The 277,157-nt window shown below is 39.7% G+C and overlaps 4 protein-coding genes and 1 non-coding gene across 9 annotated transcripts; 3 read left to right on the forward strand and 2 right to left on the reverse strand.

Moving 5' to 3' along the window:
• Positions 1-2,833: 2,833 nt before the first annotated feature.
• On the reverse strand, positions 2,834-71,690 carry MAGT1 (magnesium transporter 1). Of its 2 annotated transcripts, XM_004064425.5 has the most exons (10): positions 71,431-71,690; positions 51,924-52,093; positions 47,300-47,417; positions 33,919-34,059; positions 33,296-33,436; positions 32,057-32,146; positions 30,456-30,519; positions 17,800-17,874; positions 7,248-7,338; positions 2,834-5,705 (listed from the first exon to the last, which is right to left on the reverse strand). In XM_004064425.5, exons 1-10 carry the CDS (start codon positions 71,626-71,628, stop codon positions 5,690-5,692), a joined length of 1,104 nt encoding a protein of 367 aa, XP_004064473.1. In that variant the 5' UTR covers positions 71,629-71,690; the 3' UTR covers positions 2,834-5,689. The 2 variants fall into 2 exon arrangements, with proteins under 2 accessions (XP_004064473.1, XP_055232038.1); XM_055376063.2 differs by lacking the exons at positions 2,834-5,705; positions 17,800-17,874; positions 30,456-30,519 and having other exon boundaries at positions 71,431-71,587.
• LOC115932459 (U6 spliceosomal RNA) lies at positions 13,680-13,786 on the forward strand. The gene has a single exon (XR_004068738.1). It is a non-coding gene; the product is annotated as a U6 spliceosomal RNA (small nuclear RNA).
• Positions 71,691-75,552: 3,862 nt separating the features above from the next.
• COX7B (cytochrome c oxidase subunit 7B) lies at positions 75,553-81,501 on the forward strand. Its single transcript, XM_004064426.4, has 3 exons — positions 75,553-75,716; positions 78,771-78,895; positions 81,300-81,501. Exons 1-3 carry the CDS (start codon positions 75,677-75,679, stop codon positions 81,375-81,377), a joined length of 243 nt encoding a protein of 80 aa, XP_004064474.1. The 5' UTR covers positions 75,553-75,676; the 3' UTR covers positions 81,378-81,501.
• Positions 81,502-86,515: 5,014 nt separating this feature from the next.
• On the forward strand, positions 86,516-224,964 carry ATP7A (ATPase copper transporting alpha). 4 transcript variants are annotated; one of them, XM_019019294.4, is made up of 24 exons: positions 86,522-86,744; positions 136,392-136,583; positions 145,400-145,540; positions 162,784-163,273; positions 163,775-164,500; positions 173,037-173,243; positions 177,635-177,798; positions 183,650-183,811; positions 185,730-185,806; positions 186,003-186,228; positions 187,425-187,658; positions 189,208-189,299; positions 190,284-190,411; positions 194,740-194,894; positions 195,442-195,576; positions 203,730-203,924; positions 206,017-206,199; positions 208,218-208,434; positions 213,452-213,598; positions 215,199-215,341; positions 217,184-217,387; positions 217,913-218,030; positions 220,052-220,154; positions 220,876-224,964. In XM_019019294.4, the coding sequence occupies exons 3-24, from the start codon at positions 145,421-145,423 to the stop codon at positions 221,150-221,152; spliced, it is 4,503 nt and encodes a 1,500-aa protein (XP_018874839.1). In that variant the 5' UTR covers positions 86,522-86,744; positions 136,392-136,583; positions 145,400-145,420; the 3' UTR covers positions 221,153-224,964. The 4 variants fall into 4 exon arrangements, with proteins under 4 accessions (XP_055232040.1, XP_055232039.1, XP_018874839.1 ...); XM_063703234.1 differs by having other exon boundaries at positions 86,532-86,744; positions 173,121-173,243; XM_055376065.2 differs by lacking the exon at positions 136,392-136,583 and having other exon boundaries at positions 86,516-86,744; positions 173,121-173,243.
• On the reverse strand, positions 141,728-143,420 carry PGAM4 (phosphoglycerate mutase family member 4). The gene has a single exon (XM_004064427.5). It carries the CDS (start codon positions 143,412-143,414, stop codon positions 142,650-142,652), a length of 765 nt encoding a protein of 254 aa, XP_004064475.4. The 5' UTR covers positions 143,415-143,420; the 3' UTR covers positions 141,728-142,649.
• Positions 224,965-277,157: the final 52,193 nt, after the last annotated feature.

A 277,157-nucleotide genomic window follows, 5' to 3' on the forward strand; every position in this document is an offset into this window, starting at 1 on the left:
TTCTGGCCTTCATCTTTCTCCCGTGCTGGATGCTTCCTGCCCTGGAACATTGGACTCCAAGTTCTTCAGCTTTTAGACTCTTGGACTTACACCAGTGGTTTGCCAGGAGCTGTTTGGGCCTTCGGCCACACTGAAGGCTGCACTGTTGGCTTCCCCACTTTTGAGGTTTTGGGACATGGGCTGACTTCCTTGCTCCTCCTCAGCTTGCAGATGGTCTATTGTGGGACTTCGCCTTTTGATTGTGTGAGTCAATATTCCTTAATAAACTCCCCCACTCTTTTTTTTTTTTTTTTGAGACAGTCTTGCTCTGCTGCCCAGGCTGGAGTGCAATGGCTCAATCTTGGCTCACTGCAATCTCCGCCCCCTGGGTTCAAGCGATTTCTCCTGCCTCAGCCTCTCCTGTAATCCTGGGATTACAGGTGCATGCCACCATGCCCGGCTAATTTTTGTATTTTTAGTAGAGATAGGGTTTCATGTTGGCCAGGCTGGTGTTGAACTCCTGGCCTCAAAGTGATCCACCCACTTGGGCCTCCCAAAGTGCTGGGATTATAGGTGTGAGCCACTGTGCCCAGCCTAAACTCCCCTTCATATATACATCTATCCTATTAGTTCTGTTCCTCTACAGAACCCTAATATACAGTCTCCCCACCTAAATTCTACATTCACAGATTAAAGGTAGATTAAACTCCTTCCTCTTTAGGAAGTCTGCTCAGCTCCTCTAGGGAAATCTCTCTCTCATTAGGACTCTTCTCCAAGCAATCTAGATGTCAGGAAGCAAACCTAGCGAGCACGAACTACAGCAGGGGTGTCCAATCTTCTGGCTTCCCTGGGCCACATTGGAAGAATTGTCTTGGGGTACCCATAAAGTACCCTAACACTAATGATAGCTGATGGGCTAAAAAATAATCAGAAAAAAACTCATAATGTTTTAATTAAGTTTATGAATTTGTGTTGGGATGCATTCAAAGCCATCCTGGGTTGCATGCGGCCCATGGGCTGAGGGTTGGATAAGCTTGAACTACAGTATGGTTTCCAAGCGTCAAGGGAGTAATTTGCACCTACACTTGAAATGTAATCCATAGGGAATTTGCAGCTAAAGAGGAAACCTGTAGGTACTTCCCTGGAATAAACTTCAGTAAATTGCTTCACTTTTCTATGGCAGGTTTCTTCAGCAGTCAAAATGAAGGGGCTGATTTAAATGGTATCTAAGATCCTTTTGGCTTTGACTTTCTGTTGTAACAGCATACTATTACAGTTGCTGATCTCATTCTTGCTCAGAATTGGGCAGAACCCATGTAAATCAAGACCTCGAGGTTGGGCGCGGTGGCTCACTCCTGTAATCCCAGCATTTTGGGAGGGCGAGACAGGTGGATCACCTGCGGTCAGGAGTTTGAGACCAGGCTTGTCAACATGGTGAAACTGTCTCTACTAAAAATACAAGAATTAGCCAGGCGTGGGGTGGTGTTTGCCTGTAGTCTGAGCTACTCGGGAGGCTGAGACATGAGAATCGCTTGAACTCGGGAGGTGGAGGCTGCAGGGAGCCGAGATTGCCCCACTGCACTTCAGCCTGGGTGACAATGCAAGACTCCGTCTCAAAAAAAAAAAAAAATCTTATTAACATGTGGGTTCCGATATGGTTTGGATCTTTGTCCCCACCCAAATCTCACATTCAATTGTAATTCCCAATGTTGGAGGTGGGGCCTGGTGGGAAATGACTGGATGGGGGCAGGTTTCTCATGAATGGTTTAGTACCATCCCTTTGGTACTGTCCTTGTGATAGTGAGTTATTGCGAGACCTGGTCATTGAAAAGTGTCTGCCAACTCCCCTCACCTTTTTGCTCCTGCTCTGGCCATGTGATGTGCTTGCTCCCCCTTTGCCTTCCACCATGATTGTAAGTTTCCTGAGGCTTCCCCAAAAGCTGAGCAGATGCCAGCATCATGTTTCCTGTACACCCTGCAGAACTGTGAGCCAATTAAACCTCTTTTCTTTATAAAGTACCCAATCTCAGGTATTTCTTTAGAGCAATGCAATAACGGTCTAATAGAGTTCCAAGTGCATCCTTTCTAAAAAATATTTCAATGCATATTAAGCAATTTGCAGTTATAATGGCCTCCACCATCATTTCCTAGCTTCTTCAGAAATCTGACTGCAGAATATCCTCCATTTCATTTGATTTTAATTCAGCACCAAATCTGGATATAAAATATTATCTATTCAAATTTAAGTGCATCTTTAATATTTTGCATAATAGAACAATAGAGCAGGAAGGACTACTAAGGTAATTTAGTCTAATACACTTTACTTAGTATAAAGAAATATGTTCAGAGAGGTTCAGGTGACACCTATGGTCATACAGTTAGACAGAAACAGAGCAAGGGCTAAAAGCCAGATCTCTTTACTTCCTGTGCAGTGTTTCTACTCCATGTTTGCAAAAGAGCTGCTATCTAGTTTCATATAACTTGATAATCTGCCAGGGTTAACTTTCAAATCAAGTTTTTATTATCAAAAGGAAATTACCTAGTCAAGGAATGTTCACTGTCTGGGACGAAAGGTAGATCAATTGTTGCAAACAGTCATTTATCTACTCATCTTGGTTGTTTTGACTCACCTAATGGGTAACAACATTAAGAATGAGGGACCATGTATAGATTCCTAGAATAACATATCTCAATCCAGAAATACTTAAAGAAACTGTCCCATCAAACTGTCCTTAGGACAATATGAAATTTAAATTAATTTAATTATAACTTCAAAATGTAAAATCCTAATTTTACAATTCTAGTTTAGTATTTAAAACTCACTCCTCTTTAGATGGTAATCAAAAACTCAGAATTTAGATTGTAAAAGTTTATTGATATGGTCAAAAAGCAAACAGCCAGACATTTGGTTATCTTTGCCACTACAATGTGTCATTCTGAATTGTATCTTAAAAATGCATAACAAATGATATTTAAACCATTACTAGAAAAGTAAATGAAGAGTCTACTTAAGGCACTTCATATGAAAGCTAATTCGAAATTTTCACAAAAGTAACACTATTTTATAAGTGTAGTAAATTAGCTTTCCACACATTTTAGCCAGAATGCTGCCTTTCTCCTTACAGAAGAATGTGCTCTTAAAGGGAGAAAAAGCAAATACAAAAAATTGTCATTCCGTCAATGTTCATGACAAATTATCTGGAACTATACAGATTACATGGCAGTAGTATTCCCGTGGTCAATCTGTACAAATCAGGGCATCTTCATACAAGTCTCATAAGAACCACAGCATAGATTTGGCCTGAGACAAGTACAAGAATAGCAGGTAAGGAATTCAGAATCTCACAATTTACAAGTGAGTAATTAACAAAAACTGGCTGCTCCATTAAAAAGTAAAAGGTCAACCATATCCCCTCATCCATGAAATCTAGTAATGAAAAACAAAAAACCCACATAAAATATTTCTTCTGAGGCTACTATATCCATCTCTTTCTGCAAACCACATGGCAGGGTTATTAGAAGGTAAATGGCAGGTGGCAGTCATAGTATCTTTTTAATGTAATACTTGTAAGATTTCCTTAAAATTATTTTTTCACAATTACAATTATCCTATTTCCACAATAGTGGCATTTCAGGTTACTCTTCATAACTATGGGGGAGGTTATAGTTAGATATAATGATAACCATGAAAACATTCTTCACAGAAATTTGGTTAGCACATATGGTTATTTCTACTGACAGAAAACAAAAGACAAAATAAAAAAAATCCCTTCAAATTGGTACTTTGTTTCTCCACCTAAAGGAAGAGAATAAAGACTAAAATAACAGCAAAACATAGAACAGCTTTCGAGAAACGCTTAATTTCTATATATAGGCATCAGTTCAATATTTTATGATTTTCCTTTCCCATTCTAAGGGAGTCCTTTTCTTTCTTTCTTTCTTTTTTTTTTTTTGAGTCGATCTGTTGCCAGGCTGGAGTGCAGTGGTGTGATCTTGGATCACTGAAACCTCCATCTCCTGAGTTCAAGTGATTCTCGTGCCTCAGCCTCCTGTGTAGCTGGGATTACAGGCTCCTGCCACCACACCCAGCTAATTTTTATATTTTTAGTAGAGACGGGGTTTCACCATGTTAGCCAGGATGGTCTCGAACTCCTGACCTCGTGATCTGCCTGCCTCGGCCTCCCAAAGTGCTGAGATTACAGGCGTAAGTCACTGCGCCTGGCCAGGGAGTCCTTTTCTAACTGAGCCTATTTTTCTCTTAGGTACAAATGGAATAAGTGGCAAACTCTCATTTGAAGAAACATTTTAGACCATGTATAAGTTACACTGATTTTAGCACTAAGCTATATTTTTATCACAGATGGGTCACCTTAAAAGAAAACTAAGGAGATGGAATGAATCTGAAATCTTTCTAAATACAAGGTAGTTAACACCATACTCAAGCAGAAATCATAATCCTGTATTTAGAGATACTTTTTTTTTTTTTGAGACAGAGTCTCACTCTATCACTCAGGCTGGAGTGCAGTAGCGTGATCTCGGCTCACTGCAATCTCCGCCTCCCAGGTATTAAGCAAGTCTCGTGCCTCAGCCTCCCAAGTAGCAGGATTATAGGCATGAGCCACCAAGCCCAGCTAATTTTCATATTTTTAGTAGAGACGGGGTTTTGCCTTGTTGGCCAGGCTGGTCTCTAACTCCTGGCCTCAAGCAATCCACCTGCCCCGGCCTCCCAATAGATGTCTTTTCATGTTCACAGCTATCGAGAAGCATAGACATTGCTGGTGTGGTAGCTCACACATGTCATCCTCGCACTTTGGGAGACCGAGGCGGGCGGATCACTTGAGCCCAGGAGTTCAAGACCAGCCTGGACAACTTGGCGAAACCCTGTCTCTACTAAAAATACAAAAATTAGCCTGGCATGGCGGTGCACACCTGTAAATCCCAGCTACTTGGGAAGCTGTGACAGGAGAATCGCTTAAACCTGGGAGGCAGAGTTTGCAGTCAGCCGAGCTCACGCCACTGCACTCCAGCCTGTGTGACACAGCGAGACCCTGTCTCAAAAAAACAACGAAACAAAAACAATCATAGACAGCACTGTATTTCAGTAGGAAATATGCAAGGAGGAGGAGAAACGACTGTCTTTCTGAGGGCTAGACGTGTGCTATGAAGAATGGTGTTCCATTTTCAGAAGACCACATGACACACATAATTTCTCTACTCAAAAGGAAAGATGCATAAAGTATACACATCCACACAAAGATGGAAAAGCTAAGAATGAATTCCTGATGTAGTTATCTGTAACAGGCATATGTGGGAACACCTGGTCAGGACTTACTTTCCCCATCTTTGGATAAGGCAATATAAAATCAGATGACCAAGTTAACTAAAGTAGTTTTGAGCTTTGTTCTAACTAAAACAAAGTAGTAGTTTTACAATTTTTATAATATACTTAATTCTACTAAATTAAATGTTCCATAAAGTTCACTGGGAAGAGAAGGTTAAGAGGATAATCATTTTCAAATACCTCAGATTTTGACAGAGGATTGCTTGTTAAGGCACTACACATCTTCTTTGGTTAAATGATTAACTATTTAAATCACTTGAAAAAAAGAGGTAATACAAAATATACAAGTTGCATTCTTCTTTTCAAACACACACGATTTTCGTTTTTCAATTTCCAGTACTCCAGTGTCTATATATCTCTGGGACCTTTTTAACTCATCAGAAAGCTGAAACAAAAATATATTCCAATCTATTAGTCTCTGAAAGAAAAGTAGGCTTTACTTTTAATCAATAAGCAGTATGTTGGTTTTAACAGATAAAAGAGCATTTTGGTACATACATGATAATCTTTGGGTATCAATAACAAAAAGTGAGAAACACTGAGAGACCCGTTAGTCTTATGACAAAAGGAAATAGAATAACCTCAAGTTAAAATATCTCCTGAATAGAGACACTAATTAATAATTTTATTTTTTCATTTTTTTAGAGATGGGGTCTCACTGTGTTGCCCAGTCTGGTCTGGGACTCCCACGCTCAAGTGATCATTCTGTCTTAGCCTTCTGAGTAGCTGGGACTACAGGCACACGACACTGCTATTGAATCAACTCTGCTGATCAAATAATTAACAGAAGTACCAGCAAAATTACCCTCACGTCTCAATTAGTATTCTGTAGAGGATAAATTATTATAATTATTATTTTTGAGATGGGGTCTCACTCTATTACTCAGACTGGAGTGTAGTGGCACTCTATTTCTTAAAAAAAAGTAGAGGCGAGAAGAAGTTTTTAACATTAAAAAAAATCATTTCTTCTTCAAAAGGAAGTATAATATGCAGACAAGGAGCTATGTGAATAGATAATGGCATAAAATGTTCTAATCATTATGTATTATAGAGATTTCTAGAATAAATTAGGTATGGCAAAATAAATCTAAAAGATGTTCCTGAGAAATCACATACTAATATTGTCCATTATGCTATAATTAATTTTTATATGGAACATATCTGAATTACAGCTGTCTGGGTATGGTGGCTGGCTAATGCCTATAATCCCAGCCCTCTGGGAGGCTGAGCAGGAGACTCGCTTGATGCCAGAAGTTCAAGACCAGCCTGGATAACATAGCAAGACCCTGTCTTTACAAAAAATAAAAATATTAGCTGGGTGTGGTCATGTGCAGCTGTAGTCCTAGCCTCTTGGGAAGCTGAGGTGAAATGATGGCTTGAGCTCAGGAGTTCAAGGTTACAATGAGCTATGAACATGCCATTACACTTCAGCCTGAGTGACACAGTGAGACCCTGTCTCTGAAAACAAATGAATAGGCCGGGCTCAGTGGCTCATGCCTATAATCCCAGCACTTTGGGAGGATGAGGCGGGTGGATCACTTGAGGTCAGGAGTCCAAGACCTGATCAACATGGTGAAACCCCGTTTCTACTAAAAATACAAAATTAGCCGGGCATGCTGGCACACGCCTGTAATCGCAACTACTTGGGAGGCTGAGGCAGGAGAATCGCTTGAACCCGGGAGGCAGAGGTTGCAGTGAGCCGAGATTGCGCCATCGCACTCCAGTCTGGGCAACAAGAGCAAAACTCCATCTCAAAAATAAATAAATAAATAAATAGATGAATAAATAAAAATAAAGCCTATGTCTTTCCTTTATAAGCTAAAATAGTTTGGAAGCAAAGCAAAAAGAAGGATATTATAAAGCAATATCAACTCTAATCATTCCAGGTATTGGTAATCACTGTATAAACAAAAAATAAGAATCATACCTGTATGGGTAGCCATGATATTTAGATCTAAAAATAGAGAGCATCCAACTGAAGAATAATACAACAAGTCCAATACCAGCCACACACATTACTGCAGAAAAATAAAAGGAGAGTAAAATGAGCAGGTTGAGTATAATAAATAACCATGGCAGTCTATACTTTCTTTTTTTATTTTATTTTATTTTATTTTTTTTTTGAGATGGAGTCTCGCTCTTTCGCCCAGGCCGGAGTGCAGTGGTGCGATCTCGGCTCACTGCAAGCTCCGCCTCCTGGGTTCATGCCATTCTCCTGCCTCAGCCTCCAGGGTAGCTGGGACTACAGGCGCCCGCCACTGCACCCAGCTAATTTTTTGTATTTTTAGTAGAGACGGGGTTTCACCTTGTTGGCCAGGATGGTCCCGATCTCCTGACCTCGTGATCCGCCTGCCTCGGCCTCCCAAAGTGCTGGGATTACAGGCGTGAGCCACCGTGCCCGGCCTGGCAGTCTATACTTTGAGAGAGTGAAAAGGAAGGGGTATACATTATTGATAAATCTCAACTTTTCAACAATTTTCATCCCTATTTCTTAATCTTCAGGAATCTGCCTTCCCCTTTAATTTGCTCCATTACAATGTAATAGAGTAACTCCTTTACATAATTATGCAATTCAAATGTATGAAATAATGAATTCCTTTAAAGCCATCACACTGAAGGGTTTACTGTTAGAAACACTGTTACCATCGACAAGAAAATCACCCATTTGGTTTTTTGGTTTTCTTTTTTTTTTTTTTTTTTTGAGTCAGGGTCTTGCTCTGTTGCCCAGGCTGAAGTGCAGTGGCACAATCACAGCTCACTGCAGTCTCAACCTCCTGGGCTCAAGCAATCCTCCCACTACAGCCTCTTGAGTAGCTGGGACTGCAGATGTGTGCCACCATGCCTGGCTAATTTTTTAATTTTTTTGAGAAGACGGTGTCTCACTACATTGCCCAGGCTGGTGTTGATCTCCTGGGCTCAAGTGATCTTCCCGCTTCAGCCTCCCAAAGAGCTGGGATTACAGGCATGAGCCACTGTGCCCGGCTTACTTATTTATTGAACTTTAAAACCCCTAAAAGTGGCCTTGTAGTATTATTGATAAACATTAACTTAGACATCTGATGACTTCATTGTGATAGCCTCACTTGAAAGTACTTTATTCATGCACAGATAACTACACAGCCTTATATATGTAACTCAATAAACATGGATTTATTTGAATAATGAGAAAAAAAATCTGATCCCTAGCCCTAGATTCATAGCTCTCTCCACTAATCCCACATGTCATGTCCTACATTAGCACAGCAGTTATTAAAGTGAACTATAAATACTAATCCCCAAATGCCCAAGTATGGATTGTCATGATGTGAAGCTCTTTCAATTCCCGGACTAAAAATGGCTAAGAACTATAGAGATAGGGATGTATGGAAGCATGTGCCCAACAGCAAAGGAAGCTCTAGGGCAGGGGTGTCCAATCTTTTGGCTTCCCAGGGCCGCACTAGAAGAAGAGCTGTCCTGGGCCACAAATAAAATACACTAACACTAATGATAGCTGATAAGCTGAAAAGAAAAATTGCAGAAAAAAACCCTCATAATGTTTTAAGGAAGTTGACGAATTTGTGTTGGGCTGCATGTGGCCCACAGACTGGACAAGTTTGTTCTAGGGTAACATACTTAGTGACTGATAAGAAAATCAATTTTCGGCCGGGCGCTGTGGCTTATGCCTGTAACCCCAGCACTCTGGGAGGCCAAGGCGGGTGGATCACGAGGTCAGGAGTTCAAGACCAGCCTGGCCAAGATGATGAAGCCCCATCTCTACTAAAAACTACAAAAAAAAATTAGCCAGACGTGGCGGCAGGCGCCTGTAATCCCAGCTACTCGGGAGGCTGAGGCAGGATAATCGCTTGAACCCGGGTGGCAAAGCTTGCAGTGAACCAAGATCGCACCACTGCACTCCAGCCTGGGCAAAAAAGCGAGCCTCTGTCTCAAAAAAAAAAAAAAAAACAAAAGAAAAGCAACTTTCAGTTTTGTTTTACTTATGGAACAATTCTTTTGCCTTTTCTAATTGTTACACAATATGACTAGGGCTTAATGTGTAAATGTTAAACAATATTTCTCTTTAATTCTTTTCTAATTTACAAAAAAGTGCAGCTTGCTGCCAATGCTCATTTAATTTTATATAATCACGCTCTTTGAGGCTGAAGTAAATCTGACTGATTTTCAATGTAAAAATAAAAACTATTGTTGGAGTTATTACTAAACAGAACTAACATCAGAATCGTCTGAATCATCAGAATAGTCTATTTCAGAAAAATTGAATTCATCAAATGAATCTTTGGCCAACAACTGTTCGAGAATGGTGTAAACATTACACGTGGAATGCTACATTTTCTAGGATTTGACATTTTCAGTGATCAAGAATTACTATATTTTGTAAATGGAAACACCACTATAATGGAAATACAAATGGACCGATGTCTAGTATATTATTCTATTTACAGCACTCTGTTTTCAGTAGTGGTAATGGATCACTTGAACCCAGTGATATCTAACATATCAATTTTGTTTCCAAAGTTGATATACTAGAGTGGATGTGAAAACAATAATTAAAGCACGATATTTTGTGGCAGAGTTATCTCAGGGTAAACACTGCAGTCACAAGCACTGCCAGTGAGTATTCTCGGGGCAAATGAGAAAAGGGTTAACTTAACCAAAGAAGTGAAAGAACTCTATGATGAAAACTATAAAACACTGCTGAAAGAAATTGAAGAGGACATCGAAAAATGGAAAGGTGTTCCACGTTCATGGATTGGAAGAATGGATGTTGTTAAAATGTCCATACTATCTAAAGCAATCTATAGATTCAATGCAATCCTTATTAAAATACCAATGACAACTTCACAGAAATAGAAAAAACAAAATTTATATGAAATCACAAAAGACCAATGATAGTCAAAGCTATCCTAAGCAAAAAGAACAAAACTGGAGGAATCATATTACTTGACTTCAAATTATACTATAGAGTTATAGTAACCAAAACAGCATAGTACTGGCATAAAAACAGACATACAGACCAGTGGGACAGAAGAGAGAACTCAGAAACAAACCCATACACCTACAGTGAACTCATTTTCAACAAAGGTGCCAAGAACATCCACTGGAGAAAACACAGTCTCTTCAATAAAAGGTGCCAGGAGAACTGGATATCCATAGGCAGAACAAAACTAGACCCCTATCTCTTGCCATATAGGAAAATCAAGTCAAAGTGGATTAAAGACTTAAATCTAAGACTGTACACCATATATATATATATATGCATATATGTATATATATATGTGTATATATATACACATGTGTATATATATATGTGTATATATATACACATGTGTATATATATATACACACACATATATGTGTATATATATACGTGTGTGTATATATATACACACGTATATATATATACAAACACATAAATAAAAGACAAGAGTCTTGCTCTGTTGCTCAGGCTGGAGTGCAGTGGCATGATCTTGGCTCACTGCAACCTCCACTTCCTGGGCCAAGCAATCCTCCTGCCTCAGCCTCCCAAGTAGCTGGGACTACAGGCACACACCACCACACCTGGCTAATTTTTGTATTTTTAGTAGAGACAGGGTTTCACCATGTTGGCCAGGCTGGTCTCGAACTCCTGGCCTCAAGTGATCTGCCCGTCTTGGCCTCCCAAAGCATTGGGATTACAGGTGTGAGCCACTGTGCCCGGCCTAAGACTGCAAACTATTAATATGAAACAACTATAAGAAAACACTGGGGAAACTCTCCAGGATATTAGTCTGGGCAAAAATTTCTTGAGTAATACCCCAGAAGCACAGGCAACCAAAGCAAAAATAGACAAATGAGATCACATCAAGTTTAAAAGCTTCTGCAGAGCAAAGGATACAATCAACAAAGTGAGGAGTCAATCCACAGAATGGGAGAAAATATTTGCACAGTACCCATGTGACAAGGGGTTAATAACCAGAATATAAAAGGAGCTCAAACAACTCTACAGGAAAAAAACTAATGATTTGATCGAAAAAACAGAAAATCTTTTTTTTTTTTTTTTTTTTTGAGACGGAGTCTTGCTCTGTCACCCAGGCTGGAGTGCAGTGGTGTGATCTCAGCTCACTGCAAGCTCTGCCTCCCGGGTTCACGCCATTCTCCTGCCTCAGCCTCCCAAGTAGCTGGGACTACAGGTGCCTGCCACCATGCCCGGCTAATTTTTTTGTACTTTTTTTTAGTAGAGACGGGATTTCACTGTGTTAGCCAGGATGGTCTCGATCTCCTGACCTCATGATCCACCCGCCTCAGCCTCCCAAAGTGCTGGGATTACAGGCGTGAGCCACCGCAAAAAAAGAAAATATTTCAATAGACGTTTCTCAAAAGAAGACATACAAATGGCAAGTAGGCATAAAAAAGCTACTCAACATCAATGATCATCAGAGAAATGCAAATAAAAATTGCAATGAGATATCTATCATCTCACCCCAGCTAAAATGGCTTATATCCAAAAGACAAGCAATAATAAATGCTGGTGAGGATGTGGAAAAAAGGGAACCCTTGTACACTGCTGTACACTGTTGGGGGGAATGTAAGTTAGTATAACCACTAAGGAGAACAGTTTGGAGGTTCTTCAAAAAACTAAAAATTGAACCACCATATGATCCAGCAATCCCACTGCTTGGGTATACACCCACAGAAAAATAGATCAGTATACCGAAGAGATATCTGTACTCCCATGTTTGTTGTAGCACTGTTCCCAATAGCCAACATTTGGAAGCAACCTAAATGTCCATCAACAGATGAATGGATAAAGAAAACATGGTACATATATACAATGGAGTACTATTCAGTCATTAAAAAAATAAGATCCTGTCACTTGCAACAACATGGAACTGGAAATCATTATTATTATTATTGTTGAGATGGAGTCTCGCTCTGTCACCCAGGCTGGAGTGCAGTGGCGCCAGCTTGGCTCACTTCAACCTCTGCCTTCCAGGTTCAAACAATTCTCCTGCCTCAGCCTCCTGAGTAGCTGGGATTACAGGTGTGCACCACTACGCCCAGCTAATTTTTGTATTTTAGTAGATACGGGGTTTTACCACGTTGGCCAGGGTAGTCTAGAACTTCTGACCTCAAATAATCTGCCCACCTTGGTCTCCCAAAGTGCTGGGATTACAGGAGTGAGCCACCATGCCCAGCCTTGGAAGTCATTAAGTGAAATAATTCAGGTACAGAAAAAAAAAATCACATGTTCTCACTTATTTGTGGGATCGAAAAATGAAAACAATTGAACTCATGGACACAGAGAGTAGAAGGATGGTTACCAGAGGCTGGGAACGGTAGTTGGGGAATGCCGGGGGAAGTACGGATGGCTAATGGGTACAAAAAAAATAGAATAAATAAGACCTACTATTTGATAGCACAACAGGATAACTATAGTCAATAATAATTTAATTGTACATTTTAAAATAACTAAAAAAGTATAATTGGATTGTTTATGACACAAAGGGTAAATACTTGAAGGATGGATACTGCAGTCTCCATGATGTGACTATTACACATTGCATGCATATATATCAAAACATCTCATGTATCCCATAAATATATACACCTACTATGTACCCACAAAAATTAAAAATAAAATACTTTTTCTGAGTATTAACGCATGCTCAGTGTAGACAAGTTAGCCTTTTATTCTCTAAGAAAATGTACTCATAGACTGGGTGTGATGGCTCACGCCTGTAAACCACAGCATTTGGGGAGGCCAAGGCAGAAGGATTGCTTGAGCCCAGGAGTTCAAGACCAGCCTGGACAATGTAGCAAGGCCCCATCTCTACAAAAAATTACCCAGGTGTGGCGGTGCATGCCTGCAGTCCCACCTACTAGGAAGGCTGAGGTGGGAGGATCACCTGAGCCAGGGAGGTCAAGGTTGCAGTGAGTTATGATCTCTCCACAGCACTCCAGCCTGGGAGACAGAGTGAGACCCTGTCTCAGATTTAAAAAAAAGAAAAAGAAAATGTGCACATACATATATACAGCATCACTCTGTATATATTTGTATCCTCCTCTTTTCATACATCTAAAAGTGCTTAGAGCAGTTCCCAGAACATGCTAAAGAAACGTCTATTAATTTGTGATCATTTTGTTAGGTAAGAAACTTAGGAGATCAAATTGTGACTATTTCAGTATATGTTGCCAAAATGTTTAACAATTTAAGTTCATGTCAGTCATGTACTTTGATGGCCTTTTCCCAAGAATAAACACTGAAATAGGCAATTTTTAAACAGTCAGGCAAAGTCTACAGCCATAGCACCCTGAACGCGCCTGATCTCGTAAAAAGTCAGGCAGTGAAAGGACACACACTGACTGGATTAAAAACTGTAAAATGCTTACTTTGGCAGCATATATACTAAAACTGGAATCATACAGAGAAGATTAGCACGGCCCCTGTGCAAGGATGACATGCAAATTCATGAAATGTTCCACATTTTTTAAAAAAAATTTTAAAAACTGATACATTAATTATTTTTCTAACATGTAAAAATTCATTTTTTTAGAGATTGAGTCTTGCTCTGCTGCCCAGACTGAAGTGCAGTGGTGTGATCATAGCTCACTGCAGCCTCTAACTCCTGGCCTCAAGTCATCCTCCTGTCCCAGTCTCACAAGTAGCTGGGACTACAAGTGCGTTGTACCACATCCAGCTAAAAAAAATTTATTTTAATTGAGCAAAACAAGTATTTCTCAAATTTTAAGTTCAGTATCTTCATCTTTTTTCTAGAAGTTAAAGTAAATATTAGACTTTATTTAGGTAGGGTAATTTTTATGACATTTAACTTTTTTATTTATTTATTTTGAGATGAAGTCTCACTCCGTCGCCCAGGCTGGAGTGCAGCAGCGCGATCTCGGCTCACTGCAACTTCCGCCTCCTGGGTTCAAGTGATTCTCATGCCTCAAACTCCCGAGTAGCTGGGATTACAGGCACGTGACACCATGCCTGGCTAATTTTTGCTTTTTTAGAGACGGGGTTTCGCCATGTTGGCCAGGCTGGTCTCGAACTCCTGACCTCAGGTGATCCGCCTGCCATGGCTTCCCAAGTGCTGGGATTTACAGGTGTGAGTCACCACGCTTGGTTGACATTTAACTTTTTAATCATAAAAGGAAAATCTTGACTTATTTCATGAAAGTAAAACCAAATTACATTGTTAGATTCTCTCTGCAACAGATAACAATGTGTGAATATTCTAATATATAAAAAGTTCATGCAGGCTGGGCATGGTGGCTCATGCCTGTAATCTTAGCACTTTGGGAGGCCACAGTGGGAAAGGTTGCTTGAGCACAGGAGATACAGACCAGCCTGGGCAATAAAGTGAGACCCCATCTCTACAAAAAATAAAATAAAATTAACTGGGAGTGGTGGCATGAGCCTGTGGTCATAGCTACCTGGGAAGCTGAGGCAGTAGGATTGCTGGAGCCCAGGAGTTCGAGGCTACAGTGAGTCATTATTGTGGCACTGCACTCCAGCCTGGGCAACAGAGTAAGGCCTGGCCTTAAAAAAAAAAAAAAATGTCCGGCTGGGCACGGTGGCTCACGCCTGTAATCCCAGAACTTTAGGAGGCTGAGGCAGGCACATCATGAGGTCAGGAGTTCGAGACCAGCCTGGCCAACATGGTGAAATCCCGTCTCTACTAAAAATGCAAAAATTAGCTGGGCGTGGTGACGTGCACCTATAATCCCAGCTACATGGGAGGCTGAGGCAGAAGAATTGCTTAAACCCAGGAGGTGGAGGTTGCAGTAAGCCAAGATCGCACCACTGCACTCCAGCCTGGGAGACAGAGCAAGACTCCACATCGAAAAAAAAAAAAAATTCCTTGCAAACCAAATAAAAGGGCTAAGACTCTAACAGATAAATGGCAAAAGACAAAAGGACAATTTATAGAAGGAAAAACATAAACACAAATGACTAATAAACATTTAGGAAAATATTTGACCTTATAAAAATAAAAGGAGTACAAAATAATACATTTCCACCTTATCTGATTGGCAAATATATATGTATCTATAAAACAGATACATATTAATGAGATTAATGCTGATAAAATTACAATGAAATGGCTGGGCACAGTGGTTCATGCCTGTAACCCCAGCACTTTGGGAGGCCGAGGCGGGTGGATCACGAGGTCAGGAGATCGAGACCATCCTGGCTAACACAGTGAAACCTCATCTCTACTAAAAATACAAAAAAATTAGCTGGGCATGGTGGCGGGTGCCTGTAGTCCTAGCTACTCGGGAGGCTGAGGCAGGAGAATGGGGTGAACCTGGGAGGCAGAGCTTGCAGTGAGCCGAGATCGCGCCACTGCACTCCAGCCTGGGTGACAGAGCAAGAAGAAAAAAAAAAAATACAAAAAATAAATTAGCCGGGCATGGTGGCAGGCGCCTGTAGTCCTAGCTATTTGGGAGGCTGAGGCAGGAGAATGGCGTGAACCTGGGAGGCAGAGCTTGCAGTGAGCTGAGATCGCGCCACCGCACTCCAGCCTGGGCAACAGAGCAAGACTCTGTCTTAACAACAACAACAACAAAAAAACCAATGAAACAAACATTCTTTTTTTTTTTTTCTTTAAGATGAAGTTTCACTCTTGTTGCCCAGGCTGGAATGCAATGGCACGATCTCGGCTCACTGCAACCTCTGCCTCCCAGGTTCAAGCGATTCTCCTGCCTCAGCCTCTCAACTAGCTGGGATAACAGGCATGCGCCACAACGCCTGGCTAATATTTTTTTTTTTTTTTTGAGATGGAGTCTCGCTTTGTCACCCAGGCTGGAGTGCAATGGCGTGATCTCGGCTCACTGCAACCTCTACCTCCCGGGTTCAAGCAATTCTCCTGCCTCAGCCGCCTAAGTAGCAGAGATTACACACGCACGCCACCATGCCCAGCTAATTTTTGTATTTTTAGTAGAGATGGGGATTTCACCATGTTGGCCAGGCTGGTCTCAAACTCCTGACCTTGTGATCCACCTGCCTTGGCCTCCCAAAGTGCTGGGATTACAGGCGTGAGCCACCGTGTCTGGCCAAATTTTTGTACTTTTAGTAGAGACAGGGTTTCACCATGTTCATCAGGCTTGATGGCCTCGAACTCCTGACCTCAAGTGATCCACCCGCCTCGGTCTCCCAAAGTGCCAGGATTATAGGCATAAGCCACTGTGCCCGGCCGAAACAAACATTCTTAAATACCAGTAGTAGAAATCTAAATTATTTTAACTTGCCAAAATAATCTGTAATGATTAAAACATCAAGAGAATTGAAAATACTCAGACAGAGGACCACACAGTTATTCTTCTTCTAGGAATCTACCTTAAGGAAACAATATTAAATAAGAATGATGGCTGGGCGTGGTGGCTCATGCCTGTAATCCCAGCACTTCGGGAGGCCGAGGCGAGTGGATCACCTGAGGTCAGGAGTTCAAGACCAGCCTGGCCAACATGGTGAAACCCCGTCTCTACTAAAAATACAAAAAAAAAAAAAAAAAACCCAAAAAACAAAAAAACTAGCTGGGCGTGGTGGTGGGCGCCTGTAATCCCAGCTACTCAGGAGGCTGAGGCAGGAGAATCACTTGAACCTGGGAGGCAGAGGATGCAGTGAGCCGAGATTGCACCACTGCACTCCAGCCTGGGTAGTAAGAGCAAAACTCTGTCTCAAAAAAAAAAAAATGATGCTTAATGTATCATGATAGTTACTGAAGAATAATTATAGTTGAAATTAGGAAAAAACTAAACATTAAAAAAAATCAGAATAGTTAAATTATAATATAGAGTATAAGTCAGCCAGGCACGGCAGCTCACGCCTGTAATCCCAACACTTTGGGAGGCTGAGGTGGGAAGATCACTTGAGTCCAGGGGTTTGAGGCCAGCCTGGGCAAAGTGACAAAACCTCATCTCTACAAAAAGTACAAAATATAAGCTGGGCATGGTGGCACATGCCTGTAGTCCCAGCTACTAGGGAAGTTGAGGTGTGAGGACAGCTTGAGCCTAGGGGCGGAGGTTGCAGTGAGCTATGATTATGCTACTGCACTCCAGCCTGAGTGACAGAGTGAGACCCTATCTTAAAGAAAACAAACAATAACAGAGTATAAGTTTAAAATTATGTATATAGAAAAAGTTATTAGTTATTTAACTCCAGTTTAAAAAGGGGGTGTGAAGTGTCAAAATTTTATATATACAGTTTTTAAGATGTTTTTATAAGTGGAAAGAAATATATTACAATTTAAAAATAATTAGTTTTTCAGTGGTGGAGTAAATGTTTCATGCTCCTGTTTTTTTACATTTTCTATAATGAGCATATATTAATTTTATAATAGTAAAGGAGTTTAATAACAGATATGACATTTAAAGAAAAAAATAGTAAAGGCATAAAATAACCTACTTATCCTATAAGTAAGAGGAAAAGTGATTAAGAGATCACTCTTTTTCCATAGTACAGGCAGCACTGTTACATTTTGAGTAAGGTGACTTACTCTTTCGCTTTCCAATATCCATGTCAGAGGTAGCAGCTTCACATAAAAGCACCATTCCTAAGGTAACTCCACCATCTAAGAAAAATTGTTTAAGGAGAAATTCGCACAGACACAAAAGACATACCATTTTACTATTTCCAGTTTCTCATGAAGAAAATTAAAATGAATACATAAACCTTCAACTCTTCATTATAAAAAACCAAAATAAGGAATCTTGTATCTATACGGCATGACAATTATTTACTATGAAGATATAAAAAATTAAAATTGGAAGATTACTTCATTTGTGCAAAGAAAAATTGATATTTTAAACAAATGTCCCACCATAACTTACAGATGAAATATGAGTTTTCCCGAAATTGTACTTTGAAATAACCTGTCTGGACATTCAGTTATTGCCCTGACCTCAAACACATTTAAAAATATTAAATGGCTTTTTTTTTTTTTTTGAGACAGGATCTGGCTCTGTCACCCAGGCTGGAGTGCAGTGACGCAATCTCAGCTCACTACAACCTCCACCTCCCGGGCTCAAGCCACCCTCCCACCTCAGCCTCCTGAGTAGCTGCAACTACAGGTGCTCACCACCATGCCCAGTTAAATTCTGTAATTTTTTTTTTTTTTTTTTTTTTTTTTTGTAGAGATGGGGTTTTGCCACGTTGCACAGGCTGGTCTTGAACTCTTGACCTCAAGCAATCCACCTGCCTCGGCCTCCCAAAGTGCTGGGATTACAGGTGTGAATGACCATGCCCAGCCCTAAATAGCCATTTTGAATATTTCACCCCACCTCCCTAAAGAACACATTTGAAATATATATCATTTAGGGAGAACAGTAACTACTTTTTATTTGAAAATTAATTTCTGAAAAATTTCTCCTGGCCTAGTTTAGCGGTTCACACCTGTAATCCTAACAGTTTGGGAGGCCGAGGCGGGCCGATTGCTTAAGTCTGGGAGTTCAAAACCAGCCTGGGCAACATGGTGAGACCCTGTTTCTACCAAAAAATACAAAAAATTGGCCAGGCTGGTGGCACATACCTGTAGTCCTAGCTACTTGGGAGGCTGAGGTAGGAGGATTGCTTGAGCCTGGGAGGTTGAGGCTGCAGTTAGCTGTGATCATACCACTGCACTCTAGCCTGCATGATAGAACTAGACTGTGTCAAAAAAAAAAATTCTCCATATTTTCAATAATACTTTATTTTTTAAATGTTTCCCATGCCAAGATGCCAAAAGTACATCAATAATTAGCCTTTAAAGCACAAATTACTACTAACCTATCTAATTTTATCCTATTCTAATAAAAAAGAAAAATCCTGGCCGTGCATGGTGGCTCACGCCTGTACTCCCAGCACTTTGGGAGGCAGAGGTAGGCAGATCACCTTAAGTCAGGAGTTCAAGACCAGCCTGGCCAACATGGCAAAAACCCATTTCTACTAAAAATACAAAGATTAGCCAGGCGTGGTGGCAGGCGCCTGTAATCGCAGCTACTTGGGAGGCTGAGGCAGGAGAATCACTTGAACCCGGGAGGCAGAGGTTGCAGTGAGCCGAGATGGCACTACTACACTCCAGCCTGGGTGACAGAACAAGACTCCATCTCAAAAAAAAAAAAAAAAAAGAAAAAGAAAAAGAAAAATCCCACATGTGCCATGACCACACTTTTATTCAGCTTAATAGGAGCTGCATAAATACAAAATACAACAACCCATACAAATAGGTAACAGATGGCATGGTTGAATATTAAAATAAGCAAATTCAAATTTTAAAGCAAATAGAATGTGTTCTAGTAGAAAAGAGAGACAGATTCACCCTGCAGTTTAGTGAATACTAACAGCAGTAAAACACTCCCAAATCAATTATACATATGTACATACATGTTGTATGCTACCGCATGTGGGTATCATTAAGTGGAAAGGGAAAAATATGTGTTTAGATGAGGCCTGAATTTATAATTGGCTCTAAAATTTGACTTGTCATCCCTTCATTACCATCTTGCATTCTTTTTTAATTTTTTTAATTTAATTTATTTATTTGAGACAGGGTCTCACTCTGTCACCCAGGGTGGAGTGCAATGGCACAATCACAACTCACTGCAACCTCCACCTCCCAGGCTCAAGAGATCCTCCTGCCTCAGCCTCCTGAGTATCTAGGACTACAGGTGCATACCACCACGCCACATTCATTTTGTTGATTTTTTTGTAGAAATGGGGTCTCACTATGTTGCCCAGGCTGGTCTCAAACTCCTGGACTCAAGCATTCTCCAGCCTGGACCTCCCAAAGTGCTGGAATTACAGGCGTGAACCAATGTGCCTGTGCCCCATCTTGCATTCTTTCTTCAATAGCCTCTTGTTAGGGATGATGCCCATTCATCATGTTTTCAGTTGTTCAGCCAAGTCTCTTCTCCAGCAATTTTTTCTGAGTTCTTTATCTGCAGGTTTGTGCAAAGATTGATCATTTCTTTTTTTAAAATTTTTATTTATTATACTTTAAGTTTTAGGGTACATGTGCACACCATGCAGGTTTGTTACACATGTATACATGTCCCATGTTGCTGTGCTGCACCCATTAACTCGTCATTTAACATTAGGTATATCTCCTAATGCTATCCCTCCCCCAGTATTTTTTTGCCAGTATTTTATTGAGGATTTTTGCATCGATGTTCATCAGGAATATTCAGTCTAAAATTCTCTTTTTTTGTTGTGTGTCTGCCAGGCTTTGGTATCAGGATGATGCTGGCCTCATAAAATGAGTCAAGGAGGATTCCCTCTTTTTCTATTGATTGGAATAGTTTCAGAAGGAATGGTACCAGCTCCTCCTTGTACCTCTGGTAGAATTTGGCTGTGAATCCATCTGGTCCTGGACTTTCTTTTGGTTGGTAAGCTATTAATTATTGCCTCAATTTCAGAGCCTGTTATTAGTCTATTCAGAGATTCAACTTCTTCCTGGTTTAGACATGAGAGGGTGTATGTGTCCAGGAATTTATTCATTTCTTCTAGATTTTCTAGTTTATTTGTGTAGAAGTGTTTATAGTATTCTCTGATGGTAGTTTGTATTTCTGTGGGATCGGTGATGATATCCCCTTTATCATTTTTTATTGCATCTATTTGATTCTTCTCTCTTTTCTTCTTTATTAGTCTTGCTAGCGGTCTATCAATTTTGTTGATCTTTTCAAAAACCAGCTCCAGGATTCACTGATTTTTTGAAGGGTTTTTTGTGTCTCTATTTCCTTCAGTTCTGATCTGATCTTAGTTATTTCTTGCCTTCTGCTAGCTTTTGAATGTGTTTGCTCTTGCTTCTCTAGTTCTTTTAATTGTGATGTTAGGGTGCCAATTTTAGATCTTTCCTGCTTTCTCTTGTGGGCATTTAGTGCTATAAATTTCCCTCTACACACTGCTTTAAATGTGTCCCAGAGATTGTGGTATGTTGTGTCTTTGTTCTCGGTTTCAAAGAACATCTTTATTTCTGCCTTCATTTTGTTATGTACCCAGTAGTCATTCAGGAGCAGGCTGTTCAGTTTCCATGTAGTTGAGTGGTTCTGAGTGAGTTTCTTAATCCTGAGTTCTAGTTTGATTGCACTGTGGTCTGAGAGACAGTTTTTTATAATTTCTGTTCTTTTACTTTTGCTGAGGAGTGCTTTACTTCCAACTATGTGGTCAATTTTGGAACAGGTGTGGTGTGGTGCTGAGAAGAAGGTATATTCTGTTGATTTGGGATGGAGAGTTCTGTAGATGTCTATTAGGTCCACTTGGTGCAGAGCTGAGTTCAACTCCTGGATATCCTTGTTAACCTTCTGTCTTGTGGATCTGTCTAATGTTGACAGTGGGGTGTTAAAGTCTCCCATTATTATTGTGTGGGAGTCTAAGTCTCTTTGTAGGTCTCTAAGGACTTGCTTTATGAATCTGGGTGCTCCTGTATTGGGTGCATATATATTTAGGATAGTTAGCTCTTCTTGTTGAATTGATCCCTTTACCATTATGTAATGGCCTTCTTTGTCTCTTTTGATCTTTTTTGGTTTAAAGTCTGTTTTATCAGAGACTAGGATTGCAACCCCTGCCTTTGTTTTCCATTTGCTTGGTAGATCTTCCTCCATCCCTGTATTTTGAGCCTATGTGTGTCTCTGCACGTGAGATGGGTCTCCTGAATACAGCACACTGATGGGTCTTGATTCTTTATCCAATTTGCCAGTCTGTGTCTTTTAATTGGAGCATTTAGCCCACTTACATTTAAGGTTAATATTGTTATGTGTGAATTTGATCCTGTCATTATGATGTTAGCTGCTTATTTTGCTCGTTAGTTGATGCAGTTTCCTCCTAGCATCAATGGTCTTTACAATTTGGCATGTTTTTGTAGTGGCTGGTACCGGTTGTTCCTTTCCATGTTTAGTGCTTCTTTCAGGAGCTCTTGTAGGGCAGGCCTGGTGGTGACAAAATCTCTCAGCATTTGCTTGTCTGTAAAGGATTTGATTTCTCCTTAACTTATGAAGCTTAGTTTGGCTGGATATGAAATTCTGGGTTGAAAATTCTTTTCTTTAAGAATGTTGAATTTGGCCCCCACTCTCTTCTGGCTTGTAGAGTTTCTGCTGAGAGATCAGCTGTTAGTCTGATGGGCTTCCCTTTGTGGGTAACCCGGCCTTTCTCTCTGGCTGCCCTTAACATTTTTTCCCTCATTTCAACTTTGGTGAATCTGACAATTATGTCTTGGAGTTGCTCTTCTCGAGGAATATCTTTGCGGCGTTCTCTGTATCTCCTGAATTTGAATGTTGGCCTGCCTTGCTAGATTGGGGAAGTTCTCCTGGATAATATCCTGCAGTGTTTTCCAACTTGGTTCCATTCTCCCCGTCACTTTCAGGTACACCAATCAGACGTAGATTTGGTCTTTTCACATAGTCCCATATTTCTTGGAGGCTTTGTTCATTTCTTTTTATTCTTTTTTCTCTAAACTTCTCTTCTCGCTTCATTTCATTCATTTGATCTTCCATCACTGATACCTTTTCTTCCAGTTGATCGAATCGGCTACTGGGGCTTCTGCATTCATCACGTAGCTCTCGTGCTGTGGTTTTCAGCTCCATCAGGTCCTTTAAGGACTTCTTTGCATTGGTTATTCTAGTTAGCCATTCGTCTAATCTTTTTTCCAGGTTTTTAACTTCTTTGCCATGGGTTCGAACTTCCTCCTTTAGCTCAGAGAAGTTTGATCATCTGAAGCCTTCTTCTCTCAATTCATCAAAGTTAATTCTCTGTCCAGGTTTGTTTCTTTGCTGGTGAGGAGCTGCATTCCTTTGGAGGAGGAGAGGCACTCTGATTTTTAGAATTTTCAGTTTTTCTGTTCTGTTTTTTCCCCATCTTTGTGGTTTTATCTACCTTTGGTTTTTGATGATGGTGACATACAGATGGGGTTTTGGTATCGATGTCCTTTCTGTTTGTTAGTTTTCCTTCTAACAGTCAGGACCCTCAGCTGCAGGTCTGTTGGAGTTTGCTGGAGGTTCCCTCCAGACCCTGTTGGCCTGGGTATCAACAGCGGAGGCTGCAGAACAGCAGATATTGGTGAACAGCAAATGTTGCTGCCTGATTGTTCCTCTAGAAGTTTTGTCTCAGAGGAGTACCCGGCTGTGTGAGGTGTCAGTCTGTCCCTACTGGAGGATGCCTCCCAGTTAGGCTACTCGGGGGTCAGTGACCCACTTAAGGAGGCAGTCTGTCTGTTCTCAGATCTCAAGCTGCATGCTGGGAGAACGACTACTCTCTTCAAAGCTGTCAGACAGGGACATTTAAGTCTGCAGAGGTTTCTGCTGCCTTTTGTTTGGCTATGCCTTGCCCCCAGACCTGGAGTCTACAGAGGCAAGCAGGCCTCCTTGAGCTGCGGTGGGCTCCACCCAGTTCGAGCTTCCCGGCCGCTTTGCTTACCTACTCAAGCCTTGGAATGGCGGGCGCCCCTCCCCCAGCCTCGCTGCCGCCCTGCAGTTTGATCTCAGACTGCTGTGCTAGCAATGAGCGAGGCTCCGTGGGCGTAGGACCCTTCAAGCCATGCGCGGGATATAATCTCCTGGTGTGCCGTTTGCTAAGACCATCAGAAAAGCACAGTATTAGGGTGGGAGTGACCCGATTTTCCAGGTGCCATCTGTCACCCCTTTCCTTGGCTAGGAAAGGGAATTCCCTGACCCCTTGCGCTTCCCGGGTGGGGCGATGCCTCGCCCTGCTTCGGTTCATGCTCAGTGCGCCGCATCCACTGTCCCGCACCCACTGTCTGACAATCCCCAGTGAGATGAACCCAGTACCTCAGTTGGAAATGCAGAAATCACCCGTCTTCTGTGTTGCTCACGCTGGGAGCTGCAGACTGGAGCTGTTCCTATTAGGCCATCTTGGCTGCACAAAGGTCTTTTGTTAATGTGATCATTTCTTTCTTTCTTTTTTTTTTTTTTTGAGATGGAGTTTTGCTCTGCCACTCAGGCTGGAGTGCAGTGGAGCCATCTTGACTCACTGCAACCTCTGCCTCCCGGGTTCAAGAAATTCTCCTGCCTCCGCCTCCTGAGTAGCTAGGATTACAGGCACATGCCACCACGCCTGGCTAATTTTTGTATTTTGAGTAGAGACGGGGTTTACCCATGTTGGCTAGGCTGGTCTTGAACTCCTGACCTCAGGTGATTCACTCACTTCAGCCTCTCAAAGTGCTGGGGTTACAGGCATGAGCCACCATGCCCGGGCAAAGATTGATCATTTCTACAGGCTTTGATTTCTGGGTACTCTCTGATTAATGATTGCGACTTGCTCTGGGGAAAGCTTGTCTTTTTATCATGGTTTATGTGCTTTTGCTTTGAATGAGCTTTCCTTCTTGCTAAATACCTCACGGTCTTTTGTGTACTCTTCTTAGCTGTCAAGAGCTATGATGCACTTCCATGTATACTGTTTTATTTCATTTACTGATCTTTAAATTTTTACTAACACTGCCTACTATATGGCAGGCACTATCAACTGTTGGAAATAAAAAGTTGAACTAAATAAAGATCCTACCATGAAGAAGATTACACTCTAGTGAGGAATACAAACAATGAAATACATAAATTACACAGTCCTGATTAAATGTTACTCCAGGAGAACTGAGCAGGAATACAGGAGACATTATTCCATAACATACAACAACTAGGCTATTAAAAGCTAGTAGAAGGCCAGGCGTGGTGGCTCACGCTTGTGGCCAAGACGGGTGGATCACCTAAGGTCAGGAGTTCGAGACCAGCCTGGGCAACATGGATATGATATATCCATTATATAAACATTAAGAATATTGACTACTTTTTTCTTCGTATTTTCAGATTTCTTTGTAATTTTTATGTATTTTTATAAATATAAAGGCCATACAACATAGAAAATGCTTATAATATATTAAGATAGCAAACTCCATACACAACATGTCTACAAGTATAAAAAATGAACACCCTTACCATGAAACATTCATATAGAAATGAATGCAAGATAATATGCAAAAGTAAACGTAGTTTATACTATTAGGGTTTCAGGTTATAGGTGAACATTTTCCAGACTGCTACTTTATTTTAAAAATTCAGGAGGCCAAGGTACGAGGACTGTTTGAGCCCAGGAGATTGAGACCAGCCTGGACGACAGGGCGAGACTCCATCTCTAGAAAAAAATACAAAAATTAGCTGGGTGTGGTAGTGCTCACCTATAGTCCCAGCTACTCAGGAGGCTGACGTGGGAGGACTGCTTGATTCTGGGAGGTCGAGGTTATAGCGAGCTATGGTGACCCCACTGTACTCAAGCCTGGGCAACACAAGATTTCATCTCTAAAAAAATAAAAATAAAAAAAATCCAAATATATTTATTGTGGGATTCCATTTATTGTGTTTTCTTTTTTTTTTTTTTTTATTTTGAGACAAAGTCTGGCTCTATCAGCCAGGCTGGAGCACAGTGGTGTGATCTCAGCTCACTGCAACCTCTACCTCCTGGGCTCAAGCCACCCTCCTGCCTCAGCCTCCCAAGTAGCTGGGACCACAGGCACGCAGCACCACACCCAGTTAATTTATGTACTTTTTTTAGTAGAGAAAGGGTTTTGTCAATTTGGCCAGGCTGGTCTCAAACTCCTGGCCTCAGGTGATCTGCCCGCCTCAGCCTCCCAAAGTGCTGGTATTACAGGCATGAGCCACTGCACCCAGCCCTGTAGGATTCCATTTATGTAAGTTAAAAAAAAAATAGGTAAAATAAACCCATAGTGTTAGCAGTCAGGATAGCAGTTATTTCTGGGTGGGAAGGTGGCAATCAGGAGGAATGATGATGGAAAATGCTCTGAGATGTGGGTAAAATTTTATTTATTGATGTGAATTCTGGTTACATAAGTGTGTTAATTCTGTGAAAATTCATCAAACTGGGCTGGGCACCGTGGATCACGCCTGTAATCCTTACACTTTGGGAGGCCGAGGCAGGCGGATCAGTTGAGCTCAGGAGTTCGAAACCAGCCTCGCCAACATGATGAAACCCCATCTCTACTAAAAATATAAAAAAAACTTAGCCAGGCATGGTGGCAGGTGCCTGTAATTCCAGCTACTCCAGAGGCTGAAGCAAGAGAATTGCCTGAACCTGGGAGGTGGAGGTTGCAATGAGCTGGGATCACACCATTGAACTCTAGCCTGGGCAACAGAGCAAGACTCCATCTCAAAAACAAAAAACAAAAAACAAAAAAAAAAACAAAGGAAATTCATCAAACTGTAAACTTTTGTAAACTTTTCTGCATAACTGCAACACTTAAAATGTAATTTTAAAGGTTGCTTAGATCAGGCAACTGATTATATAGTCTGCTTTATTAATCATGCAATAAACTGTACAACATTAAACTAATAATAAATATGTGAATATTTTCCAAAATCATAACTACTACTTAGAGGTGGCCTCAGTCTATTAATTATTATCAACCTGGAAGCTGTAAACAATGTTACCGGTCTTGAGGTTTCATATTTACTTTAAAAGAAAGTGAGGGCCGGGTGAGGTGGCTCACGCCTGAAATCTTAGCACTTTGGGAGGCTGAGACGGGTGGATCACCTGAGGTCAGGAGTTCAAGACCAGCCTGGCCAACCTGGTGAAACCCTGTCTCTACTAAAAATAAAGAAATTAGCCAGGTGAGGTGGTGCACACTTGTAATTCCAGCTACTCAGGAGGCTGAGGCAGGAGGATCGCTTGAACTCAGGAGGTGGAGGTTGCAGTGAACCAAGATGGTGCCACTGCACTCCAGTCTGGGTGACAGAGCAAGACTCCACTCAAAAAAAAAAGGGGGGGGGTGGGGAGTGGTTAGGCCTTTTCTAATATTCCTTACCTCTGACAAAATTATTCATTTTCTCACTATTTCTGGTACACAGCACTTAAGTCACTGTCTTATAATCTGTATACATGTCTGACTCTGAAAAAAGTTCACTTTTTGCATCCTAATAACCAAACACAAGACATTCTACATCCCAACAGGATTGTAATCCGTTCCAAATGTATACGAAACCTTTGGCTGATGCTCAGTCTTAAAGCAGAGGTAAAATGACAATTTTCTAATTTCTTAAACTTCTTATATATTTAAAAGTTTAAGACAAAGCTAAAAGACCAACAAACCCCAAATCAACTAATTAATACTTTACAATTTTAATTGCTCTTTTGCTCCATTATTCAATTTCAAAGTACTAGTGAGAAGAACTGATTCAAGATACTGAAAATTTTCTAAGGTATAATAATTTGTTAATCCATCAAACCATACTTTTCTTTTCTGTTCTTTTTTTTTTCTTTGAGACAGAGTCTCGCTCTGTTGCCCAGGCTGGAGTGCAGTGGCAGTCTCGGCTTACTGCAACCTCCACCTCCTGGGTTCAAGCAATTCTCATGCCTCAGCCTCCTGAGTAGTTGGAATTATAGGTGCACACTACCGTTCCTGGCTAATGTTTGTATTTCTTGTTGAGATGAGGTTTCGCTATGTTGGCCAGGCTGAATCCATCAAACCATAAATGAACATTGTCTTTCTTTTTTTTTCTTTTGAGACAAGAGTCTCACCCTGTCATCCAGGCTGGAGTGCAGTGGCACCATCTTGGCTCACTGCAACCTCTACCTCCTGGGTTCAAGCGACTCTCCTGCCTCAGCCTCCTGAGTAGCTGGGATTACAGGCACCCGTCACCATGCCTGGCTGTTTTTTTTTTTTTTGAGACAGAGTCTCACTCTGTTGCCCAGGATGGAGTCCAGTGGTACCATCTCGGCTCACTGCAACCTCCGCCTCCCAGGTTCAAGCAATTCTCCGGCCTCAGCCTCCCCAGTAGCTGGGATTACAGGCGTGCACCACCATGCCTGGCTAATTTTTGTATTTTTAGTAGAGACAGGGTTTCACCATATTGGCCAGGCTGGTCTCGAACTCCTGATCTCAGGTGATCCGCTTGCCTCGGCCTCCCAAAGTGCTGGGATTACAGGTGTGAGGCAGCACACCTGGCCGTCTGGCTAAGTTTTGTATTTTTGGTAGAGACAGACTTTCCCCATGTTGGCCAGGCTGGCCGCGAACTCCTGACCTCAAATGATCCACCTGCCTCTGCCTCCCAGAGTGCTGGGATTACAGGTGTGAGCCACCATGCCCAGCCCATAAACGAACATTTTCAACTAAAATTTTAGGATTAAAAAAAATAAAGTTTGAGTAATATTTTTCTTTCAGTCTTTCCCCCCCCACCCCCTGAGATGGAGTTTTGCTCTAATTGCCCACGCTGGAGAGTAATCACGTGATCTCTGCTCACTGCAACCCCCGCCTCCTGGGTTCAAGAGATTCTCCTGCCTCAGCCTCCTGAGTAGCAGGGATTACAGGCACCCGCCACCACGCTCAGCTAATTTTTTTTGTATTTTTAGTAGAGATGGGGTTTCACCATGTTGGCCAGGCTGGTCTCGAACTCCTGATCTCAGGTGATCTACCCGCCTTGGCCTCCCAAAGTGCTGGGATTACAGGCATGAGCCACCACGCCTGGCCTCAGTCTTCTTTCTTCTCATATGGACTAGGTGTATATTGTTAATCTTTCAGCCCACCATCTCATGGTTGAGTAGATTAATTCTCCCAGGTTTGGGCTGGATGTTAAGCAGTAAGTGTATTTTCCATAGTGCATAAGAACATTTTCCCAAATATCCTTCAATTAAAATCAGTTAAAATCAAAAGCTTAATATTTTTTTAGAATGCTTTCCTTAAAATCTCTCTAATCATCAACATAGTATAATAAAACTGGGAAAGACATACACAAACATTTACTAAAGATAGAATTTTCAGTGGTTTTGAATTTTTTTATACTTATTTGTATTCTAAATTTTCTTTAATTTATATTCCTTTTGCAATCAGAAAAAAATATATTTAAGTTTCGTTTTTTTTCCCTTTTTTATTAGAGACAGGGTCTCACTGTGTCGTCCAGGCTGGAGTGCAGTGGTGTGATATCGGCTCACTGTTGCCTTGACCTCCTGGGCTCAACTGATCCTCCCACCTCAGCCTCCCTGGTAGCTGGGACCACAGGCATGCATCACCATACTTGGCTAATTTTTTTTGTGTATTTTTTTGTAGAGATGGGGTTTTGCCATGTTGCCCAGGCTGGTCTCAAACTCCTGGGCTCAAGCAATCTACCCATCACAGCCTCCAAAAGTGCTAGGATTACAGGTGTGAGCCACCATGCCCAGCTGATTCTTGTATATCAATGTCAGGACACCCTGGCTGAGAAGCACAATTCCAGGAACATTACATTTGTTCACCTTGTTGATTTGTTCCAGAGTCAGTGCTTATGTACTCAGGTGGGTAAACTATGTTTAGTAATATTATGAAATTTAGATTCTTACTTATCTGACATCGCTTTTACCTGTCTTTGCAGCTTACAGAGGCATCCACTTTTAGATATAAGAAAATAAAAATTAGCTCGGGCCAAGAAAGTAAAAATATTCCTTGTCATTCAAGAGGATGGAACAACACAAACATAAAGCAGCTGCAAAGTCCACAGGAAGTATTTTTCCCTAGCACACACTTCAGCTGTAAAATGTCAAAATATCCCCATCTTTGAGTAACTACTGTTTTCTTACTGAGGAATATTGGTCTTTAAATAGACTTCTTGCAATTATATGAGTAAAAATGAAATATTCTTGCTTGGCAGATCTAAGTCACTCAATTTACACGTATAATTTCTAAGTAGCCTCAATTTACAATCAAGGTATAGAGCTTCAAAGAAGAAGTTTTTGAAGACAAAAATCTCACATTTATGTTAACTTTGTAGTTTCCAAGCAAACAGAACCCTGGGTCTGATTCACAGTTCAGACCTGATGTTGACCCCTTTACACAGCCTTACACTGCTTTTAGCCCATCAAAACAATGCTTTGTTTAAATTTCACATAAACTCCACTATTCTCCCAAATCCTATTACAACTCTATCTTTTCTTTGTTAAGATGTTCCATGGTTCTTCTAATGTACACTCTTCCTTGTATTAACGAGCCAATAAACCTGGCCCTATCAGACTACAGATTTGTCCTTAGTAGTCTTTAGTTTATTGGGCTGGAGAGGATGACACAGTAATGATTTTCAAAGGATATTGTGACTTGCATTAAGAGAACAGCCCCAGCCAAATGCTGTAGAGAGAATACTAGACTGTGAGAAAACAGACAAAATACAGCAAGAAAGACTTATTGTAAAAGGATACTAAACAGAAGAACAATGTGTGTTTCAGCTACAAACTGGGCTTGACTGCTTCCATGGATATAATTCTAGGAGGGAAAAAAAGACAAAATGGAATCTTTAAGTATACATTAAATGTTGGTATGCTAACCCTAAAACGGGGTATTTTAAACTATGAAGTTATTAATTCACCTGATAAACCATGTGACATACTCCGGGTCTGTGGCATTCATCAGTAAGTCTGGTTACTATAAAGCTATTTTTGTATTATCTATTCTCGATTTGTCTTTTCATTGTACTAATACTATGTTTATTTTTGAGACAGGGTCTTGCTCTGTTGCCCAGGCTGGAGTGCAGTGGCATGATCATAGCTCATTGCAACCCCAAAGTCCTAGCTCCGGTGATCTTCCTGCCTCAGCATCCCAAGTAGATGGGACTACAAGTATGCACCACCATGCCTGCTCAGCTAATTTTTAAATTTTCATTAGAAATGACATATTGCTATGTTGGCCAGGCTGGTCTCAAACTCCTGGGCTCAAGCAATCCTCCCACCTCAGCCTCCCAAATGCTTGGATATTGTACTTATATTTTCAACAACAGAATATGTCAGAAAACTAGTTGTTGTTGTTTTTTCTTTTCTTTTTTGTTTTTCATAGAGATGACGTCTCACTATGCTGCCCAAGTTGGTCTTGAACTCCTGGCCTCAAGTGGTCCTCCTGCCTCAGCCTCCCAAAGTGCCAGGATTACAGGTATTAGTCACCACACCTGGCCCCGTTTTTTTTTTTTAAAGGAGATGGATCTTGCTATGTTGTCCAGGCTGGGCTAGAACTCCTGGATTCAAGTCATCCTCCTGCCTCAGCCTCCCAAGTAGCTGGGACTACAAATGCAAAACACTGCACCTGGGTGAGAAAACTAGTATTTAAGTGTACAAGACCATGAGGTACAATAATGTAGGCTCCATGAAGACAGGGATCATGTTTTTCTTATCACTATATTTAATAATACTTAGCACAGTGCTTAGAAACAGTGGATGCTCAGGTACTTGATCAATTTTTCTATTTAGTTGAAGGCTGTCTTTCATTCTTAGCTAGCTTGGTTAGAAGGATTCACCAAATGGGAAAAGGAACCTCCCACTTTTAAGAGCACTGCGGCCGGGTGCAGTGGCTCATGCCTGCAGGCCTGTATTCCCAGCACTTTGGGAGGCTGAGGCAGGCGCATCACCTGAGGTAGGGAGTTTGAGACCAGCCTGACCAACATGGAGAAACCCTGTCTCTACTAAAAATACAAAATTAGCTGGGTGTGGTGGCGCATGCCTGTAATCCCAGCTACTCAGGAGGCTGAGGCAGGAGAATCACTTGAACCAGGGAGGTGGAGGTTGCAGTGAGCTGAGATCACGCCATTGCACTCCAGCCTGGGCAACAAGAGCAAATCTCCGTTTCGAAAAAAAGAAGAAAAAAAAAAAAGAGCACTGCATGGTCTTATCAGTGATGGAAGCTTGTTAACACAGAGAGATTGAAAAGTGAAGACTAAATCCAGCTCCTTCATATGCTGGCACTGTTCTCACAGGGTAATAATCATTGAGTTAACTTTGGTCTACAAAAGAAAGAAATCCCAGACTTCCCTTACCACATGTCCTGTGTGGGGATTCTTATGGGCATATGGTGGTCCTCTTATATGGTTCCACATTTGACCAGATGTCATAGCAAGCACAAAACACTAGGAAACAAAAAAATAATAAAATATTCATGGTCGAACTGTTCTTGTCTTGATTAGATAATAGGAATATGAAAATGTGCATCTGTTTAGTTAAGACATAGAATTTTTTGCAGATAAATGATTTATTAAGGCTTATATTTCATCCCAAGGATCACAATTCGATAATACTTCAAAAGGAAAACACTATTTTTTTTTTTTTGACATGGAGTCTCGCTCTTTTGCCCAGACTAGAGTGTAGTGGCGCAATCTCGGCTCACTGCAACCTCCGCCTTCCAGGTTTAAGCCATTCTCCTGCCTCAGCTTCCTGAGTAGCTGGGACTACAGAAGCATGGAACCACGCCCAGCTAGTTTTTGTATTTTTAGTAGAGACAGGGTTTCACCATATTGGCCAGGTTGATCTTGGTCTCTTGACCTCGTCATCTGCCCACCTCGGCCTCCCAAAGATATGGGATTACAGGTGTGAGCCACTGCGCCCGGCCAGGAAAACACTTTTTAAAAATTATAACTATGCAGACACAAGTTTCAAAATTGAATACTGAAAAGGCTTTTTAGAATAATATTTTCAGGCTGGGCATGGTGGCTCATGCCTGTAATCCCAGCACTTTGGGAGGCCGAGGTGGGCAGGTCACCTGAGGTCAGGAGTTCAAGACCAGCCTGGCCAACAGGGTGAAACCCCGTCTCTCCTAAAAATACAAAAAAATTAGCTGGGCGTGGTGGCACACGCCTGTAATCCCAGCTACTCGAGAGGCTGAGGCAGGAGAATCACTTGAGCCCAGGAAGCAGAGGTTGCAGTGAGCCAAGATGGTGCCACTGCACTCCAGTCTGGGTGACAGACCAAGACTCCGCCTCAAAAAAAAAAAAAAAAAAAAAGAATAATATTTTCAGAACAACTAGAGATTTTCATAGAGATGACAGTCTGTCATTTAGGTTGAATAAAAGGCAGGTACAATCAGTTCCTTGAAGTTCTGGCCATCCTTATGAGATAACGAATGAAACAAACTGATTTTAAGACAGAAAATTAAAATATATAAAACTATTTTCCTCAGGTAAGAAATAAAATGCTACTTCTCACATAAATAAAAGCTTACCTAAAAATACATTATTAGGAATTTTATTCAAATAATTTTTTGTCTTCTAAAATTCACTCACCAAAGCTGCAAAAGCCCATCCAGTTTTATTAAAGAGAAATTCCATATTACTTCTTCGAAGATACACAAGTCCACCAATAACAGCCAAAAGCAATCCCAACATAAGGGGACCAGCATAATTTGGGGGTCTAATCACTCTAATCTAATGGAAAGGAGAGAAAAACATGTTAAAGTATAAAATTTTTTACCAATTATATGGGTCAAAATAAAATCTGAAATGAAAGCAATCAAAATTATTGTGGTTACTTTCAGAAAAATGATCCTTTTTATGTTATCCCAATCAAACTAGTCTATAATATAACCTAAAATAGGATAGAATAGGTACAATATTCTATTTAACCACAACATAACATCTTTTAGATTAAGAAGGATTTGCCAAGTACAACTAGATAATCCATGGACTTAAGGTCGAAAGAGTGGTTTCCATGCTGAATTCAATAGGGTAATAGAGAGTGTTCTGTAATTTCACTCATTCATCAAGATGATTCTGTTTAATGCTACTTATGAAGTGACTGCCAAACTAGTACCACCTCAGTGATATGGGGACAAGACTAATTAGGGCCTCCCAGTAAGATTCAAAGGGGATAATGGCCAAGAAACAGTCTACATAGTTGGGAAACTTACATTGACATCAGTTCTGTCGGCGATCCACCGGGCAATCTGCTCAGCTGAAAAACCCCGCACCTGTAACTCATATGTATCACCCCGTTTGGGTTTCCCTTTTGCAGGAAAGTTGATGAAAGTTGGAGCTGAATTCATGTTTAGCTGAATAAAAACAAGCCCAGGAAAATATACATTATCAGGAAAATAATCTTAATTGCAGTTAACATCTTGAAATTTAGGCATTTTACAAAGATGAGGAGGCCTGGGTTTAGGTAGGTTAAGTGATTTGGTTTGCCCAAGGAAAGTGGTAAGTGGTGGAGCAGGCTTTAAAAGCAAAGCTGCCTGTGACCTTAAGTATTACACACTACTCACCAAATACACATTCCTCGCTAAGAAACCTGTATTTTACTCCACTAGAATGGAAACTTTGCCATACCACAGATATTTTAATCTGTTCAGAGATTATGCAAAATGAATATATTTATGAGCACTAAAATAATCTTATGTAGCTGAGTAAGCTCCAAATAGAGTGCATTCTCAATTTGGAGGAACCAAGATAATAAAATAATGCTCTAAAACGGCAGTGAAAAGCAATACAAAATGGTGGCTATATGCAGAAATAGTCTATTCTAAGAAGGTCCATAAATGTTTACTGATGAGCACCACATTTCTCTATTCTCCATCATCACATCATGATATATTTGAGAAGACAACACCGGAAATACTAAGGTAAAGAAACCATAATCGTCTCATCTGCATTATACCCTTTTTTATTTTTTTGAGATGGAGTCTCGCTCTGTCACCCAGACTGGTGACAATCTTATAGAGATTGGCTTGCACAAATCAATTTTTATTTATTTATTTGTTTATTTTTGAGATGGAGTCTCACTCTGTTGCCCAGGCTGAAGCACAGTGGCAGGATCTCGGTTCACTGCAACCTCCGCCTCCCAGGTTCAAGTGATTCTCCTGCCTCAGCCTCCCAAGGAGCTGGGATTACAGGTATGTGCCACCACACCCAGCTAATTTTTGTATTTTTAGTAGAGACAGGGGTTCACCATGTTGGCCAGGCTGGTCTTGAACTCCTGACTGCAAATGATTCCCCCGCCTCAGCCTCCCAAAGTGCTGGGTTTACAGGCGTGAGCCACCATGCCCAGCCTTACAATTATAATTTTAAAACCTCAGCCAATAAAATAATCCAACTCCCATGCTTTGATTCTTTAGTTAAAATCCTTCTAACAGTAAGTTTTCAAGCTTTCCCATAAGGTGAGAGCATGTACTGACTGTTGCTTATCATTATTTTGGTCTCTTTGGCTGTATAATGTGGTAAATTAATGAATTAATAGATTACTCCTTTGGTTACCAATGTCCATAGATTTATATGCCTTGGTCAGTAGGCACAAAATCCCTAGAGGTAGATAAATTCTGGCTATCCTGTTAAAATTCAATTTCTGTGATTGCAAATCTTATGCAATGTTCAGTCTACCAAATGCTGCCCAAATTTTAGGCCAAACTCTTTATTCAATATTTGTTTAGTTACACCACCTTTACATTTTTGAAAATGTGTATAAAAAATAAAAACTGGCCGGGTGTGGTGGCTCACACTTGTAATCCCAGCACTTTGGGAGGCCGAGGTGGGCAGATAATGAGGTCAGGAGTTCGAGACCAGCCTGGCCAACACAGTGAAACCCTGTCTCTACTAAAAATACAAAAATTAGCTGGGTGTGACGGTGGGCACCTGTAATCCCAGCTACTCAGGAGGCTGAGGCAGGAGAATCGCTTGAACCCGGGAGGCGGAGGTTGCAGTGAGCCGAGATTGTGCCACTGTACTCCAGCCTGGGCGACAGAGCTAGACTCCGTCTCTAAATAAATAAATAAAAAATAAAAAATAAGTAACATATAAATACACTTCTCTTGTAAAAAATATTTTTAAAAACATTACATGGTTATAAGGACCAATTCTAGTACATTCTGGCAGCCACAGTTACCATTTACAGATATTTTTGAATTTATTCATATATGTGTTTATACCACCAGAAAACATACAATATTGCTGTTTTAACATAAATGGTATCATATTAATGGTACTTTCCTGCTTGTCTTCCTTTTTAGTAACTAAAAATAATGTTGCAGTGAACATCCTTGCACATATCTCCCTGTACCCATGTGAAAGTGATTCTCTAGAAATGGGACTGTTAGGTCATGGGATAGAAATATTTTTTAATTAAAATGGATATAGTGCCCAGGCACGGTGGCTCACGCCTGTAATCCCAGCACTTTGGAAAGCCGAGGCAGGTGGATCACTTGAGGTCAGGAGTTCGAGACCAGCTTGGCCAACATGGTAAAACCCCATCTCTACTAAAAATACAAAAATTAGCTGGGTGTGGTGGTGGGTGCCTGTAATCCCAGTTACTCAGGAGGCTGAAGCACAAGAATCACTTGAACCTGGGAGGCGGAGGTTGCAGTGAGCCGAGATTGCACCACTGCATTTCAGCCTGGGTGACACAGTGAGACTCTGTCTTTAAAAAAAAAAAATGGATATAGCCAAATTGTCTTCCAAAGTGGCTGTGCCCAAAATATACTTCTACCTAACAATGCAGTAATGTATCCATTTCCCTACATCCTTGCCAAAAGTTGATCTGATGGATGAAGACTGTACTTTATCTTATCATACTATTAATTTGTGTTTCCCTGATTACTAATAAAACATCTTTATAACAAATTAGTTATCTGAAAACATCTTTTTTTGTTTTTTTTTCTTGAGAAGGAGTCTCACTCTGTTGTCCAGGCTGGAGTGCGTTGGCGCAATCTTGGCCCACCACAATCTCCGCTTCCTGGGTTCAAGCGATTCTCCTGCCTTACCCTCTCAAGTAGCTGGGATAACAGGGATGCGCCATGACACCCAGCTACTTTTTTTTTGTATTTTTAGTAGAGACAAGGTTTCGCCATGTTGGCCAAGGTGGTCTCGAACTCATGACCTCAAGTGATCCGCCTGCCTCAGCCTCCCAAAGTGCTGTGATTACAGGCGTGAGTCACCATGCCCGGCCTGAAAACATCTTGTAGCCCAACGATACAATCAACAGAGTAGAAAGAAAACCTGTGAAATGGGAGGAATTATCTGTAAATCATTTATCTAATAAGGAGTTAATATTCAGAATAGTCTGGGCATGGTGGCTTATGCCTGTAATCCCAGCACTTTGGGAGGCCAAGACAGGTGTATCACTTGAGGCCAGGAGTTTGAGACCACTCTGGCCAACATGGCGAAACCCTGTCTCTACTAAAAATACAAAAATTAGCCAGGTGTGGTGGCGCATGCCTATAATCCCAGCTATTTGGGTGGCTGAGACACGAGAATTGCTTGAACCTGGGAGGCAGAGGTTGCAGTGATCCAGGACTGCGCCACTGTGCTCCAGCCTGGGTGACAGAGTGAGACTCTGTCTCAAGAAACAAACAAACAAAAACAAAATAAAAACAACAACAAAAATTTGGAATATATAAAGACCTCCTACAACTCAACAACAACAAAAAACTTGATTTAAAAAATGGGCAACACGGGTGGGTGCAGTGGCTCATGCCTCTAATCCTAGCACTTTGGGAGGCCGAGGCAGGTGGATCACCTGAGGTTGGGAGTCCCCAACCAGCCTGACCAACATGGAGAAACCCCGCCCCTACTAAAAATATGAAAAAAATTAGCTGGGCCTGGTGACGCATGCCTGTAATCCCAGCTACTCGGGAGGCCGAGGCAGGAGAATCGCTTGAACCCGGGAAACGGAGGTTGTGGTGAGCCGAGATCGTGCCATTGTACTCCAGCCTGGGCAACAAGAGCGAAACTCTATCTCAAAAAAAAAAAAGGCAACACACACACACAATGGGCAAAGAACTTGACATTTCTCCAAAGAAGATATACAAATGGCCAACAAAACACATGAAAAAATGTTCAATATTACTATCATTATGGAAATAAAAAACAAAACCACAATGAGATACCACCTCACACTCATAAAGATGGCTATTATCCAAAACAAACAAACAAAAAACCCCAGAAAACAAGAAGTGGTTGCGAGCATGTGGAGAAACTGGAACTCTTGTGCACCACTGGTGGGAAAGTAAAATGGTGAATCTGCTATGGAAAACAGCATGGAGGTTCCCCAAAAGATTAAAAATAGAATTACCATATGATCTAGCAATTCTACTTCTAAGTATATAACCAAAAGAACTGAAAGCAGGGTCTTGAAGAGATTATTTGAACACTCGTGTTCATAGCAGTATTATTCACAATAGCCAAAAGCTGGAAGCAACCTAAGTATCCACTGACAGATGTATGGGTAAACAAAATAAGGTGTATACATACAATGCAATATTATTCAGCTTTGAAAAGGAAGGAAGTTCTGACACATGCTATAACATGGATGAACATTGAGGACACGATGCTAAGTGAAATAAGCTAGTCACAAGAAGACAAATACTATATAATTCCACTTATATTAGGTACCTAGAGTAGTCAAATTCATAGAGACAGAAAGTAGAATGGTGGTTGTCAGGAACTGGGGGAGTGGGGAACTGAAGTTGTTTAATGGCTATAAAGTTTCAGTTTTGGAAGATGAAAGAATTCTGGAGATTGGTTGTACAACAATGTGAATGTATCTAGCACTACTGACCTGTACATTTAAAAAATGGTAAACATAATAAATTTTATATTATATATATTTACAAAACAACCCCACCAAAACCCCTTGTAGACTCTGAAATTCCTTGGAGGTTAATGAACCAAAATAAGATACACTATTTTTTGGTAGGTATCAGTTTTCACACATGCTTAGCTTTTGCATACTGTGACATATGACACTGTTACTTAGAGAAAGATTTGAATCTCTTCCACAGATGGACACACTACCATCCTTATACCTTTGGCTCTAAAATCTAGCTCTAAAATAGAGTAATGGAAATTAATATTAAAAACTATTCAAGGTACGAAAGTGTATGTAACAAAAACAAAAATAGACAAATGGGACTATATTAAGCTAAAAAGCTTCTGCAAAGCAAAGGAAACAACAAAGTGAAGAGACAATCTGTTGAATGGGAGAAAATATTTACAAACTATTCATTCAACAAGGAACTAATGTCCAGAATATACAAAAAATTCAAACAACTCTAAAAAGAAAATAAAACAAAAACAAAAACAAAAAAAATTCAAATCACTCAACAGTAAAAAAGCAAATAATCCCATTAAAAAGTGGACAAAGGACATGAATAGACATTTCTCAAAAGAAGACACACATGGCCAACAGGTGTATGAAAAAATACTCAACATCACTCATCATCAGGGAAATGCAAATCAAATCTACAGTGAGATATCATCTTCTCCCAGTTAGAATGGCCATTATTATTATTATTAGAAAAGCTCCTTTTCTGCTCATCTGTCTGTTGCCTCCTTGCAATGCATTTTCCTACTTTCTCTAATAAATCTTCCTTTCTTTACCTTAAACGAACAAACAAACAAAAACAGATGCAAGGATATGGAGAAAAGGGAACTCACGGCCAGGCATGGTGGCTCATTCCTGTAATCCCAACACTTTGGGATTCAGAGATCAGCCTGGCCAACATGGTGAAACCCTGTCTCTACTAAAAATACAAAAATTAGCTGGGTGTGGTGATGTGCGCCTGTAATCCCAGCTGCTCGGGATACTGAGGCAGGAGAATCGCTTGAACCCAGGAGGCAGAGGTTGCAGTGAGCCGAGATCTGCACTCCAGCCTGGGCAACAGAGTGAGACTCCATCTCAAAAAAAAAAGGGAACTCATAACACTGTTGGTGGGAAATTAAATTAGTATAGCCACTATGAAAAACAGTATAAGGCCAGGTGCGGTGGCTCACGCCTGTAATCCCAGCACTTTGGGAGGCCGAGGTGGGTGGATCATGAGGTCAGGAGATCGAGACCATCGTGGCTAACATGGTGAAGCCCCGTCTCTACTAAAAAATACAACAAAAATTAGCCGGGCGTGGTGGTGTGCACCTGTAGTCCCAGCTACTCGGGAGGCTGAGGCAGGAGAATTGATTGAACCCAGGAGGCGGAGCTTGTAGTGAGCCGAGATCACACCACTGCACTCCAGCCTGGGCGACAGAGCGAGTCTCCGTCTCAAAAAAAAAAAAAAAGAAAAACAGTATAAAGATTTCCCAAGAAACTAAAAATAGAACTAGCATTTGATCCAGCAATGCCACTACTGGGTATGTATCCATAGGAAAGGAAATCAGTATATCAAAGGGATACCTGCACCCCCATGTTTACTGCAGCACAATAGCAAAGTTATGGAATCAACCTAAGCATCCATCAACGGACGAACAGATCAAGAAAATGTGGTATTAGGCCAGGCGCAGTGGCTTGTGCCTGTAATCCTACCACTTTGGGAGGCTGCGGCAGGTGGATCAGTTGAGCTCAGGAGTTGGAGGGAGACCAGCCTGGCCAACATGGTGAAACCCCATCTCTACTAAAAATACAAAAAAATTAGCCAGGCGTGGTGGCGCACACCTGTAATCCCAGCTACTCGAGACGCTGAGGCAGGAGAATGGCTTGAACCTGGGAGGTTGCAGTAAGCCAAGATTGTGCCACTGCACTCTAGCCTGGGTGACAGAGAAAGACTCCATCTCAAAGAAAAAAAAATGTGGTGTATATACACAATGGAATACTACTCCACCATAAAAAAGAATGAAATCATATTACTTGCAGCAATATGGATGGAACTGGAAGTTATTATGTGAAATAAGCCAGGCACAGAAAGACAAATATGGCATGTTCTCATATGTGGGAGCTAAAAAAATTGAACTCAGGGAGGTACAGAGTAGAATGGCAGATACCGGAGGCTGGGAAGAGTGTATGTGCGTGTGTTGTGGTGGGCGGGGTGGGGGGGAGGGGTGCGGGAGTGGGCAATGAAGAGAGGTCAGTTAATGGGTACACTCATACAGTTAGAAGGAGTAAGATCTAATGTTCCATAGCAGAGTAGCGTGACTATAATTAACAACAATGTATTACATATTTCAAAACAGCTAGAAGAGAGGACTTGAAATGTTCCCAACATATAGAAATGATAAATACTCAAGGTGATGGATACTCCAACTATCCTGACTTGATCATTCTATGAATCTAACAAAATATCACATGTACCCCATAAATATGTACAAATATTATGTTATCAGTAAAAAAACTATTTAAGGTAGAAAAAAATTGGGTTTTCTATTTTTACAAATCACTAACGAAGTTATGTGTTACCTTGTTAAAATAAATGGAATTAAAAATCGTAATTTCCAAAAATAACTGCAGCCTAAATAGTAGAGAATTAAAAAGCAATTTTTTTTTGAGACAAAGTCTAGCTCTGTCACCCAGGCTGGAATGCAGTGGCACGATCCTGGCTCACTACAACCTCCACCTCCTGGGTTCAAGCGATTCTCCTGTCTCAGCCTCCCAAGTAGCTGGGATTACAGGTGCCCGACACCACATCTGGCTAATTTTTGTATTTTTAGTAGAGATGAGATTTCACCATGTTGGCCAGGCTGGTGTCGAACTCCTGACCTCAAGTGATCCCCATGCCTTGGCCTCCCAAAGTGCTGGGATTACAGGTGTGAGCCACCATGCCTGGCCTCAATTTCTTAAACTCTAGAAATTGTTTCCTTTGGTCTAATAAATCCTAAATGCACTAACCTTTTAGGTTACAACATTTTTATAAATGCACTGATTTTGATTTATGGAGATGGCTAAGTGAGACTGGAATATGAATAGCACAATGAATGATATATTGTAAAATGGAAACATTAAGCCATTTTTTTCAACATTTACTGAATACCCGTTATGTGCTTAGCACTGATAGCTACAGGATATGGCTCTGCCATTAACTAAGTAGTAACTATATTCTTTTATTTATTTATTTATTTATTTATTTTTGAGATGGAGTCTCGCTCTGTCACCCAGGCCGGAGTGCAGTGGCGCAATCTCGGATCACTACAAGCTCCGCCTCCCGGGTTCAAGCCATTCTCCTGCCTCAGCCTCCCGAGTAGCTGGGACTACAGGCGCACACCACCACGCCTGGCTAATTTTTGTTGTTTTTTTTTTGTAGAGACAGGGTTTCACCATGTTAGCCAGGATGGTCTCGATATCCTGACCTTGTGATCTGCCTGCCTCGGCCTCCCAAAGTGCTGGGATTACAGGCGTGAGCCACCGCACCTGGCTGTAACTATATTCTAAGGGAGACTGTCAAACAACTACAGAGCTAACTCTACTGTAAGACAAAATGTGGATAAATGTATAACAGAAATTTAAGGCAAGTAATATAACAATACAAGAAAAGGAGTGACTCACTTTTTATCTGGAAAAGTTGAGAAAGCTTACAGGGAGTATCTGAAACAAGGCTTAATATGTAAGCAGAATTTTGAGAGTGGAGAGAAAGCAGACAGGGAAGAAAATTGTTGTAAACCAACAATCAACAGTGCTGACATACGAGAGTGCATCAGGCCAGGCGTGGTGTCTCACGCCTGTAATCCCAGCACTTTGGGAGGCCGAGGCGGGCAGATCACCCGAGGTCAGGGGTTCGAGACCAGCCTGGCCAACATGGCGAAACCCCTTTCTCAACTAAAAATTAAAAAAATTAGCCAGGTGTGGTGGCGCGTGCCTGTAATCCCAGATACTCTGGAGGCTGAGGCACGAGAATCGCTTGAGCAGAGGTTGGCAGTGAGCCGAGATCACACCACCGCACTCCAGCCTGGGTGACAGCAAGACTCTGCCTCAATTAAAAAAAAAAAAAAAAGAGTGCATCAAAGAATATGATTATGGGAAAGGTGTGACTGGAGTAAAGAGCACATGAAATTAGGGCTAAGGAATTCTGGCTTCAGTCTATACACTACTCCTTTCAAAAGTGTGTTCTATGGAATCTAGCCAAATGCTCCATTAAGTGGTCCGATAATATGAGAAATTCTGTATATTAGAGCCCCCATTGGAAAGTATAACACATATCAGCATCAGCATGTTAACATCTCTGATCTCTCAAAAGCTGTGTTGGGAGACAATTCTTCATGAGTTTCTCATGTTTCTGCACATCTTGTGGACAAGGGCCCTAACTGCCTTTGTTCTGGACAATCTTCTCAAGGATATTTGTATATCTTTGGAAGACAGTTGAAATGGCTTTCGCAAAATTATGACTGAGACAGTGAAAGAGATCTAACTTAACTGACTCCGACTTGGTTCTAACCTCCAAGCTGTCCTTGTTCATTCCTGGCCATAGGCTGAACTAACTTTAGGAGAAACTTAGTTTATAGTTTAAACAAAGACTGTAACAGCCCTTTCCCAAAGCAGACCTCCTTCTTGCCTGAGAACTAGATTGCCTTTGTAGGACTAACATTAGCCACAAGATGAAAAATTATGGTTTAGGAGTCATGCAGCTAGAGGCTACAAGATTCTGACCCTCCCTAAACTGCTTCTAAGATCAGCGCTTGAGATATTTTGCAGACTCTGCACTTGATGGATCAGCTGACACCACCCAGATCAATAAACTGACTCATCTGATCTTGTGGCCCCCTCCCAGGAACTGACTCAGCACATGAAGACATCTTTAACTCCCTATGATTTAATCTCTGAGCAATCAGCACTCCTGGCTCACTGGCTTCCCCCCACCCATGAAGCTATCCTTAAAAACTCTGCTCCCCGAATGCTCAGGGAGACTGATTTGAGTAATAATAAAACTCCAGTCTCCCACAAAGCTGGCTGTGCATGACATACTTTCTCTATTGCAATTCCTCTGTCTTGACGAATTGGCTCTGTTTAGGCAGCAGCAAAGTGAACCCCTTGGGCGGTTACACAGTCTCCCTCCACAGCAAAGGGGAGGCACACTTACTATCCATTACAGAAAATGTGGGTTCCCAGAGCTTGGTGTTCCTCTCCCATAATGCAGCCCATTGGCCCCTCTGTTAATGTTGTTTTCTTAAGAGCTGGGGTCTGGCTCTGCTGCTCAGGCTAGAGTGCAGAGGCACGATCACAGCTCACTGCAGCCTCAAACTGATCTCAAGCAATCCTCCTGATCCAGCCTTCCGAGTAGCTGACCACTGGCCCTCTTTGGATTGCCCTATGGGAAATGGGGTTTGGGGAACCTATGACATTTTGGCTACTTGTTGTGAGTAGTAAAGTCCTTTAACTTGAGCCAGGCATGGTGGCACAAGCCTGTAATCCCAGCTACTCAGGAGGTTAAGGTGCAAGGATTACTTGAGCCCAGGAGTTCAAGACTAGCCTGGGCAACATAGCAGACCCAATCTCAAAAACAAACAGCAAAAAGTCCTTTGCTGGACTCTGACTCAGGAGTGTCATATTTTCTGCCAGCATCCATGAAACTGTGGTAGGCTAACTTGTTAGCTTGCAAGTAGGGTAAGAACTTAGATCCTTCCCAGTTTTTGAACCCTGAAGTAAAAAGAAAACTTAATTTTGTTTAAACCAGGGTTTCCCAAGTTTATTTTTTTCCAAGAATACTTATTAATACCATGTAGAAAAAATTCTGGGAAATGTTATAGCAGGCAATATGGACAGAGCGCTAAATGGAAGGTAAGTGGACCAGTTAAAAGGTTACTGCATTAGCTTGAATGAGAGATGAATGTGAGCCTTGGAATGTAAATGGGGTATGGCTATGACACACGTTGTACAAGAAAATGAAGATGACAAAGAAGTGTCATTAATGATACAGAACATAAGATGAGGCTTGGGTGAAAGTGGAAGAGAAAAGAGTTTAATTTGGGATATAATAAATTTTTTAGATTGGGAAGTCATTCATATGAAGATGTATAGCAAGGCATTATATCCAGCTTTTTCCTTTTATGTTTTATACAACTGAGTAAAATATGTTCAAATATATGAATTAGACACATTTATAAACAAAGACAAAATTGAATCTATGTCCTTAAGTATTTATATGCAAGGGGAAAGAACTAGTAGAGATGCTGAAGCTAAAAATGGGCCAGGTGTGGTGGCTCACGCCTGTAATCCCAGCACTTTGGGAGGCTGAGGTGGGTGGATCATCTGAGGTCAGGAGTTTGAGACCAGCCTGGCCAATATGGCGAAACCCCATCTGTACTCAAAATACAAAAGTAGCCAGGCGTGGTGGTGGGCACCTGTAATTCCAGCTATTCAGGAGGCTGAGGCAGAAGAATCACTTGAATCCAGGAGGCAGAGGTTGCAGTGAGCCGAGATCAAGCCACTGCACTCTAGTCTGGGCAACAGAGCGAGACTCCATCTCAAAAAACCTGAAACTAAAAAGAAAAATAAAAAAATTAGCCAGGCGTGGTGGCAAGTGCCTGTAATCCCAGCTACTTGGGAGGCTGAGGCAGGAAAACTGCTTGAACCCAAAAGGCAGAGGCTGCCAGTGAGCCAAGATTGTGCCATTGCACTCCAGCCTGGGCAACAGAGCGGGACTCTGTCTCAAAAACAAAAAATAGTTGTGAGAGGTCATGATTGACAGAGCAGGTGGGTATGTGATCCAGGGCCCAGGAAAAAGGTTCAGTTTCAAAAAACAAAAGATCTACTTTTCTACTAAGACTAGAGGTAAGGAGACAAAAGAAATCAACTCAAGATGGACCAGAAACTTAAATCTAAGACCTGAAACCATAAAAAATCTAGAAGATAACATTGTAAAAACTCTTTTTTTGAGACTGAGTCTCACTCTATCACCCAGGCTGGCAATCTCGGCTCACTGCAACCTCCGCCTCCTGGGTTCAAGTGATTCTCATGCCTCAGCATCCCGAGTAGTTGGGATTATAGGCGCCCGCCACCACACCCGGATAATTTTTGTATTTTAGTAGAGACGGAGTTTCACCATGTTGGCCACGCTGGTATTAAACTCTTGACCTCGAGTGATCTGACCACCTTGGCCTCCCAAAGTGCTGGGATTACAGGCATGATCCACCATGCCCAGCTGAAAAACTCTTCCAGACATTGGCTTAGGCAAAGAATTCATGGCTAAGACCCCAAAAGCAAATGCAACAAGAACAAAAATAAATAAATGGGACCTAATTTAACTAAAAAGCTTCTGCACAGCAAAAGGAATAATCTGCAGAGTAAACCAACAACCCACAGAGTGGGAGAAAATATTTGCAAACTGTGCATCTGACAAAGGACTAATATCCAGAATCTACAAAGTACTCAAACAAATCAGCAAGAGGAAAACAAACAATCCCATCAAAAAATGGGTAAAGGACAAGAATAGACATTTCTCAAAAGAAGATATACAAATGGCCAACATCACTAATTATCAGGGAAATCAAAACCACAATGAAATACTACTTTACACCCGCAAGAATGGTCATAATTAAAGCAAAAAAAAAAAAAAGATGTTGGTGTGGATGTAGTGAAAAGGGAACACTTTTAACACTGTTGGTGGGAATGTAAACTAGTACAACCACTATGGAAAACAGTATGGAAATTCCTTAAAGAACTCAAAGTAGAACTACTATTTGACCCAGCAATCCCACTACTGGGTATCTACCCAAAGGAAAAGAAGTCATTATATGAAAAAGACACATACACACACATATTTATAGCAGCACAATTCACAATTGCAAAGATATGGAACCAACCTAAGTGTCCATCAACCAATGAGTGGATAAAGAAAATGTGGTACATATAAATCATGGAATACTACTCAGTCATAAGAAGGAATGAAATAATGTATTTTGCAGCAATTTGGATGGAGTGGGAGGTCATTATTCTAAGTGAAGTAACTTAGGAATGGAAAACCAAATATCGTTATGTTTTCACTTATGAGTAGGAGCTAAACTATGAGGATGCAAACGCATAAGACTGATATAACAGACGTTGGGAACTTTGGGGGAAAAAGGGTCAGAGGGGGATGAAGGATTAAAGACTACGTATTTGGGTACAGTGTATGCTGCTCGGGGGATGGGTGTACCAAAATCCAGAAATCACCACTAAAGAACTTATCCATGTAACCAAAAACCACCTGTTGCCTCAAAACTATTGAAATAAAAATAAAAATTTTAAAAAAGAGGTAAGGGGATAAAGATATCTATAGTATAGATAGCTATACTAAAGACTTCAATATTACATAATGGTGGGACTCGTGCTGTGATTTAAAAAATTCCTTAATAAATTATATACTTAAAATGGTTAAAATGATAAAGTTTGTTTTATATATTTTACTACAATAAAAATGTATGTTATTTAAATACTACTCAATTTCCATATTCTAGTAGGTTAGCATTCATAACTACATTTTATGGTTAGCTCAAGTTTAACTTTTAGTTTGCTACTCTAGATCTTACATAAGAGCAATCTCATTTAATGTCTTATAGCCAATGAAAAAAATATATTCCACTTTCACTATATTTTACCTATTTTTACATAGCAGAATAAACCAAAGATCTTACCATCTGAAATACATCAGAGCCTTCATCAAAATCCACCATGGCAAAAAATATCCTGTTGGTGAATGCACTGGAGTATCGCCAGGAGTTTGCCAGGATCTGGAATTCTTCATCAGCTTGCCTGGATGCAATGAGATTCGTAAAGATAATATATAAAACAATTTTTGAAAGCAATCTCGTTTATCATCAGTAAAACAGGTCCAAGCAAGCAATAGCAGTTTTTCCAATGGGAGAAATAATACAAAAACACTGACAAGTAGGTCAGACTCTGCTGACAGGGTTAAGACAAATCTTGTTTTGGCATAAGAGAAGCCTTATCCCAAGTTAGGGATTTCATGAGAAGTAGTAATTACCTGACTCCGCTTCATACTTTGTGCCTGTTTCTTATCCCAAAACTCTTTCAACAATCATTGGAAATATATAGCTAATTGCCTCTACAATAACTTTCCATACCCTAAATTACTTCTAAGAGTTCAAAGACAAGACAGAAGTGTATTCCCTAAAGAAAGCAGAAATACAATATTAATTCATTTTTAAAAATCTAAAGTGCAAAAGCTACTTGGTAAATAACACAATCAGATAAATTATTAGGATGAAAGATAAGAAGTCTAGGAATTGAAATTAATTGAGGCCAGCTCATACCTGTAATCCCAGCACTTTGGGAGGCTGAGGTGGGTGGATCACCTGAGGTCAGGAGCTCAAGACAAGCCTGGCCAACATGGCAAAACCCTGTCTCTATTAAAAATACAAAAATTAGGCCAGGTGCAGTGGCTCATGCCTGTAATCCCAGCATGTTGGGAGGCCGAGGCAGGCGGATCACAAGGCCAGGAGTTCGAGACCAGCCTGGCCAATATGGTGAAACCCTATCTCTACCAAAAATACAAAAATTAACCGGGCATGGTGGCGGGCACCTGTAGTCTCAGCTACTCGGGAGGCTGAGGCAGGAGAATGGCTTGAACCCGGGAGGCGGAGATTGCAGTGAGCCGAGATCACACCACTGCACTCCAGCCTGGGCGACACAGCAAGACTCCATCTCAAAAAAAAAAATTATTGAAACCTCAAGTCATCTTTGAATTTTTCCATATCTCCCATATACTTTCAGTTCTCATGATCTGTCAATTCTCATTTGAGATAAAAGTTTCACTCCATATCCTCCTATTTTTATTGCTATCATCTAAGGTCAGATTTTTGTTATCTAATAGTAGGATATTTAAAAATACTGACTCTGGTTTCTCCTCCTTCAATCCTTCTTTTTTTTTGAGACAGTCTCGCTCTGTGGCCCAGGCTGGAGTGCAGTGGTGCCATCTTGGCTCACTGCAACTTCTGCCTCCCAGTCTCAAACAATTCTCCTGCCTCAGCCTCCTAAGTAGCTGGGATTATAGGCACCCACCATCATGCCCAGCTAATTTTTGTATTTTTAGTAGAGACAGGGTTTCACCATGTTGGCCAGGCTGGTCTTGAAATCCTGTCCTCAGGTGATCCGCCTGCCTCAGCCTCCCAAAGTGCTGGGATTACAGGTGTGAGCCACCGCGCCCGGCCCTCCTCCAATCCTTACACTGCAATATACATCCATCTTCCTAAATTACTACTTTCCTGAAACACTTCTCAGAAATCACTGTTGCTTTCTTATTACCTTCAGAATACATTCTCTAATCTCTTTCACTAGTTATTGAAGGTTCTTTATCACATAGCTTCAAATAATACATCTAGTTTTTATCTAGTCTTACTACTAATCAATCTCAAACAGTAACCTTTAGTCCCAATATTTTATTTACTCCTATCCCTGTACCCTTGTGTACATCATGCTTCTAACCAGAATATCCTGCCTGTATCAACATCTTATCCATTTGTCTAGCCCTAGCACAAGTCTTATTTCCTCCATCAGGCCAATCCAAATCACTCCTATTAACCTTCTTTCCTGAAATTTTACAGTATTTATTATATGTACAGTTGATCTGGTACTTAATCACAAATTGCCTTATATTGCCATCTAAATTTTCATATGTGTAACTCATTTTCTTAACCAGATGATAAGGGTAGGTTATCTATTTTACAATTCTCATCCCAACAGCACCACAACTACAGTATAATTCATGTTGCTGTTGCTTAATTTTTATTTGTTGAATGAGTGTAGAAAAATTTGAGTTAATATTAAATTTGGTCTTACAGAAAATAAGATGCCAGTAAAAACTTAGGTTAGTAAGAATTCCATTAATTTGCATTTAATAGAGAATTATGAAGGAGTTTGTGTTTGTTCCCTGCTATTTTTGTATACTCTTGATTGCTACTGAGTGAACTGACGGAATTAGAAGTAATTCTAGATTTCAAGTTTATTCATAGTTATTACTTACGATTCCTTTTTCTTCTTTTATTTATTTTTAATTTATATTCAGCATATACTCCACAAAATAAGCACTATGGAACCAAATATCTTGACTATACCCTAGCTCCAGGGAGAAAATCGTTAAAGAACAGTTATCAAGGCTTGGGGTGGCAGAACACACCATTCTGAAACAAGCTGTCTATTCCTTTGCATGGCTATCAGGCTGTCAGAATCTGGAGAACCTCCAAGTTTTTACTAAACTAATTCTTCATAAAGTAGCTTTGTCATTTTATTTAAAGTTAATTACCAGATCAGATACACTGATCTAAAAATATAAATAAAAAACACTAAAAAGCAAAAGCTATTTTATTTTTTAGTATCCACCATTTTGAATTGTTCATGGTGTTTTTATTTAACAGAATAGCAATCTTTGCTCCTAAGATCATTAAGAAACAATAAAATAAAATCAAGAAACCATTGTTTGATGAAAACTTAAGCAAGATTAGTCTCCATCTCCAAGGTTTACAATCACTATAAAACAATTGGGAAATTAGAAACATCCCTAAATCATGGATCTTTGGGATTAAAAAAATAATAATTAATATACCCATCACCTTACCTATTTATTATTTTTTGGTGGTGAGAATATTTAAAATGTTTTTAGCAATTTCAAAATCTACAATACATTAACTATGGTCACCATGCTGTGCAATAGATCACCAGAACTTATTCCCCTCATCTAACTAAAACTTTGTACACTTTCACCCCATCCTCTCCTAAGCCTCTGAAAACCACCATTCTACTCTGCTTCTAGGAGTTCAACTTTTTTAGATTTCACATGAGATCCCATCGCATCTTTTTTTGTTTGTTTGTTTTTGAGACAGGGTCTTGGTCTGTCGCTCAGGCTGGAGTGCAGTGGGATGATTATAGCTTTCTGCAGTTTCGACCTCCCAGGGTCAAGTGATCCTCCCACCTCAGCCTTTGGAGTAGCTGGGACTACAGACACATCACCACACCCAGCTAATTTTGTTTATTTTTATAGATACAAAGTTTCACTATGTTGCCCAGGCTAGTCTCCAATGCCTGGGCCCAAGTGATCCTCCCATCTCAGCCTCCCAAAGTGCTGAGATCACAGACATGAGCTACCACACCCAGCTGCATCTTTTTTTTAAAAAAAAAAACATTACCAGCTGGGTGTGGTGGCTCACGCCTGTAATCCCAGCACTTTGGGAGGCTTAAGTGGGTTGATCACGATGTCAAAAGATCGAGTCCATCCTGGCCAACATGGTGAAACTCCGTCTCTACTAAAAATACAAAAATTAGCTGGGCGTGGTGGTGTGCACTTGTAGTATCAGCTACTCGGGAGGCTGAGGCAGAAGAATCACTTGAACCCAGGAGGTGGAGGCTGCAGTGAGTCAAGATCACGCCACTGCACTCCAGCCTGGGTGACAGAGCGAGACTTTGTTTTAAAAAAAAAAAAAAGAAAGAAAATTACCAGTTTTCTTGAATTCCAAACTTGGATGAAGCCACCATTATTGCATTAGTAAACATCTTAAGCATTGGGTAGACCAGTTAAAATTGTGGAGCCTGTTTCTTCCAAAAATAGTAGGATATTTGCTTTACCTACCTTTTGGGATTTTGACAATACAAGAGTATGAAGTTGAAAGCACTTACAAATAATAAAAAAATACTACATCAGTGCTACTGGCATACAGTTACATAAGTTGATACTGACTTTTTTTTTTTTTTGAGACAGAGTCTCGCTCTGTCGCCCAGGCTGGAGTGCAGTGGCGCAACCTTGGCTCACTGCAACCTCTGCCTCCCGGGTTCAAACGATTATCCTGCCTCAGCCTCCCAAATATCTGGGACTGCAGGCATGCACCACAATGCCTAGCTAATTTTTGTATTTTTTTTTTTTTAGTAGAGATGGGGTTTCACCATGTTGGCTGGGCTGGTCTTGAACTCCTGACCTCAGATGATCCACCTGCCTCGACCTCCCAAAGTGCTGGGATTACAGGCATGAGCCCCCATGCCCAGCCAAGTTGATACTAATTTATAAGATGACTGTCTGATCTTTAAGTTACTTTTATGATGGCTACCACAATTATTTATCCATGCTTCCCCCACTAATATGGATAATCAAGAATTGACTATAAAAGAACAGTAGTATTGCTACCATAGACATCCTGAGTAAGGTATACACATTATTTAAGTACCTACTGCACTAACTTGGCTCTTCTGGGATTGAGAAATGGTTAATGTTATATGAGTTATTTAATTTTAAAGTGTAGTTGGAGTTCATACTTGCAAACGACACACTGTCTATGCAGTTGGAGAGCAGTGAACATGACGATAACGGAGTAATTTCTCGGTGGGGCTTTCACAAGGCGACGGAACTTGTCTCCATTCATTCTTATTACAGGTCTTTTGTTAGTCCATTCCATCAGCTGACTAACCTTTTCAGATAACACCATCTAAAAAAGACAAAGCGAGCATGCTATTAATATACTCAACTTGGCATTTAAAGTTCTTTTAATGAGGCAGCTTACTTAAAACCAATACTAACAAGCAGAGGTATACAGAAAATGTGAGACCTAAAGCCAAACTTTGGTAGTTGGGCTGGATGATAATTATTCTTAAAATACATTATTTCATAATATTTTGTCAGACATTACACTTTTGATGTAATTAATTATGAATGAATGAATGAATGAATAAACGAATGAATGACACTGTCTCGCTCTGTCATCCAGACTGCAGTGCAGTGGCACAATCAGGGCTCACTGTAGCCTTGACCTCCTGGCCTCAAGGGATCCTCCCACCTCAGCCTCCCAAGTGCTTGGAATACACACGTGTTCCACCATGCTCAGCTGATATTTGTATTTTTTGTAGAGATGGGGCTTCTCCATGTTGCCCAGGCAGGTCTTGAACTCCTGGGCTTAAGAAATCTGCCCGCCTCGGCCCCCGACAGTGCTGGGATTACAGGCATGAGCCACCACACCTGGCCTTTACATATATATATATATTATTTTTTTTGTAGAGACGGGGGTTTTACTATGTTGCCCAGGCTAGTCTTGAACTCCTGGGCTCACATGATCCTCCCAACTCAGCCTCCCAAGTGTTGGCATTACAGTCATGAGCCATTGCACCCAGACAGAATTATTTATTATTTACTAATAACATAAGATAAAAATAACAAAACCTTTCATTTGCCAAAAATTCCAAAGAATGTTGAGTTAAACCAATGGCCAGTTTTATATACAATTTTACTTCTCTCAAAAAACATACAGTGAAAATCTCGAAAATAAAGAGTAAAGTGGGAGGAATCACTCTATTCAATTTTAAGGTTTACTATGTAGCCACAATAATTAAGACAGTGTGGTACAGATGAAGGGATAGTATCACAGAACAACAGAACAAAAAAACAACCCAGAAGTAGACCCATACAAGTGTAGTCAAATGATTTTGCACAAAGGTGCAAAAACAACTCAGTGGAGGAAGAATAGCCTTTTCAACAAATGGTGCAGAAGCAATTGGTCATCCATAGCCAAAAATATGAACTTCACACCTTATATAAAAACTAATTCAGCCGGGCATGGTGACTCACGCCTGTAATCCCAGCACTTTGGGAGGCTGAGGCGGGTGGATAACCTGAGGTTGGGAGTTCGAATCCAGCCTAACCAAGATGGAGAAACCCCATCTGTACTAAAAATACAAAATTAGCCAGGGGTGGTGGCACATGCCTGTAATCCCAGCTACTTGGGAGGCTGAGGCAGGAGAATCGCTTGAACCTGGGAGGCAGAAATTGCAGTGAGCTGAGATCGTGCCATTGCACTCCAGCCTGGACAACAAGAGTGAAACTCCATCTCAAAAAAAAAAAAAAAAAAGAAACTAATACAAAATAGATCATATACTTAACTGTAAAACTATAAAACTTTTATGAAAATAAGTAGGAGAAAATATTCAGAAGCTAAGGGTAGGCAAAGGTTTCTTAGGCCTGACAACAAAAGCAGGATCCATAAAAAGAGAAAAATTGATATACTGGACCTCATCAAAATTCAGCCGGATGTGGTGGCTCATGCCTCTAATCCCGGCACTTTGGGAGGCCAAGGTGGGCAGATCACTTGAGGCTAGGAGTTCGAGAACAGCCTGGCCAAAATGGCGAAACCCAGTCTCTACTAAAAATACAAAAATTAGCTGAGTGTGGTGGCACATGCCTAAAATCCCAGCTGCTCAGAAGGCTGAGGCATGAGAATTGCTTGAGACTGGGAGGCAGACGTTGCAGTAAGCCAAGATCATACCGCTGCACTCCAGCTTGGGTGACACAGTGAGACACTGTCTCAAAAAAACAAAAAAATAAAAAATAAAAAATTTTACTCTCTGGGCCGGGTGCGGTGGCTCACACCTGTAATCCCAGCACTTTGGGAGGCCAAGGTGGGTGGATCACTTGAGGTCAGGAGTTCGAGAACAGCCTGGCCAACATGGTGAAACCCTGTCTCTAATAAAAATACAAAAATTAGCCAGGCATGGTGGTGGGCGCCTGTAATCCCAGCTACTCGGGAGGCTGAGGCAGGAGAATCGCTTGAACCTGGGAGGCGGAGGTTGCGGTGAGCCGAGATCGCGCCACTGCGCTCCCACGTGGGCGACAGAGTGAGACTCTGTCTCAAAATAAAATAAAATATACTGACAATATCAAATGCTGGTGAGGATGTGGAGAAACTAGATCTCTCATACATCACTGGTGGGAATGTACTATGGTGCAGCCACTTTGAAAAACAGTTTGGCAGTCTTTAAAAGATCAAGCAACTGGGTGGGTGCAGTGGCTCACACCTGTAATCCCAGCAATTTGGGAGGCCGAGGTGGGTGGATCGCTTGAGGTCAGGAGTTCAAGACCAGCCTGGCTAGCATGTTGAAACCACATCTCTACTAAAAAAAAAAAATACAAAAATTAGCTAGGCATGGTGGCACATGCCTGTAATCCCAGGTACTCAGGAGGCTGAGGCATGACAATCGCTTGAACCCGGGAGACGGAGGTTGCAGTGAGCCGAGATCACATCACTGCACTCCAGTCTGGGCGACAAGAGCAAAACTCTGACGCAAAAAAAAAAAAAAAAAGAAAAAAAAATTTAGCCGGGCATGGTGGTGCATGCCTGTAATCCCAGGTACTTGGGAGGCTGAGGCTGGAGAAATGCTTGAACTCAGGAGGTAGAGGTTGCAGTGAGCTGAGATCACACCACTGCATTCCAGCCTGGGTGACAGAGTGAGACTCTGTCTCAAAAAAAAAAAAAAAAAAAAAAAAAAAGCCAGGCGCAGTGGCTCATGCTGTAATCCCAGCACTTTAGGAGGCCGAGACGGGTAGATCACCTGAGGTCAGGAATTTGAGATCAGCCTGGCCAACATGATAAAATCCCGTCTCTACTAAAAATACAAAAAATTAGCTGGGTGTGGTGGCGGGCGCCTGTAATCCCAGCTACTCAGGAGGCTGAGGCAGGAGAATCTCTTGAACCTGGGAAGGCGGAGGCTGCAGTGAGCCGAGATTGTGCCACTGCACTCCAGCCTGGGCAACAAGAGTGAAACTCTATCTCCAAAAAAAAAAAAAAAGAAAAAAAAAATCAGGCAACTAAAGATACACTTACCATACAACCCATCAACCACATTATTTGGCATTTGTCCTATAGAAATGAAAATTTATGTCTACACACAAAAAAGAGCTAGAGTTTGTTCCTTTTTGGCTAATCATCATGAGGCAGTGGAAGAGAAGCATGGTTAGTCGACAGGATTTAAGTATGAAATTAAATGCCATCATATTTATCATTCCCCTCATCTTCACCCTCAATGTTTTCTTTTTCTTTTTTCTCTCGAGATGGAGTCTTGCTCTGTCACCCAGACTAGAGTGCAGTGGTGCGATCTCACCTCACTGCAACCTCCCCCTGCTGGGTTCACGCAATTCTCCTGCCTCAGCCTCCCAAGTAGCTGGGATTACAGGCACACGCCACCACGCCTGGCTAATTTTTGAATTCTTAGTAGAGACGGGGTTTCACCATGTTGGCCAGGCTGGTCTGGAACTCTTGACCTCATGATCTGCTCGCCTTGGCCTCCCAAAGTGCTGGGATTACAGGCGTGAATCACTGCGTCCAGCCCCACCCTCAATGTTTAATCCTTGCCATGAGTAGTAAGAAGGCAGGAAGGGATAACAAAGAAAACAAAAATCTCAATGTAGAGTTAATGCTAATTTATGATTTTGCTCATCTTTATAGAGATATGTATAGAAAAAGCTGGGAAATCATGCAGTGGTTCATCATTCAGAACCATTTGACCAGTTATATTTCCCATTACCTATATTCTAGCACTTACCATTTTAAGACACTTTGACGTTTGATTCCTTTTCTAGACTATTAGCTACAAAAGAACAGAGACCCACAATTCTTTACCATACAGTAGGCACTCAGTAAATGTGTACTAAATTTATAATTAGTGAAATTTAACTGGGAATTGACTGACTTGCTTACATTAACATGTAAGAAAGAAATGATAATTGCACACGTAAACACTTACATAGAAACACAACTTTTTTTTTCACTTTAGAAAGTAACATGGATTCTAAAAATGCATGATTTGCCTTTTTTTTAGACAAAGTCTCGCTCTGTCATGCCCAGGCTGAAGTGCGGTGGCATGATCTGGGCTCACTGCAACCTCTGACTCCCAGGTTCAAGTGATTCTCATGCCTCAGCCTCCAAAGTAGCTGGGATTACAGGAACGCACTACCACCCCCGGCTAATTTTTGTGTTTTTAGTAGGGACAGGGTTTGACCATGTTGGCCAGGCTGGTCTTGAACTCCTGGCCTCAAATGATCCACCCGCCTCAGCCTCCCAAAGTGCTGGGATTACAGGCATGAGCCACCATGCCCAGCCCGGTCAGCCTTTAAGCATATCTGAATTCATCTAATACTGACCACAATTTTATGTCACAAGTACATCTCTATGAATGATGGAAAAAAGCTGCATAAAAATTAGTTTTGTAGGCCAGGCGCGGTGGCTCACGCCTGTAATCTCAGCACTTTGGGAGGCCAAGGCGGGCAGATCACGAGGTCAGGAGTTCAAGACCAGCCTGGCCAACAGGGTGAAACCCTGTCTCTACTAAAAATACAAAAAATAAGCTGGGCGTGATGGCGGGTGCCTGTAATCCCAGCTACTCGGGAGGCTGAGGCAGGAGAATTGCTTGAACCCGGGAGGTGGAGTTGCAGTGAGCCGAGATCGCACCACTGCACTCCAGCCTGGGTGACAGAGCAACACTCAGTCTCAAAACAAAACAAAAAAAACATTAGTTTTGTAGCAAATGCGAAAAAATTCTGGTAAGGGCCACAAAAAGAATATGCCACACACGAAAAACCGAACACACTCTAAACCCACAGAAAAAGATATACACTCTTGAAAGATTGGTTGTTAACAGGCCAGGTGCAGTGGCTCACGCCTGTAATCCCAACACTTTGGGAGGCTGAAGTGGGTGGATCACCTGAGGTCAGGACTTCGAGACCAGCCTGGCTAACATGGCAAAACCTCATCTCTACTAAAAATATAAAAGTTAGCTGGGCGTGGTGGCACATGTCTGTAGTCCCAGCTACCGGGGAGGCTGAGGCACTAGAATCGCTTGAACCCAGGAGGCCGAGGTTGCAGTGAGCTAAGATGGCACCACTGTACTCCAGCCTAGGCAACAAAGTGAGACTCTGTCTCAAAAAAAAAAAAAAAAAAGAAGGAAAGATTGGTTATAACAAATAATTAACAAGACTGTGGAACAATGAAACAAGTAGTTGGTAAAGGCTGTGGGAGAGAGTGAACCAGGAGGAAGATAGAGAATATTTGATTTAAATTAAGACTGCACAGATCAAATTTATTGTTTTTCCAACAAAATGAATTGCTATTATTTGATACCATTTTAATGATTCTCAGAGCACAGACAATATGGGTTCACATTTTAAAATATGCAATCTATATTTTGAAGCAATCATTAATTTTGCCATATTTTGTTTTTTTTATATATAGATATTTATTATACTTTAAGTTCTAGGGTACTTGTGCACAATGTGCAGGTTTGTTACATATGTATACATGTGCCATGTGGTGTGCTGCACCCATTAACTAGTCTTTTACATTAGGTATATCACCTAATGCTATCCCTCCCCCTCCCCCCACCCCACAACAGGCCCCAGTGTGTGATGTTCCCCTTCCTGGGTCCAGGTGTTCTCACTGTTCAATTCCCACCTATGAGTGAGAACATGCGGTGTTAGGTTTTTTGTCCTTGCAATAGTTTGCTGAGAATGATGGTTTCCGGCTTCATCCATGTCCCTACAAAGGACATGAACTCATCATTTTTTATGGCTGCATAGTATTCCATGGGGTATATGTGCCACATTTTCTTAATCCAGGCTATCATTGTTAGACATTTGGGTTGGTTCCAAGTCTTTGCTATTGTGAGTAGTGCCGCAATAAACATACGTGTGCATGTGTCTTTATAGCAGCATGATTTATATTCCTTTGGGTATATACCCAGTAATGGGATGGCTGGGTCAAATGGTATTTCTAGTTCTAGATCCTTGAGGAATCGCCACACTGTCTTCCACAATCTTAGACCAATATCTCTGATGAACATCAATGCAAAAATCCTCAATAAAATACTGGCAAACCAAATCCAGCAGCACATCAAAAAGCTTATTCACCATGATCAAGTGGGCTTCTTCCCTGGGATGCAAGGCTGCTTCAACACACGCAAATCAATAAATGTAATCCAGCATATAAACAGAACCAAAGACAAAAACCACATGATTATCTCAATAGATGCAGAAAAGGCCTTTGACAAAATTCGACAGCACTTCATGCTAAAAGCTCTCAATAAATTAGGTATTGATGGGACGTATCTCAAAATAATAAGAGCTATTTATGACAAACCCACAGCCAATATCATACTGAATGGGCAAAAACTGGAAGCATTCCCTTTGAAAACTGGCACAAGACAGGGATGCCCTCACTCACCACTCCTATTCAACATAGTGTTGGAAGTTCTGGCCAGGGCAATCAGGCAGGAGAAAGAAATAAAGGGTATTCAATTAGGAAAAGAGGAAGTCAAATTTTCCCTGTTTGCAGATGACATGATTGTATATCTAATTTTGCCATATTTTCAAATTAAATTTGACAGTTACCAGCAAATACAAATATGATTTGACTATTTTATTCAGGGTGACTACATATTCTGTATGGGGCTGAGAAAAACAAGTGTGAAGCAGTAACAGGTATTTACACAGTTTTACATCCTCCTATCTCTATTCAACCATATAGATATATAATCATGCCAACAAAAGAAATATAAGTGCTTTGAATTAGTTATCAATATGTGGAGTTTTCCTACACAAAAATTCTTGAATAAACGTTTTCAAGCAGGTCTACATAAAAAATTTATGGCCAGGCATGGTGGTTCAAGCCTGTAATCCCTGCACTTTGGGAGGCTGAGGAGTGAGGACTGATTGAGCCCTGGAGTTCGAGACCAGCCTGGTCAACACAGCGAGACCCAGTTACTACAAAATATTATAAAACTGGTCGGATGTGGTGGCATGTGCCTGTAGTCCCAGATACTCAGGAGGCTGAGGCAGGAGGATCACTTGAGCCCAGGAGTTCGAGGCTGCAGTGAGCTACGATCACAGGTCACTGAACTCTAGCGGGGACAACAGAGCAATACCCTGTCTCTAATAAATATATATTTATATATATATAAATTATATATATAATTTATATATAAATATTTATATATAAATATATATTTATGTTATTTACATATAATTTATATTATATTAATATAATAATATAATATAATACGTATTATATTATTATAATAATATAATACGTATTATATTAATATAATAATATAATATGTATTATATTATTATAATAATATAATACGTATTATATTAATATAATAATATAATACGTATTATATTAATATAATAATATAATATGTATTATATTAATATAATAATATAATTATATTATAATATATATTATTATTAATCCAGGCTATCATTGTTAGACATTTGGGTTGGTTCCAAGTCTTTGCTATTGTGAGTAGTGCTGCAGTAAACATACGTGTGCATGTGTCTTTATAGCAGCATGATTTATATTCCTTTGGGTGTATATCCAGTAATGGGATGGCTAGGTCATCCCATCTGCCGGCAGATCACGAGGTCAGGAGATCGAGACCATGTATAATAATTATTATAATATATGTTATTCCTCTTCCTGTTTATTAACAGACTAGAAAGACCAGACTTCTGGCTATTCTTTCTTGAGATAATTTATCAAGTAGAAGAAACTAGTTCAAAGGAATTATCTTTTTTCAGGCTCTTATAAAACAAAATCACTTCAAAAGGCTGCTTAATGCAGAGGCAATTAGATTACTTCCTGAATTCATTTTCTTTTCTTTTTCTTTTTTTTTTTTTTGGTGACAGGGTCTCACTCTGTTGCCTAGGCTGGAGTGCAGTGGTGTGAACTTGGCTAACTGCAGCCTCAACCTCCCAGGCTCTAGTGTCTCTCCCACCTCGGCTTCCTGAATAGCTGGGACTACAGGTGTGCACCACCGTGCCCCACTAATTTTTGTAGAGATGGGGTTTTGCCATGTTGCCCAGGCTGGTCTCAAACTCTTGAGCTCAAATGATCCTTGCCCTCCCAAAGTGCTGGGATTACAGGCATGAACCACCTTGCCCCGACTGGGTTCATTTTCTTTAAAATGAACTGAAAACAGATCACAACAAATGAACTAGTTTTAAACTTTTACAGGCCGGGAGTGGTGGCTCATACCTGTCATCTCAGCGCTTTGGGAGGTCAAGTCGGATGGATCACTTGATGTCAGGAGTTTGAGAACAGCCTGGCCAACATCGTGAAACCCCGTCTCTACCAAAAATACAAAAATTAGTTGGGTGTGGTGGCACACGCCTGTAGTCCCAGCTACTCAGGAGGCTGAGGCACGAGAATCACTTGAACCTGGGAGGTGGAGGTTGCAGTGAGCTGAGACTGCACCACTGCACTCCAGCCTGGGTGACTGAGTGAGACTCTGTCTAAAAAAACAAACAAACAAACAAAAACTTTTACAATAAAATTACATGAACATAGCCTGGAACATTATAATTAGATGCTATAATCCTTATTCACAATGACGTAATATTTAAAGATATTCTAAAGCAAGCCTCTCTTGGATTTATGGAGAAAATAATAGCTACTATTTGGAATGTTTAGCAGGTGTCAGGCAGTTACTTCTTGCTTTATAGAATATATAATTAAGTTCAATCCTCAAAACGACACTATAAGGTAAGTACTCTTTTTACATTTGCTTATCTGTTGAGAAAACAGGATTGGAGAGGTTAAACAACTTGCCCAAAATGCCACAGTTAGTAAGATACTGAGGTAGAAATTCAAACAGGCCATGATCATTCTAAACCAGGGTTTCTCAAAAGCAACACTACTGACGTCTCAGGCCAGATCATTGTTGTGAGGAGTGATCCTGTCAGTGCACTGTAGGATGTTGAATAGCAACCCTGGCTTCTACTCACTACATGCCAGTAGCACCCTCCTCTCCCAGCTGCAACAACCAAAAATATCTCCACACACTGCCAAATATCTCCTGGGGAGCAAAATCACCCCCAATCCCACAATATTGTTCTTAAAAAAAAAAAAAGGCCGGGCGCAGTGGCTCAGGCCTGTAATCCCAGCACTCTGGGAGGCCGAGGCGGGCGGATCACGAGGTGAGGAGATCGAGACCATGGTGAAACCCTGTCTCTACTAAAATTAGCCGGGCACGGTGGTGGGTGCCCGTAGTCCCAGCTACTCGGGAGGCTGAGGCAGGAGAATGGCGTGAACCCGGGAGTCGGAGCTTGCAGAGAGCCGAGATCATGCCACTGCACTCCAGCCTGGGTGACACAGCGAGACTCCATCTCAAAAAGAAAAAAAAAGAGAGACAGGGTCTCACTTTGTCACCCAGACTGGAGTGCAGTGGTGTGATCATAGCTCACTGCAGCCTCAAAATCCTGGGCTTAAGTGATCCTCCCATCTCAGCCTCCCAAATAACTGGGACTACAAGTATGCGCCACCATGCCTAGCTAATTTTTCAAAACTCTTGTTGGGCGCAGTAGCTCATGCCTGTAATCCCAGCACTTTGGGATGCCGAGGTGGGCGGATCATGAGGTCAGGAGTTCAAGACCAGCCTGACCAACATGGTGAAACCCTGTCTCTACTAACAATACAAAAATTAGCTAGGTGTGGTGGCGCGTGCCTGTAATCCCAGCTTCTTGGGAGGCTGAGGCAGGAGAATCGCTTGAACCCGGGAGGCAGAGGTTGCAGTGAGCCGAGATTGAGCCCCTGCACTGAAACCTGGGTGACAGAGCGAGACTCCGTCTCTAAAATAAAATTTAAAAATCTCTTTTAGAGATAGGGTTTTGCTATGTTGCTCAGGCTGGTCTCGAACTCCTGGCCCCAACAGACACTCCTCCCTCATCCTCCTGAGTGGCTGGGATTACAGGCTCAAACCACTATGCCTAGCTCAAGAACAACTGTTTTGAACTGAAAAGAATGTACAATTTTACAATCTTATTTTTATGTATTCAAAAATCTTTAAAAATCATTACTGATCAGAATACAACATAAAAGAAAGATTTAGTGATAAAGTAACCCAAAACTTCCTAGAGCAAGCCTTTATCATAATGGATAATAAACTTTTTAAACCTGTGTTTCTCAAAGTGTGGTTGGTATAAAGGAGCTTGTTAAAAATGCAGACTTTGGCCGGGCACAGTGGCTCATGCCTGTAATCCCAGCACTTTGGGAGGCCGCTTGAGCCCAGGAGTTCAAGACCAGCCCAGGCAACATAGTGAGACTCTGTCTGTATTTTATAAAATTAAAAAAAAATGCAGACTTCTGGCCAGGCATAGTGGTATGGGCCTGTAGTTGCGGCTACTCAGGAGGCTGAGGCAGAAGGATCATTTGAGCCTAGAAATTTGAGGCTGTAGTGCACTATGATTGCACCTGGTGATAGCCACTACACTTCAGCCTGAGCAACATAGTTAGATTCCATCTCTAAAAAAAACAAAAATCAAAATCCATATTTCTAGATTTCATCCCCCAGTACATTTGATTCAGTAAGTCCAGGGCAGATTCCAAGAATATTGAATTTTAACATGTTACACATGTGATTCTTTATATACACTGAAGTTTGAGAATCACAGCTCTACATTCTGATTCTTATGGGTTAGGACTACATGTTATATAAATTTCTATGGATAGCAAAGGGAAATTAAATAAACATTAAGTGAACCAAATGATGAAGAACAGGAAAAAGCATACCATTTCTAATAATAAACCACCCCGTGATCCTCCTGGAACGGTTGAAGAATGTGGTATTCTACTTAACTCAAATGTAATGCCTTAATACTTCCTAGACACTTCCTTCACTGGTCCTCTTTTTTGTCTTCTTAAGTTAACAGATTTATAAGGGAATTTCTTGTTTTCTCTCTCTCTCTTTTGTTTCAATTTAGAGACAGGGTCTCATTCTGTTACCCAGGTTAGAGTTCAGTGGCATGATTGTTAGCTCACTGCAGCCTCGAACTCCTGGGCTCAAATGATCCTCCTGCCTCAGCCTCCTGAGTAGCTAGGACCACAGGTGCATGCTACCATGCTTGGTTATTTTCTTTTATTTGTTTGCAGAGATGGGGTCTTGCTATGTTGTGCAGGCTGGTCTTAAACTCCTAGGCTCAAGCAATCCTTCCACTTTGGCCTTCCCAAAGTGTTGGGATTACAAGTGGGAGCCACTATGTGTGGCCAGGAATTTCTTCAAATTTGAATTGAAAGCTTTCTTGATCAGGGTAAATCTCTATTCCTAAAGAAGCTTTTTCCTAAGGGTGCCTCTGGTTCTTTGTCAAGAGCCCATTATTTGGGTATGGAAAGGCATGGTTGAGAAATAAAAATTTTTTTCCTCTATTGCCACTACACTAAATCCCACTATTCATTTTCCAGATTCTTCTTTATCTTCCAAAGTCACAACCTTCAAATGGAAAAGTTAAAAATTTCACCTGTGCACTTCAGATCATTCTAATAATACTTGAAAATTATTAGGAAGAAACATATCTTCCAAAGACTATAACATGTAAAGATAAGAGGTTTATCAAGTGAACTGCTCAGCAACTCCAAAAAAGCAATTAATTTGCAAACAACTCCTAATGCAAATACTTTTCCCACTAATAGTTTTTTTGAGACAGAGTCTCGCTCTGTCACCCAGGCTGGAGTGCAGTGGCACGATCTTGGCTCACTGCAACTTTTGCTTCCCGGGTTCAAGTGATTCTCGTGCCTCAGCCTCCTGGGTAGCTGGGACTACTACAGGTGCGCACCACCACACCCAGCTAATTTTGTACTTTTAGTAGAGACAGGGTTTCACCATGTTGGCCAGGCTGGTCTCAAACTCTTGACCTCAGGTGATCCATCCAACTCGGCCTCCCAAAGTGCTGTGATTACAAGCATGAACGACTGTGCCCGGCCTCCACTAATAGTTGTTAAACATTCAAGAAAATATACTGATCTAAAGCTTTCAATTTGTATTGGATATATTTTTTATAAAACAAATTACAGGCTTACTATGAAAAAACACATTGAATTTACAAGATATTCACAATCAATTTATTTCCCTACTTCTCCTTGGCGTACATTAGTCTATTTTCTACCATTCAAATAAAACAAAAATAGCAATAATACTCCCAATTGAAATACTTACCAACAAAGTAAAGTAAGTTTAAAGTCTTTCTCTTCTCTTGAAACATTTTAACTAGTATGTCCAAAAAAAATCACCTCACTACTAGAAGGCAATGTCTCTAATCCTATTTGTAATAATCAAGTGTTATAGAAATCTATGACTATAAGAGATTAAGAGGACCAAGAAAGGGCAGTGAGACATCAGTTTAATTTCATCTTACCTGCTTGCATAATATTTAACTTGATTAGCTCTACCAAAGTAGCTTAAGCTTTAATAACCAGAAATTATCCTATTGTCACTATCACTCATCAAAAATGGAATATAGGATCTATTAATTATGATTTAAAGCTAAAATCTGATACTGCCATTCAAATTTCTTTTGAATTTCAGAAGCAAGAAAGCTAAGTATTACCAGTCTGAATTCCTCTAAAATGCAACTTTCCCCAAAAGCATATTTCTTAAAAAAAATTCTGTGGGTACACAGTAGGTGTATATATTTATGGGGTACATGAGATACTTTGATATAGGCATGCATTGCATAATTATCACATCATGGTGAACGAGGTGTCCATGCCCTCAAGAATTTATCCTTTGTGTTACAAACCATCCAATTATACTTTTAATTATTTTAAAATATACAACTACATTATATTATTATTATTATTATTATTTTGGGACAGGGTCTGGCTCTGTTACCCAGGCTGGAGTGCAATAGTACATCTTGGCTCACTGCAGCCTGTACCTCCCAGGCTCAGGTGATCCTCCCATCTCAGCCTCCCTAGTAGCTGGGACTTACAGGCACACACCACCATGCTCTGCTTTTTTTTTTTTTTTTTTTTTTTTTTGCTAGGAACACGGTTTTGCCATGTTGCCCAGGCTGATCTCAAACTCCTAGGCTCAAGCAATCTGCCCACTTTGGCCTCCCAAAGTGCTGGGCTTACAGGTGTGAGCCACCATGCCTGGCCTCATTCTTTTTTAAATTTAAATTTTTGTGGGTACATAGTAGGTGTGTGTGTGTATATATGTGTACATATATATATATATATTTTTTTTTTGACATGGAATCTCACTCTGTCGCCCAGGCTGGCTGGAGTGCAGTGGGGCGATCTCGGCTCACTGCAAGCTCTGCCTCCCAGGTTCACGCCATTCTCCTGCCTTAGCCTCCTGGGTGGCTGGGACTACAGGCGCCCACCACCATGCCCGGCTACTTTTTTGTATTTTTAGTAGAGACGGGGTTTCACCGTGTTAGCCAGGATGGTCTCGATCTCCTGAACTCGTGATCCACCTGCCTCGGCCTCCCAAAGTGCCAGGATTATAGGTGTGAGCCACTGTGCCCGGCCTTAGGTGTATATATTTATGAAGTACATGAGATGTTTTGATACAGGCATGCAATGTGTACTCATCACATCATGTAAAACGAGATATCCATCTCCTCAAGCATTTATCCTTTGTGTTACAAACAATCCTATTATACTCTTAATTTTTTAAATCTACAATTAAATTATTATTGACTATAGTCACTCCGTTGTGCTATCAAACAGTAGGTCTTATTCATTATGTTTTTTGTTTTTTGTTTGTACTCATAAAGAATCCCCACCTCCCACCACCACCCCCAGCTTCTGGTAGCTATCATTCTACTATCTCCATGAGTTCAAGTGTTTTGATTTTTAGCTCCCACACGTAAGTGAGGATATGCAATGTTTGTCTTTCTGTGCTCGGCTTATTTCACTCAACATAACGACTTCCAGTTCCATCCATGTTGTTGCAAATGATAGGATCTCATTCTTTTTTATGGCTGAATAGTACTCCCAAAACTTATTCGTGTCTTTGTTCTAACCATCAGGGTTTATTCATAAAAATTCTTCATATTTTCGCCTTTCCTAATCATCTACCAGTCTTCAGATGTTAGTATGAAGTAGAACAAAACAAATTCTTAGTTAAGGTATACATTTCCAACTCCCTCCTTAAATTAAGAGATTTGGAACAGATCTGGAAATATAACGGGCAGAGAATTACTGAAGAAGACAGTGAACAGAGAAGCGAGCATTTTTAATCCTTAAATGCCATCTGCTCCATTATCAGTTCACATACTTCCTGGATAGAGCTAAAATCTATCCTTGTCCCCTTTCCTTAGTTTTTAATTTTTTGGTGGTGTCTCCATTTAATTGTTCTGCAACTGCTACTAAGCCTATTTCTCTGTAATCAGATGTTTTCTAGAGAACTGCAGGGTTTTTTGCACATGTGATACTTTCATGAGTCATTTCTCAAAGCAAAGTTTTTCCAATGATAGCCTGCCTTGTTAAACATCCCAAAAAGATCAACTGCAAAACATTTACCACCCAGAGGAATATAATCTCACTTTATTTTCTAACATTTACTTAACATCTTCTATATGCCAGGTACTGCATTAGGTACTTCACATCCCTCATCTCATTTAATTTTCACAATAGCCAAAGAAATCAGCATTTTTTCCATTCTACTGATGAGGAAAATGAGACTCAGAGTAACTTGTTAAACATCATTGGGGGTGGATTAAAGCATATCCTCTTTAAAACTACAGACTTTTTTGGAAAACTGGGGAGGGAGATCTATCTGCCATCCTAGCATTATGACGACCATTTTTATTATGCTTCAGTATGCATTGCGTGTTCATCACTTTCCACATTTCATATTATTTATTTATTATTATAGATTCCCAGAAGTAAAGAAATATGAATAATTTTATAAAAGACCATGCTTTTTCATTTTTATCATGCTGCCTCTCTAAGATAACACCAGATGCGAGGATGAACAACTTCCCTTCCACAACAGGGGGAAAGGATTCACCATAAAATAAAACCAGTCGCTGCAAAAACAAGCCTTTGTTGCCTAGCACAAAACATAGGCTTTGGAACTAGACAGACCAGTGTGGGATCCCAGCTCAGTTTCTTAGAGCTGTGCTTCTATGAGCAAACCCCCAACCACCCTCTAGCTTACTGTCAGTTCCCTCATCCATCCATCTATCTATCTATCTATCTATCTATCTATCTATCTATCTATCTATCTATCTATCTATCTATCCATCCATCCATCCATCTATCTATCTATATGGGGTGGGTAGAGATGAGTCTGGCTATATTGTTCAGGCTGGTCTCAAACTCTTGGCCTCAAGGGATCCTCCCATCACCTCAAGGGATCCTCCCACCTCAGCCTCCAAAAGTTCTGGGATTATAGGCATGAGCCACCATGCCTGGCCAGTCCCCTCATCTTTAAAGTCCCCTTATCTTTCGAAGGGGGTTAATACTTACTCTGCGATGTTAATGTGTGGATTATAGATAATGAGTGTAAACTATGGTGCCTGGCATGTAGAATGCATTCGATAAATATCAGAGAATAAATGGCTGGGCTCAGTGGCTCACGCCTGTAATTCTGTCACTTTAGGAGGCCAAAGCAGGAGGATTGCTGGAGGCCAGGAGTTTGAAACCAGCCTGGTCAACACAGTGAGACCCCGTCTCCACAAAACATTTTAAAAAATTTAAAAAGAAGAATAAGTCCACGTTCCAATGAAAACATTGTTAAAGGTATAAATAATAAGCAGGGTAGCATTCCATTTAGCAATAGACAACTATGAGGAACTTGAGTGATTTTTAATCATATTCATTTAGGGGAGGTATCTTTTAAAAAGAATATATATATATGCACACTTTTTTTTTTTTTTGAGACAGAGTCTCGCTCTCTTGTTCAAGCGATTCTCATGCCTCAGCCTCCTGAGTAGCTGGGACTACAGGCATGTGCCACCCTGGCTGGCTAATTTTTTTTTGTATTTTCAGTAGAGACGGGGTTTCCCCAAGTTGGCCAGCCTGGTCTTGAACTCCTGACCTCAAGTGATCCACCCGCCTCGGCCTCCCAAAGTGCTGGGATTACAGGCGTGAGCCACTGCACCCAGCAAAAAATAGATTTTAAGATCAGACATTACCCTATTATTTAAAGTCAAATTTATTATAGTAGATAGACCTCGAATTTTTTTAAATAATGTTTTCAAAAATTGACAAAAAAATGTTCTGCAACAGAACACCCATATTTTGAAACTGTGTCTAAGGAGTATCATAGTAGTCTTTTTAGAGACAGCCTAAACCATTCTCAGAGAGGGAAGCAGGAAAAACTAAATCATCTTTAGCAGCCTATATAAATTCCATGCTTACTGATGAGAAAATCCAATTTTATGTTGTGAAATCTAAGAAAACCTACAAGTGAAAGAACAGATTCCCGGCTGAACACAGTGGCTCATGCCTGTAATCCCAGCACTTTGGGAGGCCAAGATGGGTAAATCACTTGAGTCCAGGAGTTCAAGGCCAGCCTGGACAACACGGCAAAACCCCATTTCTACAAAAAATATAAAAATTAACTAGGCGTGGTGGCACATGCCTGTAATCCCAGCTGGGAAGTCTTAGGTGGGAGGATCACCTGAGCCCAGTGAGGTCATAAGGCTGTACTGAGCTATGATCATGCCACTACACTCCAGCCTTGGCAACAGAGTGAGACCCTGTCTGAAAAAAATTTTTTTTAAATATATATATATTTATAAAAAGAAAGAACAGATTCCTGATTTTATATAAGTACATAGTTAATCTGATGTTTGTTGAGGACATTTTGACAGAAAATGCTGGATGTGAGGTAAAGAAAAATTAATTAAGAAGTTTCTGCATTCAAGATGCTTACAGTGTTAGGGCAAAGACTGGCATATAAACAAGGACAATACAGGTCAGGCATGGAGGCTCGCTCCTGTAATCTTAGCACTTTGGGAGGCCAAGGTGGGAGGATCACTTGACCCCAGGAAGTAGAGGCTGCAGTGAGTCATGATAGTGCCATTGCACAGCATGCAGCCCTGTCTCCAAATAAATACATACATACCTACAATGACTATATGCTGTGCTGAATTCATCTCAGTTCACCTGGAGGCACCAAGAAAACTTTAGCCGAGGAAGAAAGAAGACACTGTTTGAGCTAAGACTTGAAGAGTAGGAATCTTCAGGTGAATGAAAGGGTAGGGTAAGAGAAAAGGAAGATATTCTCGCATAAGTCTTGTACATGCATGAAAAGGGTGAATGTACTTCCAAGAGAGTACAGAAAGATCAAGGAAGGCATGTAATTTATTGCCTTAACATAAAATTCACCATATTGACCATTTTAAAGTATACAATTCAGTGCTGATTCCTTTAAAAAAAAAACAAAACCTATTTTCAGCTAGGCTGTTGTGCTTCCAGTTCAGTGAGAGAGTCAATGAATAAATATAATTTCACTGGTAGAAATGCTAAGTTTTAAAAAGCCTTCAGTTTTTAATTAAAAAGAATAAGTGGACTAGGCACAGTGGCTCACACCTGTAATCCCAACACTTTGGGAGGCCAAGGCGGAAGCAACACTTGAGCCCAGGAGTTTGAGACTAGCCTGTCAACACAGAGAGACTCCGTCTCTACAAAAAGATAAAAAAGTAGCCAGGGATATTGTGGCACATGCCGGTAGTCCCAGATATTCGGGAGGTGGAGGTGGAGGTGAGAGGATCACTAGAGCCCAGGAAGTCGAGGCTGCAGTGAGCCATGATCCCACCACTGAACTCCAGCCTGGGCAACAGAGCGAGACCCTGTCTCAAAAAAAAAAAAAAAAAAAAAAAGTGGTCATTGTGGAAATTCAGGTAATACCAGCAATACCAGCATGTAAAGTAAAACGTGAAAACGTTCCCCTCATCGATAATCCCAACTGCCTAGAGATAGCCACTGTTAAGGTATTGTCATGTATCCTCACAGAGATTTCTCTATACATACACATATACTTATATATAGGCGATGCTGTTGTTTTTAACATAAAAAATTTCTCAGACATAAAATTATGCATTGCTCTGCATCTTGTTTTCCACATAACCATAGCTTAGGATCCTCCCAAAGAAGGACATCAATTTCTAGTTTCAGTGTCTGAGCCTGCTCACTTCACGATACTTTTGACAATTGTATATTTTTATTGTACTCTTTGCCAATCTAATAAGCAACTCACTAAGTTTAACTTCCTAGCTTAGTTTTTCTTCTTATGGAATAGTTCAAATACTCAGAAACATAGAGAAGATAGCTTTCTTTCTTAATTCAACTCAAGTAGACAAGTATCTGAAGTGCTTAACTGGTATTTTTAGAGTATGTGTACAGTTTTTCTGTATTAGAGGAAGCACGGAATGTACAGGAAATGGAGTTAGAATGACTGACGTAGGGTTTGAGTCCTTGTTCATTTTCTAAATTTAAGACTCTTTTTCTCATCTATAAAATTAGAGGGTATAAATAATTGCTAGTAGTCTTAAAGTCCTAAGAGTATAGGACTCCAAATCATAAACGTTTGAAAACGCATTGTTAAAATTCCTCTACCTGGATTGCTTAATGGTGAGAATACTATATCTCCTCCACTTCCTAAAGCCTATGAGTTCCACAAGATCTTAGTTTTGTTCATTTATGTATATCAAGTGCCTAGAACATTGCCTAGCATGCTTACATTTGTGGAATGATTGAAAATGGTTAGGAGCTTTCAATCTGGTAAATTGCCTTGAAACAATTATTTGGACAAAGTAATAAATCTGGCATAATTTCACTCTTTGGTCTAACTCTCACACTCCTGAAATGAAAATGCTAGAAAATAGAGAACTCTTACACATCATTCAGGGAGTTACATCGGCCAAGAGTAGAGAGTCTCAGATATCCTACTCCTGGGATCTAAAGTCGAACTCCCCACCCCCAACACCTGACGGGGCCCACACTCAAAAGTGTCAAAACTCATAGCTGTGTACATTCACAAGACTGTAGAAGTCGGGCTGTCACCTACGCTACTCCACTCTCAGATTCTACATCCCCAGAAGACAAAGAGTTACAGTTCCTTCTCTCACGAATTCCACAACTCCGAAAACCGCGTAATTGAAGCTACCAAAGGCATAGAAGCGGCAGGGAAAGGGGGCTGGGAAGAGGCGAACAGACCCTCTCAAGCCCCAGTCACTGGGAAAAGCCCATGCTGCTGGAAACCGCGTTCTCACCTCCTTCTTTCTTTGGGCAGAGGCCGAGGGAACGTCGCAAACGATGAGCAGCGCCACCGCCATGGTCACAGAGACACACCAAAACCGCCAACGCGCTGCCATGTTCGCTCCTCTCCCTTCTATTAGCGAAACTTTGCTCCGGCTAGGTCTGAGGGTGGGGCGTGAGAACAGGCAAATCGGCCCCTTGCCTTTCCTCATTGGTCCAGCTCAGCCCTGCCGGGAGACCCCTCACATTACGTCACAGCGCGCTGGCGCTACACGCCCGCTAAAAGAAGGTTGATTTCTAATTGGCCCCGGTCGGCCAATAGAAAAAAGATAATCTGGAGGGTTTTCATTGGTCCGCTAAAGATAATGACCCGCCCCTTTCTCGATACGTAAACATCCAGCGCGCTGACGCTTTCCAAACACGCATGCGCAATTGTGAAATATTGCGGAGTTTTCGGAGTCCAAAATGGCTTGAAGTTGCTAGAACGGAATCTTTCAAAGACTCATTTAGAAGTCCTTGAAATTCGCCGCCTTCATGTAATATTCTAGAAAAGTGGGACCTAGCCGCGTGAGGGATAAGAGCTATTTAGTCCGTTATCCTGCCTCCAAAGTACTTCAAAGTGAAAAAATAAAAGTAGGAAAGCAAAAATATACCTAATACCACTGAGGGAAATTTTTAAAGGTAAATATGAACAAGAGCTTGTTGAATACCTATTGTGTCCTAGAAACTGTGCCGGGAGCGCTGAAAAAAGAGGACATCAAAGATTATTTTTTAAAGTTTTTGTTTATTTATGGCTTTTTTTGAGATGGAGTTTCGCTCTTGTAGCCCAGGCTGGCGTGCAGTGGCGCCATCTCGGCTCACTGCAACCTACGCCTCCCGGGTTCAAGCGATTCTCCTGCCTCAGCCTCCCGAGTAGCTGGGATTACAGGCGCCCGCCATCACGCCTGGCTAATTTTTTGTATTTTAGTAGAGACGGGGTTTCGCCATGTTGGGCAGGCTGGTCTCGAACTCCTGACCTCAGGTGATCTGCCCGCCTCGGCCTCCCAAAGTTCTGGGATTACAGGCGTGAGCCACCAAGCCCGGCCGGCTTTGTTTGTTTGTTTGTTTTTTCAGTTAAACTCCTTGACTTAATATTTAAAGCACCAACAAGGACTTTAATTGCAGGTTATAGACAGCAAATTCCTTCTTTTTATTCATTATTTTGTTTGGGGGATGGGTACAAAAGTAAGACTGTAAAGAAGGAAAACACCAACAAGATAAAATCAGTCTGCCTACAATTTGGATTTATTTTGATGGTGTGGAAAATATTATATGACTATTATTTTAGGCGCTACTGGATTAAAAAAACCAGGAAATTAATTTCAGTATGTTGGAGAGACAAGGAGATGGGATGGAAAGAAAAATAGCTGGTTCCGAAGTGAAGAGATGTGAAATAGAGATGTGAAAAAAAGTTAAATCATTTATGGAAACTTATATTAAGAAAATGCAGGCCGGGTGCGATGGCTCATGCCTGTAATCCCAGCACTTTGGGAAGTCGAAGTGGGTGGATCACCTGAGGTCAGGAGTTCGAGACCAGCCTGACCAACATGGCAAAACCCCCGTCTCTACTAAAAATTTAAAAATTAGCCCGGTGTGGTGGCGCAGGCCTGTAATCCCAGCTACATGGGAGTCTGAAGCAGAAGAATCGCTTCAACCCTGGAGGCGGAGTTTGCAGTGAGCTGAAATCGTGTTATCACACTCCAGCCTGGGCAACAAGAGCGAAACTCAATCTCAAAAAAAAAAAAAAAAAAAGGAAAGAAAAGAAAAAATGCAAAATAAAAGTACACTGAGACATACTGTATGATTCAATCTATATGATATATGACATTCTGGAAAAGGCAAACTCATTGGTACAGAGAACAGATTAGTGGCTGCCAGGGGCTAGGGGTAGGGAAAAGGGTTGATCACAAAGAGGTCAAACAAGGGTGTTTTTATGATGCTAGAACTATTCTGTCCTTAATTGTGGTGGTGGTGACACAATTGTATGCATTTGTCAAAACGCATAGAACTGTACACCAAAAAGTGAATTTTACTATGTGTATGTTTTAAAAATAAAAATTTTAAAGTTTAAAAGGGATATCTTACCTATCATATTGGCAAAAATCCAAAAGCTTGACACTACATGCTATTAGCAAGGCTGTGGGGAGTCAGGCACCCTTTATATTAATACGTTGCTGGTGGGAAGGCAATATGTTACAACATCTATAATTTGGCAATATCTAAAAAAACTACACATATATTTATCCTTTAATCCAGCAATCCCACTTCTAGTAACCTACCTTGGAGAGATACATCCAGCAACATGAAAATATGTGTGCACAAAGTTATTCATTTCAGCATTATTGAAATTGAAATATTCTTGAAACTACCTAAATATTCCAACATAGGAGATTGACTGAATATACTATAGCACATATACACCACAGATTTTGCAGCTATAAAAAAGGAATGAGGAAGACTTGTGTAAAATGATAATGGATTTTTATGCTACATTTGTATAAAATAGAGAAATAAGAAAACATACAGGTATTTGCCTATTTTTGCAAAAGGAAACACACAAAAGATAAACCAGAAAGTAATGAAATCGGTTACCTATAGGAATTGGTGGAAATGGAATGCAACAGTTAGGGGAGGGAATGACACTTCTCTAAGTACACTAGTCTGTTTAGTTTTGACTTTTGGAATAATGTTAATATTTTCAATAGTCAAAATGTATAATCAAAGCATTTAGTTTTACAAGATGAAAAAGTCTTAGAGATGGATAATGGTGATAGTTGCACAACAATGTGAATGCCATTAATGCCACTGAACTGTATGTATTTTATTTTTTTTGTTTTGGGACAGGTCTCAGGCTAGAGTGCAGTGGTGCGATCTTGGCTCACTGTAACCTCCGCCTCCTGGGTTCAAGCAAGTCTCATGCCTCAGCCTCCCGAGTAGCTGGGATTAGAAGCATGTGCCACCACGCCCAGCTAATTTTTTGTATATTAGTAGAGACGGGGTTTTGCCATGTTGCCATTTCTTTTCTTTCTTTTCTTTTTTTTTTTGAGACGGAGTCTTGCTCTGTCGCCAGGCTGGAGTGCAGTGGTGGTATACTTGGCTTACTGCAACCTCCGACTCCCTGGTTCAAGCGATTCTGCCTCCTCAGCCTACAGAGTAGCTGGGATTACAGGCACACGCCACCACGCCCATCTAATTGTTGGTATTTTTAGTAGAGACGGGGTTTCACCATGTTGGCCAGGATGGTCTTGATCTCCGGACCTCGTGATCCGCCCACCTCGGCCTCCCAAAGTGCTGAGATTACAGGCGTGAGCCACCGCGCCAGGCCTAACAGCTTTCTTTCTTTTTTTTTTTTTTTTTGAGACGGAGTCTCGCTCTGTCGCCTAGGCTGGAGTCCAGTGGCACGTTCTCGGCTCACTGCAACCTCCGCCTCCCGGGTTCAAGTGATTATTCTGCTTCAGCCTCCTGAGTAGCTGGGATGACAGGCGCACGCCACCACGCCGGCTAATTTTTGTATTTTTAGTAGAGACGGGGTTTCACCATCTTGGCCAGGCTGGTCTCGAACTCCTGACCTCGTGATCCGCCCACCTTGGCCTCTCAAAGTGCTGGGATTACAGGCGTGAGCCACTGCGCCCGGCCAATAGCTTTCCAAAGTTGTTTTATCACGTATTTATCTACATATTACAGAAGTTTTTACTGTTCTTGCAACTTTTCTCTAAACTTGACGTTATTTGAAAACTAAAAGCTAAGCCAATTAGTATAGTAGTAATAGCAGACAAAAAAAATGAGAGAAGTATAGGAAGTTTTGGGGGAACAGAAAGAAGAAAGAGCTAGTGTGGAGATACCAAACCGAAGCTTGTGGAACTTGAACGCCATTTTGAAGCTAGTTCCTTAGACGATTCGGCCAAAGATCTGTCTCTCGGCTGCCCTCTATAGAGCTCTAAACCTGGCTTCAAGGAGTTCTTTCATTCTTCATTAGATACCACCCACCATACGTCATTTTATAAAGCCGGAAACTACATTTCCCAAAAGGCCTTTATTTTTCCTCGCGGTAAAAGGGATTGCAATTACTATAGGTTTTACAGGTCTCGCGAGATTTCGTCAAATCTCATTACGGATCCCGGCTGAAAGCCATTTTGTTTTTCAGCTCACTTCAAGGGTACCTGAAGCGAATTGGCACCAAAGCAGCAGCTGTATTGCCGCAGTTCTAGCTTCACCTTCGCGATGTTTCCCTTGGTCAAAAACGCACTAAATCGTCTCCAAGGTGAGCAAAAATTATGACAAACCATTTACAACAACCTTATATCAATGTGTCCTCGCGGCCTCTCGTGTCCTTTCCTTTTACCAACATCTCGGCCTTCTAATCTTGAATGCTGTCTGTCTCCCATCTCGTCCCATGTCATTGGGATGATGTCCTTAGCACTGGCTTTATCACCCAGTATTTTTGTTTCGGTTTCCAGCTCTCTTTCTGTTATCGGAGTGATAGTCTAGCCCTGCTTTTTAATTCTTCAGCAACCTATGATTTCAGGGAAGGACATTCTTGGTAGACACCTCGTTCCTTAAGTGATGTCCTACATTTTAGCTTTGGGAATATGTTTACTCCTAACCCTGTATAGAAGAATATCTTCTCCAATTCCTATTACTGTAATAGACGGAAACTGTAAATCTAGCTCTTCACCTGGTTTAATTGCAGGGAAACAACCCAAATGGTATCGATGCAGCTTTGAAGTTATTTGTGGATTAACAATGTTAGCTGGCCAGGCGCGGTGGCTCACACTTGTAATCCCAGCACTTTGGGAGGCCAAGGCGGGCGGATCCCCTGAGGTCAGGAGCTCGAGACCAGCCTGGCCAACATAGTGAAACGCCGTCCCTACTAAAAATACAAAAATTAGCCGGGTGTGGTGGTGGGCGCCTGTAATCCCAGCTACTTGGGAGGCTGAGGCAAGAGAATCGCTTGTATCCGGGAGGCGGAGGTTGTAGTGAGCCAAGACTGCTACTGCACTCCAGCCTGGGCAACAAGAGCGGGACTCCGTCTCGAAAACAAAAACAAAACAATGTTAGCTGTCCTGAAGGCAATCGTGGTCATTTTTTTCTTATCCAAAGGTTGGGCAGGTACAGGGAGTTTTGAGACCAGCATTATGTAGAGAAAATGCAATAGATTGAGGAGAACAAATTAATTTTCATACTTGATTTGCACCGAAGGTGACCTTGAGTAACGTGGGCAGTTGTTACACAATGAAGGTGACCCGTAATTACTATTTAGTTTGTTTAGCCATCTTTTGATTTTCACTTAATAGAATCATTGGAGGATATTATTAGATTGTGTCCTAAACACTTAAGTAACTTTGAAAATAACCACAAAATATTAGCTGGACTATTTTCATATTCCCAAAGTAGCATTTATTATCTCTTTTACTTTGGGCATATGATTTAGCCTCTCTCAACCTCAGTTTCCTTCTTTGTAAAATAAGTAATTTGTAAATAATGCCTACTTCATGGGGTTGTTGAGGATTATATGAGATCACCAATGTGTGGTAATTAAACAGTTGTCACAGAGGAGAGGTCTAATGAAATCCACCAGAGTTACATGAGTGTGTTGAAGTTATGAGATGTTGCAGAATTTTTTGGTAGTCTTAATTTCTTTGCTCTTTGAGCAAATAGGGCCACCTTGTACCTCAGGAAAGGTTTTTTGTTTTTTTTTTCAGCGTGGAATTCACATGCCCACTTTTTATCTTTTCTGGAGCAGAATATATTATGAAATATTTGTAAATTTGCCTATCCCGGTGTGACTAAAAGATGAAAAGGGAAAGCTATGTAAGACAGTTAGAAGATCCGATAATGGTCTAATAACTATCATGAAGTAACCCATTGTACCATGTAGAAATATTAATTGCTAGTGAACGGGCAACATTGCAGTTTCTTTTTTTTTTTTTTGAGACAAAGTTTGCCTCTTGTTGCCCAGGCTGGAGTGCAGTGGCTCAATCTTGGTTCACTGCAATCTCCGTCTCCTAGGTTCAAGTGATTCTCCTGCCTCAGGCTCCCTAGCTTTTCATTATATATGTAAGTACCTTTGGAGGCTCTTTAAAACGATAAGAACCTGCCCCTTAAGTTGGACAGGAAGAAAAAAAAAAAAAAACAGCTAGAAACAAGCTTTTTCCAGTCTCGGCTGTTTCCCAAGCCCTCCTTTTTAGTTCCTCCAGGGGCCGTTTGAAAACTTTTGTTCTCCTCTTTCTACTGGTATAATACTAACAGCAAACTTTATCATTCTGCTAAAAAACTAAGTCCTTAGCTAATTCTGCTTCCTTGTATGATACTGATTTTTATCTACATGTGTAATCCTCTAGACTGGAAGTTACTTGAGGACAGGATCTCTGTCTTACACTTTTTTATATACCCCATTTCTCATTTTTTATTTTTAGGGACAGAGAATTGCTCTGTTACCCAGGCTGGAGTGTAGTGGTGTGATCATAGCTCACTGCATCCTCTAACTCCTGGACTCAAGTGATCGTCCGGCCACAGCCTCCTGAGTAGCTGGGACTACAGGTGTGCATGCACCACCATGCCCGGCTAATTTTTAATTTTCAATTTTTTTGTAGAGACAGGGTCTCACTATGTTTCACAGACTGGTCTGAAACTCCTGGCCTCAAGCGATCCTCCTACCTTGGCCTCCGAAAGTATTGGGATTACAGATGTGAGCCACTGTGCCTGGCCCATTAATTTTTTAAAAATCAAGATTACTCTAGTTTTGGCGAGTTTTTTTGTTACTGTAGTAATTTTACAGTCATAAGCATTTAGTGTGCTTTAATTTGAAGTTCATTTGAGTTCATTTGCCCTTGTATGTTGTAAGTTGTTGGGCTCTATTGAGTAAACTTTAATGAAAATTTAAGTCATAAGTATTCAAATTAATCAGTGGGAGCCAAAATTTCAGGGGTTATGCAAATACCACTTTGTAGAGAATGTTACTGACATCACTCATTCTTTGCTTTTTTCCCCCAACACTATTATGAAAACTCTCAGACATACTGAAGAGTTGGAAGAATCGTATGAACACCCATATACCCACCACGAAGATTCTACAGTTAACATTTTGCTATTTGTTTTATCATGTATTTGTCCATCTGTCAATTCATCTTATTTTTGTTGCATTTCAAAGTACACTGCTTTAGTAGCTACAATATGTTTTAACATTTTATTGAACTACATAATACTGTAAAATAAACTTCCTTGGCTTTCCTGATTGGCAGTATCAATCACATATGTTTTCTTTACCTGACAATTGATAATATGCTTCTGTATTCTTTTTTTGTTTTCCTGGAAGTTCGAAGCATTCAGCAAACAATGGCAAGGCAGAGCCACCAGAAACGTACACCTGATTTTCATGACAAATACGGTAATGCTGTATTAGCTAGTGGAGCCACTTTCTGTATTGTTACATGGACATACGTAAGTACTATTGATTAATAATTTCTATTTTAGATGTTTTTCATTCTCAGTCTGTGCATTCAAAGTGTCTTAACATAGTAGTGTACATATCTAGTTAGGAGGGACTTGAGAGATTGTGTAATCTAATTACCCACACAGTGCAGGGGATTTTTTCTCTCCAGCATTCATCCATCTTCTGTTCTTAACATTCCCAGTAAGAAATTGCTTACTGGATCACAAGGCAGCCCTTTCCATATTGTGTAGCTGTTTTTTTTTTTTTTTTTTTTTTTTTTTAAGAAGAAGTCTCGCTGTGTCCTCCAGGCTGGAGTGCAGTGGTGCGATCTTGGCTCACTGCAACCTCTGCCTCCTGGGTTCAAGCACTTCTTCTGCCTCAGGCTCCCAAGTAGCTGGGACTACAGGCATGCGCCACCAGGCCTGGCTAATTTTTTTTTTTTTTTTTTTTTTGAGACGGAGTCTTGCTCTGTTGCCCAGGCTGGAGTGCAGTGGCGCGATCTCGGCTCACTGCAACCTCTGCCTCCTGGGTTCAAGTGATTCTCCTGTCTCAGCCTCCCAGGTAGCGGGATTACAGGCGCCCTCCAGTACGCCTGGCAGATTTTTGTATTTTTAGTAGAGACGGGGTTTCACCATGTTAGTTAGGCTGGTCTTGAACTCCTGACCTCAGGTGATCCGCCCGCCTTGGTTTCCCAAAGTGCTAGGATTACAGGTGTGAGCCACCGTGCGCAGCCTTGTGTAGCTGTTAAAAGGATCATATGGTGAGTTAAAATCTGCCTTTTTCCTATGCTACCCATTGTTCATTGCAGCACAGAAATTCTGACCCACTTCCATATAACAGCCATCAGATAATAGAAAATTGCTATCATATCTCCTGAATTTTCTTTTTCAAATTAAACATCCTTAGTTCTGTTGGTAATTTTTTTGTTCATGGTTTCCAGGATTTTTACTATCTTGGATCGCCTTCCTGGACATAACTTCACTTAACAATTTTTCTTTTAAAATTTTACACTCAGAACTTAGCACAGTATTCGTGACAGATGAGATGTAATGTATCTTTTTATATTTTAGTTTCTTTACATCTTACATTTAACAATCTATCTTTCAGTCACTGTTACTTACTGGCTAAAAGTAGGAGTCCTGAAGTCTGTGTTTTTTTTTTTGTTTTGTTTTTTTATTTTTATTTTTTTTTTGAGACGGAATCTTGCTCTGTTGCCCAGGCTGGAGTGCAGTGGCACGATCTCTGCTCACTGCAAACTCCGCCTCCCGGGTTCACGCCATCCTCCTGCCTCAGCCTTCCGAGTAGCTGGGACTACAGGCGCCCACCACCATGCCCGGCTAATTTTTTGTATTTTTAGTAGAGATGGGGTTTCACCGTGTTAGCCAGGATGGTCTCGATCTCCTGACCTCGTGATCCACCCACCTCGGCCTCCCAAAGTGCTGGGATTACAAGCGTGAGCCACTGCGCCCGGCCCGAAGTCTTAATAAATGCATAAGTTTGTTTAAAAAGATACAAATTAACCCTTACTGTAATAAACTTTATTTAAATAAATAGGCCTTTTTAGTTTTTGTTTTGATCTTCCTGAAATCAAATATTAAGATGTGTGCCTAGGCTGGGCATGGTGGCTCACGCCTGTAGTCCTAGCACTTTGGGAGGCCCTGGCGGGTGGATCACCTGAGGTCAGGAGTTTGGTACTAGCATGGTGAAACCCCATCTCTACTAAAAATACACAAATTAGCTGGGCGTGGTGGTGGGCACCTGTAGTCCCAGCTACTTGGGAGGCTGAGGCAGGAGAATCGCCTGAAGTTGGAGGGGGTGGAGGTTGCAGTGAGTTGAGATCGTGCCACTGCACTCTAGCCTGGGCGATAAAGCGAGACTGTCTCAAAAAAAAAAAAAAAAGTGTGCTTAATTAGAAGGATAAACAGATGTTGAACAAATGTGTGATCAGAGGAGCTTTTGGAGGTGAAATGTTCCTTAGTGATACAGAGAATATAAAACACTCTTTGGCAGTTACTTAGGTAGTTGTGGTTGAGGGAATCAGTGTATTGAGTGGGTAGTATAGAAATGTGAAGTATAAATTTGAATTAAATAAAATTTAAAAATTCATTTCCTCGGTGATACTAGTCATATTCCAGGTGGTCAGTAGCCACATGTAGCTAGTGACTACTGTTTTGAACAGTGAAGATCTAGAACATTTCCTTCAGCTCAAGAAGTTCTATTGAACAACAGGACTGCTCTAGAAAATTAGGACAGCAATCAGGTTTGGCCTATATGGAGGGTATTAGATCCCAGGTGAGTTTCTGTGTATTTTTAACCTATAGAACAGAATATCTGTCATTTTCAAGAAATAGTCTCCAAGAGAGAGTGTACTCTGGTTTAAACATGTAACTGACAGCATTTTAATTCTTACAGGTAGCAACACAAGTCGGAATAGAATGGAACCTGTCCCCTGTTGGCAGAGTTACCCCAAAGGAATGGAGGAATCAGTAATCATCCCAGCTGGTGTAATAATGAATTGTTTAAAAAACAGCTCATAATTGATGCCAAATTAAAGCACTGTGTACCCATTAAGATATGGCATTAATGAAGAAATAAAGTACATTTGAAACCTTCATTGTAGGTTTTGTTTCTTTGTAAATGAAACTAAGCTTGATCACTTTAGTCTTTATGTTAATATTAAAGTCAAATGCTGTGCAGCTTCTTAAATAGGTTTTTTTTTTTTTTTTTGGGACGAAGTCTCACTTTGTCCCCCAGGCTGGAGTGCAGTGGCGCCATCTCAGCTCACTGTGACCTCTGCCTCCTGAGTTCAAGTGATTCTCCTGTCTCAGCCTCCCGAGTAGCCAGAACTACAGGCACATGCCATGACGTCCAGCTAATTTTTTTTTTTTTTGAGACGGAGTCTCACTCTGTTGCCCAGGCTGGAATGCAATGGCGTGATCTTGGCTCCTGCAACCTCCGCCTCCCGGGTTCAAGCGATTCTCCTGTCTCAGCCTCCCGAGTAGCTGGGATTACAGGTGCACGCCACCAGGCCCGGCTAATTTTTGTATTTTTAGTAGAGACGGGGTTTCACCATGTTGGTCAGGCTGGTCTCGAGCTCCTGATCTCGTGATCCACCCACCTTGGTCTCCCAAAGTGCTGGGATTACAGGTGTGAGCCACCGTGCCTGGCAATTTTTGTATTTTTAGTAGAGACAGGGTTTCACCATATTGGTCAGGCTGGTTTTGAACTCACGACCTCAGGTGATCCGCCTGCCTTGGCCTCCCAAAGTGCTAGGATTACAGGGGTGAGCCACGGCACCCAGCCCTTAAATGGCTTTTATGAGGTAATGTGAAAGGAAAATTTGCCTTTGACCTGGAAGTCAACTTTATAGTAAGCTGAAATTATAAATAACTGATCATGGAACTATTGCAGATCACCTTTGAGTCAAAAATTTGGCCTGGATTTTGGTTATGCCTACTACTATGTGCCTCTCATTTGTATTTATACTTGGAATTGGCATTATTGACTCCTTTTCACTCCTGCCTAGAAAACTTAAAGTGTCACCAGACCCATGGGCGGAGTGGTCCTATAAAACAAACTCGTAGCCAGTCTGAAGACTAGCTACTAGCTCCTTGGCTGTTTTGGCATATTCATCTTGATTATAGCTCTTGGTCTTTCATCATATTAGGGATGTTTATGATGTTATTAAAGAAAATCTTGTCAAATGCAGTCTGTTCCTAGTTATCTACTATCAGTCACCTGTTGTATAATTATAGCAATGTTTGGATTTGTGGATTATTATTTTAGTATATAACATTGGATTTTATGTATGTTACCTGAAGAAGAGCAATATCTGTACCACATATTTCTTTGTTTTTCTTTTTTGAGATGAAGTCTCACTCTGTTGCCCAGGCTGGAGTGCAGTGGTGTGATCTTGACACACTGCAACCTTTGCCTCCCGGATTCAAGTGATTCTCCTGTCTCAGCCTCCCTAGTAGCTGGAATTACAGGCGCCTGCCACCATGCCTGGCTAATTTTTGTATTTTTAGTAGAGATGGGGTTTCACCATGTTGGCCAGCCTGGTTTCGAACTCCTGACCTCAGGCAATCCGCCCACCTCAGCCTCCCAAAGTGCTAGGCTTACAGGCATGAGCCACCGCGCCCGGCTTATATATCGTTACTTTCTTGGCTGCGAGCTGTAGTCTGTGGTAGTTGTTTTGTTTTGTTTTGTTTTGTTTTGTAGTTTTCTTGATCGTGATCAATTAAGCAGAAAGTAGAATTTCAGTCAAGTAACCTGTCTATATTAGCTAAATTATTTTTTGCTTATTACATAGAATGCTAGAAGTATGCTGTCATGGCATATGTCCTAGTTTCTCATCAAATGGACCAAAGTCAGTGATTTTATTTGAAGAGGAAAAATTGAACGTCATTGTAAATTAAGTTGCAAGTTTAGTAACCATATTGTACCACTGTTTGATAAATTTGAACGCTTTATGGTATTTCATATTTAGAATGTTCAAAATAGTACTGAAGTATTCAAATACATACAACCCTGAGCGATACTGAAGTAAAATAAACATGTATTTAAGGAAATGTCAACCTTCAATTATATACCTTTTTGTCACTGAATTAACACTTATTTCTCACGACGTGGAAGCAGTTTCAGTATGGTTTCTACTAAGCTAAGTGATAGTTGTCATCTGTATGACAATTTAGAATGTTTTCTGTGTCCATTTGTGACCAAAATTATATGTTGCTTTGTGTGATAAAACCTGGTGGTGGTAGTAACTTTGAACACACTTTTTGAACTTAATTTTGTAGTTAATCTTATCCTGATGAGTAATTCTAAAACTATTATGACCACTACTAGAAATGAAGCAGTTTTTTTTGTGTGTGTGCCGTCACAGTATATACTGACCTTGGAGCTTTTCTAGTGCTCTCAGAGCCATGAAAATATCCTTTCACACAAATTTTCTCAACTTACCCTTAACATCACTTTGAGTTTCAGTCATACCTAGAGTTGGAAAGTTGTCAAATTAGTCCTCTGTCCTCAAGTATCTGTAAGTCTGAAGAATTTAGGTAAGTTACTTACCTTAAAATCATTGCCAATCCTTTAAACTCTATTTGGATGGCTGTGAAATATTTTAACATTAGGGTGAATGTCATAAATCCCATTCTTTTTTTTTTTTTTTTTGAGACCGAGTTTTGCTCTGTCATCCAGGCTGGAGTGCAGTGGTGTGATTTTGGCTCACTGCAACCTCCGCCTCCTGGGTTCAAGGGATTCTGCCTCAGCCTCCCAAGTAGCTGGAATTACAGGCGCCCACCATCACACCTGGTTAATTTTTATATTTTTAGTAGAGACAGGGTTTTGTCATGTTGGCCAGGCTGGTCTCTAACTCCTGACCTCAGGCGATCCACCTGCCTCGGCCTCCCAAAGTGCTGGGATTACAGTCGTGAGCCACGGTGCCCAACCTCATAAATCCCATTCTTAATTTCACTCTAGGACAGAATTATTGTAGCACCTGTGTTCTGTTATTTTAGATTCATTTTAACTTACCTAGACACGGGTACTGTGGTAGTTGTACAGATGTTGAGTTCCCATCCTCCTGGCCTAATGTCACTGGGGTTATTAATACACTTCATAAGCATTTTAGGGACACCTGCTGTCTGCTCAACCCCCAGCAAACCTGATTATTTCTTGAAGACATTCCCTTCTATGCTTGTGCATTGGTAAGGAGGATTAGGGATGATGCATTTAAAGACAAGAGTTTTAGGCTGGGCCTGGTGGCTCATATCTGTAATCCCAGCACTTTGGGCAGCTGAGGTGGGAGGATCATTTGAGGCCAAGAGTTCGAGACCAGCCTGGGCAACGAAGGGAGAATCCCATCTCCACACACAAAAAAATAAAAATTAGCCAGGTGTGGTGGTGTGTGCCCATAGTTCCAACTACTTGGGAGGCTGAGGTGCAAGGATCGCTTTAGCCCCGGAGTTTAAGGTTACAAGGACCTATGATCACACTTCTGCACTCCAGCCTGGGTGACAGCAAGACTCTCAAAACCAAACAACAACAACAAAATATATATATAGCTCTCTAGGTTTTTATGTTAAATATTAGAGTGCCTAAGAATGTACATGGTTGGCAGAGGATCTTGCAGCTCGTAGTGATAAACTTTAATATTTACATAAAAATACTAGATAGCTAGTAGATTCAATGTTCTGCTTCTGATAAAGATATATTTTTGGTTTTGCCTTTTAGTGAATTTCTTTTGGATGCTTAACACAATGTTAATATAGTTACAAACCAACTTGCTAATATTTGGAAACCCACTTAAAAGCTATCTTCATTTCATATGATGTGATTTTTAAGATTTTAAATTTGGGGCTGAGTTTGTATCTTAATAATTAAGGCTGCACATATTGACAACTACAAAATAATGCCTGGGAAGATGAGTCCTGAGGCTAATTTTATATTTATGTGGATGAGTGTAGAGGGGGAGAATAATTCTGAAATACTTAATCACAGACCTAAAATGTAGATCTATGGGTAATTTTAAATGTTGCCTGTCAAGGCTTAATAGGGACTTGACAGCAGCTAGGATGGAAATTATTTCAACACTTAAATATGCTTACTTTGTGCCGGACGCTGTTCTAAGTCTTTTACAAATATTTACTTGATATTTGTATTTTGTGTACTATTTTGATTTCTGCAACATTATTAGACTTCATACTCTTCTGTGGGAACTGGGTTCAAATGGTTCCAGATGAAAATACAAATAGTCCTGTGATTAATTTTGTTCTACATCTTATAACAGATACTTCATGAAAGGAAATATGAAAAGGCCACATCTTGCTTGGAAATAAGTGAGATGGAGCCTCTCCCTCTTTTTACTGTTAATGTTCATAGTTTTAAAAATCCTAGAATTTTGCTGCTTTTTAAAATGTTAAGTTGGAAAGCAAGAATAAAATAAGACCCTTTTTTCAAATGTTTTCTGTACCATTTATTGCATTGTTTACATTTTATGCATCTCATTTCTAAATGAACTCATGGTAACAGAGACTGTAACATTTTTGCATCACCGGAATCTTCTAGGTGTGTAAAATGATGGACGAGTGAATGAATAAATGGGGGAGTGGTTCAGAGCTTGGAATGGCGCTATGAAGGTGGTGAAGTGACGTCCCTACCCCCTCAACACACATATAAAAATTATGAATTTATAAACATTTTCCTCTTGATGTAATTTTTCAATGGAGGGAAGAGGATAAATTCATAGTTCTGGCACTTACATCTGGAACTAGGCTACACAGTCTACGGGAAGCAAGTTAACACAGTCTAACAGATGCACGTGAATTTCATGCTGGGCAAAGATGGACTATGTGGAAGATGACTTATAAGGATCTTTTATGTTACATCTTGGCCTGAGGTTAGGAAACTAAAGATGACAAAGGCACTGTTTTAGTATGGGTTTTCTAGTTTCGTTTTTGTCGTGGGGGCGGGGTGGGATAGTGGACTCGTACCCTAACAAAGACCCACCCGAGGCTGCGTGTCGGCCCGGGGGCAGCAGGGGGCAGGAGAAGCTTGGCTCTAGACCACGCGTTCCTTTTCACGTGACCAGTCGCTCTCTTTCCCGTGGCGGCCCTGCTTCCGGCAGGGGCATCACCCGGAAGTGGGGGTAGTCGAGGGAGGGGTAAAGGCGGCTGGCCGCCGCGGCGGGGGGTGGGAAAAGAGAAGCAGAGGGAGGAGTTGTTGCTGCCGCCGCCGCAGCCGCAGCTACTGTGACTTCTCCGATTGTGTGAGCTTTGTTGGAGCCTGCGTACGTGGATTTATCGCTGCCACGGTCTGCGTAGCTCCAGAGGTTTAACCATAGGATAGAGAAACCAGGTAAGTCCTACATTGGCTTCCCGTCGTCCTTTCTCCTGGAGGGGGTCTTCTGTGCTGTCAGTTTGTACTACGAGTGTGGTGAGAAGGTCATGTTAGTCTGGGGCAGTCTCGAAAGTCTCACTTATTCACAATTCAGGTATTAACTACATTTATGTTTTACCTCCCCTAACGGGATAGAGGAGGGGAAATTAAATCCTGACCTGTGTCACTTTCTTGTACCCTCTTGGAGAGAGTGTCCTGATCATCCATGGCCTACGTTACCCAATTAATTGAGGGTACAAGAAAGTTTGTGTTTGGCATTGAAAGTCACATGGACTGGGGTCTTTGCTTAGTGACACCTCTTTATACTTTGGAAGCTAAGGTTACTAAAATGACCATAATTGATGAAATAATAATTGAAAAATAGATATTTGGCTTCTTGTCTTGCTCTGGGAGCGTAAGGTAAACTGAGAGAACACTCTTGTTTCCACTTAGTTTTGTTCATTGTGCCCCCTTTCCAGTAAAGTTACTGTCCATTGTCCAACCCTGTGGCATCTTATCTTTGACACTTTTCTTCGTTGTAGACGTTGAGATTATCTTAAGCACAAACACTTATCGTTTCACAATTCAGCGTTTGTCCGGGATCTGATCTTTATTTTAATCACAGACTCTTTATCTACAATAGTATGGCTTTGTATTGAGAATATGTGCAGAACATTGAATTAGATGATACTGAGGTTATTAATTTTTTTTTTTTTTGCCGGGTGCGGGGGGGCGGGGAGGGGGTGATGCACAAGAAATAAGACAGAGTTCCTGGCCTCAAAAGAGTTTACTTACAGTAGGCTGGGCGCGGTGTCTCACACGCCTGTAATACCAACACTTTGGGAGGCCGAGGAGGGTGGATCACCTGAGGTCAGGAGATCGAGACCAGCCTGGCTATCATGGCGAAACCCTGTCTTTACTAAAAATACAAAAATTAGCTGGGCGTGGTGGCGGGCGCCTGTAATCCCAGCTACTCGGGAGACTGAGGCAGGAGGATCGCTTGAACCTGGGAGGCGGACGTTGCAGTGAGCCGAGATCGTGCCACTGCACTCCAGCCTGGGCTACAAGAGCGAAACTGTCTCCAAAAAAGAAGAAAAAAAATAAACAGTTTACATACAATTGAGTCCGAATTGAGTCAGTTGAATTCAGCTATGAAGACAATGGTTTCTAGCAGCCCCACTGACTGAATTACTAGGTTGCTTATCACATCCTTTTCAATGGTTATTTTTGAACTGGCATTTTATTATATTTAACATTTTCTGGTGTCTAAGGTCATGACATGAGAGAGTTTTTTTTGTACTTGAGGGTCTCAATGTAGTAGGAAAGAAAGATACACGATTACCTAAACATTTAAAAAATCTCACTAACGTTATATATTAGAAACAGGAAGTGTTATGAGAGTGCAGGGAAGGGAGCATGTGAACTGGGCTTTGAAAAATAGATAGGATTTAGCTTTGCAGGAATGGAGGAAGAGGAAGACATCTATCTGGACTGATAGATAGAAGAAATAATGTGAGCAAAGCCGTGGGGGTCTGGAAAGTTGCCCGACATCCAGTAACACACTATAAGTCAATATTCCTATTTCTAACAGCCACATCTTCCAAGATGTCACTGATTAAAATTAGAAAAAATATAGAATACAAAACTAGTCAGCTCACAAACATATCCAACTGCCCTCCAGCCAATAAGAAAGCTTATATAGAGAAAAAAAATACATGGAAATGACAAAAGCAATGTTAATGTATGAGGCTTAATTCTGATGTAAACTCAAATCTAAAAGAGAAAAAATGTAAAACTCGCTATACTTTAATTCTGATTGAGTGTTGTGCCTTAAATATAATTTGGAATCATTTTTAAAATTGTTGGGAATGAATAACATGTTCTGAAGTGAGCAACTGTTTCAGGTTTTCCCCAAGGAATCTCTGCTTTTCCTTTTTTCCTCTAAATTGATTTCTCTCTATTGATCTTCTTAACTTGATAGGAACTATTCTATTCCGATCACAGCCTTAGAAAGATCTTGATTCCTGCCCTCAAGATAAGGTTAAACACTAATCCCTCCAAAGGATAGGTTAACATCTCTGTTCTCTAAAGCAGGTTGATTTTCTTTGAAAAATGCTTGCAGAAGCAGTAAAATTTGCTTACAAAACAAGAGAGAGAGAGAAAAGAGTGCAAAAATAACCCCAGCTAACACACTACAACCTTCACTTCTGTGAGGGCGCTAAAGGAAATACATTTAAAAAAAAATAAATTCCTTGTTATAACTCCTTTTATCTATATATTTAAAAGCTCTTGGCAAACTGTATTAATCAAGACTTTGGACATCCTGATGAGTGAAAATAATCTTCATTTGCCAGTTGGGAAAGTAAATTGCAAGGAGAGATTTTTGTCTGAACTCATAGAAGCACTAGCATAGATGAGAATAGTATTTGGGAGTTTTGTCTCAAAATTCCTTCTATTCATCTTTGTTAAAGGGTAGTTCAGGTTTTAGCGTTTTGTTTTTAGACAACGATATTTCTTAGGATATAGCTCAACATGGGGCCGGGGCAAGAGTGTTGGGAGGCTGGGGGACAGATGAGTGACAGGCAATGGTTAGGCAGAGTATTTTAGTTCACTCTACCATCCCAGCAATCATGTTTTTCCCTCTTAAATCACAGTCTTCAGGTTGATTTAATGTGATATTACTTGCTTACTTAACTTACTGAGATAGTTTGGCAGGAAAAATATCAAAATTCCTTTAGAATGTGTTTCATTAAAGTAAAAGGGTCCTGTGTTTCTGATTTTATAAAATGTTCTTACTTTTTCCAGCACTGTTTGCAAATTGAAGTGATTTCCTAATCTTTATGTGCCCAAATGTATGAGATATTGGTAGACTACATCAGTTTTCACAGATACCTCTTTCCTTGAAGGAAATGAGGGTAAAATACCCCATTTTGAGCCAGTTATGTGTACTTTGTACCATATTTTCTGTTCACATTTAAAATTATACAGCTATGTCTCAAGGATGAAAAAAGAGTTTTACTTATTTTTACTATTAATCTCTAGTGTAGAAGTCCAGTTTTTCAGACCTATAATCAGGAGTGCATTTTTAACAATTTACCAATTGAAATAAATGGGTTATTTCACATTGTAGGGATATTGTTTTAGACTGGCCATTAACCTTATTTTATTTTATTTTTATTTTAAAAGATGTTATTGTTATTATTTATCTATGTATTTATTTATTTTCAGAGGCAGGGCCTCGCTCTGTGGCCCAGGCTAGGGTGCCATGGCACAATCATAGCTCACTGCAGCCTTAATCTCCTGGGCTCAAATGATCCTCTGGGCTCTCAAGTAGCTGGAACCACAGGCGCATGCCACCATGCCTAGCTACTTATTTATTAATTAATTATTATTTTTTCAATAATATTATTTTTAAGAGATGGGGTCTTGCTCTGTCACCCAGGTTGGAGTGCAGTGGCGCCATCATAACTCACTGCAGTCTCGATCTCCCAGGCTCAAGCGATCCTCCTACCTCAGCCTCCTGAGTAGCTGGGACTATAGGTGTGTGCCACCACTCCCAGCTAATTTTTAAATTTTTTGTAGAGACAGCATTGTGCTGTGCAGTGGTGCGATCTCAGCTCACTGCAACCTCCGCCTCCTGGGTTCTAGTGATTCTCTTGCTTCAGTCTCCCAAGTAGCGGGGATTACAGGTGCGCGCCACCACACTTGGTTAGTTTTTGTATTTTTGGTAGAGAAGGGGTTTTGCCATGTTGGTCAGGCTGGTATCGAACTCCTGACTGACCTCAAGTGATCCACCCTCCTCAGCCTCCCAAAGTGCTGGGATTACAGGCATGAGCCACTGCGCCAGGCCTTAAAACACCTAGTGTTAAAAATGGTGTCTTAATTGTATTCTCAGATTCTCCTAGAAAGAAAAGATATACTAAATGTATATTTAGATATACTAAAACACCTAATGTTTATTTTTGTTTATTTATTTTTGAGATGGAGTCTGGCTCTATCACCTAGGCTGGAGTGAAATGGTCTATGTTTGTTTTTTCATCTTGACAGTAATATCTTTGAACATTTTCTGGAGTATTAGATATTATTCTCTTGATGCTTCAAGGTATCTTAACTTCACCATTGTATTGCGATATATTGTTTTGGAGAGACAGTATAATATAGGATTAAGAGTGGAGGCTAGGTGGGGCACAGTCGCTCACGCCTGTAATCCCAGCACTTTGGGAGGCCGTGGCAGGCGGATTGCTTGAGCCCAGGCGTTCGAGACCAGCCTGGGCAACATAGGGAAACCCTGTCTCTACAAAAAATACAAAAATTAGCTGAGTGTGTTGGCACGTGCCTGTAGTCCCAGCTACTCAGGAGGCTGAGGTGGAAGGATTGCTTGAGCCTGGAAGGTTGAGGCTGCAGTGAGCTGAGATCACACCACTGCACTCCACCCTGGATGAGAGAGTGACAGAGTGAGACCCTGTCTTGTCCGGAAAAAAAAAAAGCCTGTCTTGTCTGGCTCAGTCCAGGTGCTAGACTGTCTAGGTGGTATCCCAGCCCCTCTACTTACTACTTGTATGACCCTGCGCAGATTTCATACTCCTCTGTGCCTCAGTTCCTTCAAATTTCTAAAATGGGGACAATAACAGTACCTGTCTCACAGGATTGTTAATGATCTAATACATGTACGGTGTCTGGCAGATAGTAAACATACAATAAAATGTAGTTACCTTTAATATTTTAATATATTATTTACTGTAAAAGTAATTTTAACATCCTATATAATAAAATTATAAATTAGTTGTGCTGTACTATAAATTTAGTAGACTACAGGATCAATGTACTAATCAATCAGTACTTGCAAGCAATATTTAAATTCTTTAAAAAAATTTTTTTGGAGACAGAGTCTTGCTCCGTAGCCCAGGCTGGAGTTGCAATGGCACGATCTCGGCTCACTGCAACCTCTGCCTCCAGGGTTCAAGCGATTCTCATGCCTCAGCCCCCCGAGTACCTGGGGTTACAGGCGTGTGCCACCACACCCGGCTAATTTATTTATTTTTAGTAGAGACGGGATTTCGCCATGTTGGCCAGCCTGGTCTCAAACTCCTGGCCTCAGGTGATCTGTCCACTTCGGCCTCCCAAAGTGCTGGGATTACAGGTTTGAGCTACCGCTCCCGGCCCTGCCACCGCGCCTGGCACAATACTTAATTTCTAAGTTACACCATAGAAAATTGGCCGGTGCGGTGGCTCACGCCTGTAATCTCAGCACTTTGGGAGGCTGAGGTGGGTAGATTGCTTGAACTCAGGAGTTCCAGACTAGCCTGGGCAACAAGGTGAAACCCCATCTCTATAAAAATTACAAAAAATAGCCAGGTGTGGTGGCATGCGCCTATAGTCCCAGCTACTGGGGAGGCTAAAGTGGGGGAATTGCTTGAGCCTGGGAGGTTGAGGCTGCAATGAGCTGAGATCATGCCACTGCAGTCCAGCCTGGGTGACAGAGTGAGACCCTGTCTCAAAAAAAAAAAAAAAAAAAAGAAAAAAAAAGAGAAAGAAAATGGAAAACTCAGATTGAGAGGGTCCCCCGGTAGCCTACAGTATACCTACATATGCTAACATGGCATCTTAAAGCTCATTATTACAGCTGGCAAATCAAATCACTGTGATGTGCTCATCCTATTTCCCCATCAAGAAAACTCATAACAATCTGCTTCTGTAATTAGTGAGCCACAGACTCTAGGCCATCGAGATTTTCCACATTCCCTAATTGTCAAATGCTGAACCATACTTGTACTGAATAAGTTGTGATACAGTGTAAGCAAGGGAAAAGGCCTTATGTATGTCTAACCTACTCTGCAAATAGCTGCATTCTTACAAAGTTGTGTGTAAATTGAATTTTTACAAAGCATGTCAGCACTTTGATTAGTACATTTTTATTGTGTGCTTATTGCATATTCAGTGTTTACTGTGAGCTATACAAAGAAGCATAAGGCATATGTTCCAATGTCTAGCAAGAGAAAGAAGTTTAATACCAAGCAGAGAGAAATTAGGTACTACTAAACTATGAAACTGATTCCGGGGTATTCGGAATTTAAAAAGAAAGTGGCTAGGAGTATTTGACATGATTTTTCATGAAGGAGGTGGGACTTCAGTTCATTTACTTACTCAACAGTGATTTATTGAGTAGCCACCATGTTCACTGGTGGTATGATAGTGAACAGAGCAGATATGGTCCTGTTTCTGTGGAGTTTACAGACTAGTGAAGTAATAGAACTTAAATATGTGCAAGAAAACATTCTAGGTGAGGGGACCAGTTCTAAACAAAGTCATAGAAATAAATGATAAGAGCATGGACTATATGGCAATCAGTGAAGGGACTTGCTTGATTGTAGTAGAGATTTTATGTTGGGGAGGAGCATTGCAAGTGATAGATGCAGACCATCTTTTGAATGCTTTGAAGAACTATTTAAGTCTGTCTAAAAGTCCTTTGGATACACTGTTCTGGAGAGGGTTTGGGGCTTTGGGGTCATACTGCCTTGGTTTGATCTCATCTCTACTCTAATTTGTTTAAGTTTAGAATTTTATAGTAAGTTTTCTCAGTGACACAACTCTATAGGCAACAAAATGATATTTACAGAGCGGTTGGGGTCAGTAACCCTTGTATCAGTTAAGCAATGTACACATGAAGTGACAGTAGGAAATCCAAGGAAAGGTTGGGAGAAATAAAAGGAGGTTAGTAAAGGAAAGAGAAATAAATACATTCTGTGATAGTTGGTAGAATGTCATCAGAAATGTCTTCAAGCAAAACAATACATTTGCCTGTCTTTTGTTTCTAGTTGCGTTTAATGGTAGTGTGTTTTCCTTGTCTAAATATGAGAAAGAGAAACTAAACTGCAGCTACTTGACGTGGGCATCTGAGAGCTACCAATGGTTGGCTTAGGTTATGTTCTACATTTGAAGCATCTGGTCAGTTTTAGATTGTCTTCTATATTTGAAGCATCTGGCTAGACCACTTGTGTCCCAGTTTTCTATTTTACCTAAACTCAACTTGGTCAGAAGCTTATGTAGTAAGTATTGTTTGTAACCTGTGTTAGTACTCTCTTAACATGGCTTAAAGCATGAATCGATTGCCAAATGAATACCTGTTATGACCTGTATTTTTTCTTGTTACCTTTGGATTTAATGTAAGTATAATAATGCTCTAAGAACATTTGACAGTATTGTTCAGGCACTTTTTTTTTTTTTTTTTTGAGACAGGGTCTGGCTTTATTGCCTAGGCTGGAGTGCAGTGGCAGGATCACAGCTCACTGCAGCCTCAACCTCCTGGGCTCAAGCAATCCTCCTACTTCAGCATTCCAAGTAGATAGGACCACAGGCATGTGCCACCATGCCTGGCTAATTAAAAAAAATTTTTTTTTGTAGAGACGGGATCTTACTTTGTTGCCCAGGCTGGTCTTGAACTCCAGGGTTCAAGTGATTCTCCTGCCTCAGCCTCCCCAAAGTGCTAGGAGTACACAGGCATGAGCCATCATGCATAGCTGCTTATTCAGCTGCTTTTAAGAAATTTTTTCCACCAGAAAAGTAGAAATGAACATATCAGACTACCTTTGTCTCCTCCCAATCTTTTATTATGGTGATGTCCAACCTTGTTATAAGGAGGAGCTTCTTTTAATCTCAGAGTCATGAGATCAGGGCAGATACTGACAGTGTAGTTCCTGAGAAGTAGTTGCTGGCTGTGCTGTTCTTCCTTTCACACTGGGAATCTTAGCTGAGACATGTAGCAGAGAGAAGACATTATGGGGAGCCAGTATGGAGCTTTATAGGAGGTGAGGTGTCTAGATCTACCAGTAGATCCCGATTTGCAGGTTTGAGACTCCTACCTTATTTCATCCATGGCTGTTGCATTATACAAATCTAGTGGGCAGCAGCCACAGTCTGTAAAAATTATGACATGGAATTACACAATGTGGCAGCCCTGGAAACTACCCAAACCACTTCTATTTCTAGTCCTGTATTCCCTTCAATACCTACTACATCCAGCAGCCGTGATAGTCCCAACACGTTTATCATTTGAATCTCTTTGCTTCCCACTTGAAGGCTCCCCTTTAATCCAACAGATACAATTTACATCTTTGTCTAAGGATTTCAAGGTGTTGCATAAATTTTCTTATTCTATTTAAGTATACTCATCAAGAAAATGATAATAACTGCCTCGTCTAATTCATAGGTTTTTATCAGTATCAAGTGGAATAATGTATGCAAAAACTTCATAAATTAAAGAATACTACACAAATATAATATTCTTTTCAGATATATTATGTTGTGGAAAGAATACTGAATTCCAATCAGATGTCTGGCATCTCAGTTCTTTCTGCTATTAACAAACTGTGACTTTGGACAAATTACTTTGTGCTCTGGGGACTTTGTTTCCTTACCTATAAGAGGAAACTAATAATGCCACTCCTATCTACCCGGAAACCTAAGAGCTACTTTTTCCTCACCTCCACATTCAGTCACCAAATTTGTTGTCTAGTTCTTAAAATTTCTTAAGTTGGTTCTGCCCTCTCTATCTCCATTCAGTTCCTAATCACTTCCCTTTTGGGCAGCAGCCTGTTAAAAAAAATTGTGGTAAAATATGCATAATATAATATTGACTATTTTAACCTTTTTTTTTGAGACGAAGTCTCACTCTGTCACCCAGGATGGAGTGCAATGGTGTGATCTCTGCTCACTGCAGCCTCCGCCTCCCAGGCTCAAGCAATTCTCCTGCCTCAGCCCCCTGAGTAGCTAAGATTACAGGCACACGCCACCCCTGGCTAATTTTTGTATTTTTAGTGGAGACAGGGTTTCACCATGTTGGCCAGGCTGGTGTCGAGCTCCTGACCTCAAATGATCCACCCGCCTTGGCCTCCCAAAGTGCTGGGATTACAGGCGTGAGCCGCTGTGTCCGGCCCCATTTTAACCATTTTTAAAGGTACAAGTCAGTGGCATTGAGTGCATTCTCAGTGTTGTACAATCATCACTGTTATGCATTTCCAGATTTTTTTCATCATCCCAAACTGAAACTCTGTACCCATTAAATAATAGCTTCTCATTCTGCCTTCTCTCACCCCCTGGTAACCGCATTCTACTTTCTGTCTCTATGAATTTACCTATTCTAGGTACTTTTTGAAAAATAATTTCAACATTTATTTTTGATTCAGAGGGTACATGTGCAGGTTTGTTACCTGGCTATATTGCATGATGCTGAGGTTGGGGTACAATTGATCCTGGCAATCAGGTACAGAGCAGAGTGCACAATAGTTTTTCAACCCTTGCCCCACTCCCTCCCCACCCAGTAGTCCCCAGTATCTATTGTTGCCATCTTTATGTCTATGAGTACCCATTTTTTTTTTTTTTGAGACGGAATCTCGCTCTGTCGCCCAGGCTGGAGTGCAGTGGTGTGATCTCGGCTCACTGCAAGCTCTGCCTCTCGGGTTCATGCCATTCTCCTGTCTCAGCCTCCCAAGTAGCTGGGACTACAGGTGCCCGCCACCACGCCTGGCTAATTTTTTTTGTATTTTTAGTAGAGACCGGGTTTCAACATGTTAGCCAGGATGGTCTTGATCTCCTGACCTCGTGATCCGCCCACCTCGGCCTCCCAAAGTGCTGGGATTACAGGCGTGAGCCACCGCGCCCGGCTGAGTACCCATTGTTTAGCTACCACTTATAAGTGAGAACGTGTGGTATTTGGTTTTCTGGTCTGCGTTAGTTTGCTTAGGATAATGGCCTCCAGCTGATTCCATGTTGCTGCAAAGGACATGATTTTGGTCTTTTTTTAATGGCTGCATAGTATTCCATGGTGTATATGTGCCACATTTTCTTTATCCAATCCACCATTGATGGGCACCTAGGTTGATTCTATGTCTTTATTATTGTGAATAGTGCTGCATTAAACATAGAAGTGCATGTCTCTTTTTGGTAGGAAAATTTATTTTCTTTTGGATATATACTCAGTAATGGGATTACTGGGTCGAATTGAGTTCTAAGTTCTTTGAGAAATCTCCGTACTGCTTTCCACCATGGCTGAACTAATTTACATTCCCACCAACAGTACATAAGCATTTCTAGGTACTTTTAATAAATGGAATAATACAATATTTGCCCTTTTGTGTCTGGCTTATTTTACCTAGCATAATGTCTCAAAATTTCATCCATGTTGTAGTATATGTGAGAATTTCATTCCTTTTTATGGCTGAATAATATTCCATTGTTGGGTAATAACGTTTTAACTGGTCCTCCTAACTCCAGGCTTTGCCCTATCAAATTTGTCCTTCGTGATCTGACCTTACTTACCTTTACAATCTCCTTGTTGTTACCATTCATGCCATATGCCTCAGCCATACCAGTGGTGGTCCTTAAATATGGCGTGCTGTTTGACAACTCTGTAACTTTATTCATGGCTCTTTTGTCTGAAATTTATTTCCATTCTTCTGGAGAACTCCTACTCAATCTTCAAGACCCAGTTCACCTAACAATAGTGGATGGGTGAAATTATGATACGTTCATATAGTGGACTTCTAGTCAGCCTTTTAAAATTATGGCATATATATTAGTGGCTAAAAGCACAGGCTCTGGACCAGGCTTACTGGGATCAAATTTCAAATCTGTCACTTACTAACTATGTGACCTTGGGAAAGTTCCTTACCCTCTCTGTATCTCAATGTTTTCATCTATGAAACAGGGATAGTAATTGTATCTATCCCATCAGGTTGCTGTGAACATTTAATTACTTAGAAGTATTAGCTAGGCCAGGCGCAGTGCCTCACGCCTGTAATCCCAGCACTTTGGGAGCCCCAGGCGGATGGATCACTTGAAGTCAGGAGTTTGACACCAGCCTGGCCAACATGGTGAAACCCTGTCTCTACTAAAAAATATATAAAAATTAGCCAGGCTTGGTGGTGGGCACCTGTAATCCTAGCTACTTGGGAGACTGAGGCAGGAGAATCACTTGAACCCAGGAGGCGGAGGGTGTGGTGAGCTGAGATCACGCTACTGCACTCTAGTCTGGGCAACAGAGCTAGATTCTCCCTCAAAAAAATAAAAATAAAAATAAAAATATTAGCTATTATGTTTTATTTATTTGTTAGTTTTTAAATTTTTTGTAGAGATGGGGTCTCTCTATGTTGCTCAGGCTGATCTTAAACTCCTGGCTTCAAGAAGTCCTCCTGCTTTGGCCTCTCAAAGTGCTGGGATTACAGGCGTGAGTCACTGTGCTCGGCCAAAAGTATTAGCTATTGTTATATATTAATATTTACTGTCATAGAAAAATGTTTATTATATAGTGTTAAATGAAAAGAAACATGCTGTAAAATAGAATAGTATATCATTTTTGTTAAAAATGTGTGTGTTCTTGGGTGTGGTGGCTCATGCCTGTAATCCCAACACTTTGGGAGGACCAGGCAGGAGGGTTGCTTGAGGCTGGGAGTTTGAGACCAGCCTGGGCAATATAGGGAGACCTCATCTCTACAAAAAATAAAAAATTAGCTGGGCATGTGGTGCACGCCTTGAGTCCCAGCTACTCAGGAGGCTGAGGTGAGAGGATTGCTTGAGTCTAGGAAGTCGAGGCCACAGTGAGCTATTACTGTGCCATTGCACTCCAGCCTGGGCAACAGAGTGAGATCCTGTCTCAAAAAAATGTGTGTTTATATGTATACATACATATAATACCCTCCTAGACTTACATACACACACCCCACCCCACCCCACACACACAACCCTCAACATGTTAGCCTTCATTATTTCTCAGTGATAGACCAATTGGTTGTTTATTTTTTATATTTGCTTATCTATATTTTCTGTTTTTCTCCATTTGACATTTATTTCTTACATTTGGGGAGCATGAAAAAAGACACAGTTAAAGCATCTCTTCTGTGAAGCCTTACCTGATTTCCCTTCCTTCGTCCTTTAGGGCACCAGAATACCTTACATCCCTGAACTCCTTAAAGCCTGTATTATATTCATTTACATTTTAATCCCCAACTGGGACTAGTGCAGAGCCTAAAAGATACATGAACTTAGCCATATTAGTAAGGTGAAAATGGAATTATGTGCAAGCACTTTACACGTTATCTCATATACAGCACTCAGCAGTCCCATGAGTAAGAGTTATCTGTATTTTTCAGATGAGGAAACTGAGCATCAGAAGAGACCAAACAATTTGCTGAAGGTATACAACAGTAAGCAACAGAATTTGGATTCAAATCCAAGTCTGTCTGATGCCAAAGGTGGTCTTTTCAATGTATATTGAATGACTGAATGATCTAATGAATGTATCTGCTGTCTCAGATGACATAATTTATGAAAGACTTATTGGTAAACAAATATGCTATATGAATGTAAAGATATGTTGTTGTTATTTTCTGCTATATTTTCATCTGCACCCTAGATTCTGACTAGGCAAATGAGCTTTCCTTCTCCCCATGCACAATTTTTTCCCTCTATTAGTATAAATTGGCAATTTTGGCTCTCCATTTGTCTTTTTATACTGCCCATGCTCTTTCCACTCTTTAGGAACCTGACTCATAATTATGATATTAAGCTTTTCAGATTAATCTAGCCATGTCCATCAGATTTACTGTTGTGTGTACATGTTGAGAAAACTAATTAGAAAGTATCTGGCCAGATACAATTTATTTCAGTGATGCCAAAGTATGGTAATTCCTAGTTTAATGTGTTTACCTTTTTCTTTTTTTTTCTTTCTTTTTTTTTTTTGAGACAGAGTCTGTTTACCTTTTTTTGTGTGCTGATATGTCCACATTTAATTTCCTACATTCATATTCATACCGCTTTCAAAAGAAGGTGTTGTCAATGATAAAACATTAGACAGAAGTAGTTTTTAGACAGAGGATGTTAATAAGTTCAGCCTATGTCTTATTTAGGTTTATGTTTTTGTGTGTATGTGTGCACAGCCTTCATCATTTAAGTTTATGTTTTGTGTGTATGTGTATGCAGCCTTCATCAAAAGAAAAAAGGCAGATAGTCAAGAGGTGTTTTAATAATTTATATCATAGCTACAACAGAATATACTAAACCAAAATTTAGAATTTGATTATAGCTTGACTCCCTACAATTTTTTCAGAATTAAAAAGATGAATCCCCTTTAAAGCAAACTAACTGAAGGGAAGCATCTACTTTGTGAAAATTGCCTGTCTAAAATGGGGTGGGAAATAACTCCCTTTTAAGTACCGCACTTTTTTTATTCTACCAGAACCTGGTTTCTAAAGATTTCAACCTATTTTTATAGTCTCAGTTTTGTGAGATGACAAAGTTCATCTTAGTGATTTCTAACTAAGAAAGCACAACCACAGAACCGAGGAATGGATTCTGGAAAGGGAAACTTCCTGCAAATTATGATGAATTTACAGAAATAGTAAATATTTAAATTCCATAAATAGTTAATATTGTTGTTGATAGTTATTTGTCTTGATTTCTGTTCAAGAAGTATACATTTGAATTAGCACACAGTTTATTTTATTCCTAGCAATTTAGTATATTTTTCATAGCCATCAATATTTTGGATTCTGCTTGCTTATGATTACAAATCACTTGAAACCTGCCAGTTGAAAATTCTCAAGGGTGTGAAATGATATGGGCCTTCAGTGAATTCATTCCCCTTTATCTGTACAAAATACCTGGCTAAACAGTTGTCTTTGACAATTTTAAATTACTGTTTCCTTTCTTAAAAACTCCTTTCCAGAAGCTGATCTCCCGTACATTTCCAGTACATAATTTTTCATCCTTATCTGTCCTGACAGTGATTCAGCTTTGAATAAGAGAGAATGTTACCAGAGTTTCACCTTTATTGGCCTAAGTCTTTGTTTATTTTTTGAGACAGAGTCTTGCTCTGTCGCCTAGGCTGGAGTGCAGTGGCATGATCTCGGCTCACTGCAACTTCTGCCTCCCGGGTTCAAGTGATTCTCCTGCCTCAGCCTCCCGAGTAGCTGGGACTGCAGGCACGCACCACCATGCCCAGCTTATTTTTGTATTTTGGGTAGAGACGGGGTTTCGCCATGTTGGCCAGGCTGGCCTCGAACTCCTGACCTCAGGTGATCCACCCACCTCGGCCTCCCAAAGTGCTGGAATTACAGGCATGAGCCACCACGCCCAGCCAGCCTGTCTTTAAAACAGGACATGAAAGGAATTGAAGGGTTGGGTATGGGTGGGGATGTAGATCTAGACTATATTTATGGAATGTTTGCTTCCTTCGTGCTGAAAATTGTTCTTTGGACCTTGGGATGAAAAGAGAAAATATATGAAAAATAAGAATGTTATGAAAAGTCTAAGCATTCTGAAAAATACATTAGTATACTACTTTATAATCATACCATATAAATATTTCAGCTATAAAAATTAATGCAAATAAATTTTCTCCCAATATGTTAACTGCTTTAAAAAAAAGTATTGGCAAGATTGATTATATTCTTTCCTAAGAGGAAAGATAACTTTGCATAATCACCAAGATGGTTTACCAACATACACCACGTATACTGAGTATTACAGTCTTCACCAACATGAGTCAAATGCTAGCGTGTATAGGGTTGGTAGTATAAACCTACCTGGTACCTTTTTGGTTTTGCTGACTAAATGGTGCTAATGAAGCCAGGGTTATAGACTTCATCTCTGTGGGAGTCACTTGTTCTTTGGAGTCATTAGGTATGCCACTAACTCTGCTCCACAGTTTTCCGAATGCAGTTTGTTCATTAAGAAAGGGAGGCTAGTACAGAGTAAAAATAGCTCAGCAAAAAGCCATCATCAGTACCCATGCCCTTAGCCTCCTGATGGGGGGAGGAGGGTCTTTAATGTCCAGGCTTTCAAACTCACATATACATTTTTATTATTAATCAGTGGAGGCTGCACTTAGAAATTTATTTCTTTGGACTTCTGCAATATTCTGCTTATAAAGTGTTTCTGTGGTTTCAACTGTAGATCCCTTTTTGCCTTTATCTCCAGACTCTTTTGTCTCAAAACTTTATGGTCTCAGAGAACTAAGGAAAGACTTGGCTCACTGTATGCATTTGCAGAAAGTAATAAGGCTTTTTTTTTTAACGCCATAAAGTGATCTCAGCAAAGTGACAAATCTACAGTTTCAGAACTGAAACTAAACAACTCTTTCGTGGTTTATTAGACTCTTCTATATTAAGTAGAGCAGTTTTAGGTGAGCCTCTGGGAATCTCATGAAACTGAGCTTCCAGTGTGGCTCATAGTCGTTTGTAATCTATACAAATCTATAGTATCTTTCATTGAGTAACATTAAAGAATGAGGTATTTTGCAGAAGTGAATTTCCAAATAACTGAAGTATACCCTTTACATTTTTGTCATTCAGGGATCTGATGCATGCATCCTACAAAGGCATCCTTGAAATACATTTACTTTTCCAAAATAAAAATACTTTTATTTCTGATTAGAACATTGATAAATGGTCAATGTAAAAACAAAATCTAGTCAATATTTATTTATTTATTTATTTGAGACAGAGTCTCATTCTGTCGCCCAGGCAGTGGGAGCAATCTCAGCCCACTGCAACCTCTGCCTCCCAGGTTCAAATGATTCTCCTGCCTCAGCCTCCTGAGTAGCTGGGGCAACAGGCGTCCACCACCACACCAGGCTAATTTTTGTATTTTTAGTAGAGACAGGGTTTTGCCACATTGGCCAGGCTGGTCTCAATCTCCTGACCTCAAGTCATCCACCCACCTTGGCCTCCCAAAGTGCTGGGATTATAGGCATGAGCCACCACGCCCAGCCCCAGTCAATATTTAGATATCTCTCCTTTCTGAGATTTATTTTTTCTTACAGCATTTATCACTACTTGACTTTTGCAATTTTTTTTTTTTTTGAGACGGAGTCTTGCTCTGTCACCCAGGCTAGAATGCAGTGGCGCAATCTCAGCTCACTGCAACCTCCACCTCCCCAGTTCAAGTGATTCTCCTGCCTCAGCCCCCCAAGTAGCTGGGATTACAGGTGCACACCACCATACCCAGCTAATTTCTGTGTTTCCAGTAGAGACGGGGTGTCACCATGTTGGCCAGGCTGATCTTGAACTCCTGACCTCAAGTGATCCTCCTGCCTCAGCCTCCCAAAGTTCCAGGATTACAGGCATGAGCCACTGCGCCTGGCTCACTACTTGATTTTATACATTCCTTTGTTTGCTTATTGTCCATCTCCCTCACGAGAATGTGAGCCCCATGAAAGAAGAGACAGTGCCCCTCTTCACTGCTGTATCACCAGCACATAGATTAGTACCGGAAACATAATGGGACTTCAATAAATATGTGCTGACTAAATGAAGAAAGTAGAAATCACTCTTAATTCCACCATCCAGGGATTAGCCACTGTTAAGATTCTGGTATCATTTCTTTCTTTTTTTTTCTTTTTTAAAGAGCAACCCTATTAACTGATCTGGTATGATTTCTAACAAAAGTTTTTTCTCTTACATACACATTCTCATGTGTGTATATAAATTTATACAACATTTTAATAGAAGTAGGACTATCGTCAATTGTTTGTAGCCTCTTTTTTCACTTAACTCATCACAGACATGATGTCATTAAGCAAACAATTATGTGTTTTTAATGGAGATATGATAATATATTTGACCAATTCTGTATTGATATTTAGGTTGGTTCCAGTTTTTCAATCACATAGACAACCTTGTGATAAGCATCCTTAGCCATACATCTTAGTACAGTTGTCTGTACCTTTCCTCCCCTTTGAATATATTCTTAGAACTGGAATTTCTGGGTTAAAAGGTATGCATCTTTTTTTATTATACTTTAAGTTCTAGGGTACATGTGCACAATGTGCAGGTTTGTTACATATGTATACATGCGCCATGTTGGTGTGCTGCACCCATTAACTCGTCATTTACATTACGTATATCTCCTAATGCTATCCCTCCCCCCACCCCACAACAGGCCCCGGTGTGTGATGTTCCCCTTCCTGGGTCCAAGTGTTCTTATTGTTCAATTCCCACCTATGAGTGAGAGCACGCGGTGTTTGGTTTTTTTGTCCTTGCGATAGTTTGCTGAGAATGATGGTTTCCAGCTTCATCCATGTCCCTACAAAGGACATGAACTCATCAAAAGGTATGTATATTTTAAGGCTTTTTTTGAGACGGGGTCTCACTCTGTCACCCAGACTGGAGTGCAGAGCTGCAATTACGGCTCACTGCAGCCTCAAGTGATCCTCCCACCTCAGCCTCATGAGTAGCTGGGACTACAAGTGTGCACCACCACACCCGGCTAATTTAAAAATTTCTTTGTAGGGACAGAGTCTTACTATATTGCCCAGGCTGCCTATTTTAAGGCTTTTGGTAAATATTGCCAACTTGTCTTTTGGAAACTCTGTAGGGATTGGTGTTAGTTTATACTACCATCAGCAGTATATCATAGTTCGTTAACTCAAAACTATTTTGATATTAATTATTTTTTAAAAAAAGACTTTCTAAGACACATTAAGTATTTTTAGTGCTTTATTGTTTTTCTAAGCAGAATACCTGTACCTGATTTAATTATAACACACATACACACACACACACACTCATATATATATATGACATGACATGTGCTCGACCTGTTATTGCTCACTGTCCTTGAGTTGAGAGTAGTGTTCTTCCTTCTACCACTGCCTCCATGGGGCAGAGAGGTCCTTTCCAGAGCTGAGAATGTCAGTAAGAGATATATGTTCCTTGGCATCTTGACTTCCTAATTGGAATTTACTATATGTTTCCCCACACGAAACAGTGTTATAGCACTATTAACTGTGCTATTGTCTAAACTCCTAAGAAATGGACCTTTGAACCTAGCCATCATTTATAAAGTTCTTCTTATGAGAAAACATGTTTCATCTTCAAAATTGAGAACTGTTCAAGAAACCCATTTTTAAATTGAAGGTACACATTCAAAAAGTATATATTGAGGGCTTATTGTATGTGTGAAGATAAATGTGCTAGGCCCTCAATGGGTAATTCTTTTCTTGATGATGCAATGTTAAGGTACCCCTGCCCCCTAGTCATCATTTTGGTCAGGTCAGGACAACCAGTTGCAATTGTAACCCAGGGAGAAAATATTACTGGAGTGTGTTTGCTAGGCAGGGGACCACGTACAAGGGTTTCTGCAGAACTTTGGAGGCCAGGATTGAAGGAATAGCTGCTTAGAAGAGGTAGAAGAGAAAAACATATAGGAAATGGTAAGGAAGTGGGAAAGTTGGAAAGCTTAATGTGTTTCTTTTAGATTAAGGGGAGAAGAGGGTACTGTTTGTCTTCTCGAGATGAGTGAGGATGGACATTCAGGCTGACATTCTGCCATCAAAATGCCTTGTGTAGGAATATTAGTCTTTGCATATAACTTAACAAAGCTGACCTGCCATTGTTGTGTTTTTGCTTGAGGACAGTGCCACACTGCTGCTGCCATGTACCCAAAGAATTGCTTGAACCCATCCCCTTCATTACTTCAACTCTAATGACTATTACTTTTCATTAATTTAGGCTGTATTCTTTTCAGACAACGTAAGGTAGGGGAAAAGAGCCTACTTTTTGGAATCTCAGAGGCCTGAGTTAGAGTCAGATTCTATCATTCATTAACTTATTTGTATTAGGCAAAGGAGCTCTCACTATGTCTTCAAACTTGAATCTTCTCTAGAAGGAGAAAAGTTTTATGTGATTATTAGGATTAAAGTGTTTAAAATGTCTGGAGTATGATAGGAACGAAATAAATTTTAATTTGTTTCTTTTCTTTTTCTTTTTTTTTTTTTTTGAGACAGGGTCTCATTATGTTGCCCAGGCTGGTCTTGAACTCCTGGGCTCAAGCAATTCTCCCGCTTTGGCCTCCCAAATTTCTGTGATTACAGGCATGAGCCACTGCGCTCAGCTAAATCTTAATTTATTTTATTCTCCTCTCCTCCACCTCATTTTCCACCCACTACCAGAATCATCTTCTATTTTAAAAATCTGCGTCTGAAAGAATAACATTATAAAAGTAGTATATTGAGGTTAAACATGGCCACCTGGCCATATGTTTGGCTCTCATCCTTCACAAAACTCCATTAATGTGACAGTGAAAAGATTTTAAAAAGGTTACACCTGCAAGGAAAAGAAAACAGGAGAGCTAAATCAGCAGAGGGATGAATTTAATATACTTTTGGAAGATAAGAAGCACATGAAGAGGGAGAACCTTCCAGCAGAGGAGGATATTAATGGGAAGTGAGCTCTTTAATCTGACATTACCCATGATAGGCTCAGAATTTGAAGGTAAGTTGTTTATCCTGAAAGGTGAAGAAGAGACCCAGGGCTGAAAATAAGGGAAATGTTTTAAAAACTGAACAGGAAGGGATTGGACCTCTTAGTTTTTCTCAGGAGACCAGGAGTATAGTCTCAGTACTAAGTGAATATGAAAGGCTCTGAGCTCCTGGACAGTGGGGTAGAGTGGAGGATACTAAAGCATTGGGTTGAGAACAGGGAAATTCAGTGGAAGTCTGCATACTGTGTGGTCAGCCCCTTCCCCACACCTTGCTCCCAAATATAGCAGCAAATATACCTTGCTTTGCAGATAGGAGTTGGAGAATTCTTTTCTTGGAAAATGAATGATCCCAGAGAAAAGAATTCCAGATGGTAACGTGATAGGGTTCCGCAATGAAAAAGATAGCTAGCTGCCATTCACTCAATACTGAAATGCATAGTGGTTAAAGGCATGGGCTCTAGAGTTAGGCTTCCTGAGTTTGAACTCAGACTTAACTACTTACCAGCTATATGACCTTGGGCAAGTTACTTAACCTATTTGTTCCTCAGTGTTCCCATCTTTAGGATGGGGAAAATTATGTTTACCTCAAGATTGTTGTAAAGGTTAAATGAGTTAACAAAGCACTGCTGATGGTAAGCTCTGGTAAATAATAGCTGAGGAAGGAGGAAGTACCCAGGGACTTCCTTAGCTGTCAAAGACAGCTCTCGACTTTAGATCATGCCCCAGTGGTGACCAGCAGCCTTTTCTACATAGGTGGTATATGGGGTCTGAACAGGGGCTTTGACCCCACAGAAGACACCTTTCCCCAGTTCCTCTCTCTCATTCTTAACTCTGTCTTTTAGGAACATTCTTAAGACTGTCTCCAACTGCAGCATTGAACTCTTACTGTTCATTTTTTCAATAAATGTTTATTAAGTGCCTACTCTGTGCAAGTACTGCTCAAGCTGCTGGAATGACAGCAGTGAACCAGGTCTGTAATAATAGCTAACATTTACTGAATGCTTACTGTGTGCTTTACATGTATTAAGTTGTTGAATTCTCAAAACAACCCTCTGAAACAGGTGATGTTATGATCTCTGTTTTACAGATAAGGAAACTGAGGCACAGAGATTAAATAACTTGCCAAGGTCACACAGCTAGCAAGCAGCAGAGATAGGAATCAAATCCAGACAGTCTTGCTCAGAGTCTGTTTAAAAAAAAACTGTAGAGACAGGGGTCTTGCTGTGTTACCCAGGCTGGACTGGAACTTGAGTCTATGTTTTTAACCATTATGCCTCCCTGTTCTCATGGAGCTTATGTTCTGGAAGTGGGAGACTGACAGTAAATAAGTAAACAAAGAAAATAGAGACCAAGTAGCAATAGGCGGTACCAATTGAGTATCCCTTATCAGAAATGCTTAGGACCGGAAGTGTTTCGGATTTCAGAATTTTTGGATTTTGGAATATTAGCATATATGTAATGAGATATCTTGGGGATGGGACTCAGGTTTAAACATGAAATTCATTTATGTTTCATCTATAACTTGTACACATAGCCTGAAGTTAATTTTATTAATATTTTAAATAATTTTGTGCATGAAACAAAGTTTGTGTACAATATACCATTAGAAAGCAAAGGTGTCACTATCTCAGCCACCCATGTGGACAATCTGTGATCGACCTAACCATTGTTCCTGACTCTGAATTTATATGCTACTGGTAAGCAATCATTTTCTTGCACTTATTCACATAACTGTAAATTTTAATCAATTAAAAAACATGACATACCATTAATACAGTGAAAAAACAAGGTGTTCAGGGTAGCAAGCAGTACAGTAGCATCACCAGAGTTCCTTTTTTAGCTGTTAAACCACAGCAACAAACAACAGCAAGTTTTCAGTCTCTACTTATGATACTGTGTTTTGATTAAAAGATATACTATATTTTATGTTTTTAGGTGAAAAGAAACATTAGAAGTAGGTCCTGTAGGGATGAGGAGGCATTCTGCTGTATGGCTTTTTAAAATGTCTTTTCTAGGCCAGGCGTGATGGCTCATGTCTGTAGTCCCAGCACTTTGGGAGGCCGAGGCAGGAGGATTGCTTGAGCTCACGAGGTTGAGACCAGCCTGGGCAACATAGCAAGACCTCGTCTCTCCTAAACATTTAAAAAAAATTAGCTGGGCGTGGTGGCACACACCTGTAGTCCCAGCTACTTGGGATGCTGAGGTGGGAGGATTGATTGAGCCCAGAAATTTGAGGCTGCAGTGAGCTATGTTAACACCACTGTACTCTAGCCTGGGTGATAGAGCAAGACCCTGTATCCAAAAAAAACCCTGAAGTTTCCTCTACAGTCTTCTGCCTCATTAACAATGGTTTTTTCTTAGAAGTCTCTCTTTGATATTTTGGACAGATATGATGTCTTGTTCTGTTATGAATGCACGCAGGTACATTGCAGCTGAAGGGAGCTGGGAGGGCCTTTTTTTCCCCCTTAGGGATGCTGAATAAACTGTTGTGTGCCTGCATTTTGATTGCAACCCATCACATGAGGTCGGGGTGGAATTTCTCAACTTGTGGCATCATGTTGGCACTCTAAAAGTTTCAGATTTTGGAGCATTTGAGGTTTTGGATTTTCAGATTAGGAATGCTCAACCTGTCTGATAACATATAAAACATGAGAGTGTGATACAGAGGTACTGGCAGAGGGTAGCATTAGTTGGGGTGGTCAATGTTTATGAGCACCAAGTGAGATAAGTTATAGTTATTATTTTTTTTTAAACAGCCTTACTCTGTTGCACAGGCTGGAGTGTAGTGGTGTGATCTAGCGTCAGCCCCCAGAGTAGCTGGGACTGCAGATGTGCACCACCACACCTGGCTTTTTTGTGTGTGTGTGTCTTTTGTAAAGATGGCATTTTACCATGTTGCCCAGGCTGGTCTTGAACTACTGGGCTTGAGCAATCCCCCTGCGTTGGCCTCCCAAATGTGGGATTACAGGCGTGAGCCACCACGCTTGGCTGAGTTCTTTAAGAATTAATTACTTAGAGTATTGCTGTCTCTGCAGATTTGCAAAATGCCCTTTCTATGATTTGATTTATAATGCTACTCCCACATGTTTTAATGTTACTAATAAAAAGCAGGAATAGTTCATGTGCACTGGTGTCTTACTGTGTATGAGGGACTATACTAAGCAATTTATATAGATTGTTTCATTTTTTGCTCATAGCAATGCTATAACAATTCTTTTCTTTTTCAGTCATGGAAAACTAAAGCTTAAGGAGACAAGTGACACGCCCAGGGCTTTAAATTTAGCAAGTGGCAGAGCCAGGATTTGAACAGAGGTAGCCTGATTCCAGAACCACTGCTGTTAAATACTTAACCATTTTATTGATGAAGTGATATGTGCAAGGTAATTCTTTTTATAAAAAATAGCTGACTTTTATAGAGATTTAAAATATTGTAAGCATTACTGGGTCTTCACAGTAACAGTGAAGCTTACCTATATTTTGGAGGCTTCAAGATAGGACATAAACAATACATTTTGAGTAAAGAAGCTTCTAGGGTTGTATGATTTTATCACCCCAAATTAGCAATTTTGTTCATATGAACTAAGATGCGTAAGATTCTTTAGCACAAAGCCAGAGCCAGGATTTGACACCAGGCCAGTTGACTTAAGATGTAGAGCTGTTACCCACTCCACTGCAGAGTAAATGATAACATGTAGCTTATCTTTGTTCAAGGTACTGTGGGAAGCCAATCTAGTGAAATTACATTTTAACAGTCCCCAAGGAATGTTTGTTAAATAACTTTTAGTTTTTTAAAACTTCTAAATTTCTCAAAACAAAAGCTGAGTGAAGACAGTTTTATTTTACAGACTTGGAGACAGTATAGAGCAGTGGCCCAGAGTGAGAGTTCTTGGGTCAGATTGTCTGGTGGCTTACGCTAATTTTCACTTCTTGATTTAACTGATTCAAGTATTAATATAATTTTGAACAGGCAACCTTGCCCTCCAAGTCTTAGTTCCCTTAATTGTGAAAGAAGCTAATATAGTATCTTCCTCATAGGATAAGTATGAGGACTAAATGAGACAACCTCTCTACAAAGTGCAAGGCATGGTGCCTTTTGGCCAGCCATCTCTTCTCTTGGAAATGGACCCCTCATTCATCATTCATGAATCCAAAGTGAAGTTTTGGCTCCATTGCCTTGGTTTTATCAGTGCCTGAAGTATTCTTCTGACAAATAGTGTGCATGAACTTGGAGTATAGACTTCCCTGACATATTTTTGTTGCTCACTTTCAAGTTTTAAAAACTTACGGTAAAATACACATACCATAAAATTTACCATTTAAACCATGTTTCACTATACCAGTTCTATGGCATTAAGTATAGCCATATTGTCGTGCAACCATCACTACCATCCACCTCCAGAACTTTCTTCATCTTCCCAAACTGAAACTCTATACCCATTAAACAACACTAGTGGCAGTTTTTGCTTATTATTCTTAGCTTTGTGACCAAGGCTGCTAGTTAGGAGAAATGTTACTGTGTTTGTACAAAGAAAGACTTTAAAAGAAATGTGATTAGAAATCTATATTATCCCAAAAGCATAATCCATAAATGAAAAAATGGATATACTGGACTTAATTAAAATGAAAGCTTTTGCTCTGTGAAAGAAAGTGAAAAGACAAGCCATAAACTAGGAGAAGATATTTTAAATCAAATTTTTGTTTAAGAGATGCAGTCTGTGTTCTCCAGGCTGGACTTGAACTCCTGGCCTCAAGCCATCCTCTTACCACAGCCTCCTGAATAGCTGGGACTACAAGTATGTGCCACTGTGCCCAGCTGCAAATCACATTTTTGACAAAGACTTGTATCCATAATAAATTTTTAAAAGCCTCCAAATTTAACAATGAGGAAACAACCAAATAACAAAATGGGTAAAAGATGTGAATAGGCACTTCACCTAGAAGATATGAAAATAGCAAATAAAGGAAATGCAGATTAGGCAGATGAAAATTAAAACCAAAATAACAATTATAACAAATGTACCACTCTGGTACGTGATGTTGCTAACGAGGGAGGTTGTATGTATATGGTGGTAGGAGGTATTTGTGAAATCTCTGTACTTTCTGCCCAATTTTGTTGTGATCCTAAACATCATCTATAAATAAAATTAAAGTGAGATACCACTGTACACTTAAAGCGGAAATACCAATTGTTGGCAAGTGTGCAGAGCAACTGGAACTTTTATACGTTTCTGATGGGAATACAAAATGATACTGCCACTTTGGAAAACAGTTTGCCAGCAGTTTCTTATGAAATTAAACCTGTATCTCCAATATGACTCAGCAATCCTACTTCTAGATATCTCTCCAAGAGAAATGAAAACGTGTGTTTACACAAAAACCTGTATATCAATGTTTATAGTAGCATTGTTCAGCATTAGTCACCAAAAATTGGAAACAACCCAGTTCTTTCAACTGGTGAAAAAGATGAATAGATTGTTGTATTTTCATACCATGGAATATACTCCTGGATTCGTGCAATAACAGATTAATCTTAAAATGCATTTTGCTAGGTGAAAGACACCAGATGCAAAAGGCTATGTATCATTTCATTTATCCACTTATATTAATAATCATTCCATTTATATAAAAATCTGAAAAAGCAAAACTATAGGGAGGAAAACAGTGGATGCCAGGGTTTGGGGGTATAGGGAAGTATTGGTTATAAAGTAAAGGCATGGCATGAGGGATTTTGGAGGTGATGGGATGGTTCTCTCTCTCTCTCTCTCTCTCTCTCTCTCTCTCTCTCTCTCTCTCTCTCACACACACACACCACTACCCCTCTCTCTCTCGCCAATTGTCACCAAATTGATGGGCATGTTGTCAGTGTTAATATTTGGTCTGGTGTACTAATTACCACCCCTCCCAAAATCTATATTATCAGCTTGGTAGCATATATAGTACAATTTCATTAAAGAAAATAAATGATGATTTATTAACTAATATGTCATATGAAAAGTCATAGAATGTGTATTTTAGTTTAAAAATATGGGTATGGATATACACACACACATTTATTTATCATAAGCGTCTTACTTTACTGGAATTTGCTGGTTATACCAGATAAACTTTTTCCACTGCTTGAGCTTTCAGTAGACCATTGTGCAAGTTAATGATAAATTTCGTGAGCATAACACCTACTTAAGTTTCTCAGAATCTGTTACAGAAAAGCATTTATCTTGTGGTTCAGGCAGCCTGGGATGGAAGGTAAATGCTTTCTTTTTATAAGTATCCTGAAATTTCAAGTGTAATAGGGAACAAGATATTAACATAAATTTTCAAAAGGCCTCATTCAGTTCTAGTTCCTTTTTTTTCTTTACAAACTTAAATCTCTTCATAACCATCAGATGCCATACCACCCTTGTGAAACAGCCTGCTAGAACTAGACATGTCTCAGGATTCTTAGAGGACTGGGCTAACCAAAGTGGGATTTGAACTTGTTTGAGGAATATACATGGGTAGTGAGCTGAACCTTTTAATTCCTAGAATTTATGGGTTTAACACTACAAGGGTTGTCATTCTGTTTATTTCTGTAAATAATTAAGGCATGTTTATTGTAGAAAACTTCACAATGCACAGCACAGATTATAAGAGTACTACCAGGATTATTACTCCTAAGATAACTGTTTATTTAGTTTTCCGAACTTTGCTACGTAGGTATATACATGTGTGTCTGTCCATGTCTCCTTTTAAAAACAACAAAAAACCCTCATTTTAATATTCAATATATTATTGACTGTCTTTGTATGTGAGAAAATTTAAATATAATAGTTGTGTATTCTACTGAATATATGGAATATTATTTATTTTACCAATTCCCATTTTATTAGTCTTTTAACTTATATCCACTTATTTTGGCTGGGCGTGGTGGCTCACACCTGTAATCCTAGCACTTTGGGAGGCCGAGGCAAGTGGACAACTTCAGTCCAGAAGTTCGAGATCAGCCTGGCCAACATGGCAAAACCCCGTCTCTACTAAAAATACAAAGAATTAGCTGGGTGTGGTGGTGTGTGCTTGTAATCCCAGCTACTCAGGAGGCTGAGGCACGAGAATTACTTGAACTTGGGAGGTGGAAGTTGCAGTGAACTGAGATTGCACCACTGCACTCCAGCCTGGGTGACAGAGCAAGACACTGTCTCAGAAAAAAAAAAAGTACATATATCCACTTATTTTTGCTCTGATGAATATTCCTATATTAGTGTCTTTGAGTATCTTTCCATTATCCCTCCATTTATTTCCTTAGGATATATTCCTGAAAGCAGTATGGCCGGGTCAGAGAGTGGCACTTTTTAAAAACTTATTTTTTATTATCAAAGTAGTATATATGCTCATAGTAATGAGAAGACACAAGGTGCAAAAAGGTACAAGGTAAACAGAAAATGCTCTGACTTAACAGTTCCCCTCTCAGAGGAACTGTAAAATAAACAGATATACATTTACATTAATTTATACATTCTATAGAAAATTGATGTGTGTTAGATGATATATTTGTTTTCTTGAAACATCCACTCTAATTACAGAGTTTACTAAGGTTACAGAGTTAATATAGAGAGGTATTAGAGAGTTTAATAAGGTTGGCAGTTAAATATATCAAAATTATGCAGTTATACAATTATATCACATACACACCAACAATAATCATCTAGACAATATAATGAAAAAAGCTCTTATTCATATATATCTTCTTATTAAGTTTATTCCTTAGTATTTTTTTTTGTTTTTTAGGGGGGACCCCCCCAAAAACAAAAAAAATACTAAGGAATAAACTTAAGAAATGTGCAGTAAGATTCAATATTGTAAAAAGAGGTTAACTCTATTTAAGTTAGTCTATAAATTTAAGAGATTTTGATGGAGGGAGGATCTGACACAATGATGTTAAGGTTCATATGAAAGAGTAAATATTTGAAAACACACAGACAAATTCTGAAAAAGAAGGATGACAAGGGGGATGTGCCTTATTAGACAAAAAATGCATTAAAATGTACAACAATTTTAAAAAGTAACATTGTACCTAATATATTGTACACTTAAATATGTGTTAAGAGGGTAACTCTCATGGTAAGTGTTTTTACTCCAATAAATAAAATTTTAAAGAATTTCTTCATCCCCCCTCCAAAAGTACTGGCACCAAAATAGAATAACAGATCAATGCAAGAAAACATCCAGAAAGAGACCCCCAAATAAAAATTTAGTATACTGTATATTTAATAGTGGTAGCTTTTCAGGTAGATGAGGAAAGAGTGGCTTACTTAACAAATGGCATTGGGACAATCAGTTAATGATTTTGAAGAAAAAAGTTAGTTTCTTATGTTTTATACTTAAACTAAAATAAATTCTAGATGAGTTAAGGATGTAAATGTAAAGTACAAAAGGTACTAGAAGAGAGTGTAAGTTGAGGTAAGGAAGGCCTTCCAAAGCCTGACACCAAAGGCATGGTACTTAAAAATTAAAAAACCCCACAAACAGATAAAAGATAAACAAGAAACTTAAAAAAGACTAACAATAAATGACAGGTAAATGATGAATATCTTTAATATGCAAAGATCTCTTACCTATCTGTAACAAAAAAGGTAAACACCCAAAATAAAAATGCACAATGGAAGTAAACAGGCAGTTCACAAATGAAGAATACAAATGGTCAAAAAATCTCTCAAAGTTATTGGAGATAAAAAACAGATGATCATTTTTCACATAACAGATTGACAAAGCTTAAAAAGAATTTTCATAGTACCTGATAAAAGTGTGGCTAGACACTCTCCTATACTGCTAGTGTAAGTGTGAAATGATATCTTTCCAGAGGGTAATTTACAGTATGTATCACAAGCCTTAAGAAGTACTATTTATATTTAGAACATGTGGAAAAATAAAAAATAAATAAGTACTATTTATATATGTTGTTAGTGGGTATATACATTGATACAGTTTTTCTGAAGGGCAGTTTGGAACTATTTATCAAAGTTTAGAATGTACATGCCCTTTGTCCTAGCAATAACACTTCCAGGAATTTTATCTAAAAGATATGCTCATGAAGATGTATATACAAGGATATTCATTGAAGCAGGGTTTATAATAGCACAGAACTGAAAACAACCTAAATGTTAATCAAAAAGGAACTAATTAAATAAAATATAGCATATCCACATAATGGAATATTACAACCATTTTATAAAATGGTAGGTTTATCTATCTTCTTTGGGGATAGTTCAGTTTTGTTTTTTATTGTGGAGGTCTATATGTCCTTAAAATTTTTTTTTCTTTTTAATAATTAGAGATGAGGTCTCACTATGTTGCCCAGGCTGGTCTTGAACTCCTGGCCTCAAGTGATCCTTGGCTTCTCAAAGCGCTGCGATTATAGGCATGAGTCACTGCACCTGGAAGGAGGTTTATATGTCTTGATACAAGGTGTAAAAGATATGTTAAATGGAAAATGCACGGTGCAAAATAGTACATATAGTATGGTCCCATGTGTGTAAAGAAGAAAAAATAGGGAAGATGGGCATTACAGAGGCTTTAAAATGCACTGGGAATAATAAAGTTTTCATTTTTATCTTTAGAGTATAATTCATGAGTGAATTCTTTTCAATTTTTTTTCCCAGTTATCTTAAAAGCTCTGTTGATTGTGGATCTGAGAACTAACATTACATGCTATAAAATCCAAACAGAAAATATATTTAAATTATTAGACAATTTAAAGCTTATGAGAACATAAGAATAAAATTACTGCATTCCTTTGCTTATTAATTAAGTATATCACACTAACAGAATTTATTTCTGTGGGAACAATGTTAACTCGTAGGCCCCAGATGGAAATGATATGCCAGGGTAGAGATTCAGATCTTTGAGCCTTTTGAGTAGATTTTTCTCAGAAAAAGAAAGATGTTCTCTCAGGTTTACTATTTTTAGGCAGATTGAGATGACCATATTGTCTTAGTTATCCAGGCAGTCTGACCTCTAACTTTATTTTGCCCAATGCAGATTGATTGGTATTTGCTGTTGTTGGATTGAGTCTAAAAAAGAATATTTTCTCAACTCCAAACCATCATATTATCTTCTAATATCAAAATCTTCATTTAACATACTAACCTCTGTAATTGCTCATCCATGGGGTTTTAATGTAACTTACCCATGTCTTGTTCCTAATTTGATAAATTTTCTATATTACTAGTTTTGGAGTAGAAGATTTAATTCAAATGTTACAAATTCCTTTGTCCCAAATCTATCCCCAAAGTCAGAACAGGACATGCTGTTTTCCTCAACCAGTTTAGGAACTCCTTTTTTTTGTGGGGGGGGGGGGGGTAGGGGAGCGGACAGCATCTAGCTCTGTTACCCAGGCTGGAGTGCAGTGGGGCGAGCATGGCTTGCTGCAGCCTTGACCTGGTCCCAAGTGATCCTCCTGTCTCAGCCTCCTGTGTAGCTGGGACCACAGTCACGTGCCACTATGACTGGCTAATTTTTTTTATTTTTTGTAGAAACGAGGGTCTCATTTTGTTGCCCAGGCTGGTCTTGAACACCTCTGCTCAAGTCACCTTGGCCTCCCAAAGTGTTGGGATTACAGGCATGAGCCACCGCATCCAGCCCTCTTTCTCTGAAAGTATTATTTTCTTTTCACAAATGGATTTTTCTAGCTTTTGTTTTTTGTTTATTTATTTATTTTTTGAGACACAGTCTTGCTCTGTCACCCAGGCTGGAGAGCAGTGGCATGATCTCGGCTGACTGCAAACACCACCTCCCAGTTTCAAGCGATTCTTGATTCTGGTGCCTCAGTCTCCTGAGTAGCTGGGATTACAGGCAAGCACCACCACACCTGGCAACTTTTTGTATTTTTTTAGTAGCAACGGGGTTTCACCATGGCCAGGCTGGTCTCGAACTCCTGACCTCAGGTGATCCACCTGCGTTGGGGCCTCCCAAAGTGCTGGGATTACAGGCATGAGTCACTGTGCCCTGCCTTTCTAAGCTTTTAAACTAATTATAGTGAGACTTGTTGGTGCTGCTTTTTAAAAATTATCCTTTTATGATTGAAGAAAACTGTCTTTTTCTTTTTGATTCTCTTATAAATTTAAGATTAAATAATCTTACAGATTTGAAAATTAAAGAATCACATTCTGCTAATTATTTTAGTGCCCAGCACTAAAAGAATTCCTTTTTTGGTATGTTTTCTGTCAGCCCTCTCTTACTGTTGTTTTCTTCACTTCCTTAATTGCAGTTTCCTCTTTGTTATCTTTAACCTTTGCTCATTTCTGCCTTTAAACAGGAACTGTATATGACCTGCTTACTCTTGGGTTTGGGAAAAAGCTATTTACAAATGTCCAAAGCTATAGAAGACAATAAATGCATCCAATTCAGACAAAGAAAATGTTTGGCTAATTTCAGCATTTTCTTAATTATTTTCCTGAATAATAAAGTAATACATGCAAAAAATAAAAATAAGAAATTAAAAAAATAAAAAATACATGCTTGTTTTAATGAAACTAAAGTAATATAGAATTACATAAAGTAAAAAGATAGTCACTCCCTCAAAGGGTAATCACTATTAATAGCTTGTATTCTTCTAGACCCTTTACTAGTCACAGATATGCTTCCATGTCAGTATATGCCGATTTAGCTTGTTGTTCTTAACTGCTGTATAGTATTCTATAGTATGGATGCACCATAATTTATTTATCTATTCCCTAATTGATAGGCATTTAGAGAGTCTCCAAATTTTAACTATTTTAGATATGCTTATACCTATAACTTTATACATCTGTGTAAGTATTTTTGTAGCTAGATTCTTTTAAGTAAAATTTCTGGGTCAAGTTATGTACACGTCATATGTTGATAAGTATTGCAAATTTGCCTTTCAAAAAAGGCCGTAGTGATTTACACTTCATTAACAGTATGATAAAATATTTTTCTATACCCTTGACCATCCTTAATAGATACATAAGTCTTTTAAATTTTTGCCAACATTATAAGAAAAAAACACGATGTCATTGTTTTAGTTTGTATTTAAATTTCTCAAATTTGTGTTTTTAACTAGTTTAGTTGAACATCTTGTAACAACTACATTATATGTCAAATAAAAAAGTTTGTAAATTAGAGCGTATGCTATAAACCTTCAGCAAGAAAAAAGTGTACACAGAAGAAAGTTTGTAATTGTTTATCCCTCTTTTTCTGCATATGTTTGGGATAAAGTAACATAATATATGAACTGATCATCTTTTCAGGTGCCTATAAAGAACTCCCAACTGGTAGACTTTAGCATCTGTTGGGATGATAGGCCAAGTGATATTTTTAATTTAAATTTTTTTTTAGAGACAGGGTCTCTGTAGCTCAGGCTGGAGTGCAGTGACATGATCATATCTCACCGTAACCTTGAATTCCTTCCTCAGCCTCTGGAGTAGTTGGGACTACAGGTGCACTACCACGCTCAGATAATTTTTTTAAAAAAGTTTATTTAAAGACGGGACCTTTCTGTGTTGCCCAGGCTGGTCTTGAACGCCAATCCTCTAGTGATCCTCCTGTGCCCGGCCCCAAGTGGCTCTTTTCTACCCTGCTCTCTCACTTGTTGTCTGGCTGAACAGGCTCAAGTCTGCCAGTGAAAGTGACTTAGCTTTGTGGACAGTTGTGTCATTCCTCAGTATGGTATGTATGTATGTATGTATGTATGTATGTATGTATGTATGTGTGTGTGTATTTATTTATTTATTTATTTATTTATTTATTTATTTATTTATTTGTGATGGAGTCTTGCTCTTGTTGCCCAGGCTGGAGTGCACTGGCACAATCTTGGCTCACTGCAACCTCTGCCCCCCAGGTTCAAGCAATTCTCTTGCCTCTGCCTCCCAAGTAGCTGGGATTACAGGCGCCTGCCACCACACCCAGCTAATTTTTGTATTTTTAATTGAAATGAAGTTTCACTATGTTGGCCAGGCTGGTCTTGAATTCCTGACCTCAGGTGATCTGCCTGCCTCAGCCTCAGCCTCCCAAAGTGCTGGGACTACAGGCATAAGCCACCACGCCTGGCCGAGGATGTTATTTAATGTTTTGTTTTGTTTTATTGAGATAAGATCTGACTCTGTCACCCAGGCTGGAGTGCAGTGGTGACATTTTGGCTCACTGCAACCACTGCCTGCCTGGCTCAGGTGATCCTCCCACCTCAGCCTCCTGAGTAGCTGGGACCACAGTCATTCACTACCACACCCAACTAACTTTTTTGTATTTTTTGTAGAGGCGGTGTTTCGCCATGTTGCCCTGGCTGGTCTCAAATTCCCAGACTCAAGCGATCCGCCCACTTTGGCCTCCCAAAGTGCTGGGTTTACAGGTGTGAGCCACCATGCCTGGTCTGGCAATTATCTTTGACTTTATAAATCTTTCTTATATTTTAGATAACTGATATAGCTCACTACTATTTAATGTTTATCTGCCTTGATAACTCTTTATGTTGTGTTTATAGGCCAGAGTCCCTGTAGACACATGTACTAATTGACCAGAATTACACAATAAAATTGCAGAGCTACATAGTAGCAGAATAGTAATTTGCCAAATTATTTTAATAGGTCAATACTGAAAGGATAATATTATTTGCTGACTTTTATTAAGACCTATATTAAGATTCTATAGTGTTATATTTCTAAGGTTGCAAGTTTTTTTCAAGAATAAAAATATATGTTTAATTATGAGTTTTACTGTTCATCCAAAGGTGTAACGTAAAATAAATTTACAGGTGGGATAAGATGGACTGAGTTACAATTTTTTAACCTCAGGATCTTTGATGGCTAGTTCCCACCCCTAAGGTCATCTTATGTGTTCATATGCGGTAATGTTTTTTTCATTAGATTTTGCATTTCAATCACAGGCATATTTGTCAAAAAAGATGAGGTAGGCTGGACACTGTGACTCACACCTGTAATCACAGCACTTCGGGAGACCTAAGTGGGAGGACTGCTTGAGTCCAGGAATTTGATGCCAGCCTGGGCAACATAGTGAGACCCCATCTCTACAAACAAATTCAAAACTTAGCAAGGTGTTGGTGGCACGTGTCTGTAATCCCAGCTACTCAGGAGGCTGAGGCAGGAGAATCACTTGAACCCGGGAGGCAGATTGCAGTGAGGCAAGATTGCGCCATTGTACTCCAGCCTGGGCGACAGGGCGAGACTCTGTCTCAAAAAAAAAAAAAAATTCTATTTCCTTTTTTATATCCACTCTAAAAATAAGCATATGATGAGCCAAGAACATCCACTAATGACCAGTTGTTACATCCTTTTATCTTGATCCCTTTGAACTCATTCCAAGTTATTGTACTAACCTATTAAGCTGATTGTTCATGAAATAGAAATCAAAGCCAATTATTTCACATTTAAAGTATATATAACAACCAGTTCTTGCCAGAAAATCAGAAGAGAGGGGAAAGTCAAGAAAAATTATAAAAATACATTACAAATGAAATAAAATAACAAGGAAATGACTGACAATGAAATGTATCTTTCCATTTATTCGTAGTTCATTTTGATTCTTCAATTCTTCATTGAAATTTCTGAAATATAAAAAATAAGTGTATTACCACTTCACATCCACTAGGATGGCTATTACTAAAAAAAAAAAAAAAAAACCTCAGAAAATATCAAGTGTTGGCGAGAAACTGGAACTCTTGTGCATTGTTGATAAAATGTAAAATGGTCCAGTCATGGTGGAAAACAGTATGGTGGTTCCTAAAAATATTAAATATAGAATTACCACATGATCTAGCAGCTCCACTTCTGGACGTATACCCAAAACAATTTGAAGTAGGGATTTCAACAGATATTTGTATACCAGTGTTCATTGCAGCATTATTCATAGTAGCCCAAAGGTGGTAGCAGCCCAAATGTCCATCAACAGATGAATGAATAAACACAATGCGGTATGAATATGTATATATGATATAATAGAACATTAGCTTTAAAAAGGAATGAAATTCTGACACATGATACTACATGGGTGAACTTTGAATGTGTTATGCTAAATGAAATGAGCCAGCCACAATAGGACAAGTATTATATGAGTTTACTTATTTGGAGTACCTAGAGTAGTTAAAATCATAGAGATATAAAGTAGTACCGTGGTTACCAGGGTCTGAAGGGGAGGGAGAATAGGGAGTTATTTTTTAATAGGTACAGAATTTGAATTTGGGAAGATGAAAAAGTTCTGAAGACAGATGGTGGCGATGGTTGCACAACAATATGCATGTACTTAATTCCACTAAATTTTACATATAAAAATGGTTAAAATGGTAAATTTTATGTTATGTGTATTTTACCACATTTTTTTTTTTTTGAGACAGAGTCTTGCTCTTGTAGCCCAGACTGGAGGGCAATGGCGCAATCTCGGCTCACTGCAACCTCCGTCTCCCGGGTTCAAGTGATTCTCCTGCCTCAGCCTCCTGAGTAGCTGGGATTACAGGCGCCCATCATCACACCTGGCTAATTTTTGTATTTTTAGTAGAGACGGGTTTCGCCATGTTGGCCAGGCTGGTCTCGAACTCCTGACCTCGTGATCTGCCCGCCTCGGCCTCCCAAAATGCTGGGATTATAGGCATGAGCCACCATGCCTGGCCAATTTTTTTTTTTTTTTTGAGACAAGAGTTTCGCTCTTGTTGCCCAAGCTGGAGTGCAATGGTGCGATCTCGGCTCACTGCAACCTCTGTCTCCTGGGTTCAAGCGATTCTCCTGCCTCAGCCTCCTGAGTAGCTGGGATTACAGGTGTGTGCCACCACACCCAGCTAATTTTTTGTATTTTTAGTAGAAACGGGGTTTTACCATGTTAGCCAGGCTGGTTTGGAACTCCTGACCTCAGGTGATCGCCCTCTTCAGCCTCCCAGAGTGCTGGGATTACAGGCATGAGCCACCATGCCCGGCCATTTTACCACAATTTTAAAATATTTATTTATTTATTTATTTATTTATTCATTCATTCATTCATTCATTCATTCATTCATTCAAGACGGAGTCTTGCTCTGTTGCCCAGGCTGGAGTGCAGTTGCACGATCTCGACTCACTGCAAGCTCCACCTCGCAGGTTCATGCCATTCTTCTGCCTCAGCCTCCTGAATAGCTGGGACTACGGGCGCCCATCACTACGCCCCGCTAATGTTTTTGTATTTTTAGTAGACGAGGTTTCACCGTGTTAGCCAGGAAGGTCTTGATCTCCTGACCTCGTGATCCGCCTGCCTTGGCCTCCCAAAGTGCTGGGATTACAGGCGTGAGCCACCGCGCCTGGCTAAAAAGTCTTTTAAAAAAGTGTCTGCCTTTCTCAGAAAATAGTCATTTTGCTATAGCCCATACATATTTTGAGAGAAAAGACAAATGTTGTATAAAACTGTGTGTGAGGAAAATCATCTCTGACTTCCACTGAGTATTCTGAATGGCAGCAACTTAAAGAATAGCAGCAAAACCTAATGGACATATCCATTTATAATAGGACATTGCAGCCATGGCTTTATAGAGCAAACCCTGGGGAAAATTCAATGATGGGAAGAACAAAGTGGACGTCGGTAGTTTTTTCTTCTTTGTTCTGTGATATGGTCCAGACTCTTTCCTCACAGACAATGGAAACATGGTAGAAACTCTCTACCATGGTCAGTCAGTTGAAGAAGGGAATCATAAAAATTATGTGAATATAGCCTAGTCATTTTTTTTAAACCTAAAACATATGTTCATTTATTCTCCAATATTTATTTGTATTTATTTTATTTTTATTTTTATTCTGGAGACAGAGTCTTGCTTTGTCGCCCAGGCTGGAGTACAGTGGCGTGATCTTGGCTCACTGCAACCTCCGCCTCCCGGGTTCAAGCAATTCTTCTGCCTCAGCCTCCCGAGTAGCTGGGACCACAGACGCACGCCGCCACACTCAGCTCATTGTTTGTATTTTAATAGAGACAGGGTTCGCCGTGTTGCCCGGACTGGTTTCGAACTCCTGAGCTCAGGCAGTCTGCCACCTTGGCCTCCCAAAATGCTAGGATTACAGGCGTGAGCCACTGCGCCCGGCCTTATTCTCCAATATTTATATGTAGGGCCACAACCTTTTCTTTGCGTGTGGGTCCTTTGGAGTTCTTCCTTTCCTTCCTTGTATAAACCACACCCATATTGCTTCATTCCAGATTTCTGTCTTCTAGTTTGGTTTTATTAAAATAGAGAACAAATTTAAGAGATGAGAGTTCTTTTAGGTTTTTATTATTACCCCCCAATCTCTTAAAGTTGCTTCATGTACAGCTATTTTAGCAGTAACTTTGCTACTCACCTTATTGAACATTCCTAATGCATTCAACTTTGTTTTCATAGAAAGAACAACTCTCCTTTTTGCTGTTATTTAATCAGTGTACATAATATTTAATTAAATCACTTGGCCATGAGAAGTTCAGTGGACATAAACAGCTTGAGGGCAAACACAGCTGAATTTCTATATGCCAACAATTCTACTGGTGGGAACAAGGAGTGTGCATCTAAGTACTAAGCATGCTATGGGCATCTGAATATTTTAGTGACAGAAAAGAGACCATCAGTTAACCCATTGGAGGTTGGTTAAGATAACTTTTTGCAGAGTAAAATTTGCTTTTTCTTAATGTATCCTAACATTTTTCTTGTATGAAAATAGAGATCTACATCATTGTTTTTAATGGCCACATGGTATTTATTATACATGCATTAGGCTGGGTTCTTACTTGAAGACAACATAAAGCAGTTCTGACTCGCTTAACCAGAAACGGAATTTATTGGTTAGGCTTTTGGATTGCTTATAGAGACAACAGAAGTCAATCAGAGTCAACCAGGCTTGGAAAATAGGTAGGAACACAATGAGACTAAAACAGGCCAAGGACATGCCCCAGGAAGTCTAGTGAGGACCTCTTCACTGGCACTGGCTTTCTCAGGACTTTTGCCAGGGCCACTTCTGGCATCTTGACTGTATTGCTGCCTGTGCTGAGAATTATCTTCATCTGTCCTTGTGTATTCACGTCACTTTCTCATGATTCAAAATCCTGGGCAGAAGTGTCTGACTAGCCAAGTCTAGAATCATTTAGAAGCATCTCAACTTCAAGGGGACAGGGAAAAGGAATATCTGTCTCCTCCCTTCTCCCTTCCTCCCACAACACACATGCTTTGGCTTTAATAATGGTAGCCAGGGTTGTACTGTTTATTTCTAAGACGCTTGCGGTGGGGGCATTTTCTTGGCATGGGATGTGTGTTTGAATGCTGGGTAGCCAAAAATATGACAAGTGTTACACTGTGATGCACTAGAGTTTATTTAATTAATATCCTATTATAAAAAATTTAGATAGTTTCCAGTTTTGTTCTGTTTTAAGCCACATAGTAATGGACACATGTGAGCAATCTACTGGGGGAATGAGGTATCTTAGCTGTTTTAATTAATTATTTTAATTTTTAATTTTAGCTGTTTTAATTTAGATTTTAAAAGTTATTAGTGAGGTGGAGTAACTTCATGTGTATTGGCATTTTGGTTTTCTTATTTTTTCAATTGTCTGGCATATATATTTTTTGAGATATAATTTAACATACCATAAATTCATTATTAAAAAAATGTCGTCCAGGCGCAGTGGCTCACGCCTGTAATCCCAGCATTTTGGGAGGCCGAGGCAGGCAGATCACAAGGTCAGGAGATCGAGACCATCCTGGCCAACATGGTGAAACCCTGTCTCTACTAAAAATACAAAAATTAGCCCGGTGTGGAGGCACATGCATATAGTCCCAGCTACTTGGGAGGCTGAGGCAGGAGAATCATTTGAACCCGAGAGGTGGAGGTTGCAGTGAGCCAAGATCACGCCACTGCACTCCAGCCTGGTAACAGAGTGAGACTCTGTCTCAAAAAAGAAAAAAATTAAAAAAAATTTAAAAAAGTCAAATTCAGCGATTTCTAGTATGTTCACAGACTTGTGCAACTATCATCACTATCTAATTACAGAATATTTTTATTAATCCAAAAAGAAACTCCATGCATATGTTTTTGCAGTTTGTTTACATGGTGGTTTTTGCCACACAAAATTTTAAAATTTCATTTAATTACATTTTAATCTCTTTTCCTTTACAGTTTCTGTTTTGGCTTATGCTTAGAAATGCTTTCCCCACCCAATGTTTTGTTGTTGTTAGGTAATGCTTATTTTTATATTTTCCTAGTATTTTTTACTTTTTATTTTTACATCTTGTTCTTTAACTTGGAATTAATTTATAGATTGTAAGATGGTTTCTAAAAATGTTCACAATTATTAAATGGTTAGCGTATTATCCCAGCACTACTTACTGATTTTCTCAGTGATTTGAATTGCTGCCCTTGTTATATACTGAATTCTTATATACACACATATGTACGTTTCTGGAACTTTCTGTTCTGTTGCAAGGATCTTTCTATTCTGACATCAGCACAAGACCTTTTTTTTTTTTTTTTGAGATGGAGTCTCGCTCTGTCACCCAGGCTGGAGTGCCATGGTGCAATCTTGGCTCACTGCACCCTCTGCCTCCCAGGTTCAAGTGATTCTCCTGCCTCAGCCTTCCAAGTAGCTTGGACTACAGGCATGCACCACCATGCCCAGCTAATTTTTGTATTTTTTTAGTAGAGACGGGTTTCGCCATGTTGGCCAGGCTGGTCTCAAACTCCTGACCTCAGGTGATCCGCCTGCCTTGGCCTCCCGAAGTGCTGGGATTATAGGCGTGAGCCACTGTGCCTGGCCAATACTTTTTTTAATAGACAATTTTTTAGAGTAATTTTAGGTCCACAGCAAAATTGAACAGAAGGTACAGTATGTAGCCTTTTCAGATTGGCTTCTTTCACTTAGTAATGCACGTATAAGTTTCCTCCAAGTTTTTTTATGAATAGCTCATCTTTAATGTGTGTGCTGAATAATATTTGATTGCCTTGCTGCACCACAGTTTATTTATCCATTCACCTACTAAGGGGTATCTTGGTTGCTTCCAAGTGTCAGCAATTATGAATGAAGTTGCTGTAAACATCTGTGTGCAGTTTTGGTGTAGACATAAGTTTTCAACTCTTTTGGGCAAATACCAAGGAGTGCAATTGCTGGATTGTATGGTAAATTATATTTAGTTTTGTAAGTAACTGCCCAACTGTCTTCCAAAGTGGCTGTACTATTTTGCATTTCCACTAGCATTAAATGAGCATTCCTATTGCTCCACATCCTCTTTAGCATTTGGTGTTGTCAGTGTTCTGGATTTTGGCCATTCTACTAATAATAGATATATAGTAGTGTCTCATCATTGTTTTAATTTGCATTTCCCTGATGACGTATGATGTGGGGCATCTTTTCATATGCTTATGTATTATCTGTATATCTTCTTTGGTGAATTGTCTTTTAAGATCCTTAGCCCATAACATCAGGTTGTTTTCTTAGCACAAGACTTTTTAATAATTAAAACTTTTAAAGACTCTTTAATGTCTGGTTGGGTAATTAGCATTTAGCATCATTATTTTTTAGTAATGACTTTTATAAAATTAATGGTATACTCGAAATGTTTGGCCAAACTGAGTTGTCCTTTTCAGCCTCACCAAACTTTTATTGTTTTCTTGTAGTTTATTCTTAACAAGTTATGATAAATATAAAATAAGTGTTTTTTCTTTTTCCTTTTTTTTTTTTTTTTGATAGTCTTGCTCTGTTGTCCAGGCTGGAGTGCAGTTGCATGATCTTGGCTCATTGCAACCTCTGCCTCCTGGGCTCAAGCCGTCCTCCCACCTAAGCCTCCTGAGTAGCTGGGACTACAGGAGTGTGCCACCGTGCTCAGCTAATTTTTGCATTTTTTGTGGAGATACGGTTTCACTATGTTTCCCAGGCTGGTCTCGAACTCCTGGGCTCAAGCAATCCACCCATCTCGACCTCCGAAAGTGCTGGGATTACAGGCGTGAGCCACCATGTCTAGCCTGTTTTTTCAACTTTTTCTACATAAGTGGTTAAACACTGGCAGTTATTTTCATTTTCATAGGCATTTAATGTTTTCGCATTTGTTGGTTTTGGCACTATTTTGTCTTAGAAGTGAATTTGTCTTAGAAAAAAGCAATAACATTACAGGCAGTTCTTGATTTAGACATAGATTGTGTCTGACAAGTTGAATCAGGTGATTTAAAAATAAATTTTCTTTTCTTAATATTTTTATATTCGGGGGTACATGTGCTTGTTTGTTACATGGGTATTACATGTGTAATCAGGTGATTGTTTTGATGAGGGAGAGGAGGCATTCCAATCACCAAATAGCCTTCATAGACTCAAAGATTCCTGCACCAAGACCATATTTAACACATAACATTGTTGAAAAGTAGCTGACTCATTTGTAATTTCAAGTAGTTGAATTCTACTTCCCCCTACCTTCCTGAGATAATGATAGCTGCCTTGCAAGAAAAGTTCCACACACACTAAAAACATGTTTCTACCTTTTGTCTATTATTGACATGGCAGCAGTTGCTTAGCCCCTGTTGGAAAGGCACATATATACTTGAGGCATATTTCTCACTTTTGGGGAACCTGTCTCTACCTGTGTTTATTGCAGGGTATTGGTATTTTTCAAGCATTCTCTCCACACCACTCTCACCTTTGGCTGGTTTTACTTTATGGCTTGCACACATTGCCCTGTTAAGTTAATCCTTTTGAGGTTATTGTTGGCTTTGGACTCCAGCCTGATTTGGCTGTATGAACGTAGACAAGTCTCAGCTTTAGCTTCCTTAATTTTAAAAGGAGGTTATGATTCTATTTACGTAGCAGGATTGGTGTGAGACGCATGCAGTGCTATAGGAATCTGAAGCGTCTGTATTGTTATCATAGGACAACTTATTTGTAGAGATGCTATGACTAGTCTAGGAGTCACAAAAATGACCAGTGAAGTACATTGCCTTTTAATTTGAATGTTCTGTTCTTTTTTGACCTTATTACTGTGTTTAAGTATTACTACCTAATCTTTTAGGAATGGTCAAATGAAAAAAACTGTTATTTATTTTATTTTTTTTCCTGAGATGGAGTCTCACTCTGTCGCCCAGGCTGGGGTGCAGTGGTGTGATTTCGGCTCACTGCAACCTCTGCCTCCCAGGTTCAAGCGATTCTTCTGCCTCTGCCTCACTCTCCGAGTAGCTGGATTGCAGGCGTGTGCCACCATACCCGGCTAATTTTTGTATTTTTAGTAGAGACGGGATTTCACCATATTGGCCAGGCTGGTCTCGAACTCCTGACCTCATGATCTGCCCACCTTGGCCTCCCAAAGTTCTAGGATTACAGGCGTGAGCAACTGTGCCTGGCAAACATACACCTGCCTACTTCAGTTGTTTCATCTGGAATCTTAGTCCTCTGTTTATATAATACTGGTTGTTTGATGAAAGAAATTAGACACTCAGTATTTTGGAAACAAGTTAAGTAATAAGATTAATTTTCATTTTAAAGGTTTATACAATTTAAAAGAAAAGGATGAATTATATAAAATAATAGAGAAGCTAATGCTTTCCCCTTTTGTTTTCATTTTAGAATGTGGTAGCAATTTTAAATAAAAGTGAATGGGTAGGAAAAAAATTAATTGATCTGGAAATATTATATAGATACCTTGAAGGCAACTAGTTGATTGTTATTTGCATAGCTAGAAATCATCTATTTATTTAATAAAATAAGCACGTTTTTATAGCCTTGGTATAATAAAATGGGTTATTTGGGCTTTTTATATATATGAATTTATCATTGGTCTTACTTATTGAATTATTTCAGTTTCAGTAACTTTTCTCTTAATTTCTACATATTTCCTATTTTTTTTTCTTTTTCATTTCCCATTAAAATGAGTTGGCTTTATGAGATGAAATAATTTAGGCCTACAATGAGTATAGGTAGTCCTATGACATACCTGTGTATTTACTACCCAGCCTAAGAAGTTAAACATTAAATATATAGTTGCATTTCCCCTTTGTGCTCTTCTCAAGTCACTCCTCTCCCCTCTCTCCCCTCAATCTGTTGAATTTGGAGTTTATCATGTCTGTGCACATTTTTATATTTTTACTATCACAACTATATATGTGTGCATACAAAAACAATGTATAACATTGTTTTATGTTTTTAAACCTTTGTATCCTTTTTTTGGACATAACATCAACATTTTATTTTATTTTTTATTCATAGGCATTGTTTTATTTTGTCTTGCATATTTTAAAATATATTAGATGGTATCAAACTATCACTTTGTCATTTGCATTTTTCTTAGAACATTGTTTTCTTAGAACATGCATTTATGTATCAACATATATTGATACATAAAAATACTTCTAGTTCATTTGTTTTTAAAATTATTTTGTGGCACATTATAATTATTCATATTTATGGGGTACAATTTGATGTTTTGATACATCTACATGTTGTACAATGATCAAATCAGGGTATTTAGCATATCTATCACCTCATACATTTATCAGTGCTTTGTGATGAGAACATTCAAAAGCCTCTCATCCAGCTATTTTGTAATGTACAATACCTTACTGTTAACAATCCTCAACCTACTGTGCAATAAAAACACCAGAACTTATTCCTTCTATCTAAATGTGACCTTGTAGCCATTTACCAAACTCTTTCCATCCTTCCCTCCCCAGTCTCTGGTAACCACTGTTGTACTCTATGACATCAACCATTTTTTTTTTTTTTAAATTCCACATGAGCAAGATCATGTGGTATTTGTCTTTCTGTGTCTGGCTTATTTCACTTAACATGATGTCTTCCAGGTCCATCCATGTTGTCACAGATGGCAGAATTTTATTCTTTTTTATGGCTGAATAGTATTCCATGTATATATATACACCACATTTTGTTTATGCATTTATCCATTGTCGGACATGGATTGATTCCATATTTTGGCTATTGCAAATACTGCTGCAATAAACATGGCAATGCAGATAATCTCTTCAACATACCAATTTCATTTCCTTTGAATAAATACCCAGTAGTGGGATTGCTGGATCATATGGTAGTTCAATTTTCAATTTTTTGAGGAATCACCGTACTGTTTTCCATAGTGGCTATACTAATTTACAATCCCACCAACTGTGTATAAGGGTTCCCTTTTCTCCATATCGTCACCACCCCTCTTTTCTTTTGTTATTTTGATAATAACTGGAGTGAGTCGGTGTCTCCTTGTGGTTTTCATTTGCATTTTCCTGGTGATCAGTGGTATGGATTGCATCTGTGTCCTGGCCAAATCTCATGTTGAAATGTAATCCCCAGTGTTGGAGGTGGAGCCTAGTGGGAAGTGTTTGGAACATGGAGGCATATCCCTCATTAATGGCTTTGCACTATCCCCTTGGTGATGAGTGAGTTCACATGAGATCTGGTTGTGTAAAAGTGTGTGGCACCTCCCATTCTGTCTCTCTTGCTCCCACATCACCTTCCACCATGAACAAAAGCTCCTTGAGGCTTCACTGGAAGCTGAGCAGATACTGACACCATACTTGTACAGCCTGCAGAACTGTGAGTCAATTAAACCTTTTTTCTTTATCAATTACCCAGTCTCAGTTATTTCTTTCTTTCTTTCTTTCTTTTTTTAACTGACACAGGGTCTTGCTCTTTTACCTAGTCTGGAGTGCAGTGGCCCAGTCACAGCTCACTACAGCCTTGACCTCCTGGGCTTACACGATCCTCCCACCTCAGCCCCCAGGTAGCTGGGAATACAGGTGTGTGCCACTACACCTGGCTAATTTTTTTATTTTTTGTAGAGACTGAGTTTTGCCATGTTGCCCAGGCTTGTCTCAAACTCCAGGGCTCAAGCATTCTGCCTGCTTTGGCATCCCAAAGTGGTGGGATTACAGGTGTGAGCCACTGTGCCTGGCCAGGTATTTCTTTATAGCAATATAAGAGCAGCCTAACACAATTAGTGATGTTGAGTGTTTTTTCATGTGCTTGTTGGGTATTTGTATGTCTTCTTTTGAGAAATGTCTATTAAAGTCTTTTGGTCATTTTTTAAAAATTTTATTATTTTATACTTTAAGTTTTAGGGTACATGTGCACAACGTGCAGGTTTGTTACATATGTATACATGTGCCATGTTGGTGTGCTGCACCCATTAACTCGTCATTGGAAACAATTAACAAAGTAAAGAGACAATCTACAGAATGGGAGAAAATATTTACAAACTATACATTTATCAAGGGGTTAATATCCAGAATATATAAAGAACTTAATGACCACAAAATAACCTGACTAAAAAATGACCAAATGACGAGTCTTATTTTGTGGTCGTTAAGTTCTTTATATATTCTGGATATTAACCCCTTGATAAATGTATAGTTTGTAAATATTTCCTCCCATTCTGTAGATTGTCTCTTTACTTTGTTAATTGTTTCCTTTGCTGTGTAAAAGCTTTTCAGTTTTATGTAATCTCATTTGTCTACTTTTGCTTTTGTTGTCTGTGCTTTTGAGGTCCACTCAAAACTTCCTTGCTAAGCCCAATGCTGTAAAGCATTTCCTGCATGTTTTTTTTAGTAGTTTCATAGTTTCAGATTTTATATTTAAGCATTTAATCCATTTTGAGTAGATTTTTGTATATGGTGAGAGGTAGGGGTCTAGTCTCATTTTTCTGCATGTGGCTATTCAGTTTTCTCAGCACCACTTATTGAAGAGAGCAGTGTGTGTTTGTTATGGTTTGGATGTTTGTCCTTTCCAGATCTCATGTTGAAATGTGATTCCCAGTGTTGGAGGTGGGACTTGTGGGAGGCGATTGGATCATAGGGGAAGATCCTTCATGACGGGTTTGGCACCATCTCCTTGGTGATAAGCAAGATATGGTGGGGTTTTTTTTTGTTTGTTTTTGTTTGTTTGTTAGTTTGTTTTTCACCATCTCTTACAGGAAGGAGAAATCTAGTTGTTTAAAAGATTCTGGTACCTCCCCCTGTCTCTCTTGCTCATTCTCTTGCCATGTGACATGCTGGCATACCTTCGCTTTCTGCCATAATTGTAAGCTTCCTGAGGCCCTCACAAGAAGCAAATGCCAGCATCATGCTTCTATATAGCCTGTACAACCATGAGCCCAAATAAATTCTCTTTTCTTTATAAATTGCCCAGTCTCAGGTATTTCCTTATAGTGGTGCAAAAATGGACTAACAGTGTTCTTAGCACCTTTTTTTGAAAATCAGATGGCTATAGGTGCATGAATTTATTTTAGGGCTCTATTCTGTTCCATCGTGTATGTGCCTGTTTTTATACCAATACTATGCTGCTTTGATTACTATAGCCTTGCAGTATATTTTCAAGTCAGGTAGTGTGATGCCTCCAGCCTTGTTCTTTTTGCTTCAGATTGCTTTGGCTATCTGGGGACTTTTGTCATTCCATATGAATTTTAGGGTAGTTTTTTCCTATGTGAAGACTGTCATTGATATTTTTATTGGGATTGCATTAAGTCTGTAGATTGCTTTGGGTAGTATGGCCATTTTAACAATATTAATTCTTCCAATCCATGAACATGGGATAGCTTTTCATTTGTTTATGTCTTCTTCAATTTCTTTCATCAATGTTTTATAGTTTTTTTTTTTTTTTTGGAGACAGAGTCTCACTCTGTCACCCAGGCTGGAATGCAATGGCATGATCTCAGCTCACTGCAACCTCTGCCTCCAGGGTTCAAGTGATTCTCCTGCCTCAGCCTCCCAAGTAGCTAGGATTACAGGTGTGCACCATCACGCCCAGCTAATTTTGTATTTTTAGTAGAGATAGGGTTTCTCCATGTTGGCCAGGCTGGTCTCGAACTCCTGACCTCAGGTGATCTGCTCGCCTCAGCCTCCCAAGGTGCTGGGATTACAGGTGTGAGCCAACGCACCCAGCCAGTGTTTTATAGCTTTTAGTGTAGAGATCTTTCACCTCCTTGGTTAAGTTTATTCCTAAGTATCTTTTTTTTATGTAGCAGTTGTAAATGGAATTTTTTTTCAGGTGGTTTGCTATTAGCATATAGAAACACTACTGGTTTTAATAAGTTGATTTTGTATCTTGTGACTTTACTGAATTTATTTTTTAGTTCTGTTTTTTAGTAGATTCTTTAGGGTTTTCTGTATATAAGATCATGCCACCTGCAAACAGGGACAATTTGACTTTCTTCTGAAACTTTTTTTTCTAAACTATGTTAATGGGATTTATCCCTGTTGCTACTTGCAGCTCTACTTCAAGCTTTCTCATTCTCAGTGCTATAGACATTTGGGGCCAGATCATTCTTTGTTGTGAGGGGCTTTCTTGTCCATTACAGGATAATTGGCAGTATCCATGGCCTCTATGCACTAGATGCCAGTAGTACTCCCTTGCTGCACTCTGAGTTGTGACAACCAAAAGTGTCTCCAGACATTTTGAAATGTCCTATTGGTGGTGACATCACCCCTTCTCTCAGTGAGAATCACAATTCTAGTTCATTCATTTTAACTTCTATATTATGTTTCATTATAAATATACCACAACCAATTTTTTCATTTCCTTGTTGATGGACATCTAGATTATTTCCAAAGTTTTAACTATTAGCAACATTATTGCAATGAGCATTTTTGTTCTTGTTTCCTTGTGCACATGTGTGAGACTCTGTCTAGGGTACTGTGCTTAGGAGAGAAAATGTTGAGTTTTAATATATGCATATTTTCAACTCTACCAGCTATCATGAAGCAGTTTCCATAATTGTACTAATTTATACTCTAACCAATGGAACGAGAGAGATCCTGTTTCTCCATATCCTCACCAACACTTGGTATTGTCAGATTTTGAGATTTTTATCTACCTGATGGAGGTACATTATATTCCTTGATTACCACAAGGATCACAAATTGTGCAGATAGAGTTGTATCCAAAAAAGGATTAAGGCCGGGCGTGGTGGCTCATGCCTGTAATCCCAGCACTTTGGGAGGCTGAGGCGGGTGGACCACTTGAGGTCAGGAGTTCGAGATCAGCCTGGCCAACATGGTGAAACCCCATATCTACTAAAAATACAAAAATTACCCGGGGCCTGGTGGCATGTGCTTTTAGTCCCAGCTACTCAGGAGGCTGAGGCAGGAGAATCACTTGAACCTGGGAGGTGGAGGTTGCAGTGAGCTGAGACTGCTCCACTGCACTCCCGCCTGGGCGACAGAGCAAGACTCTGTCTCAAGAAACAAAAACAAAAGCAACAGCAAAACAAAACAAAACAAAACCCCAAAAAAGAATTAAATCTTACTGCATGATTATTGAGAATACAGGAGCCTTTCCCAAATTATAAGTGCTGATTATTTTAGGGGAATTTTAGAATGATGTTTGAGCTTCTGTGACCAGCTTTAAGAAGTGGTTTTGAACAATCAGACTTCATATGTGCCATGTTTTGTACTCAATTTCTGTAGTTTCTATTTCCAAACGAGAGATGATCATCTAGTCATAATATTGTTCTTCATCTTAGAAAATGATATTACTGATGGTGATTACCATCTCTACTTAGGGAATGGCTCAAAATATATTAATAACTTGAAGTTATTTCCCTCAGTGTTGTTGGATGCTTTTGTTCTCAGAGTCACTCATCACTAACAGCTGGATGCCAAATTTGTCTCTTTGATACTGTCGTTTCCCAGAAGCCTACATTTTTTTCCATACTATATGAAACTGTTTATGATCTTACTCTGTTTTCTGAGTCATTTTGCTAAATGCAGTAGGATGTTACAAAAGATATTCCTGGTTTTGTACCTACCTTTAAGACATTTAAAATGAAAAAGATGGACATAACATATATAACAAAGTCAATTAGAGTTGTGTGTATATGTAATAAAGTAGTGAGAGTGAGATGGAATTCCTCCGAGGTTTCATGTGTAAAGTCCAATTTAAGTAGAGTTTTGAAAAAAAAACAATGCAGGTGAATTACGAAAGCAGAAAGAAATATGTATTCAGAATTGATATGACTTAAATTAAGATGTAGTGGGAAAAGTGGCTTAATTAGTATAATTTTTGTTTGTGCTCACACATTGTGGACTCCTCAATACTTACTTCCTGGGTGAATTATCCAGTGCCTTTCTGCCTGACTGATCTCTCTCAGTTCTCAGTAAGCCTGAGTGTTAGTCCAGTGCTTTGGTCTGGGACATACCCCATGATAAAACTGTATTTCAGTCTTACATTCCTAAACAGGTAAACTAGCCTTCACCTACCAAAGGTATTGTATTCTAAAAGTTTGTTGCCAATTCTGTTTGTTGAATTTGATGTTTTCCCATAAAACGATTTAGTCAACTTTGGTAATCTTGCAAGATCAGCCCTCAAAAGCCCCATTTGACCCATAAGATACAGGAGCAAGTCTGAGTTCTGTGTTCTGGAGGTAGACAGCCAAAGCTATAAGAAGAATAAGGAAGAGTTTCCTTTTTTAGGCTCAGGACTATCCTTAGATAAAATTTTGATAGGATCTGTTTGTTTTAGACATTCTTCTACTTCCATTTTTATACCCTTGTACTGCTTCCCACTGACTCCTCCTGGGCTCCTAATACCTTCATGCTTGCCTGAAGTACTCCATCCTGGACTCGCCACCTGAACTCATCCTATTTGTCCTTTGCTCCCAAACTTGCCTTTCCTGTCCTATCTGGGCTTTTGTTCTCTTGTAGTAACTGACCTTATGTAGGTATTAAGAGATATAATTCCAACTATCATCCCCCTGATTGTCAAAAAAGAGTTTATATTTTAAAAAGAAGATACACTGGATGTTAAGACAACTGACCTTCAAAAAGTCACTTCATGGGGGAAAAGAGATATGGAAGGAGCTATTCTAGATTAAATGAGACAAAAGAGACATAAAACCAAATGCAATGTGTGAACCTTGTGAGGGTCCTGAATAGTAAAATTGGACTTCTTCAGACTTGAAAACTTGTACACAAAAGGACACTATCAAGAGAATGGAGGATTTGGGTACAAGCGGTTGAAAGATGGTTTGGCTGCTCTGGTCGGATTCTGCCGTCCCAGTGAGGCTGGAAAATAGGGTCTGGAGGCAGGAACATAAGGCTGATTCACACTTCAGCTATGACAGGAAATATCCTCTCATAGAGCATAGGCCAAGTAAATGATTTTGTAACTTTACTTCATCCTCTCCTTTTACATAGGGTGTACTCCAAGTAGAGGGTGTTTAAACTCAAAAAAACTCTGTAAGAGGGCCTTTTGAGCCCCTGTGCTCAGGCCTGCTCCCATACTGTGGAGTGTACTTTCATTTTCAACAAATCCCTTCATTCCTTCCTTGCTTTGTTTGTGCGTTTTGTCCAATTCTTTGTTTAAGACGCCAAGAACCTGGACACCCTCCACTGTTAACACCAGCCCTTCCCTGTGGCTGACCCTGAGGTGTTATGAGTTTCTTCACAGCCCTACTTCCTCTCTCTTCTCCCTCATTTTCAGACCCTTCTTCAGCATCTTCCCTGGGCATTGCTGTGAGTTTAGGCCGGCCCGTTTTGAGCAGGAGCAGCAGCGGAACAGTAGACCTGCTGGAGGAAGTGGGGCTGCAGATCGGAGACACAGCATTTTCGTCAACCAAACTTCTTGAAGCCATATCTACAGTATCAGCTCAAGTGGAAGAGCTTGCCGTCAAATGTACGGAAAATGCACGTTTCCTTAAAACATGACGGGACCTCTTGAAAGAACGCTGTGATTCTTGGAAATCTGACAATTGATTTGGCATACTTAGCTCTTTGATAGTGACTGTGTAATAATTCATACTTCCTCATATATGATCATTTCACATGTGCCACATATATAGGATAATATCTAGCAGTTCTCTATATCTTCAGAATGAAATTTTTCTTGGTTTTCTTGACCTTTGTAAAAGCAGAATACTGATTCTATTTTTGATGTTGATCAGTACTTGTGTATTCTTACACTTTCTGCCCTTCAAACTTTCATAAAATCCTTTACAAAATTAAATTTTATCAGTAGATAGTTAATATTAATTGTGCCACAGTGCTACCAGTAGCAAACTAAGTGGACCATTATTAGTTTTGCAGTAAGATGCCAAGCATGGCAGAATTAGAAGTTGAGCTTCATCTTATGGACCAAGGGAGATAACTTTAAGGTTCCAGCTCCATTAGGCTAAGTTCTCTAGGCAAATGATTGTCTTACTTACTTCGATATCCCCAGCACCTAAAACAGTGTCACATAGCATTCACTAAATGTTTATTGAAAAGAAGAGTTGATTAACATAATACAAAGCTATTTTTTCTTCCTGTATTTAGCAGGAAGACTATAATTGTTTCTCTAAAAAATGTATGAATCAGGACTTTGTTGACTTGAAGGAAAATGTTATCTTTTTCACAGAGATTTTAACTTTGATGATAGCTTTTAAAAACATGATAAATACTTTTGTCCTCAAATGATTATTTTAAAAAGTCTTTTTTTTTTTTTTTTTGAGACAGGGTCTCATTCTGTCTCCCAGGCTGGAGTGCAGTGGTGCGATCTTGGCTCACTGCAATCTCTGCCTCCTGGGTTCAAGTGATTCTCCTGCCTCAGCCTCCCTAGTAGCTGGGATTACAGGCGTGTGCCACCATACCCGGCTAATTTTTTGTATTTTTAGTAGAGACAAGGTTTCACCATATTGACCAGGCTGGTCTCGAACTCCTGACCTCAAGTGATCCACCCGCCTCGGCCTCCCAAAGTGCTGGGATTACAGGCGTGAGCCACCGCACCCAGCTAAGAAGTCTTTATTTCAGAAAATGAAAGACTGTCTAGAAAGAACGAATTTTTTTTCCTATTTATTTCTATGGTTACTGCTTTTACACTTAATATTTTTTGTTTTTGGTATTTTTATATGTTTGATTGCTGTCTTTAAAGTGCCTTATCAGATTTATGGCTCTGTACTGTGAATTTTGGAGCTTTACAAGTTATTTACATAACTCTAACTAAGTTACTTTGCTTCCAATACATCAAATTTAAATAACATGATTGTTTTTATATTATTTGACGTTAGTGACAATGTCCTATTTTGTTTGTTCTGTATCTTATGTCACTTTTTGGTAGTTTGTATTATGTGTGAATGATTAAGCCAACTAATTCTGTACCATATATAACTTCTGGATATCTTTGATATGACATCTTAATTCTTTGTAGATATGGTGATGTGTACAGAATGATATTCTGAAGCTCCACAATGGTGCATTGAAAGGCTGAAGATGGATGGCCAAAGAATAGTTTTGTTTAGCATATTAGGTCTAGTTCTGGACTTTTTTTTTTCACTTTAAGTTCTGGGGTACATGTGCAGAACGTGCAGTTTTGTTACATAGGTATACACGTGCCATGGTGGTTTGCTGCACCCATCAACCCATCACCTACATTAGGTATTTCTCCTAATGTTATCCCTCGCCTAATCCCCACCCCCCGACAGGCCCCAGTGTGTGATGCTTCCCTCCTTATGTCCGTGTGTTCTCATTGTTCAAATCCCACTTACGAGTGAGAACATGCAGTGTTTGGTTTTCTGTTCATGTGATAGTTTGCTGAGAATTATTGTCTCCAGCTTCATCCATGTCCCTGCAAAGGACATGAACTCATCCTTTTTTATGGCTGCAGAGTATTCCATGGTGTATATGTGCCACATTTTCTTTATCCAGTCTGTTATTGATGGACATTTAGGTTGGTTCCAAGTCTTTGCTATTGTGAATAGTGCCGCAATAAACATACATGTGCATGTGTCTTTATAGTAGAATGATTTATAATCCTTCGGGTATATATCCTGTAATGGGATTACTGGGTCAAATGGTATTTCTAGTTCTAGATCCTTGAGGAATCATCACACTGTCTTCCACAATGGTTGAACTAATTTACACTCCCACCAACAATGTAAAAGCACTGGACTTTTTTTTTTAAGTTAAAAGATCACACACAGGGTGTGATTTCTATACCAAAGATATGCTTATTTCAGTATGAGGAAAAATATTTTTCTTACATGTCCTGAAAATTGCAATTTTAAAAATGTACAAAATAAATTTTTATTAAAAGCAAATTTTATTTCAAAAAAAAAAAGTGAAAGACAACCAACTGGATAGGAGAAAGTATTTGAAAGTCATATATCTGATAAGGGATTAATATCCAAGAATATTAAGAACTCTTACAACTCAACAACAACAACAAAATAACCTTATTAAAAATTGGGTAGAGTGCTTGAATAGACATTTCTTCAAAGATATACAAATACCCAATAAGCACATGAAAAGATGCTTGACATCATTAGTAATCAGAGAAATGTGAATCAAAACCACAATGAGATACCACTTCACACCTGCTAGGATGGGTAGAATAAAAAAGATAATAGGTATTGGAGGTGGAACAATTGGGGCCTTCATATACTGCTGATGGGAGTATAAATGGTACAGTCACTTTGGAAAACAGCCTGGCAGATCCTCAAACAATTAAACATAGAGTTATTATATGACCCAGCAAGTCTACTCTTAGGTATTACCGAAGAGAAATGAAAACACAAAAGTTTGTACGTGAATGTTTATAGCAGCATTATTCATAATAGCCAAAAGATGGAAACAACCCAAATGTTCATCAACTGACAAATAGATAAATTATGGTGTATCTATGCAGTGGAATATTATTCAGCCATAAAAGGGAATGATGTACTGCTATGTGCTGTAACATGGATGAACACTGAAAACATACTACATGAAAGAAGTCAGTCACAAAAGACCACATATTACATGATTTCATTCATCTGAAATGTCCAGAAGAGGAAAATCTATACAAGCAAAGTAGATTAGTGGTTGCCCAGGACAGAAGGCTTAGGAGGTGATGACTGATAGGTAAGGGGTATGTTTTGTTGTTGTTGTTGTTGTTTTTAGGTGATGAAAATGTTCTGAAATTGCCTGTGGTGATGGTTGCACATGTCTGTGAATATGCTAACAGCTATTGAATTCTACACTTTAAATGTGTGAATTATATAATATGTGAACTACATCTCAAGAATGTTTTAAAACTGGTGTTGGGAAAACAGGACATCCACATGTAAAACAATGTATGTTGGATCCTTACCATACACCATGTACAACAATTAACTCAAAATGGATTAAAGACCTAAATATAAGAGCCAAAACTACAAAAACTCTTAGAAGAAAACATAGCAGTAAATGTTCATAAGTTTGAATGTGGCAATGGTTTCTTAGATATGACACAAAAAACACAAAAGAAAAAGATAAATTGGACTTCACAAATTAAAAGCTTTTGTGATTCAACGGACACCATCAAGAAAGTGAAAAGAATGGAATACCGATACATTTTACACATCAATGTACCTTGAAAACATTACGCTAAGTGAAAGAATCCAGACACACAAGGACACATATTGAATGAATCAATTTATATGAAATGACCGTATAGGCAAATCCATAGAGATAGGAAATAAAATTAGTGTTTGCCAGGGGCTGTGAGTAGAGAGGAAATGGGGAGTGTTGCTAATGGACATGGGATTTCTTTTTGGAGTAATGAAAATGTTTTGCAACTACATAGTCATTATGGTTGCACATCCTTGTGAATGTACTAAAAAGTACTGAACTGGATACCTTAAAAGGCTGAATTTTTTTCATTTCTTCTAAAAAAAAACCAGGATAGATGTGCAGAACGTGCAGGTTTGTTACATAGGTACATGTGTGCTATGGTGGTTTGCTGCATCTATTGACCCATCCTTTAAGTTTCCTCCCCTCACCCCTCACCCCCCAACAGGCTCCGGTGTGTGATGTTCCCCTCCCTGTGTCCATGTGTTCTCATTGTTCAACTCCCATTTATGAACAAGAACATGCAGCATTTGGTTCTCTGTTCCTGTGTTAGTCTGCTGAGGATGATGGTTTCCAGCTTCATTCATATCCCTGCAAAGGACATGATCTCATTCCTTTGTATGGCTGCATAGTATTCCATGGTGTATATGTACCACATTTTCTTTATCCAGTCTATCATTGATGGGCATTTGGGTTGGTTCCAAGTCTTTGCTATTGTAAATAGTGCTGCAGTAAATATACGTGTGCATGTGTCTTTATAGTAGAATGATTTATATTCCTCTGGGTATATACCCAGTAATGGGGTTGCTGGGTCAAATGGTATTTTCTGGTTCTAGATCCTCGAGGAATCGCCATACTGTCTTCCACAATAGTTGAACTAATTCACATTCCCACCAACAGTGTAAAAGCGTTCCTATTTCCCCACAGCCTCACCAGCATCTATTGTTTCCTGACTTTTTAATAATTGCTATTCTGACTGGTGTGAGATGGTATCTCATTGTGGTTTTGATTTGCATTTCTCTGATGATCTGTGATGTTGAGCTTTTTTTCATATGTTTGTTGGCCGCATAAATGTCTTCTTTTGAGAAATGTCTATTCATATCCTTTGCCCACTTTTTGATGGGGTTGTTTTTTTCTTGTAAATTGTTTAAGTTCCTTGTAGATTCTGGATATTAGACCTTTGTCAGATGGGTAGATTGCAAAATTTTTTCTCCCATTCTGGATTTTAAAAGGCTGAATTTTATAGCATGTGAATTATATCCCAATTTAAAAAAGAATGCATATGTCTTAGTTCAGGCTTCCATAACATAATACCATAGACTGGGTGGTCTAATTGTTCAAAGCTCCACAGAAATTAGTTGGAGAAGTTACAAGGGTCCATTAATCATCTTGCTTTGTTAGTAGCAGCGGGCATGGTTCAGCATTTTCTGCTTAAGTTTCTCTGAGCTCACCAAAACTAAAATGATGTTGTAATACTTTTTTTTTAATTGCACATCACTCCTTTATTATACTGATCTGGAAAAAGGATTTAGTACAGTTATGCTCAGATGAACACTGGACCCATGTGGCAGGGTCAGGCAACTAGAACATGATTCAGAAATCAGTGAAAGACACACTTGGACAGGACCAAGAGGCATTTCACTGCCATGAAACAAGGCAGGAAGGGATTCTAATACATACACCAGGAAGCACTCCTGCCCCTCAGAGGTCAAGGAGCTGATCCTATATTGGTATGAGGAATGGCTTATTTTCTGATGACCACATGTGGGACTATTTCAACCGCCACAAGAAACCCCAGAAGGGTTACTGTTTTGTATTATTTACATATACTATACTTTTTTGATAAAGGTAAATGTAACACATAACGAAATTCAGGATTGATCCCAACCTAGAGCCAGATCCTCTGGGATCAGGGAGGAAACAGTTGTCACATCACCATGCAGGTTACATTCATCTTCCACTGGAATGACTAGAGCCCCCAGGCAGTGGCCTGACTGCAGAAGAGCAGAGGACAGACTCTGCTCATGGGGACAGACAGGCTCTGTTGCTTCTCCTCATTGGTCATGGCTTAGCATGGTTCCTCCCCAAAGTCCTTAGTAAACAAAGCACTCACAAAAACCCAAGTCACTACTTTTAAACTCTGTTGGATAAGGGGAGCTTTTCCACAGCTTAGACTGAGAACCTGTGCTCTAGAACTGCTATTCTGACTAGATTGTATGAAGGGAGTGGGTGCAGGCGACAAAATGGCTAAAATGAAAATGGGAGCCACTGGTCCCCATCTGCAGCTACAACTCAAGATGTCTACAGATGTGGTCAGTGTGACGTGCAGGTGGGAGGGGCAGAGGGACAAGACCAGCAGGGAGGGTGCTCCTGGGGACAGTATCCTCCCCGCCGGCCTTCACTTCTTGGCCTTGCCCTGGGCAGCCACAGCTTCCATGGCTTTGCGCACCCTCTCTTCATCCCCCAGAAACTGCATGGGCTTGATAGGCTTCAAGTTCTTGTCCAATTCATAGACAATGGGAATACCAGTTGGCAGGTTCAGCTCCATGATAGCCTCTTCAGAGAGACCCTCCACATGCTTGGCAATGCCCTGGAGGCTGATGCCATGGGCTGCAATCAGTACACGTTTCCCCTCCTTGATCTGGGGAACTATTTCTTCATTCCAGAAGGGCAGAGCTCTGGCAATAGTATCCTTCAGACTCTCATAGGAGGGTAGCTGATCTTCTGTGAGGTCTGCATACCTGCGATCCTTACTGATGTTGCTGTAGAAAGGATGGTTGGGCTCCATCGGAGGTGGTGGGACATCATAGGAGCGCCTCCAGATCTTCACCTGGGCCTCACCATGCTTTGCAGCAGTTTCTGCTTTATTGAGACCGGTTAGACCCCCATAGTGCTGCTCATTGAGGCGCCAAGTCCTCACCACTGGCAGCCACATCTGATCAATGGCATCTAGCACTGTCCAGAGGGTCCGGATCACTCTCTTCTGCACTGAGGTGAGGCAGATGTCAAACTCACAGCCAGCATCTCGTAGCGCCTGCCCGCCGCGCTTCGCCTCCTCGTGGCCCGCCGGGCTCAGGTCGGCGTCGTACCAGCAGCTGAAGCGGTTCTCCAGGTTCCATGTGCTCTCGCCGTGCCGGATCAGCACCAGTTTGTAGGCGGCCATGGCGGTGGGCTGCAATACTTTTTATACCATTTGAAGTAAAAGGTACAAAAGGTTATACACTGGAAATTCTTTTTCCCACCCTTATTCCCTAACCACTCATTTCCCCTCACCAGAGGAACCACAGTTTCCATGGGATATATTAGATTGATTTATATGAAATTGCCAGTGTTTGACTATGATGATTTCATGTGGTTCAGCCTAACATCAGTGAAAAAACAGAGTCCTATCGTCATGGAGTTTTTATTCTAGTGGGAAGTGTATTACTTAATTATTGCAATGTAACAAATAACCCCAAAATTTAGTGGCTTAAAGCAACAAACATTTATTATCTCACATTTCCTATGACTCAATAATTTGGGAGCAGCTTAGATGGGTGGTTCTGGCTCAGGGTGTCTCATGAAGTTGTAGTCAATATGGTGTCTGGGAATGTAGTAGTTTAAAGGCTTAACTTAGGTCTGAAGGAGCAGTTTCCAAGGTGGTTCACTTACCTGGCTATTGGCGGGAGGCCTTAGGTCTTTGCTGGTTTTTGCCATGAGGCCTCAGTTCCTCACCATATGAACCTCTCCATAAGGCTGCTTGTATGTCTTCATACTTGGTAGGTGGCTTCCCCCAGATTGCGTGATTCAGGAGAGAGGACAACAAGGAAAACACAATGCTTTTTTCTCCTCTTGCAATGTTTTTTATGACCTAGTCTTGGAAGTCACACCTTGTCGCTTCTACCTTAGTCTATTCATTAGAAACAAGTCATTAGGCCAGGTGTGGTGGCTCATGCCTGTAATCCCAGCACTTTGGGAGGGCGAGGCGGGTGGATCACTTGAGGTCAGGTGTTCGAGACCAGCCTAGTCAACATGGTGAAACCTTGTCTCTACTTAAAATACAAAAAATTAGCCGGGTGTGGTGGCATGCGCCCGTAATCTCAGGTATTGGGGAGGCTGATGCACGAGAATCACTTCAACCCGGGAGGCGGAAGTTGCAGTGAACTGAGATCGTGGCACAGCACTCCAGCCTGCGAGACAGAATGAGTCTCAAAAAAAAAAAAAAACAAAAACAAAAACAAAAACAACAACAACAACAAAAAACAAGAAACAAGTCATTAAGTTCAGGCCACACCGAAGGGGAAAGGATTAAATTCCACCTCTTGAAGGAAGGAGTAGCAAAGAATTTGTGGGTGTATTTTAAAACCACCACAGGAAGGCAGACAATAAGCAATAAACAATAAATCAGCAAATTATGGAGTATGTTAGAAGGTGGTAAGTTCTATGAAAACAAAAGAAAAAGCAGAGGTAAGGGGAATCAGAGTATGTTTGTGTGGAAGGGATGTAGGTTGCAGTTTTAAATAGGGTGGTCAGCATAGTCCTCATTAAGGTTAGATTTGAACAAAGACTTGGAGACAAAGAAGTTAGCCAAGCAGTTATCTGGAAGAAGAAAGTCCCAAAGCAAGAGAATAGCTAAAACGAAGGCCTTGAAGTAGGAGTCATCCTTGCATGTGTAACAGCCAGGAGGCCAGTATGACTGGCACAGAGAAAGGTTTGGTGAGTGGTAGAAGAGGAGGCCAGGTAAATTTGAGGGGGACAGGCATGGGAAATCATGTGGGACCTTGTTGGCTGTTGTAAGGATTTGAGGCATTTTTGATTAGTTCTTAATTTGTACTTACAAATGTTAAATGAGATTATGTATGGGAAACATTAGTAATCAGGAAAGCACTCTATGAAAGCTAGTTACTTGTATTAAGGTATTGAAATTTTTATTTTTAGTTAGCATATCCATAGAAACAACTTTCCTTTACTTCATCTAAGGTGATGAGAATTTTTTTTTCTAAGCAAGAAGAATGCTTACCATATTTTATTACTAGAACATTTTAATTTTTTAAACATGACACTTGAGCATATATAAAATATAGCATATTTTTAATTGGGGAGGTGGGGGAAAAGTTGAGGAAAGATTATTTGCATGGCTGAAATTAATGAGTTTATTGTTTCTAACAGGAATGTAATGAGGAAATCAAAATGGATCCAAGTATGGGTGTGAATTCTGTTACCATTTCTGTTGAGGGTATGACTTGCAATTCCTGTGTTTGGACCATTGAGCAGCAGATTGGAAAAGTGAATGGTGTGCATCACATTAAGGTAAGTTACTCTTTGGAAACTGAAGTCAAATGCCATTGAAGAGAATTCTACTAGAAATTACTTCTAACACTGAGATAGAAGCAGACACGCTGACACATTTGGCAGTAAAAACTATTGTACTTCTTATCTTGAAGCTAAATAAGTTTTCTTTGACCCATTAATTCCTCTCATAAAGAAAAAAGATATATTTTCAATTTAAAAACATCTGAACATGGAATCTTGATATTGTGGTTGTATATTTATGGATTTATATTTTATAAGTATATGAGTATTTATATACTGTTTATTACTCTGAATCTCATACTGAACTAAAATGTATGTTTTCAGGGGATGGGTTAGGGTTTTCTTTTTCTTTTATAACATGGTGATTATTTTGCAATTAAAACTTGAAGCGAAAATGTCTAGAGAATTACTAGTATACTTTGGTTTTTATTTTTAATTTTTTTTTTCAGACAGGGTCTTGCTCTGTCACCCAGGCTGCAGTGCAGTGGCAAAATTGCAGCTCACTGCAGCCTAGATTTCCCAGGCTCAAGCAATCCTCCCATCTCGGCCTCCCAAGTACCTAGGACCACAGGCGTGCACCACCATGCTAGCTAATTTTTTTTTTTTTTTTTTAAGATGGAGTTTTGCTCTTGCTGCCCAGGCTGGAGTACAGTGGCACGATCTCAGCTCACCACAACCTCCGCCTCCCGGTTCAAGCAATTCTCCTGCCTCAGCCTTCCGAGTAGCTGGGATTACAGGCATGCGCCACCACTCCCAGCTAACTTTGTATTTTTAGTAGAGACAGGGTTTCTCCATGTTGGTCAGGCTGGTCTTGAACTCCTGACCTCAGGTGATCTGCCCACCTCAGCCTTCCAAACTGTTGGGATTACAGGCATGAGCCACTGCGCCTGGCTGCATGCCAGCTAATTTTTTAATTTATTTTTTGTAGTATTGGGGGTCTCACTATGTTGTCCAGGCTGATCTCAAACTCCTGGACTCAAGTGATCCTCCCACCTGGGCCTCCCAGAGTGTGGGGATTACAGGTGTGAGCCACTATGCCCAGCCAAAATTACTAGTACATCTTGTATTATATGTCTAAGGAAGACTCTATTATTGGTTTTTTGTTTGTTTGTTTTTCAGACTCTAGGGCTTTAAGTTGAAGACTCTATTGTTGTTTCACATTACTTGAGCATCAACAGCATTCTAGATATACTGTGGTTAAAGATGTAGTTCAGGTTATAAAAAAAGCCTTCTGAATACTGCATGAAGTACCTGTGGTTATCATAAGAAACTTCATGCATATATGGCAGGGTTTGGAAAATGATGATCTGCAGGCCAAACCCAGTTTGCCAACTGCTTTCATATGGCTCATAAGCTAAGAATGCCTTTTACATTTTTACACCATTGAAAAAAATTAAAAAAATATTTAGGAACTTATGAAAAGCACATGAAATTCAAATTTTTGTGTCTGTAAGTAAAGTTTTAGTAATATACAGTTTTATTAGAACACAGCCACACTCATTCATTTACGTATTGTGTACAGCCCTTTTTTCACTACAACAGAGTTGAATAGTTGTGACAGAGCCCATACGTGGTGTCCTCATTGGTAAGTGATACACTGCCAAATGATTTACCACAGTGGAAATACCATTTTATCTTCCCACCAGCAGTGTTTGTGTTCCACTTTGAAAGTGTTCCATTTTCTCCACATTCCCTCCAACAATTTGTATTGTCAGTCTTTTAAATTGTAGACATTCTAATGGGTGTGTAATATTACATCACTAATTCTCATTTCCTTAATGGCTAATGATATTGAGCATCTTTTCATGTGTTTATTAGGCATTTGTATACCTTCTTTGGTGAAATGTGTGTTAAACCCTTTGGCCAAATTTTTAGTTGGGTTTTTTGTTTTGTTGTTATTGAATTTTGATTATATGTTCTGGATATAAGTCTTCTGTCAGATATGTGTTTTACAAATACATTTTTCCAGTCTGTGGCTTGTCTTTTCAGTCTCTTAAAAAGTGCCTTGGCCGGGTGTGGTGGCTCACGCCTGTAATCCCAGCACTTTGGGAGGCCGAGGCAGGTGGATCACGAGGTCAGGAGATAGAGACCATCCTGGCTAACACAGTGAAACCCCGTCTCCACTAAAAATACAAAAAATTAGCCAGATGTGGTGGTGGGCTCCTGTAGTCCCAGCTACTGGAGAGGCTGAGGCAGGAGAATGGCGTGAACCCAGGAGGCGGAACTTGCAGTGAGCCGAGATCGCGCCACTGCATTCCAGCCTGGGCAGCAGAGCAAGGCTGTGTCTCTAAATAAATAAATAAATAAATAAATAAATAAATAAATAAATAGTGTCTTTTTCAGAGTAGAAGTTTTCATTTTTGATGAATTCCAGTTTATCTACTTTTTTTCCTTTTATGCCTTATGCTTTAGTATATCTAAGAAATCATGGCCTAACTCAAGGTCACAAAGATTTTTCTCCTGTGTCTTTTTCTAAAGACTTTATAATTTTAGGTTTTACGTTTAGGTCTATGATCCATTTTGAGTTAACTTGTATACATTGTTAGATACCGGTTGAAGTTAATTTTTTTTCGGATATGTATGTCCATTTTTCCCAGCATCATTTGTTGAAAAGTCTATTCTCTCTCCATTGAATTGCCTTTGAACCTTTGTTGAAAATCAATTGACCATATATTTATTGGTTTATTTCTTTCTGCGCTATTCTGTTCCATTGATCTGTGTGTCTGTCCTTTGGCCAATACCACACAGTTTTGGTTATTGTAGCTTTATAATAAGTATTAAAATCAGATGCTGTGATTCCTTAACTCTTTCTTCTTTTTCAAAATTGTTTTGGTTATTCTAGGCCCTTTTACTTTCCATATAAATTTTAGAATCAGTTTATAAGATTCTACAAAAATATCTGCTGGGATTTTCGTTGAGATTGTGTTGATTCTACAGATCCATTTGGACAGAAGTAACATCTTACCAATATTGAGTTTTCCAATTCATGCACATAGTATATGTCTATTTATGTTGTTATTCTTTGATTTCTTTTATCAGGAATCAGTAGTTTTCAGCATGCAGTTTCTGTACATATTTTGTTAGATTTATATTTAAGTACTTTATGTTTTTGAATGCTGTTATAAATGGTACTGTTTTTAAATTTTAAATTTAAGTTTAATTTCAGTTGTTCATTATGAGGTTTTTGTATGTTGACTTTGTATCCTGGAACGTAGCTAAACTGACTTATCAAACCTATTAGCTTTTTTGTACATTTCTTGGGATTTTCTATGTAATTATGTCATCAAGGTATATAGTTTGTTTTTTTTTAAGATAGTCTCACTCTGTGACCCAGGCTGGAGTACAGTGGCACAATGTTGGCTCACTGCAACCTCCACCTCCTGGGTTCAAGCAATTCTCATGCCTCAGTCACCCAAGTAGCTGGGATTACAGGCACATGCCACCACACCTGGCTAATTTTTGTATTTTTAGTAGAGTTGGGGTTTCGCCGTGTTGGCCAGGGTGGTCTTGAACTCCAGACCTTGAGTGATCCGTCCACCTCGGCCTCTTAAAGTGCTGGGATTGCAGGTGTGAGCCACCGCACCTGGCCACATAGTTTTATTTATTCCTTTGTAGTCTGTATATCTTTTTTTTTCCCTTGTATTATCAAACCTTCATTACAATTTTGATTAGGAGTGGTGAGAGTGAACGATGGTTGGGGGAAACATTCAGTCATTTACCGTTAGCATTGTGTTAGTTGTAGAGTTTTGTAGATACTATTTATCAGATTAATTAAGTTATTTCTATTACTAGTTTGCTGAGGGTTTTTTTAAACATCATGAATGGATGTTGAATTTTGTCAAGTGCTTTTTCTGCATATAGAGATGATCATATGGTTTTTCTCCTTTAGTCTGTTAAGATGGTGAATTACACTGATTGATTTTCAAATGTTGAGCCAGCCATGCATTCCCAGGGTAAGCCTCACTTGGTCAAAGAAGACTTACTTTCCATTAAAAATTTCAAACATACACAAAGGTGGAGAAACTATTAATAGTACAAGAATCTACCCTATACCCATCACCTAGAAAAATCCTTGCTATTTATTTGCATGCCATTCTTATCAGTTGAATTTTATAATGTGTTTTGCTGATGATTCTAAGAGTTGGTCCAGGCCTTCCTGCCTATTGTATTCTGTTAAGGTAGATGTCTCTGACTAGTGGATTGGAACTTCCTAGTATATCTCCATACCAGTTGCCATTTCTAAGCCTTTTGGCCACCCCCTGCCACCACCCCTGCCCGCCCCTTTCCCTTGTCACTCTTCGCAATTCTCAGCACTAATTGTAGTGTATATAATTTCAGTACTCTTTCCCATGCTTTATTTAGTTTGTTTTTGAATATATTTTTTTCTCATTAATCTCCAACTTGTATCTCAGGATCCCAAGAATTAACAATATCTCATGCCAAAAGCTTGAGGATTCCTACTGTATTGACAATAACATACAGAAGCTTTGCTTAAATATTATGCTTACTTTTTTTTTTTTTTTTTTTTTAGATGGAATCTCACTCTGTCGCCCAGGCTGGAGTGCAGTGGTGCCATCTCAGCTCACTGCAACCTCTGGCTCCTGGGTTCAAGCAATTATCATGACTCAGCCTCCCAAGTAGCTGGGACTACAGGTGCATGTCACCATTCCTGGGTAATTTTTTGTACTTTTAGTAGAAACGGGGTTTCACCATGTTGGCCAGGCTGGCCTGGAACTCCTGACCTCAGGTGATCCGCCCGCCTCGGCCTCCCACAGTATTGGGATTACAGGCATGAGCCACCACGCCCAGCCTGAATTGCTTACCCTTAAACATGTTTATTTTTACTGCCAGGCCTTAATGAGTCAGTAATGGATATGTCATTTTAGCTGAGTTGTATTCTCATTTGTGTAATATACTTATCATTTCAATGTTATTTTATCATTAAAACAACTTTATATTGGTAGTAATTCTATTTGCTGGAGGTTCTCTGTAATTTTGCTTTTATGCAATGTTCATTACAGTAATGGCGGGAAGTTAATGCCACTTTGGAATTTGATCAGCCTGCATCAATACCAGAATGGTTTTCCTATGACTAGTTGAGATCCACATGCAATACATTTTTTGACATACTACCAGGAGCAGATGTTAATATCATAATGAAAGCTTTGTCCAACTGGACATCAGATTTAGCACAAAATTCAAAATTAGGGACATGATGGATTCTTTCTAATTATCAGAAGCTCATCATATTTTTAAGGGTGTGAATGATTACATTGGAACTAGAATATTTTGTGTCTCCAGATACTTGTGAGAGCTCTACTTTTTAAGTATTCTTGATCTAAACATTAACTTTTACCATTTATTTTTCAGAGGTTTCAAAATGGTTTTGGCTCTTTAGTGAAATACAGAATTTATACTTTATCTCTGCAGTACTCTTACCTAAAATTCTGATTTATCATAAGATCTTGAGTAGATTGGTTTCAGTTTGCCTTGTTTTTATTACCCAAAATTGGCTAATTAGCCCATCATTACTCTCTGTGAAGTCTGATACATTTCCTTAATTCAAGAATCCTATGAAGTGTGGTGCTAATATGTGGACAATTCTTCTCTTCCTAATCTGAAACTGTAGGTGATTTTTTCCATGTCTAAGTTTTATAGTCATCTTGGCCAGAGAGTAAACTTTGGATCCATATTACTATTTGTATGAGGGAAAAAGCAGTATTTCTCGTTTGTTGACTCTACACTCTGATTAGCTAAGACTATGTTGATAGCTGTGGCTAGAAAAGTTTTATTTACATAGTATATATTCCTTCTCCTAAGTTTTCTGTACTGTTGACATCCATGTGACTACTTAGATATGAACTTTCCATTTTCACATGCTCCAAAGGTAGATTTTTTTTTCTTGTATTCACCATCTACCTTGGCATAACTCCAGTCTTAGAGGCTCCCACATTGCTTCTTCCCGGCAACATCCCTGAACAGGGATACGGTTGCCTTTAATGATCTTTGGGGAAAGAGCCAAGTTGGAAAAGCTGAGAGATGACAGGTAATTATTTTACGTATTTATCTTCAAAATATTCAAATTTATATAAAAATATTTTCCCTTAATCATATCTATGCAAAAGTTAGGCATATTTTGCAGTTTGTTGATTAGTAAAGAGAATATCAAAAGTAGCTCTGCAAACTCAATGCTAATGCTTTAAAAATGAGTTGCTTAATTTCATTGAGTAATAAGTATGACACATGCATTTGATTTATCCTCAGATGAAACTAATTAAACCTCCTCCACTTGATCTAAGGTGGGGCTGGTGTTGAGGGCCAGAACAGAAGCTGAACCTTACTAATTATATAGTAGTGTCTGTGCTAATTGCAGTAAAGCTGTTTTAACCATTTGGAAACTAGTTCATGTAATTTTTTGCCAAATGACTTAGGTACTTATTGTCCACTGACAGCTAAAGTATTTTCCAAAACCCTCAACTCTCTGTCTAGCAAACTATTGTAGGTGAATATTTGTCTCTGCCAACATATCCATGTATAACTATAAAACTAGATTCTGCTTTGATATTTGCAAATACATTCTTGCTTCCCAAAACAGCCTGTTTGCATCGCACTCATATGTAAGATGGCTATTTCCACTGCATCTTCCCAAAGTTCACCACTGCTTAATAAGGTCTGTTTAAGGTCAAACAAATGCAATTGAATTTTGATTACACTGAAAATGAAGAATAGCAGCAATATAATGTGAAAGCACTTTGTGTTGTCAACAGTGATTTATACAAATTCCAGTGACAGATACTCAAGACTACTTTCCAGGGCACATTCATAATTTGATTGCTAAAAATAAAAGAAAACACACTTGTTCTGCCTTTTTCAGCTCTGCTTCTCCTCTTTCAGTCAAAAGCCCTTATGTTAGTAACCTTTATTCTATTTTAAAAAAATATTTTACTAAGTGTGAAGTGTTCTGGGGCCAGAGACAGATTTTCTGTGAAGTTAATGAAGCTTAAGTTTCAGAGCTCCTCATTTGCAGTGACCTTCTTCTAAGACTCTGGAAGGAGTATCAGCAATGTGTTTATATGGTCATGTGTTTTTGTACAATTTGAAAAATTAAAAAAAATTTAACCACAACCCTTCAAGGCCATTGTCCATTTCTACTTCCATGACTCTTCTGTTAGACCTCCCCTTTGTGTTAGTGTGATATTGGAATGGCCATGAGCTTTTTGGGGATGTGACTAAGGGGAGGTTGAGTTGGGGATATGTTTATTTTGGGGTTAGCAGGCTATTTGGCTATAGGTGGTTCTTTGTCACTTCTGTGTATAGTGGAGTTTTTGCTAGGAATTCTGACATAGGGATGGCTTCTTGGAACACCCCTACTACTCATGGGGCCAACTCACTAAGCATCATGACATGAAGATGCGGGGCTCAGTGTAAAACTGGTAAATGAATGTTACCAGTTCAAAGAATTTGTAAGATTAGTCACTTCACAAGTAAATTTGAAATGCCCTGAAATCTTACAGTTCATATATGAAAGAAACTCAACAGTTTTCTCAAATTTGACAGTAGCTTTAAAAATTTATCAATGCCTAGTTGTTATGTTGAAAGGAACTTTTCTAAACTATCATTAATTTTAAAAATTTTTATCTAGAGAAAAGACTGAACTATTTTTATTTTCTTTATATACAAGTGATTTTATAAAGTCGTCAAATGAAGCACTAAAGAACATACAGCCAAAAACATAGGAAAAGAAAGTATCAGAGAGGTATATCAGGCATTATTAATAAAAATGTTATTGTTATGGATTTTTATGATATTTGTTAGCTTTAAAAATTTATAACTTGTGATTTAAATTTTTTTTTTATTTTATTTTGAGATGGAATCTTGCTCTGTCGTCTGTACTGGAATGCGATGGTGCGATCTCGGCTCACTGCAACCTTCGCCTCCTGGGTTCAAGTGATTCTCCTGTCTCAGCCTCCCGAGTAGCTGGCATTACAGGCACGTGGCACCATGCCCGGCTAATTTTTGTATTTTTAGTAGAGACAGGGTTTCACCATGTTGGCCAGGCTAGTTTCAAACTCCTGACCTCAGATGATCCGCCCCCCTTCACCTTCCAAAGTGCTGGGATTACAGGTGTGAGCCACTGCACCCGGCCATATAACTTATGATTTTTGTTATGCGCTCAGAATATTTTCTTTTGTACAAAATTTTGTGTTTATGGTTTTGTATTCTTTTTTTTAAAGAAGGCCCTTCAAATTGTTTAAGTTTCAGACACCACAAAGTGTGAATTCACCTCTTTCTAGACATCATATAGAAAGCTGTCTTCGCCCAAACATAATTTATAGTCAGAATGTAGTTCAACATGATCATACATAAATATTGATTACTTTTTAAAGAATGTTAAAGCTTAAAATTTCTGCAAATAATTAATGGGAACTAGGCTTAATACCTGGGTGACAGAATAATCTGTACAACAAACCCCTATGACACAAGTTTACCTATATCACAAACCTGCACATGTACCCCTGAACTTAAAAGAAAAGTTAAAAAAGAAATGTACACAAAAATAATATTTCTGAATCATAACTTCTAGGATTATAATTAAGCCTCAGGTGCAGTTAATTTAGAAATCAGATTTGGGGAGAAGAGTGTTTCAACTAAGTCAAGGAGCTCTTGGTAGTGTTTGGAATGAAGTAATATAATTGTGATATTAAATTGAGTAAAGTTGTTTTATTGGAAAATGCAACAGCAGAACAGATTAATTAACAGAATTCAAAGAGAGTGAATAGTCAGGAAATCTCTAATTTTGGAATAAATAGAATATGACTATTTGCCTTTGCAACTTTAGAATTTAAATGCATTTTGGGAATTGTGTCCTAAGTTATAGAGTAAATAAATGTAATTTTCTTGTTTGTCCTGCCAGTGTTAAGACTGTAGACTTTAAAGGGATTAACCTGAAGTTTAATTTAATCACCCCGGTGGTCTGTTCAAAGGAAAAGTAAAACAGGCAGATAATGTGAAGATCTTTCTCCGGGGTTGTTTGGCCTTTTTGAAAGTGGAAGTATAAAAACAAATTTAATTAGATATAAGTACTGAATGATTCCAAAGGTTAATGCCTTATTAACAAATTAGTTTGTCCCTGAAACTTACAACACTAACTTTTTGAGTGCTTTTCCTCTTTAATTAGATAAAGGCTATAGTCCATTCTCTTAATATAGACTATCCTTTAGAAAAATGACCACATCACAGATCACGAGGTCAGGAGTTCGAGACCAGCCTGACCAACATGGTGAAACCCTGTCTCTACTTGAAATACAAAAATTAGTTGGGCGTGGTGTCGCGCGCCTGTAATCCCAGCTACTCAGGAGGCCAAGGCAGAATTGCTTGAACCCTGGAGGTGGAGGTTGCAGTGAGCCGAGTTCATGCCACTGCACTCCAGCCTGGGCAACAGAGCGAGACTCCAACTCAAAAAGTAAATAAATAAAATAAAATAAAAATGACCACATCAATGCTAGCAGTTACTAAATTCCTCCTTTGGATCAATAAATACATTCCTTACTCCCCTTACAATTAATTGGTGTTTTTATTATTGAAAAAGTAACACATACACAGAGTAAAATTCCTCTCCCAAGGAAAACCAGTTGTCCTATGTGTATGTATCCTTCCAGAAAGACTATTAATATAAAACTTTTTTTTATTATTATTTTTTGAGATGGAGTCTCGCTCTTGTCACCCAGGCTGGAGTGCAGTGGTGCGATCTCGGCTCACTGCAACCTCTGCCACCCGGGTTCAGCTGATTCTCCTGCCTCAGCCTCCTGAGTAGCTGGGATTACAGGTGCCTGTCACCATGCCTGGCTAATTTTTGTACTTTTAGTAGAGACGGGTTTTGCCATGTTGGCCAGACTGGTCTCGAACTCCTGAACTCAGGTGATCCGCCTGCCTCGGCCTTCCAAAGTGCTGGGCTTACAGGCATGAGCCACCGTGCCCAACCAAAGCTATTTACATGTACATAAGTATATATACTTGATGTGTGTGTGTCCACTTTTTCTAAAAATGGAAGCATACTATGCACATCATTCTGCACCTTGCTTTTTTTAAATTAGCAAATATATCTTAGATATTGTTCCACATCAATATACAGAGCCCCATCTAATATTTTTCTTTCTATATGGGACTCTTTTTTTGGCTTCTTAGCTTTTTCTGGCAAATGATAGTGCATTGAATATTCTGTTTTTCAAACTGGTGCTCTGTCACCAATACTATATTAGAGTAACATAGGCATTTTTATTATTATAAATTAGTAGGTAATAATCATTTATCCATGAAGATGTCGAGTCAGCTTCAAAGAGGATTAGGTTTCTGATTTAGTTGAACTCTATTCTGAGGATCAAAGGAAGGTTAAATCCAAGATAAAAAATTTAGCAGTGAAGGAATGGTGTAAAGAGGGACTTTCACTATTTCTTTTGTATATTTTTGTGTTTAAATTTTTATAGCAAACAATCATACATTTGTCATATAATGCTTGAAGCAAAGTGAAAATACATTAGAAATGGCCAAGCATAGTGGTTCATGCTGTAATCCCAGTACTTTGGGAGGCCAAGGTGGGAGGATTGCTTGAGACCAGGAGTTTGAGAACAGCTTGGGCAACATAGCAAGACCCTGTCTTTTAAAAAGAAAGAGAGAAAGAGAGAGAGAGAATGAGAATATATTAGAAATGAGAATTCTGACAAAGTACTCAGTTTAAAGATAGTTTAGTTCATGAAAAACAATGCTACAATGTAATAAAAACTAACAGAATGTCTGCATCTTTTTCATCTTAAAATATTTGATTTTTGAATTTTTAGATTGATTTTGGACTATTATTTAGTTTCTAAGGATTGTCTTTTTCTGGTTTATAATCTGATATAATAGTTTTAAAGTGGTAACCTTTATTTAGGTTACTCAAATAGGATAAATGTTCATGGAGCTTGATGGCTTCCTCTTACGATATTTTAATTTTCAATATTCTATATTGAAGCATCAGATAGAGTGTTACCCTATTAATGTAAATACATTATATTTTTCAGCAAACCATAATGGAATTTGTATTGAGACTGTATGTATTATAAGTGAGGATCTTTTTGTATATTATAAATAATTTTTAGTTGATTCAAAAATATATTATGGGTGGTGAATCAAACATATTAGAAATTCAGGATAATTGATTAATCATGTCACTTTTCTGACTTCAGTCTCCACATCTGTAAAATAACAGAATCCTTTCAAGCTGTGAAAAATCTCTTATAACCTTTATGTTGAGTTGTTATATGAAAATGTAAGAAAGTAAGCTTTAAACTATCCGAAGATTCCCACACTGAGCAGCATGCTAACCTGAATTTATTATGATCATATATAAATTGATTCCTGGGGGATAAAAAGGAATTTCAATGTGCTAAAACTTGAGCTAAGTTATTTTCCCATAGTGACTTTTAAAAATGTGGAAATATTAGAATGTTCTGATTGTCAGTTCTGTTAAAAACTCAAATGTGTTTTAAAATCATTTCAAATTTAAACTAGCATGGGAGAATATGTGAAATGTGAGGGGAAAAAACAAACAATTAAAATTTGGTTCAAACACTAGAAATATTGTATACTTTTCAGATTATTTATAAGCCATAAATTGCTCAAATCATAGGCATAGAATTTTAGTTTTCCAAGGAAATTGTGGATTATTTAGCATAATCATTTATAGATGGTGTAGACTTTGGAGTTACATACACCTGCATTTGAATCCTAGCTCTTTCATTTTCTTGTTGGGTTCCTTGGGCAATTTATTCAATTTCCTGGCCTTCATATAGGAACCTGGATCACCTTTGTCTTAGTCTGTTCAGGCAGCTATAAGAAAATACCATAAAGTGGGTGGCTTATAAACAACAGAAATGTATTTCTCACAATTCTGGAAGCTGGGAAGTCCAAAATTAAGGTGCTGGCAAATTTGATGTCTGGTGAGGATTGACTTCCTGGTTCATGTATTGTGCCTTCTCCCTGTGTCCTCACATGGTGGAAGGGACAGGGTAGCTCTCTGGGACCTCTTTTATAAGGGCACAAATCCCAATCTTGAGGACTCTGTCTTCATTACCTAATCACCTCTCAAAGGCCCCCTGCCAATATTATCACCTTGGGAATTAGCATTTCAACATATGAATTTTTGAGGGACCTTTCCCTATCAAAAAAGAAAGAATACAGAAGAGAAAACATGTACTGATGACAACCTAAGAAGTGGTAGTAACATAGTTTTTTAGCTTATATAGAAAGTTAGAACTGAAAAGATTATTTTATCTAGTTTCTCAGGAAACTGAAGCCCTCAGAGGTAGGGTGATTTGTTTAAGGTTCTAGCTTTCATATTGCCTAAGAATAGAAGATGCAGTCTTTGTGGGTTTATACAAATTATACAGAAATCATATGCAAATAAAGTATACTGTGCCTGAATTTCATGTTTGACATTTCAAGAGACACAGAACACCACAAAAATTAAAATAATCGATCTTTACAATCTCTGTGACAGTCAGCACTCTACACCACCATTAATACTATGAAGGCCACAGAGTACGTTTGGTATATTTTCCTTTTTTCTCTCCCACTACTGCCTTCACCAAAATACAGTGAATAGTCCTCCATCTTCAGTCTTTCCTATGAGCTATATTTATAATTTGTAGGCTGTTACATTTATTTTCAGAGGAACTTTTTTTTTCCGAGACGGAGTTTCACTCTCTTGTCCGGGCTGGAGTGCAGTGGCACGACCTCCGCCTCCCGGGTTCAAGCGATTCTTGTGCCTCAGCCTCTTGAGTAGCTGGGATTACAGGCGCCCGCCACCATGCCCAGATAATTTTTATATTTTTAGTAGAGACGGGGTTTCACCATGTTGGCCAGGCTGGTCTCGAACTCCTGGCCTCAAGTGATACACCCACCTCGGCCTCCCAAAGTGCTGGGATTACAGGCATGAGCCACCACTCCGGCCCAGAGGAACGATTGATATAATGGAAAAATAGTTCCTCTGAAAATAAAAATAACAACATTGGTTCCTAATAAAAGATTAAGAGAAAAAGACAAGCTGTCGAAATATTGGAGCAATGTGGGGAATGAGGAAGGTGGGGTAGGGCAGAGAAGGGAGGTTATTTTTGGAGCAGGGGTTGGGGTTAGAGGACATATGAAAGGAGAGCAGCACAGACCGGGAATCAGACTGCCGCCAGCACTTTCCAGCTCTATGGAGTCTGCCTGGTTTTGCTCATCACTGTATCTCTAGCAGCTAGCATAGTGCTGGGCACATAATGGGCGTTCAGTAAATATTTGTTGAATACATAAGTACCTTTTTTTTTTTTTTTTTTTGAGGCGAAGTCTTGTTTTGCCGCCCAGCCTGGAGTGCAGTGGTGCAATCTCGGCTCACTGCAACCTCCACCTCCCAAGGTTCTTCAAGTGATTCTTCAAGTGGTTCTTCAAGTGGTTCTTCAAGTGATTCTCCTGCCTCAGCCTCCCGAGTAGCTGGGATTACAGGCACCCCCCACCACGCCCAGCTAATTTTTGTATTTTTGGTAGAGACGGGTTTCCCTGCATTGGCTAGGCTGGCCTCAAACTGTGACCTCAAGTGATCCGCACACCTCAGCCTCCCAAAGTGCTGGGATTACAGGTGTGAGCCACCGCGCCCAGACAATAAGTACCATTTTGACTTCCTGCCCAAAGATTTAGCACCCAGAGCTGTACTGTGAATTTGTTTCCTTTGAGACCTTAGGTTTGAAAAGTCTCTTTGCTATCTAACATTCAGAGGAAAAGTTGAGTGCTGTTACCCCAAAGAGGGATACTTTTGTTTGTGCTGAGTGTGGTTGGTCAGCTTTTAAAACAGAAATAGAATTTACTAAAGGAAGTGTTTTCTCATCTGCAGCATGCAAATAGCATAGGGTACTTTGACTTCTCTTTTGTATAGTATTTTATGCATAGTTTTCTTATGCCTTTTATAAATAAAAGATAGGCTAAAGCAGTTAGAAAGTATAGCAAACCATCCAGTGACAAAGTGATTTTTTTTTTGAGACAGTGTCACTCTGTCACCCAGGCTGGAGTGCAGTGGCACGACTTTGGCTCACTGCAGCCTTGACCTTCAGGCTCAGGCAATCCTCCCACCTCAGCCTCTTGAGCAGCTGGGACTACAGGAGTGTGTCACCATGCCTGGGTAATTTTTGTATTTTTTGTAGAGACAGGGTTCCACCATGTTGCCCAGACTGGTCTGGAATTCCTGAGCTCAAGCTATCTGCCCAACCACCTTGGCATCCCAAAGTGCTAGGATTACAGGCGTGTGCCACCTGGCCTGAGGAAGTGATTTTTGCTTTTAAAATGAGAACAATTTCTGATTGGCTATGTTGGTAAATTGACATTTTGTGGAGGGGGGGGGGTTGGGTGCGGGGGAACCAGGTCTTGTTTAAGATGTACCAGATACAACGTATTTAAAGGGCAAGAATCCTTTACGTTGGTACTTTATCAAAAAAAGTATAGTAGTACCTAGAGCAATACCACCCAAGAATGGTCTGTGATGATGGAAATACTGTGTATCCGCCCTGTCTGGTAGGGCTAACCACATTGGCCAATGAACACTTGAAATGTGGCTAGTGCAACCGAGGAACTGAATTTTTAATCTTATTTAATAGTTTTTTTTGTTTTAAAAAATAATCATCTAGTAAAATAGACATTTTTTGGGTATATAGTTCTATGAAATTTTTTTTTAGTTTTGTGAATGTTAACACATGTATAGATTTGTTTAACACCAACACAACCAGGACATAGCGCAGCCCTGTTACCCCTAAAAAACTCCCTCTTGCTACCATTTTCCCTACCTCTAACCCCTGGAAACCACTGTTCTGTTCTCCATCTTCCCCTTTAGTTGGAAAGTTTAAATTATTTACAGTCATTTTCTTAACCCTAAAATCACCTCAGGGGAGGGAAATTAAAGTTTAAAAGAGGCCTTCTTTAAAAACACAAGGACACAAAAGCCTTCATTTGACGGTGGCTACTGTTATATTGCATCTCTTTCAATAGTATATGTCTCAACTATACGTGGTTTGACTATTCTGCATTTTTTTCATGGAAAATGTTATATAGTATTATCCAAAACCAAATATAATTTATTTCCCCACTTCTGTTTTGGATCATTTATGCTAGTGATTTCCTCCATCCCTAAGAACCAGCTAGCCAACTAGAATTATCAGAGTCTTAGAAACTTTCCATGCCATGGGTACATTTCACATTTTCACCCAAATACACAGTCATCAATTATCAAGCTAAAGGAAGAAATAAAAATATGTTCATTAAAATAAGTGAAAGATTTAACTGTTGTAGACAATTTAAGGAGAGATTTTCTACGCTGAATTACTTTTAATTATAATTTTGAGTTTTTATTTTATAGAGCAAAGCTTTTCACTAGAAATTAATAACACCTATATTTAACTGCTTTTTGAATATTAATATCCTACGGCCATCTCAAAAATCAATAGGTCCAGCACTGAATTTATCATCTCTCCTTTCCCTCCACTTTAACCTCTTAATTTCCTCCTGATTTCCTCCTCTCTTTCTGATATCGGTTAATGACGCCACCATCTATCTATCCACTGGCCCAAGCCAGATACCTTTAAGTCATCCTAGTCGTCTCCTTTACCCTATACATCTTGTTAGGAGGCCCTACCCTCCTGAATGTATCTTGGAACTGCCTCTTTTATCTTTGCCCCCAATATTCATGTCTTAATTCAGACCCTCTATTGCACTACTTTTGCAATTGCAGTAGCCTGCTAGCTGATAGTCCTCCCTCCTGTATCACTCCACCCTACTACACTACCATCTTCCACACTGCCTCCAGAATGATCCTTCTCTAAAATGAAAATCTAATCACATAATTCTCTGCTTAACTTTTCCATGGCTTCCTATTACCTATAGGATAAATCACAACCATTATTGGCATATAGAACCCCATAATAGAGCAGTTGCCTAATTTTCAAGCCTCTTATCTTTCTCTACTTTTTTGTTTCCATTCGTCTGGAATTCTCTGCCTCATATATCCTTGCTGATTCCTGTTTGTCCTTTAACATTCAGGTATTATCTCTCCTAAGAATACTTTTCTGACCCATATTCCCAGGGATGAATGGGTATCCCTTTTCGGTATTCTCTGTCCTATTGTTCCTGTGACATGTTCAGCTTTGTATCCTGAGAATCCCAGTTTCTGACGCACATAATAAGTGCTCAATAAATATTAGTTGCTCAATGTTTAATTTTATATAATTCACTGCTGTTATGAAGAACTTTCCTATTTACTCGTATGATCCTTATAATAGCCCTGGAAGATAATAGGGCATATTTTCTCATTTTTCAGATGGTAGAACTAATGGGTGTGGTTAGCTAATAAGTGGAGAATTGATGCTGGAACTTAAATCTTCTGACTCCCAACCCAGTATTTGTGTGTGTGTGTGTGTGTGTGTGTATCTTCATCATGAATCTTTGTAAGATGTCAGCCAAAGAGATGCAATCATGACAGTAGTTAAATTATATGCAGTAACTAAGCTTCAAGAATATAATCATTGTTTTATAATCTAATTGGGCAAAACAATAAAGATGTTCTTATTTTGAACAAAATTAATAGTATGCTCTAGTGACTTAGGGGGATATAGGAGTATATGCTATAAAATCCTATGAATACTGCCTTCACTCATAAACCGGCAGGTTTATACTTTTTCTTGCCAACAAAGTTATCCTAATTGAACATTATTTTTATTTTTTTAAATTGATATATAATAGTTATACATATTTTTAGGAAATTGAACATTTTAAAAGATTAAACTTCATATTACCTTTTATTTTTCTGTAGCTGATCCTGTTTCATGTATAACCTTTTCAGTTGGTAGAGTGTGAAGTGTTGGAGTAATTTATGAAAGGAATGGAAGGAAAGAGTAGTTTGTACTCTGTTGTGAAATTCTAGGGTGTGTTTGTCAATATACATGTTTCAAATGCCTGATAGGTACCACAGTCACGTATGTCTGCATATATAACTTTACCATTCTTGTAGGTACACAAGACATTTTATGTTTCTTTCTAACAAGAAGAGTAAAAATGAAAACTAATAGGGAAACTCCATTAGATTGAGTTGTCTCACTCTTCTTGAATGTGGCGTGATGATTATTATTTTAAATCCTGTGTGATAGAATTTAATTAAACTGACTTTTGGAATTTCCTTCCAAAAGGTATCACTGGAAGAAAAAAATGCAACTATTATTTATGACCCTAAACTACAGACTCCAAAGACCCTACAGGAAGCTATTGATGACATGGGCTTTGATGCTGTTCTCCATAATCCTGACCCTCTCCCTGTTTTAACTGACACCTTGTTTCTGACTGTTACGGCGTCACTGACTTTGCCGTGGGACCATATCCAAAGCACATTGCTCAAGACCAAGGGTGTGACAGACATTAAAATTTACCCTCAGAAAAGAACTGTAGCAGTGACAATAATCCCTTCTATAGTGAATGCCAATCAGATAAAAGAGCTGGTTCCAGAACTCAGTTTAGATACTGGGACACTGGAGAAAAAGTCAGGAGCTTGTGAAGATCATAGTATGGCTCAAGCTGGTGAAGTCGTGCTGAAGATGAAAGTGGAAGGGATGACCTGCCATTCATGTACTAGCACTATTGAAGGAAAAATTGGGAAACTGCAAGGTGTTCAGCGAATTAAAGGTAATGTGTCTGGTGTTGATTGTTTTGTAAGGCTTAGGTGTCTGTTTTGATCTTTTAACTTTTTGCTTTCTTCTTAAGCATGAGTTTTGAATCCATAAGACTAGAGTGCTTGCTGTATCATTGAGGTACAGCATATTCCCAGGATTAAAAGTTAATGATTATAATTAAAGGTTACATAAACCTTGAACTGAAGAAAAGGCAGCTGGGTTGGCAATTAATGGAATTCAGGGTTCTTAACACAACATGACTAGGGTACTCTTTACCTCTAATATATTTTACTCAGGCATGGAGAAACTTGGAGACCATAGCTACAGTGGTCATATCTCTTACTTGTTTCTAGTCTATGCCAGTAACATTTTCTGAAAAGAAAAAAATTAAGAAAATATGATGACAAGAATGAGAGAGAAACAATTATTTGTGGCTATTGATTTAGAAAACAGAATGTTTTCTGAAGTAGCCCAGGAATAACTGAATTAATTATATTTCTTTTTTATTAACTAGTCTCCCTGGACAATCAAGAAGCTACTATTGTTTATCAACCTCATCTTATCTCAGTAGAGGAAATGAAAAAGCAGATTGAAGCTATGGGCTTTCCAGCATTTGTCAAAAAGCAGCCCAAGTACCTCAAATTGGGAGCTATTGATGTAGAACGTCTAAAGAACACACCAGTTAAATCCTCAGAAGGGTCACAGCAAAGGAGTCCATCATATACCAATGATTCAACAGCCACTTTCATCATTGATGGCATGCATTGTAAATCATGTGTGTCAAATATTGAAAGTACTTTATCTGCACTCCAATATGTAAGCAGCATAGTAGTTTCTTTAGAGAATAGGTCTGCCATTGTGAAGTATAATGCAAGCTCAGTCACTCCAGAATCCCTGAGAAAAGCAATAGAGGCTGTATCACCGGGGCTATATAGAGTTAGTATCACAAGTGAAGTTGAGAGTACCTCAAACTCTCCCTCCAGCTCATCTCTTCAGAAGATTCCTTTGAATGTAGTTAGCCAGCCTCTGACACAAGAAACTGTGATAAACATTGATGGCATGACTTGTAATTCCTGTGTGCAGTCTATTGAGGGTGTCATATCAAAAAAGCCAGGTGTAAAATCCATACGAGTCTCCCTTGCAAATAGCAATGGGACTGTTGAGTATGATCCTCTACTAACCTCTCCAGAAACCTTGAGAGGAGCAATAGAAGACATGGGATTTGATGCTACCTTGTCAGGTAATTATCATTTTTTCTTTGATTACCCTAATGTTCTTTTACTTCCATTTTGCTGCTTCTGTTGGCATTTATCAATGAGAAATGATTCATAGACACTGTATTTCCACTTTTGCAAATATGTCCTATGGAGGTAGCCAGCAGTATATACAAAGATGCATAAGGATGTTTGTATAATTGCTTATGATATTTAAAAACTGGAAACAATAACTCATGGTACAACAATAAATAACTCATGATGAAATGCTATGAAGTCATAAAACATTATGGTATTAAAGATAATTAATGCCACAGGAAGGTGTCTGAGATATTTTGTTAAATGAAAAAAAGCTGAAAAGCTATATATACAATGCGATCAAAATTTTATAAAGAAATGTATCTGAATTTACGCCATGTATATATTGTTTATGTATATGAATAAGATTCCTGGTAGGACATGAACCAAAATTTTAACAGTGATTATCTTTGGGTGGTAGGATAAATGTGATTTTTGTTTCCATTGTGTTTCCTGGTTTTATAAGTTGTTTTTACAATAAGAATGTATGTATGTAGCTATGTATTTATATAATGGGGGAAGCCAGTGCTCTTTTAAAAACAAAAGTAGTTGAAATAAATAATAGGATTTTAACTATAATTTTATATTTAGGCATTCAAATTAAACTGACTCCAGAGCTGTCCCAAAGTTTTCGTATTTCCTGACAGCTCTTACCTTTGAACTGAAACAAAAAATGTATATTCAATGGAATTTAATTATGTGAAATTGTTCTTTTGAACCAGAATTGAACCTGGCCTTGAATTAAACTGGAAAATGCCCAAATGAAATTTTTTGCTTGAAATAACAATTGAAACGTTTTACAACCAATTTCTGGACAATATAATTAATCTTTGCTATCCTGATTAGAATGAAAGATATCAAATAGTAGTATTCCCTTTTTAGGCTCACTAAATCTGAGTAAAAAATTTTACTAAACACATGTCTAAATTGTTATGGTAGATTAATGTCAGCGAGAGAGGACTTAGAGACATACCATTATTAATTTTTAGTTCTTAATTTTTCTGTTGATGACAAATGGTAGAAATTATAGAATTCTCACTTTTTAAAATTGACACATAGTTCACATACCATAAAATTTGCCCATTTAAGGTACACAACCCAGTGGTTGTTAGTATACTTACAGAGTTTTCCAGCCATCATCACTATATAATTTTAGAACTTTTTATCACTCCCAAAAGAAATCACATATCCATTAGCAGTCATTGCCCATTTCTCCTTCCCCTCCCCAAGCTCCTGATAACAACTGTTCTACTTTCTGTCTCTGAATTTGACTATTCTAGGGACATCATTTAAGTGGAATCATACAACATTTGTCCTTTTGTGCCTGAATTATTTTATTAAGCATAATGTTTTCAAGGTCCATCCATGTTGTAGTATGTATTAGAACATCATTCCTTTTTATTGCTGAATATTATTCCATTGTATGGATATATCACATTTTTGTTTTTTCATTCACCAGTTGATGGGAATTTGGATTGTCTCCACTCTCTTGCCTATTATGTATAACACTGCTATGAACAATTTGAGTTCAAATTTTTGTATGAACATATGTTTTTATTTCTCCTGGGTATATATCTAGGAGTGGAATTGCTGGGTCACATGGCAGCTAAACTTTTTGAGGGACTGCCAGACTGTTTTTCAAAGTAGCTGTTCCATTTTACATTACCATCTCAAATTCTCACTCTAATGTAGAAAATCTCAATTTTTTGAGATTTTTAAATTAGAATCTGGCCTGGTACGGTAGCTCACAACTGTAATCCTAGCACTTTTGGAGGCTGAGGCAGGCAGACCACTTGACCCCAGAAGTTCGAGACCAGCCTTGGTAACATGATGAAACCCTGTCCCTACAAAAAATACAAAACATCAGCTGGGCATGGTGACACACACCTGTAGTCCCAGCTACTCAGGAGGCTAAGGTGGGAGGATTGCTTAAGCCCGGAAGTCAAGGCTGCAGTGAGCCGTGATCGTGTCACTGTACTCCAGCCTGGGTGACAGAACAAGACCCTGTCTTTAAAAAAATAGATTTTGGATTAGAATCTAATCTAAAAAATTAGATTCTTTTTTTTTTTTTTTGAGACGGAATCTTGTTCTGTCACCCAGGCTAGAGTGCAGTGGCATGATCTCAGCTCACTGCAACCTTGGCCTCCCAGGTTCAGACAATTCTCCTGCCTCAGCCTCCTGAGTAGCTGGGATTACAGGCGCCTGACACCATGCCTGGCTAATTTTTGTATTTTTAGTAGAGATGGGGTTTCACCATTTTGGTCAGGCTGGTCTTGAACTCCTGACCTCGTGATCCACCGGCCTCTGCTTCCCAAAGTGTTGGGATTACAAGCGTGAGCCACCATGCCTGGCCTTTAGATTCTTTTGCTCTAAAAAAGAGATACATAGTTCTCTATTAGAGAATTCATACAGAACACTAAAATGTTAAAGAGACTCTAGTATCAAAAGTCTGAACAAAGTGTAGGAAATCCATAATTGCTGAAGGAAATAATTATGAAACCAGAAGAAAAATTTAAGTTGGAAATAAGTGCAGTTATATCAGGGAGCCATAAAAATGACTAAAATTAGTTTCAGCGAAATTTCATTTTACCTATCACCACTTAATTTTTTTTTTCTTTTTGAGATGGAGTCTTGCTCTGTCACCCAGGCTGAAGTGCAATGGCATGATCTCGGCTCACTGCAACCTCTGTGCCCCGGGTTCAAGCGATTCTCCTGCCTCAGCCTCCTGAGTAGCTGGGATTACAGGTGCGCACCACCATGCCCAGTTAATTTTTTTGTATTTTTAGTAGAGACAGGGTTTCACCATGTTGGTCACGCTGGTCTGGAACTCCTGACCTCAGGTGATCTGCCCACCTCGGCCTCCCAGAATGCTGGGATTACAGGCGTGAGCCACTGCACCTGGCCCACTTACATTTTTTTAAATTTTTGAAAATGACAGTGTTTGAAATTATATTGATTCACATTTCACTACTTCATAATGTTGGATTATTTCTCAGAGCTTCTATTAAATTAAAATACTTTGATATGCATAATGGATTATGTTGTCAATAATTAGCACCACATAAATTAGTTATATCAGTATCACCAAAACAAGTTACTTACATTATAATATTCCTATGCCTCTTACATATAGGAACACAATTATAATCATCTTACATCACATATGGTATAAAACTGAAATATTTTTCATGTTCAAATGTGGTATCTGTCATTACAGTAAGCAAGGGCATCATAAACTTTCAGATTGGATTCAAAAACAGAATTTTTTCTATTCACTTGGGTTTATATTTTTGCAACTCACATTTTTGCAAGTGTGGTTCACAGACCAGCAGCACCTAGGATCTTGTTAGAAATCAGACTCTGGCCCACTGCAGACCCAGTAAATCAAATTCTACATTTTAATTTTAATGAGCTCTCCAGGTAATCCATTTGCACATTAAAGTTTGAGAACACTGATCTACATAATGTGATGCATTGACCTTTAAATTCTAAATTAAATCTACATTAACTTTGTTTACATAAACAAGTCCAGAAATTTGATTGAAGGCAATAATATCAGTCATAACAACATTTCGATCAACAATGGACCACATAGACAATGGTGGTCCCGTAAGATTATAATGGAGCATATATAGAAACCTCATATAAGGCATTTGATATTGGCATAGCAGATCAAGTAGGAGAAATGATTGATATTCATTAATGGTGCTAGGACATTTGGTGTTCCATCTGAAAAAATATATATAAATACAAATATAAAGAGCATCTAGTTTTGTGTAAGTACACTCTATGATGTTCACACAATGATGAAATTGCCTAAAGCATTTTTCAGAACATATTTCCATCGTTTAAGTGACTCATGACTGTATAATATTAAATATTATAATTTAAAATAGCTAGCATTTTTTTAGGAGAAAAGCCATATAAGTTTATTTGATCATAGTTTTATATGACATGGGAGCCTTCAGAATGAAGACCCAAAGATACAGGAGAAACTGCCCATTTTTGTGCTTAGATTTAACACAATATGGATAGCTAAAATAGCTAGCATTTTATTATTATTATTATTATTGGAGACAGAGTTGCACTCTGTTGCCCAGGCTGGAGTGCAATGGCGCAATCTTGGCTCACTGTAACCTCTGCCTCCCGGGTTCAAGCAATTCTGCATCCCGGGTTCAAGCAATTCTCCTGCATCAGCCTCCTGAGTTGCTAGGATTACAGGCGCATGCCACCATGCCCGGCTAATTTTTGTATTTTTAGTAGAGACAGGGTTTCGCCTTGTTGGCCAGGCTGGTCTTGAACTCCTGACCTCAGGTGATCTGCCTGCATCGGCCTTCCAAAATGCTAGGATTACAGGTGTGAGCCACCGTGCCCAGCCAAAAAAGCTAGCATTTTATGAGGGTTTATATAACAAATGTGAGCAGAGTAAAAGCAACTTTTCAATTACCTTAGGTGATCAAACTAGTAAATGGAATTCAAGAGTACTTGATCAGTCTCTGGCACCATGTATAGCATCTACCTAGTCCTTAGGAACTATGACTGCAGCAAGTTCAGTAACTTGTTTTTTTATTTTTATTTTTTGAGACACAATCTCGCTCTGTTGCCCAGGCCGGAGTGCAGTGGCACGATCACAGCTCACTGCAGCCTTAATTTCCGGGGCTTAAGCGATCTTCCCACCTCAGCCTCCTGAGTGGCTGGGACTATAGGCGTGTACCACCACACCCGGCTAATTTTTTTCTATTTTTTGTAGAGATGGAGTCTCAGTTTGTTGCCTAGGCTGGTCTCAAACTCCTGTGCTCAAGCACCCCACCCACCTTGGCCTCCCAAAGTGCTGGGATTACATGTTTGAGCCACCATGCCTGGCCTCAGTAACTTTTAACAATGTCTTTTACCTCAACCTACTATTGTTAAGGGCCCCGGGAATCAATTATTCAACAAATGATTATCAGGAGCCAGTTATATGCCCTGCATCTGTTAGGGCTTATAACATACATACTAATGGCCATGATGAGTAGGTAAAAAACCTTGGCATAGTGAATGGCACCATAAAAGAATTGATAGAGCTTAACTACAGTGACCCATATTGTCGGGACATGAAGTGACTGCATTCTGTGATTCTGCTAGAGATTAGAGTTTAAGATTTCACCAGAATTGTAACTACCCATTTTTTAAGTGTAAGGGTCAGCGCTGATCCAGGTCTCAGAGCCTACCTCTGCCACCCATTCTCAGACAGAAGGATTGACACATTTTGCCTTTGTATCATACTAGTCCTAGGTGAGCTATAAATCTTAAAAGAGGTAGTGAGAAGCCAGACGCAGTGGCTTACGCCTGTAATCCCACGACTTTGGGAGGCCGAGGCAGGTGGATCACCTGAGGTCAGGAGTTCGAGACCAGCCTGGCCAACATGGTGAAACCCCGTCTCTACTAAAAATACAAAAATTAGCCGGGCGTGGTGGTGGGCGCTTGTAATCCCAGCTACTCGGAAGGCTGAGGCAGGAGAAACGCTTGAACGTGGGAGGCGAAGGTTGCAGTGAGCCGAGATTGCGCCACTGCACTGCAGCTGGGTGACAAGAGCGAGACTCCATCTCAAAAAAAAAAAAAAAAAAAAGAGGTAGTGAGAAAAATGGGAGATGCCTTTTATCCTGACTATCTGTATTATCATTTCCTTAAAGTAAAAAGGCATGATATATGAAGTAATCACTAACCAATTAAAGCAATCTAAATACTTGATTAAATTCCTTCCTTTTTGTGACTTTTTATTTTTGTTTGTTTGTTTGTTTTGCGAAGGAGTCTTGCTCTGTTGCCCAGGCTGGAGTGCAGTGGCACAATCTTGGCTCACTGCAACCTCCGCCTCCCGGGTTCAAGCGATTCTCCTGTCTCAGCCTCCCAAGTAGCTGGGATAACAGGCTCAAGCCACCATGCCTGGCTAATTTTTGTATTTTTTTTAGTAGAGACGGGGTTTCACCATGTTGGCCAGGCTGGTCTCCATCTCCTGACCTTGTGATCCACCCGCCTCGGCCTGCCCAAGTGCTGGGATTACAGGCGTGAGCCACCGCGCCCGGCCGTGACTTTTTATTTTTAACTAATTTCAAGCTTACAAAAAAACTGCAAGAAATAGTAGAGAATTCCTGTTTACCAATTTCATGCAGGTTCCACAGTTAATATTTTACATCGTTTATCATTCTCTCTTAATAGATAGATATACATTTATATATATATATACACACACACATACATTTTTTTCTGAACTATTTGAGAGTAAGCTGCAGACATGATGTTTATGATTATTTTAAAGCCATTTTTAGATTATTTATGTATTCTTCACACTACACCAGAGGCTGAACTTCACATCGGTTTTGAGTATCAGATTGGAAATTCTTTCTTGAAATATTTGGAATCATTTGTAATTGTTGCCTCAAGTGCAGGAAAATCAACTTTCCTTTGAATTTATTTAAAAGTTTAAGTAGTGTTGTTACAGCCTGTAGAAAAATTAAAATTAAAATTAAAAATTAAAATTCATTGTGACCTTTTAACACCCTTACTGTCTCTGTGGAGGATGAAGAAGGCTTTGCACTTTTGCTTGCCAGACTCACAGAGCTAAAGGATACAATTTTATGGATCTTTGTTTAGAGGTCATGCTAAGGTAGCTAAAAGGGACTACCTCTTATGACTTATTTTAATATAATACTGTATTTCCAGAGTGTGAAAATTACAGATGGTATTCCAGGTTACCTCTGGTACCTAAAATAACGAAATTGCTCTGGAACAACAGGTAAAGTGATGAACAGAAAAAGCTTTTTTTTCATTGTCCAAGTTCAAAATTAAGTCTCAATAGTAATTATGAGAGAATGAAGGAACCTTCCGGTTGGATTAAAATGATGGTTTTATTCAAAACCAAAGCGATTTTTTTTTTGGCTACTCAGCCTCCTTTTTGTTTTTCTTTGATTTTTAAAAAAGCATAACAGCAGTACTATTTGGTAAATTTCACAGTCTGTGTTCTAAATAATGTTCTCACAATCTGAATCAGTATCTTTCTGAAGTGATTCAATTAAGACCAGAGACAGGCTAATTAAGGAACACTTTACTATTCAAAGTGTCCTTTGCTGGAATCATCCAAAATCCAAACCTCAGTGTTATGTGGTGTTCCCATGTGACAGACTTGTACACGTACCTCCTGGATCTAAAATAAAAGTTGAAATTATTTTTTTAAAGTGTCCTTTGCTATACTGAGACCTAGACTGGCAGCACTGCCATCAACTCAGAGCTTGGTGGAAATGCAGAATCTGAGACTCCACCTTAGATGTATTGAGTCAGAACCTGCATTTTAACAAGCTCCCCCAGGTGATTGTGTATGCATTCAGATTTAAGAGGCATTAATATACTTATTTGAGAAGTCTACATTATTCTGTAGGGAAACGGTCAGGCTTTTGTTAAAGTTTCTTCCAAACTTGCTCATCTTCAACATCCTGAAAACCAGCTCTTCTGTGCAGGGGTTCCTTTGTCTGCTAGCTAAATAGACATGAGCTGGTATTTTGTCCAAGGACAAGAATGAACAAATTAGATAGGCTAGTGGAAATTTGCTCTTTTCTTCCTTTTCTCTACAGGGGAGGAGAAAATCTTTAGCTTTTTTTTTTCAGGTGCAGGGATGTGTTAGAATAATTTCTCCTTTCTTGGGAGGTAACTAATACTGCAGTGGATAAACTAAAACAAAATAGCAGAATTTCAGAGACTTCAGGGGAGCTTCTGGGATGATATGAGCTTCCACAGTCCATAAAGATTCTCTGAATACTCCATTGTGCAAAATAGACTTTTTGCTGACTTATTCCTTGCCTCTTCTTCCACTGTCCACAGACATATTAAAATTTAAAAATATTATATATGTATGTTAAAAATTCCAACAATACAGAAGTATAGATAGAGGAAATTTATTCATCTGTCTGTCATTCTATTCCTGCCTTAACCCTATTCCCCAGAAGTAGCCACTGTTAATAGTTTGGTATGTAACCCCCCCAGCTTTCTTATGCATGTTCTCATCTATGCATACACTAAAATTAAAAAAAAAATAATCACACTGCAATGCTGTTTTGCAAATTGCTTTTTGTTCCACTTAATATACTGTGAATTGCTTTGATGCCAGTATGCCAATCATCAACATGATGGTAAAATTTCATTATAAAAATAAGAACTATCCATTAACAAACTGCTCTGTCTCTCAGATTGGGAGTAGAGATAATGGTTAGAAGAAAAAAAGTTTTGTTTATTCAGGTAGCTCAGATTTTCCTGGGAATTGGGATGGGAAGTATTGAAATTGGAAGTCACTGCAGAGGAAAGTGTAGAGATAACTTAATGCTAACGGATAGTAGGAACTTGCTCGTTTTAAAGGAATAGATTGTCAGTGCCTGGAGGTATGGATTGTGATGCGAGGCAAGGATGCAGTTGAATGATCAATACTGCAAATGAAAAGAATCTTTCCCTTTCTACCAGACACGAATGAGCCGTTGGTAGTAATAGCTCAGCCTTCATCGGAAATGCCGCTTTTGACTTCAACTAATGAATTTTATACTAAAGGGATGACACCAGTTCAAGACAAGGAGGAAGGAAAGACTTCATCTAAGTGTTACATACAGGTCACTGGCATGACTTGCGCTTCCTGTGTAGCAAACATTGAACGGAATTTAAGGCGGGAAGAAGGTGAGACACTCTTGAAGCTTGTTATTTTATGTGCTAGTTTGGGAGCTCCATCTTTTTTGTTCTCTTACATGTTTTGTAACTATGTTTAGGATTCTTGGTAAGGCCTCATAAAGATTTTCAGTAATGTGTGGGACAACCCCGATATCCTGGAAGCCTTAGTGTTTTGTTGCCTTAGATAAAGTTCCTCTCTTGTTTACCTCATGATCACATTTGTATATCTATGAAATTCGTTAAAAAAATAGCAGAAAGAAATACACGAGATTACTATTTTTTATAGATCAATCATGGTTGTGTTGGATTTTAAGGAACATAATTTTTTTTTTTTTTGAGACTGAGTCTTGCTCTGTCGCCCAGGCTGGAGTGGAGTGGCGCGATCTCGGCTCACTGCAACCACTGCCTCCTGAGTTCAAGCGATCCTTCTGCCTCAGCCTCCCAAGTAGATGGGACTACAGGCGTGCACCACCACGCCCAGCTAATTTTTGTATTTTTAGTAGAGATGGGGTTTCACCATGTTGGCCAGGCTGATCTCAAACTCCTGGCATCAGGTGATCCACCCACCTTGGCCTCCCAAAGTGCCAGGATTACAGGCGTGAGCCACCACACATGGCCCATAAATTTTCTTCTAAAGCTATGCCTAAAACTGACAAATAGAATATTTAAGAATTTCATTATTATTATACCCAGACCAAGCACCAGACCAAAAACAAGTTTGTTTAGAATTATATTGTTCTCTTTGCTTGTGGTAAAAATGTTCACAAGTTACTTAATATTGTATACAAGTGTTAATTTTAGGTTACAAAATCTTAGAAAATGTATACCACAGTTTTTTAAATTCAGTCACACTCAGATGTTTTAGCTTATTAATTTCCACTCATATTTATAGACTTCCCAGTATAGCACAGTAGATTTGTTAACCATAAAGATATGTGATGATGGCCAGGCATGGTGACTCACACCTGTAATCCCAGCACTTTGGGAGGCCGAGGTGGGCGGATCGCCTGAGGTCAGGAGTTCAAGACCAGCCGGGCCAACATGGTGAAACCCCATCTCTACTAAAAATACAAAAATTAGCCAGGTGTAGTGGCGCATGCCTGGAGTCCCAGCTACTTGGGAGGCTGAGGCAGGGGAATCTCTTGAACCTGAGAGGCGGAGGTTGCAGTGAGCTGAGATCGTGCCAGCCACTGCACTCCAGCCTGTGCAACAGGGCAAGACTCCATCTCAAAAAAAAAAAAAAAAGATATGTGATGAGGTTTCATGAGATCAAAGTCATAGATTTGGTACTTTGGCTGCCCTAGCCCTAGGTGTCTTAATGATACATATGGTTAGTCACAGAGCTAAATAAAGAAGTATGGACTAGCATAAGCTTATCCCCACCACTGAGAAAATTACTCAAAATGTATGTAGTAATCACCTCACCTCATATATTAATATTAAGGGCAGAACATTATTATAATAAAATGTATGGTATACGGAGTCATCTTCAGTGCAATATTACCTTGTCTGCATTCTATGATTTCTGCTTCAGTTTAGCCTCCATTATTTCTAACTGGAATGCACTCAAGGCTAAAGCTTCTATTATTCTTTTTTAGATTAATTAAAAAAGAAAAGGAGGGAGGTTGCCAAGCAAATGAAAATGAAAAGAAGCATTCAAGGTTTCTATTTAATTTAAGAACCAACTATTTTGGGGCAATTCAGAAATAGCTTTCTTCATGAGACAAGCAATGCCTATGCCAGTTACAATTTTTTTTAAGTCTGTTAAGCTGATTCTTCCAATTACTTCCATATTATCCCCTTTACAACCTCTTAGCCCAGTTAGAAATAAGTTTAGCCTAGCTGGAGTCACTACATTCATTTTGTTTTTAACTAAGTAGCATTGGTCTTCTCTCAATTTAGTCTGCAACATACATATATATTTATATATATTTTATAATATATGTTATATATAAATATATAAATGTATATTAATATAATATATATAAATATATATGTAATTTATATTTTGAGACAAATCGCACTCTGTTGCCCAGGTTGGAGTGCAGTAGGACCATCTCAGCTCACTGCAGTGTCTACCTCCTGGGTTCAAGCGATTTTCCTGCCTTAGCCTCCCTAGTAGCTGGGACTACAGGTGTGTGCCACCATGCCTGGCTAATTTTTGTATTTTTAGTAGAGACAGAGTTTCACCATGTTGGCCAGGCTGGTCTTGAACTCCTGACCTCAAGTGATCCACCCACCTGAGCCTCCCAAAGTGCTAGGATTACAGGCATGGGCCACCACACCTGGCCCTGCATTATATTTTAAAAAAATGAACAGAAAGAGTTCTTATTATAGTTTGAAGAGTTTTTTTAAATTATCTGCAATTTACATAAGTATTGAACTTATGTTTTTGACATTTGAAAAATCAAATTTTCCCTTCTATTTCTGTTTGCCCATAGATTACATTCAGCTGAAGCAAAAAGATTTTTTCCTACTTTCTCTATACCTTTCCCATATTACTGACACTTTCCCATTAACTGATCACCTGAATTGTTTGATACCAACAAAGCCCAAAATGTAAGCATTTTATATAGAAAAATTAGATTATATTAGGTATTTTTTCTTTTTTTCACTGTGTATACGTTTATCTATTTTTTTAATTTTTAATTTTTGTGAGTATATAATAGGTATATATATTTATAGGTTACATGAGATGTTTTGATACAAACATGCAATGCATAATAATCACATCATGGAAAATGGGGTATCCATCTCTTCAAACATTTATCCTTTGTGTTATAAACAATTCAATTATATTCTGTTACTTTTAAATGTACAATTAGATTATGATTGACTATAGTCACACTGTTGTGCCATCAAATACTAGGTCCTATTCATTCTTTTTCTTTGTAACCATTAACCATCCCCACTTCCCCTTACAACCCCACTATCCTGTTTACTTATTTAAAGCTATTAAATTAATATTTAATCATTTTTTCTTTTTTTATCAAACCTCAGACTTGACCTATGGACTGTTGATCCCCATTCCCTGTCAGGTAGCCATCAAATGCCACAGAATCCTAGAAAGAGCTTCTATTTTTGCTATGTAGAATTAATTTTCTTCCTGGCAATGACAGCAATAGCTGGCCTAGAAAAGTGGAATGGTTGTTAAAAAAAAAAGGTTTGCACTAGTGAACAGCATGACTGCCATAAAATGAACTCCTTTTTTTGGTTAACAAGTTGCGTGGGACTTTTTTTCTAGGAATAAGAGCTTTTTAGATTACTGTGTGCCAGACACTAAAACCTGATAATTTAAATAAATGACTATTATTTGATAATATTATAATGTGTATGTTGGTATATTATTGGATTCTTTGCTACAAGTATGATTTCATAAGTGCATGAGTTCCTTTCTCTATTTTTTTTTTTTGAGACAGGATCCTACTCTGTCACACATGGTGCATTGCAGTGGCATGAACACTGCTTACTGCAGCCTCCACCTCCCAGGCTCAAGTGATCTTGCCACCTCAGCTTCCTGAGTAGCTGAGACCACAGGCATGCACCACCATGCCCAGCTAATTTTTGTATTTTTTTTTTTTTTTGTAGAGACGGGGTTTTGCCATATTGCCCAGGCTGGTGTCGAACTCCTGGACTCAAGCGATCCGCCCTCCTCGGCCTCCCGAAGTTCTGGGATTGCAGGCATGAGCCGTCATGCCCAGCCGAGTCCCTTTCTCTAGTACTCTGTCTTATTAATTTCTAAAAATGCTTTATATTTACAAGATACAGTCTCAAGCAATTTCAATTCATAGGCCTTATTTGCATCCAAGTCAAACAAAAAACTGTTGAACTAGTAAACAGTTGTAAGACAATTGTAAAAATGTGAATACTGCCTGGATATTTGATGATATTGAAGAATTATTTTAGGTGTGAAAATGGTATTATGATTTTTTAAAAAGAGTCTATTTTTTAGAGATACATATTTAAATATTTACACAGGAAATGATGTGATGTCTGGGACTTGCTTCAGCATAATCCAGGTAGAGAGCAGCGAGTGGAGGGTGTAGGAATGTATATGAAATAAGATTAGCCAAGTATTATGAAGCAAGGTGATAGGTACATCAAGTTTATTATGTTCTTATACACACACACACACACACACACACACACACACACACACACACACACACACATAATTGAAAATTTCCATAATAAAAAGTTTAAGAAAAATCAGGCTATGTTTTGGAATAGTTCTAATTGTTTGGGGTCAAGACTGGTATAAAAGTTAAATTTCTCCAGATTCAAATCCTTTCATACTTAAGAGAAATCCTTTCATGTTTGATAATACTAAAAAGTAATTATAACATTACTCTTTTTAAAAAGAATGTTATCTGTATTGTTTTTCTTATCAATGCTCTTAGGAATATATTCTATACTTGTGGCCCTGATGGCTGGCAAGGCAGAAGTAAGGTATAATCCTGCTGTTATACAACCCCCAATGATAGCAGAGTTCATCCGAGAACTTGGATTTGGAGCCACTGTGATAGAAAATGCTGATGAAGGAGATGGTGTTTTGGAACTTGTTGTAAGTAAGATTTTTTGTGTGATTAATAACATTTCCAGAAAAAAAACTTGGTAAGGTTCAGAGAAGAGTTGTGAAGATAATTAAAGGTGGGGAAAATATGATGAAAATTAAGGAAACTGGAAAATGGAAGGATAAGGTATGATCTAATGGTACTCTTCAAGCATGGAATTTAAAAAGATAATTGTCGTATCTCTATTAACCAAAAAAGAATTGGGTATGAATGAATAAATGAAAATTAACATTCAAAATATAGTATGATTCCTATCTAGTAGCATGTAATTGAATAAATTCCAGTGCATTAAAGACTCAAATTTTATAAAGTCATAAAACCTGTGTAAGGCATATTGATTTAAAGTGATCACTTTCTCCAACCCAGCAAATCAGCTGCTAGGATTCTTTCCTGTGGAAATATGATCATATAGGGCTGGGCATGGTGGCTCACACCTGTAATCCCAGCACTTTGGGATGCTGAGGTGGGTGGATTACTTGAGGTCAGGAGTTCGAGACCAGCCCAGCCAACATGGTGAAACCCCATCTCTATGAAAAATACAAAAATTAGCCAGGTGTGATGGTGTGCTCCTGTAGTCCCAGCTACTTGGGAGGCTGAGGCATGAGAATCACTTAAACCCAGGCGGCGGAGGTTGCAGTGAGCTGAGATCACACCACTGCACTCCAGCCTGGGTGACAGAATGAGACTTTGTTTTTTTAAAAAAAGGAATGTGAACATTCATAAGATTATATTTATTATATAATTTTAAGAGCAAAAATTTAGAACCAAACTATATTAAATGTCCTTTAATAGGGAATGTTTAAATAAATTTTGTATAGACATATTATAGAATACAATACAGATGTTAAAAGAGTAAAATAGATCAATATTAACTGACAAGTAAAGATTTCCAGGACGTATTATTTACTTAAGCAAAACAAGTTGCAGTGTAATACTTATGGCATAATCTCATTTAGTAAAAAATGCAAAACTACATGTATGTGTACTTACATATGTATATAAACACCTAGAGAAAGGACTAGTATATACACATGATTAACAGTGTTTATCTCAGGAAGAGAGCGGGACTGAGGGAGAAGGTCAAAGAGAAACTTGCATCTTTTCAACATTGAAATTTTTACAGCTAGAATGTATTTAAATTTATTTGTATAACTTAAAAAATTAAAACAAAAAAATTAATCTGGTACCAAAATAAGTTCCAGTTTAAGCAAAAATTCGAATGTAGGCTGGGTGTGGTGGCTCACGCCTGTAATCTCAGCATTTTGGGAGGCCGAGGTGGGAGGATCACTTGAGCCCAGGAGTTCACGACCAGCCCAGGCAACAGGTGAAACCCCACCTCTACAAAAAGTAAAAATTTAGGCCAGTCATGGTGGCTCACGCCTGTAATCCCAGCACTTTGGGAGGCCAAGGTGCGTAGATCACCTGAGGTCAGGAGTTCAAGACCAGCCTGACCAACATGGTGAAACCCCGTGTCTACTAAAAATACAAAAATTAGCTGGGTGTGGTGGCATGCGCCTGTAATCCCAGCTACTCGGGAGGCTGAGGCATGAGAATTGTTTGAACCTGGGAGGCAGAGGTTGCACTGAGCCAAGATTGCACCACTGTACTCCAGCCTGGGCGACACAGTGAGATTCCATCTCAAAAAATAAAAAATAAAAATAAAAATAAAAAATTTAAAAAGTAAATATTTAGCCAGGTGTGGTGGCGTGCATCTGTAGTCCCAGCTACTCGGGAGGCTGAGGTGGGAGTATTGCTTGAGCCTGGGAGGTTGAGGCTGCAGTGAGCTGTGTTCATGCCACTGCATTCCAGCCTAGGTGACAGAGTGAGACCTTGCCTGCCTCCCAAAATTGAATGTAAATAATGAAACCATGAAATTACTAGAAGAAATATTTGGAGCATTTTTTTCAATATTATGAAACTTTCAGACATACACAAAAGTCAGAAGAATTGTACAGTAGATACCCTATATACACCAGCTAGATTCCACAATTAATACTTTACTATATTTGCTTTATCATACATCAATCCATCAATTCATCACTGAAATAATTTTAGACTCACAAGGAAGTAAAAAAAAGTACAGAAAATTTCCATGTAGCCTTCATCTAGCTTTTCCCAATGATAACATCTAATTCATTTATAAAACAATATTGGAGGCTGGGTGCGGTGGCTCATGCCTGTTATCCCAGCACTTTGGGAGGCCGAGGCAGGTGGATCACCTGAAGTCAACCACCCTCGCCAACATGGTGAAACCCCGTCTCTACTAAAAATACAAAAAATTTGCCGGGTGTGGTGACATGCTCCTGTAATCCCAGATACTCGGGAAGCTGAGGCAGGAGAATCGCTTGAACCCGGGAGGTGGAGGTTGCAGTGAGCCAAGATCACGCCATTGCACTCCAACCTGGGCAACAACAGTGAAACTCCGTCTCAAAAAAAAAAAAAAAAAAGAAAAAAAAGAAGAAAAAAACAATATTGGAGTAGGAAGCGTTTTTCTAAAATATGATACAAAACCAATAAAAGAAAAGATTAATAGATTGATGAATTCAGATACCTAAACATTTCTTCTTGGGAGGAAAACACCAAATGGAAAGTCAAAAGGCAATTAAAATAATTATAATTCATATCATAGATGAAGGTTAATTTTTTTCATATACGAAGAACTTTTATACATCAATAAGACAAGCGTCAGCACCCCAAAATTTCTTTTCTATGATAAAGGATATGAACTGACAGTTCACAGAAAAGCAAAAACAATACCTCTTAAACATGAAAAGATGTTCAACTTCATTCGTAATGAGTAAAGCAAATTAAAATGGCACTGAAATACCATTTTCACTTATTGGATTGGTAAAGTTAACAATTTTGTTAACACTATGTTTCTGATCTCTCATGTATTGCTGGTGGTGTGTACATTGATACAAGATGCCAACAGAGGAATTTGGCAATATCTGTCAAAGGTGAAATTGCACATAGCCTTTGCCTCAGAAGTTCCACTTGTAGGAATTTATCCAACAGACATGTTTGCATATGTATGAAATGACATGTATGCAAAGATGTTCATTATAGTATTGTTTACAATAGCAAAATATGAGGAAAAACTAAATTTCAGTCATTAGGGACTAAAATTATGATACATTCATATCATGGGATACTGAGTAGCTATTAAAAACAATGAAAAAGAATGAGTAGGCTTTTATATGTTTTTAAGGATTAAAAAATAATAGCTTTTTTGAAATACCATAAAACTCACCTTTTTAAAGTGTACAACCCAGTGGTTTTTAGTATATTCACAGACTTGTGCAACTATCACCACTATCTGATTTCAAAACATTTTCATCCCCATTAAAATAAAACTCATTAGTAGTCATTCTTTAGTCCTAATCTCTTACCTGTACTGGTTCTACTCTCTCTACCCTAGGCAACCACTAATCTACTTTGTATTTGTATAGATTTGCCTATTCTGGACATTTCATATAAATGGAATAATATAATATGTGGTCCTTTGTAACCGGCTTCTTTTATTTACCATAGTGTATTCATGGTTGATCCATGTTGTAGCATGTATCATTACTGCATTCCTTTTTATTGCCAAATAATATTCCAATGTATGAATATACTACATTTTGTTGATTTAGTCATCAGTTGATGGACAATTCGGTTGTTTCCACTTTATGAATATTGCTGCTATTATAAATAATGCTGCTATGAACATTCATATACAAGTTTTTGTGTGAACTTATGTTTTTAATTCCCTTGGGGATATACCTAGAAGTGGAATTACTAAGTCATCTAGTAACTCTATATTTAACCTTTTAAGGGACTGCCAGACTGTTTTCTAAAGCAGCTGTACCATTTCATATCCCCACCAACATTGTATTGACGTTCCAATTGTTCCATATGCATGTCAACACTTGCTATTACCTTTTTATTATAGCTATCCCAGTGGAAGTGAACTGGTATCTCATTTTGGTTTTGATTTGCATTTCCCTGATGACTAATGATGTTGAGTATCTTTTCTTGTGCTTATTGGCCTTTCATAAATGTTCTTTGGAGAAACAATTCGAATTTTTACCTTTTTTTTTTTTTTTGAGATGGAGTCTCGCTCTGTCGCCCAGTGCAGTGGCGCGATCTTGGCTCACTGCAAGCCCCGCCTCCCGGGTTCACACCATTCTCCTGCCTCAGCCTACCGAGTAGCTGGGACTACAGGCGCCTGCCACCATGCCCGGCTAATTTTTTGTATTTGTAGTAGAGATGGGGTTTCACTGTGTTAGCCAGGATGGTCTCGATCTCCTGACCTCGTGATCCGCCCACCTCGGCCTCCCAAAGTGCTGGGATTACAGGCGTGAGCCACCGCGCCCGACCATTTTTGCCCATTTTTAATTGGATTGTTTGTCTTTTTATTACTGAGTTGTAAAAATTCTTTATATATTCTAGATACAAGTCCTTTATCTGATATATGATTTTCAAATATTTTCTCCCATTCTGGTATTGCCTCTTCCTTGGCGGTGTTGTTTAGAGCACAGAAGTTTTCTGGGTACAGCATAGGTGCATGTGCCTGTATTTATGAGGTATATGAGACGTTTTGATACAGGCATGCAATGAGTAACAAACACATCATATAACATGGGGTATCCATCCCCTCAAGCATTTATCCTTTGTGTTACAGATAATCCATTTATACTCTTTTAGTTATTTTTAAATGTATGATTAAGTTATTATTGACTATAGTCATCCTGTTGTGCTATGAAATACTATGTCTTATTCATTCTATTTTTTGGACTCCATCTTGTTTTCTTGAATAAATGCTTCCTAGGTTGCTGCAAGCTTTTGTTTGATTTCCAGATTTCTGGAAAAAGATGGTTCTTACAATTTCTGCCAGTTTTCTCATTGCTTTTACAGAGGAGAGAATTTTAGAGGTCTTACTGCACCATTTGCACTGATATACCTTCAGCAGATATTCTTGAATAAATCCTTCTTAATTTGTGGTATGCCCTTTGGTCAATTTCCAGAGTATTTCAATGGCTGTTTTTTGATACTTTTGTCAGTTTTATCATTGCTTTTTGAGGAAACGATTTGCTGAGCTCCTCACGCAGTCATTCTAGAAGTCATGCCCATCCATTTTATAATTTAACGCCCAGCTAAACTATAACCCCACTCAAGATATAGGGAAAGATACATTTTTAGACGTACAAAGTCAAAACACTTTTGCCATCCATTAATTTCACTGAAAGCTATACTGGTGGTTATGTACTTCAGCAGGATGAAAAAAAAATCCAGCGGGAAGCAAGACTGGATGCAAGAAACAATAATAAATGTTAAATCCTCTATCACTGAGTAGTAGTGACAGGAATTTGGAGACTTTTAATGAGATCCTCTTCTATCTGGGACCATATATTTGTTCAATGTGGTATAAAAATGGTATCCTAATGATCATATCTAAAGCATACTAGTAGTGCAATTAAGATCTTGTGTGGCAATCCCATGATTTACTTACTTTTAGTAAAAAGTGGTAACTCGGGCTGGGCATGGTGGATCACTTGAGGTCAGGAATTCGAGACCAGCCTGGCCAACATGGTGAAACCCCCTGTCTCTACAAAAAAGACAAAAAATTAGCCAGGCATGGTAGAACATGCCTGTAACCCCAGCTACTTGAGAGGCTGAGGCAGAAGAATCACTTGAACCTGGAAGGCGGAGGTTGCAGTGAGCCGAGATCGTGCCACTGCATTCCAGCCTGGGCGACAGAGCGAGAGACTCTGTCTCAAAAAAAAAAAAAAAGTGATAACTCATGTTTAATGGTGGAAAAAGTATATTCCTGAAGAACAAATGCTTTGTCTTTAACAGGTGAGGGGAATGACGTGTGCCTCCTGCGTACATAAAATAGAGTCTAGTCTCACAAAACACAGAGGGATCCTATACTGCTCCGTGGCCCTGGCAACCAACAAAGCACATATTAAATATGACCCAGAAATTATTGGTCCTAGAGATATTATCCATACAATTGAAGTAAGTGCCAAGAATTTATGTTTCTGTGTTCTTACCTATTTAATCAGCACTCCCGTGAATCATTTCTGGTTTGCATCAGATAGAGGCAATGAAAAAAAAATCTAACTCCTTTGAACACTTCAAACAAGATCTGTCTCAAAATTTAATGTAAACGTGTCTGCATTTTTTTTTTTTTGGTCTTTTTCAGGAAAAGTTAGGCAAAGGTACATTTACACTATTAATCAGGAGCAAACAAGTTAGAACCACAAAACACTTAAAATATTTAGAAAATGGAAATAAAGTATAATTTGTTATAAATAAGATTCATATTAGTTACTAAGAAAGTGAAGGATCCTGCTTGATGGCTTTTTGTTTGTTAGGTCAAAACAAAAGACCTATTTTTAAGTTAAAGTAAGAAATTTAAAAGACTAAACCCAGCTGGACATAGTGGCTCATGCCTATAATCTCAGCATTTTGAGAGGCCTAGAGGGCACAATCACTTGAGGCCAGGAGTTCAAGACCATCCTGGGCAATGTAGCGAGACCCTGTCTCTGCAACAAAAATTAAAATAATTAGCCAGGTGTGGCGCCCTGCACCCGTAGTATTAATCACATGAGAAGCAGAGGTAGGAGGATTGCTTAAGTCCAGGAGTTGAAGGTTACCGTGAGAGAGACCTTGTCTCTAAAACAAACAAACAAACAAACAAACAAACACAATCCTTTCTTTGTGACAGATTCATCCTGTGTTCTTCAATAAATCTTAAGTGGTAATACATGTGAATGTATTTTAAAAGTTTCAGTATGCTATAGAATTGGTGTTCAAGTGATTTAAAGCATTTTATTAGTTCAGTTAAGATCCTATTAGTATAGATGACATTATCATTACCATTTTAGTGAAACTAGTTTTACTGAGTACCTGCTATGTGCCATTACCAAGATTGCAAAGCTTCAACCCTTAATTCCCACAGCAATGTGGTCATATTCATTTTGGAGGTGAGGAAACCCAGGTTAAGAGAAGTTAAGTTACTTATCCAAAGTCACATAGCTAATAACTGTCATAACTGGGATTTGAGCCTAATTACTCTGACTTCAAAAGCTCATGCTTGTTCTATTCACTGTGCACTGCCAACAAATGTAAGATGGCAGCATTTCCCCTAGCAGTTGGAAATGTAATGTGTATTACTATCTATGGTCAGATAAGTCTTGCGTAGGGGTAGTTTCCTTTTTATACTTTGTTTTATTGGGGAAAATGATTTTTGTTCATGTTCTTTTTCTGATAAGACTAAATACTGCATATGCAAGGCCTTGAATAATATGTTTAGTATGGTGCTAGCTTTTTTTTTTTTTTTTTTTTTTTTTGTGGAGACAGAGTCTCACTCTGTCGCCTGGGCTGGAGTGCAGTGGTGCGATCTCAGCTCACTGCAACCTCCGCCTCCTGGGTTCAAGCGATTCTCCTGTCTCAGCTTCCCGAGCAGCTGGGATTACAGGCACCTGCCACTATTTCCAGCTAATTTTTTGTATTTTTAGTAGAGACGGGGTTTCACCGTGTTGGCCAGACTGCTCTCGAACTCCTGACCTTGTGATTTGCCCGCCTTGGCCTCCCAAAGTGCTGGGATTACAGGCATGAGCCACCGTGCCCGGCCTGGTGCTAGCTTTTATGGCCTATTAATGAGAACCTCTACTGAGGACAGTTGTACTTGAGTTAAACTCTTATATATAGGATACATATTAACTAGCATTAAGGAAATATTCATTTGTTTGATGAAAGATTGGAAACAAATGCAATCAAGAGCAGGAAGCACATCTTCATCTTTGTATTCCCCAGAGTGACTTGCCCTCAGTAATTGAACTGTTCTTAATGACAATACCATGGCTTAGAATTTCTCTATACAATATTTATATGTTCAGTGAAATAATTTTTTTCTCATGAATTTCCTTAGAGCTTAGGTTTTGAAGCTTCTTTGGTCAAGAAGGATCGGTCAGCAAGTCACTTAGATCATAAACGAGAAATAAGACAGTAAGTACTTTGGAGTGTCAGTAAAAAACAGATTTTGACTCCTTATTACAAATTTTTTTTTGCATGTCAGTTTTTATAATATCATCCTTATACTGGATGAAATGGTCACAACGTATATCTCTCTGTAGTACGTAGAATCCTTACCCATTAGCTATTTATGACCATGATTTTTCTCTTTTTATTTTTTCCATATAAGATGGAGACGGTCTTTTCTTGTGAGTCTGTTTTTCTGTATTCCTGTAATGGGGCTGATGATATATATGATGGTTATGGACCACCACTTTGCAACTCTTCACCATAATCAAAACATGAGTAAAGAAGAAATGATCAACCTTCATTCTTCTATGTTCCTGGAGCGCCAGATTCTTCCAGGATTGTCTGTTATGAATTTGCTGTCCTTTTTATTGTGTGTACCTGTACAGGCAAGTGAATTGTTAGCAAATATATTTGTTAATAATAAAAAATAAGCAAAATTTGGCAGGCAAGGTTTATTTTCAGCTACAAAACTGATGTTAGCTAGAAGTCTGATCATTTTATGCCATATGCTTTATAAAAATAATCTTCAACTGGGTAGTTATTTAAGTGGATAATAGATGCCATTTAACCCCTAAGAAAGAGTTCAAGTTTTTTGGGTTTGGTATTTATATCTGCTACTGTATATAACTTTATTTTATTTTTAAATTTTTATTTATCTATTTTTTTTTTTAGAGATGGGGTTTTGCTCTGTCACCCAGGCTGGAATGCAGTGGTGTAAGCACAGCTCACTGCGGTCTTGAACTCCTGGGCTCAAGCAGTCCTTCTGCCTCAGCATTCTGAGTAGCTGGGACTTCCAGGCACTAGCCACTGCACCCAGCTCAATGACTTTATTTTTGTTATTTCTTCCTGGCACTTCAGTTCGTTACTTTCTGTATGTTTTAAACTCTTTTTTCGAGATAAACTTTTACTTTGGAATAGAATACTTCTATCAAATAAATCTTTTCCTTTATCTGATCCTTATAAAAGGCAATAATGATTTTAAAAAACATCTTAGTTTCTCTGTTTTAATGAAATAAGCTTTCCAGTTATATTTACCAACAAAAACGGCCAACAGATTTCGTAGCTTGTGATATACCAGTTAGTTTGAGTTTTGAAAAGATGGGTGAGTTTTATACAAAAAAATCCTTGAGAAAATGTAATTCCTTTCTTAGTTCTTGTTTTTGCTAGCCTCAGAAAGAAAAATCTGCTTGGTGTGATGGCTCATGCCTGTAATCCCAGCTACTTGGGAGGCTGAGGCAGGAGGATTGCTTGAGGCCAGGAGTTTGAGACCAGCCTGGCCAACATATCAAGACTGTCTCTTAAAAAAAAAAAAAAGGAAGAAATATCTGATTTTCCTTGTATTATGGAATATCCATTGGATCATAGATGATAGCCCCACAGGCTTGTGCAACAATTTGAATACCTCCCTCTGCATGTACATCTATTGAAATACAAACACAATTGTTTTGGCTTAATCTGCCTTTAGTGTTTATGGATTAGCTAAAAGCCAAAGAAAGTGACTATTGATACTTTAAGTTATTGAGATATATATGTGAATTTCAGCATTTTTTAAAATTCAATGATTATCATTCCTATATTGCAGTTTTTCGGAGGCTGGTACTTCTACATTCAGGCTTATAAAGCACTGAAGCATAAGACAGCAAATATGGACGTACTGATTGTGCTGGCAACCACCATTGCATTTGCCTACTCTTTGATTATTCTTCTAGTTGCAATGTATGAGAGAGCCAAAGTGAACCCTATTACTTTCTTTGACACACCCCCTATGCTGTTTGTGTTTATTGCACTAGGCCGATGGCTGGAACATATAGCAAAGGTAAAGTAAGAAAGGGTGACATTTGTTAAAATGTTGGGTGGATAAATGACCTTAGTATTTTTTAGGCCAATCATTGGAAATACATGCTTTTATGTAGTTAACCATTTACTGAAAGACGTATTTTCATTTTGGCAATATTTTAAGTTAAATATCAGTTTAGAAGATTTACCAAATATGGAATTAATACTGTAGATAGTACAGTATGTCTGTTTATTTTAAGAGAGAGAGACAAATGAGAAATACTTATCACTTATTTACTTACATTATTAATTGAAAAATTGACATGACCACATGGTTTAAAATAATGATAGAAAAAATTCACCCATATTCCCTTGCTATAATGTAAATCATTTTCTAATTCCATTCTACATACCTTTCTACTTAACAGAGTTGCAAATGTAGTATTCATACTACTTTGTACCCTTAACACTATAAAGTTTTTCACCATTTTTGCAGTCTAGATTATTATCTAATATTTCTGACTAAGTCTGTCACATCAGTTTGCTTTAATTTAATAAACTATTCAGGTGTTTTTCACCATTAGATTGTTTCTAATTTTTTATTTTTAGATAATCCTGCATTGAACATACTCATGTCTAATAGTCATTTCCATTGAGCTAATATCTTAGAAGACATTACAAAGGATGTGTTTACTGGGTTAAAGGGCATAAGTATTTCTCTGGTTCATGGTACAAGTTGTAACAGTTTTTGCCAGCAGGGGTATGTCAGTGAAGTATTTTTACTACAACTTCACCAGCATTGCATCCCCCCCCAAATTCTTTCTAAGTTAATAGACATTAAATGGTATTACAGGGTAACTTTAGTTTGTGTTTCTTCCATTAATGGTGGGGATAAACATTTTTTCATCATCGGATGTTTATATTTCCTTTTGAATGATTTGCCTATATATGTCCTTTGCCTGTGTGTTTATTGAGTTCATATTTTTCTTATTAATTTATATAATTTCTTCATAAATTATACCTAATAATACTTTTAAAAATATTTTGTGTACTTTTAGGCTGGGCGCGGTGGCTCATGCCTGTAATCCCAGCACTTTGGGAGGCCGAGGTGGGTGGATCACGAGGTCAGGAGTTTGAGACCGGCCTGGCCAACATGGTGAACCCCAGCTCTACTAAAAATACAAAAATTAGCCAGGCATGGTGGCGCGCGTCTGTAATCCCAGCTACTCGGGAGGCTGAGGCAGGAGAATTGCTTGAACCCAGGAGGCAGGGGTTGCAGTGAGCCGAGATCATGCTACTGCACTCCAGCCTGGGTAACAGAGTGAGACTCTGTCTCACAATAAATAAATAAATAAATAATAAAATATTTTGTGTACTTCGTCTTTCTGAAGTGAAACATTTTCTAGTGAAACATTTTGAAGTGAAACATTCAAACATTTTGAAGTGAAACATTTTCATATTAATTTTTAAACAAATTAATATTCCTAAAGCTGTCTTTTGGGTAAATGCTAAAGATTGTATTTTTATTTTAGTTAAGACCTGAACTTTTTCTTCCTTAGCATTTTCAATGTGTTTGTTTTAATTTATAGGGCAAAACATCAGAGGCTCTTGCAAAGTTAATTTCACTACAAGCTACAGAAGCAACTATTGTAACTCTTGATTCTGATAATATCCTCCTCAGGTATTTATCTTCACTCTTCCCTCTTCTCTTTTTTTAACTTCTTAAGAAAAATTTCAAATATATACAGAAGTAGAAAAAGGACTATCATGAATTCACATAATCTGTCTCCCAGATATAAAAATTATCCACATTTTGCCGTACTTCATCTATCCATTTTGTCTGTCTTTCTTGTTGCAGTAGTATTAAACCAAATTTCAGTCATATTGTTTTACGGCTAAATATTCTGTGTTATCTCTAAAAAAGGATATATTCTGATATAACTATACTACTGTATTGTACCTAACAAAATGAACATTAATTCCTTAATGTCATATTCACATTTCTCCTGTTGTCTCCAAAATGTTTTAAGTCTCTTTGCCTGAAATAGAATTCAAACAGGATCCATGCATCATAGCATTTGACTATCATATGGCTTATGTTCTTTTAATCTAAAACAGCGCCTCCCTTCTTTCTTCTCATTGTCCTTCCTTCCCTCCTCCCCACAAAACAATTGACTTGAAGAAATAGCCATCAGTTGTTCTGTAGAATATCCCACAATGTGAATTTATCCTTTGTTTCCTTTTGGTTTCATTTAACTTGTTCTATAACTCCTATGTTACTTGTAAATTGGAAGATAAAACTAAAGACTTGGTTATATTTCATTCTTTTGTATTTCTCATTTTTATACTAATAAAATTGTTTAGGCAAAGTTACATAATAAAGAAATTTTTAGTTAAATGAAACCCATTACATTATTTTTTAAAACTTTCATTTTTAATTTAATGACTGTTCAAAAAAATAGAGTGCCTACTTTGTGCTAGCTACTGTGCTGTTCACTAACAGTAAGCAAGACTGACATACTAGTTCCTAGTTTAAATGTTGGTTCTAGCTTCCATTGGCAGTAATTATGGAGCCACAAGCTTGACGTGAACTAAAGAGCTTACATGGAGAGGTCAGGGTAGGAAGCATATTATCATGGTGCTTTTTATGTTAACTTATATCCAGTGAAGAACAAGTGGATGTGGAACTTGTACAACGTGGAGATATCATTAAAGTAGTTCCAGGAGGCAAATTTCCAGTGGATGGTCGTGTTATTGAAGGACATTCTATGGTAGATGAGTCCCTCATCACAGGTATGTTCTTTCAAAGGATCATGACCAAAATGTTAAGAAAAATAGACATGAAAGATGAAGCACTTTTTGTAGAAGCTATGAATAACTAAATTATGAACAGAGAGAATAAGTTCTTTTAAGACTGTATTAAATCAATTTCCTCAGATTTACTTTGTGGCTTTAGTTATGCTATTAGTCCATTTTCACATTGCTATAAAGAAATACCTGAAACTGGGTAATTTATAAAGCCAAGAGATTTAATTGACTCACAGTTCCGCATGTCTGGGGAGGCCTCAGGAAACTTGTAATCATGGTGGAGGAGAAGGGGAAGCAAGGACCTTCTTCACAAGGCAGCAGGAGAGAGAAGTGCTAGCAGGGGAAATACCAGATGCTTATAAAACCATAAGGTCTCATGAGAACTCACTCACTATCATGACAACAGCATAGGGGAAACCGCCCCCATGATTCAATCACCTCCCCTCCTCGACATGTGGGGATTACAATTTGAGATGAGATTTGGGTGGGGACACAGAGCCAAACCATATCATCCCACCCTTGACCCCTCCCAAATGTCATGTCTTTTCACATTTCAAAACTAATCATGCCTTCCCAACAGTCCCCCAAAGTCTTATTTCAGCATTAACTCAAAAGTCCACAATCTAAAGTCTCATCTGAGACAAGACAAGTCCCTTCCACCTATGAGGCTGTAAAATCAAAAACGAGTTCCTTCCAAGATACAGTGGGGGTACAGGCATTGGATAAATGCTCCCATTCCAAATGGGAGAAATTGGCCAAAACAAAGGGACTACAGGCCCCATGCAAGTCCAAAATCCGTTGGGGCAGTCATTAAATCTTAAAGCTCCAAAATGATTTCCTTTGACTTCATGTCTCACATCCAGGTCATGCTGATGCAAGAAGTGGGCTCCCAAGGTCTTGGGCAGATCCACCCCTGTGGCTTTGCAGGGTACAGCCCCTGCCACTGGCTGCTTTCACTGGCTGGTGTTGAGTGTCTGTGGCTTTTCTAGGTACACAGTACAAGCTGTTGGTGGATCTCTACCATTCTGTGGTCTGGAGGATAGTGGCCCTCTTCTCACAGCTCCACTAGGCAGTGCCCCATTGGGGACTCTGTGTGGGGGCTCTAAACTTATATTTCCCTTCTGCACTGCCCTAGCAGAGGTTTTCCATGATGGCTCCTCCCCTGCAGCAGACTTCTGCCTGGGCATCCAGGCATTTCCATACATCCTCTGAAATCTAGGCAGAGGTTCTCAAACCTCCGTTCTTGACTTCTGTGCACCTGCAGGCCCAACACCACGTGGAAGCTGCCAAGGCTTGGGGCTTGCACCCTCTGAAGCAATGGCCTGAGTTGTACCTTGACCCCTTTTAGCCATGACTGGAGCTGAAGCTGCTGGGATGCAGGATACGATGCCACTGAGGCTGCAAAGAGCATCAGAGGCCCTGGTTCCCAGCCCACAAAATCATTTTTTCTCCTAGGCCTCAGGGCCTTTGATGGGAGGGGCTGCTGCCAAGATCTTTGACATGTCCTGGAAATGTTTTCCCCATTGTCTTGGCGATTAACATTTGGCTCCTCGTTACTTATGCAAATTTCTGCAGCCCGCTTGAATTTCTCCCCAGAAAATGGGTTTTTCTTTTCTATTGCATTGTCAGGCTGTGAATTTTCCAAGCCTTTATGCTCTGCTTCGTTTTTAAACATAAGTTACGATTTCAAACCATCTCTTTGTGAACACATAAAACTGAATGCTTTCAGAATAATGCAGGTCATGTCTTGAATGCTTTGCTGCTTAAAAAATTTCTTCTGCCAGGTATCATAAATCATCTCTCTCAAGCTCACTATTCCACAGATCTCTAGGGTGGGGGAAAAAATGCCATCCGTCTCTTTTTTTTTTTTTTTTCTTGAGACGGAGTCTCGCTCTGTCGCCCAGGCTGGAGTGCAGTGGCACAATCTTGGCTCACTGCAAGCTCTGCCTCCCGGTTCACCCCATTCTCCTGCCTCAGCCGCTGGAGTAGCTGGGACTACAGGCACCCGCCACCACGCCCGGCTAATTTTTTGTATTTTTTAGTAGAGACGGGGTTTCACCGTGTTAGCCAGAATGGTCTCAATCTCCTGACTTCGTGATCAGCCGGCCTTGGCCTCCCAAAGTGCTGGGATTACAGGCGTGAGCCACCGCGCCCGGCCACCACCCATCTCTTTTCTAAAGCATAGCATGAGGGACCTTTACTCCAGTTCCCCATAAGTTCCTCATCTCCATCTGAGACCACCTCAGCTTGGACTTCATTGTTCACATCACTGTCAGCATTTTGATCAAAACCATTCAACAAGTTTGGCTGGGCGCAGTGGCTCGTGCCTGTAATCCCAGCACTTTGGGAGTCTGAGGCTGGTGGATCGCTTAAGGTCTGGAGTTTGAGACCAGCCTGACCAACATGGTGAAACCCCGTCTCTACTAAAAATATAAAATTAGCCGGGTGTGGTGGAGCATGCCTGTAATCCTAGCTACTTGGGAGGCTGAGGCAGAAGAATCACTTGAACTCAAGAAGCAGAGGTTGCAGTGAGCCGAGATTGCGCCATTGCACTCCAGCCTGGGCAAGAAGTGCGAAACTCTGTTACAAAAACAAAAAACAAAAAAACCTAAAACCATTCAACAGATTTCTATGAAGTTCCAAACTTTCCCACATTTTCCTGTCTTTTTCTGAGCCCTCCAAACTGTTCCAGCCTCTGCCCATTACCCAGTTCCAAAGTCGCTTCCGCATTTTCAAGTATCTTTATAGCAGTGTCCTACTCCCTGTGGTAACAACTTACTCAATTTACTACATTAGTCAGTTTTCACACTGCTCTAAAGACATACCCAACGCTGGGTAATTTATGAAGGAAGGAGATTTAATTGATTCACAGTTCTGCATGACTGGGAAGGCCTCAGGAAACTTAAAATCTTGGCAGAAGGTGAAGGGGGCAAGGACCTTCTTCATAAGGCAACAGTAGAGAGAAGTGCCAGCAGGGGAAATGCCAGACACTTATAAAACCATCAGATCTCGTGAAAACTCACTCATCACAAGAACAGCATAGGGGAAATGCCCCCACATGACTCAATCACCTCCCTCCCTTGGCATGTGGGGATTATAGGTCCCTCCCTCAACATGTGGGGATTACAATTAGAGATGAAACTTGGGTGGGGACACAGAGCCAAACCGTATCAACTATTGAAGACTTTTATCACTGGAGATTATTAGCTGCTAGAATGCATAACCAAAGGAAGTTGTCTCAGTTTCCTGTAGACTTGATGGACTTTGGCAAATTTTCCTGGGCAAATACCTATTCTGCCCTTCCTGCTGTAAAGACTGGTCTAATCTGAGCTATGACACGAGTCCAGGTTTTCCACATCAGGGTCTACTCTAAGGGAATAGGCCTGGCATAGTTTTAGAAATTTTAGGTAACTAAGGCCAATCTGAAGCAGAATCAAAATGATACCTTTCCGATCTCAACTCTCTGATAGTCCTAGAAGAAGCTCAGTTTATGAACCATGTGGAAATAATTTAGGACTGTGTGTTTCTTTCTTTCTTTCTTTTTTTTTTTTTGTTGAGACAAGGTCTTACCCTGTCACCCAAGCTGGAGTGCAATGGCACAATCTTGACTCATGGCAACCTCTGCCTCCCAGGCTCAAACAATCCTCCCACCTCAGCCTCCCACGTACCTGGGACTACAGGCGCATGCCACCATGCCTGGCTAACTTTTGTATTTTTTTGTAGAGATCGAGTTTTGCCATGTTGCCCAGTCTCGAACTCCTGAGCTCAAGCCATCTGTCTGCCTCAGCCTCCCAAAGTGCTAGGATTACAGGCATGAGCCACTGTGCCCAACAAGACTGTGTGTTTCTCAATAGGGGTGCTATTGCCAGTTTGGATGGGGCAATTCTTAGTTCTCGGGGACTCTCTTACGCACTGTAGTACAATTCAGTGCCCCTGACCCTGGCACTGGCACACTAAATCGAAGTAGTAGCACCCCCTTCCCCATCCCGTGCAGTCATTATTACAAACGAAAACTCCCTCCCACATTTCTAAATGTTCCTTGAAAACAGGTTAAGAACCAATGTTCTAGGACTAGGGTGAAACTCTAAAAGTATCTGCCAACAAGAGCTACCATACAGGTTTTTCCAGTTCAAGGTTTATATTCCTGGCATTGGCCTAGAACTGATATAAGGAAAAAGGGAAAGCAACTTTCACCTAGGCATTTGTTCAGATTCTATTTTATATCTAGATATTTTTGACAAGTAACAAATAATGATAAGTTTCATGATAGTGATCATTTATGCTCCTTAAATCTATCTTTACTCTCCATACAGGGGAGGCAATGCCTGTGGCTAAGAAACCTGGCAGCACAGTGATTGCTGGTTCCATTAACCAGAACGGGTCACTGCTTATCTGCGCAACACATGTTGGAGCAGACACAACCCTTTCTCAAATTGTCAAACTTGTGGAAGAGGCACAAACATCAAAGGTAACTTAACTCCCTAGGAGAAACACAAACTATTTTCTTTAAAGCCTTCTCAGTATAAATCTTCACCTAGTTTTTACGTTTTCCAATAAAAATTTTAGTTGCATTAATATGGAGTTCGTTTGTTTTTGTTTTGAGATAGGGTCTCACTCTGTTGCCCAGGCTGGAGTGCAGTGGCACCATCATGGCTCACTGCACCCTTGACCTCCTAAGTTCAAGCGATCCTTCTGCCTCAGCCTCCCGAGTAGCTGGGACTGTGTGTGGGCACATGCCACCACACCCAGCTAATTAAAAAAAATTTTTTTTTATAGAAACAGGGTCTCCCTAAGTTGCCCAGGATGGTCTCGAACTCCTGGACTCAAGCTATCATCCTGCCTTAGTCTCTCAAAGTGTTGGGATTACTGGTGTGAGCCACCACACCTGGCCATTAACATGAAGTTTGTTAAAATATTTCTATTTGTGCTAACTACTAAATATACTCTGCATTCAGTATCAGAAAAGACTTTGATATGCTTCTTCTTCTTATTATTGTTGTTATTTTTAATTCTAGGCTCCTATCCAGCAGTTTGCAGACAAACTCAGTGGCTATTTTGTTCCTTTTATTGTTTTTGTTTCCATTGCCACCCTCTTGGTATGGATTGTAATTGGATTTCTGAATTTTGAAATTGTGGAAACCTACTTTCCTGTAAGTGACTTGTAATAACTCTTTACTATATGCAGAACAATTTGTGAGTCTTTTGCATTAGTAATTCATTGGAAATAACTTTAATAATTACCAGGATCTTTAAAGGTTTGGAGTGGGAGGGTGATAATAATAATATTTGCATTTTTATAAATATAAAAAATTTCCTTTTGGAAAAAAAATTTTATTATGACTGGTGATTTTCCAAAAGCAAATACCAAACTTTTACATGTTATGCTTAGTCTCATTTCTGACATGGTTTTGCTTTCACAGAGGACTATAGATATATTGAGGAAAACCTCAGGATTTCAGCTCTGTCATTTACTGTCAATATGATCTTAGACTACTTAATTGCTCTCTGAGCTTCAGTTTCCTCAACTATAAAGTGAGGTTTTAATAATACCCATTTTGTGTAACTTAAGGTTGTTGTGAAGGTTAAATAATATATTAGAAATAATTCGTAACTTATTAAATGCTTTACAAATATAAGATATTATTAGTGTCTACTCATCTAGTTCTCTGATGCTGTCTATGGTGTTGTAAAGTGGTAAAGCAGAACTGGACTGTGCCTCAAATTAGATATATAAACTTTAAGTCATGTAAGTTTTACTATCTTCAGTTCTCTTATCTGTAAAATAGGGAAAATAATACCTAAGATACAGGATTGGAATTAGTATAGGTGAAAGCATCTAACATATTGACAGATGCAGGTGACAGCCAAGGGTCCCCGTGCGAAACCCCTGAAGGTTGAAAACCTTCAAGCCTAAAACATCCTGAAGGTTGAAAAACCAGACTGCTGGTCCCAGATGAAGCCTGCCCTACTCCCCTACCCCCGACTGATTCTTTCTAAATAATGTCCACCTACGCACTGGGAGGATGGGGTGGGGCCCCGGGAAGTTCACCCCGTTTGTATAGGGAAGGAGTCTGGACTGACCTGTTCCTGGGTGGTACCTGGGGTTCAATCGGTGAGGTGGAGAGCCTGTTAACAGGACTCAATCTCATTTTGCTGAGTTGTTTTTCCTTTTTCCTTTTTGGCCAATAAATTCCTTTCCCCTCACCCTTCAAAGTGTCTGCAGACCTAATCTTTTCCTGGTCGTGTGACAAGAATCTGTTCTTTTTCTACAACAACATGTATACATATGTGAAGTTTATGGAAGCATAAGCCTAGAAATCTATGAAAGCCCCTTCCAGCTGTGTTTCTATATAGATCTATAATTCTTGGATGAATATTTAAGTATTTGAGAACTTAACCTAACACTGTAAAACTGTTACTGATAAGAGCTGCAGTGAGCCATGATTGCACTAATGTACTCCAGCCTGGGCAACAGAGCGAGACTCCTACTCAAAGTAAGTAAAGTCTTACTTTGTTGTATTTATTTATTTTATTTTTTATTCAGGAGGTACATGTGCATGTTTATTTATTTATTTATTTATTTATTTTTTGCGACAGAGTCTTGCTCTGTTGCCCAGGCTGGAGTGCAGTGGCACGATCTCGGCTCACTGCAACTTCCACCTCCCAGGTTCAAGTGATTCTCATGCCTCAGCCTCCTGAGTAGCTGGGATTACAGGCTTATGTCACCATGCCCGGCTAATTTTTGTATTTTTAGTAGAGATGGGGTTTCGCCATGTTGGTCAGGCTGGTCTCAAATTCCTGACCTCAGGTGATCCACCTGCCTCGGCCTCCCAAAGTGCTGGGATAACAGGCATGAGCCACTGTGCCCGGCCCGTGGGTATATTGTTTATTACATGGGTATATTGGGTGATGCTGGGGTTTAGGCTTATGGTGACCCCATCTCCCAAACAGTGAACATAGTACTCAATAAGTAGTTTTTCATCCCTTGCCCCCCTCCCTTCTTCTCACCTTTTGGAGGCCCCACTGCTCATTGATTTCATCTTTATGTCCATGTGTAGCCATTGTTCAGCTCCTGCTTATAAGTGAGAACATGTAGTATTTGATTTTCTGTCCCTACGTTAACTCACTTAGGATAATGGCCTCCAGCTTCACCTATGCTACTCAAAGGACATGATTTCTTTCTTTTTTATGGCTGCATAGTATTCCATGGTGTATATGTGCTACATTTCCTTTATCCAGTCCACCATTGATGGGCACCTGGGTGACTCCATGTCTTTGCTATTGTGAAGAGTGCTGTGATAAACACACACATGCAGTTGTCTTTTGATAAAACAATTTAAAATAAATATAAGAAAATCCTTTGGGTAGATATCCAGTAGTGGGATTGCTGGGTTAAATGGTAGTTATATTTTAAGTTCTTGGAGAAATCTCCAGACTGTTTTCCGTAGAGGTTGAACTGATTTACATTCCCACCAACAGTATATAAGTGTTCCCTTTTCTCTGCATCGTTGCCAACATCTGTTATTTTTTGATTTTTTAATTATAGCCATTCTGACTGGTGTGAAGGAGTATTTCATTGTGGTTTTAAGTTGCATTTCCCTGATGATTAGTGATGTTGAGTATTTTTTCATGTGTTTTTTGATCACTTGTATGTCTTCTTTTGAGAGGTGTCTATTTATGCCCTTTGCCCGCTTTTAAATAGGGTTGTTTTATCTTTGTTGATTTAAGTTTCATATAGAGTCTAGATATTAGTCCTTTGTTGGATGCATACTTTGTAAATATTTTCTCCCATTCTGTAGGTTCTGTGTTTATTCTGTTGATTGTTTCTTTTGTTGTGCAGAAGCTCTTTCATTTAATTAAATCTCCTTTATTAATTTTTGGTTTTGTTGCAATTGTTTTTGAGGTCTTAGTCATAAATTCTTTCCCTAGGATAATGTCTAGAAGAGTTTTTCCCAGGTTTTCTTGGGGTTTTTATAGTTTGAGGTTTTACATCTAAGTCTTCAATCTATCCTGAGTTAATTTTTTTATATGGTGAGAGATATGAGTCCAGTTTCATTCTCTGCATATGGCTAGCTAGTTTTTCCAGCACCATATATTGAATAGGGTGTCCTTTCCCCATTGTTTGTTTTTTGTCAACTTTGTTGAAGACCAGTTGGTTGTAGGTGTGGGCTTTATTTCTGGGTTCTCTATTTTGTTCAATTGATCTACGTGTCTATTTTTGTATCAATACCATGCTGTTTTGATTACTATAGTCTTTTAGTATAATTTGAAGTAGGGTAATGTGATGCCTCTAGTTTTATTCTTTTTGCTTAGGATTGCTTCGGCTATTTAGGTTCTTTTTCCATATGAAATTTAGGATTGCTTTTTAAATTCTGTGACAGAGGACATTAGTAGTTTTATAGGAATTGTGTTGAATCTACAGATTGCTTTGGATAGTATGGTAGATAGGATTAGGGTTAGACATGGAGAGAAGATCATCTCCTGCCACACCCTTCCCCCACACCTACAGTGCTGCGGATGCAGCAGTGCTATTTCCCACCAGGGGCCAGCTAGCGCACACTTGGCCAAAGCATATTTCACGCTTTTCATGGTGGCTTCACCCCTACTGCAAGTGAGTCACGTGCCGCTTGGGCTTTTTCCAAGGGCGAGGCTCAACTCCCTCTCCCGACAGAGTGGCACTGTCCCGGCAAGGAGGGACAGACAAATCACTGAGTTGCCTGCTTTGATCTGGGGGAAAAGACTAACCCAAACCCATTTTAGTGGTAGCTATCAGAGGGGCATACTCATGGGAACCAGAGGACAAAGTCCTTATGAAATGAAGGTCAGGAGCCCTATAACAAGGGCACAAAAGAGAAGCTGATCATGTTCTTGCCGGCACAGGATCAGGAGTGCGAGTGCACCCTAATATAATCTCTTCCCACCACCCCTGCATCAGGGCAGGTGCTTCTACCTGGCACCAACCTACCTGCTGTCTCTTACTCTTGAGTGCCATCTACTGGTGTGTATCCTGAACTGCATCATAAAATTTAAAATCTGTTAACAGAAGGGCTTAGTTCTAGCCCTTAAGATAAGTCCACAGGGACCTCTGCACCCTAAACCCTATAGGAGATTGTTAGCTCTAATGGCTAATACCTCACTACAAAAAGCAGCATCTGAGAAAGCTATGGCATAGAAGCTATCCACAACCAAGTAATCTGTACAGCACCTTGGCCCCCTGAAAGCACCAAAAACAAAGCTAAATGATCATACACAACATGCACCACAGTAAAGCACCCAAGGGAAAAAAAAGAAGGAAAGAAAAAGTCCCATGGAAATGATAGCAAATTCAAAAATAGGAAGCAAAAGTTCCCTTGGATGAGAAAGAATCAGTGCAAGAACTCTAGCAGTACAAAAAGTGTTTTCACACCGCCAAAGGATTGTAATAGCTCTCTAGCAACGGATCCTAAGCAGACAGATAAGTAATTTAAAATATGGATTGCAAGGAAACCTCAATGAGATCCAAATGAAAGTTGAAATCCAATGTAAAGAAACCAGAAAAACGATTCAGGATATGCAAGACGAGGTAGCCATATTAAGAAAAAAAACAAATGGAACTGCTGGAACTGAAAAATTCAGTAAAGACATTTCAAATCCAGAGAACTCCTGCAAGACACTATACAAGATGACCATCCTCAGGGCACACAGGCATTAGAATATCCAAAGTAAATGCAAAAGAAAAATATCTTAAAGGCAGCTACAGAAAAGGGCCAAATTACCTACAGAGCAAAACCCATCAGGCTAACAGCAGACTTCTCAGTGGAAATGATACAAGCTGGAAGTGATTGGGAGCCTATTTTTAGTTTCCCTAAAGAAAAAAAAAACTGGCAACCAGGAATTTCATATCCTGCCAAATTAAGCTTCATACATGAAGTAGAAACAAAGTCTTCCCCAGACAAGCAAACAGTAAGGAAATCCATCACCACCAAACCAGAGCTATAAGAAATGTTCAGAGAAGTTCTGAACATGGAAACAAAAGAATGATACTTGCTACCACAAAAACATATATAAATACAAAGCTCACAGACTCTATAAAGCAATTACACAACTGAGACTACAAAGAAACTAGCAAACACCACCATAAGGAACAAAAACTCATATATCAATATTAAACTTGAATGTAAATGGCCTAAATACTCCACTTAAAAGACATAGAGTGGCAAATTGGAATAAAAAAACAAGATCCATCCTTTTGCTGTCATCAAGAGACCCATCTCAAAGGTAATAACTCATAGGCTGAAGGTGAAGGGATGGAGAAAGATCTGTCATGCAAATGGAAAACAAAGAGCAGGGGTTGCTATTCTTGTATTAGATAAAACAGAGTTTAAATCAACAATAGTTTTAAAAAAAGGCAAAGAAGGGCACTACAAAATGATAAAGGTCTCAATTCAACAAGAAGATTTAACTATCTTAAATACATATGCACCCAACATTGGAGCATCCAGATTTATAAAACAAATACTGCTAGACCTACAAAAAGAGGTAGACTGCCATACAATAATAGTGGAGGACTTCAGTACCCCACTGACAGCACTAGAGAGATCATCAAGGACAAAAATTAGCAAAGAAACTCTGCACTTAAATTGGATTCTCAACCAAATGGCCCTAATAGATATCTGCGGAATACTCCACTCAATAACCACAGAGTATACATTCTTCTCATATGAACATGGTACATTCCCTAACATTGATCATCGGCTTGATCATAAAGCAAGTCTCAATAAATTAAAAAACAACTAGATCAGATCAAGCGTCTTCCTAGACTCCAGTGGAATAAAATTAGAAATCAATACCAAGAGGAACTCTAAAAGCCACACAAGTACAGGGAGACTAAACAACCAACTCCTGAATAACTTTTGGGTAAACAATGAAGTTAATGCATTTCGGCCGGGCGCGGTGGCTCATGCCTGTAATCCCAGCACTTTGGGAGGCCGAGGCGGGTGGATCCCCTGAGGTTGGGAGTTCAAGACCAGCCTGGCCAACATGGTGAAACCCTGTCTCTACTAAAAAATACAAAAATTAGCCAGGCATGGTGGCACGCACCTGTAATCCCAGCTACTTGCGAGGCTGAGGCAGGAGAATTGCTTGAACCCAGGAGGTGTAGGTTTCACTGAGCCTAGATCACGCCATTGAACTGCAGCCTGGGCAACAAGAACAAAACTCCGTCTCAAAAAAAAAAAAAAAAAATCTCTGTTCCTGATGACATGATTCTATACCTAGAAAACCATAAAGATTTCTCCAAAAGACTCCCAGACCAGATAAACTACTTCAGTAAAGTTTCAGGGTATAAAATCAACATGCAAAAATTATTAGCATTTCTATACACGAGCTACGTCCAACTCGAGAACCAAATCAAGAACTCAATCCCATTTACAATAATCACACACAAAACATACCTAGGAATACATTTAACCAAGGAGGTGAAAGATCTCTACAGAGAGAAGCATAAAACACTGATGAAAGAAACTGAAGAAGACACAAACAAATGGAAAAACATTCCATGCCCATGGATTGGAAGCATTAATATTATTAAAACTACCATACTGTCCAAAGCAATCTATAGATTCAACACAATTCCTATAAAACTAATGTCCTCTGTCACAGAATTAAAAAAGCAATCCTAAAATTCATATGGAAAAAGAACCTAAACAGCCGAAGCCATCCTAAGCAAAAAGAATAAAACTAGAGGCATCACATTACCTGACTTCAAATTATACTGCAAGGCTATAGTAATCAAAAGCATGGTATTGATACAAAAATAGACATGTAGATCAATTGAACAAAATAGAGAACCCAGAAATAAAACCACACACCTACAACCAACTGATCTTCAACAAAGTTGACCAAAACAAGCAATGGGGAAAGGACACCCTATTCAATATATGATATTATTATATGGGATTACAGACATGAGCCACTGTGTCCAGCCCACTACTGTAATATTAAAAAGTTTCTTTAAGTGATTCATGTCTGTTTAGTACACACTGAACAAAAGGATTGTTGGGAAGTTTTTTTGGTATTTATTTATTTATTTATTTATTTATTTATTTTTGAGACAGGGTCTCGCTCTGTTGCCCAGGCAGGAATGCAGTGGTGCAGTCATGGCTCACTGCAGCCTCAAACTTCTGGGCTTAAGCGATTCTCTTACCTTAGCCTCCCGAGTAGCTGCAACTGCAGGCATGCACCACCATCCCTGGCTAATTTTTTTTTTTTTTTTTTTTTTTGAGACCGAGTTTCGCTCTTGTCACCCAGGCTGGAGTGCAATGGCATGATCTCGGCTCACTGCAACCTCTGCCTTCCAGGTTCAAGCAATTCTTGTGCCTCAGCCTCCCAAGTAGCTGGGATTACAGGCATGTGCCACCATGCCCAGCTAATTTTTGCACTTTTAATAGAGATGGGGTTTCACCATGTTAGCCAGGCAGGTCTCGGACTCCTGACCTCAGGTGATCCACCTGCCTTGGCCTCCCAAAGTGCTGGGATTACAGGCGTGAGCCACTGTGCCCGGCCATACCTGGCTAATTTTTCAAAAATTTTTTTGTAGAGATGAGGTCTTACCATGTTGCCCAGGGTGGTCTCAAACTCCTGGCCTCAAATGATCCTCCTGCCTTAGCCTCCAAAAGTACTGGGATTACAGATGTGAGCCCGTGCACAGACCAGCAAGTAGCTTGGAATGTGTTTCCTTCAGGAATTTTTCTCATGAGTTCAGGATGTCTTAGATTTCTTCTAAAACTACCAATTATATTTTTCCCACATGAGCAAACACTGAACGTCACTAAGAGCTTAATTAGCAGATATACTTGGTTCACATTGTTATGTCCAAAAGGATTTTGTTGAAATATGACTAAGGTCCCTTTGCATGCCATGTGATTCTTTTTCATTGTCTTTCAAGAATAGTGTGAAAGGCAGAATTATGGTTTTACTCTACAGAGATTGAGAATTCTGTTTATTCAGTATCAAATTTTTTGAAAATTATGTCTCACATTTGCAGCTATTTCTGAAGATTTCTAATAAAAACATTCATTCTCAATATGGAGCACTTATATTCAGTCCATAGTTTGTAATTCTGGAATCTCAGTATGTCCCAATTTCTTATATTCATAAAAGAAAGAAAGTGTTTTCTTACCTGTAACTAAAAAATATATGTAGGTAGCTAGGTAGGATATGTCACTTTTTAAATTGTGGTTTTATTTAAATAGTGTTAAGTTTTGTTTCTTTTGTTTTGTACAGCTCTAAATCAATAACCAAAATTTATGCCTTTCTTCTAAAGGGCTACAATAGAAGTATCTCCCGAACAGAAACGATAATACGATTTGCTTTCCAAGCCTCTATCACAGTTCTGTGTATTGCATGTCCCTGTTCACTGGGACTGGCCACTCCAACTGCTGTGATGGTGGGTACAGGAGTAGGTGCTCAAAATGGCATACTAATAAAAGGTGGAGAGCCATTGGAGATGGCTCATAAGGTAAGACAGTCCCCAGAACTAAAACCTGTACCACCAAACTATCAATAGCACTCCTCACATGTGAGAAACACATACTCCTAAATTATTTCTCTGTGGTCCATGAGCTGAGCTGCTTCTAGGACTATCCAGAGATTTGAGGTAGGAAAGGTGTTATTTTGGTTCTGCTTCAGATTGGCCTTAGTTACCTAAGATTCCTAAAACTACTCCAGGCCTATTTATTAGAGCAGACCCTAATTTGGAAAACCTGGACTCCTATCCTAGCTCAGACTAGACTAGTCTTTATGGCAGAAAGACAGAATAGGTGTTTGCCCAGGAAAATTTGCCAAACTCCAGCAGCCTTCTAACCTATTTGTGTGTGACTTGTTTTCTTCACTGGGACCTTCAATTACAGTGCCATTTCTTTGCCTTTGCTGCCACCAGCCGACAGTTTGCAGCTATGACTTTAGGAATATAATCCTATCTCTGATCTCATATTAGGATTTCCGTAATCATCTCAAAGCTACTTGACTTCAACTAAAACCATGTTTCTACTAGTATGTTCTTATTATGAGGATGTAAGCTATATACAGAGGTATGTAGTAAACGTAGAACATATCTTAGAACAAATCTGGAAACTCACCTCGCCAGAGAATACAGGCTAGTAATTTTTATAGACATTTTAAACTTTGATATAATTTCAAACTTAAAAGTTGCAAGACTAGCCTGGCACAGTGGCTCACGCCTGTAATCCCAGCACTTTGGGAGGCTGAGGCAGGCGGATCACGAGGTCAGGAGTTTGAGACCAGCCTGACCAACATGGTGAAACCCCGTCTCTACTAAAAATACAAAAATTAGCTGGGCGAGTTGGCACACCTGTAATCCCAACTACTCAGGAGACTGAGGCAGGAGAATTGCTTGAACCCGGAGGGCAGGGGTTGCAGTGAGCTGGGATCACGCCACTGCACTCCAGCTTGGGCGACTGAGCAAGACTCCATCTCAAAAAAAAAAAAATGTTGCAAGACTAGTACAAAGAACTCCTATATGCCCTTTACTGCAGTCTTTGGGCTCTTTTCCTAAGAATAAGGACATTCTCTTATGTAAACCATAGTACAACTATCAAAATCAATAAATTAATATTGATATGTTGTTATCTGATCTGTAGTCCATGTTCCAGTTTCCTCAGTTGTCTCAATAATGTGCTTTATAGCTATTTTTCCCCTGTCCAGAATCATACTTTGTTGATTTATTTTTCTTTCCTTTCTTTCTTTCTTTCTTTCTTTCTTTCTTTCTTTCTTTCTTTCTTTCTTTCTTTCTTTCTTTTTCTTTCTTTCTTTCTTTCTTTCTTTCTTTCTTTCTTTCTTTCTTTCTTTCTTTCTTCCTTCCTTCCTTCCTTCCTTCCTTCCTTTCTTTTTTTTTTTTTTTTGAGATGAAGTCTTGCTCTATGGCCCAGGCTGGAGTGCAGTGGTGCGATCTCGGCTCACTGCAACCTCCACCCACCAAGTTCCAGCGATTCTCCTGCCTCAGCCTCCCGAGTAGCTGGGATTACAGGCATGCACCACCATGCCCAGCTAACTTTTTATTATTAGTAGAGATGGGGTTTCACCATGTTGGCCAGGCTGGTCTCGATCTCCTGACCTCAGGTGATCCACCCACCTCAGCCTCCGAAAGTGCTGGGATTATAGGCTTGAGCCACCGCACCTGGCCATTTACCTTTATTCTTATAATCATTTCCCTACTGCTTAGATTTCCTCATCAGATCTATAATTCATTATATTGAAAGCCTTTCTTTTTTACCTTGAGGCACTAGAGGCGCCTCTTAATTACCTATTAACAGTCAACCCTTAAAAATTAGCTCTAGTTGTTTAACATATATTCACAGTTATTTAGCATGAACAAACAGTTCAGCATTGGCAGAGGAGAGCTGTTGTGTATAACTAAGAGTATTTCTTCTTTTATTTTCCCGAAGACCATCAGTTTTTTAAGTCAAATTAAGTCAAAGGTCAGTTTACTAAGAAACTAAATAGTCATCTCTTTGTCAAAACAGACCTTTTTCTTATTTCTGGAAAGGTGATGTGGAGGATCTTCAAGTCATTGTATCTTAATTTTTTTACAGGTAAAGGTAGTGGTATTTGATAAGACTGGAACCATTACTCATGGAACCCCAGTGGTGAATCAAGTAAAGGTTCTAACTGAAAGTAACAGAATATCACACCATAAAATCTTGGCCATTGTGGGAACTGCTGAAAGTAACAGTGAACACCCTCTAGGAACAGCCATAACCAAATATTGCAAACAGGTACATTTTTTTCCTCTTGTTTATTAGTGTAGTCATCTCCTGTAGGAATTCCCCGGATCAAATCCAGACTGGTGTTTGACTGTGATTTGCATATATAGTTGGTATGAGGCTAAAAAGACTTGTATTTTCTCATTAATTATATGTAACTTATTTCTTCATACAGACAAGTATACAGATGAAAACAAATGAACTATAATCCTATCACACAGATAACTCCTGTTGACATAAAAAATTAAAATAGAAGTTATACATATTTGTGGTAGGACAATTCAGATAGTTCAGAGAATTACATAATGAAAATTGTAAACCTCATTCCCTGCCCCCTTCCATAATTCCTCTCTCCAAAGTTTAACAACTGTTAACCTATTAACAGTCTTTTAAAATGACAGCTTTATTGAGATATAATTCATATACTATAAAGTTCACCTTTTTAAAGTGTACAATTCAATAATTTTAGTATAGTCATAAAGGTGTGCATCTGTTAACCGTTTTTAATGCATATAGCCACATATACGTATTTATCATATTTTAAACTTTATACAGAAAGGTCATACAATGATCAATCTTTGTTACCTTGCTTTTTTATTTTATTAAGTCAATTTTCCTGTCAGGAAATGCAGATCTGCCTCATTGTTTTTAATGGCTGTATTATACTCTATAGTGTGTTTGTTTTTTTTTGACTTTTACAGTATATACTCAACATCCTTATCAGTTTTTGCAAGTCTGTCTCTACATTAAATGCCTATCAATGCAATTGCTAAGTCAAAGGATGCATGCAGTTAAATTTTGATGAATGCTACCAATACCCATATGATGAATATTACCAATATACATGAGGGGTTATACCAATTTATACCTGCACTAAAAGTTATGAGTGCTCATTTCCCCACATTCTTACCAACACTTTATTTTTATTTTCTCAATTTAATAGGTGAAAAAATATTTACTTGATGGTTTGCTTTGCATTTCCTTAATTATGAATAAGGTTGAGCATCTTTTTATATATGTATTGACCATTTGAATTTCTTTTCCTCTAACCTGTTTGTATCTATGACCTATTTTTCCACAGAGTTGTTTGTCTTTTTCTTATTCATTTGCATGAGTTCTTTATGAATTGTCTCACATTAATTTTACACTTAAAATGTGGCAGTTTCTACCATTGGTGTTGCCATTTATTTATTTGTTCTTTCTCTTTTACCTATTACCTATTACTGACCTGGCTTCCTTACACCGAAATCAAACAGCAGAGAGGATGAAGCTATAAAAAGCTAGGAAACAATGAGGGCCCCCAGAACTTTTCGGCTTGCTAAAGATGTAGACTAGAGAGCAGATGGAGAGCCTCTGGTAACTAAAGGCCCTATACTTTGTTACCCTTTGCCCTGTACTGAGTAGAAAACCTGACTTGACTATGGAATTAAAAATTTAATTTGTAATTATCTACCGGAAAGAGCAGAGAATACTGATAAGCTTTCCATGTTTTCTATAAATTTTAGAGAGTGGGATTAAAACAAAGATTTTTTTTTATTATTGTTTTTGAGACAGAGTCTCGCTCTGTCGCCCAGGCTGGAGTGCAATAGCGCAATCTCACCTCACTGCAACTTCCGTCTCCTGAGTTCAAGTGATTCTCCTACCTCAGCCTCCCTAGTAGCTGAGATTACAGGTGTGCACCACCACACCTGGCTAAATTTTTTTGCACTTTTAGTAGAGACAGGGTTTCACCATTTTGGCCAGCCTGGTCCCTCTGCCCACCTCGGCTTCCCAGCCGGCTTCTTCAGCTGGGATTACAGGCATGAGCCACTGTGCCTGGTCAAAACAAAGACTTTGAGGCTCTTCTGTAACTTTGAATGTTATGTTTGATGCTCTATTCCTTTGTCCTTTTCAAAATTCACTGTCAAGTAGGCAATATGTGACAATTTTATTATAAACATTTAGAATTAACTAGGGGTTTTTATCTTGCTAATGAATGACCTTGCATTATCAGAACAGTAGAGGAAATCCTTTTTGTTTCTGTTTGTTAGGAGCTGGACACTGAAACCTTGGGTACCTGCATAGATTTCCAGGTTGTGCCAGGCTGTGGTATTAGCTGTAAAGTCACCAATATTGAAGGCTTGCTACATAAGAATAACTGGAATATAGAGGACAATAATATTAAACATGCATCCCTGGTTCAAATTGATGCCAGTAATGAACAGTCATCAACTTCGTCTTCCATGATTATTGATGCCCAGATCTCAAGTAAGCTAATTTTCTTTGTAGTACCAATTATGGGGCAGTCATGAACAGATGGCTAACTTTATAACCCTGAACTGTTATAGAAGAAACAAAAATTGGCATCATAATTTCATTTCCTCAAGTCAATACCCTATGCCTTCTGATCATTGAAATTAGTCAAGAATATTTCCCAACTGTGGTCATTGACACCACCATAGGGTGATGAGGTCTAGCCTTAGCTGATCATCCATGATCATTCTTTTCTCACTACAACTACTCCAAACCTTTTCTATCTTTCACAAGATCCTGTGACCCTCTCCTTTGTCCCTCTGCAAATTATCTTATTTTTTATACAGAAAATTATGGTTCTTGGGCATGTGTTCTTACATATTTTTGCCCAGAATCATTCCTTTTTTCAGGGAAAGCAGTATCCTTCATCTTGCCTAATGAATCCCTTCATCTAGATCCCACCCTCTCTTGATTCATCAGGGACCTCCCTCTTTCTGTTAGGTCCCCTTGCTGCTTTATTTTTCATCTCTTTCTGTTTTAGCTTCTTTTCTTAAACATATAAACATTTCTTCCATCAAAATCACTATATTCCCATCTAGATTTTGTCCTTTCCTATCTATATTCCCATATAGATTCTGTGTTTTTCTTTTATATCCAAGTTCTAGAAATGGTAATCTAGGTTTGTTGAATTCACTTACTCCACAGTCATGCCTCAGTTCATTGCAGTCTGGCTTCTCCCCCATCCATACTACTGAATCCGTTCTTTCTGAGTTAACTGATGACCATTGACCTCAGTGCTCTCTCCAGTGGTCACTTTTCAGTCCTCATCCTGCAAGACCTCATTAAGATATTTGACAATGTTGACCATCCCTTCCTTCCTAAAGGATGATTCCATGACCCTGCTTTGTCTAGATTCTCCTCTCACCTCCCTGGCTGTTCCTTTTTTTTTTTTTTTTTTTTTTGAGAAGGAGTCTTGCTCTGTCACCCAGGCTGGAGTGCAGTGGTGCGATCTCAGCTCACTGCAACCTCCGCCTCCTAGGTTCAAGCAATTCTCCTGCCTCAGCCCCCAGGAAGCTGGGATTACAGGTGTGCGCAGCCATGCCTGGCTAATTTTTTGTATTTTTAGTAGAGATGGGGTTTCACCATGTTAGCCAGGCTGGTCTCAAACTCCTGACCTCAAGTGATCCACCCACCTCAGCCTCTCAAAGTGCTGGGATTACAGGTGTGAGCCACTGCACCCCTGGCTGTTCCTTTTAATTGTCCTTTGGTTCCTCATTTCTCTTGCTTTCAAATGTCGTATGTCGTCAGGGTTTTGTTCTTTGTCTTTTTCTCATTTTATAATACATACTCTCTCTGTACAATCTTATTCATGCTCATCACTTATTCTACCACCCACAGACTTCCACTACCACTCCAAAATCCATATCTTTAGCCAAGTCCTGTTTCCTTGGCTCCATGCTGATCTATCCATCTACCCCCAAAACATGATCTACCCACCCAAGTGTTCCAACACCTCCCTCCCGATTTGTGCCTGAGTGATTTTGCTAACATGGAAATCTAGTCGTGTCACTCTCTGACCAATACCTTTTATTACAGTGTTTTATAAGCTGTTTTTGAGCCATAGACCTTTGGAGGAATATGATGAAAGCTATGGGCCCACCCCTCAGAAAATTTTTGTTTCAAGAGATGCACATGTATCCTGAAACCCATCCACGGGTCTCTGTTAAGGATCCCAGCTTTAATGGGTCTCTCTCTCCTACGGGACAAAGTCCAGTCTCTCTGGACTTTGTTTTAGATCTGTTCGCCATGATATGTCTCCTGCCTCCCTGCATCACTCATCTTGTCTTTTTCCACTACCGCATATGTACTCCATGTTCCATCCCTACCTAACTACTTACAGTTCTTCCTTAAGGTGCGTCATTTCCTTATTAGATCATTTCATTTACCATTTTCTCTCTGTAATGTTCTTGTTCACAAATGGCATCTACCTCGTGAACTTATGCTTATCTTTCAAGACCCAGCTTATATCTCTCTCTTCAGTGACACCCTCATTGACTGACATATATTGACAGAGGTATTTGCTCTTCTTCCTGAATCATAACTGTACTTAATCTCTGTTACTGTACTAGGACAGTGTATGATAGTTATATATTTACCTGCCTGTTTCTACTAGTCTGTGACTTCTTTATTATTTGTCTATGAACTTCTAGTACGAAGCACAGTGACAAATAGGAAATTCATTTGACAGCTTTTATTGAGCACCTACTGTGTGTCATGCACTGTTCAAGGCACTAAAGAATCGGCAGTAAACAAGATAAACTAAGTTCTTATTTCATGGAGCTTACATTCTTGGTGGAAGAACACAAGAGAGTGAGCAAATAAATAAGAAAATACAATAATTCCAATGGAGATAGTGCTGTGGAGGAAAATTAAGTGGGGCAAGGGGCATAGGGGTGCTGGGAGTAGTGGGTTCTGTTTCATATAGGGTGATCAGGGTAGGCCTCACTGAGGAGGTAGTGTTTGAACGAAGATCTGAGGGGATGAGAGAAAAAGCTATGTGGATTTCTGTGGCAAAAACGTTCTAGGCAGGAGAAATAGTAAGTACCAACGCCTTTAGTCAGGAGTGTGCTTGACTTGTTTGAGGAATGGCAAGGAGAACAGTGTGGCAAGCGCAGAGTAAATGGATGGGCAAGGGGTATAAGACAAGGTCAGAGAGGTGGTTTGGGACTAGATATGTAAGGACAAAACCAATATGACAGTTTTGAGTAGAGGAGGGACAAAATCTGACTTAACATTTTAAAAGTAAACCGGGTGCGGTGACTCACGCCTGTAATCCCAGCACTTTGGGAGGCTGAGGCGGGCTGATCACTTCAGGTCAGGAGTTCGAGACCAGCCTGGCCAACATGGTGAAACCCTGTGTCTACTAAAAATACAGAAATTAGTCAGGCGTGGTAGCAGGCACCTGTAATCCCAGCTACTCGGGAGGCTGAGGCAGGAGAGAATCTTGCGGGGATGGGGGGCAAGGGCAGAAGCAGGGAGATGAGTTGGTGGACATTGTCATAATCGAGGTGAAACATAATGGTAGCTTGGACCAGTATAGTAGAGGTTGTAAGAAATGATAGAATTCTAGATGTGTCTTAAAAGGAGAGTCACAGATTTTTCTCATGGGTTGGATATATATGGCGTATGAGACAAACAGGAGTCAAGAATTATGCCAAGGTTTGTGGCCTAAGCAGTTAGAAGGATGGAGTTATCATTTAAATAAGATGGGGGATCCCACAGGAGGGACGATATTGGGAAAAAGATCAGGAGTTCAGTTTTGTACATGTTAAGTTCGAGTACCTATTAGAGATATCCCAAGTGGAGATATCATATAAATGGAAATATCAAGTAAGTAGTTGGCTACATAAGTTTGGAATTCCAGGAAACAGACTGAATCAGAGAGATGGATTTGGGAGTCCTCTGCTTATAGATCTGTGGTGTCTAGGAAAATAGCCACTAATTATATGTGACTCTTTAAATTAGTTAATTTACATTTAATTTAATTTAAAATTCATCTTTCAGTCATACTAGCCACATTTCAGTGCTCAATAGCCACATCTGTGTGTTAGTGGCTATTGTATTAAACATAGCAGATATAGAACATTTCTAATATCACAGAAGGTTCTCTTGGACTGCAGTGGTATAGATGGTATTTAAAGCCATGAGACTGGATAAGAACCCCAAGGAGTGAGAGTAGATAAAGGGAAAGAGAGAGTTAAGTACTGAATCCTGCAGCACTATAAATTAAGAAGTTAGGGAGATGAGGAGGGATGGGCAAAGAAGGCCAAGAAGTGGCCAATTAGGAGGTAACCCCTAAGAATGTGGTATCCTAGAAGCCAAATGAAGAACGTATTTCCAGGAGGGAGTGAACAGCTGTGTTAAATTCTGCTAATAGGACAAGTAAGATGAGGAATGAGAATTAACTATTAGGATTATTAAAGTAAAGGTCACTGGCTGTAATAATTCACTGGAGTATTAGAGTCAAAAGCATAAAGCTTTTGACTACCCCAATAAATGGGGTAGGTTCACAAGAACATGGGAAGATATGAATTGGAGACAGCCAATAGAGATACTTTTGGAAAGTTTTGCTATGTACAGAAGCAGATAAATGTGGTAGCTAGAGAGGTGGGTGAGATCAAGAAAGGTTTTTTTTTTTTTTTTAAGATAGGACAATGTACAGCAGAGAAAAGTTGTGCAGGAGTGGGCGGGGAGAATTGTTGGGTTGGAGAGACGTTCTAGAATAGGCAAAGGAGGGGGGTGTCTAGTGCACAAGTAGAAAGGTTGGCCTTAAATTAGGAGCAGAATCAGTTTATAATAACAGAAGGGAAGCTAGATACACAGACACAGGAGGCACAGGTAGTTGAGTGGATGCGGCAATGAGAGCTGTGGAAGTTCTTTTCTGATTGCTTCTATTTTCTTTCTGAAGTAGGAAGCAGAGTCATCATAATGGTATTAGGATGGGGCAGGAGAAGTTGGAGATTCGAAGGGAGATGAGAAGGTATGAAATAGCCATCTAGAAGAAATGGAGAATGAATGGACTAGGGGAATATAGTTAAGTTGCCAGATAGCACTAAGAGCCCACTTAAAGAAAATGAGATGTCAGCATGATTATACATGTTCATCTAGCCACATTCAGCTACTGATGCACAGTAAGTATTTTTAAATTTGATTGAATTTTTATGGAAGGTCAAAGGGAAAGCCTCACCAAGAAAGTAGTATTTGAACTGGCTCTTGAAGAATGTGATGGAGTTTGCTGTCTGGAGAGGAGGGATAAGGACATTTCAGATGAAGGCAGCAATGTGTGCAAAGGCCCAGAGGCATGGAAGAACAGAGTATGTTCTTAGAAAATTTGAACATCACTGTTGGAGGCTATGTTCTAGGAACAATACAATGTAGTGACTGTGCAAGGTTAGACAGGAAGAACTTGCTTCATGGGGTTTTATAAAGATTAATTGAACTTACTAAATGTTATTTCTGTGCCTACTTTCAGATGCTCTTAATGCTCAGCAGTATAAAGTCCTCATTGGTAACCGGGAGTGGATGATTAGAAATGGTCTTGTCATTAATAACGATGTAAATGATTTCATGACTGAACATGAGAGAAAAGGTCGGACTGCTGTATTAGTAGCAGTTGATGGTAAGGTTTTCCATAAGTATGCTATAACTCAATGTTTTGTTATTGTTTTATTATTTATTTTTGAGAGACCTCTGAACTATGAGGGTTATTCAAAAGCATCTTGAATGCAAAATGAAAATGTCAACAACACATGATTATTACTGATTAATTTAAAATTCTCTCGCATTTGCCTGCTTTTGTTACTTTCTTCCCTAGCCTATGTTTTAAATGAAGGCTAATCAAGGATTTTTTAAAACCTAAAAATAGCAACAGTAAAATACTAGCAAAGTAAAATAATATTCATAATCCCATCATCCTAACACAATGTCAGGTTTTTTTTGTTTGTTTCTTTGTTTTGTTTTTGTTCTTGTTTTTGTTTTTTTTGAGACGGAGTTTCACTCTTGTTGCCCAAACTGGAGTGCAATGATGTGATTCGGCTCACTGCAACCTCCGCCTCCTGGGTTCAAGCGATTCTCCTGCCTCAGCCTCCCAAGTAGCTGGGATTACAGGCGTGCGCCACCATGCCCGGCTAATTGTTTGTATTTTTAGTGGAAATGGGGTTTCACCGTGTTGGCCAGGCTGGTCTTGAACTCCTGACCTCAGGTGATCCACCTACTTCGGCCTCCCAAAGTGCTGGGATTACAGGCATGAGCCACCATGCCCAGCCCACAATGTCAGTTTTAATTTTGTATATTCCATTCCTAGTTTTCTTGAAATGCATGTGTGTTTGCAGAATTACAGTATTAGTACATATACCATTTTTTACTGGGTACATTTTATCGTAAGTAAATTTTACCTCAATAAAGTTAAAATCACTTGTACACATACTATTTTATTATGCTTTATTTTACTTAATGCTTTCTAATGTTGCTATATAATTTTACTATAATACTGCATAATTTATCAATCTTACACACTATAATCATTCCCCTCTTGTTGGAAATTTAGGCTATTCCTAATATTTCACTATTGTAAATGACACTACAATAAATATCTTTGAGGTTGTATGTGCTTTATTTTGTTATTTCTTAGGGTAAATTTCTAGTTGTGAGATTAATTCCACTCTACATTTATAATGTCTGCTAAGTATGAAGGCAGTATTTTACTATGGCCTTTTTAGGTCTGGGAAGAAGCAGAGAATACCATTTTACTTTTGTTTTGTAAATAGAATAAAATAATAAGATTTATGGTAATATTTTCCCCACTATAAAGTGCCCATTTTGTCTCTCTCTGCCCCCCCTTTACCTTAAAAAGAAAAAAAGTATTAATCTTCAGTTTCATTTGCCGATAAATTAGATAAAGTGTTTGAGGCTATTGGCAAATACCTTTCTGAGGAACAAAAAGGGTCTTCTAATATCCAGTAAGGTCTCCCTTTTTATTTTCCGGTGATTACTTTATTAGTAACCCCTACCTCACTCTGAAATTTTCATAACCAAATATGGAGGCTTGTTACAGAGTTTGTAGTATAAAGTCTGTGTGGGCTCAGAGATATTTTAAGTTAAGCCATGCCCTGAACAACTTTACTTGAGAAAATTCATTTCATTCTGAAATTTCAAGGCAAAATGTTATTCTCCTTTCACTATATTCCAAGTTCTTTTATTTTGTGCTGCCCCTATATTAGATGAGCTGTGTGGCTTGATAGCCATTGCAGACACAGTGAAGCCTGAAGCAGAACTGGCTATCCATATTCTGAAATCTATGGGCTTAGAAGTAGTTCTGATGACTGGAGACAACAGTAAAACAGCTAGATCTATTGCTTCTCAGGTAATTGATAGGGGTATGTGATAACTTCTAATTATTGATATACATTTTATATCTTGCCTTCAAATGCTAAGAAATTTACATTACCTACTATTTTCATTATCACTGAGTAGTCCTATCTGGTTCCTTCAAGAAAATTTACCATGCTTTGCTGGAAAGACTTTGGGCTTTGTGTGTTGCTGTTATAAGTAAAAAGGTATTTGCTTAGTTCATGGGATGCTTGCGTGACACTGTACACCAATTTCTGTTGACGTGTCCTTTGAAATGTTGCTCATATTCTTTACCAGTGCTGCCAACCTAAGCTGGGCTCTCCTGATCTCATGCCTGAAACACGGCAATAGCTCCACACACATCCCTCTCTAGTCCATCCTAAATACCACCACCAGTGGAACTATTTTCCTAATGCACCACTTTGACATACCATTTTTCTGCTCCTGACTCCCACATCTGCCTTATCTCTAAAATTTTTCAATCTTTTTAACTTTGGAATGCCTTCTCCCCTCTTCTAATAAATAATGCAAGTAATCTTTTAATACATTCTTTTGTTTTTTTTTTCTTGAGACAGAGTTTCACTCTTGTTGCCCAGGCTGAAGTGCAGTGGTGCGATCTCGGCTCATCGCAACCTCCACCTCCTGGGTTCAAGCGATTCTCTTGCCTCAGCCTCCCGAGTAGCTAGCATTACCTGCATACGCCACCACGCCTGGCTAATTTTGTATTTTTAGTAGAGACAGGGTTTCTCCATGTTGGTCAAGCTGGTCGTGAACTTCGGACCTCAGGTGATCCGCCCGCCTCGGCCTCCCAAAGTGCTGGGATTACACGTGTGAGCCACCGCACCCGGCCTATTAACACCTTCTTATGTAAAAAATACAGAAGGATATAAAGTAAAAATGTCCTCTTTTCCCCATGCTCCCCATGCAGTCCTACTGCCCCCCACACTGCCACTTTTTCATATGCATATATGTGCATATACAGAGTACATATACAGTATAATTCTGGTCTTTTCAACATCAGATCATTTTGAACAGATTGTTCAGTGGTTTGCTTTTTTTACGTAACAGTATACTTTGGACCTTCATCCATATCTGAACATAAAGTTATTTTGGCCGAGTTTGTTGGCCCACGCCTGTAATCCCAGCACTTTGGGAGGCTGAAGCGGGCAGATCACATGAGGTCGGGAGTTTGAGACCAGCCTGGCCAGCATGGTGAAACCTTGTCTCTACTAAAAATACAAAAATTAGCCGGGTGTGGTGGCGCATGCCTGTAATCCCAGCTACTCAGGAGGCTGAGGCAGGAGAATCGCTTGAACCAGGAGGCGGAGGTTGCAGTGAGCCGAGATGGTACCATTGCACTCCAGCCTGGGTGACAGAGCAAGACTCTGTCTCAAAAAAAAAAAAAAGGTTACAAAGTTACTTTATTCTTTCTATACTGAATTCCATGGTATGTATGTATCATAATTTATTTAACCATTTCCCTAATGATGGACATTTGGGTGGTTTTGAAAATTTTCTTTTTGCAAACAAGGCAACAATAAACATCTTTGGACATGTATCTTTCTGTACATGTGCAAGCCTGTCCAAGATAGAGCTAGACATGGAATTGCTAGACCAAATGATGCTCACATTTTGATAGATGCTGCCAGATGCCCTCCAAAAAGAGTTGCAATTTACACACCAGCCACCGGTGTATAAGAGAGCTCATTTCTCCACATCCTTGCTATCACTAGATATTATCAGTCTTTTAAAATGTGGACATCTTGTGGGTGAAAACTGATGGCTTGTTATTGCTCAGTTATGTTTCACGTACTCATTATTTTTTAAATGAATTGAGTTTATTTTCATCACATAGGTTGGCATTACTAAGGTGTTTGCTGAAGTTCTACCTTCTCACAAGGTTGCTAAAGTGAAGCAACTTCAAGAGGAGGGGAAACGGGTAGCAATGGTGGGAGATGGAATCAATGACTCCCCAGCTCTGGCAATGGCTAATGTGGGAATTGCCATTGGCACAGGCACAGATGTAGCCATTGAAGCAGCTGATGTGGTTTTGATAAGGGTAAGTGCCATGGCTTGACCTTTGAGGAGTATGAGACTGCCCTACGTGGTCAATGATAATGTCATAAAGTATATTGAGCATAACAATTCTGTCTTAAGTTCCATGCTATCAGCCATTAAGAGTTTAAGAATATGGAGTGGGATTATGGGAAGTCATGCTAATTTACCCCCTGACTTTCTCAACCCAGCTCATAAGCAAGTGAGAATTATAAGTTTCTGAAGTGAAGAAGATTTAAGAATGGATTTGGAATAAAATGATCTTCAACAAATAGTTGCTGAAATTATTTTAAGTAGATTTAATCATAGTACCAGCATACACCCCTAAAAGTGTTTTCAGAACCCTGAGGAAAATTTTTGAAAAACACCTTCGGAAGCTGAGTCTAAGTTTTAGCATTATCTGAGATTTGTAGTTAATTCACATATTACCCTAAGGTAGACGTAATCTTCAACATACACAGTATCAAATGTAAAAGTTACTGGTTAAGTTAGAGTCTCTTACTAATATCACAAATATTTCTGTTCTTAGAATGATCTTCTGGATGTAGTGGCAAGTATTGACTTATCAAGAAAGACAGTCAAGAGAATTCGGATAAATTTTGTCTTTGCTCTAATTTATAATCTGGTTGGAATTCCCATAGCTGCTGGTATGTGACTCTTAACTAGTATTGCTTTTTCCACTAAAGTTATTAGAGACCTAACATATTGGAAGCCTGTCTTCTTACTATTAGTTTTGAGCTTAGTTTTTGTTTGTAGCCTACTGGTATGGTGAGAGGTAATGTTAAAATCAATCATTTTAATTTTCAGTAATGTTTGTTATAGCTTAAGAATATATAAGCATTCTGACAGATTTATTTTTTTCCCTCCAACTTATTTTTTTTTTTTTTTGAGACAGAGTCTCACTCTGTTGCCCAGGCTGGAGTGCAGTCATACAATCTCGGCTCACTGCAGCCTCCATCTCCTGGGTTCAAGCAGTTCTCCTGCCTCAGCCTCCCGAGTAACTGGGACTATAGGTGCCTGCCACAACGCCCAACTAATTTTTGTATTTTTAGTATAGACGGGGTTTCACTATGTTGGCCAGGCTGGTCTCGAACTCCTGACCTCAGGTAATCCACCCACCTCGGCCTCCCAAAGTGTTGGGATTACAGCTGTGAGCCACCACTCCCAGCCTTCAACTTTGTATTTTGAAAAATTTCAAACTTGACGCCTGTAATCCCAGCACTTTGGGAGGCTGAGGTGGGCAGATCACCTGAGGTTGGGAGTTCAAGACCAGCCTGACCAACATGGAGAAACCCCGTCTCTACTAAAAATACAAAATTAGCCGGGCGTGGTGGCACATGCGTGTAATCCCAGCTACTCGGGAGACGGAGGCAGTAGAATCGCTTGAACCCAAGAGGTGGAGGTTGTGGTGAGCCAAGATCGTGCCATTGCACTTCAGCCTGGGCAACAAGAGCGAAACTCCGTCTCCAAAAAAAAAAAAAAAAAATTCATACCTCCAAAAACATTGAAAAAAATGGTACAATGAAAATCTGTATGCCTTTCACCTAAACTCACTAACTGATGGTATTTTGCCACATTGCTTCATCTCTTTCTGTATATATTTGCACAGAGATATGTATTTGTTTGCTTATTAATTTTTTTTCTAAATAGATTTACCTTTAATCTGACTACCCAAACACAACACTGTTAGCAAGATTAATTCATGGAGCAAATGATTTTTAAAGAATTATACAAGTATTTTCCTCTAGTCTTTTTTTTTTACTCTACATCAGTTTTGTCTTGTTACATAGTTACGGAGAATTTTCTGCTCTTCACTTAATATTCTATTATAGTCAGCTGGTATTTTTTTTAGGTTGAGAGACCAGATGACAGAGAGAGTGAACAAAGCAATATAACTGAGAAAAAAGAATTTAGAGTTATTTAATAAGCATCTGAGAATCTCCTAAACTTAGGGACCTGGTAGGAGTTAGTAATGATGACATAAAAGAAATAAGTATTGTTTTCTTCTTGTTCTCTCTGGTTTGAGGGCCAAGGAAAGACAAGAAATGACATGAGAACAATTACAAAACTGTTTATCAGCAAGGACACACAAATACTGAGAGAACAAAGAGCAAAAGAACAATCTAAGTCCAGTAAGATTAATTCACGGAGCGAGTGATTTTTAAATAATTATACAAGTAATATATGATCACCATAGTAAAAGTAGAAAAATATAAAGAAGCACATAAAAAGTTAAAAGTATAAGTCTATTTCATCCTCATCATATGAGCAAACATTCTTATGTCTGTCAAAACCAAGTGTGGATGAGTTTGTAGAACATGAACTCCCATACGCTATTGGTTGGATTATGAATCACTACAGCCACTTTGGAGAACAACTGAGGAATATCCACGTAAAGTTGAAGATGTGCCCATGTTATGACCCAGTAGTTTCACCCCTAGGTATATACCCCACATAAACTCTCAAACACGGACACGGGGAGACATGTACAAGAATGTTAACAGCAACACTCTGTTAGTGAAAAAATGGCAACAACAAAAATCTCCACCACCAAGAGGATAAATGCTGAAGAAGTATCAAACAAAGAAATGATTTGTATATATGTTAGAAACACATTAATAATCTGTTTAGTATTATCTACTCTAACTAATCCATACTTGTTTCTTAGGAGTTTTTATGCCCATTGGTTTGGTTTTGCAGCCCTGGATGGGATCTGCAGCAATGGCTGCTTCATCTGTTTCTGTAGTACTTTCTTCTCTCTTCCTTAAACTGTAAGTATGATAGCTTGCTCACATTTGTATTTTGTATTCCTGTTATCATCTAGTCATTCTTGGTAGGTTTTATTCTTGTATTGATCAATGATAAGCCCAAACCATTCTTAATGAGAATTATTATTAGCAGTCGGGCGTGGTGGCTCACACCTGTAATCCCAGCACTTTGGGAGGCCGAGGTGGGCAGATCACCTGAGGTCAGTAATTTGAGACCAGTCTGGCCAATATGGTGAAACGCTATCTCTACGAGAAATACAAAAATTAGCTGGGCATGGTGGTAGACACCTGTAATCTCAGCTACTCGGGAGGCTGAGGCAGGAGAATCACTTGAACCTGGGAGGTGGAGGTTGCAGTGAGCTGAGATCGTGCCACTGCACTCCAGCCTAGGCAACAGAGTGAGATTCCATCTCAAAAAAAGAAAAGAATTATTATTAGCTAACAGTAATAATTAGCTATGTAATTATTACTTTGTGTACTTTATGCATAGCAACCACAAGCACTGAGTGGGATAAAATATAGTGCACTAATTCTGAGAAGTAGGATTTCTGATGATATGACTCCACACAATTCGTTTCAAGCTATTTTCCTACCAGTGATCACCTTTATACATTTCATACCAAAACTAAGTGTGGATGAGCAAATCTTCTTTCTTTTCTGCGTGTAGCGAGCATCTCATTTACTTTTGGTTATTTGAAACTAGCGTACTTTTGCATATGTCCAGTTACAGGAAACCAACTTACGAGAGTTATGAACTGCCTGCCCGGAGCCAGATAGGACAGAAGAGTCCTTCAGAAATCAGCGTTCATGTTGGAATAGATGATACCTCAAGGAATTCTCCTAAACTGGGTTTGCTGGACCGGATTGTTAATTATAGCAGAGCCTCTATAAACTCACTACTGTCTGATAAACGCTCCCTAAACAGTGTTGTTACCAGTGAACCTGACAAGCACTCACTCCTGGTGGGAGACTTCAGGGAAGATGATGACACTGCATTATAAAAGGCCATGGAGAGTGCTGCCAGTTTAACTTGTCATGCACTGACACAGCATTCATGATGTTACCTTTACTTTTCAAAATATTGTAGAAGGATTTTTCTCATGCTCTTATATTAGGGATTCTATTTGAGTTGCGTTTATCTGTTGGCAAAAATATCTTTTTCAAGGCATCAGCTCTGAACCTAGCTTTATTTAAACTGAATTTCCAGTATATTTTTGTTTTCACTAACAACAGATAAGTTAGAGCAGTGAGGTTTACAACAAGCCCTACAATTAGAGATTGCTGAACTGCTGCTAAAGTGATATTTTTTTTATTTGACCAAAAAAAAAAAAAAGGCCCAAGAAGAAGAAAATGAAAAATTTGAAGATTTGAGAGCATGAAGATATTCATGCTTTTGAACTCAAAATATTGAAGATACTCTCAAGCCTGTATCCCTGCCCCACTGGGGAGCAATGACTTTCAAAGCACTGTGTATAAAACATTTAGTTTTAGAAGGGAAACAGTTGAAACTGTTTAAAAATAGATGTGCCTTATTTATTGCAGGCTTTCTTTCCCCCATTCTCCCTGCATCCTTGTCCTTGCAGGTGCTTTTTTAGATGCTCCAGTATGTCTTCTTTTGTTATTTTCTTTCAAGCTAACCAAGTTTAGGTGGTTTTTCATTGATTAAAAATAACTGACAACTGTTCTAATATTTTGCTCCTTTTTAAATTTTGTAGCTCAAAAGACCTTAAAGGTCTGTAGGGTTCCCTGCCTCCCATCTTTCCACTGTTGTAAAAAGTATATCAAATTATTCCTTCAAGTTTCCTAGCTCTGTGCTCAGTTTCAGTTCACTCCTGCCAAGTTGGACTCTAAGTTGTTCTTCATGTAGTCTGCTGATCTCAGTCCGGAAACTTAACATTATGAGCCTTTTCTGCTCAAAAGATTTTCAAAGATTAAAACTATTATACATATACAGGTCATATAAAATTACCTGGATTCACTAAACTTGTTTGTTGTTGTTGTTGTTGTTGTTGAGACAGAGTCTCGTTCTGCAGCCCAGGCTGGAGTGCAGTGGCACCATCTTGGCTCACTGCAACCTCTGCCTACCAGATTCAAGGAATTCTCCCTGCCTCAGCCTCCCGAGTAGCTAGGATTACAGGTGCCTGCCACCACACCCGGCTAATTTTCATATTTTTCAGTAGAGACGGGGTTTCGCCATGTTGGCTAGCCTGGTCTTAAACTCCTGACCTCAGGTGATCCACCCGCCTTGGCCTCCCAAAGTGCTGGGATTACAGGTGTGAGCCTCCATGCCCAGCCTAAATTTGTATTTTTTGAATTGAGTATAATCACTTTGCTAGTATATATAATTAAATAGATTTTATTTATCTTTTAATGTTTCAGATAACCTCTCAAAAAGACTTTAAAATAATGCTATTACACAAAGCTGCATTTACCAAAAAATACAGTAAAATCATAATACAGAAACTAAAATTTCCCTAGGTTATGACGCTTTTTAGCTAAATATATACTTTTCTCTAGTTTAAAACATTTGAACTTGCCTAGTTAGTGTGGTTGGCAAATTTAGGAGCTTGTTCCTATTGCCAAATGGATTTAGAAATTCCCTTGTGAGTGCCTGGTAGCTAATACACTGGTCAGAGATCTGGTACTTGTAAGACTATTTAAATTTCTTTGTTAGTTGCAAGATGGACTTCATATGCAGAATATGTAAATGAAGAGGACTCATAAGTAAATTCCTAACATTTTGTTCCCATTACCAGAAGCAAAGCTGCTGCTAACCCAACATCTGGCACATAGGATTTGTACTCGGTAAATGTTAGTTCTTTTCTCCCCTTGAGGTCAGTAATAAATACAAAAAAATCATTTTTCTAGAGCAGAGTCTTAAAATCAGGTCGGGGTAGGGGATGGAGTTCTTCCTTTCCTACCCCTTTTCTCTTTTATCCTTTCATATATACACACGCAAAGTTTACAACCTTATTCCATGCTGTCTTTCAGATTTAGAAAAGATCTAATTTCTGTCTCAGCTGTCTTAAAGAGAGAACTGAAGCTTTTGATGAAGGTGCTATTAATCTAGAAAGGCAAACCCATTTCACTGAAATATCAATGGGTTTGCATATCTAGGCCCTTTTTTTAGACCAATGCCTATGCCATCCTCCATGCTTTCAGTTTGAGTTTTATTATTTATTATTTTAATTCCAGTGGCCCATCTTATAATACAACTTGTTTCTTCTAGAAGACACAGCTGATAGGGTAAATGTTGAAAAAAGAAGCATCCCTCCTTCTCCCTCCCACCCACCTCAAGCAGTTGAACACAGCCAGTTATTCTTCCATTATTATGTGTACCTTTGAGTCATCCTCTTGGTCTTGTATTCATATTGTGGGACAGTGGGAATAGCAGCTTGTAGTTTTGAAATAATCAAAGAGATAATTTCAGCTCTTACAACGAGAACAGAAAACATGCTAATTAGAAAGAGTCCTGCTTTAAGTAATATGTAGCCACATTTGAATCCTCTACCACAAGTCTTTTTTGCAATCTTGAACTTTCATTAGCTTCAAAGAGAAGCTGTATTTACAGGAGAAAGAGGTGATTATGGAGGGAATCAAAAATACTGCTTTCAGTTAGTAGCTAGCTTTAAGTCAGGAGTTAGTAATGAGAAATTTTATAAATGTGTATTTCTGTGTATTCACATACATATATATATATACACACACATATATATGTACATACACATACATACATATTACCATACTGAAAGGAAATGGATTTATATTTGAATTTGATATTTGAATATTTGAAGTTCTCTATTTGTATTTCACTTATCACTCTTCTGTATTCACTCAGCAACCATGCCCTTAGTCTGAAGATAACAAGGATACTTTAATATCCAGTGCCAGTTCAGACTCACCTATGTGGCACCTTAAACTTAAATATCCAAAGATGCCTTTTGAATTTCAAAGATTAAAACACAACTAGAGTAGTAGTATTATAGTCTCAAGATGTATGGTGTGTCATTTGTGAAAATAGAAACGTTATTTTTCCTAGTTTAGTATCAACATTTTAGAATGTCAAATTTGATGCCTTGTGAACAAGTAATTTTATATTGTGCTTTAATTTTTTAAAAAGTATTCTTTATTCATATGTATAGAATGCTTAAAATAGCACTGTAGACAAGATGTTTCCAAAACTTTAAGTGCGCATATACAGCTTAAAATCAAAAATGTATGTTAAGAGAATTTTTTCTATTACTTATGGATCATGCTTTAAAATGATTTTTCTTGATATTTATTTTACTCCATTTTGTTTTTTTCTCTGGGTGAGGCATCTGGTTCCTGGTTATTTTAAAAAGAATAAAGACATTCCTGGAATCACTCCTTTTGGGTTTTTGTTTGTTTTGTTTCTTTTCTACATTTTTAAGTATTATTTTACAAAATAGAAAAAATATAGATTCATGCCAAATTATTACCTATTTTTACACTAACTTTCTGCAGTCCCTCCATCTGGTATGAGTAACCAGATAGAGCACAAAGCATGAGTCCTTGTTCTTCAGTTAAAAGACCTTCTTTCACAGTGTTGATAACAAATGCCTTTTGTAGCCAAAACCAGGCGTCTCAACCTTACGTTTTTAGTTAAAGAAATGTTTAGCTAAACGTTGTTGAACATTGATTGTTTGGTACCGAAAACAGCAGTGGACGATGTTGTGCAATATCCATCTACTGTAGTTAAGATATTCAGTAGTTTGTTTTTCATAAGCATGTAATTGATCATATTTCTGCCAAGGATGTGCCTTCAACTTTATAATTATAGTGTTGTAAAATATTTTTGTCTGTCTCTTTTGTTAAATCATCCAACCCCCTCTATCAGCAGTTCTGAACTACCTTTGTTATATTTTTAGATTTTTTTTTCAACTTTTCATCTATGATGGGGGTGGATTATAGGCATCACTACACTTTCGGTTAGGATGGGAGGGAAGAAATCTATTTTCCTTCGGACTCCACTACACCTGCCATATCATTCAGTGAGGATGAGAAATAAAGGAAGGAATATTATTGTTCTGCTTTCCTTTGTAGTCTCTAATACATTCTTGATAGAATGTCTACTCCAAATGAGCTAAACAGAGAAAAGAGATTTTCTTGCCATTGGGGAGCCCTATACAGAGTGTTTGAAGTTCCCACCCAAGATACATTCCCATACCCAAACACTCCTTTTTGAGTTAAGGAAACCATTGTAAACTTGTGAGGAAAAACTAATTTCATTTCCCCCCAAATCCTTGGGGTTACTCAGGGTGAGGAGATAGGATGGGAAATGGCAAAATAAGAGTAAAATCCCCAAGGCATCCACTCAGCTTGCCAGCCTCCCTTTCTTATTGGTATCCTGACCTCAGAGAAGGATGTGTGCTGATGGCTACCTCCCAGGTGAACCTTCAAAACCTTCCAGATCAACAAAACAAAACAAAAACCTTTCTGTTGGAGAATGCTTGCTAGATTAAGGCATCAAAGTCCCTGCTCAAATTAAAAGGAAATAGAGCTGCCTCTTTCACAAATTTGACTAGGGCCAGCCAGCCCTACTTCTTTAACAGCTTCACCATCCTAGATGTGACCCCTGGTTGTACAAATGAAGTGAGAGATAAAAGGCAAGGATTTGAAGATGAGGTTTAAGTGAAGTTGCTAGTATAAAGAGGGTCTTGTGCAGTTTAAGAAATCTGAAAACATCTATACGGTCAGTCACCCTCTGGAAAGTTTGAAATAGGTTGAGTAGTCTTTGGCATACTGTACCTATTGCCCTCAATGGCCCCAAGCTTTCCATTGACATCACCTTCTCTGCCCACTAAGGCCTGCCTATAAACTGAAGTGCTGCCAATACTTCAAAATTATTTGCTTCACCTCACCCAATCAAAACTCCAATTTCTTTTTTAAAAAATCTTAATTGTACATATTATGGGGTACAATTCAGTGTTCTGATACATGTATACATTGCATAATGATCAAATCAGGGCAGTTAGCATATCTGTCACCTCATGCATTTATTATTTCTTTGTGGTGAGAACATTCAAAAGCCCCTCTTCTAGCTATTTTGTAATATACAATTACCTTACTGTTAACCATAGTCACCCTACTGTGCAATAGAACACCAGAATTTATTCCTCCTATCGAATTGTATCTTTGTACCTGTTGACCAGCCTCTCTCCATCATCCCCACTTTTTACCCCTATCCAACCTCTGGTAACCACTGTTTTACTTTCTGCTTCTATGAGATCAACTTTTTTTTAGATTCCGCAAATGAGTGAGATCATGTAGTATTTGTCTTTCTGTGTCTGGCTTATTTCACTTAATGACATCCTCCAGGATCATCCATCTTTCTCAAATGACAGGATGTCATTCTTTTTATTGCTGAATAGTATTCCATTGTGTAGATATACCACTTTTTCTTCAACCATTCAACTGTTGTCAGGCATTTAGGTTGATTTCAAGTCTTGGCTATTGTGAATAGTGCTGTAGTAAACATGGAAGTGCAGATATCTGTGATGTACTGATTTTGTTTCCTTTGGAAATACACAGAGTAGTGGGGCTTCTGGATCATATGGTAGTTCTATTTTTAATTTTTTCAGGGACATCTGTACTGTTTTCTGTAGTGGCTGTATTATATTCCCACCAGCAGTGCATAAGCATTTCCCCTTCTTGCCACATCCTTGCCAACACTTGTTTTTTTAATAATAGCCTTTCCAAATTAACAGAGTGAAGTGACAACCTATATAGTGGGAGAAAATATTCGCAAACTATACATCTAACAAGGGGTTAATATTCAGAATATATAAGGAAATTAACCGCAAAAAAACCCTATTAAAAATGGGCAAAAGATGTTAACAGACATTTCTCAAAAGAAAACATACAAATGGCCAATAGGTATATGAAAAAATGCTCAACATCACTAATCATCAGGAAAATACAAATCAAAATGACATTGAGATACCATCTTATTCCAGTTAGGACGACTATTATCAAAACTCCAATTTCTTCATTGAAGTTATTATTACCGAGTATAGGAGAAAAACTGAGATTAACTCAATACATCCTAAAGTGCCACTGACCTTTGGATCTTGCTAGAGGTATTTGCAATAATTTGAAAAGAGTGCTTTTGAACCCAAATGACTTCATAATTATTGAAATGAAAAACATCAGGCCATATGGAAGAAGTTATTTGAAGGCAAGTGGACCCCATTATCAGCACTCCAATGCTCTTCTTGCTTTTCACAGCTCATTGCCTTCCACTTTTGAATCCACAGTTTCTTTAAAATCACCACATCCCCATAGTGACGGAAAGAGTGCTGATTTTGGAATCCATCACACCTATTTGCAAGATACCAATTCTGCTACTTACCAGCTGGGTGACTGACTATGTTAGTTTCTTATTGCTATTGTAACAAATTACAACAAATGTAGTGTGTTAAAACCAACTTATTATCTTACAGTTTTGAAGGTGAAGTCTGAAATGGGCCGAGATGGGAGGATTGCTTGTGGCCAGGAGTTCAAGACCAGCCTGGGAAACATAGTGAGACTCTATAAAAAATTTAAAAAATTAGCTGCATGTGGTAGTGCATGCTGTATTCCTAGCAACTTGGGAGGCTGAGGTGGGAGAATCACTTGAGCCCAGAAGTTCAAGATTGCAGTGAGCTATGATTGCATCACTGCACCACTGCACTCCAGCCTGGGTGGCAGAGCAAGACACTATCTCTGAAAAAGAAAAGGAAAAAAAAAAAAGAAAGTGTATTAGTCCATTCTTCTGTTGCTATAAAGAACTGCCTGAGACTGGGTAATTTGTGAAGGAAAGAGGTTTAATTGACTCACAGTTCTGCAGACTGTACAGGAAGTGTGGCTGGAGAGGCCTCAGGAAACTTACAATCATGATGGAAGGCAAAGAGGAAGCAGGCACATCTTACATGGCATAAGCAGGTGAAAGAGAGTGAAAGGGGACGTGCTACACATTTTTAAACAACCAGATCTCATGAGAACACACTATCATGAAAACAGCAAGGGGAAAGTCTGTCCCCATGATCCAATCACCTCCTCCAACATTGGAGATTACAATTTATTTGTGAGATTTGGGTGGGATGCAAATCCAAACCATATCATTCCACCCTTGCCCCCTCCCAAGTCTCATGTTCTTCTCACGTTGCAAAATACAATCATCCCTTCTCCACAGTCTCCCAAAATCTGAATCCATTTCAGCATTAACTCAAAAGTCCACAGTCCAAAGTCTCATCTGAGACAAGTCCCTTCCATCTATGAGCCTGTAAAATCAAAACCAAGTTAGTTACTTCCAAGATACAACAGGGGTACAGGCATTGGGTAAATACATCTGTTCCTGAAGGGAGAAATTGGCCAAAACAAAGAGGCTACAAGCCCCATGCAAATCCAAAACTCAGCAGGCCAGCCATTAAATCTTAAAGCTCCTAAATAATCTCCTTTGAGTCCATGTGTCACATCCAGGCAACACTGATGCAAGTGGGATCCCAAGGCCTTGGGCATCTCTGCCCCTGTGGCTCTTTAGGGTACAGTCCCCAGAGCTGCTTTCACAGGCTGGCATTGAGTGCCTGCAGCTTTTTGAGGTACACAGTGCAAGCTGTCAGTGAATCTACCATTCTAGGGTCTGAGGATGGTGACCTTCTTCTCATAGTTCCACTAGGCAGCGCCCCAATGGGGACTCTATGTGGGGGCTCCAACACCACATTTCCCCTTTGCACTGCCCTAGTAGAGGTTCTCCATGAGGGTTCCACCCCTGGAGCAGACTTCTGCCTGGACATCCAGGCATTTCCATACATCCTCTGAAATCTAGGCAGAGGCTGCCAAGCCTCAACTCTTTCCCACTATGCATCTGCAAGCATAACACCACATAGAAGTGACTAAGGCTTGAGGCTTGTACCCTCTGAAGCAATGGCCTGGGCTGCACCTTGGCACCTTTTAGCTATGGCTGGAGCTAGAATGACCACAATGCAGGGTGCCATGTCCTGAGTTTGCATGCACAGTGCAGTGAGGCCCTGGGCCTGGCTCACAAAACCATTTTTCCCTCCTAGGCCTCCAGGTCTGTGAGGGGCGGGGCTGCTGCAAAGGTCTCTGAAATGTCTTCAAGGCGTTTTCCCCATTGTCTTGGATATTAACATTCGGCTTCTCTTTACTTATGCAAATTTCTGCAGCTGGCTTGAATTCCTCCCCAGAAAAATGGGTTTTTCTTTTCTACCACATGGTCAGGCTGCAAATTTTCCAAACTTTTATGCTCTGCTTTCTTTTTAAATATGTTCCAGTTTCAGATTATCTCTTTGGTCATGCATATGACCATATGCTGTTAGAAGGAGCCAGGCCAAATTAATATGGTTTAGCTGTGTCCCCACCCAAATCTCATCTTGAATTATAATCCCCTTAATCCCCACATGTCATGAGAGGGACCTGGTGGGAGGTAATTGAATCATGGGGCAGTTCCCCCATGCTGTTCTCATGATAGTGAGTGAGTTCTCATGAGATCTGATGGTTTTATAAATGTTTGGCATTTTCCCTGCTGGCACTCATTCTTTTTCCTGCTGCCTTGTGAATAGGTGCCTCCCACTATGATTGTAAGTTTCCTGAGGGCTCCCTAGCCATGCAAAACTGTGAATCAATTAAACCTCTTTTCTTTATAAGTTACCCAGTCTCAGGCATTTATTCATAGCAGCATGAGGATGGACTAATACACACATCTTGAACATTTTGCTGCTTAGAAGTTTCTCCTGCCAGACACCTTAAATCATCACTCTCAAGGTCAAAGTTCCACAGATTCCTAGAGCAGGGACACAATATCAACAGTCTCTTTGCTAAAGCATAGCAGGAGTGACCTTTATTCCAGTTCCCAATAAGTTCCTCTTCTCCATCTGAGACCAACTCAGCCTGAACTTCATTATCCATATCACTTTCAGCAGTTTGGTCACAACAATTTAACAAGTCTCTAGGAAGTTCCAAACTTTCCCCCATCATTCTCTCTTCTTCTGAGTCCTCCAAACTGTTCCAACCTCTGCCCATTACCCAGCTCCAAAGCCACTTCCACATTTTCAGCTATCTTTATAGCAATGCCCCACTCCTGGGTACCAATTTTTTTTGTATTAGTCCGTTTTCACATTGCTATAAAGAACTACTTGAGACTGGGTAATTTGTAAAGAAGAGAGGTTTAATTGAGTCACAGTTCCACAGGCTGTACAGGAAGCATGGTTGGGGAAGCCTCAGGAAACTTAAAATTATGTTGGAAGGTGAAGAGAAAGCAAGCATGTCTTACATGGTGGGAACATGAGAAAGAGAGTAAAGAGGGAGGTGCTACACACTTTTAAAGAACTGCATCTCATTAGAACTCACTATCACGAGAACAGCAAGGGGGAGGTCCGTTCCTATGATCCAATCACCTCTCACCATGTTCCTCCTCCAACACTGGAGATTACAATCTGGACATGAGATTTGGGTGGGGACACAAATCCAAAGCATATCAGAAAGCAAAAGAGCCTTACTTCTGATATGGAGTAAATTTGAATATTTTAGTTGTCTGGATAGAAGATCAAACTAGCCACAACATCCCCTTAAGCCAAAGCCTAATCCACAGCAAGACCCTAAGTCACTTTGATTTCATGAAGGCTGAGAGAGGTGAGGAACCTGCTCAAAAAAATTGGAAGCTATCCAAGATTGATTCATGAGGTTTGAGGAAAGAAGTCATCTTTATAACATAAAAGTGCAAGGTGAGGCAGCAAGTGCTGATGAAGAAGCTGCAGTAAGCTGTCCAGAAGATGATGAAAGTGAATACACTAAACAACAGATTTCCAATGTACACAAAACAGCCTTCTATTGGAAGAAGATGCCATCTAGGACTTTCATAGCTACAGAGGAGAAGTCAATCCCTGGCTTTAAAGCTTAAAAAAGAGAGTCCGACTCAATTGTTGGGTGATAAAATGTAGCTGGTGATGTTAAACTGAAGCCAATGCTCGTTTACCATTCTGAAATCCTAGGGTTCTTAAGAGTTATGCTAAATCTACTCTGTCTGTGCTCTATCAATAGAACTACAAAGCCTGGATGACAGCACATCTGTTTATAGCATGGTTCACTGAATATTTTAAACCCACTGTTGAGACCTGCTGCTCAGAAAAATAGATTCATTTCAAAATATTATTGTTTCTTGACAATGCATGTAGCCATGTAAGAGCTCTGACAGGGAAGTACAAGGGAATTAATGGATTGATGTGGGATGCAATATACAACAGAAAGCATGTGGTTCTACTAGCTTTCATACATGTAAACAACACCGGAATGAGTATACCAAATAGTTCTATCACCCCAAAAAACTCCCTGATTTTATCCCTCTGTCACACCTTCCTTTATATGTAAGCTCTGGTAATCACTGATCTGTTTTCTGGCCTTATAGTTTTATCATTTCAAGAATGTCATATAAATAGAATCATATAGTGTGTGTAACGTTTTGAGGCTAACTTATTTAACTCAGCATAATGCTCTTGACATCCATTAAATTTGTTATGCCTATTAACGGCTCTTTCCTTTTTATTGCTGAGTGTTAATTCATTGAATAGATTTCCACCATTTGTTTAGCCATTCGCTCACTGAAGGACATTTGGGTTGTTTCCAGTTTTTGGCAATTATGATTAGAACCCCTATACACATTTGGGTACAGATTTTTTTTCTGAAGATAAGTTTTCATTTTTCTAGGGATGTGGTTCTTCACTGGGGACTATTTTGCCCCCACCAAGGGATATTTGACAATATCTAGAGACTTGGGGTAGGGGCAGTGCTACTGGCCTCTAGTGGATAGAGGCTAGGGATGCTGCTAAACATTCTACAGTGCATGGGTCTGTGTATTAGTCTGTTCTTACCGTGCTATAAGGAAATATCTGAGACTGGGTAATTTATAAAGCAAAGAGGTTTAATTGACTCACAGTCCAGCATGGCTGGGGAGGTCTCAGGAAACTTACAATCATGGTGGAAGGCGAAGGGGAAGCAGGTACATCTTACATGGCAGAAGGCGAAGGAGAAGCAAGATATCTTCTTCACAAGGTGAAGGAAGGTAGGTAGGAAGGAAAAGGACCGCAGGAGGAAATACCTAGCACTCATAAAACCATCAGATCTTGTGAGAACTCACTATCATGAGAACAGCATGGGGGTGTGAACCCTGAAAATTTGAGACAGGTCTCAGTTAATTTAGAAAGTTTATTTTGCCAAGGTTGAGGACACACCTGTGACACAGCCTCAGGAAGTCCTGATGACATGTGCCCAAGGTGGTCAGGGAACAGCTTGGTTTTATACATTTAGGGAGAAATGAGACATCAATCAATATACGTAAGAAGTACATTGATTCCGTCTGGAAAGGTGGTACAACTTGAAGCAGTGGCAGGAAGACTGGAAGAGGGGAGGGAGCTTCCAGGTGACAGGTAGGTGATACACAAATGGTTACATTCTTTTGAGTTTCTGATTAGCCTTTCTAAAGGAGGCAAATCAGATATACATCTATCTCAGTGAGCAGAGGAGTGACTTTGAATAGAATGGGAGGCAGGTTTCCCCTAAGCATTTTCTAGCTTGAGTTTTCCTTAGTGATCCTGGGGGCCCAAGATATTTTTCTTTCACAGGGGAAACAGCCCCATGATTCAGTGACCTCCAGCTGGCCTCTCCCTTGCCACCCAGGGATTATAGGGACTATGGGGATTACAATTCAAGATAAGATTTTGGGTGGGGACACAGCCAAACCTTATCAGTCTGCCTCCCACAACAATGAATTAGCCGGCCTGAGATGTCAGCAGTGCCAAGATAGAGAAACCCTGGGTAAATACCCAGGAGTACAATTGCTAGATCACATGGAAGGTATATGTTTATAAGAAACAGCCAAATTGTTTTTCAGGGTGGCTGTACCATTTTACATTTCCACCAGTGCTATAGAAGAGTTCTAGTTGCTTCACATCTTTACCAGGAAACTAAGATGTTTTAAATAGATGTGTAGCAGTATCTTATTTGTGCCACTTTTTAAGGGTAAGAAAACATTCCCAGAAGCCCAACAAGAATCCACCTGGTGTCTTATTGGTCAGAATCACATCACATACCTATTCCTAAGCCAATCGCAAGCAAGGAGAATGGAATTATTATTCACCATCTAGAGGACATGCTCTCTGGGGCTTCCTATCTAATTTCTTTGTCTTCCCTTTATTTTCTCATGAAATAAAACAAAAAAGTACTACCTACAAGAAATCCCATACCTTGATCCTGTTCTTGAAAGACCATGCAGTGACACCTTCATTGTCAGTGGATTCAATAGGGGAGAAGTAAAGAAGAGGTCATTTCCCACACCCATTTCTGTTTCCAGGAAGAGTTATCGCAGTACTATAAATAAATCAATCCTCAATCTGCCATTTTCCCTTCTTCTTCCTCCCTCCAGGTATTTCTCCAGTAGGGCAGACTGGGAAATTAGATGGCCTCATCTCAGACCCAGGAGAGGGAGGAGGGAGTTGTGTACTGATTAAGCATCTGACAAAAATAGAATTCATTTTATTATTTTAGGGAGATAAAACAGTGCATTCAAATAAATGTTTCTTCTTTGTGGCATCAGACTTCATTGGTTTATAGGCTGTGCTTGGTTGGAAGAATGTGCAATTCTGAGAGTGTCCAGTTCAGCATTCTGGTATATTCACCTACAAAAAATAGCACTCACTAGCACTTGAAGTTATTTCATAAATTACTTACAAAATGGGCTAAAGTATGGCTGGCTTTCACTTTAACCTTTCTTGGTAACTTAATTGGGAGAACTAAGCACAAATGGTTTCTAGAAGAAAATTCATAAAGAAGTCGTCTCTGAGTGGCAAAGAAGGGGAGGATATCTTACTGGTAAGATGTAACTAACCTGCACAATGTGCACATGTACCCTAAAACTTAAAGTATAATAAGAAAAAAAAAAAAAGTTTAAAAAAAAAAAAAAACCTTTTCATGAATGAAAGTCTGATAGGGAATAGTATTCCCAGAACAATTAATGAAAAGACAGTTTTAGGAGTGGTATCACTTAGTGTGACTGTAATTGTTTTAAAAAAAGTTTGCGGTTTTCTAAATTGTCTCAGCCAAAACAAGTAATTTTTTTTAAGGCATAGGCCTCAAAGCATATCCAGAGTGTTCAGAAAAGCTGGCAGTGCCATGAGCAAGAGAGATCCAGGATCCCAAAGAGAAGAAGGCACTAGCCTAACCCACCAGCAGACAGTACATTGGATCAACAGAAGCCACATAGGAGCTTGGACGAATGGGGCATGCCATAACAGCTCTGCTCCTCACTGGCTGGGTGGCCTTGAGCCACTTAATCATTCCACGCCTTAGTTTCTTCATCTGAAAACTGAGACAATGATAATATTTACCACATAGAGTTGTTTGTTACCTGGGTAAATGCATATAAAGCACTTATTACAATGTCTGGCACGATATATGTGCTATACTTTTCACTATTAGCTATTATAATTATTAGAAAACAAGAGAGGATACATAGTATGAGCAAGAGTGTTAAAAAACTAAGAGTCCCTCTCCCACCCCTAATGAGGACACTGCCACAAATCTCATGGATCCTGGTAGAGAATGTCTCCTCATCCACAAACAAAAGACCTTGTCTGGGGGTAGCTCACCTCCTCCCCATTATGAAGTTATTGCAGAATATATGATTCCATCTTTATCTCTTTTTTTGAACCACGCCTTTACTAAAACCTTGTGGCTCCAGTGCTTAAAAGTGGGCTGGGCACGGTGGCTCACACCTGTTATCCCAGCACTTTGGGAGGCTGAGGCGGGTGGATCACCTGAGGTTAGGAGTTTGAGACCAGCTTGGCCTACAGGGTGAAACCCCGTCTCTACTAAAAATAGAAAAATTACCCGGGCATCGTGGTGAGCGCCTGTAATCCCAGCTACTTGGGAGGCTGAGGCAGGAGAATCACTTGAACCCGGGAGGCAGAGGTTGCAGTGAGCCGAGATGGTGCCATTGCACTCCAGCCTGGGTAACAAGAATAAAACTGTCTCAAAACAAAAACAAAACCAAACCAAAACAAACAAACAAACGAAAAAACCCAGGCCGGGTGCCCTCACGCCTGTAATCTCAGCACTTTGGGAGGCCGAGACGAGCAGATCACCTGAGGTCAGGAGTTCAAGATCAGCCTGGTCAACATGGTGAAACCCTGTCTCTACTTAAAAAAAAAAATAGCTGGGTGTGGTGGTTGGCACCTGTAATGCCAGCTACTCAGGAGGCTGAGGCAGGATAAGCACTTGAACCCAGGAGGCGGAGGTTGCAATGAGCCAAGATTGTGCCGCTGCACTCCAGCCTGGGAGACAGATCGAGACTCTGTCTAAAAAAAAAAAAAAAAAAAAAAAAAAAAAAAAGTGAGGAGCACTGGGCTATCAAAGGGAGGTGCATCCCCAAGTTTCTGGAGGGTGACATACCTGGTAGAAGGCAATTTTGGTCCCTGATACACTAGAGATACGTGAAGGTTAAACTACCAAGACCTGGCTAGAAATTTCTCAGTTCTGCCAAGGGCTGGCCCTGTAACTGGGTTTTTGTGTGTTTCTTCTTCCCTCTATCTAGTAGTTGTCTCAAATCAGTTGTTGATTGCATGGCAGTTTAAGGATTCAGTCTCCTCGCAAGCTTCTCTTGGGGATAATTTTAGGGGAAAAAACAAATTCTGTACCCTAAACCAAACTAAATGCGGACAAAATGGAAAATCTCTTCAGACAGGCAGCCAAGTTTGTGGTAGAATTAAAGGGTCAGACGGGAAGGGAGTAGGGTGAGACAGCCTGGTCACAAGACTTGAACACAGCTGGAACCTAGAGGTAAAAGCAGCACACTGGTTTCAGGAAGGAAAGAGGGGAAGACAGGCCTCTCTCTACCAGTTAACTGTGCAATTCTAGGCACATTTGCTGGAACTGCTCCCAAAACAGGGCCTGAACCAGCTGAGCAACCCCAAGAGCTTCCAGGGAGCAAGAAATCTGGAGGAATTTGTAATGGGCAGAAGGTGAAATCTCATTAGAAACCTGTTTGCTTTTGTAACACATGACAAGCAGGATTTTGACACTTGCGAAGAAGCTCCCCAGAGCCTGGAGAAAAAGATGAAATCTGAAAAGGAAGAGAATGCTTCTTGCTTTTGGCCACATGTCCTAAGAGGTGTCTGAAGAGATATGTGAAGCAATCATCTTGATTGCTGATTGATACGTGAGAGCAACCATCATAAGGCTTTGAAGATTCCCAAGAGAAGGTCCTTATTTTAGAAAAAATCTGACTACAGAAGGAGGAACAACAGGAACGTGTACCAAGTGTACTGTATTAGTCAGGGTTCCCTAGAGGGACAGAACTAATAGGATATATACATATATATGTGTATATATATATATATACACATATATATGTGTATATATATATACACATATATATGTGTATATATATATATATACACATATATATATATCTGAGTTTATTAACTTACATGATCACAAGGTCCCACAATAGGCTGTCTGCAAGCTTGAGGAGAAAGGAGAGCCAGTCTGAGTCTCAAAACTGAAGAACTTGGAGTCCAGTGTTTGAAGGCAGGAAGCATCCAACACAGGAGAAAGATGTAGGCTGGGACACTAGACCAGTCTTGCCTTTTCACATTTCTCTGCCTGCTTTATATTCACTGGCAGCTGATTAGATTGTGTCCATCAGATTAAGGGTGGGTCTGCCTTCCACAGCCCACTGATTCAAATGTTAATTTCCTTTGGCAACACCCTCGCAGACACACCCAGGATCAATACTTTGCCTCCTTCAATCCAATCAAGTTGACACTCAGTATTAACCATCACATGTACCAAGAGCTTCTAACAGGTATGTTGTTTTCCTTGACTCTTGATTGCATCCCAGCAATATACAGGGCATTATGGGAAGAAGTCCTTGGTTTCTCAGAATGGTACCAAGAAATAGATAGCATTGCTAGAGACTGAGGGATCAAGAAAAAATAATTTTTTTCTTCAAAGTAACTCACTTCAGAAATTCCACCATAGACACTGGCATTACATAGAGGCAGACAAGCATTTATTTTAATATTGCCCAATAAGCCTCTGATCCCTGATACTTATACCTTTCTGCCCATACCCAGCAGCTTAAGCATTTCTTAAGAGTTTGAGGTCCCCACATACATCCCAAGATGGGTGTTGCCGTAACTACTGTGCAAAATCTGCTATACAAGTTATTATAATGCTTTAAAAATGTAATTCCAAGCTCAGTCTAATAAACTCTCTAAGACAGCATATACAAGTTTAGGGTTAATTTTCATTTTGACCACTGCAGTCGTTCTTGATTGGGTTTCACCACACCTCAGATATGCCAGGAGCAGGCAGTTACAAGGAGCAGGTAGAATTCTAGACAGAATTCTGGGCTCAAATTACCCACAGTCTATGCAGTAGCCTTTGGGGAACAGGCATCAAGTTCTGTTTTGCACCACCTCTGCTGAGGTGGTAAGAGCACTGGATTTGAGGTCAGGAGGCTTGGATTTGAATTTCAGTCATACATACCCTCTTGGTAACTGGGTTCTTGTCAAGTGTCCAGGAAGAATCAGGTCACATGGACTTGAAGGGTGTTGAATGTGAAGACTTTATTAAGCAGTGGAAGTGGCCCTCAGCAGAAGGGGAGCTGAAAGGGGGATGGAGCAGGAAGAAGGCCAGGCTTCAGGGAAGCCATTTGTCCACAGATGGCAACTGCTAAAAGGGCATTATTTATAACGCACATCTTCTGAGGCTCCAGAGGTCACGGGCAACTGCTAGACACTGTTGCAAGCTGGTACAGGATTTTTTCCTGCCAGCATCTAAAGGCACTTGACCTGGCTCCTGCACCCACTCACCTGCGTGCTCCCCCTCCCTCAAGGGGTTTGAGCTCAATTTGAGCAAAATGAGTCCCCCCACCCACACCCTTGCAAGTCCCTTGAGGGAGTCAGGGAACTCTCCTGTCCTCCAGTCTCACTACTTCTCTGGGCCTCCTTTTCTCTTCTGTAAAACTTCATGGAAAATCGTGTGACAAGACTGAAAATTGTCAATGCTAAGCAATTCTGAAGTGCTTTTTCTGGGCATCAAGTTCCATTAGATCCCTTAGACTAGAGTATGGACCCTGGGTCACCTCCTTTCTCATTTCTTCCATTCCCACGCTAATGCTCAAATAGTAGCACTGTCAAAAAACTGCCAAGGGTGGAAATGGAAGTATCCATTCCTTCCACTTCCACAGAGAAAGCCTAGAATATTTTTTAAAAAATAAGCTATTTACACTTTATAGCAAGCTTTTTTTTTTGAGACAGAGTCTTGCTCTGTTGCCGAGGCCTGTAGTGCAATGGTGCAATTTCGGCTCACTGCAACCTCCGCCTCCCGGGTTCAAGCGATTCTCTTGCCTCAGACTCCCAAGTAGCTGGGATTACAGGCGCCCACCACCATGCCCAGCTAATTTTTTGTATTTTTAGTAGAAATGGGGTTTTGCCATGTTGGCCAGGCTGGTCTCGAACTCCTGACCTCAGGTGATCCACCCACCTCTGCCTCCTAAAGTGCTGGGATTACAGGCATGAGCCTCTGTGCCTGGCCTATAATGGGCTTTTGACTGAGACTCTTAAAGTGCCTTTTCACAGATGGTATAAGGCATTATTTGAAGGAATGTCACACTCCTCATGAGAGTGAGTCATGAGTTCCATATGAGTCATGTTTTTTTTTTTAAACTCTCACTATGACTCCATTACACATTTTGAGCTTTCCACAGACCTTTATTCTCTGCCCCTGTCTACAAGTTCACAATGCCTTTGAAGGATGCTGGCAAAAGCAGTGGGGTCATCAGCCTTGGAAAGAAACTCAGAAGTTCTCGTGAGGTATGATAAACCTCGTAAGTGTGACAAGATGAGGTTTCTTATCTCAGAGTTAAGTTTATCTCCTGCTGGAAAAGTGTTTGATTTGACTGCTGACAAATCTGTGCACTCTGTATTATGTAGGCTCCAGTGAAAGAGTGAGGTCAAAGACTGCTTATTCCCTGATGGGTCAGCCCTTCTCTTCAGAAGCCAGTTGTGAAGGTTTCAGTGTTGAGGGGAAAATTTAGCTTGAGGGGTGTGTGTGTTTGTGTGTCCCTCTGCTTAAGCTGTGGTGACCTTGGGAGGGTTGTGAGCTGATTATTTTCTGTAGTGATACACAAGGTAGAGACCGACTTGATAACTGAGGGTTGGGGTTAGTTCTAATATCCTCAACAATGATTTGGTGCAGGGGCAAACTGAGGAGGAAGCCATGGGAATTGTTAGAAATCAAGGCCGGGCCAGGCACGGTGGCTCATGCCTGCAATCCTAGCACTCTGGGAGGCCAAGGCAGGCAGATCACTTGAGGCCAGGAGTTCGAGACCAGCCTGGCCAACATAGTGAAAACTCTTCTCTACTAAAAATATTACTTTTAATGGCAAAAGCCACAATTACTTTTGCAACAACCTAATACAAAAATTAGCTGGGCATGGTGGCGCATGCCTGTAATCCCAGCTACTGGCTGAGGCATGAGACTTGCTTGAACCTGGGAAATGGAGGTTTCAGTGAACCAAGATCATGCCATGGCACTCCAACCTGGGCGACAGAGTGAGACTCTGTCTAAAACAGAAAAGAAAAGAAAGAAAAGAAAAGAAAACAAAAGAAAAGAAAAAAGATATCAAGGCCAAACTCTGATAGGTTATGCCAGTTGTTTACAGAGTATGGTCTCTGGAACGAGTAACATCAACATCACCTGGGAAATTGATGAAAATTCAAGTTCTTGGGATGCTCTCCAGACAAGCAAATCTACAGCTTCTACGGTGGAGCCCAGCAATTCACAGTTCAACAAGCCTTCCAGGTGATTCTGATTCATGCTATTGTTTGAGAACTACTGGGTTAAGAGCTTTAGTTCTCAACCTGGGCTGCATACCCAAGTTGTTTGTTTTAAAATAGAAATTCTGGGATGGGGCCCAGTATCCCTAGATAACTCTGATGTTCAGGCAGGATTGAGAACCACAAGCACATTCTCTCCTTAGGGGTAAGTTACTTGGGATTATGGGAAGTTTTTGTCATGGGCCTTTCATCTCCTTGTTGGGATTATAGGTTGGAGTTTTAGGATTACATGGAGTTTCCTGGGCCAGGGCCTGTCTCTGTGATGGAATTGAGGCCGAGTTAGAAAGTGATGGCTGTGCTTCTTGATAGAGAAGTTAGGGTCTGTCTGGCTATTGGTCCCCCATCTCTCTCCTCCCTTAAAAATCTAGGCCAGGTGCGGTGGCTCATGCCTATAATCCCAGCACTTTGGGAGGCCAAGGTGGGCAGATCAAGAGGTCAGGAGTTCAAGACCAGCCTGACCAACATGGTGAAACCCTGTCTCTGCTAAAAACACAAAAATTAGCCAGGCGTGGTGGCACGCACCTGTAATCCCAGCTACTCGGGAGGCTGGGGCAGGAGAATCATTTGAACCTGGGAGGCGGAGGTTGCAGTGAGCCAAGATTGCACCACTGCACTCCAGCCTGGATGACAGAGTGCGACTCTGTCTCAAAAAACAAAACAAAGCAAAGCAAAACAAAACAAAACAAAAACTCTAGAAGGCCAGGCACGGTGGCTCATGTCTGTAATCCCAGCACTTTGGGAGGCCAAGGCGGGCGGATTGGTTGAGGTCAGGAGTTGGAGACCAGCCTGGCCAACATGGTGAAACCCCGTCTCTACTAAAAATACAAAAATTAGCTGGGCATGGTTGTGCACATCTGTGATCCCAGCTACTCGGGAGGCTGAGGCAGGAGGATTGCTTGAACCTGGGAGGTGGAGGTTGCAGTGAGCTGAGATCGCATTGCTGCACTCCAGCCTGGGCAACAGAGTGAGGCTCTATCTCAATAATTAATTAATTAATTAAAAATAAAAAATAAATAAAAATCTAGAAGAAGCAGTTGGCCTTCTTTGTACAGAGGCCTGGAAGAAGAGGTTCTGCAGAAATAGTGAATGGTGGATGATGGTTGCCAAGATATATTTATGTTAGCCCCTGAACCTTCTCTATTTCAAACTAGGCATCTCTAGTTATTTTAGTTCTTTCACCTTCTCCCTATTATGCCCAACTCCATTAGACACGTGGTATATGACCTTGGGCTTCTTTTGCTTTCATTTCTACATTTTAGAACAGGAACAATGCCTGTTATCACTCAAAATGTTAAGGGGACAGGCAGGGATGAGGGAAGGACCAATGAGGGGAGACTACCTACATTTGCCAATGTTTAAGATGCACAAGACAGTAAAACTATCTCCATTACACAGTGAATTTGTGTGTGTGTGTGTGTTGGTGGGGGCATCTCAACTCTTTATCATACTTGTTTTAAAAGTGATTTAATAGTGTTTTTCAGGGGCAAAATTTAGTTCATTCATTTAAATATTGAATTCTGGAGCAGTGGTGAGATAATACAAACTTGTGTTTGCAGTTAAGCCAATCTGTTATTTCATATCTCCTTCTCTTGGCTTCCTGTCATAATAACAGTATGCTATAGACACTGAATAATGTACATATACATTTGGCGGAAGGTATATTGAATACAGGTACATATGGTAACATCAACTGCAGGACTATGTGCTAGATATTTACATTTCTTATCTCACCATATTTAATCCTTACAAAAATCTTGTGAGATTCTTATTGCCTTTTACAGATAAGACTGAGCTTTATGTGATCTGACTTCCCCAAGGAGACACAATGTCAAGCAGAACCAGGATTTGAACTTGGATATGCCTGATTTGAGGGAGCTTTTCTTCTTCTTCTTCTTCTTTTTTTTTTTTGAGATAGAGTCTAACTCTGTTGCCTAGGCTGGAGTGCAGTGGCACGATCTCGGCTCACTGCAGCCTTCACCTCCCACGTTTGAGTTATTCTTCTGCCTCAGCCCCCCATGTAGGTGGGACTACAGGTGAGCGCTACCAAGCCTGGCTGATTTTTGTATTTATAGTAGAGACACGGTTTCACCATGTTGGCCAGTGTGGTCTCGAACTCCTGACCTCAGGTGATCCACCTGCCTCAGCCTCCCAAAGTGCTGGGATTACAGGCATGAGCCACCATGCCTGGCCTTTTCTTCTTGTTTTTTGTTTTTTTTGACAGAGTTTTGCTGTGTCACCCAGGCTGGAGTGAAATGGTGTGATCTCAGCTCACTGCATCCTCTGCCTCCTGGCTTCAAGTGATTCTCCTGCCTCAGCCTCCCAAGTGGTTGGGATTACAGGTGTGAGCCACTACACCCGGCTAATTTTTGTATTTTTAGTAGAGACAAGGTTTCACCATGTTGGCCAGGTTGGTCTCCAACTCCTGACCTCAGATGATCCACCCACCTTGGCCTCCCAAAGTGCTGGGATTACAGGCGTGAGCCACTGTGCATGGCCCTTTTCTTCTTCTATGATCACCAGAGTTGTCACTTCCCTGACCCTCACATTAATGCTGTTGGTTTTGAAAGCCAGCCAGGCTGAAGTGAGATCCTTCTGATGGACATATCGATGCAGGGCAAATAAACGATTTGCTCCAGATGACTCACTGTAGCTAAGACTGGAATCTAGTTTTCTTGACCATCTGCCAAACCAGAAAGTACATCTTAGATCAAAAGATGAGGGAGCCTCTTCTTACTGTGTAGCAGGACGAGCCGCAGACAAAACCCCTCAGACACAGGGCTAAAGAAGGAAGAGGCTTTATTTGGCCGGGAGCATTGGCAGACTTGCGTCTCAAGAACCGAGCTCCCCAAAGAAAGAGTTCCTGGCCCTTTTAACGGCTTACAACTCTAAGGGGTCCATGTGAAAGGGTCGGGATAGTTTGAGCAAGCATGGGGTAGGTGACTAGGTGAGGGTTGTGAGCAAGGCAAGTATTTTTCCATACCATTTTCTGTGATCTATAGATAGCACAAGTGGTTAGGGTGGGGGTTAATCTTTAACCTACAGGCCTGGCCAGTGGCCCCAATCAGTCTATTATTTTTCAGTTTTTACTTCCTCCTTTTTCTTTGGAGACAGGGGAGAGTAGGAGAAATGGCCTCTCTCCTCAGCTGCAGCAACACCGACACTGACCAAGAAAACAAGAAAGGGATTAGCATGTCTCCCCTTCTCCTTAGGTTCTGAAATAGGATTCTGACGTTTCAGATGGGCAAAAGAAGGTCCTTGCAAAGCTGTTCAAATAGCAAGAATGATATGGGGGTCATATTATCAGGGACAATAGGTACCGGAGTAGGGAATTCAGCTTTCTTTGGGCTATACTTTTGTCCAGGTTTCTTAAAGCTTCAGCTTTGGATTTCAAAATATAAGTTAAGGGGCAGAAAAGCAATCATAAATATATTTATTTATTTGAAAAGCTTTTACATAGTTCTTACTTTGTGCTAGGTGCTGTTCTAAATATTTTACCTGTATTAACTCATTTAATCCTCATAACAATGTTATGCAGTGGGTACAATTATTATCCCCATTTTACAGATGAAGATATTGAGGCTTTGAGAGGTGAAATGTTTACCCAAGGCTACAAAGTCAATAAGTGGCAGAGCCCAGAGTTAAACCTTTGCAGTCTAGCTCCAGACCCCATACTTTCAGCCATAATACTGTGCTGCTTCTTGAGGCTACAAGAAGAATTCTAAAACCACAGACTCAGAGTTGGAAAGGCAATTAATGGACTTTTAGTCCAAACTTCCAACCAATAGAGGAATCCTTTGTATGCCCTCTCTGCCCTGCTTGAAAATTTTCAGTGTCAGGAGCTTGGTATCTCAAAAGTAGATCATTCCAATATGGATTGTCTCTGATTGTTAAGAAGTTTAACTTAACAATAAACTGGGGAAGCTGGGGAAGAAAATATTCTCAGCTCGTGTTTGCTGAACTTGTATTATGTTCAAACCATTCTATTTGGTATATACAAAGAAAAGGATATACCCTGTACCTTACGGACTCTTAAGAGAAATAAACATTCATATAATGGCTACTATATATGGCAGACTATGCTACATGCTATAATGTGACTACAGTCACGCATCACTTAACAATGAGGATATGTTCTGAAAATGCATTATTATATGATTTTGTCCTTGTGTGAACATTACGGAGTGTACTTACACAAACCTAAATGGTATAGCCTGCCACATACCTAGCCTATATATCATAGTCTATTGCTCCTAGGCTACAAACCTTTACAGCATATGACTGTACTGGATACTGTAGACAATTGGAACACAATGGTCAGTGTTTGTGTATCTAAACATATCCTAAATATAGAAAATGTACAGTCAAAATATAGTATAGAAGACAAAAAATGGTATACCTGTATAGGGCACTTACCTTGAATGGAGCCTACAGGACTGGAAGTTGATCTGGCTGAGTCAGTGAGTGGTGGGTGAATGTGAAGGCCTGGGACATAGTAATGTATATTACTGTAGACTTTATACACATTGTACATTTAGGCTTTGCTAAATTTATTTTTAAAATTTTATTTATTCAATAATAAATGGGGCTGGGTGTGGTAGCTTGTTCCTGGACCAAACCAAGGGTCGGGCTGCTTATTCTCGCAGGCTAACGAGATACAGATGAACTGGGAAAGGAGGGAGTTTTTATCTCTGTACCCGGTTACAGAGAAGGCCTAGAAAATATTGCCAGATCAACTCAAAATTACAAAGTTTTCCAGCGCTTATATACCTTCTAAGCTGTATTTCTATGTGTAAGTGTGCATTTATCTAAAGAAATAAGTGATTAACTTCTTTTAATTTATAACTAAGGTCTGAGTCCTGAAGACCTTCCTCTGGAACCTCAGTAAATTTATTCAATCTAAATGGGTCCAGGTGCTGGAGTGATTACCCTTATCTTGTCTCTGGCTAAATCATGGAGATTTGGGGAGTTCCTTCAGACCCCCAATAAACTTGTTTGTGGAGGTCTGGGGAGTTTCTTCAGACCCCCAATAAAACTTGTTTAATCCTAAACAGGTTCTGTTAAGAATTCCTTCATTATTTTGTCATGCTTCAAGGCCTAGGAGGGCCTAGGCAAAACTCTTGGTGGACTTTTGTTACATCCCAGCCTTTGTATAAGGGCACTGGCTCTTTTAGCTTTTAACATTTAACTTAACCACTCAGTCAGTGCTGAAACAATTGTTAAGGAGGCCTATGTTAGTGAGACCTGGCCTGCCACTGGCTCACACTTGTAATTTCAGCATTTAGGGAGGCTGAAACATGAGGCTCACTAGAGGTCAGGGGTTCAAGACCAGCCCGGACAACATAGTGAGACCCTGTCTCTACAAAAAAACTTTTTTAAATAGTGGGGTGCCTGTAGTCCAGGCCACTCGGGAGGCTGAGGTGGGAGGATTGCTTGAGCCCAGGACTTTTAGTTTACTGTGAGCTGATCATGCCATTGCACTCCAGCATGGGCAACAGAGTAAGTCTCTTTTAAATAATCATGATAATAATTATAAATTAATCTTAGCTTATTGTAATTTTTTACTTTATAAACTTTTAAATATTTTTCACTTTTGACCCTTTTGTACTGACACTTAGCTTAAAAGACAAACACCTTGTACAGCACTACAAAATATTTGATATTTTCTTTCTTCATCTTCTTTTTTTTTTTTTTTTTTTTTAAGACAGAGTCTCACTGTGTCGCCCAGGCTGGAGTGCAATGGCATGATCTCAGCTCACTGCAACATCCACCTCCCGGATTCAAGCGACTCTCCTTCCTCAGCCTCCCAAGTAGCTGGGACTACAGGCGCCCACCACCATGACCAGCTAATTTTTGTAATTTTAGTAGAGATAGGGTTTCACTATTTTGGCCAGACTGGTCTTGAACTTCTGACCTCGTGATCTGCCTGCCTCAGCCTCCCAAAGTGCTGGGATTACAGGTGTGAGCCACTGTGCCCAGCAATATTTTCTTTCTATGTATCTTTATTCTATAAGCTTTTTTCTATTTTAAAATATTTTATTTTTACTTTTTAAACTTTTTTGTTAAAAACAAAGACACAAGGCCGAGGCAGGTGGATCACTTGAGGTCAGGAGTTCGAGACCAGCCTGACCAACATGGTGAAACCCTGTCTCTAGTAAAAAAAAATACAAAAATTAGCCAGGTGTGGTGGTGGGCACCTGTAATCCCAGCCACTCTGGAGGCTGAGGCAGGAGAATCACTTGAACCCAGGAGTCAGATGTTGCAGTGGGCAAAGATCAGGCCACTGCACTCCAGCCTGGGCGACAGAGTAAGACTGTCTCAAAAAAAAAAAAAAAAAGACACACACACATTAGGCTAGGCCTACACAGGGTCAGGATCATCAATATCGCTATCTTCTGCCTTCATATCTTGTCCCACTGGAAGGTCTTTGGGGGTAAAAGAACATGCATGGAGCTGTCACCTACTATGATAAAAATGCCTTCTTCTGGAATACCTACTGAAGGACCTGCCTGTGGCTATTTTACAGTTAACTTTTTTATATATAAGTAGAAGGAGTACACTTTAAAATAATGATGGAAAGGACAGTACGGTAAATACGTGAACCAGTAACATAGTTGTTTATCATCATTATCAAGTAATATGTACTGTATATAATGGTGTGTGCAAACCTACTGGCAGCACAGTAGGTTTGTTTACTTCAGCATCACCACAAATACGTGCGTAACGCATTGTGCTATTCTGTCCAGAATTGGTTCCTTCTGGTGGGTTCTTGGTCTTGATGACTTCAAGAATGAAGCCACGGACCCTCACAGTGAATGTTACAGTTCTTAATGTTTGGATGTGTCCAGAGTTTCTTCCTTCTAGTGGGTTCGTGGTCTTGCTGACTTCAGGAGTGAAGCCGCAGACCTTCGCAGTGAGTGTTACAGCTCTTAAAGGTGGTGTGTCTGGAGTTGTTTGCTCCTCCTGGTGGGTTCGTGGTCTCACTGACTTCAGCAGTGAAGCCACAGACCTTCAAAGTGAGTGTTACAGCTCATAAAGGTAGTGCAGACCCAAAGAGTGAGCAGCAGCAAGATTTATTGTGATGAGTGAAAGAACAAAGCTTCCACAGCGTGGAAGGGGACACAAGCAGGTTGCCGTTGCTGGCTCAGGTGGCCAGTTTTTATTCCCTTATTTGGCCCCACCCACACCCTGCTGATTGGTCCATTTTACAGAGCGCTGATTGGTCCATGTTACAGAGCGCTGATTGGTGCATTTACAATCCTTTAGCTAGACCCAGAGTGCTGATTGGTGTGATTTTACAGAGTGCTGATTGGTGCATTTACAATCCTTTAGCTAGACCCAGAGTGCTGATTGGTGCATTTACAATCCTTTAGCTAGACACAAAAGTTCTCCAAGTCCCCATCCAACCCAGAAGCTCAGCTTGTTTCACCTCTCACTATGATGTTATGATAGTTATGACATCTCTAGGTGATAGGAAATTTTCAGCTTCATTATTATCCTATGGGACCACCATAATATATGTGATCTGTTGTTGACTGAAATGGTGTTATGCAGTGCCTGACTGTACAAAGGTGAGCTGCAGGTGTACAGAAGAAAGTGAAACTGATTCCAGCAAAGGTGGTTTAGGTAAAGTATCCTAAAGACAGTAACAGCTGTATCTTGAAGCTTGGATAAGATTTCAGTAAGCACAGCTGAAGCAGAAAGGCAGAAATGAAACAACAAATAAGGACAGAGGTACTCTCTTTCTATGGCCACCCTCTGGCTAGCTGAAGACAGCCAGCATGATGCTCTGAGTCCATCTTTCTCTTGTCCCCTTAGCTGGTTTGCTTTTCATATAGAGGTTGAGAGCATAGGTTCTGCATTTGGATCCCAGTTCAGCCACTCATTACCAGGGCCACATTATAACTTTTGTAGACCCTATGCACTTTTACATTTGTGGGTCCCTTCCTTCTTTAAAAACAAACTGGCCAGGCACAGTGGCTCATGCCTGTAATCCCAGCACTTTGGGAGGCCGAGGCGTGTGGATCACCTGAGGTTGGAATTTGAGACCGGCCTGAAGAACATGCTGAAACCCCATCTCCACTAAAAATACAAAAATTAGCTGAGCGTGGTGGCATATACCTGTAACCCCAGCTACTTGGGAGGCTGAGGCAGAAGAATTGCTTGAACCTGGGAGGCAGAGGTTGCAGTGAGCCGATCATGCCACTGCACTTCAGCCTGGAAGACAGAGCAAGACTCTGTCTTAAAAAAAAAAAAAAAAAGGCCAGGTGCAGTGGCTCATGCCTGCTATCCCAGCACTTTGGGAGTCTGAGGCAGGCAGATCACATGAAATCAGGAGTTCAAGACCAGCCTGGCCAACATGGTGAAAACCTGTCTCTACTAAAAATACAAAAATTAGCCAGGTGTGGTGGCGCACATCTGTAATCCCAGCTACTCAGGAGGCTGAGGCATGAGAATCACTTGAACTCGGGAGGCAGAGGTTGCAGTGAGCCCAGATCATGCCACTGTACTCCAGCCTGGGAGGAGCAAGACTCCTCAAAAAAAAAAAAAAAAAAAAAAGAGAGAATGAAAAGGGGGAAGGGGGTAATAATGGGATGGAATGACAGAGCATTAGGCATACATCAGGGCACAATGGTCACTCACAATAACTTCCTTTCCAGAACCCTCCTCATGCTAGTCACCTTTCTTTAGATACCCATTTCATTTTGGCAAACTTCCAAATGAGCTTATTTAATTTAAAACATGGTGAACAGAAAAATTCTAGGTATGGTCTGACCAGGGGAACAATATATTATTAATTTAATCCAAGGTTGTATTAGCTGCTTGAGCAATTCTGTGACATGTTTGGTTCACTAAACAAAAATCTTCAGTTGTTATAATTTCTCAAAGATTACCAGCAGTTTTTTTTCAAAATTATATCTAAGAAGTCTTTTTAATATCTTAAATTGTTTTTGATCTGGGCTTGGAGACCTCAACTCCTATAATGTTTTCCTTATTCATTTATCAGAGAGCTTACTTCCATGTAACATAACTTACTAGTGTATGTTAATCCATCTTTCTGTAAATTATTGCTCAGGGCAGGGACCATCCCTCACATGCTTTGCTGATGTGAGCATCACCTAGCATAGTAGCTGAAACAAAGTACGTACTTAGCAAATGTGTGTGGAGTGAATTAACAAATGAATGCATGCATTTAAAACATTTATACTCTTATGAATACCTCAATTATCTTGGTGTTATAAATAAAGTTTTGGTGCTGCAAAAGAAATAGCACTTGAATAAAAAGTTTTCTTTTTTTCTTCTCAGCAAAGCAATTTACTTCTATAGAAGGGTGCACCCTCACAGATGGAACAACGGTGAGCATACACCTGGACAAGGGAGGGGAAGGGGTTCTTATTCCTGATGCACGTGGCCCCTGCTGCTGTGTCATTCCCCTATTGACTAGGGTTAGACCACACAGGCTAATCTAATTCCGATTGGCTAATTTAAAGAGAGTGATGGGGTGAGTGGTTTGGTGGGAAAAATGGTAATGGCAGAGCAGGAAATCAGAATGAGTCAGGGTGGAGAAAGAGTCAGGGTGGAGGAGGTAATCAAAATGAGTCAGGGTGGAGCAGGTAATCAGAATGAGTCAGGGTAGAGCAGGTGATGGAAAAAGGTTGCTTTATAAGAAAGTTAAGTTTAAAAGTAGAAGGCAAATAATCGAACATACTGACATATTGATTTTTTTTAAATTATACTTTCAGTTCTAGGATACATGTGCACAACATGCAGGTTTGTTACATATGTGTACATGTGCCATGTTGGTGTGCTGCATCTGTTAACTCGTCATTTACATTAGGTATATCTCCTAATGCTATCCCTCCCCACTCCCCCTACCCCATGACAGGTCCTGGCATGTGATGTTCCCCACCCTGTGTCCAAGTGTTCTCATTGTTCAATTCCCACCTAGGAGTGAGAACATGCGGTGTTTGGTATTTTGTCCTTGCGATAGTTTGCTGAGAATGATGGTTTCCAGCTTCATCCGTGTACCTACAAAGGACATGAACTCATCATTTTTTATGGCTGCATGGTATTTCACGGTGTATATGTGTCACATTTTCTTAATCCAGTCTATCATTGATGGACCTTTGGGTTGGTTCCAAGTCTTTGCTATTGTGAATAGTGCCACAATAAACATTCGTGTGCATGTGTCTTTATAGCAGCATGATTTATAATCCTTTGGGTACATACCTAGTAATGGGATGGCTGGGTCAAATGGTATTTCTAGTTCTAGATCCTTGAGGAATAGCCACACTGTCTTCCACAATGGTGGAAGTAGTTTACAGTCCCACCAACAGTGTAAAAGCCTTCCTATTTCTCCACATCCTCTCCAGCACCTGTTGTTTCCTGACTTTTTAATGATCGCCATTCTAACTGGTGTGAGAGGGTATCTCATTGTGGTTTTGATTTGCATTTGTCTGATGGCCAGTGATGATGAGCATTTTTTCATGTGTCTCTTGGCTGCATAAATGTCTTCTTTTGAGAAGTGTCTGTTCATATCTTTGCCCACTTTTTGATGGGGTTGTTTGATTTTTTTTCTCACAAATTTGTTTAAGTTCTTTGTAGATTCTTGACATTAGCCCTTTGCCAGATGGGTAGATTGTAAAAATTTTCTCCCATTCTGCAGGTTGCCTGTTCACTGTGATGGTAGTTTCTTTCGCTGTGCAGATGCTCTTTAGTTTAATTAGATCCCATTTGTCAATTTTGTCTTGTGTTGCCTTTGCTTTTGGTGTTTTAGTCATGAAGTCCTTGCCCATGCCTATGTCCCGAATGGTATTGCCTAGGTTTTCTTCTAGGGATTTTATGGTTTTAGGTCTAACATTTAAGTCTTTAATCCATCTCGAGTTAATTTTTGTAAAAGGTGTAAGGAAGGGATCCAGTTTCAGCTTTCTACAAATGGCTAGCCAGTTTTCCCAGCACCATTTATTAAATAGGGAATCCTTTCCCCATTTCTTGTTTTTGTCAGGTTTGTCAAAGATCAGATGGTTGTAGATGTGTGGTATTATTTTTGAGGGCTGTGTCTGTTCCATTGTTCTATATCTCTGTTTTGGTACCAGTACCATGCTGTTTTGGTTACTGTAGCCTTGTAGTATAGTTTGAAGTCAGGTAGCGTGATGCCTCCAGCTTTCTTCTTTTGGCTTAGGATTGAGTTGACAATGCAGGGTCTTTTTTGGTTCCATATGAACTTTAAAGTAGTTTTTTCCAATTCTGTGAAGAAAGTCATTGGTAGCTTGATGGGGTTGGCACTGAATCCTTAAATTACCTTGGACAGTATGGCCATTTTCATGATATGGATTCTTCCTATCCATCAGCATGGAATGCTCTTCCATTTGTTTGTGTCCTCTTTTATTTCGTTGAGCAGTGGTTTGTAGTTCTCCTTGAAGAGGTCCTTCACATCCCTTGTAAGTTGGATTCCTAGGTGTTTTATTCTCTTTGAAGCAATTGTGAATGGGAGTTCACTCATGATTTGGCTCTCTGTTTGTCTGTTATTGGTGTATAGGAATGCTTGTGATTTTTGCACATTGATTTTGTATCCTGAGACTTTGCTGAAGTTGCTTATCAGCTTAAGGAGATTTTGGGCTGAGATGATGGGGTTTTCTAAATATATAATCATGTCATCTGCAAACAGGGACAATTTGACTTCCTCTTTTCCTAATTGAATACCCTTTATTTCTTTCTCCTGCCTGACTACCCTGACCAGAACTTCCAACACTATGTTGAATAGGAGTGGTGAGAGAGGGCATCCCTGTCTTGTGCCAATTTTTAAAGGGAATGCTTCCAGTTTTTGCCGATTCAGTGTGATCTTGGCTGTGGGTTTGTCATAGATAGCTCTTATTACTTTGAGATACTTCCCATCAATAACTAATTTATTGAGAGTTTTTAGCATGAAGGGTTGTTGAATTTTGTCAAAGGCCTTTTCTGCATCTATTGAGATAATCATGTGGTTTTTGTATTTGGTTCTGTTTATATGCTGGATTACATTTATTGATTTGCATATGGTGAACCAGCCTTGCATCCCAGGGATGAAGCCCACTTGATCATGGTGGATAAACTTTTTGATGTGCTGCTGGATTCGGTTTGCCAGTATTTTATTGAGGATTTTTGCATCGATGTTCATCAGGGATATTGGTCTAAAATTCTCTTTTTTTGTTGTGTCTCTGCCAGGCTTTGGTATCAGGATGATGCTGGCCTCATAAAATGAGTTAGGGAGGATTCCCTCTTTTTCTATTGATTGGAATAGTTTCAGAAGGAATGGTACCAGCTCCTCCTTGTACCTCTGGTAGAATTTGGCTCTGAATCCATCTGGTGCTGGACTTTTTTTGGTTGGTAAGCTATTAATTATTGCCTCAATTTCAGATCCTGTTATTGGTCTATTCAGAGATTCAACTTCTTCCTGGTTTAGTCTTGGGAGGGTGTATGTGTCGAGGAATTTATTCATTTCTTCTAGATTTTCTAGTTTATTTGCATAGAGGTGTTTATAATATTCTCTGATGGTAGTTTGTATTTCTGTGGGATTGGTGGTGATATACCCTTTGTCATTTTTTATTGCATCTATTTGATTCTTCTCTCTTTTCTTCTTTATTAGTCTTGCTAGTGGCCTATCAATTTTCTTGATCTGTTCAAAAAACCAGCTACTGGATTCATTGATTTTTTGAAGGGTTTTTTGTGTCTCTATTTCCTTCAGTTCTGCTCTGATCTTTGTTATTTGTTGCCTTCTGCTAGCTTTTGAATGTGTTTGCTCTTGCTTCTCTAGTTCTTTTAATTGTGATGTTAGGGTGTCAATTTTAGATCTTTCCTGCTTTCTCTTGTGGGCATTTAGTGCTATAAATTTCCCTCTACACACTGCTTTAAATGTGTCCCAGAGATTGTGGTATGTTGTGTCTTTGTTCTCGTTGGTTTCAAAGAACATCTTTATTTCTGCCTTCATTTCATTCTGTAGCCAGTAGTGATTCAGGAGCAGGTTTTTCAGTTTCCATGTAGTTGAGCAGTTTTGAGTGAGTTTCTTAATCCTGGTTCTAGTTTGATTGCAGTGTGGTCTGAGAGACAGTTTGTTATAATTTCTGTTCTTTTACATTTGCTGAGGAGTGCTTTACTTCCAACTATGTGGTCAGTTTTGGAATAAGTGCGATGTGGTGCTGAGAAGAATGTATATTCTGTTGATTTGGGGTGGAGAGTTCTGTAGGTGTCTATTAGGTCCACTTGGTGCAGAGCTGAGTTCAATTCCTGGATATCCTTGTTAACTTTCTGTCTCATTGATCTGTCTAATGTTGACAGTGGGATGTTAAAGTCTCCCATTATTATTGTGTGGGAGTCTAAGTCTCTTTGTATGTCTCTAAGGACTTGCTTTATGAATCTGGGTGCTCCTGTATTGGGTGCATATATATTTAGGATAGTTAGCTCTTCTTGTTGAATTGATCCCCTTCACCATTATGTAATGGCCTTCTTTGTCTCTTTTGATCTTTTTTGGTTTAAAGTCTGCTTTATCAGAGGCTAGGATTGCCACCCCTGCTTTTTTTTGTTTTCCATTTGCTTGGTAGATCTTCCTCCATCCTTTTATTTTGAGCATATGTGTGTCTCTGCACATGAGATGGGTTTCCTGAATGCAGCACAGTGATGTGTCTTGACTTTTTATCCAATTTGCCAGTCTGTGTCTTTTAATTGGAGCATTTAGCCATTTACATTTAAGGTTAATATTGTTATGTGTGAATTTGATCCTGTCATTATGATGTTGGCTGGTTATTTCACTTGTTAGTTGTTGCAGTTTCTTTATAGCATCAATGGTCTTTACAATTTGGCATATTTTTGCAGTGGCTGGTACCGGTTGTTCCTTTCCATGTTTAGTGCTTCCTTCAGGAGCTCTTGTAGGGCAGGCCTGGTGGTGACAAAATCTGTCAGCATTTGCTTGTCTGTAAAAGATTTTATTTCTCCTTCATTTATGAAGCTTAGTTTGGCTGGATATGAAATTCTGGGTTGAAAATTCTTTTCTTTAAGAATGTTGAATATTGGCCCCCACTCTCTTCTGACTTGTAGAGTTTCTGCCGAGAGATCTGTGTTAGTCTGATGGGCTTCCCTTTGTGGGTAACCCGACCTTTCTCTCTGGCTGCCCTTAACATTTTTTCCCTCATTTCAACTTTGGTGAATCTGAGAGTTATCTGTCTTGGAGTTGCTCTTCTTGAGGAGTATCTTTGTGGCGTTCTCTGTATTTCCTGAATTTGAATGTTGGCCTGCCTTGCTAGGTTGGGGAGGTTCTCCTGGATAATATCCTGCAGAATGTTTTCCAACTTGGTTCTATTCTCCCCGTCACTTTCAGGTACACCAATCAGACGTAGATTTGGCTTTTTCACATAGTCCCATATTTCTTGGAGGCTTTGTTCGTTTCTTTTTATTCTTTTTTCTCTAAACTTCTCTTCTTGCTTCATTTCATTCATTTCATCTTCCATCACTGATACCCTTTCTTCCAGTTGATCGAATCGGCTACTGAGGCGTCTGCATTCATCACGTAGTTCTCATGCCATGGTTTTCAGCTCCATCAGGTCCTTTAAGGACTTCTCTGCATTGGTTATTCTAGTTAGCCATTTGTCTAATCTTTCTTCAAGGTTTTTAACTTCTTTGCGTTGGGTTCGAACTTCCTCTTTTAGCTCGGAGAAGTTTGATCGTCTGAAGCCTTCTTTTCTAAACTCGTCAAAGTCATTCTCTGTCCAGCTTTGTTCCATTGCTGGTGAGGTGCTGCGTTCCTTTGGAGGAGGAGAGGTGCTCTGATTTTTAGAATTTTCAGTTTTTCCTCTCTGTTTTTTCCCCATCTTTGTGGTTTTATCTACTTTTGGTCTTTGATGATGGTGATGTACAGGTGGGGTTTACTAGTTTTGGCTAATAAAGTCACTTATTTTTCCTAACAGACGTTGTTCTTGTTATTATATTTATTTATTTATTTTTGAGAGATGTAGTCTTGCGCTGTCGCCCAGGCTGCAGTGCAGTGACACAATCTATCTTGGCTCACTGCAACCTCCACCTCCTGGGCTCAAGCGATTCTCCTGCCTCAGCTTCCCAAGTAGCTGGGACTACAGGCGTGTGCCACCATGCCCAGTTAATTTTTGTAATTTTTAGTAGAGATGGGGTTTCACTATATCTTGGTCAGGCTGGTCTCAAGCTCCTGACCTCAGGTGATCCACCCACCTCAGCCTCCCAAAGTGCTGGGATTACAGGCATGAGCCACCATGCCCAGCCCTCGCTCTTGTAGTGATTGGACTCTGCAAGCAGCAAGCAACTGGACCTGTGTTCAGTTACATTTCCAGAACTTTTTTTATCCCTAAACTGAAATTGAAACTCTGTACTCACTAAACAATAAGTCTCCATTCCTCCTTCCCCCAACCCCTGGTAACCACTGTTCTACATTCTATCTGTATGAATTTGGTGACTCTATGTACCTCATATAAGCAGAATCATACACTATTTGTCCTTTTGTATCTGGATTATTCCACTTAGCATAATAAATTCAAGGATCATTATTTATTTTTAATATGAAAAAAGAAAAATAAGATCTATGTGTACTACCGTGAACATCTCTCTAACACATATTGAGTGAAAAAAAGCAAAACCATGTGTATATTATCCTGTAATTTTGTGAAAAACGAAGAGGCACTTGGAAGGTATGGAGTAAGAGGAAGACTTATTTTCATTGCTTATCCTTTTGTTTTGTTTGAATTTTAGTCAACCTGTGTATGTATGTATGTGTTTTCCATTGTTTTTTCAATGCTCATACTCTTTGACCTAGTATTTTGAATGCAGGAATTTATAGTAAGGAAGTAACTGGAAAATACTTAAAGATAGGGCTATTTCTTGAAGGGTTGTTCAATGGTGAAAACTTGGAAACTGTAATTATGTTCAGCCACAGGACACTGATAAAATAAATTATATGTCCATATAATGGAATGTGATAGAGGCTTCATAAATGACAGTATTAATTTATATATTTATTGAAATGGAAAGATGTCACAGTATATTGTAAACTAAAAAAGCAAGTCAAAAATGGTATGTCAAGCATGATTTCACTTTCATGTACATGCATTTATATGTCTATATGTGAAGGAGCATATCTATAAGGATATATACTAGAATTATTTATTTATTTATTTATTTTGAGATGGAGTCTCACTCTGTCGCCCAGGCTGAAGTGCAGTGACGTGATCTCGGCTCACTGCAACCTCCGCCTCCTGGGTTTAAGTGATTCTCCTGCCTCAGCCTCCTGAGTAAGCTGGGATTACAGGGGTGTGCCACCACGCCTGGCTAATTTTTGTATTTTTAGTAGAGACGGAGTTTCACCATGTTGGCCAGGCTGGTCTCGAACTCCTGACCTCATGATCTGCCCACCTTGGCCTCCCAAAGTGTTCGGATTACAGGCGTGAGCCGTGCCCAGCCCAGAATTTTAACAGAGATGATCATTGGATGGTGAAACTTTGGGTGGTTTAAAATTTTTCTGTTAATATACCTGTATTTTCTAATTTTTCTTCAATCTGTATTATTTGTGTGTATGGTTTGTGTGTGTGTGTATATATATATATTTTTAAATTTAATATATATAAATTTTATTTAATTTTTATATAAAATTTTATATAAAATTTATATAATTTTATTTAATATATAAAATATTTTATTTATATTATATATTATATATATATTTGTTTAAACCCTTAGCACTGGAAATACACCAATATATTAGTAATAGTGGGTGTCTTTGTGAGGTGGAACTGGGGGACAATTCTTCATTTTACTTTTTGTGCCTTCCAAATTTGCTATAATGAATATCTATATTTTATTTATTTATTTTTTGGAGACAGAGTCTTTCTCTGTCTCCCAGGCTGGAGTGCAGTGGTGCGATCACAGCTCACTGCAGCCTTGACATCCCGGGCTCAAGCAATCCTTCCACCTCAGCCTCCTGAATAGCTGGGACTACAGGCACAGGCGGCCACACCCGGCTAATTTTTAGAAATTTTTGTAGAGATGGTGTCTCCCTATGTTGCCCAGGCTGGTCTTGAACTTCTGACCTCAAACAATCCTCTCACCTCAGCCTCCCAAAGTGTTGGGATTACAGGCGTGAGCCAGTGCGCACAGTCTTATTTTATATTACAAAAGGAATGATTGGAAAGTGATGTTAGGGACCATCTTATTTTATTATCATTTATTATTATTTTTTCTTTTTTTCCTTTTTTTCTTTTTTTTTTTTTTTTGAGACAGAGTCTTACTCTGTTGCCAGGCTAGAGTGCAGTGGCACGATGTCGGCTCACTGCAACCTCCGCCTCCCCAGTTCAAGTTATTCTCCTGTCTCAAGCTCCCGAGTAGCTGGGATTACAAGCGCCCGCCACCGCACCCAGCTAATTTTTGTATTTTTAGTAGAGACGGGGTTTCACCATGTTGGCCAGGATGGTCTAGGTCTCCTGACCTCGTGATCCGCCCGCCTCGGCCTCCCAAAGTGCTGGGATTACAGGCGTGAGCCACCGCTCCCGGCCAATTATTTTTTCTTTAATGATCTCTCAGCAGAATCAGGGACCAGCTTTCACTTTTTACTTTATTTACTTCCATGTCATTTGAATTTGTGGCAGCAAGCATGTATTATTTTGTAATGAAAAACTAACATTGAAAATGTATTTCAGGCCGGGCACGGTGGCTCACGCCTGTAATCCTAGCACTTTGGGAGGCCGAGGCGGCCGGGTCATGAGGTCAGGAGTTTGAGATCAGCCTGGCCGATATAGTGAAACCCCCTCTCTACTAAAAACACAAAAATTAGCCGGGTGTGGTGGCGCGCCTGTAATCTCAGCTGCTCAGGAGGGTGAGGCAGGAGAATTGCTTGAACCTTGGAGGTGGAGGTTGCAGTGAGCCAAGATTGGGCCACTGCATTCCAGGCTGGGCAACAGAGTGAGACTCCACCTCAAAAAAAAAAAGTATTTCAGAAAAACTCTCATTTTTAAATAAAAGATTAATCAACCACATAAAAACTTACACACAAATGTTTGTTTATAGCTGCTTTACCCATAATTGCCAAAATTTGGGAGCAACCATAATGTCCTTCAATAGATGAATGGATAAACTGTGATACATCCAGATAATAGAATATTTATTTATTCAATGATAAAAAGAAATGAGCTCTCAAGCCACAAAGAGATGTGAAGGAACCTTAAACATGTATTGCTAAGTGAAAGAAGCCAACCTTAAAATGGTACATACTGTATGCTATGGTTTGAATGTGTCGTTAAAATTTCATGTGTTGAAACCTTAATCCCCAAATTCATATTTTGATGGCATTTGGTGGTGGAGCCTTGGGAGGTAATTAGGGTTAGATAAAGTCATTAGTGTGGGACTGGTGGCTTTATAAGAAAAGGAAGAAAGACCTGAGCTGGCATGCTCTTGCCCTCTTGCCAAGTGATGCTTTCTGCTATGTTATGATGCAGTAAGAAGACCCTCATCAGATGTGGCCCCTCAACCTTAGACTTCCCAGCCTCCAGAACTATAAGAAATAAATTCCTTTTCTTTATAAATTACCCAGTCTCAGGCATTCAGCTATAGTAACAGAAAACGAACTAAAACACTGTATGATTCCAAGTGTATGACATTCTGGATAAAGCAAAACTATGGAGACAGTAAAAGGATCAGTGGTTGGCAGGGGTTAGGGAACAGGGAGGGAGAGATGAGTAGGTGGAGCACGAGGATTTTTAGGGCAGTGAAAATATTATTTATGATTCTGTAATGGTGGATATATGTCATTATACATTTGTCAAACCCACAGAACATACAACACAAAGAGTGAACCCTAATGTAAACTATACACTTTAGTTAATAATAATAATAATAATAATGTGTTCAATATAGATTCATCACTTGTAATAAATGTACCACACTAATGCAAGATATTAATAGTAGGGGAATCTATGTATATGTGAGGGTGTGGGCAAAGGGGGATGTCTATGGGAACTTTCTGTACTTACTGCTCAATTTTTCTATAAAGCTAAAATTGTTCAAAAAATAAAGTCTATTAATTTTTTTTTAAATAAAGGTAAATTACCACACATGAAGAAAATCATGGAGAAGTTCCTAAGTGGCAGAGTTGACCCTCTCTTCAAACTCTGTGAAGCTGCAGATTCGAGGCCCATATCCAGTGCCCTTGACAGGCATCTCTTGTCAGCTGTGGTGTGCAGTGTCCTGTGCAATTCAACAGATGGTCTTCCTTTGATTTCCATAGGTTTTGCACCTAGGCAAGGATGGAAATGTATCAGAATAAGCAAAAGTGATAGAGTTAACCATGCACTTCCTGATATTAAACAAGAACAAATATGTGAAATAAATAATTGTGATACTAACATTTTTATATAAGCAGACTACTGTGGGCCTATGTCTGGACGGGAATGTGAAGAGGAAATAAAGGGAGATGGTAGAAGGTTAGGAAGCATTGATGGGAAAGGGAGAATTTCAGAGGTAAAATGAGGAATGAATGTACTTCATAATATTGTTGAATAACGAGATAATACATGTGTTATGGGCAGAATTATGTCTCTTCAAAATTCATATGATGAAGCTCTAACCCCCAGTATCTCAGAATGTGACTGTATGTGGAGATAGGGCTTTTAAGAAGTAATCAAGTTAATATGAGGCTGTAAGGGTGGGCCTTAATTCAATCTGACTGGTGTTCTTATCAGAAGAGAACACTTGCACACACAAAGAGACACCAGGGATGTGTGTGCACAGAGGAAAGACCATATGAGGACACAGTGAGAAGTCAGCCACCTGCAAACCAAGGAGAGAGGCCTGGGAATAAAATCAACCTTGTCAACACCTTGATCTTGGAATTCTAGCCTCCAGAACTGTGAGAAAATAAATTTCTGTTGTCTAAACCATCCAGCTGTTACGGCAGCTTGAGAAAACTAACACAACGTGTAAAGCATTTTGCACAATGCTTGTTCAATCTTAAGTACTCAATAATTATCTCCAGTTTAGTTAGAGCTGATATGTGTGGTTACTATAACTCTGTAATATAATTTGAAGTCAGGTAATGTGATTCCTCCAGTTTTGTCCTTTTTGCTTAGTATAGATTTGGCTATTTGGGTCTTTTGTGGTTCCATATACATTTTAGGATAGGATTTTCTATTTTTGTGAAGAATGTCACTGATATTTTGATAGGGATTGCATTGAATCCATAGATTGCTTTGGGTAGTATGGACATTTTAACAATAGTGATTTTTCCAATCCATGAACATGGAATATGTTTCCCTTTTTTGGCATTCTCTTCCATTTCTTTCATCAGTGTTTTATAGTTTTCATTATAGAGATCTTTCACTTCTTTGGTTAATCCTAGGTATTTAATGTTATGTGTGGCATAACATTAAATGGGATTACTTTTAAAATTTCTTTTTCACATTGTTCACTGTTGGCATATAGAAATGCTACTGATTTTTGTATGTTTATTTTGTTTCCTGTGACTTTACTAAACTATTTATCAGTTCTAATAGTTTTCCTGTGAAGTCTTTAGGTTTTTCCAAATATAAGACGATATCATTTGCAAACAAGGATAATTTGACTTCTTCATTTTCAATTTGGAGGCTCTTTATATCTTTCTCTTGTCTGATTGCTCTAGCAAGAACTTCTAGTACTATGTTGAATAACAGTGGTGACAGTAGGCATCCTTGCCATGTTCCCAATCTTAGAGGAAAGGCTTTCAGTTTCTCTGCATTCAGTATGATACTAGCTGTGGGTTTGCTATATATGGCTTTTATTATGTTGGGGTATGTTCCTTCTATAGCCAGTTTTTTGAGAGTTTTTATCATGAAGGGATGTTGAATTTTATCAACTTCTTTTTCAGCATCAATTGAATGATCTGATATGGTTTTTATCCTTCATTCTGTTGACATGATGTATCACATTGATTGATTTGTGAATGTTGAATCACCTTGCATCCTAGGCATAAATCCCACTTGGTCATGATGAATTATCTTAATGTACTGTTGAATTTGATTTGCTAGTATTTTGTTGAGGATTTATGCATTAATATTCATCAGAGATACTGGCCTATAGTTTTCTTTTTTTGATGTGTCTTTGTCTGGTTTGGGGATCAGGGTAATACTGAATGTGTCGAATGAGTTTGGAAGTATTCCTTTCTCCTCTATTTTTAACAATAGTTTGTGGATGATTTAAGAATAGTTTGTGGATGATTGGTATTAATTCTCCTTTAAATGTTTGGTAGAATTCAGTCATGAGGCCATCAGTTCCCAGGCTTTGTGTGTGTGTGTGTGTGTGTGTGTGTGAGACTTTTTTTTTTTGAGAAGGAGTTTTGCTCTGTTGCCCAGGCTGGAGTGCAGTGGCATGATCTCAGCTCACTGCAACCTCTGCCTCCCAGGTGCAAGCAATTCTCCTGCCTCAGCCTTCCGAGTAGCTGGGATTACAGGCACCCACCACCATGCCCAGCTATTTTTTTTGTATTTTTAGTAGAGCCTGGTTTCGAACTCCTGACCTCAAGTGATCTGCCCACCTCAACCTCCCAAAGTGCTAGGATTACAGGCATGAGCCACTGTGCCCGGCTGGGAGACTTTTTATTATGGCTTCGATCTCATTACTTGTTATTGCTTTCTTCAGGTTTTGGATTTCTAGGGTCTAGTATCTAGGAATTCGTCTGTTTATTCTAGATTTTCCAATTTATTGGCATATAGTTGCTCACAGTAGCCACTAATGATTCTTTGAATTTCTGCAGTATTGGTTGTAATGTGTCCTTTTTCACTTCTGATTTTATTTATTTGAACCATCTCTCTTTTTTTCTTAGTCTGGCTAAAGGTTTGTCAATTTTGTTTAACTTTTTGTAAAACCAACTTTTTGTTTCATTGCCCTTTTGTATTATTTTTTCATTTCAATTTGATTTATTTCTGCTCTGATCTTTATTATTTCTTTTCTTCTACTAATTTTGGGTTTGATTTGCTTTTACTTTTCTAGTTCTATATGATGCACTGTTAGATTGTTCATTTAAAGTTTTTCCTCTTTTTTGATGTAGGCACTTATAGCTATAACCTTCCCTGTTAGTACTGCTTTTGCTGTATCCCATAGGCTTTGGTATGTTGTGTTTCCATTATTATTCATTTCAAGAAATTTTAAAATTTCTTTTTCTTTTCTTTTAGATGGGGTCTTGCTCTGCCGCTTAGGCTGGAGTGCAGTGGCATGATCACGGCTCACTGCAACCTCTGCCTCCTGGGTTCAAGCAATTCTCCTGCCTCAGTCTCCCGAGTAGCTGGGACTACAGGTGTGTGCCACCGCGCCCAGCTAATTTTTTGTATTTTTAGTAGAGATGGGGTTTCACTGTGTTAGTCAGGATGCTCTCAATCTCCTGACCTCATGATCCACCTGCCTCGGCCTCCCAAAGTGATGGGATTACAGGTGTGAGCCACCGCACCTGGCCTCAATTTCTTTCTTCATTTCTTCATTGCCCGCTGGTCATTCAGGAGCATATCGTTTAATGTCCATGTATTTGTATAACTAAATTCCTCTTATTAATTTCTAGTTTCATTCCATTTTGGTCAGATAAGATGCTTGATAGTATTTCAATTTTTTGAATGTTTTAAGGCTTGTTTTGTGACATAACATATAGTCTATCCTTGAGAATGATCTATGTGGGGAGGAAAGAAATGTGTATTCTGCAGCTCTTGTGGATTAAATGTTCTGTAAAATCTATTAGATCCATTTGATCTATGATATAGATTAAGTCTGAATTTTTTGTGGATTTTCTGTCCAGAAGATATGTCTAATGCTAAAAGTGGGGTGTTGAAGTATGCAGCTAGTATTGTATTGGAACCTTTCTCTCTCTTTATCTCTAATAATATTTGCTTTACATATCTGGGTGCTACAGTGTTTGGTGCATACATATTTAAAACTGTTATATCCTCTTGCTGAATTGACCCCTTTATCATTATATAGTGACCTTCTTTTTCTCTTCTTATAGTTTTTGTCTTGAAATCTCTTTTGTCTGCTGTAAGTATAGCTACTCCTGCTGTTTTTTGGTTTCCATTGGTATGGAATGTTTTTTTCCTGTCCTTTTAATCTCAGTCTACATGTGTCTTTATAGGTGAAGTATGTTTCTTGTAGCCAACAGATCAATGGCTTTTGTTTTCTCATCCCTTCAGCCATTTTCTGTCTGGAGTGCGGTGGCACAATCTCAGCTCACTACAGCCTCCCCACCTCTTGGGTTCAAGTGATCCTTCCATCTCAGCTCCCCGAGTAGCTGGGATTACAGGTGCCTGCCATCACACCCAGTTAATTTTTGTATTTTTAGTAGAGATGGGGCTTCAACATGTTGGCCAGGCTGGTCTCAAACTCCTGACCTCAAGTGATCTGCCCTCCTCAGCCTCCCAAAGTGCTGGGATTACAGGCGTGAGCCATCCCACCTAGCCTCCATTTTATGTCTTTTGTTTGGAGAGTTTAGTCCATTTACAGTCAATGTGATTATTGATAAGTACGGACTTACTCCTGTCATTTTGTTATTTGTTTTCTGGTTGTTTTGTGGTCTTCTCTTGCTTCTTTTTCTCCTTCTTGAATTCATTAGTGAACATAATTTTCTCTAGTGATATGACTTAGTTTCTTGTTTTTTATTTTTTGTGTATCAATTGTATGTTTTATGGTTTGAGGTTGCTATGAGGCTTGGAGATACTATAATCCATTATTTTAAGCTAATGACAACAGTGTTTGCATAAACAAGCAAAAAAAAAACCCACTAATACTGTATGCCTTAATGTTATACCTCCACTTTTTAACATTTTATTGTTTCTATATATATTTTATTGTACTGAGTCTTGAAAAGTCATTGCAGTTATTATTTTTGGATTGGTTCATTGTTTAGTCTTTCTACTTAAGATAAGAGTAGTTACACAAAACAGTTACAGTGTTATAATGTTCTGTGTTTTTCTTTGTACTTACTATTACCAGTGAGTTTTGTACCTTCAGATGATTACTTATATCTCATTAATGTCCTTTTTTTTCTGATTGAAGTACTCCCTTTAGCATTTCTTATAGGACAAGTCTGATATTAATGAAATCCCTCAGCTTTTGTTTTTCTGGGAAAATCTATTTCTCATTCATGTTTGAAGGATATTTTCACCAAACGTACTATTCTAGGGTAAACATTTTTTTTTCCTTCAGCACTTTAAATATGTCATGCCACTCTCTCGGCCTTAAGGTTTCCACTGAAAAGTCTGCTGCCTGATGTATTGAAGGTCCATTTAATTTTAATTGTTTCTGTTTTCTTGCTGCTTTTAAAATTTTGTCTTTATCCTTCATCTTTGGGAGTTTGATAGTAAATGCTTTGAGGGAATCTTCTTTGAGTTAAATCCGCTTGGTATTCTATAACCTTCTTGTTTTTGGATATTGATATATGTCTTTAGGTTTGTGAAGTTCTCTGTTATTATCCCTTTGAATAAACTTTCTACCCCTATCTCTTTCTCTACCTCTGCTTTAAGGCCAATAACTCTTAGATTTGCCCTTTTGAGGCTATTTTCTATATCCTATAGGCATGCTTTATTGTTTTTTATTATTTTTTCTTTTGTCTCCTGTGTATTTTGAAATAGCCTGTCTTCAAGATCACTAATTCTTTCTTCTGTTTGAGCAATTCTGCTATTAATGGACTCTGATGCATTCTTCAGTATGCCAATTGCATTTTTCAACTCCAGCAATTCTGCTTGATTCTTTTTAATTATTTCAATCTCTTTGTTAAATATATCTGATACAATTCTGCATTCCTTCTCTGTGTTATCTTGAATTTTTTTGAGTTTCCTCAACACAGATATTTTGAATTCTCTGTCTGAAAGGTTACATATATGTTCCTCCAGGATTGATTCTTGGTGCCTTATTTAGTTCATTTGGTGAGGCTATGCTTTCCTGAATGTTGTTGGTGCTAGTAGATATTCTTTGGTGTCTGGGCATTAAGGAGTTAGGTCTTTATTGTAGGCTTCACTGTCTGGGGTTATTTGTAGCTGTCCTTCTTGGGGAGGCTTTTCAGATATTTGAAAGAACTTCAGTGTTGTGATCTAAGCTATATCTTCTTTAGGGGGCACTCCAAGCTCAGTAATGCTGTGGTTTTTGCAAACTCATAGAGGTACTGCCTTGATGGTCTTGCATAACATCTGAGCGAATTCTCTGGATTGCCAGGCAGAGACCCTTGTTCTCTTCCCTTACTATCTCCCAAACATACCGAGTCTCTCTCTCTGTTCTGAGCCACCTAAAGCTGGGGATGGAGTGACACAAGCACCCCTGTGGCCAACACTACTTTGACTGCTTTGGGTCAGACCTGAGGTCAGCACTGCACTGCGTCTTCCCCAAAGCCTGCTGTGACCACTCCCTCGCTACTGCTTATGTTCCCTCCAGGCCCTGGGCCTCTACAATCAGCAGGTGGCAAAGCCAGTGAGGCCTGTATTCTTTCCTTCGGGGCAGCAAGGTTCCTCAGGCCCCAGGTGGGTCTGGAAGTGCTGTCTAGGGGCCAGGGACAACAATCAAATATCGTAGATGTCTACCTGTTGTTTTACTGTATTGCGGCTGAGCTGGCACTCAAACCACAAGATGCAGTCCTTTCCACTCTTCCCTCCCCTTTGCAAAGGAAGATGAGCCCCACCCAGTAGCTACTGCCACCCTAGGCCATGAGGAGTACTGTCAGGCTGTAGCCGATGTTCTCTTAAGCCCCAAGGTCTAAGTCAGCCTGTGGTGAATGCTGCCTGGCTTGGGACTTACCCTTCAGGGCAGTGGTTTTCCCTCTGGGCCAGGGCATGTCCAGAAATATCGAAGAGTTAAGTCCTGGAATCAGAGCCCCAAGTGCCTGCTTGGTGCTCTACTACCCCCCTGTGGCTGTTCTGGTACCTAAGCCCCTTTACTTTTCTTTCTGCTTTTCTCAAGCAGAAGGAATTTTTCCTGGTAACCACCACAGCTGGTAATGTGCTGAGTTCCATGTGAATCCAGCAAATCTCAGAGGCTCACTGAAGGCCCTCGATGTAGTACCTGGGTATTGCTGCTGGTTATTCAGGGCCCAAGGGCTCTTCAGTTAGCAAGTGATAAATGCTGCCAGGACTGGGTCGTTTCCTTCAAAGCAGTAGGTTCCCTTCTAGAAATGTCATCTGGGAGCTAGGGTCTGAAACAGAGGTCTCACAACTCAGACTGGTGCCCTATCCTGCTGTGACTGAGCTGGTTTCCCAGATGCAAGACAAAGTCCTCCCTACTCTTCCCTCTCCTCTCCTTAAGTGGAATGAAGAGATCTCTTTTGGAGCCTCAAGCTGTGCAGCCTGGGGTTAGGGGAGGGGTGATCCCAGCACTCCCTTGGCTGCCCCAGCTGGTGTTTCAGTATGACACATCGTGCCCCCTCATTCCACTGCCTTTAGGCCTAGTTCAAGACTAGGGCTGCCTAAGAGTTGCAGTCCTTATGGCCTAGACAGTCTTTCAAGTTTACTTGGAGATACGGAGTGCTGTAGCCCTCGGTGGCAAGGTTTGCAAGCACTCAAGATGGGATCGCTGGGACTGGCAATTCCCCTCTGGCTAGGGTTGGTTTAAATGCTCGCTCTGTGGGCAGGTGTCATCTAACTTTGATTCAGGTTTCCTTTCTACTCTAACAGGATGGCACTGAGTCCAGTGCCTCACAATTGCTGTGCTCTGCCTCCCCCACCTCCCAGAGATGCTCTCCACACAATGCTTTTGCTACCGGGGTGGAGGAGGGGTGGCGTTATAGATCCAGGACTGTTTTTCCTATCTCTTCAGTACGTCTTTCAGTAATATGAAGTTAAAACGAGGTACTAGGAGTGCTTATCTAATTTTTGGTTCTTACGAAGGTGTTGTTTTCTGTGTAGATAGTTGTTAATTTTGTGTTTTTGCAGATTGGGGGGAATGGCCCGTGGAGCTTTCTCTTCCCCCATCTTGCTCTGTCTCGACTTATCAAGAAAAGGAATTTATATTTTACAGTCATGGAGGCAAAGAAGTCCAAGATTGACAAGCTACATCTGGTGAGGGCCTTCTTGCAGGCAGGAACTCCCTGAAGAGTTCCAAGGTGGCACAGGGCAGCACGTGGCAAGGGGGCTTACTGTGCTAGCATGCTAGCTCAGGTCTCTCTTCTTTCTCTTACAAAGCCACCAGTTCCCCTCCCATGATAACTCATAACCCATTAATTTATTAATTCATGAATGGATTAATCCATTCTTGAGGGTAGAGCCTACATGATCCAATCACCTCTTAAAGGCCTCACCTCTCAATACTGCCACATTGGGGATTAAGTTTCAACATGAGTTTTGGAAGTGACGTTCAGATCACAGCAGTATGCATCTCTAAAATACAAGGACATTTCCTCACATAATCACAATACTATTATCATACCTAAATTAACAGCAATCCCTTAATATCATCTAAAACCTAGTCATATGCATACTTCCCCAATAGCCTCTAAATGTCTTTAATGCACTCAGCATGAAAACATGTACTAGAATATAAAATATTAGAGTGTGTTGCATGTAGAAAGGGTAAGCATTATTTCTTGAAAATGTGTCTGTGTGTGTGTGTGTCTGTGTGTGTACTGGATTGCAAAACTAAAATGTTTTCTGTTTGTTTTTTGCTGTGGGACATGGTAAAAAAAAGTTGGAAACTTTTATGTAGATGGTGAAAGTATCTATAAAGTTGAAAACAAAAAGCAAGATGTTCAATAACACTGCTTCTTGTCAACATTTTCTTGGAGGTTCCAGTCAATGTGAAAGAGAAAGAAAAATGTATAGATATTGTAAAGAAAGAGACAAAACTGTCATTGTTTGCAAACAATATAATTTTCTTCTAGAAAATCTGAGAGGATACATATAGCCGAAAAGCTTTGTCTTATTGTTTTTGAAAGTAATGTTGGCCGGGCGTGGTGGCTCACACCTGTAATCCCAGTACTTTGGGAGGCCGAGGCGGGTGGATCACCTGAGGTCACGAGTTTGAAACCAGCCTGGCCAACATGGTGAAACTCTGTCTCTATTAAAAATACAAATATTAGCAGGGCATGACGGTGCATGCCAGTAATCTCAGCTACTTGGGAGGCAGAGGCAGGAGAATCACTTGAATCCGGGAGGCAAAGGTTGGAGTGAGCCGAGATCATGCCACTGCACTCCAGCCTGGGCAACAGAGCAAAACTCTGTCTAAAAAAATAAATAAATAAAAAGAAAGTACTGTCAAAAATTTAATTCCCATTTGTTCAGTCATTCACATCCATATCCAAATTTTCTTCCACATGCAGTTCACAGTTATCTCTAGATTGGTGAGTGGGACAGGATTGTTTGGTTTTGATGAAACTCATAGGAAAATGAGACAGCATCGGCTGGGTGTGGTGGCCCATGCCTGTAATCCCAGCACTTTGGGAGGCTGAAGAGAGAGGGTTGCTTGCAGCCAGGAGCTCAAGATCAGCCTGGGCAATAGTGCAAGACCCCGTCTCTACAAAATTAAAAAGTTAGCTGACTGGTGGTGTGTGCCTATAGCCCTTGGTACTCGGGACGCTGAGGCAGGAAAATGGCTTGAGCCTGGAGGATGGCTTGAGCCCAGGGGTTCAAGGATGCTGTGAACTATGATGATGCCACTGTACTCCAGAATGGGCAACAGGGCGAGACACTGTCTCTCCAAACAAAACAAACAAACAAAAAACAAAGAAAAGAAAAGAAAATGAGATGGCATCTGTTTAGATATAATGCCCTAGCATTGTTTATGTTTTGTTGTGTGTTCTTTCTGTTTTTCTGCTATACTTCTGTCCATCCTTTATTTTATTTTAGAGACAAAGTCTCACTCTTTCGTCCATGCTGGAGTGCAGTAGTGCGATCATAGCTCACTGCATCCTCAAACTCCTGGGATCAAGCAATCCTTCTGCTTCAGGTTCCTGAGTCACTGGACTACAGAAATGCACCACCACACTCAGCCTCCATCTTTTATTTTGAACCTTTCGATTGATGTATACATACATAAAAGCAAACATATTGTAAGCTGATGAAATTCCAGAAACTGAAAATACCCATGTAATGGGCAGCCAATCAGCAAACAGAACATTGTTAGCACCCAGAAGCCTCCTTGTGTCCCTTTCAGTCATTACTTGCTCCTCAACTCCCCAAATAATTAAAACAAATTTAACAGATTTAAAGTGACGGCAACAAGAGGAATTATTATAAACAGAATCATACTCTAAGCACACTTGCTATAACGCAAAAAATCTTTTGTAATTCGAGTAAACACTTACCTCTTATCATCTGAGCTTTGATATATATTTGGTTTTGTTAAAGCAGAGCACATTTTAAAATATATTCCACAGCCAAAATGATATTTGTTTTGAATTATTTGATAGCTTGAATTATCTAACATTGCTCACCTCCATTGGTAAAAGTACTTAAATTACATATATTTAATTTATTGTCCTTTATGTTTAATGATAACATGGCTAATAGTGAGAGAAATGTGATGTGGTGGATGGTTCAGTGTATGACCACTAATTATTTTAATACTATGCATATGTGAACATTATCCTTTAGTTTGTAACCATAATAGTAGATTCTGCTGGAATTTGTGAGTATGTCTTATAACCAAAAGAGGGTCTGGCTGCTTGATGGTTGCAGTAAGAAGTTAAAATAACAGGAGCCAGGTATGATAAAAAGAGAGTGAATTTTATTATCCGTTGCCAGCGAGGGGGAAAGTGGCTGGAATCCTTTCCAAAAATTGCCAATTTCCAATTTCTGGAGAGATGGCAAGGGTTTAAGAAGAGGGGCTTGGAATGCAAGAGAGGAAGGGGGCTAGGAGGTGCCAAATGGTGTGACTTGCTCTGATGGCTTATCTTGAATTATTGTTCCATGGCACCATTGTGGACCTGACAGGTTACAAATCAATCACATTCAATCTTGCAGTCAGTCCAGAGGGAACTCCGGTCTTGAAGTAATCTCCTGCTGGGGAGAGAATCCTGGAGGTGCCTGTTTCCTGTCAGGATTCAGTCCTTGAAGCTTCTAAGGAAATATATGACCAGGTAAGTGAGCCAGTGTGAACTTAACAAGCATCCAGGTAAATAAATATGCATAAGGCATGGGAGCATAAGGTGGGAAAGGGGAGGAAGTGGAGTTTTAAAGCACATCCCCAGGCTGTATTTCAAGGAAAAAGAAAACACTTCTGTAGTTTGTGTCAAAGCTATGTCTTGAGACTGGGGGGAAAGAAGAAAAGAAAAAAAAAGTTTTAAAACATGGTTTGAAGCTAAGCTGCTCTATTACACACTGATATAATTTTTGCAAAGCCAGTTTCAATTCCTTCATCTTATGATTAGGCCAGTGTCTGTGCAAACTTGCCTTACTTTAATCCGTTCTTGAAATGTTTATTTTGCCCTCTCTGTTTTCATTTGTGTTAATTCCAGTCTTCGATCATGAGCTATTTGGCTACCCCACTCTCATTGGGGAATTAGGCATGTCCCAGGGTTGATCCCTTGAGAAACTGCCTGACAGAAAAAATAAATTTATTTGCAGTGAGAAATATAACTGTCATGGCCAGTAGATACCAGAAAGTTGCAGTTTGCGAGGCTTATTGTGCATTAGATTCACCTGGGGTACTTAAGAAGTTTTATAACTTCCCTTTAAGTGCATTACATTGTTGTTCCATTTGGAATTTCACAGGACATATGATTTAATAAACCTAGGTGAGGCCGGGAGCGGTGGCTCACGCCTGTAATCCCAGCACTTTGGGAGGTTGAGGCGGGTGGATCACGAGGTCAGGAGTTCGAGACCAGCCTGGCCAACATGGTGAAACCCTGTCTCTACTAAAAATACAAAAATTAGCTGGGCATGGTGGCAGGTGCCTGTAATCCCACCTGCTTGGGAGGCTGAGGCAGGAGAATCGTTTGAACCCGGGAGGCGGAGGTTGCAGTGAGCCAAGATCGTGCCATTGCACTCCAGCCTAGGCAACAAGAGCAAAACATCGTCTCAAAACAAAAACAAACAAAACAAATAAATAAACAAAACACTAAACCTAGGTGGGGCTTGGACATCTGTGTGGCAAGCTACATGGAACTAGGCTGTTTTTGTAATGGCTCCTCCATGACCAGGTCTGTACCTTGTCATTTCCCAGACTCTCATGCTTCATCCCCTTCCCTAAACCCCCATTACTGTTACTCTCCCAAGCCTGCCCTCTTCTGATACTATTCATTGCACTATTCCTTTTAGCCTTTATTTCAGCATGAAAACCTAATAACTTATTGTTCACATTTCAGAACTCTAGTTAACTAGCTAATGCATGATAAGGTGTTACTGGGTGGTAACTGCCTAATATGATAACTCCCCAACTCACTATTTAGCCAGAGCATTCCAACATTTTACTCAATCATTGCCTTAAAGGGTAACATTTGTATCTTGGTAGTTCAGTGCAGAAAATCTGAGCAAGGCAGCTACTTAGCCATCATTATGAATTCTCTCTACACATCTAGCTGTCTTTGCATATGTCCCAGAGGCTAAGTGATTCAACAAAAGCTCATTGCGTTTTGTGATCTCATTGTTGATGATCTCTGCCATTTTACTATGTGGTCTAAAGTGACTGCACATGAAACCATACTTGATGACAAGAAAAGGGACAGAAAGAAGTCTCATCTACCACCATAGAGAATGCTAAACCCATCAACTTCTGTATGAATTTCTACTGTTGTTTCATGGTATCTGGATTCTCTAGCCAGTTTACAGCCCAAAGACATGCCATTTTTCTTGATTTCCTTTTCTGTAGGTTCACTGGGGGCACACTGGTATTCAGTGAGTTGCTTAAGTAGCAGCGACTACTGATAGCTTTGGCCTCTCAGAAAATCTTGGGCTTTCCTAATGTAGCTTATGGATGATCTTGTTTGTCTAACCCTGATTTCTTTTTAAGTTACTTATTTTGAATAAGTAATACATTAACATGGTTCAAAAAATAAACTAACAAGATTTACATTTAGAACCCCCATACCTACTCCTGTCCCCATCTAACTTACACTCCCTACTCCCATAAATAACAATGTTATTCATTTCTTATATATCCTTTCAGTGTTTCTTCTTCTTTTTTTTTGTAGAGACAGGGGTCTTGGTATGTTGCCCAGGGTGGTCTCGAACTCCTTGCCTCCAGCGATTATCTGGCTTTGGCCTCCTAAAGGGCTGGGATACAGTCGTGAGCCACTGTGTCCTGCCAGTGTTTGTTTATGCAAACACAAGCCAAGAAGCCATATACATACAAATATATATATATATATATATATATATATTTGTAGAGACAGGAGACAGGGTTTCTCTCTGCCACCCAGACCAGAGTGTAGTGGCGCCATCACAGCTTACTGCAGCCTTGATATGGAATGAGCTCCCTCATTCTTAAGCTTCATATAGTACAGTATTCTATTGTATTCATGCACCATAGTTTAACTAGTCCTTTATTGACAGACACTTGGGATTTTTCCTGTCCTTTGCTATTACAAATGAGAAAATGTACATACAGAAATACATAAAGTCCAGATCTATCCTTACACTAGATTCACAGAAATGGAACTGCTGGCTCAAAGGGTAAATCTATTAGATCTTTGTGTCACTCAGAGTTTGCCTGCCATATGTGTGAAGAAGAGATCAAACTTTATCTTTTCTATATAGCTATGCAGTTGTCTCAAGACCATTGATTTAAAATAAAAGTCCATTATTACCCCACTGATTTGACTCGGTACTAATTTTCTACATGCATTTGGTTCTATTTATAGACTTTCTATTCTGTCCCATTAGTCTTTCTACTCATGTTCCAGTGACTCAATGTGTGCTTTTTTCATTTTACAAGGTTAGCTCACCATAGTTTTATTAGGGAGGGGACTGGTACTGTAACAAAGATTGTACACAAGTAGTTTAAACAAGATAGAAGTTGATTTCTCTGTCATGTTAACAGTATAGAGGTGAGTGGTCCAGGGCTGGTGAGCAAGCACTACCATCACTGAGGCCAAGCTGGCTGCCCCAGCTTCTGCCATCTCCCAGTCAGCAGAAGGCAGAAAAGGGCCTAAAGACAGCATGAACTTTCCTTTTTAGGGTCACTATGTGGAAATGGCTTATATCAGTTGCCCAGAACTTGCTCACATGGTCACTCCAAGCCACAAGGAAGATGGAGAAATGTAGTCTCTTGCTGGAGAGCCATGTGTTTGATTAAAATTTAGGAGTTCTATTAGTAAAGAAAGGGAAAATGGTCTCTGTTACAATGGTGACCTGATGGTAAGGACCCCAATGTAGAAGGTATTGGGGCATTGTAACGTAAATAATGGCATAAACTTTCCTCCAGGAATTCACAATAGAGGATTGGTGCGGAGGAGTCTAGGATTCATATAGGCTCTACCTCTTACCTTCACATTTGTGGGATTCTCTTTGCTTAGAATTGTATTTACTATTTTTAGAGCTCTTGCATGCTCTTTCTCTTTTTCTGTATATGTTGCTGTATGTGTGCGTTTTTTTTTTTCTTTTCTCACTGCTTTACTCACATGTCCCTGGAGGTATCAATCTATTTCTGAGGCAACTATTGGGGCTTGTTAATGAATTAATTGGCAAAAAGAAGCCTCTCAGGGAACAAAAGCCCGACCCTGTTTATACCTCTGAACTTCCTATCTCCCTTCCTTTGATATCTCCCTTGAATGTGATAAAGAATAGACAATTTAAGTGGGTCTTTTATATTTACAGAAGACTACACTTATATATAAAAGGGGATCTGAGTAATAGATAACTAAACTAAAGGATAGGAAAAAGCCACAAAAAGAAAGATCCTATAGCCTTAGAGAGACCATATGATTTATCACCTAAACTGGGATACTTTAAAGAGTTTAAGGAGGCTGGGCGTGGTGGCTCATGCCTGTAGTCCTAGCTACTTGGGAGACTGAGGCAGGAGGATCCCTTGAACCCCGGAGGTTGAGCCTGATTGCAGTGAGCTGATTGCTGGACTGCACTCCAGCCTGGGAGACAGAACGAGGTCCTGTCTTTAAAACAAGCAAACAAACAACCCTCCCCGCTCCCTCCAAAAAAAATAACCACAAGCAGATTTTTTTGGGGCATACACATATTTTGATCAGTTTCTTAGCTATATCTGTCTCTAATACCATGTTACTGGTATTTTTCTGAAAAATGTATTTTTTTTCAATATGGTCTTATTAAGTTTTTTCATAAAATTGCCTGCAATCTGTCTCCCAGTTGCATTTTATGGTTAACAAATTTAACATTACAGATATCTTCAACTGATTTTTCTCCATAGATCATGTCGACCTAAAAGGAAGAAGTGTAGGCAAAATATGGAAAGGTCATTTGGGCCATGGTTGAGAACTGCAGCCTGGGACACACTTCCAGGTTGCCTTGAAGAGTACTCTGGAGAACAATGGGGAGGTTCAAATTTTTTAAGAAAAAAGGATGAATCAGGAGTGGGGGTGATTGCAAAGTTGTTTGTCAATAATTCTCATTGGTTTGAAGAAATAACATTGGGCTGGGTGTGGTGGCTCACACCTGTAATCCTAGCAATTTGGGAGGCCGAATCGGGCAGATCATTTGAGGTCAGGAGTTCGAGACCAGCCTGGCCAACATGGTGAAACTACGTCTCTACTAAAAATACAAAAATTAGCCGGGCATGGTGGCATGCACCTGTAATCCCAGCTACTCAGGAGGCTGAGGCATGAGAACTGCTTGAACCCAGGAGGCGGAGGTTGCAGTGAGCCGAGATTGTGTCCCTGCACTCCAGCCTGGGCAACAGAGTGAGACTCCGTCTCAAAAAAAAAAAAAAAAAAGCCAGCAAGGGTGTCTCTCTAGAGCAAACTAGAAAGATGGAATCTCCTATCTACATCATAATCTAATCATGGGAGTTATATCTCATCACTTCTGCCACATTCTATTGGTTAGAAGCCAGTCATAATTCCAGCTTACATTCAAGGAGAGGAAATTATAGAAAGATGTGAACACTAGAGGGCAGAGATCATGGGCACCATCTTAGAATTGGGAAATGGCTCTGAGATTGAGATTTGTGTGCAGGTGGATCACTGGGGGTTGCTTCTGGGAACAAGTCCTGTAAAGGAGTAAGGAAATCAGATTTGGATAGAAAGGGAGAAGTTTCAATAGAGGCTTCAGCCAATCCCACAGACAGTTCTGAAGCAGAGCTGGTCCTTTAGAGACGTCCTGAAATGAAGCAAAGAAGCCAGGCCTTTGGAACGGCATTAAGCAATCACTAATGGATGCCCCTGGGAAGTCGGTATAACCTTAGGCAAGGCAGCTTCCTTCAACAGAGGGCAGTTTCTGGGGAGAAACTCAGCTGTGAGCTGTCAGCAACTAATACTCCCAGCAGCTAATAATGAGTGCCTCAGTTCTGAAAGAGGGAATCTGAGTGATATATCATCATCACACTTGGTTAACTAGAATATCTCCTCAGTCAGTATATATATTTTCCCAGCACTGTGAATAAAAGTCAGTTGAATGAGAAATTGAAAGTACCTCTGATTGGTCCCCTCCTGCAACCAATCAGGCTAGTGGCAGGCCAAGTTTCATTTGTATAGGAGTGTAACTTTGTAACTTCACTTCAGCCTCTGATTGGTCACTTTCTGCAACCAATCAGACTGACCATGGACCATTACTTCATTTGCATGGGGTATACACCAAGTGGCTAATGGGAAACCTCTAGAGGGTATTTAAACCCCAGAAAATTCTGTAACCAAGCTCTTGAGCTGCTTGCTCAGGCCTGCTCTCACCCTGCGGAGTATACTTTTGAAACCGCCTTTGCAAAAATCATAACTGAGGAAATTATGACAGTGAAAGAGATCAGACCTAACCTACCCTATCTTCCTTCTAACTTCTAAAATGTCTTTGTTCATTCCTGGGTATAGGCCAAACTAGCCTTGGGAAAGAATTTATAGTGTAAACTCTGAGACAAAATTGATAACAGCCCTTTCCCCTTCTTGCCGGGACCAGTCTGCCTTTCTTTGTAGGTGTAACAAATTAGCTACAAGATTATAAATTACAGTTTAGGGGCCATGCAGCCTCTGGCTGCAAGAATCTGAACCTCCCCAAATTGCTTCTGGGAATAACATCACCATTGCAAATCCTAAGATCAGTGCTTGAGATATTTTGCAGACCCTGCATTCTCATGCAGCAGAGGACACCACCCAGACTGATAATCTGGCTCAACTAGCTCCACGATCCCACCCAGGAAGAACTCGCAAGAACTCACTTCGACCCCGTGATTTCATCTTCATCCCGACCAACTAGCACTCCCCACTTTCCGAACCCATACCCGCCAAATTATCCTTAAAAACTCTGATTCCAGAATGCTCAGGGAGACTGATTTGAGTGATAATGAAACTCTGGTCTCCCGCACAGCCGCTCAGCGTGAATTATTCTTTCGCCATTGCAATTCCCGTCTTTGTAAATCAGCTCTGTGTAGGCAGCGGACAAGGTGAACCCATTGGGAGGTTACACTTTCGTTTTCAATACATCTCTGCTTTTATTGCTTCATTCTTTGCTTTGTGCATTTCGTCCAGTTCTTAGTTCAAGACGCTAAGAACTTGGACACCCTCCACGGGTAACAGGACTACAGGTGCCTGCCACCACGTCTATCTAATTTTTTATATTTTTAGTAGAGATGCGGTTTTGCTATGTTGCTCAGGCTGGTCTCTAACCACCGGGCTCAAGCAATCTGCCGGCCTTGGCCTCCCAAAGTGCCGGGATTAAAGGCGTGAGCCACCGCGCCTGGCCCACTAAACTTCTCTGTGCATCAGTTATTTCATTTGCCTAATGAGGATAACAGTAGTCACTACTGCGTTTTGTGAGCGTTGGTTAATATATGAAAAATGCCACGTGTTTGCCATTAGCATCAATCATGCCACAACCAGAAAAATTACATTGCATTTTTTATTTTAAAAAAGGTGGGGGCCAGAGTGGACCTGTGCCTTTTCCAACTTCTGAGAGGTCTCTATTATTAACTAAGCCTTAAGAAGCAGAATTCCATGAACGGAGCTAGGAAACCAGGATTTTCCAAAAGGAGGTGGCATTTGCATTGATCCTGGTAAGGCAGCCTCGAATTC

Source organism: Gorilla gorilla, chromosome X (genome assembly GCF_029281585.2).
Source record: "Gorilla gorilla gorilla isolate KB3781 chromosome X, NHGRI_mGorGor1-v2.1_pri, whole genome shotgun sequence".
NCBI lineage: Eukaryota > Metazoa > Chordata > Mammalia > Primates > Hominidae > Gorilla > Gorilla gorilla.

Coding starts and splice junctions, on each gene's coding strand:
- MAGT1 (XM_004064425.5), bottom strand. CDS start 71,628: ATGAGGAAAGGCAAGGGGCCGATTTGCCTGTTCTCACGCCCCACCCTC. Junction 52,094..71,430: donor CTGCCCAAAGAAAGAAGGAG/GTGAGAACGCGG, acceptor TGTCTTTTTTAG/ATGGTGTTATCTGAAAAGGT. Junction 32,147..33,295: donor GATGGGCTTTTGCAGCTTTG/GTGAGTGAATTT, acceptor TTTGTTTCCTAG/TGTTTTGTGCTTGCTATGAC.
- COX7B (XM_004064426.4), top strand. CDS start 75,677: ATGTTTCCCTTGGTCAAAAACGCACTAAATCGTCTCCAAG. Junction 75,717..78,770: donor CGCACTAAATCGTCTCCAAG/GTGAGCAAAAAT, acceptor TTTTCCTGGAAG/TTCGAAGCATTCAGCAAACA. Junction 78,896..81,299: donor GTATTGTTACATGGACATAC/GTAAGTACTATT, acceptor TAATTCTTACAG/GTAGCAACACAAGTCGGAAT.
- PGAM4 (XM_004064427.5), bottom strand. CDS start 143,414: ATGGCCGCCTACAAACTGGTGCTGATCCGGCACGGCGAGAGCACATGG.
- ATP7A (XM_055376064.2), top strand. CDS start 145,421: ATGGATCCAAGTATGGGTGTGAATTCTGTTACCATTTCTGTTGAGGGT. Junction 145,541..162,783: donor ATGGTGTGCATCACATTAAG/GTAAGTTACTCT, acceptor TCCTTCCAAAAG/GTATCACTGGAAGAAAAAAA. Junction 173,244..177,634: donor GAATTTAAGGCGGGAAGAAG/GTGAGACACTCT, acceptor CAATGCTCTTAG/GAATATATTCTATACTTGTG.